At 39.5% G+C, this 226683-nt stretch overlaps 2 protein-coding genes and 1 long non-coding RNA gene across 13 annotated transcripts; 1 reads left to right on the top strand and 2 right to left on the bottom strand.

The window, feature by feature from the left end:
• The first annotated feature begins 2582 nt into the window (after positions 1–2582).
• Positions 2583–123047, top strand: ripor3 (RIPOR family member 3). Of its 10 annotated transcripts, XM_016995458.2 has the most exons (24): positions 2583–2826; positions 20453–20507; positions 36360–36501; positions 63138–63264; positions 72287–72433; positions 76229–76307; positions 77570–77593; positions 79155–79208; positions 82546–82695; positions 83128–83191; positions 84560–84603; positions 85888–86013; positions 87912–88057; positions 100524–100653; positions 101480–102088; positions 104605–104744; positions 106099–106231; positions 110053–110188; positions 111382–111543; positions 113710–113868; positions 117653–117855; positions 118651–118734; positions 120918–121008; positions 121595–123047. In XM_016995458.2, exons 4-24 carry the CDS (start codon positions 63164–63166, stop codon positions 121693–121695), a joined length of 2883 nt encoding a protein of 960 aa, XP_016850947.1. In that variant the 5' UTR covers positions 2583–2826; positions 20453–20507; positions 36360–36501; positions 63138–63163; the 3' UTR covers positions 121696–123047. The 10 variants fall into 10 exon arrangements, 9 of the variants coding, with proteins under 9 accessions (XP_016850947.1, XP_008113820.1, XP_062835807.1 ...); XM_008115613.3 differs by lacking the exon at positions 20453–20507; XM_062979737.1 differs by lacking the exons at positions 2583–2826; positions 20453–20507 and adding an exon at positions 4232–4320.
• LOC134298680 (uncharacterized) lies at positions 111599–117001 on the bottom strand. The gene is made up of 2 exons (XR_010005794.1): positions 115155–117001; positions 111599–114041 (listed from the first exon to the last, which is right to left on the bottom strand). It is a non-coding gene; the product is annotated as an uncharacterized LOC134298680 (long non-coding RNA).
• Positions 123048–123904: 857 nt separating the features above from the next.
• On the bottom strand, positions 123905–216268 carry ptpn1 (protein tyrosine phosphatase non-receptor type 1). 2 transcript variants are annotated; one of them, XM_062979740.1, is made up of 9 exons: positions 215982–216268; positions 161464–161554; positions 158850–158950; positions 146602–146700; positions 141140–141277; positions 137977–138186; positions 133625–133786; positions 132876–133099; positions 123905–128521 (listed from the first exon to the last, which is right to left on the bottom strand). In XM_062979740.1, exons 1-9 carry the CDS (start codon positions 216180–216182, stop codon positions 128332–128334), a joined length of 1416 nt encoding a protein of 471 aa, XP_062835810.1. In that variant the 5' UTR covers positions 216183–216268; the 3' UTR covers positions 123905–128331. The 2 variants fall into 2 exon arrangements, with proteins under 2 accessions (XP_062835810.1, XP_062835809.1); XM_062979739.1 differs by having other exon boundaries at positions 132876–133102; positions 215982–216265.
• Between the last annotated feature and the right edge of the window lie 10415 nt (positions 216269–226683).

The following is a 226683-nucleotide window of genomic DNA, read 5'->3' as shown; positions in this document are numbered from 1 at the left end:
AAAATTAAATATAAATTATCAGTGGACTTGCTTGCTAAAGCATAAGGCAGTAGGAAAAGTCAGAAATGACTGGACAGGTAGATTGATTGCATCAAAAAGGCCATGGCCCTGAATGTCCATGACCCGAGCAGAGTAGCTGATGATCCAGAGGCACTTATAGATCTCCTGTTCATAGGATTTCCATAAATTAAGACTGACTTGATGGCAAATAACAATGAATTTCGAATCCTCAGCTAGAGAGCTCTAGTACTGTCCTGAACTACAAATCCTAGGTTTCTATAGGATGTAGACTGGGCAATTAAATAGGAACCATGGTGCTATAACTGTGTTGTGTAGGCTTTGGGTAGGGCACAGCCTGTTACCATTAGCTGGAGAATATTATCATGCTATTTGTGTTAATGTGAGATTTAGGGAACAAACCTGTATATAGTTGGCTCTCCATAATCACAGATTTTACATCCACAGATTCCACTATCCACTACTCATTTTTTAAAAATGAAAAATCAGACTTTAGTTTTGTCATTTTATATAAGGGACACCATTTTACTATACCGTGCAAATAATGGGACTTGAATATCCATGGATGTAGCTATTCATGTGTATCTAGAAAGCAAACTCAAGCAGATACCAAGAGTCCACTGTATTTCTCAGACCTTTTCAAATCTGGAAAATCTACTTTTTAGCCCCCTGTTTCATCATGAATAATCTGTTCCATAGGTAAGGATCAAGATCAGTCCTGTCATTAGGTATAGTGACTGTTGGTTACTTAATTAGTGGAGTTTGACTACCAGGCTGGCGGAAACTTCTGGGAGTTGAGGTACACAACAGTCGCAGAAACAGAGGTTGAGAACTCCAGCTCTAACCACTACACAGTGCTGGCTCTGCACACCTGCCCCTCCAGAAGCTTCCTCCTTTTGCGATACTGCTGGCTGTGCACACTTCATACCAGCCTTTGCCAATGTGGCACATGCCAGATGTGTTGCACTAAAAAGCCCATGGATTAAAGTATGCATTGGGGGATGGGTGTCCTGAAATCAAACCCTCGCGAATACCAAGGGCCCACAACACAGTGACATATGATGTTGAACTCCTAAAGGTAAAGGTTTTCCCCTGACATTAAGTCTAGTCGTATTTGACTCTGGGGGTTGGTGCTCATCTCCATCTCTAAGCCGAAGAGCCGGCATTGTCCATAAACGCCTCCAAGGTTATGTGGCCAGCATGACTGCATGGAGCACCGTTAGCTTCCCACCGGAGTAGTATCTATTGATCTACTCACATTTGCATGTTTTCAAACTGCTAGGTTGGCAGAAGCTGGGGCTAACAGCGGGAGCTCACCCGGCTCCCCGGATTCAAACCGCCGACCTTTCGGTCAGCAAGTTCAGTAGCTGCTCCACTGTTGAACTCCTAGCACTCCCTTTACTGGGGAGCTGAATTCCTAATGCTCCTTATATTGGGGAGCTGAACTGGTAATACACCCTATACTGGGGAGCTGAATTCTTAATGCTCTTTATACTGGGGAATTGAACTGGTAACACTCCCTATACTGGGGAACTCTATGCGTAATGAACTTTGTACTGAGTAGCTGAACTGGTAACACTCCCTATACTGGGAAGTTGAATGCCTAATATTCCTTATATTGGGGAGCTTAGGAGCCCCTGATGGCGTAGCGGATTAAAGCCTTGTGACTTGAAGATTTGGTTGCTGATCTGTAAGCTGCCAGATTCGAATCCCACCTGGGGAGAGCATGGATGAGCTCCCTCTATCAGCTCCAGCTCCATGCCGGGACATGAGAAAAGCCTCCCACAAGGATGATAAAAACATCAAAACATCCCGGCGTCCCCTGGGCAATGACCTGCAGACGGCCAATTCTCTCACACCAAAAGCGACTTGCAGTTTCTCAAGTCACTCCTGACACACACACACACACAAACAAAAACTGGGGAGCTGAACTGGTAACACTCCCTATATTGGGAAACTGAATGCCTAATGCTCCTTATACTGGGGAGCAGAACTGGTAACACTCCCTGTACTGGGAAGCTGAATGCCTAAAACTCTTTATACTGGGGAGCTGAACTGGTAACATTCCCTATACTGGGAAGCTGAATGCCTAAAACTCCTTATACTGGGGAGCTGAACTCTTAACACTCTTCTGGAGAGCTTAATGCTTAACGTTCCTTTTTATGGGAAACTATAAGGCGCATTAGACATTCACATTTACAGAGAAGCTGAATGCCTAATGCTCCTTATATTGGGGAACTGAACCCCTAAAGCTCACTATAGGGGAGAGTTGAACCTCGGCAGTTCCCTATACTCCTGAGTTTCATACTGGGGAGCTAAACTCCCAATGCTCCCTCCCTATCCTGGGGAGCTGAGCCTTTCCCTGCAAGGGGGAGCTGAGGTGCTAACGCTCCCTGTTCTGGGGAGTTCAGCTCCTCGGGCTGGCTGTACTGGGGCGCTCTCTGGGCTTCTCGCTGTCCCTGGCCCGCAGGAGTCTCGCCTTCCTCGCCGTGGAAGAGGGGTGGGGAGAGGGAGAGGGAGGCAGGGGGACGCGGGCGCAGCGGAGAGGAGAGGAGAGGCGGAGAGAGGACCAGCCTGGCTGCCTCTTCGCCCGCCTTCTCTGGGAGCCCTTCCTGGAAGAGGCGCGCCGCCCGGGTGTCAGTGCCGATAAGGCGGCCCTTATCTGGACGTCGCAGGAGTGGCATCGCGGGCAGGAGGAGCGGCAGCGGCGGCAGGTCCGTCCCCATCTCCGTCCGAGACAGTCAGACCTCCAGGGCGCTCGCCCCGCTTCAATCCGCCAGGTGTGGCTTCGGAGGAGATGTAGGAAAGGTAGGTGGGTAAGAGATGCACCTGGGCGCCCAGAGTGGAAGGAGGTGAGGTGAGCCTTTATTGCGGGCATGGGCAAACTTGGGCATTCCCTTCAGGTATTTTGGACTTCAACTCCCAGTCTCCCACCATTTCTAACAGCCTCAGGCCCTTTCTCTCTCTCTCTCTCTCTCTCTCTCTCTCTCTCTCTCTCTCTCTCTCTCTCTCTCTCCCCCCCCCCCCCCCCACTCAACCGCTTAAGTTCAGTTATAGTCAGGATGTAGTTCTATGTTGAGTACACAAGGTATCATTCTTAATTGTCCATAGTCTGTAGGTTTAATTGTACTCGAAGTCCATAAGCTATACTTCTCTACTGAAGTCCAAACAGCAACATGCATCCACCTCCACCGAGGTGTAAATCAGAATGCAAAATGGAGTCCTGAGTCTGAACATGCTCAGTACAATCATATGGAAAAGGAAGGGACCTGAGGCTGTTCGGAATGGTGGGAGTGGAAGTCCAAAACACCTGGAGGCAGGCCCGTAGCCAGGATTTTGATGGGGGTGGGGGGTGGGATTTTAGTTGGGGGGGGCGAGTCTGAATGAGAGAGGATCTACCCTAGCAAACCTTTTGTATCCTTATCCCAATACCCCCATGCAACATGGGATATATTGAGCATGGTGATCAGATCATGATATGAATAAACATAACAGTTTAAATAATAAATGTAAGACCTTCTGGGGGACAACCCTGAGAATTTCGGGGGGGGGGAGGCTGAAGCCCCTCAAACCCCCCCTCCCTGGCTACATGCCTGCGGAAGGCCCAAGTTTGCCCATGCCTGCTTTATAGAGTCCTAATCCCTGCTGGAGAGGGTGTTCCACCTGAGAGCTGGGTGGGACACCTGTATGGAGAAAGGTAGGCAGCGGTGGGCATGTGCTTCATAAACGAGAGGTGTCGGGAACCTCCATGGCATTTCTTCCTAATCTCAGAGCTGGAAGTTACCCTGGGAGGTGCGTCTACACTGCAGGATGAATGAAGTTTGGCACCACTTTAACTGCCACGGTTTAATGCTATGGGCTCCTGGGAGCTGTAGCTTGGTGAGGCACCAGGAAAGGCTAAAGGACCTTGTCAAATTACAACTCCCATGGCATTGAGCCCTGCCTGGCAGATCAAGTGGTGCCCATTAAGCCCATTCATTCCAAAGTGCTAAGAGCACCCAGAGTCAGGGCCAGGGAGCTCAGTTCTGATCTCCAGCCACAGCATCACCAGCAGAGAGCAAAAATCGGACTTTCCACGACGTTGTGGTTAAAGAGCTCAATGTCACTCCGAAGTTTGCGCTTGGTCAGAAGGGAAACAGTCTCCCTCCCTACTGCCCCCCCCCCCCCCCGCCCCTCTTCTGTAAGGGCTGCAGATCTCCGCAAGCTTCGCTCAAGAGCAACCTCTGCTCGACACCAAAGCAATCGGCTCCTTTGGAGGCACAGCGTGCCTCGCATCCCCCTCCCCCTCCACTCCCTCCCCAGGTGAGCTGCTTCCAGGTGTGCCAAGGAACGTCCCGTTTCCGGGAAACCATAACTGAGGTTATTGTACGGTAATTATTATTATTGTGCTTAAAATATGCAGAGCGGGCGTATTTGCATTTTGATTCTATTTAAAAGGCGAGGAAGAAGAGCCGGTGTGTAAAAAGCGAGCTGCCCAATGGCGTGCAGAGTTTGGAAGAGTTGTGTTGTCGGAGGCTTCCATGGCCGGAATTACTGGGTTGTTGTGAGTTTTCCGGGCTGTCTGGCCATGTTCCAGAAGCATTCTCTCCTGACTTTTCGCCCACATCTTTCGCAGGCATCCTCAGAGGTTGTGAGGTCTGTTGGAAACTAGGCAAGTGGGGTTTATATATATCTGTGGAATGATGTCCAGGGTGGGAGAAAGAACTCTTGTCTGCCTGAGGCAAGTGTGAATGTTGCCATTCATCAACTTGATTAGCACTGAAAAGCCTTGCAGCTTCAAACCCTGGCTGAGTCCTGCCTGGGGGAATCCTTTGTTGGGAGATGTTAGCTGGCTCTGATTGTTTCTTGTCTGGAATTCACCTGTTTTCAGAGTGTTGTTCTTTATTTATTGTCCTGATTTTAGAGTTTTTAAATACTGGTAGCCAGATTTTGTTCAGGGTAATTCCAGACATGAAACAATCAGGGTCAGCTAACAGCTCCCAACAAAGGATTCCCCCAGGCAGGAATCAGCCAGACCTTGAAACTGCAAGGCTTTTTAATGCTAATCAAGGTGATTAATTGCAACATTCATACTTGCCTGCAACAGTTTCCCACCCTGGACCTTCCACAGATATATAAACCTCCCTTGTCTAGTTTCCAACAGACGTCACAACCTCTGAGGATGCCTGCCATAGATGTAGGCAAAACATCAGGAGATAATGCTTCTGGAACATGGCCATACAGCCTGGAAAACTCATGGCAACTTTGGCAGAGTTGCTTTTGGAAATAAAACTCCCAAGGTGTTGTCGAAGGCTTTCATGGCCGGAATCACTGAGTTGTTGTGAATTTTCCGGACTGCATGGCCATGTTCCAGAAGTATTCTCTCCTGACATTTCGCCCACATCTATATAAACCCCCTTTGTTTAGTTTTCCAATATACCTCACAACCTTTCAGGATGCCTGCCACAGATGTCAGGGCTAAACATCAGGAGATAATACTTCTGGAATATGGCCATAAAGCGGAAAATTCACAGCAACCCAAAACTCTCAAGATCTTTCAGCATGGGTCGGGAAATCTAATAACTTTACAAAGGCCTGGATAGGTATTTATGCCTCATAAAGAGTGCAATATACCAAAAGGCTCCAAGATGTACTGCATGGGAATGTAATGTAGACGCTATAGCACAGCTTTCTTCTACTTGGTCACTGTAGAAGTTAGTTGGGGTGATGGACAGGTCCCACACTGGCAAAGGCTGATACAAAGTGTGTGCAGCCAACAGGTCCTAATAAACTGGGTGACAGAGGAAGCTTCTAGAATGACAGATGTGTGGAGTCAGTGTAGGGTAGTGTATAGACAGAAATGGGGTTCTAAACCTTTGATTCTTCAATGACTGTGTACCTCATCTCCCAGAAGCCTCCAGCATGATAGTATAAAGCTGCCAATTGACTTAACTATGGATAAGTGTCGGGAGTCAAGGTGGTGGGTCGCACCATGTTGGTGCTCATGTCCATTTCTAAGCCGAAGAACCGGCATTGTGCGTAAACACCTTCAAGGTCATGTGACCAGCATGACTGCATGGAACACCGTTACCTTCGCGCCAGAGTGGTACCTATTGATCTACTCACATTTGCATGCTTTTAAACTGCTAGGTTGGCAGAAGCTGGGGCTAACAGCAGGAGCTCACCCCATTCCCCGGATTTGAACTGCTAACCTTTTGGTCAGCAAGTTCAGCAGCTCAGTGGTTTAACCTGCTGTGCCACTGGGGGATCCAATATTTATAAATTATTTCTATTAATAGGCAGAGGGAAGCAGTATACTCAAGTGGAAAATGTGAAAATCCAGCCTCTGCTTAAAAGCCTCCAAAGAAGGAGCCTCCACCACGGCCCGGGGGAGAGACTCCTTCTTTGGAGGCTTTTAAGCAGAGGCTGGATGGCCATCTGTCGGGGGTGCTTTGAATGCGATTTCCTGCTTCTTAGCAGGGGGTTGGACTGGATGGCCCATGAGGTCTCTTCCAACTCTACTATTCTATGATTCTATGATTCTAAAGCAACAGTGGCAATTTCCAGTTGTACTTTTTGAAATCCTTGGCCATATTCTTCTTTTGGAAGATGTGTGCTGCATGCTTTATCATGCACCCAGTAAAATAGCCTGTTGCCTTCTGGTTTTTAGTTGGAAAATACTGTCATGCTGCGAGTGCTGATATGAGATTCAGATGCCAAAGCTGTGTATCTCCTCACTCAGCATAGTAACACATTGAACTGAGGAGCTGAACTTCCCACTGTCGGATGCTGTTAGAATTGCAGAGATCTCAGAGAGGAGGGTGAAAGATTATGTCACTGATTCTGTAATTCAAATTGTCCCTGTGCTTGGGTCCTTTGTGCTCTGGCTCAACTACAACACCAGGAATTCTAAGTCTTTTGTATTTATTGTTAGGCATTTAGGACTTTTTCTATTCTAGTGTAAATCATTCAACTGTTCGCAAGAAGATCTTGATTTATTTTTGCCCATATCTGACGTAATTTTTTTCAGCCATAAACCTTTGCCTTGTAGAGGTTCAGATATATCTGTGTTAGTTACATTCTGTTTTGTTATCTTCCAAGGGCTACATAATGGTTTATGTTTTATTTGCTTTTAAATGCTCTTTGAGGTTTTGGGTCATAGCCCAGTTACATTTTGTTGTAGTTTTTTCCAACATAAAATCACATTAAATAGTACTTTTGATAAGCCTGCTCTCTGTAAAAATCGAATTGATCATATGACAAGACAAGCACTAAGTGAAGCAGAGAATCTGCAAGAACTGTGCAGCGAGCCAGGTTTTAGCTCATTGTCTAGAGAAATTTCTTGATGTTAAGAAATGTCTTCTCATGTAACAGAGTGCTTTGGGAAGGAGAAGGGTTTCCTGTGCTTACATATATTTACACAAATGCTGGATGACCAACAATTAGGGATGCTCTCATTCCAAAACTCTGCATTGTAGATCTTTTTAAGTTGGATTAGATCAGGGCTTCTTAAACTTTTTCCACTTATGACCCCCTTCCACCAGAGATTTGTCTGCAACTCTGAGTGCATAGATATATAAAATAGGTATAAAAATTAAACATTTACTGATAATAAATCATCATTTGCAAGACTTGCCAAACAGGCTGATTTTCCTTTTTTATGAAGTACAGCTGAAGTATTTTCTGCAGAGTCCACTGTAAACATGGCACATTGTTGCTGACAAACTTGTATAAATATCTAGGTGGTGTTCAGAAAACTTTTACTGTTGTTCAATTTGGGGGCTAAATTGTTGTTGACAGTGGCTTTGTTGGTTGACTCTATCTATCTGATATATGGCCTTCCTTCTAGATGCCAAGATTAATAATAATAATAATAATAATAATAATAATAATAATAAACAACTTTATTTGTACCACCATCTCCCCGAAAGGAACTCGGGACGGCTCACAAAGTACTCAATAGAGCAATATTGTATAATACAACAAGTACAAAGGCATAAATTACTTCAATAACAATAACATTGACCCAATTATTTGGAATAACAATACATTTAAAAGAACTATAAAAAACAGCAAGGTACAATAGCGGTTGAATGTTATATCAATCTCCATAAAGTGTATGTGTTCAAATTGCTAATCCTCGAATGTAGTAAATTGGGCCCTAATCACTAAACATGGTCAAAAGCTTGTTTAAAAAGTCATGTTTTTAGGTGTCTGCAGAAAACTTGGAGAGTGGGGCTACCCTGATCTCTTTAGGGAGTGAATTCCAGAGCTGGGGAGACACCACCGAGTAGGCCCTCTCTCTTGTCCCCACCAACCGTGCTTGAGATAGAGGTGAGATTAAGAGGAGGGCCTCTCTGGCGGATCTTAGGGCCCATGCTGATTCATAGAAGGAGATGCGGTCTTGAAGATAGATTGGACCTGAACCATATAGGGCTTTGTAGGTAACAACCTGCACTTTGAATTGGACCTGGAAACTTATCAGTAACCAGTGGAGCTGTTTTAATAGTAGTGTGGTATGCTCTTTATAATCAGCCCCAGTTAGCAATCTGGCTGCCAATCTTTGCACTAATTGCCGTTTCCAAGCCATCTTCAAAGGCAGCTCCATGTAGAGTGCATTGCAGTAGTCTACTCTAGATGTGACTAAGGCGTGGACCACCATGGCCAAGTCAGGCTTTTTCGAGGTTCTGTTCAACATCTTTATTAACGACTTAGACGAAGGGTCAGAAGGCGCGATCATCAAGTTTGCAGACAACACAAAACTGGGAGGGATAGCTAACACTCCAGAAGACAGGAGCAGAATTCAAAACGATCTTGACAGACTAGAGAGATGGGCCGAAACTAACAAAATGAAGTTCAACAGGGACAAATGCAAGATACTTCACTTCAGCAGAAAAAATGGAATGCAAAGATACAGAATGGGGGACGCCTGGCTTGACAGCAGTGTGTGCGAAAAAGACCTTGGAGTTGTCGTGGACAACAAGTTAAACATGAGCCAACAATGTGATGCGGCAGCTAAAAAAGCCAATGGGATTCTGGCCTGCATCAATAGGGGAATAGCGTCTAGATCCAGGGAAGTCATGCTTCCCCTCTATTCTGCCTTGGTCAGACCACACCTGGAATACTGTGTCCAATTTTGGGCACCGCAGTTGAAGGGAGATGTTGACAAGCTGGAAAAAGTCCAGAGGAGGGCGACTAAAATGATTAAGGGTCTGGAGAACAAGCCCTATGAGGAGCGGCTTAAAGAGCTGGGTATGTTTAGCCTGCAGAAGAGAAGGCTGAGAGGAGACATGATAGCCATGTACAAATACGTGAAGGGAAGTCATAGGGAGGAGGGAGCAAGCTTGTTTTCTGCGGCCCTGCAGACTAGGACACGGAACAATGGCTTCAAACTACAGGAAAGGAGATTCCACCTGAACTTCCTCACTGTGAGGGCTGTTCGGCAGTGGAACTCTCTCCCCCGGACTGTGGTGGAGGCTCCTTCTTTGGAGGCTTTTAAACAGAGGCTGGATGGCCATCTGTCGGGGGTGCTTTGAATGCAATTTCCTGCTTCTTAGCGGGGGGCTGGACTGGATGGCCCATGAGGTCTCTTCCAACTCTACTATTCTATGATTCTATGAGGTATGGTTGCAGCTGGTGCACAGGTTTTAATTATGCAATGGCCCTTTCAGCCTGAGCTTTAAGCATCAGCGCTGAATCCAGGAGGTCCCCTAGACTGTGGACCTGTGTCCTCAGGGGGAGTGTCACCCCATCAAGCTTAAGTGGCTAAACTGAAACTGTTGTAGTTTGGACATGTCATGAGAAGATATGGCTTGATAGAAAAAGCTTGATTTGCTTTAGGACCTATTTGTTGCTGCTTCTTTTTTAGGACTTCATTGTCTTCGTATCAGATAACAGTTATTCCTATAAAAGTTTTATTTAAAAAAAACAATTAAGCCAGACTTTGGTTACAAACTCAGTTAAAGCAATATAAACACAATTAAAACAGAGTGCAAACCCATTAAAAGCTCTGTTTGCCACATAAACCCTCGTTGTCAAGGAAGCTAAGCCCCTTCTCCTTGTTCTTCTTGAGCAGCAACTCCATTCTTTCTAGTCCAGTGAGAATATTAGGACTTCAAAGATTGCTTCAGGCTAGAAAAGAAACACATTGGTGCTAAATATTGGGAACTGCTTATTGACTGGAATAAGTAGCCCCAGGCAGTTGTAAAATTCTCTCTCCAGGATCTGGGACATATCTTTAGTAAAGACAGAGATCAACTGTTTCACGAACCATTCCCTAACCAAATAAATTTTAATCAAGACATGGCCAAATGTGGTCCACAGTTTTGTTCACAAGGAAGTCTGAGATGTTTACAAAATGTAGAGACATAATTATATTCTTCATGTTTGGTTCCCATTTTGTGTTCGCCTTTGTTTATAATGGTATTGATTTTTAATGCCTCATACCACTCAAAATTACACAGATAAAACCTTTTTTTAAGAAGGGGGAAATTATCTTTGCAAAATCATGTTGCCCAAGCTTTCTCAGGCAGATATCTTTTCTTCATACATCGAACCTTGTTAAATCCTGGCTTATTGGAACACATTAGTTTCATTAAACCAGCGAGAGCATGATGTTGTGGTTTTGAGTACTAAAGACGCATCTACAAAGTCATCAAAAAATCTGGGCCCAGACTGAAATGTTTCTGCTTTGGACTGGACCTGGATTTTGCCAAAGTGTTTTCACATTTCTGCCCCCAAGCTGCAGCAGCAGTGGGAGTGAAGTACTGACTGTGTGCATCCGTTGTTCCTGTGGTGGTGGCCATGGGGCTCTGGAGAGCTCCTGGCCATTCCTAGGTGCCTTTGGTGATGTCAGCAAGAGCAACCACATGATTCAGAAAGAGGAGGGTGCAATTCTTCTCTTTTCTCCAAATTGTGCAGACCTCTTTGCTGACATTGACAAAGATGCCCAGGAGCTCTTTTGAACTCTGTGACAAAGAATAGCGACAAAGAATACAAATGACAAGTACCATCCCCTTTTCCCCATGCCATGCAGTGTAGGAAAAATGGGATGGGGGCACTGTTCAATTAGAACTGGACCAGCTGTTCCGAGTAACCCAGAATTGCCCAGAATTCAAGGAAGCTCCAGAGGATTCCTTGATGTCTGCTAATGTGGGTTAAAATCAGGTTGAATGATTTTACCCCACATTAGGAGCTGGAAGTCCCTATATGTCATTTGAATAATCAGAAGTGATTTCTAGCCCAGTTGAGGGTTTGAGGCCCATGTAGAACTGCCCTATGATCCTGGAGACCAAGGTTTAAATGCCCCTTAATTATGAAAACCCATTGGATGACCTTCAGCAAACCACATTATCTCATCCTCAGAGCGGCGCCAAGGTAACCATCTTAAAGGAACACAATAACTACAACAAGGCACAAGAGCTCTCGGGCTGAATATTCCACACCCTCCAACTTTTCATGAATGAATATAGAACACATATCTTTAGTTTAATGAGCTTATTTTGTAGTAGGAGGAGGAAAAAAGAGATACAGTTGAGCATGATAGGTTGGAGGTTTGAAAAAAAGACGTCAGAATAAGATGCTGCCTTACACCAAGTTGGTCCAGCTTGGACCAACTTTGTTGATACTGACTTGTGGAGATACTCCTGTGCCGTCCGCCGGACAATAAAAAACTATAAAATTGAAACGTGCTGTCCTTTATCCGGGCGAACTGCAAATCCCTATAAGCTGTCCTATAGATATTGAACGACTGAGTCTGGATAACTTCAAAAAGGATGTTTATTCATACAAGGTTGTAAACCTGGCACAGATCTTAAAGTTGCAGAAAATGAAACAAATTTCTATAGGTTTTAGTTGCAGAATTATCCCTGGTTCCAGAAGGCAAAGGTGATTATAAAACCACTATACCCTAATCACGCTGCCTATATTAGAAGGAGAAACTCTTTCCTTCCCTATCTTTACAGCAAAGATTAGTTCTAGAAGCGACAGAATAACCCTGCTCCTATAACTAGATTTCCTATTCCAGATCAATATAATTCAATACTTATCTAATTTGGATAGGCTTAGATTGGCCTGGTTTTGAGGATGATTTGTCCCAGTTAGCCTTGCACAGCTCCAGCACGTTGGAAAACTATAGCCAGAATGAAGCTCCAAAATGGAGACTAGACCCTGGTAAAAAGGGCGGTCCTAAGATGTTGCACTCTTTGACCAATCACTGCAAAGAAAACTGCAGCCAGCTTTTGCAGATTCCAAGCCACTTTTCCTGGGCTTTGCAGCCAGAGGCTGAAACAAGATGCAAAGGAGGGAAAACAAACAAACGACCAATAGGTAAGGCAAACCATCGTCCTGGGGGACGGAACACTCCCCGCTAAATTCCCAGGATGTGGGAATTTACCAATCAAAAACATACAAACACCTTTGTATACACAACAATAAAACAGTATAAAACTTACACACTTTGGACAGGCAACACGAAATTGCTGGTTGGTCTGTCCAGGACAGACATTTTGTCCTTACTATGAGTCTTTACCTGAACTTTTCTAACCTTACCGTCAGGGCAAGGAAAGGTCTTTAGTATAATGCCCATAGGCCAGGCATAGCGGGGCAAGTCTTTGTCCTTTAGCAACACAAGGTTTCCCACCTTGAAATTGTCCTCTGGGGTTTGCCAGAGTCTTCTGGTTGGAAGCTGGCTTAAGTATTCGGCCTTCCACCTCTTCCAGAAGTGGTTGGCTAAGGTCTGCACATGCAAAATTGGTGCCACAGTCCGATCGAATTGACTTAATTGGCCCACTGAGGGCTATGAACCTTTTCAATGCGTTTATGAATGATGAAGTGTCCATTCCCTCTGCAACCTCTATATGGACAGCTCGTACTGACAAACAAGTAAACAAAACCGCACATCTTTTGTTATTTACAACACCACCCCTGGTTTTCCTAGTGACAACCTCCCAAGGACCAAACACATCGATTCCCACATGGGAAAAGGGTGGGTCTGTCAAAGTCCTATCCTGAGGTAGTTCTGCCATCAACTGACTTTGACAGTTTCGCCTAAGGCGCCTGCATTTAACACATTTGAAAATACAACTGTTGACCAAACTTTTAGCATTTACCACCCACAGACCTTCATTTCTAGGGGCTGCCTCAGTTAGAGTTCTACCCTGATGATGGATTTTCTCATGGTAGTGACGAACCAACAACAAAGCAATATGGCTATTGGGGGGTACAATGATGGGGTTCTTTGTACACACTTTGAGTTTAGCCTTAGCTAACCTCCCTCCCACTCTTAAAATGCCCTCCTTGTCTAGAAATGGGTTTAACTCACGCAAGAAACTCCGGCTGGGGGTGTCAAGCGCTTGTTCTAACCTGGCTATTTCTAGACTAAACTCATGCCTCTGAACTGACCTGAATATGACGCTCTTAGCCTTTATCATATCCTGGACCTGTAAAGGCTCACTATCTTTGCAAGCCAAACGATGTATAAGCCTAGCTACTGCTCTAAGAAGACTGTGCCACTCCGAAAAACGTTCAAAACGGTGTGGTTCCAGGCAAGATCTTTGGCCCATCTTGATTTCTGTGGTTGATTTGCAGGCTTTCACCTCTGCACTTCGTGAGACTTGAGCATTCATAATGTCCGAAAACCTTTGCTCATCTTTCGAGAGCGCTGTGGCTTCGTCTCTCTCAGAGACTTTGAAGATGGAGGAATACTCTGGAGTTATTGCTTGGCAGTAGACCGAGATATGACTTAGGCAACTGCGCACAAGTGTAGGACGTCCACCTTTAAGCACCTGTGCTTGATTGGAGTCCAACGACGATGGTGGGTGCATCTTGTTTATGCACACTGGGCCTATGACTGTCCAGCCTAATGGCAATTGTTGTGCGATAGGTGCACCTGGAGGTCCTTTAACTTGGTCGTTCACACAGAACAAGCTCGGGCAGTCCGAGCCAAGCAAAAGGGCAATGTCCACATCTGGCCGAAAGGCTGGTATAGCATTCTTTAACCGTCGCAAATGTGGATGAGCCTCCACAACTTCTCTGGTGACAATCTGCCTTTTGTTCCGGGGAATAGAGGAACACTCAATCAGGTCTGGCAACTTGAACTGTCTCTTCTGGTCGCAAGAGGAGACAACGAAGCCAGATGCTATGCGACCCTGCAACTTCTTTTTTCCTGCACACGTAGTCATAGTGTAGTCGACCATCTTGGTTTTAAGGTCAAACATGCGGAAGAACTCTGGAGTAGCCAGGGAGGCGTCGCTCTGTGAATCCAGGGCCACATAGAGTCTCTTTCTAAGCCAAGGGCTCTTGGCTGGATATACATCCGCTAGGCAGATAGGATGACAAACTCTGTACTGGTGCGAGTCAGAACACAGCTCTGTACAGGCGACTGCTGAAACTTCCACCTGCATCTCTGGTGCGGCTGGCTTGTCGGTGTCTTCGACTGCTGACTTTTCTTTTGGTGAAGCGTTCTCTTTGGGGTGGGAGATGATATTGGAGTTGTGCATTGCGGTGCAATGCTTGAGGCTGTTGCATTTCTCACACTTGATGTTTTCTTTGCAGTTGGATGCAAAGTGTGGAGTTGCTCCACAGCATCTAAAGCAGATTCCCTGCTTTTGAACTAGCTGTTGCCTTTCTTTGTATGTCTTTCTACTAAACTCCCTGCAGTTGGCCAAGCTGTGAGGCTTTTGGTGAATAGGGCAAAGCAATTCTTTTACCTCCGACCTGGGTTCGTCAGTCTTGTGTTGAGTTTCGACTGCCTTTACGCTGACAGGTCTATTGGCCTCTCTAGGTGGTTTCTTGTCCACTTCAGGTGCCTTCTCTGGCTGGGTCCCTTGGTATAAGGTGGGGAGGCCCGTCTGTGGATCATTCCTTTCTCTGGCTGCCCTGGTGATGAACTGGACCAAATGAGAAAATGGAGGGTATGCCTGGGAGTGGGCCTCCTTGTAGTTGAAGACCTCCTGTCCCCAGCGTTCTTGCAAAGTGAAGGGCAGCTTGGTCAAGATCTGCCTCTGGGACAGGTGCTGATCGAGGCACTTCAAACCGGGCAGTTCTGGATTCTCCTTGGCCGACTCTAATTCCGTAAGGAGATCGCTGAGGTCCCACAAGAGTTTGAAGTCTTTGAGTTTCAAAGCTGGGAACCTTTGGAGCTTGTCCATAAGAGATGCTTCAATCTCTGTGCTGGCCCCATACCTCTGCTGCAACCTGGCCCAGGCCTTTTCCAGGGCTTTGTCGGGATCGGCTACGTGGGCTGCGTAGATCTTCTTAACTTGTGAGGATGAGGCTGGGCCCAACCATGCAGCCAGAAGAGTCAGTTCTTCCTCCGGCAATAACTTTAAGTCTCTGATTGCTCTCTGGAAGGTGGCCTTCCAGAGAAGAAATTCCTCAGGCTTGTCCGAAAACTTTTCGACACCCTTGTCCTTAAGATCTCTTCTGGGGCTTCTGATGATGGAGACAAGCTGGGACTCTGGCGTCGAAGGGAACAATTGAGGAGTTTGCTGTTGTGGAGTGGACTCCCACCGTGTACCTTGCGTCAACCTTTGGCCTCTTGGAGGGATGACATCGACCACTGACGAATCGATGGTTCCCTGTGCAGCTGTCTGTAGGGGCCAACTAGCGCTCGGCCTTGGGGCCCTGATTGACTGACCTAGGGTTTTAGCAGGAGGCACAGGTAGCTCGAGCAAGGGTGAGCTCCCCGCTATGACGCTCTGCTCTGCAGGAAACTCAAAAGTGACTTTGGGGCCCTGCTCTGGGTAAGGAGAGAAGTCTTCCTGTTCCTCATCCGAAAACTGGCTGTTCATGCTGCCAAGGTGCGCAAACACTTTGGCAGAAGGATCCTGTATTGGTAACTGGCTTACATTTTCTTCTGTGAGTGGCTCAATTAGGGCTTTGGCCAAAGTCTCAGCCCTTACCCTTTTGGCTGCGGCATCCATCTTTATTCTAAGCATCTCTATACGAGCCTGTTCTATTTGCATTTCGCTTTGTCTATGGGCCTGTTCTATTTGCATTTCGCTTCGTCTATGGGCCTGTTCTATTTGCAGTCGTTGCTCTTCTTCTTTAAAGGGAAGGGTGAGATCAGCTGCCTTAGCATCAGCCTCCGCCCCCGCCACTTTACTCTGCAGCTCCAGACGTGCAGCCTCCTTAATGTGCAAGGCAGCTAGGGAAGAGATGGCACTCCCAGCAGCAGAAGACTTGCTAGAGTGGCTGTGTTTAGACGATGCACGCTCCCTTAGTTTAGATACCTGACTAGAGCGGTTGGACTTAAGACTAAGTGCCACAGCAGGTGATTTTAAAAGATTGGTCTCATGGCTGCATAAGGAAGCTAGGATTGCCCTCACCCTATTTTCTTTCTCATTAGTGTCAGCTAAAACACTCACTATTTCTAACTCTGAATCCTTGGCGTTAATGCGCTCGAGGACCTGGACTATCTTAGACACCAAACCCCTCCAAAGACCGAAGGTCTCTTCAAGGTCTGTCTGTAATATGGATGGCACCCTTGTAATACCCAAGCTCTCTATTCTACCCATTAATGTTACAATTCGCTCCCATGCCGAACCTAACCTCACATGGAGGAGCTCCTTTTCATCTATTAGATGGGCTAGCATCTTGGCTGAAGGGTGCTTTATCCTTTGGGGCCTTTCATTCCTACTTTCAGCCTCAGAAGGAGGTATACCATCTGTATCATCTTGAAATTGCATAGACATTATGTATTCTTAATAGCAAGTAAATTTACAACAAAGGCAAATGCAATATACCTGCAAGTAAATTTACAATAAAAGCAAATTCAATATATAATACAATTCACAGCACTTAACCATAGCAATATATATCACTAAGTAACTATACTTTACAAAGATAGTGACCTTTGGCGCCAGACTTTGGTGGGCAAGCTGCAAAATGTCAACTGACAGCAACTTGCCACTTGATACCTCCCTTGCCCGAGTGACGTAAACTGCCAAAATGGCGACTTCGCCAAATTTTCAAGCACCTCGTGCTCTGCGGCTCGAGGCCTGCCGCCGAAGGAGCACCGAGGCTGGCTTTGGAAAGGAGGAGAGAAGAGACGCCTCCTCCCCGCTGTGAAGGGAGGTCACCACCGCAGGTCGATGAAGCAGGTCACCACCGCAGGACGATGAGGCAGGTCACCACCGCAGGACGATGAGGCAGGTCACCACCGCAGGACGATGAGGCAGGTCACCGCCGCAGGTCAATGAGGCAGGTCACCACCGCAGGACGATGAGGCAGGTCACCACCGCAGGACGATGAGGCAGGTCACCACCGCAGGACGATGAGGCAGGTCACCACCGCCGGACCATGAGGCAGGTCACCACCGCAGGACGATGAGGCAGGTCACCACCGCCGGACCATGAGGCAGGTCGAAGCCGGCCGAGTGCTCCGGCCGAACTCGCAGCAGCGTTGCCAGGCCTGTCCAGGTTCTAGCCTGGTTCTGGTGGGCTTCACGCCTCAGAGCCAGCCAAAGAACTGTCGCTGGTGCTCCGCGGCTCGAGGTCTACCGCCGAGGGAGCCCTGGACGTTGCTGGGAACTGCACAGCTTGTGCAAACCCAGAAAGCCACTGGGCCACGTGCGCACACGCGAGCCAAATAGCAAGGAAATAGAGCCCCACTATTTGACTCCTTCAGGTCTGAGAGCGGGCTCCACTGCCTCAGACGCTGGTAGAGTCTTTAGGTATGCAGACTGAGCTCAGGCGGAAAAGCCGCAGCCTATACTAAAACTTCCTAAACTATAAAAAACTATAAAGCCGTGCAAGCTAGCTGAAGCGGAAAAACCGCTGATCGACCTCAAAACTGTGCCGTCCGCCGGACAATAAAAAACTATAAAATTGAAACGTGCTGTCCTTTATCCGGGCGAACTGCAAATCCCTATAAGCTGTCCTATAGATATTGAACGACTGAGTCTGGATAACTTCAAAAAGGATGTTTATTCATACAAGGTTGTAAACCTGGCACAGATCTTAAAGTTGCAGAAAATGAAACAAATTTCTATAGGTTTTAGTTGCAGAATTATCCCTGGTTCCAGAAGGCAAAGGTGATTATAAAACCACTATACCCTAATCACGCTGCCTATATTAGAAGGAGAAACTCTTTCCTTCCCTATCTTTACAGCAAAGATTAGTTCTAGAAGCGACAGAATAACCCTGCTCCTATAACTAGATTTCCTATTCCAGATCAATATAATTCAATACTTATCTAATTTGGATAGGCTTAGATTGGCCTGGTTTTGAGGATGATTTGTCCCAGTTAGCCTTGCACAGCTCCAGCACGTTGGAAAACTATAGCCAGAATGAAGCTCCAAAATGGAGACTAGACCCTGGTAAAAAGGGCGGTCCTAAGATGTTGCACTCTTTGACCAATCACTGCAAAGAAAACTGCAGCCAGCTTTTGCAGATTCCAAGCCACTTTTCCTGGGCTTTGCAGCCAGAGGCTGAAACAAGATGCAAAGGAGGGAAAACAAACAAACGACCAATAGGTAAGGCAAACCATCGTCCTGGGGGACGGAACAACTCCAGAGTTCCAAGCAGGGATGAATTGAGCGCTGCACATTCTGAATGCAAAATTTGTGTTGTTCCACTAAATTAGTTCTGTGGCCCCTGGATTGTTTAAGGGGCAGGGTTTTTAAGCTCTGTGAAAATCTGGTTCCAAGCAGAGAAAGTGCAGCATTGTTAGGTAATGAGCCTGGAAGACAGTGACTGAAAAGCAGGTTCCTTTTCTTTTCTGTGAAAGATTTAATGGATGTCAATTCTGGAAGCAGACTGTGAGATCTGGGTTTTAGATGTGGAAGTTCCTGGTACTCAAAATCCCCTGTCACTGGATTCATCATTTACCTTTATGTGGTACTGTATCAATTCTTCAAGGACTGGTGCTAGTACCTAAAGAATGAAAAATTTACTCTTGCAGTCAAGTAGTATAATCCAGTACTGCAGATGGAGAATGAGAGTGCTTAAGACATGTGCATTTTCCTGGGTAGACTATGCATGTAAAAGCATATAGTTCCAGTGGAGATGTGGACTGTATCTGCTTAATGTATTGCAAATATGACTTCAGCCCAAAGCCAAGAGGAAGTGATCTGGCAGAATGTAATTAATTCAGCCGCAGTTTGGTTTCTACCAAATTTTGGAATGAAAAATAACTGATGGGGACAGCCAAATATTCCACAGAGAATCCCTTGCAATAAGTAGTACTCTGTAACCTGACATGCATAGGACACATTGATCTTGTTTTTAATCTCTGTGTGTCTGGAAATGCTGGATGCACTCCATTAGGTATTTATTTTGCCATACTCCTTTGTGATCAATGAGGTGACATGCAAAAGACCTATTTGGAGTTTTTAGCAGCACAAGAAAAGAGTCTGGAAATGTAATGTTTTTGTGGAATACATGTTTCCAAATCCTCAGGCCAGTATGACTAGTTGCTATACTGATGGGTGGATTCTAGCCTTGTAGTCTAAAAAGCAACTTGTTCAAGTTCTTTACAAGTTCAGTGAAATCATATCTGAGCTGTTATTTTTCCAGCTTATTGTCTGTTGCCAATAATTTTTCCACAAGCTAGGGTTCTGTTCCATAAAACTTCAGAAATCATTACCTACAGTCATGATTTCTATGATTATAATGAATAAGAAAAGAAAGAAAAGTTGTTATAGATCCATAAACCATTAATCTTGAGTATAATGATGGCTATCATTTCTATGAGAATCTCAGGACAGCATGAAGGAGACCATTTTTTTCCCTTTCTTCTTATAGTTAAAAGGGGAAAGAAAGAGCTGGTTTTTAAAAATAATGTGATATAAGGATTTATCTCCATCATTTTGAAGCCTTTACATCTCAAGGGAGATAGTATGTCAGTGCACCTTTTTATTTTGGAATAATGAGACACAAGTCATAGCATGCTCCCAGGGATAGGAAAACTGTGCTCCCATTTATCTTTCTAGCAGCATTACTTGGACAATTGCCCTTCCATATAAGCTAACCACAGTCTTTTTGGTGGAGATTTTCTTGAATCCCACAAATACTCTGATAGAGTTAGGGAAGTAGGAACCTAAGCTTAGACTACAGGTCCATTGAACCCAATATACGGTAGTTAATTATAGTTAGTAGCGGCACTTCAAGAATTCTTTTCTATCCCAGTGCATGGAAATGGTAGGGACTGAACCTCTCATCCAGAGCTTTCCAACCTGTGTGTTGTGACATGTTAGTGTGTCCGCTGCCGTGCATTGGTGTGTCATGCAAATGTAATGAGAAACCTTTGAGTCTATTTTACTATTACAATCTATGTATGTGCATGCCATATGTATCTTATATAAGGATTTGGTTTAACGTAGAGTTTGCTAGTAAAACTGAATTACTGTGTTGTGAAATGATGCATGTCTAAAAAGTGTGTCATTAACATGAAATGTTTTGAAAGCTTTGCTCTAACCTTTTCTATGTAAGACACATGCTCTGTTTTTTCATAGCATTGGATGTCTGGTTTGGTGCCAGTTGCAAGTAGCAGTACCATGACAGCAAAAGGTAGGGGTATTGTACTCATTTGTAAAAATCATAGAATCATATAATTGGAAGTGATTCAAACCCCCAAACATGCAGAAATACACAACCAAAGCATTACTGAAAGATTGCTATCCAATGTATTTTTCTTAATCTCCAAAGACACAGAGTCCTCAATTTTCCAAGACAATCCTTTCCATTCTTACATTATCAGAATGATTATTATATATTTGTTTGTTCCCCTCTTTTATCTCTATGATCGAGGTGCAACAGCTCTTTCAATCAATGACTTCTTCCCTATGGTTAGGGAGAGCCTCTTTTGTGATAATTTCGAACTAGTGAAAGAAACCATGGAAAACAAAATGCTGCCTTCACAAAACAGTGGCACATGACACATTTGTTTAGGATACAGATCTAGTCTAATGTGTGAAGGAAGGGGCATTTGAGTGTCAGGAAGGAAGCTCAGGAGTCAAAGGAACCAATAATTTATAGTTCTTGCCTTGAGAAGTCTAGTCATTTTGAGGAAAAAAAATTAAATTGATCTTCCTAGCAGAAATGCCAACAGTTTTGGACCCAAAAGGGTAATAGCACTGATATTCACTCCTAGGAAAAAAGTTTGTGATTTGTCCAGACCAGGAAAATCTCATTTTTCTAGTGTATGGTCAGGAATGTTTTATCTTAGCTTCTTTAAAGCTGTGCAGAATGATGGTAAAGTCTGGTTAGGTCTCTGTTGAAGGGCACTGGGGAAAATGATGATAAAGGGTGGCATTTCAAGTTGTACAGATTGTGTGGTTTAACATCTGTGAAAAAGATAGTATCCCCATAATGCTTGTTCAATTAGGACGGTGATATGAGGAGCTTTGCAGTTGATACTGGTACTATCATTAAGGAAGGTAGCCTCCTTAGGCAGTTGACTTCGGTTATCATCAATAGACAACAACAATTTAGGACCTCATCCCATGCTGGAAAGCGGGGGAGTGGAAGGAGTCATCTTCTTACCATAGCATGTTCTTTTGTCTGTTTCTACTGTAATCTTCTGTATTCTGAGCTATCACACGGGTGAGTGAAGTCCCCACACATTTCATATTATTCTTTTTTAAAAAAGAAATTTGAAATCTAGGTTAAAAAAAAAAGGGGGGGGGGAATATTACCACAGTGGTGGTGATCGATCAAAATTGCAAAATTCATAAATAATATTTTTTTCAAAAAATTACTGTAAAAGTTTAATGCAAGATTACTGTTGAGAAAAGGACCATTGAGGCTCATTTTGAGACTACCCACAGGAACATCCACTCTTTAATGTAATTAAAATGATCTAACACAGGCAAATCTAACAGTTCCCATCCCACATGTAAATAAGCACATTTACCAGTTTCTGTGAAGATGATTGCTACTTGACTCCTAAAACCTCAGTTTCTACACACATCAAACACATTTTAAAGATGGAGTCCCACAGGGGTAAAGGCTGGAAGCAGCTTTGCATTGTATGATGGGCTCTGTGGGACTCTGTCTTTAAACTGTTTTTAAAGTTTATAGAAATTGGGGGTTGGAAGTCCTTAGGTATTTCATTATTTATTGGCATATTTTACTGTTGGGGCATGGCAGGGAATTTCTGTCTCAAGTGTTTAAAATATAATTGTTTCTTAGATACTATTGAGAATGGGGAAAAGTGCCCTTTACTAGTCAAAGACAAGAAGGTGTCTTTGGTCTATCCCAGGCATGGGAAAATTTCAGCTCTCCGAGTGTTTTGGCCTTCAGCTCCCAAAATTTCTAACAGCTGGTAGGCTTTTAGGAATTGTGGGAGTTGAAGTCCAAAAATACCTGGAGGGGCGAAGTTTGCCCATGCCTGGTCTATCCTGAATGAATGAAAAATGAGGGAGTGTATTGTCAATCAGCTGCTCTTCCTGTTAGTGCTTTCTTTATTTAGTAATAAGCAAACCTACCTTGTTCTGTGTTTGCAGTATAAATATTTATGCAGCTTTTAAAGAAAGACAGGTGTGATTATTTGTTGCTCTCCCACATCCCCCTTGTAGTCTGTTTCATTGTGTTATCATGTGATCAGGATAATACCCAGGATTCTCTTAAAGATTTTGCAATACCTATAATTATTTTAGCATCATGGTGACAATCAAATTACAGTATTGTCATCATTTTGGGAATTGTAGTTTGTTGAGGCAACTAGCACTCAGAAGGCTAAATCCTTGTAAAACGGCAACTCCAACAATTCCATAGCACTGACTCGTGGACGTTCAAGTAGTGCCAGTCTGTATTAATTCTACAGTGTAGATGCACCAAAGGCAGAGATTTACTGTTGTGTGGTTTCAAGTCATTTCCAATCTTTGGTGATCTTATCATGGGGTTTTCTAGGGCTGAGAGTGTGGGTTTCCATTGTCAAGAGGGGAATAAAACTCTGATGTTTAATGTCATAATCAATGTTCAAAACATAACACTATGCTGTCTCACAAAGGTAGAGATAGATAATCTATACATATAATAAAAGTTAAAATCTGTATGTGTGTATGTGGCATGGGTGTCCGCTCGCACAGACAGCTTCCGGCCTCCACAAACAGGCTATAGTTCCCAGTGCTGAGGAGCCACTAAGTCACTTTCTCCCAGGACATTGCAGGTTACAGTGAGCACATCCCAGTGTTCCTTTCATTCTCCATTTGCATGACCCCACCCACTGTGTCTCTCTTAACTCTTTCCTACCCTTTCCTATGACACACAGCAAACAGAGGAATTGATCAGCAACCAAACATACTGGAGAGAGAGGTTTGGGGAGAATTCACCATGATTTATAGGAGTTGTAGGGACTGGGGTGTATAGTTCACCAGCAATCTAAGAGCACTGAACCCCACCAACTATGGACCTGGAACCAACTTGGCACTTAGACCCAACATGGCCAAATTTGCATACTGGTGAGGTTTGGGGGTGATTGATTTTGACATCCACGAGTTATAGTTCACCCGTATTCAGAGAACACCGAACCCATCTGATGATGGATCTGGAGAAAACTTGGCACACAAATTCAACATGGCCAACTGGCAATACAGGTGGACTTTGGAGGTGATTGACCTTTAACTCTAGGAGTTATAGATTACCTGTATCCCATGAGCCCTTGGAACCGCACCACTGACGAATCTGGACCAAACTTGGCACACAGACCCAACACAGCCAACTGTGCACACTGGTGGGGTTTGAGGGTGATTGATGGTGGCATCTGGGAGTTGTAGTTCACCCTTATCCAGAGAACACTGAACCCAGCAGATGACGGACCAAACTTGGCAAACAGACACAACATGGCCAACTGTGAATAATGGAGGAGTTTTGAGAGGGTTGACCTAAGATTTTTGGTATTGTAGTTCACCCACATCCTTATGCATTTTCTAATGGGAGCATTCATAAAAAACAACAGGAAAAACTGAGTTTTTTTCTTCTAAGAAATAGCGTAACATATTACCAAACTGATATGATCTAACACCCAAAAACAAAACAAAAAACACCCTTTTCAAATAACCCGGGCACTGATGGGTACCAGAGCTAGTTTCTAAAATAAAATTCAAAACTGCTTGTTTACATTTACATTTTTCTTCCTTACATTTTTATATCGAAGTGAAAAACTCTAAAGAAATATTCTATGTGGATGTGAGCACAATGTTTTTGCTGGTGTGGTGTTGGTATCGGGTGAAGAGGAGATTCAATTCTTTACAAATTATCTTCTTGAAAAAAACTACTTGCCCTTTTACAAATTTTCTTTTTGCTGCAAGAAAGAATATACTTTTAGAAGAGTATTTGTGGGTTAAAACGTATTCTGCACAAAATTTGTGCATTGTTCTTTTCAACAGGAAATAACATTTACTGCACAGAAGATAATATTTCTGCACAGAAGTATTATTTTATCTATGGATAATGTTGTTTCCCGTACAGAAAAAAAGTTTTCTAAGCAAATGAATCATGTGCAAAAATCATGTGCAAAAAGGGGCTGTTTTGTATGCCAAGTTACCATGTGGAATAAGTCGAGCAGGTCCTGAACTGCAAAGATCTTAATCAGTTCAGGATTTCTTGATACTTGTAAACATACTTTCTGAACATTTCTGTGTATTAGTTCCATTCCTATACATGACTGTAACTGTATTTCCATTGTGTACTTCACATTTATCTTGCTAACAACAACATGTTCTGCTATCTCCTAAGATGGTTAGCGTCTTGGCCCAGAATTGCATGACCAGATGTGTTATTGCAGAAACAATCTAAATAGAAAAACACCTTTTCCAGTTCACACCCCCACAGTAATGGTAAATAGAAATGTTGAATTCATATTTCCGTGTTTTCTCCCTGTGTGCATGTGTGTATGGGAGAGAGACAGAGAGAGTAGGAGGAGGGCTGTACTTTCCTACATCTGTTAACATTTTAAGGTTCACAAACAGGACTGGAAATTAAAATATATTGTATTAGGAACATGATTTATGTGCCTCAGAGGCAGTTTTATTAAATCCTGAGGAGGTTTTTGAAACATTTTTTTCCCTTAAAGTATTGTGCATTTCTTAAGAGCTGATTTATTCCAACTCAGCATAAGCTTACTAGCAATGGCAGATAGCAGCTTCTCTAGAAGCAAGGAAATTTATTTGAGTACTCTGGATTGTGACAGTTTTTGATGCTGAAGAATATTGACTTATTCATAGAAGAAGAATGTAAACACATATTGGGGAGAGGATGCATTTTTAATAAGCCAGTGTTTCCCAATCTTGGGAAATCACATTTTGGGGAGTAGCTAAGTAGTGCTTTTAGAGAGCGTGGGTGTTGTCACAAAGAATAACTAATAAGGGCTTCAAACTAAAACATTTTACCAGGGAGTAAATTCCAATGAACACAATAGGACTTAGTTCAGAATAAACATACTTAGGACTGAATTCCAAATCAAGATGTATTTTATTTATTTATTTGGTACATTTATGTCCCATCTGTCTTCCATCATGAGACACAAGATGATATATGTGGAGTTCTGGAGTGGTTTCCCATCCAAACACTAACCAGGCTCAGAGCTGCATAGCCTCAATAAGGGCTAAACTCTTAGGTGACTATGAGCCCAGAGCCTTCCTGTGAAACTTTTGATTGATTGATTGATTGATTGACTGATTGATTGATTGCTCTCGAACTGACATATCTAATCATTTTCCAGTCAGGGTAACTAACAGTTCTACATCTCTGAACTCTGCAGCTGAGTCGTTCAATCTCTCCCAATGCAGAGAAATATAGCAGCAAGTCAGAGCCTGGAGAATGAAAATTTTAAAACTATTCTTTTAATTCTTTTTAAAAACTGCAAATATGTTGATTCATCACCATTACTACTACAAGCTTTTAAGGACTTCTGTTGCATTTCTCCACTAATTTCTAGTTTACAATAGAAATCAGTCTGAAAAATGTAAGAAAATTGCTGAAATTTGTAAAATAAAACAATCTCAAAACGTTTCATCTCTTTCAAAAGCAATGAGAAAAAGTAATTAATAAATGTTACTCATCACACAAAGGAAGTATTGTTACCATTTATTCCCATTATCACCAGTCATTACACTGTGTTGTTGAAGGCTTTCATGGCCGGAATCAATGGGTTGCTGTGACTTTTCCGGGCTGTATGGCCATGTTCCAGAAGCATTCTCTCCTGATATTTCATCTACATCTATGGCATGCATCCTCAGAAGTTGTGAGGTCTGTTGGAAACTAGGCAAGTGGGGTTTATTTATCTGTGGAATGATGTCCAGGGTGGGCGAAAGAACTCTTGTCTGCTTGAGGCTAGTGTGAATGTTGCAACTGACCATCCTGATTAACATTGAATGGCCTTGCAGCTTCAAAGCCTGGCTGCTTCTCTGGTTGAAGTCAGCCGTAGCAGAGCCCTTGATGAACCAACATGGACACAGCATATTATTTGAGAACACAGAAATGCTGGACCACTCTAACAACCACCATGTCATACTACACAGAGAAGCCATTGAAATCCACAAGCAATTGGACAATTTCAACAGAAAAGAAGAAACCATGAAAATGAACAAAATCTGGCTACCAGTATTTTTTTTAAAAAAAATCTAAAATCAGGACAGAAAATAAAGAACAACAGGCAAATTCCAGACAAGAAACCATCAGGGCCAGCTAATCCCCTCCCAACAAAGGATACCCACAGGCAGGAAGCAGCCAAACCTTGCAGCTGAAAGGCTATTCAATGCTAATCATCAAGGCGGTCAGTTGAAACATTCACACATGCCTCCAACAGACAAGTGTGCTTTCTGCCACCCTGGACATTCCACAGATATATAAAGCCCACTTGCCTAGTTTCCAACAGACCTCACAACCTTTGAGGATGCCTGCCAGAGATGTGGGTGAAATGTCAGGAGAGAATGCTTCTGGAATGTGGCCATACAGTCCGGAAAACTCACAGCACCCCAGTCATTACACTGTTTTGCAAAAACCTCATTGTTAATCTTAAATATTATTGCTTGCACCATTTTATTTTGAAGAATTGGTTGGAGGTACCAATTTGCCTGGAAGGAGGCGGTGCAAAGTATTATACATAGCTACAATCTTGTAGGAAAAGATGTTCCACTTCCATGATAATTTTTCCTACCCTTTTCTACATCTTTTTCAGAACTGTGATCTCCCCTTAGAGATGGAGATAAACAGAACTACACCCATTGTTCCAGATGTGGATGAAGTGTGGATTTATATTATATGGCTGTATTCTGTTCTGTTATTTTCTTCCTCCCACTCATCTCTATATCACTTTTCCAAATTATGCTCAAAGTAGCTTATAAAAAGAGTAAACAAATCAGTTTTTTGGCAGAAGGAATTCATTTAGAATCATAAATATTTAAAACGTATTGCATATTAATTTCAAATTAAGAAACTATGAAAGACATTGCAATCAACATTTCTTTACATATATGAAGATTTCTTTTCTTAGCTCTTTATTGTGTTCAATTCTTTTGTTAGGATCTTAGCTCTGTCTTGAAATGACTCCTTATGGAGGAGGTTAGTCTTGACTGGAAGACATCAGCAGTAGAAGTATATGGCTTAATCTTTACAATAAATCTCAGTGGAGAGGTTAGTAGTTATTTTCAGATTGTAGGAGTTGTTAAACAGTTCCTCCCTCTGAGCTGGTGCTTAAGATGTCCAGGAAATTTCCCTCCACAAAGCCCATGTGTTTATGTTGCATTTAGATAGAAAGTATTTGTTTTCTTGGTGGGGTTGAACAGAACAATTTATAATTCCCAGTTTTTAAATTCCTGTTATAAATTAGAAGAAGAACTGAGTGATGCAAGGTTTATTCAGGAATCTGGAAAAATTCACAGACAGAGGGTGTGTATCAACACTGTAGAATTAATGCAGTTTGAAACCACTTTAACTGTAATGGCTCGTGGAATTTGTTGTTTGTGAAGCACCAAACACTCTTTGGCAAAGAAAATAAAAGACCTTGTAAAACAACATCACCCATGATTCCATTTGAGATCCTTCAGCACAATTCTAAAAACAATTCAGTTCACATTGGTATGAATGTAACCTCTTGATCTCTTAAATCTGAACAACAAAATGTATCATTGTTCTGCACTTGATACAATTAAGCATTGAATCTGGGTTCCCCAGTGTGGATTCAGAGTCCTCTATTCATCCATAAGTAATGCCTTGTGCAATGTGTACCTGGAGAGCTAAAGATTCGGAAATAGGAAAGCATTTGGATATTGACAAAGTTACTAAAGGCAGACTTTGCATTTTTGAAGACAAGAAGAAATGATCCCCATCCTTTCATGGTGGCTCTTCTCGCTCACCCTTGCCTCATTCTAATCCCTTCCAGTGCCTCCCTACCCTTTCTCACGACACACACAGTATAATGAAAGAAATGGCAGAGCAATATGAGAACTAGGAGGATCCCCAAAAGTAGCTGAAATATTACTGCAAACGCAGACTGCAGCCAGGAAATTAGAAGACGTCTACTTCTTGGTAGGAGAGCAATGACCAACCTCGATAAAATAGTGAAAAGCAGAGACATCACACTGGCAACGAAGGTCTGTGTAGTTAAAGGAATGGCATTCTACGTAGCAACCTATGGATGCAAGAGCTGGACCATAAGGAAGGCTGAGTGAAGGAAGATGGACACTTTTGAACTGTGGTGTTGGAGGAAAATTCTAAGAATGCTTTGGACCACAAGAAGATCAAACCAGTCCATACTCCAGGAAATAATGCTCGGCTGATCACTGGAGGGAAGGATATTAGAGGCAAAGATGAAGTTCTTTGGCCACATGATGAGAAGACAGGAAAACTTGGAGAAGAGGATGATGCTGGGGAAAATGGAAGAAAAAAGGAAGAGGGGCCAACCAAAGACAAGATGGATGGACAGTATCCTTGAAGTGACTGGCTTGACCTTGAAGGAGCTGGAGGTGGCGGCGGCCAACAGAGAGCTCTGGAGTGGGCTGGCCCATGAGGTCACGAAGAGTCGGAAGCGACTGAACTGAATAAACAGCAATAACACAAGCTGAAATATGTGAGATCCTGGAAAATATGGGGGAGCTGATCACTTTAATATACAGAGCCAATTATGAGAAAAGGTACTAAAGATGATGATTGGTGTACTTGCCTATAATGTCATGTGAACTGATTTAAATGTCAATCAGAAGAAAGCCATGTTTAATATAGAAAAGGGAAATTATATTAAGCGAGTGAGGTATCATGCACCTTGGATGTCATGACCATTTGGCAAATGAGGGGAAGAGGGGCAATGCTGAGAGAGGCACACCTCGGGGTCATAATGCAGGTTTATCTTTACTTTTCAACATTCCCTCTTTGGAAGATCTGGAACAATGCAAAGGTTATGTCAAAAATTATGGGGCATATTTTCCAAAAGTACTCATGCAAAGTACTGTAAAACAGGTGATATAAACAATAATACTTTTAAAAAGGAGAGTATTGTCTTCCAAAATAAGTCTATATCTCCTTGTGTATTCAACTTGTCTCATTAGTTTTCTTGTTGATGGGGGCATTTGTAGCACTCGGTTGGCCAAGAATCCATGGGAACCCTGGCTTTGTTATGAACATGTAGGGTGCAAGAATGACTAAACACATCCCCATACATCATTGTGGGCTTGGTCAGGTGGCCCATTATGCTGAACTCCTGATAGTTGATCTGTCTGATGCTCCTGAAGGGTAGTTTACAAGAAACCTCAATTTTCGAAGCTGGAAAGATCTAACTGTTGTAGTTACGAAAAAGAGAGAAAATGTAAGAATATGAGTTTGTAAACCTGTATTGAATCCCATTTATATTTTTCCCCTCAAGCATATTATCTGTTTTTATTCTATGCCACAGGATGGTACTTTGTGGCACCAGCCCTGAAATTACGCCATTTCATAACAGCTGACTGTGGCCTTCTTCTCACTGAATCACCCAGCTGTTCTTGAACAATGAAGGAATGTTTTCATTCTGAAATTGCCGTGTGCAAACTGCATGTCCCCATCATTTTATGGCTAAAAATGTCTTGGGCTTGGTGTCAGCTGCAAAGTTAAACATTTTTGGAAAGTTTAAACAGCTCACAATGCTATTTTTGGATTATTCAAGTGCATTAAGATGGATGCTTTCAATTCACAGCACACTCTCCCCCTAACATATTTCTCTTCGTACTCACATAACCTCTCTGATTTATTGTTTATATCATGACACACTTCACAATCTCACGCATGATCCTTCCAGCTTGGACAGATGTGACCGGGTGATACAGGGATAGCTGAGAGGTCTTCAAATGCTAATAGATTTGTGCTTATAACTTTTCTGTTTGTAGGATAGAGTTTTCATTTTATCCCTATAGGTAAAACACAAGTAGCCTTCATCTAGTTAAATAATGACACCTGTACTGATAATAGAATCATTTGCCATTGCAAATGCTCCTCTTGAGATGTCACCTTGGATACAAAACAGAGCCAAATCACTATGAGAATATTTCTGTGCCAGGGAGCAAATATTTCTGCTGGCAGGCATTGTTTATGGGACTCGCCCAAGATCACTTTTATCAAAATGATAAAAAGTCTAGAAGCTGTGACCTATGCAAAGCAGCTTAGGGAGCTGGGTATGTTTATAGAAAGTTAAGAAGTGACATGATAGCCATGTTTAAATATTTGAAAGGATTTCGTAGTAAAGATGAAGCAGGTTGGTTTTTTTGCTGCTCCAGAAAGCAAGACATGGAGCCATGGATTCAAATTATAAGAAAAGAGACTCCACTTAAACATTAGGAAGACTTTCCTCATGGTAAGCGCTATTCAACAGTGGAATATGCTGCCAGTCTCTTTCTTTGGAGTCTCTTTCTTTGGAGGTTTTTAAACAGAGGTGGATAGTCATCTCTCAGAAGTGCTTTGTGGATGGAGTTGGACTGAATGGCCCTTGGGGTCTCTTCCAATTCAATGATTTTTATGACTTGCTGCTAGAAGCAAAGCAGCAAATGGTGCCTCATCCCAGTTCATGGGAGTCAGTCTACATGATAGCCAAAGCTAGACAACCTATTTTGCCACATGAGCACTGGCAACTGGTGGCTTCTATGTCAGTAGACCAATGACTGCTCTGTTGACCTCATCATACAAGCTAATTTGCCAGCCATACACCAGTTCCTCTCCCTTTTTGCCACAGAGCCAATTTCTTTGCTATAAACACTTGTGTTGGAACACCAAAGCTTCCAGTGATGGAAAAGAAAAACATGAGGTGCATCTATGCTGCAGAATGGATCCACTTTAATTGCCTTGGTTCAATGCTATGGAATCCTGGGGCTTGTAGTTTGACAAGGTTTTGATCCCTCTCTGTCCAAGAATGCTGGTGCCTCACCAAACTACAAATCTCAGGATGGTATCACATTGAACCGTGGCCATTTGAGATGATGCCCCTCAAAAAGGAGCTCCAAGGGCACCTCCTGGAGCAGCTTCTTCTTTTGCTTTGGCTCAGCACTAAGATTACTGTATGATGTGAATTTGATGTGCACCCCAATTTTGGCAAGGTTATATAGTAAAAAAAAAAGGTAAGCGTTAGATTTGAGTAAATACGATAGCAATTTGTCATTGTTTTCTGACATTTCAGATTCACTGCCTGCAGTAACTGCCTTTTCCCGTCTATTAAGTTATGGCTAGTTACATACCTCCTTTCTTCCATATGTGTGTGTCACGGAGATGGATGTGTCTCTTCTCCTCCTCATTTTTTCCTCAAAACAGTGAGGTTTGCTGGTCCATAAGTGAGTGACTGGCTCAAAGGGATCTCAACCTCATCACATGGATGTTTATTTCTCTATTTCTGCACGCTGCCGGCACGCTGCCGGCGCGGAGTTCACAAGAACCCATCAGATGACATAGGGCTACTTCCAATGGGGCTCTGTGCTAGCAGTGTGCTGGCAGCACATAGCGATGGAGCCCAGATGAGTCAGGTGACTACCCAACTCCTCACATAAGAAGCTGGGGACAACTCAGAAGAAGGCAGGGACAACACAGAAATGCCATGGGGTGTTCCGTGGCTTCTTGACCTCCATGTGATGAAGTCCTCTGTGGATTTCATACCTAAAAGTATGGCAAGCTTTAGCTATATGGTGGTGGCTGTTACCATGTGCTAATTCTTTAGAACACGTAATGCTTGCAAATCTGAGAAGAGAGGTCCGCAGCCCTAAAATATCTATCGTTACATGCAAATAGCGCCTTCTTTTTGCTTAGTGGAATAATCCTATAGCTTTAGTTAGTCTAGACTCCTAATTCAGTCATCTTCCTTTGAGGAGGTATCCCTCAAGGGAGCCTTTTGGAGTATGAATGGTAAAATCTAAGCAATGTTAAAATGCCTGCAGTTTTCTGGCAGTATTTTGTGGTTGCACGTGCTTAATTATGTTATGTTATGGACAGTGATATTAGAAGCTGAAAAGAAAGCATTACATCATATAGTGCTGTTTCTGTACAAAAGCCCCAAGATTGTACAACCTTTAATACTTATTTTGTATCTGGTCCAGGTTTGGTCTGGGATTGTTAACTTTTTTGCATTATGCTGAGTGTGTTATTGCTGGTAATGAGAAGAATATTCTTTTTTTGTACAAGCTGTACAGTTATTTTACAAACATATGGATATGCAACAAGCAATAAAGACAACAGCTATTTTACATTAGAATAAACCTTTGAAATTCAATTATTTAATTTGGAGAGTTCTGCTATTTTTTCTTGATGTTGGAAACAGATGCAGATTTACAGATGTGCATAATTGCTTACCGATGGATACAGGAAAACAACATTTTGGCAAATATAGGTCATGGTCTTCTAAGAGCACAGGCATGCAATTTCAATTTTTAAATATATTTGTTCAGAAAGTGACCTGATTTCCCATGCTTGCTTGTATAAAGTCAGAAAGAGGCAACAATATGAGCTTTGAAAAGTTACTGTTGGGAACTACACTTTCCTGAATTCTTCCAGTCAGCATGTGCCACTCAAGTAACTTTTCCAAGCTCTGGATACAACATAACAGTCCTGTATACAGACAGTCTTTCATTCAGGACCTGGCAACCCTAGCAAGAAAAATTTCAGGAACAAGGACTGGGAAACCTGGTCATTTTCACCTGAGATTCTGGAGTAATATAGAAGAAATATCACCGATCTAGGCAGACCAATGTTTTGATTTGGTATAAGTGAAGTGTTTATATTTATATGGCACTGACAAGGCCTTCTCTTTCAGTACAAATTGCAGCCACCCACCAGGAACTTTCCATAAGACTACAAGGAATTTAAGGATCAAATTTCCCTATAAATTCACTAGGATCCAGATAATTATGGGCCCTTCCCCGAGGATGCTATTTGTATTTATTTTTCTTCAGGTTGAATACACAAGTTCATGTAACATCTCTTTAATTTGTCCTTGATCACCGGATACTCTTTTGTCAAACAACATATTGTTGTGTGCCTTTACGTCATTCCTAATTTATTGTGGCCCTAAGGTTACCCCATCACAATATTTTCTTGTTAACATTTGTTCAGAGGGGGGTGGTTATTGCCTTTCTTTGAAGGTGTGAGAATGAGACTTGCCCAGAATTACTCAGAGGGTTTCCATAGCTGAACAGGGATTCCAACCCTGGCTTCCCAGAGTCTTTAGTAATCAAACCATGACACCATGCTGGCTCTTCATCAAACTATTAACTGCAGCTATCTATATCAGACCTTTACTTATATAACTTTTAAAGGCAGAACTGGACCAAAATAATTTTTTACCTGAAGTGAGGGACAATCTGCCATTCTGTTTCCTTTTCACCATACAAAAGTCAATTGGACTGGGAGTTGAATCTAAATAAACATTTTTGACATACAGCACAATTTATGGCAGCACATTAGTCATACACAGCTCTATTCTCAAATATCCTGCTGTCAGTGCCTTACTAAACATTATATGCTATCTGAGGCAGTTGCTTCACTCTGTGAACAAGGGATAAGGGGAAAGTGGGCTAGCCACACATCCACTACCTGCTGACGCTTTCCTCAAGGAGCCCTGAGAAGAGAAGAGGCAAAATGCGAGGAAAGAGCAAGGATTTCTCGTACACAAACTCTTATAAAAAGTGCATGTCCCAAATGCTTTCCTGGCTGTCAGAACACTTTCTACCCTTTTAGACTGGATAATGGCCTTTTTGGTCTCTTTCGCTTCATTGACTTCATTAAGAAAGCCAGAGTCTTGCTGTTGATGATCAGGACTCTTGAACGCCTCTAATTTATAGGGTCACCATGAGTCGAAGATGATTTGAAGACAATTTACAACAAAGTCAACACTTAGATAAATGTGATTATTTCAGTGCTCTCACTCTAGTTGGGACTAGTCATTGGACTAAGGCCATAGTTACAAAGCAGCTATTCTAAGACTTGGCATCTTCAAGGCTTAGGTGATTGCTCAAACCAAAGTGAGCTGCATAAGAAATGGACAGGTAATTCTGCTTTTTATGATTCAGAGTGGAGTTACCTGGATTATTTTGACACATGCAACACACCTCTTCTTAGCCTGTGTACTGGTTTGGCTCACACCCCTAACAATAACAGATCTTTTAAAAAAAGCTAAAGCAAATAAAAATACCAATCAGATTACTGTTTTGTGAATATATGTGATTATAGCACGAGCCTTTTAACTTGAGAGAACTCCCAGACTGAGTAGGTTTAAACTACAGGTCCCTCCTTTGTACATTTTAAGTGTTGGTTCTCTTTTTAAAATTCTGTAGGCAGACAGACGGAAGCTAAATTGTGTTCTCTTTCAAGACACCATAATTTGAGATGTTTAGCTGCAAACAGGTTCTTTGGTTTTTTAAACACTGGGGGAGGGGAAAGCCAAAGACAAGTACCAGGAAAATAAACTGGGAAAAGATGAGCGTATGAATCAAGGCTCTGAAGAGTAAATTATTTGTGAAATAAAAGCCTTGAGAAACCCAACATGTTTTGATTTAAAATCTTGGGGAAGGAGAACAACAGAGCCTCCAACCCCCACCCCAACCCCCACCCTAAGAAAATTGCCTTGGGGTCTTTCTGCAAGAAACAACTTGGTATTTTCCATAAGAAGAAAACTTCTAGTGCCACTTTTGAAACTTGCCTTTCTTCTTATGTCTGATCTATGCAATCAGTGATTCTGTGACAATCCTACTTACAAATAGGTCTGTATGTGTGTTTTTGTATATATCTATGTGTATAATTCCCAGAATCCCCAGTCATTATAAGCAGTGATTTTGAGAATTGAAATGCAAACAGCAGCAACTTTTCAAATCTCTCATCTAAAAGTTGGCTTCTTGCTCAACATACAGCTATACACTATTAGCAAATAGAGGGCTTGGTGCTCTTAGAGTTAGCAACCTGTGCATACATATACTCACTAGTTGCTAGTCTTCATGTCAATCTAATTGTTTAGACCAGTGGTCTTCAACCTGTGGGTCCCCAGGTGTTTTGGCCTACAACTCCCAGGAATCCCAGCCAGTTTACTAGCTGTTAGGATTTCTGGGAGTTGAAGGCCAAAATATCTGGAGACCCACAGGTTGAGAATCACTGGTTTAGACTCTCACTTGGGGTACATTTAACACCACTTTAGCTGCCATGGCTCCTGGAAGTTATAGTTTTACAAAGTATGTAGCCTTCTCTGCTAAAGAATTGTGGTATGTCACCAACCAACACCCCCCCCCCCTGAAAATATAGTTCCAGGATTATAGCATTGAGCCATGGCAGTTAAAGTGGTGTCAATTGCATCAGTTTTGCAGTGTGGCTGCAGCTGATATAGGCTGAGAGTAAAGGGAGAAAGGAGGAGGAGGAGAGAAAAATCCAGATTTTTTTTGAAAAAAAAACAACTGAAAACATGAGATAACAAAGAATTAATTGTGACTGTCCCTGCCAAACTTGGATATTATAGTTGGAAGGTATGTATAACCAGCAGTGTGAATTGTGTCCAGAAATACTGTTAATGGCTTATGGGCAGATTAAGTGGGTTTTCCCTCATGTCAGTTGGTAACCTTCTCCTTAATAAAGCAGATTATAAAGGCAGCATTTTAAGCATGCCAGCTAAATAATAGTTGTGCAACTATATCTATACAATTATATCAGTTTCATCCCATTTCAGGTGACATGGCTCCATCATAAGAAAACAAAGTTGTAGTTTCACACAGTACTTAGGGTTAACGTATAGACATTAAGGAACCTATGTATTGCCTGTTATTCGAATGTCTTTTTTTATTTTTTAGAAAGGATGTTTCCCAGAACTTGGTGCATCAGCAATCGGACAAATAAGCCCATGTTTATTTTTCAGTGACAAATCACTAAACAAAGAATCCTTGCAAGGTAGAGCTCTGTTCAGGCGTTGCTCACCACCCTTTTTTTCCCCAACAGACACCAGAGATCTGGCTCATTCAAGGGCCTCCTCATGAACTGGAATCTCTGCTCTTCAGAAACTTCGCTGTCCAAATGACAAAAGTGAACATGTAGAAGACGGGATTAAATGGTTGCTTGGTCCTGTGTTGAAGAAAGTGGGGTGAGTAATGACTTAACAGAACTATGGTGCTGAGGAAAAGTATGTAGTAGGACAAACAGAGGGGGTTTTTTTTATATAAAAAAGCCTCCAAAGAAGGAGTGTCCACCACTTAAGATTGCATCGTAACAATTAAAGTGGTGTGAAACTGATACCACTGTGTAGTGTGGATACATGTTATGTTCTATTACAGCAGGGAAGTTTATATACACTGTTTCTGTAGAATAGATAGATGTGTCTGGATTTCAGTTTAGCTTTAATAAGCTGAGAAAATCCATCTGTTCTTGAACAAGGAGGTTATAAAGGTTCTTGGTAGTTTGCTTTCTCAAGATATTGCTAGCTTTATTTGCCCATATTTGAGGAGGGCTTTTACAGTATTAAATATTGCAAATCCCAATTCCTTTCTTTGGAGATATTTTGTTTGTGTGTCTTCAAATCATCTGTTGACTGAAGGCAACCCATGCATTTCATAAGATTTTCTTGGACAAGGAATACCCAGAAATGGGGTTGCTAGTTTTTTCCTTTGAAATATAAGCTACAGCACCTAGTATTTTGTTGGTCTCCACCCAAGTACAAACCATGGCTGACCCCACTTAGTTTACAGGATCAGACAGGATCTGGTGAGATTACATCCCTGGGAATGGCAGATGTGTATCTTGATTGCTCAGAAGATTAAGTGCACTGTCTATTGTGCTGCTCTTTGTGAGCTTATCTTAGGGTTTTCTTTGTAGCAGTTGGTCATGTTGTAACATAGTAACTTACCTGTTATCTAGAGAATGGTAGCATCATGCATCCATACTATCATAATGTATGTTAATGATAGCAACTGAATGAAAGTATTGAGTCAAATGGAACTAGATCACAATGAAGTATGAGGCTTGACAAGACTTTGTCTGTGAAATACTATTATACACACAAACACACACATACACACATGTATAAATTGATTGCCCCAAATGCCCCATAATTTCCCTTTTCCCTTTTATGTGTTTGCTCAGAATGATTGACATGGCATTGCATTGTATCCTTGTGCCTTTTTATTTGTAAGAATGACATACCCGTCAACATTTTGAACACATATGTTCAAGCAATCGCAAAGTGTGGTGAAACTGCCAAACTGAGCCTACTGGAAAGGGCAGGATTCTGTCCAGTCTCCTTTCTTCCTCTTCTGAATTAATTGCTTTGGCACTTTGAACTCATTTTGCTGCAGCTGAACTAAGCTAAGGACAAAGGAGGAAGGGAGTAGCAGCAAAGTGATTTTATGCCACCTGCCAGAGGAAATTTGATCACAGAATTGTACTAGAAGGGCTCATTCAAGTAAAACAATTAGCAATGTCTTTATTTACCGTTTTTCAATTTCACAATGGTCCTGTATCCCAACCCCAGCAAATGTGGAGGGCTGATTGTTGCTTTCTCTTGTTGGTGAAAGCATATGTCCATGCCCTATTTCCACTGGCATTCCACAATTGGGTGGGTGTCTCACATGCTTATGGCATTTCTTCTTTTTCCACATTATTGTCAGGTGAAGGGGGAGAAGAAAAATTACCCAGACCAGTCAGTATCGAGCTTCAGGTCAAGAAGTAAGACTGGTTGTCATTTTCTATATGATTTCTTTTCCTTCCTTGTGGTTCTTCCTTTAAATGTGCCAAAATGTTGGACTCTCCCATTCTTATGCTGGAAGCAAGCAGATGGTATTTTTCATTGTGATCTAAAGCTATAGTAAAACTAATAGACAAGAACAGGTCAGTAAAGATTTTTTTGTAAAAAACCCAAAACATTGGAAGTAGGAAAAATCCAGACATATCTTTCCTATAGAAGGCCATAACTAATGCATTTTTCCATTGCTCATGCCAAATCATGATTACAAATGCCTTGTTCCTCCTTCTCCTCCTCTGAAATGATGGCAAAATTCCCAGTGTATTTGCTGGACTCTGGATTGGTTCAGAAGGAGGAATGGAGCCATTGCTACCACTATGTCAGTGACAGCAGTATCTTCTCCAGAAAGCAGAGTTTGGAAAAGTTGCTTTTTTGGATTACAGTTTCCAAAACCCCAAGGAGCCATAATGGCCTGGGCTTGCTGTCCAAAAAAGTAACTTTTCCAAGCTCAGTTTGAAGGCACAAAGGGCCAAAATAGTACATGTCAAAAATGCATTTACCAAACTGTATTATTCATTCTGGGTTATACTTCTTTAGGAGAGGGACATAGTTTGACAATTTTTACAGGTCGAGGTCATGTTGACCCAGGGGAAAACCCATCACATGAAAACAATCAAACAGGTCTGTTTCCTGTGAGTCAAATTTCTTTGATTGTAGGGAACAAGATGCCATCCTAGATGGAGGTTTAAACACCAATGTGGCATATAGCATGTGGCATATAGGCATCATTAGCATGTGGCATATAGGGGCTGTTGCCAAGACATTCTGTTGATGCCTGCAATGAGGCATCCACGCTTCCTTTTTCAAACTCAGGATTCTGAGTTAGCCTTTTTGGAATACAGTAGAGTTCTGGTTATCCGAGATAAAGGGGTGGGCCCAATCTCGGATAACCAAACTGCCCGGATAACGGACGCCCGGTTTAGAGAAGCCCCGGTGCGTGCTTTCTGCCTAGCAACATGCACCGGGGCATCCCCAAACAGCCACCGGGCGCTGGGCGAAGGGAAGAGGCACCTGTATTTGCTTAGTTTCACTTCCCTTCATTTTGTTGCATGGATTTTATTGGCTCGTACATTTTATTGTCAATTGTCCTGGCAGACATTTGGCTGAACAGTGGCACACAAACATAGTAAAACAAGATGCAAATGAATAAACAAATTCACATGCCCCTTGACAGGGGAGGTTGCCTGTGAATAAATGAAGCTGCTCACAGCTTGCAAGCGGGATATCGCCCAGCTCTTTTCTTTCCAAAACTTTTTCCTTCCCTCCCTCAATCTTTTCCTGAAATTATGCCCTTGCTTTTTAAAGGGCTTATTAGAATTCAGCCAAGCGCAGTCCTGATGGCTGCCAAGACTGAGCAGACTGCATGTCCAGCTAGATCCTGCTACATTCCAAAATCTGCGATTCAGGCATTTGAATTTGTCATCAGTCTGAAATTGAAACCAGAGGAGGCTACAGTGGACTCTCGGAGCTCGTAAATCAGCTTGCAAATGGAGTGGTTTGTTCTGGACCTTTTGAGTGAGTGGAAAGAAAATTTCCCACAGCAGGGGTCTTCTGGCCCACCTCACAATTGCTTTCTGAATAGTGGCACAATATAAGGCTGTTTGCGATGGGAGCACCGCCCTAGGAAAGTATGATGCTACCTGTCCTTGCAAAAATAACTTTTGTGGATTACAACTCTTAGAATCCCCAGTCATGCTAGCTGGGATTTCAGGAGATATAGTCTAGAATAAAAGTAAAGTTCTTGGGTTCTAGAGCTAGCTTGCTATCACGTGTGGGCAGGAAGGTTTCTGAATTTTCCACGCCTGCTTTGGGGACTCATTTTAATTCCTTTCAAAGACTTGACCATAGTGGCATGGGGAGAGCAAGTTGGTTTGTTGTCAAAGCCTATCTCTACTGGGGTATGTTTCATCACCTGCCATTTTGGGGTGTCAGCTCTGTGCGAGAAACAAAATTTAAAATGAACACTCATAAAAAATATATTGTTCATTGATTATTTATAATTTTATTTGTGCACAAGCTTTCTCCATTTCCTGCATATGTCAGCCGCAAACATACACCAAAGATTCCATTCACTTTTTTTTTTTGGAATGGAAGTCATATTACAGTGATCAAGCCAAGTATGTATATGAGCTGGTGTCTAAAGGAAATTTGGAATATTATATTAACAATGCAATATATACTTGTATATAAGTACACCTCATATATAAGCCAAGGTAACGACTAGGGGCCAAAGTTATGAATTTTGAAATGACCTATGTATAAGTTAAGGCCTGTTACACGGATGGAGAAAACATTACCCCTGGCTGCCCTAACTCCAGCATTTTTCCATTTAGACATTCAAAAAGGCCTGGTGTAATCTCGGTATTTATTACTTTGGTTGTTTTACTTTGTCTTTGCTGTCATTTTTTTCTGTGGGATGGACTACTCTCCTTCTAGTATGCTCAGCGCAGGGAGAAGGTGATTTACTCATGAGTAAGACTACTTAGAAGACCACTCTTACCATCTTTGCCATCTCCTGTCTCACCCATTTTTTGCTTCTGTGGGTGTCATGACTGTTCCCTTTTTGTCCTGTGAGGCCTACAACCCCTTTGCTAGCTCTGGCAATGATGGCTGCCTCCTGGGTGACAGTATGGCCATTGCAGGTCTGAGGACTGATGGTGACAGTGACTTTGAAGAAGACATGCAGTATCACTCGCATCACAGAAGACAGAAGAGAGTGTCCTCTGCCACCAGGGTTGGAGGAGCTCGAAGTGAGGCCATGCTGGCTGAGGAGCGAGTGCCAGTGGCAATCACAGCAGTAATATGTAAGGCAAGAGGCAACATGGACGAAAGGGAGTAGAATGATTTTCCACTTGCTTACTCATGAGTAAATCATTCCCAGCCCTCTCTGAACAGCCCCAGAGAGAAGAAGCTTGTTCCAACCCAGGAATCTAAAACAATCACCACTGGCACTACTGCAATTTTTTCAAGCATGCACTACAAAAGGCCAGAAGCAGTGCTACAGCAGACAGAGGCACAGCATTGAACAATGTACTGTAGAAACCAACATAGTATTTTGGGGTTATTTTTGGTGAGATATTTCCATCTCATACACAAATACATATTTCTCTATAGCCAAGGATGCATATTAAAAGACTTCCAACTGGCACATAAAGAATTGCAGAATGTAGTGCATACAACTCTAACTTAATATAACTTACTAACTGTATTGTAGCCTTATTGTTACATGCTGAGTGATGCTATAATTGAATTTTGTGGGTGACACATAGACTTTCAGTCTGGGTTGGTTTTGGTTTTATTGTTTCCTGAGTGTATGCTTTCTATTTTGTTAAACAGTTTTTGATGTTTATTTTCTATTGTTTTCATTGTTTGCATTGCTTTCTTTCTTTCTTTTCCCTCTGAAGTCATGGCACCACCCTTCTTAGACTAAAAACCTGGAAAAGTTATATTGTCTGGTAGATTGGCTGGATGCTAACTTTGTGTAAGAGAAGCTACTTGCTTGGCAAGGAAGGAGTGGTGTGTGTGTCCCAACATGTTGTTTCTGGGACTTAGAATCGTAGAATCATAGAATTGGAAGAGACCTCGTGGGTCATCTAGTCCAACCCCCTGCCAGGAAGCAGGAAAATCACATTCAAACTTGTAGTTTAGTAACTAAGTTTTGCATTTTATGGAGAGTAGGAGAAACAGGAGAAGGGGGAAGGGTAATGTTTGTGTGAAATCTTGTTGGCATAAACTGCTGAAATCTTCTGTCATGCCAATTTGTGTAGGTTTTAAAATTATTTAATAAGGATATATGTAGCATTTTCTTTCACAATGGTTTTTCTCATTGTTAATGATCAGTCACTGGCAGGTGAGTGTGTTGCTCCCAAGCATCAGCCACCTACAATGAAGCAATTGAGAAAGAGAAGCAGCTATTGTCCCTCTAAACCTCCAGTATACTTACTCGAGGTTTGGCAGGGCAATGGTTGTGTGACTATAACCAGAAGCCCTTCCTGTAGACTCTGATTATCCACATTGGTATACCAAAGCACAGTCATGTTATTGTTGCACATTCAAATCCCAAAGATGCTACAGAAGGTCCACAGAATCATGATGGCAGAGATGTCCACTGTGCCAGCCCCCATACCTTTCATACTTAGCATTAAGTGGCCAGTGGATATTCCTTACTGAGATGTTATTTGCACGCTGGTTGTGTCTTTTTCCTAAGACATTTTTGCCTGCATCTGTCATATTTTACTTTTTTTTGACAGTGTGCAATATCTGCTGACAGTGACATACACTTATGCTACTATTAACTGGATACAACTATTGCACATTGCCAAAAAAAGGGAGGGAGATCATTTCACTTAAACTACACAGACTAGTGTATGAATCCACATTGACCCTATGTGTTGCCTTTGTGTATTGTATAATGCAGGGGTCCCCAAACTAAGGCCCGGGGGCCGGATGCAGCCCTCCAAGGTCATTGACCTGGCCCCTGTCCTAAACTTTAGACTTAGGGTTGACCTAAGTCTACCCGGTCTTTGGAGGTCTTTTTGTTTACCTATGGTCTTATGAGATCGTCTAGATGGTCTTTGAAGGGCTCTTTGCTTAGTTACGGCCTTATGAGACCGTCTAGATGGCCTTTGAGGGTCCCTTTCCTTACCTATGGTTTTATGAGATTGTCTAGATGGCTTTTGGGGGACCCATTCCTTACCTATTGTCTTATGAGACCATCTACATGGTCTTTGGAGGTCTCTTTGCTTACATATGGTCTTATGAGATCGTCTAGATCAGGGGTCCCCAAACTAAGGCCCATGGGCCAGATGCGGCCCTCCAAGGTGATTTACCTGGCCTCTGTCATAAACTTTAGACTTAAGGTTGACCTGAGTCTGAAATAACTTGAAGGTACACAACAACAACAATCTTATTTTTAGACTATTTCATTATAGTCCGGCCCACTAACAGTCTGAGGGACTGTGAATAGGCCCTCCACTTAAAAAGTTTGAGGACCCCTGGTATAATGGATGTCTGCCATGTCCAGTCACCATTGAGCCATACATACAGGTTGTCCAAATTGATGTTCAGTTGAGGGACTGTGCAACATTAGCTTATAGCCAGATATTTCTTCTTTGCTTAAGTGATGTAGGATCTTGGCTAGAGTGTGCTTATGTGTCTCATATAGCATAGTGCATATACAGTTAAAATTCTATATTATTCCAGATAAGATCTAGCTTCATTTCTGTTTGCAATAGGTGAACATTCAAGGTGTTAAATAGAGAAGTTTAACATTTTTGCTAGGATGAAACCTGTGACTCTCCAAATGAACTGCCATTCCTAGCAGCCTTACCTAGTCCCCATGGGGAGAAAAGCGAGGTAGAAATACAATGAATAGATAGATAGATAAATAGTTAGCCAACACTGAGGAATGCTGGGAGCTGAATTCCAATATTTGAAGGGCTGCATGTTCTGCATACTACACTTAAATGTCATAAGGATTTGTTATTTCTGTTAGACTATTTCCAAATACCAAAAAACATATACTACTGTAGTACAATATCCTATCTCCAACATTTGATAGATGAAAACCAGGACACATGTGACATGATCATATCCCATGGAATTCTGGAGCTTCTTGTTGAGGGAAGAGTATCTAATGCCATACAAGACTACAAATCCTAGGACTCCATATGATACAGCTGTGAAATCACAATGCTATAACTGTGTAGTGTAAAAGTGTCTTTAGATTAATAAAAATTTGCAGAAAGGTAAACTGGAAAGGTCCTCAAGCCCTAGGGCTGAATCCTGCCCATATTAGCCCCCAATTTAATTGTCCAGTCTTCCCCAAATGGTCATGACACTTTCCCTATGATGTTACCATTTTGATGCTTTTTCAGCTTTTCTCCATCAATTCTAAAAACTTGACCTGCCTCTTTTAAAGCATAGTTATTGTCAGAAAAGCTTAAATGAAAATATGCTGGTAATTTTGGCCACATCCTTTTGCCTTGGGTCCCACCCACCACTGGGAGGTGGCTCCTAAGAATTTGTCCAAAGTTGAAGGTGTTCCTTGGTCAGAAAAAAAGGCCTCCACCCTTGTGAGAGGGCATTGCTGGTTTTCGCAATGTTGTGGTTTCCCCCCTTACTTTAGAGAAGATTACTGCTGAATTCCACCATGCTCGAACTCCATTGCATCATTTTTTAAAACGTTCGTGTTTCTAACAAAGTCCTACTTCAGTGCTTTAAAACCTACAGTTTGTATATTGGTGGGAAGATGAGAGTGGGTCTCTCAGGACCCCTGTGATGCCACAGGTAATAGCCAAACATGAAATCACATCCCACAAAGCAGCCCAAACTACAATGAATGTGTTAGTTGGGGTAAAATAAACTGTTGTTTCCCCAGGGACTGAACCATGGCTGTCTCAGTGGAGGGAAATGTATGGTTTCTTCACAACTAAAGCAATCTGGGGGAAACATCCAGACCTCATACAACCAATGAATAACAGCTGCACTTTTTATTACACAGTGATATAACTCTAGTAAATATGCAAAGATGAGTCTGTTCTCTCTCTCTCTCTCTCTCTCTCTCTCTCTCTCTCTCTCTCTCTCTATATATATATATATATATATATATATATATATATATATATAATAGTGTACAGTGGGGGTCTGCTTGCCAACATAGAGATGTGGATTTCTTGGGATCTTATATTTCTTTTCTCAAAACAAGGGTCTCTAACCATAAACTTTAAGAGTAGGTAAGGACTACAGAAACGATCACAAGTGGCATATAGAATCACATTAGAGCAGTGGTTCTCAACCTGGAGTCCCCAGATGTTTTAGGCCTACAACTTTCAGAAATCCCAGCCAGTTTGCCAGCTGTTAGGATTTCTGGGAATTGAAGGCCAAAAACATCTGGGGACCCCAGGTTGAGAACCACTGCATTAGAAGATCTAGAAAATACCTAGTCAGAACATCTCTCTGACATTTCTCAGTCATCTAGTGTGACTTTATGGTCAACATGCCATAGAAGTGTGCTGGAGGACCTAGAAAATGCCTAGAGATCTGTGGATATGGGAGGAAGGGGTCATTCTGTAGTGGTCAATATATGTGTTTTGCTATCATTAGGTACAGGGCAATGACTGCTTTGCACACAGCACTTGTAGCAGTCCAGCTCCTCTCCCTTCCAATTATTTCTCTTGACCTCTTAGCTGCTCCTTCCTTAGGACAGAATATTGTGTGACATCTGACCTGCTCTGCTCCCTTCGGCCAGGCTGTCCTCAGATGTGCTGGAGGACATTGCCCTGTCAACTAGAGTTGATCTAAGCTGTCAGTTTGGCTGACTTCTGTACATAGTTTGAAGTGGCCTGTTTCTTCTTTGCTTCTGCATAAGTATGATAGCAATTTACAGTACTTGGCGAGTAAGTGTTGCAGCTTGTCATCAGCTGACTCTCATAATGAAGCTGATCAACTGGCTGTTTGGCACTCCAGTATTGTGCAACTGTGCTGTTAACTTATTGTAACAGAAGGCCAGAAACAGATTGCGTAATGAAAAAGCAGTGGTTTCCAAACTGTTTAGGACTGTGTGGATTCAATATGGTGTGTATCTCGGCTCATTCTTCACCAGTAATCCTGGATTCTCTTTGTCCTCAGAGCCAAGCCACATATTGCACGCAAATGTGTAAGTCACCCCAGATGGCCCTTTACCCACCAGAGAAAGCGGATTTGAGATGGAGGCTATCAAAAGTAGAGACATGGGAGAGAGATTTGTTAAGTCCCTGCCACTTTGCTGACCCAGATATCCTCCCCCATGAAGTGACTTACCCATAATATTTGGAATTCAAATGTTGCATAAGCAGCTACCTTCCGTTCTCCTTGACCATTGTTTGGAATTAGAAAATTAGAGCACCATAATTCTACTTTAACTTTCATGGCAGTTTCGTTTGGGCTTTGTTGTTTGGTGGGATAGAACCACCATGGCCATCTTGATGCTTGGGAACCAGAGGAGGGGATCATGTGAAGGACAGGAGCTTGGTCATTGGTTTCCCTGGCCAAGGAAGGGGTGGTAACATCACTCTCACCAGTAACAATGGGAAAGATGGAAGATGGATTGGGAAAAAGGGGGGGGGGGAGAGAAGAAAACCACCGCTGCACTCTGAGCTCCAAGGTCACAAGTAAAACAACGGAAGTCATAAATATATAGCATAGCATTTTATCAGGCCTTTCTGAATGCTTGGACAGGAAAATGACAGTAGGTGGTTGCCACTTCCCCTTATCCACAGAATTGTCTCAACCTATCCATGGGTTATATCAAAATCCAAACTTTTGGCTCCAAAACCTGCTCTTGAATTGTACATGAGTGACTTATCCATAAGTATCTGTTGCAAAAACAGACATATATTAGAAAATCCAACCTTGTATCACATATCTCTTGACCATGCAATCCATGAAATGCATAGTAATTGAACAGATCACTAGAAAGGAAAGGTTTCTGTCTCCTAGTTACTTTATGTTTCTTGTATGCACTAACAAACTCACAGCTGTTCACAATTTTCAAGGCTGAGGCTTTAAAGGAAAAATCATCCACTAGTGTTGGCAGCTTCTGATATTTAAGGAAAAGATTGTGGCTTTGATTTTCCAGAGTTCTCCCCAGTACTGACCTTGGCATGTAGCACTCTGGAAAAATTCTCATTGCAGCATACATCAACGCTTGATTTGAATAAATAAATAAATAACCTCAATATAACACACCAAAACTATTACAAATATTTGTGTTCAAACATTGAGTAGTAGCCCCTTATTCACTGGAGTAATTGGGGAGTAATTGGCTGGGAAGAGGAAATTCAAGGAGCCAAAGTAACCCAATGGCTACTGATTACTACTGCTTACCTGTGGTAAGTGTGTTGCAGAAGAATGTGGCAGATACATTCTTCTGCAACACTTCTAAAAGTATGTCCATTGGAATAATGGGTGAGTTGGGATCCCCAATTGGATATTCTAGAGAATGTGTTCCATCCCTGCATTGCTTTAATGACTGGCTATGACTGCTATGTTTGTATGCTGCAGGTAATCTATGTTTTAATAGATCCCAATCTACTGGACAACCTGCTATGTCGGTCTGCATCTGAGGCACAATATTCCTGATTTGAAAATGTGTTAGTGTTTAAGGTTGATTTAAACACATTCTTTCTTGTGTTTGTTTCTTATTTCCATTGTATGGAAATGTGTCAAATCAGAGCCCATAAGCTGAACCCGGACCACTACATCATTTTATGTGGCCCACAAGGCTTTAATACCAGGGCAACATACTTACATTCATACAATCCTACAGTTACAAACAAGTTCAACCATTTGAAAGCAACCTATTTGATGAAGTCCCTAGAGTATGTGTTCCTCTCATTAAGAGCTTTGACTACCTTGACCACACTCTGGTTTTCATCTGTGAAGGGCTGGATTCCATGGTAGTATGATGGTTGCTCACATGGGATTTAAAAAAGGACCCATGCCTCCAATCAAGAAAATCACACATAATTTTGGGGACCCAGGATTATTATTTTTTTAAAAATTGGCATCTCAAATTCTGAAAAGTAATTAAAAAGTAATCTAATTCAGGAATTTAATAAGAGCACCCCTAGCATAATGGCAATGCCAGGAGCTGGGTGATCTTATTCTAGAAGGATGCTGATTATTGAATATCATAGTTCTGGAATGTTTTTGCAGTGAAGTATCTTGTTAGAATGACATTGCTACTGAGGTCGATGGTCTTTCAAAAGAATGCCTATGAGCAGAGGTTAAATACAGAGTTTATTTTCCCACTAGATTTAACACTGCAGTGAAAGTTAAGAATGGAAACTTAATGAGTCTTGGTATTAAGCACTTTGATAATAACAGTGATTCAGCTCTGCAGGATCCCCCCCCCCTTTTTTTTTTTGGTGCAACAGCAATGTGTTTGTCATTTTCATACAATTTTATGAGTTTAACTCTTATTGCACTGCTGGGAAATAGTGAGTGGCAAAATCTGGCATTAAGTTCTGCTGCGCAAAGCTGCATTAAAATGAACATAAAGTTATGGATGATTACAATATTTAATGAGCTATTATTTAAACACATTTATGTTGTTCTTTTTAAAATGGTGTATGCCATAACTGCCAACATCAGAGTTTGAGGTAGCCAAAATTATTAATGAGGAAGAACACACAAGGGACTGGAGCAATTTGCTTTTGCCTAAACACTGGGAAGGGCAAGAGTCTATTCCTAGTCATCTCTTTCACTAAGTGCAGAGTTAATTGAGCGTGTACTAGTTTTTCACTTAGATCTTGGTAGCTACTGAAGTAAACCAGGATGAAAAGGTAAAGTGGGAGAGACAGAGAGAAACTGGGATATTAAAAACAGCTGACAAAAGTGTGATGACAGGAGATTAATCTGGGTGAGAGCCAGAGAATGATAGCTGTTCCACTTATGACAGACGAGTAGGGATTTCTGATTTCCTATACCACAACAGCAACTACTATAACAACAACCATGACTTTCCTCCTAACCTACTGGGTTAAAGAAAGCTTGGTGTAACCAAGAATAGATTTTAAGCTCTATTAAATTCTGGTTCTCAAAATAATATGTCTGAACTCAAGAATTCTTTAATGTGAAGTGTATTTCTTTTGCACAAGACTTTGCTTTATTGCTTGAGGGCCTCCAAGGAAAAAGAACAAACTAGCAAGAACATTTAAATTCCACAAGACAGAAATTTGCCCCTAGGTCATTATCTGCTTTTGCTGTTGGTCTCAATCCAGAGATGAGTTAAAAACATTAATAAGCTCCAGTTAAGGAGAGCATGGATTGCTAGCTCCAACCACCAGGATGAAGGCTGTCCCGTTTTGGATAAAGCAGTTCCTGTTTTGCCAGGTCAGTCCTGGACATCTGGCAATCGCTCCTTGCAGCACTGGGGAATGTGTTAATATTATTGCTGCACAGAGGTAGTTTACTGAACTTAAGTAAATATTATCTGAGGCCATAACTAGAAGGGGGAAAATCACCTAAAAGGTTTTCCTGGGATGAAAAAAAAAGTCAAATGCGTCATCTTTTCCTTATAAAGTTTTTGAACTAACTGAGCCCAGAAACAACTAATTATAGGACTTGCATTGGAGGGAAAGTAGGCATAAACATAAACTGTTATGTGAGAGGAAATTGTATGTTGTTACTGGACTTGTGTTTGTGTTGTTATTTTCATCAAAACCATTAGTGATGTGCTGAGATTTACAAAGTCTGTTAGGACAGATCCATAACTTGGAAAAAACTGGACCTCGCTCTCCCAATTGTGAATTTTGTAGTTAAAATAATAATAATAATAATTTTCCAAGGTCTCTGTCTTTAGGAGTCTATTGCATAAAACTGAACATCTAACCTCTCCTGGAACATAGGAACCATCCGTTTCAACTCAATGTTATTAATTACAGTATGGGGACATTTGTTGCTGAGCCTCAAGCAATAAAATGTCTTACATCCACTTGAGGGAGGGATTTAAAAGGAAGGATGGGGTCTTAGTTCTTCAGTCTGAGATACTGTTCTAGGCATAAATGGCACCAAGAAAGACAGCAGAGACATTTGAGGGAGCAGGAGAACTTTGGACAGAAGAGGGTGATGGAAAAGAGTACAGGTTGCAGGCAGCAATATTTTGGGGGAAAAGAACAATAATAATTCCCCAGTACATTACTTACTTATTTTGTCTGCCTCTTTCTGTGACTCAAAGTGTGGAACAACACAACACATATCAAACTATATGTACATGGTTTTATGAATATAAAATATGTAAAAATTAATATAAAGCCACAACATATTTCAATTATCAATAAATACTTTAAACCCATAATTTAAGAACAATTTTATAAGATTCTCTCTCTCTCTCTTTTTGCGGGGTGGAAGTCAGAAAATCAGCTTGCTTTTTTAGCAAACTTTGCAAATGCTGATTCTGCTAGCTGGATCTCCTGTTTCAGAAATATTTACCTTCAAATTTTGATTCTAAAAATCTAAGGCACAATCAACTAAAATTTTAAAAAACCTATCAGTCACCTGCCATTAAAAGTTCAAGAAGAATTTGTCCTCAACCTGTGCAGGGAGGGAAAGATTAATACCAGCTATTTGTTTTGTGAAAAGAAATGGATATGGATTACATAGGTGTATGTGAACAGACCATAATGGGAACAAGATGTAGATTTGGGTCCATTTCAGGCACTTGACCAACTACAACCTGGGACCTTTGGAGATATGGAGACCCAAACCATGCCATTGTAGTCCCCCAATTGAGGAGGGAAAAAAAGAAAGCCATCAGAGTATATCCTGCTCCTTAAGTCTGCAAGCCAAGTGCGCCAGCATGCCATGAAAAATGTTGAGGATACTCTACATCCTGAAATGTCAAATATTCAGTCAAGATACAATTATGTAAACATAAACAAGCATATCCATCTCATTAGCATGCAAATGAACTTTAATCTTTAATAAATTGCAAAGTTATAAGTATACTGAAGAACTGATTTAAAATAAAATTATTTATGATTTATTACTAGTTAATGTTGGATATGTGTACCTAATTTAGCATACTGATTACACTGAACACAGAATATGGCCTCAAACCACTCTTCAGGTTCTCCTCATGTTATGTTATTGTACAGTTGTGTGTTTTCTCCTTTTAACTTAAGTTTTCATAATGTTTATTTTTATGCTGTGTCCATTGTTTTTGTGTGGACATTTACTCACAATGCCACAGGCCTGGGATGCTGTAAGGAGAAACGATGACAAGGGATGTGGAAAGACAAAACGAGGTCATTGACCACATCAAAATAAGGATTTTGTCCCCCAACATTAAATTTGCCTTCATTCTCCAAATTTCAAATATTTCTGAAAGTGAAACATTTATACCCAAATTTGCAGCATTGTTTTCCTTAATAACTTTGCTTGCTTGTTTTATATGGATGCTTAAACTATATTTCTGAAGGCTTAGCTGAATGTTTATGTTACTGCAAAGGACTGCTAAAAATTAGGGAAATGAAGAAAAATTTTATGGAGAAACAACCGAATTCTTATTTGGGAATCAAAATTGTCATTTAGGTTACACTCTTGAAATGGGTCGTAATTTGTTATGACCCCAACACTTTCCCACTGCAGTGCCCTTGAAGGATACAATGCTGAAGATATTGCATATGAAATATCATGTTGACTACCCAGAATATCTGCCATAAACAACAGGTACTACAGCTGTTGGAGAGAGATAAGGCCTTCCATTCAACTGACTCCTCTGTATACTCGTTCTATAGTGAATGAAAATTGAATCGAATAACATTAATTGAATTCTGTTCTTCCTTTGTTCTGAAATTACTATACATCCCCAGTAGAAGAACCTGCCCAGACCAGGTGAACACTGCAAATGGATTTAGTAATATATTATTATTATTATTGGGTCTTCTTCTGAACTTCTCTCTGGAAGGGAGAAATGCATCTGAGTGAAGGCCAATTTTTTATTTAATTACAAACAGTTGTAACATGTTTCTGGCCTGTTTTGAAGAAGAGCATTCTGACCCCCCACATAGACCTAAATGAGAGCATTATGGAGATGTTCTCATGTTTCTAATATGTCACTAAACTACACACATGCACATATTCATACACCAAAAGAATTTTCTGAGTTGTCTAAGTGCAGCTCCCAATTTCAGACTTTCTACTCTAGCACACATTATGCTACAACTGGGAGCTAAGAAACCAGGGCAAAGGAAGGCGTGACAGTGAAACCAATAGCATGTGTGGTCTTTTTATTTTGTTTTGTTAAAAAGAAGGTCTTTGAGCTCATTGTGCAGGAGCCAAAACTCATTACACCCATGGATGGGAGTGTAGCTTGTAATCAACTTCAGTATGAATAAATCTGGTTCAGGCGATAGACAATTTCTGGCCCTAGGTGTCATTGGATTACTATTTCTTGTATGCCTAATGACCATTGGCATTGCAGTCCAGCAACCATTTTGAGGGTCATGTATTGCCCAACTCTGATTTAGTGTATGGTTTCTGTCCCACCATCCATTCTACATGGTCCATGGAACATTAGCATATCTTCAGACCACCCTGATTTGGCAGGGACCATCCCACTTTTTCAGGGACTTCTAAAATGTCCTACTTTTATTCTTATCCTCTCACATGCCTTATTTGTCCCCAGCAATAGATTTGGAGGGGAAGGGGAGAAGAAAACTTGAGACGTAATCTTGCCTTTCCCAGTCAATGCAGGCATAAGCAAACTGCTGCAACCTCTCCTACTTATTCTTCCTCATTAATATTTTTGTCATCTTAGCCACATTCTGATATTGCTTGGCCAAATGAATGCTGGGTTTTCATATGTGAAATGCTGCATGGTATACATTGGGGGTAGGATGTTGAAATAAGCCAATCTAAAAAACTGAGCTGATTGCTTGTATCTATGTGTATTTTTTAAACCACATACTTTTTAAGAGCATAAAAGGTACTCTGAGACACACATTCCCAAGAAATACTTATTTTGTTTAGAGCAGTAGTCCTCAAAGTGTGCTGTGTGGAGCCCTTGGGGCTCAGCGAAGTATATGAGGGGCTCTGTGTTGGGCTCTGCGTTTCCCCCTCCAAGCTTTCCCTCCTTCCTGCCCCTTCCCTTACCCCCACCTCCCTCAAAAAGCCTTTTCCCCTCACCTCCCTCACCTGAAAAGCCATTTTCCTCACCTTCCTTGCCCCAAAAGTTGTTTTCCTTGCTTTCTTCATGACCAAAAACCTCCCCCCCCCCCGCCACTGCCTTCCTCACCACCCAGATCCTTTCCCCCTCACCCTGCTTGCTTTCAAAACCCATTTCCTTTCCACCATGCAGGGGCTGCTTTGATTGTGCTTTCCCTGCATGACAGAAGGGGGTCGGACTGGATGGCCCCTGGGGGTCTTTCACTGAAATACGGTTATGCCCATGCTCTATCTATCTATCTATCTATCTGTCAAGGGCTCATGGGGCTCCACGAGAAACTTTTTTTCAAAAAGGGCTCAGTGGCTGAAAAAGTTTGAGAATTCCTGATTTAGAGGATTCTGGGAACTGTACCCTAAAAGTGTAACTTTGTCAAGCTCAACAAAACACATACTTACAGCCACCCTTCCACATTATTAATTCAAAACTAATTTTTGTGGATTTGATTAATATGGGCTCGGGCTGTGGCGCAGGCTGGAGAGCAGCTGCAATGAATCACTGCAATGAATCACTCTGACCAGGAGGTCATAAGTTCGAGGCCCGCTCGGAGCCTATGTTTGTCTTGTCTTTGTTCTATGTTAAAAGGCATTGAATGTTTGCCTATATGTGTAATGTGATCTGCCCTGAGTCCCCTTCGGGGTGAGAATATAAATGCTGTAAATAAAAATGTAATTAAATGTTCAGCTTTAAGTTGACTGTAGGGCCATGCTGGAAGGCCTAGAGATTCCTAAAGAGGTGTCCTCCCTACTCAAAGGGTGTGTGTACCCTGTTTCCCCTAAAATAAGACATCCCCAGAAAATAAGACCTAGTAGAGGTTTTGCTGAATTGCTAAATATAAGGCCTCCCCCGAAAGTAAGACCTAGCAAAGTTTTTGTTTGGAAGCATGACTGGCGCCCGCCAATCAAAACACCAGAGCATGCAGGATTGGTAAATGGAAATGGAAATAATGGTAGTAACAAGAAATTCTTGACAGGAGTCACATTTTGTCTGTTTTGGTTATGTTGGTTTGTGATGACAACTACTGTACAGTATATAATAAATGTTCATTTTTTTGTTCAACAATAAATGTGAATTCTTCTTCATGGAAAAATAAGACATCCCCTGAAAATAAGACCTAGTGCATCTTTGGGAAAAAAAATAATATAAGACACTGTCTTATTTTCGGGGAAACATGGTAGTTTCCCCACTTCTTCAGGAGTCCTGTGCTCCTAATCCCCATGAAGGCGGAGGTCCTACTATATGTCATCTTTCCAAACTAAGAGATCTACCTTATTCATCTCCTTGTTTTGGCTCATTTAGCTTGACTTGTTTTTAGTTAGTGTCAAAGCACAGACTCAGCATGGCTATATTGTGTGAATACCCTTTGGTTCTTTGGGTATATCAGAAGTGGCCTGAATGCATTCTTTTGAGTATCAGCAAGAGTGCAATGCCCTCCTTTCCTTCGATCTGAACTTTAACAGCAGCAGAGCTCACAGATCATGACAATTCTCAAGAGCTGCTGCTGACAAGATTTCTAGGCCAGAGAAATAAAAGAAAGACCTCAAGAATTTATCAGTTCTCTACACATCTGGAGCCATGAGGCCAATAACCGCAAGGCTAAAGGTTTAATTGTTTCTTCTTTCAATTGCTTGCTGCACAAGAAAACTGTTTTTAATTAAGTGGTTTGTTTATGTCATCTCTAAACAGCACCATGATGGAATGATTTTTCCCTATGTTGCAAGCAACTGGCATGTTGGCTTCATGGGGATGGGTCACATCAGGGGGCTGCCATTTTGTAGATTTGTTGCTTATGCTGAAATATGGAGACCAGTCCATTTCCCCCATTATGCAAGTGTAGCTATTGAGTGTTTTTGGAATGGACAAGCATACCCTGCAACTACCTTTACAATTTGAATTCAGTTTGCAGCAGTGGAAGCAAATTGAGGACAAGGAGAAAGTGGAGGAGGAGAGTAAAATCGGGACATTTAAAAAACAGCTGAAAACGTGGCAGAGGATTGTTTTGGACCTTCCAAACTGGAAAAATTGGAGGCATGGGCAAACAGATTGGACATTAAATGCAAATATTGGTAATAATATTTACCATTACCTTTCTTTCAGGCCCCTTCTATACTGCTAGATAATTCATCTTATCATAACAGAAAATCCACATTATCTGATTTGAACTGAGTTATCTTAGTTGACATTGCCATATAATCCAGTTCAAAACCGGTCCGAAGTAAGATTCCAAAGAAAGAAGGAAAAGCCAATGAGAACAAATCTATTGCTGGCGCAACACCTTGTAAAGTCAGATGGATTAGCACGGTGCCAGACAGCCAGTACTTTCTCTGTAGCAGCATCTACACATTGGAACTTCCTACTCAATGAAGTCTGGCTGGCCGCATGTTGTTCAAGCTTCAGGCAACAACCAACACTCTTCCTTATATGATAATTTCCTTCCACTAAGGTCTTGATATTTTAAGGAGGAATAAGGTGTTTCAGAAACCATGAAAATGTGTGATTGTGCAGTATGGCAAAATAGGGGGAAATGGGTCAACACAAGTAGGGTGCAAGATTGTATGGAAGACTAGTTATAGGAATTTGCATCAACAAAGTGACATCATAGTGCAAATGCAACAAGATGCGAAAGCGGTTTCAATAATGGTATGTTTCCATTTCCTTGAACAATGTGATTGTCATAAGAGAACAGGCTGGTGTGATAAAGTTCTGTTTCTAAACACTTCACCTAAATTTTAAGTTACTGCAATGGTAGAAATTTGGGGATTGTATGAAAAGGGCAGAATTCCTCTTTGGAGGGACAATGTCCTCATTTTCATTCCCTGTAGGCATTGGACTCTGCAGTTCAAGAATATGGATCTGTGTTTATGTGTATGAGAGCGAGACACACAAAGAGGGTTCTTCCAGGGCTTTAAAAACTACTTTTTTTGCATGATTTCCCATCTGTGATGTCCAATGGTTATGCCTCTTGGCTGAGTTGGAAAGTTGTAATCCAAAAAAAGAGATTATTTCCAGACTTTGCCAGGCTCTTGATACAAATAAGACTTCCTTAGAGAAATTCTGTTTTGGATGTGAGTGGGAGTTTAGTCTAAATGAATGATAGTGAGCTGGCTAACACCAGATTTGTTTTAAAATTACAAGTTTGTGGATCTGGTGTTAACATTACAGCTGCTTGCTTGTGCTGTCTCTGTGTGGGGATCCTTCGTTGCCTCCTCTTTACTGCTTAGACTGAATTTATAAGTCTGTGGAGCTTTGTGAGATGGAGGCTCCATGGTCTAAATTCAATGCACATGTGACTCTGGAAACACAGATTTTCCCCCAAGGAACAAAAAGGACTGAGTGATGATGGGAAACAGAAAAGGGAGCCAAAGGAAATCAAGTGAGTTAGGTGAAGCTAGCGTGACCTGTTTTAGATGCATTAATGAAGGGCAATGTTGTGCTTTTGAAGCAAAAAGCTACCGGTGGCTGCAGTCTTGATCCCAGAGTGGTAAAGCTATAAGGGGCAACTTCTGGAAAAATAAACAAAATTCGTATGTAATTTTAGTGGCAGCCTGTGCAACCCACTTTGCATGGATCCGGTTACAGCATTATGCAAAGCACTGCCAGGCCCATAGGCTGCGGGATGAATAGTCTGACTTCATCTCTTTCTTCCCTTGACAGCTGAACTATTGATTCGAAAGATGTAAAAGAGGCAGGCATTTCTGTTTTGATAGGGATACTTGCTTCCAGTATCTGAATATTTGTCCAGAAATAAGACATGCTCCAAGACGGGTGTGTGTGTGTGTTCCGGCAGTAACAGCAGGTGGTTGGTTAATGCTGTGTTAGTACACAAAATGAACAGCGTTTAGTTGGAAACATAACCTCCAACATTTCACAGATGAAAACCAGGACATGTGTATCCAAGTCGTATTGGAGTGTGATGATATTTGTCTAAAATTTCTTGGTCTATACATTCTTGTCCTGATCTTCTTTAGGTATCAGTGCTGTGTTGGTTCATTTCCAACTCACAGGAATCTTACCATACTGCAAATTCATATTTATTGTTTGTTACAATAATAACTATTCTTCAAAAAAATTATAATAAATTTGTCAGGCCTAGGTGTCTACATTTTATTAATCGCCTCACACATTTCCCTTACTGTTATAGATTCATCCAGTTTGTCTTTGATAATATGTGATAAATTCTGTTTAGCTTGATTTTCACTGACTTTCTCCAATGAAATGTCTTGGCATTTATACAAGGAAACATAATGTCAATGAAACACCTTCTAGATATTTACATTATCTGTTATTACATGGCTTTCTTCTTGCAGTTTTAATATTGTGTTTGTTTCCTTCTCCTTTTTCAATTTGTGAGACTGCTGCTTCTCAAACAAGACTGCATCAGGAGGTCCGTCTGGCTTCCTGCCCAGGCTTCCTACAACCTTTATATGGTATTTCCTCATTTCCTATTGTCTGCCCAGCTGTGGGACATCGGGATGGCTTCTATTGGAGAAGCTAATCCTGCTAAATCACTTTCCCTTGCTTTATGTTGGCTCACTGTGTATCATTCTGGCTTACTATTCAAACCTGCATATTTATTATTTCCCTTGATTTTTTTTATATATACAGACAAGTAATTTTTTAAAGCTTCAGATTTTTAAAATGCAGAGCCTCAAATGCAACTTTTATTATTGGCAAATCTTAATGGATAAAAAGGAACCCTGGAGGCGAAGTGCACTAAAGCGCTGAGCTGCTGAACTTGCAGACTGAAAGGTCCCAGGTTCAAATCCCGGGAGCGGCTTGAGCACCCGCTGTTAGCTCCAGCTCCTGCCAACCTAGCAGTTCGAAAACATGCAAATGTGAGTAGATCAATAAGTACTGCTCTGGCGGGAAGGTAACAGCGCTCCATGCAGTCATGTCAGCCACATGACCTTGGAGGTGTCTACGGACAATGCTGGCTCTTCGGCTTAGAAATGGAGATGAGCACCAGCCCCCAGAGTCAGACATGACTGGACTTAACGTCAGGGGAGACCTTTACCTTTACCTACCTTAATGGATTTCCTATTACATCCTTGCATGGCATAAGAGGGGTGTTTGTATGTTAATTTTCTCATACGGTTGCCAGCATTGAAGAGGAACAGTGGCAGCTCTTCTTTTCAACATAGGCCCTCTTGATATGGCAGAGGCATGGGGAGAATAAACATTCCCACTTTTTGATCATGGGTTGCCAGCCACTATAAGCAATGCTGCTAATCTTATTCCTGTTAGTAGAGTTTTCTCATTCTGATAAGTCCTGTTGCATGTACATGTACTAGGTAAATAGCTGATAGTGCAACCGAAAGTTTTCGCCAGTTTTCCTTAGCCTGGGGGCATCTAGATGCTTTGAATTTGGTCTCCTGTGATCCTTCATTCTTCAACATTCTGATGGGAGATGGAGTCTAATTACCCACTAGGTTATGAGGATTATTGCCCTTTGCACAATTCAAGCAATCCATATAGTGAGTCACAAGGAGAACTGCCACAAGGAAGAGGAGCCATTTCTATGTGATGGTTGCAACAGGCTAGATGCATCTCTCAATTCCTTCTTTTCATGGTTTTATTTATCGTGTCAGAAGTGAACTGAGGGTACAAGTTATAATGTATTTGAAAACCAAAACAAAATTAAAAACTTGGCATTATACTAATGCCCTTTGACCAGAAGCTGGCCACTTGGAGTGCCTCTCGTGTTGCTATAAGAAGGTCCTCTGTTGTGCATGTGGCAGGGCTCAACTGCATTGTCATAGGTGGTCTGTGGTTTGCTCTTCTCCACAATTGCATGTTGTGGACTCCACTTTGTAGTCCCATTTCTTAAGGTTGGCTCTGCATCTCATGGTGCCAGAGCACAGTCTGTTCAGCACCTTCCAAGTTGCCCAGTCTTCTGTGTGCCCGGGAGGGAGTCTCTCATTTGGTATCAGCCATGGGTGAGGTGTTCCTACGAGTATCTCTGTAGATCTTAGAAAACCATTTCTTGATTTAAGGCATTGGCGTGCTGGCTAATATCGGAACAGAGGATGGGCTGAAGATCTCACTGCCTCTTTTCATGGTAAAACCTCCCAGTTTATTTCACTATGTTTCATAGAATTTGTTCTTTGGAATTTTTATTGACTTTGTATATCTCTTATGCCTCCTTCACAACAAGTGGTCAAATCCATGACAAGAATGTTGCTATCTTATAAGCATGTTCCACTACAGTACTATGAATTTCACCAGAGGTCCTCAAACTTTTGAAGCAGAGGGCCGGTCCACAATCCTTCAGACTGTGGAGGGGCCGAATTATCATTTGGAAAAAATACAAATTCCTATGCATACTGCACATGTCTTATTTGTAATGAAACAACAACAACGAAAGAACAATACAATATTTAAAAATGAAAACAATTGTAACCAACATAAACCTATCAGGATTTCAATGGAAAGTGTGGGTCTGCTACTGGCCAATGAGATAGTCAAGTTAATTAGGATTGTTGTTGTTGTGTGACTTCAAGTCATTTCAGACTTTGGCCGAGCCTAAGTCTAAAATTAGTTATTTATTTACTGCATTTATTTACTACATTTATATCCCACCCTTCTCACCCCGAAGGGGACTCAAAGCAGCTATATATACATACAATCTATCTATATATATAAAAGAGTGATGGAATACTGGCAACCGACAAAACAACAAAACTAAACACCCCACAACCTTGAAAATTGACAGCACAACCCCTCATCCACGCCTCTAGGTTGATACAACAAAAAGAAAAGAAAAATAAAGTCCTAATTAGAGGGAGAGGAATAATTGTTTTTATCCATTGCTGCCAGTTAGAAGGCTAAGCTCTGCCCACTTGGTCTCCTAGCAACCCACTCAGCCCAGGGTTACAGGCAAAGTTAGGCCTCACTTAGGCCTCTTCCACACTGCCTATAAAATACAGACACCACCAGACAACGCCACAGCAACACGTGGCCGGGCACAGCTAGTATATTATATTATTAGCATAGCACAATATTAGCATTATATAATTCTATATTGAACTATACCACTATACTATATATGCTATGTAATATATAACATATAATTAATATTATTATATGGTATTATTATTAGTATTATATTGTATAACATAATATTATTATCAATATTATATGTATATACAATGTATTATATTATTAAAACTAATACAAAAAGATATTATAAAACTAAGGGCGGGGGCCAGGTAAATGACCTTGGAGGGCCGCATCTGGCCCCCGGGCCTTAGTTTGGGGACCCCTGAATTTCACTAATCTTGGAATGCATCTACACTATAGAATTAGTGCAGTTTGACACCACTTTAACTGTTGTGGCTCAATATTATTTAATCCTGGGATTTGTGCACATTTCAGCACTCTTTGGCAGAGAAGCTAAAGACTACAGCATCCATGATTCCATAGCACTGAGCCATAGCAATTATAGTGCTATCAACTTGTATTAATTTTACAGTGTAGATCAGGGATGAGCAAACTTTGGCCTCCCAGGACTTCAACTCCCAAAACTCCCAGCCAGTTTACCAGCTTTTAGGAATTGTGGGAGTTGAAGTCCAAAACACCTGGCCTGGAGTAGCTGAACCATAAGTTAGCTTTTTCTTCCAGATCTTTTAAGTCATTCCAGTTGGAGTTTGATTACAAAAATCTCACCACTTCATTGGAGCAGAAATGGGGAACATGTAAGGTTCCACATTTTGTTGGATTGTACATCAAGACGGTGTAGTCCAAACTGAGGGATAATGAAGGCTCTAGTTCAACAACATCTGGAAGTCAACACATGAAACACAGAAACCCATTCAGCCATGAAGTTCCCCAGATGGCTGTATAGCCAGTCAACATCTTTCAGCCTAAGCCATCTCACAGACCTGTTGGGAAGATAAAATGATGGTGAGAGAGGAAGGCGGGCAGGATGAAAATGCAGTCAATTTGACTGACTCTTGACCCTTGGGACAGAATGAGGATAGTCCAATTACAGCTTTCAAAACAGATTCGCCGATACAATTCCTGATAGAATGGAGGAGGCATGAAAGGGCTGCTTGTCCTGGGGAAAGCTGGTGTTGCAGAAAATGTATTTAGCAGGCAGTTCTTTTCCTGTAGAAGGAACTATGGAAAGCCTGGAGGAAGTGCAGTTGGTGAATGAGTCAAAGCCTGACCTAACCTCTGTGCAATACTCCCACAGGTCCATGGATAGCATGATATCATGTCTGCATAGAGCCAGTGAGAAAAAGGGATCACTTGTGTATGTGTGTGTGTGTTTCTGTCTGTCTACCTCTCTATCTAAGGGGTAATGGTCTTGCTACCTTGCACTCTTTCCACTCATCTCTGCATACATGCCAACATAGGGGGAAAGAGTGCAAAGAGCTAAACAGCACTCAGAAAATTACACTGTATATAAAATAGCAATTGTATTTTGAGGAAATAATGACATTGCTGGGATATGCTATTTGAACATGTGGCTAGATGAGCAATTACTTGGTGGATTTGTACTGAAATAAATTCCACATAGATTCCACTGAACCTAAAAAAAAAAACCACACCTTTTTTCAGAATAGTTGTACTATGTATAGGAAGATGTGCTGCTCAGTGCAGTCATTGCAAAACTATACATGTATATCTATACAATCTTTTAAAAAGTAGTTTATTCTCAAATTGTCAAAGGCTTTCATGGCTGGAATCACTGGGTTGCTGCCATACAGCCTGAAAAACTCTCAGCAACCTGTTTTATTCTTGTTATTTATTCTTGTATTGTGCTGGTTTTTTTAAAGCGAAGTAATTTGTAGTTGTAGGATCCTGTCTGATCTTGGAAGCTAAGCAGGTCATTCACGATTTCAGTGGGAGTCAGCCAACAAATACCAGGTGCCATAGGCGATATTTCAGAAGAAGGAATTGGCAAAGGAACTCTTTGCCTAAGAAAACCCACCAGAATTCATGGCATCTTAATAATTGAACAAGCAACTTGAAGGCACACAATTTGTAGTTATTCCTTTTGTTTTTCAAAGTAACAAATTGCACTACTTATTGCATTGTTTAAAACTTCTGCTTTATTTTTTTTTTTGTTACATTAATCCCAAACACAAAATCTGGTAAACTCAACACCTATGAAGCTATACCAATCTGATACACTCCTCCAAGAGATTCACGAGCACTTGAATCAATGGACCAATGCCAAATGACATGTGTGGCATTACATGTCAGCCTTGAGGCCAAAGACATTATTTTAAGGTCTCCAGTTTTGGGAGGAAGGAGAATAGATGACATCTGGGGTATGTAATCTAGGTCAAGACTAATAAAAAGCCTTTCCTAGATAGGTCTCCTGGATATTTCAACCTTTCCCTTGAGATCCTTGGAAAAGGCTGTGGTCTTAGACCAAGCATGGCCAAACTTGGCCTTCCAGGTGTTTTGGACTTCCACAATTCCCAACAGCTGATAGGCTGTACAAGTCCAAAACACCTGGAGAGCCAAGTTTGGCCATGCTTGGTCTAACACCTGCTGCCTTCACAGTCATGTCTGGTAGAGAAGTAATTTATAGTCTTTTTGGTGCTTGCTCACTAATTCTGAATGGCCCCCTTCTTGCTCAATTGGCAAGGAGATGCCTTTTTAATTTTTATAAAAGACTTTGAGAAGCTTTATTTAAAAAATAAAAAATGAAGTGCTTTTAATAAGGAACTCCATGTGTGTATCTACTTTAATTTGCTTTTGACTTGCGGCAAACCCATGAATTTGTTTTAAGGTTTGTTTTTATTGCTAATTATATATTTTAAATGTTCCTAATTCTCTGTTTAATTGCACCTTTTTGTATATTATACCTATGGTGTATTTGCCTTATTTTGTCAGTTTTCATGAGTCATTGTTTTGGAAGGAAATGAGGGATATAAATAAAGTTTTGAAATGTATAAGAATAAGACACTTTCACACTACACAAACATGACACTACAGTTCCACTTCAATTGTCATGGCTATTTTTCTATGGAATTTGGGGTTTGTAGTTTCATGAGGCAATAGAGATCCCTGGCTGAAAATTCTAAATACTCCTCCCTAAACTGTAAATCACAGGATTCCACTGTATGGAAACTTGACAATTAAAGTTGAATCATGGTGCTATAATGCTGTAGTCTGAAATCGCCCTGGATGTAAATGGAGGCTGCTATTATTCTCGTTAGAGCGAATATAACAATTTAGCCATAGCCTAAATGATCATGTGTAAAAGCATGCCTCATTGGCTAAAGCAACTAATGTCATCCCCTTTTCCTTTGCTTTCTAGAGCTGCAGACTTGTTAAACAGGAATCATGTCCATGAAACTGACATTTGTCTCCCCATCTGATGGGGGAAGAATCAACAGGAGCTGTTCCTTTGCTGGATTCAGCAACGCCCACAACCGAAAGCTAACGTGAGTTGTAGAGTGATGGATCACAAGTTCCTTTTCCATTTCTGTTCCTCTGGGTGTCTTAGGAGCCAAATGAAAAGTCCATGTCTGAATAAATTAATAATTTAATTTTAATCATCTGGTTAATCTGATAAAAGTGGCAACCCCTCCCAGATGTGTATTAGGGACCTTGGTTGAGGGAGTAAATACTTTCTGCTGTTGGCATCTCTTAAACTATTCTTCTTCACTTTTAATTAGGCAAAAACATAAGTTATGCAAATTTATTTCCTAGTCCTATTTCATACAGCTTTGCAAGAATTTATGGATGGCCAGGAGTTCGAAGCAGTGACAGTGGCAACATGGACACAGGACGTTTTCCCACCAGCGTTATAGAGCAGAGGCTAATAATCTGATCTGGTTCTGCAGAATTCTGGGAAATGTAGTTTAGGAAAGCCGAGGACCTCTCTAGCAGAGAATTACAAAGGCTCCACCCTAAACTACATTCCCAGAGTTCTACAGGAACAACTCTGATGATTGGCAGATGATAGCCTCCTGTTTTATATTGCTGGTGGGAAAATGAGAACAACCCTTTCCTCTATCCTTGTGCTCAAGGAAAAGGTGATGGCAGTTATGTTTCATGTAGACAGACTAGTCTAAATTGGACTTGATCCAGAAGTCCACACTAGCCTGAAGCACCAGAATACTCTGAAGTTTCAAGCAGATTCCAAAGCATACCTTGAATTTTTCTAATATGGGTCTAAACTATTATTTACCTGGTTTAATCTGTGATATTTCCTGGAAGTGGCAAAATGTTGCAAAGGCAGTCAAGGTGAGTCTGGGTTTTCATGCCTATGTATAGATGAACCCTGAATTAGTGTCTGGACTTTTAACTAAATTCCAAACCAATGTGTAAGCTGGATAGAATAAAATATCCAAAGTAGTGAAGATTGTGGAAATTGGAGAAAGAGAAAAGCCACTGTTTGGTGAGAAGTCTCTTCTCCTCTTAGCACTGTACAGAATTGAGACAAATTACTTTTGGGTCTACAACTTCCCAAATCCTCAAATGAACTGTCCTAGGCTGTGGCACTGCTGTGATGTAATCAGGGAGCTGAAACATGGCAGAGGGTGCAGTTGGTGCTTCTGTGTCTTTTAGTTGGATCCTAGTTTATACTGGTAAAACGCAATGAAACATGAGCTGACACATAAAATGCAAAGACTAGCATCTTAGCCTTTCAAAATGGCAAGCCAAAGAACAGTATCGAAAGGCAGGCATTAAAATGAATTACCGGTGTCTCAATAAAATCCATAGAACTTTAACCACTTGTAGTCAGAGCCTACTCATGTTGGCTTAGGGCAGCAGGTCTCACGGAGTTCAGCAAAATTTGCTGCCAGCATTAGTATATCCTCCAGTAACTCACAGATGAAAACTAGGACATGGGTAGCCAGACTACATCAGAGAATGATCAAGATGGTAAACACAAAGCAAAAGAGGCTACAGCAGTTCGCTTTTGCCTTTAGGAAAGGGCAAGATCCCCTCCCCGTTCCATGGAAGTTAATGTGATGCTAACTGCATTGATTCTACAGTGTACCTTCATCCTTAAAAGGTGAAATTCAAAGACTTTATAAAACTATAATTCCCATGATTCCATAGCATTGAACCATAGCTATTTAAGTAGTGTCAAACGTCATTCATTCTACAGAGTACAAGCACACATTGCCTGCTTCCTCAGAAGTGGCATCTGAGGAAGTCTTAATCTAAAACAAATTATGCTCCCAGCTTTGTTCTCTTCTACACTGCCATATAAAATCCAAATTATCTGCTTTGAACTGGATTATATGGCAATGTAGACTAAGGTAATCCAGTTCAAACCAGATAATGTGGATTTTCTGCTTTGATAACCTGGATCATTTGGCAGTGTAGAAGGGGCCTCAGTTAATCTCTAAGGTGCTGAAAATCAGTTTAAATGTTTTCATTTCACACTGAAAAAGGAAACAAAGACAAAGCCAACCAAACTGTCTGGGAGAGGGGATGTTTGACATTTGAGTGTGAACAACTGAATCCTAATCCTCTCGATTTGGACAATAGCAAACATTCAACAGGTAGGGGCCTCTGGAACTGATTTAAATGATGGCACAGATTCAAGGAGAAAAGGGGATGGGTTATTGCCCAGTGATGGAGTTTCTATCTCTATGAAGGACCCTCCACTCCAAAATAGAAGATTTCTTGGCATCTTGTTCAGTTCATGTAAAAGGAAAAGCTTTCCAACCCTCAGATAAGGAATTTCTCTGATAGTAAGAAAGATTACTAGTCCTATACAGGATAAGATTTTCAACCCTCAAATAAGAGATATCCCTTGTGGATGGACAAGATACATAGACATACTTAGACAATGAAACTCTGACAGGGAGAAGGTAGTCCCTTGGACTTCTTTTACACATACCTTTAAATCATATCCTCTAATATGTGTTGATTTCCACATCCATTAAAATCGGAACAATATCCAACCAGCCAAAAAAGACATTTAAGTGATAAGCTGCTGATATAGCTCTAAAAGCGGGCGAGAGAGAGAAAAAAGTAGCGAATTGAATGAACAGATTGGGGCCTGAATGAAGTACATAGTGGGGGTTCTTACAGGGAAGGACAAGATCAGGGAAAGAAGTCAAACAGCTGTTTTTAGGCCCAATGCACCTCTGCAGGGTAAGAAATGCTAGGAAAGAAGGGAGTTTACATTTCCCTGAAGGTTATTCAGTTACTTTCAGCTGTAAATCCCTTAAACACACACATACACAATAAGGTCTTTGTATAATTTGGGAGGTGAGTGTGCAGAATTTGTGCCAGAATTAGGCTTCAGAACTTCCAGAAAACAGATGCTGTTATTATTTATGGTCCTTGCATTGATTTTAGATAAAGTTTATTATACGGATGTCAAACTGCAAGATGTTTAAGCCACATTCCAAAATAGCATTAAATGCTTCAGCTAACTGAAACTAATAATGTGAAGCTGCATTTGGGGGGGGGGGGGAGGATACAGTTTTTTTTAGAGGACTTCTCATTTCTTGGATTGCTATTTTATACTGTCCTTAAACTTCACCCGCCTCCCAATCCATCTTAAGTTGAACACTAGAGGATAATAAATATGTTTCCATCTTGTTCATGCATTTTTCCATCCATGTCCATAGCCAAACTCAATTCAAAGATATATCTATACAATATGTATGTATGGTATAGATACATATAAGCATCTGTTGTTGGTGCTTTGGACATATTACAAGATGATGTGACTCACTTGACAAATTTAAAAGTCCTTGATAAAGTGGAAATCAGTAGGAAAAGAGGAAGATCACATTACTTTTTGCATGTATTCAAGCAAGGAAGTTTTAGTTTGTAGGCCCTATTGATTACCAGAGGTCTCTCAGTCATAGGGTTGTCATATATTGAGGTTGATATCTATCCATACATAGGCTTTCATGCATGGTTTCTCTCCTGGATCAAAGCAATTGGGTTGGTTGCTTTCAAAGTTAGTTTGAAGGCAGATTCAGTGTGTTAGATCCAACCATAAACATACCCAGCTGCTTAAATCCTCTTAATCTGAGTATTTAAAATGCAATTATTAGTCATAGTGGGAGCAGACACATTTAGTCAATGGAACTTATTGACTTACCAAATCCCCATCAGATCAATGGCTCTCCTCTCCCTGACTTTAGCATCTTACTGAAAGTGTGATTAAGGCTGCTTCTCCGTGGTACACACCAGATTCTGGAAATGTAGTTTTTGAACTAGGACTCCCAGAATCTCACAACTATTACCCATACCAGCTGATAGATTTGAGGACTTGTAGTCTAAAAACCCCTCACTTATCTGAGACTTGTATTGAATTCAGCCTTGCAACAAAGACCTCTCCTCAGCAGATCAAGTATTTCCCTAGCTCCTAAAACAGATTCTGAAGAGTTCCAAAAAGGACTTCTTAAAACTGGGCAACATAATGACAGATGGGATGTACTGTAAGTAATGGCAAAATGATATTCATTGGGGCAAAAATTCCTACTACAAAAATCCCAATCATAAAAGTCTAAATTTGAAATCTTAAAGACACAGAGGCTATCTCACTAAAAAGATTAACAGTTTTCAGGTGGCAGTGAAAAAGACAACCTCTGTGTTGGGAGTGACTGGAGAAAGGATTTGAAAATCAAACTGTCAGTAATACAACACCATTATTTATTTATTTATTTATTTACAGTATTTATATTTTGCCCTTCTCACCCTGAAGGGGACTCAGGGCGGATTACAATGAACACATATAGGGCAACATTCAATGCCAGCAGACAAACAACATACATTAGACAGACTCAGAGGCATTTTAACATTTTTCCAGCTTCACGATTCCGGCCACAGGGGGAGCTGTTGCTTCACCATCCAGTAATGGCTGTACTTCCGCATTCCTTTCCTCGTGTTTTGCTGGCAGTTTTATGGTGTTGTAAATTAGCCTCCCGCATAAAGTGTCCCTAAATTTCCCTAATTGACAGGTGCAACTGTCTTTCGGGGCTGCATAGGTCAACAGCAAGCCGGGGCTATTAATGGTCGGAGGCTTAACCCAACCCGGACTTCGAACTCATGACTTCTCGGTCAGTAGTGATTTATAGCAGCTGGTTACTAGCCAGCTGCGCCACAGCCCGGCCCACCATTTAATGGATTGAGCTACAAATCTATTTGCTGTACTGCATATGGTTCTGCTTGCCTCAGTGAAAACAAGTATTCAAGATACATGAAAAACCAGCAAAGCAATTAATGGATTTTTGCACCTCACTAGAGCACCTGCAGTTTTTGACCGTTAACTCAACAGGTGTGCTCTAAAGAAAACATTTTTGCTATGTTGAACATGAAAGTTGACACCTGAAAAACTACCAGATCTATTGGACTTGAGTCCATTAAAATGAACTAGAGATCGTTATCAGAGATTATCAGTTGCAGGTGTGAGCGTATGTGTATGTGTGAGAGAGATTGAGACAGGGAAATACTGCCTGTAAGAAGTGAGGTCAAACAAATCTTTATGCCTTTACTTTTAGTCAGAAGTAAGTCCTACTGAATTGATGAGGGTTTACTCCCAGGACAGTGGAGGTCTAAACTTCACATGACTGCTCAGAAGAAAATTCCATTAAATTTGATGGAAACTGCATCTGATTTTGGGAGAGGATTACAGCACAAGATCTTGAAAAATTACTATTTTGGACTAATGCATTCAAAGTATCTTGGAATTCTGGGAGCAGAACCTCCAAAAGTCACTTTTTGTTGACTCTGAATGTTTCACTGAATGTGGTGGGATTCTTAATTAAATGCACACATTTGCCACCTTCATGATTCAGAGCCACTTCACTTATCTGGAGACAGCAAATTGTGCATGTGCTTTGGCTGCCCATATAACCAAGGCTGCAATCCTAAAGTTATGTCCTTGAAAATGAGACATGCTGTATTCCAAATCATTCATGCAGAAAATATGTTTGGTTTGTACTACAAGGTGCCATTTTCACAGTAACTGACAGTGAGCTAAATCTATTCACTGGCTCTAACTGGAATAGACTCACTGAAACAATGGGAACTTAGTAAATCAAATTCATATGTAAACTTCATTCATTCAATGGGTCTTCTCTAATTGGCACTAATAATTGGATTTAAGCCAGTGTCTTTCAGGTGTGTCTATTGCAGCATTTGCTTTATAAGTAACAGGTGGGGAAGAAAGGAAGAGGATTACAACAAAGGAGACTCAGTTGCCTTTAAGGAGGGGAGAATTTATTTAAAGAGAAAATATATAGTTAAAGAAGAGTGTTTCTAAAATCCTGGTACAGATGATTGAGGGTTGAACAAGAAGAATCTGTCTAGGAATCTCTCAGAGAGAAACCTTTTGATAGAAATTTTATTTAAAGACTTCCCTGAATTCCGTTTGCTTGTCTTAGGCCAGGTGAGCAATGCTGGGGGTGTAATTGTTTTATTCATATTTACACAGGGAGTATTGTGATGGAAATAATACACAGTGGGGGTTTTGTTGTTGTTTCAACATGGAATTTTAGAATGGTTTTAAAATTAATGCAGCTTGTTCTGTCTTAGATTTGAAAGAGAAAAATAAGTTGGTTTAGTAGGGAGTGGAAAGAGATACCTTTTATCATGTAGATATGTTATGACTAACCATTTCCATAAAGAGAGTTCGATAGTGACAAATGTGAAAAATGGGGTAAAATATCAAGACTTTTAAGTTAAATGATTGATTTTAAGAAACAATATTATTCTAAACAAATACTGATCAATGATATTAATTGGAAGTAGGTCCTGTTGACCTCTCAAGAAAGTATGCAACACTATGTTTTGCATACATTATCTCTGTAGTCCTTAGACTAACTGTACAAATTAGGCACCTATTTGTACACCTAATGGCATTTAATATTTGCAAGTTGAGTAATTTGGAATCAGAAACATATTAGCATACACCTCAGTTTCTTTTCTGTTACACTGGGTTTGTGAAGCTGTAGTCCTGATGCTTAGAAGAGGGATATGTTTTGTTTTGAGAAAATTTCAATGTAAAAAATGCTTTTGTTTACATATATGTTTGGAACTAATCCCTTAATGATATGTGACCTTTATCTTTTCAGAGAGAGAGAGAGAGAGTTATCATAGTATTAGTACCACTAGTATATGGAAAACTGAAGTTCAGCTTCTCTACTAACCATGAATGTGGTGGATCACCTTGAGTAACCCTTTCTCTTTCAGTCTGTGTTCTGAATTTGAAAAAAAAAATACAATGGGAATGCTACAGACTTGTCTCGCAGAGTTACGGAGGGAAGTAGTGAGTATACATGAATAGTAGTTGTACAGAATGCACCAGGTTAACGAGATTCTTGGCATTATGATTAAGAGATTTGGCTTAGGGGTAGGTGCTCTAATTGCCAAATTCAACATAGGGCAGTTTCATAAATTGTTTTATGAACAACAAAGGTACAATCCTAAATGCTTTCAGGAACATGCATGTATTGAGCCTTGCACCTGAGGAAACATGTCTAGCATCATATTCTATGAGTGCTATAGAAATTATTTGAGTAATGATGATATTTGTCAAAGTAGACAAATGTATATTTGAATGTAATCTGCAATTAGATTGTTTTGCATCATTGAATTTTATACCCATTAAGTGTGACTTACTTACAATAAGTATATTTGCTAGCAGTAAGCTGCAAGGACTAAGGCACCAAGTCCCATCTGATTTTGGTAGGTAAGCAGGGTTAGCTCTGGGGAATGCTTAGGTGAAAGACCACTAGCAATAACAGATTCTATTTATAAGCTATATTTCAAAGAAAGGAACTGACATAACCACCTGTGAATATTCCTTGTCTAAGAAAATACTATGAAATTCATGGTATTGCCAAAAGTTAACATGTGACGAAGGCACAGACACATGCGCACACAATTCAGTAGGGTTCTGCGTACCTTCCTTCAAAAGAATAAAGCAACAGTTGTCTCAATTATCTTACAAGCAAAGTTATTCAAAACTAATTCAAATAACTAGCTGTTATTTGTTTTCCTTTTTGTCCCTTGTTGTATATGGAAACCTGCAAATCTCTCCTTCTCTTTTTCAGGCTTTGGATAGGTAGTGTAATTTGCAGGATGATTAGAAAGACATAGTAGGTTTTTTATTTGCGTTTTCTACACTTTAATGGGGCTTACTATATAGCTAACAATACATGGAGGCTCATGTTTCCCATCCCTAGCCTAGCTGATATGAAACTAAAGATGCTACTGGTCTGCCTTGACATGGAGCCTTTCTGTTTTTGTTTTGCTTTATTTATGCCCCGTCTTTCTCCCTGTGGTAGTTCAAGGCAGCTAACAACCACACAATTGAAAACAAGGCAAATACATGTTTGTATGTGTGTGATTCAATGCAAGAGCAAGGGCAGGATAAGAGTTGGTGTTGGTTTGGCTCTCAGAAAAGCCCACTGCTTATGCTCAACAGTCTTCTCACTGCCCACTACTGGAGCCTAACAGTGATGGCTAACATTCATTATTTAAAGTATCTCAGAATACCTTTTAGGTAGTGATGCTCTGATATGCTTATTCTGTTAGCAACATGCCCTTCCCAGGTAAGCCAGCAACTGTATCAGCACTTTTGGGAATAACTCTCCAATGTGGACATTTTTGCTCAGTTCCACTAATTTAATTTTAGATTTCTCAGTAAGGGGGATCAAGATTGCAATGAGTGTGATATTATCTATCATAAGGCAAGCTCTGTCTCCATGGAGCAGAGCTCATTAATAACATGTTACATTATTTTTGGGGATAACAAGGACATAACATTTATTTTACAGCATAATACTTCAGCCAGTAATATTGGGCTGAATTCTACAGGTAATCCCAACTAGGGCAGGCCAATTGATTTATCTGGGCGATAACTCACTCTTGTTAGATGGTTTACCATAATTGGGACTACCCAACCAAGCCATTGTCAGGGTTTTTTTTTTTATAAAGAGTCCTATTTATTCCTTATTCCCAAATGTAATAGTAGGACATTTAGAGAGAACTTTGTTCCTTTTTTATGTAGTAAATACTTTTTTGGAAGTCAGTTAATCATTCATACATGATAACAAGATTCATACTTCAAATTAAAACACGTAACATGCTAAGTTTTTTTCCTGGAGGTTTGTTGAAGGACTTCGCCTGTCTATCAGAAAGCATATGCAAATAAGCATCCCATGACCTCTTTTGGAAGAAAACAGAACTTAGGTAATTATTTATGGAACTTCTTAACCCGCTGGGAATGTGGCATGAGTGTAAACATTGCATGTGCCAAACTAGCAAGTAATTGCATCTCTACAGTGCGATCCAGTAAACATTTACTTGTTAGTAAGCTTCAGTGGACTTGGACCTGTTTTCCAAATAAACATAAAGAGGAACAGATTTTGGAACTGGACTCATTTCTAAGTTCTTACATCTATGTGCTGTGAATCCAATACCATTGATGTCAGGTTAGCTTTATTGTGGTCTCTTTTAAAATTATCCTTTCCGCAGAAAGTCTATCAGCAAAGGTTCTACGCGGTCCAAAACGTCCCTAAAGTCTGCCAAGATGTATCCTTCCCTCCAGAAAGGGACAGTCATCTGGGATCCCAAGCCTCAACAAGTGAAGAGAATATTTGAAGCTTTGAAGAAAGGACTCAAGTAAGAATTTCCCCCTGCTCCCCATTATCCACACAACACACAACAATATTTTGAGATTTCCCTGGTCTTTTGTGGTTCGAGCATTATTGAGCTCTTTCAGTGTGAACAATGATTCCAACTCAGATAAGGGCCTTGCATATTAACTTTTAAGCAAAAGGGAAAATAAATATAGGCTCAGCTGCATACAGCATATGTTATGTATCATGCAAGTTGACTTGTAGATGACTTTTAAAGGGGATTAGAGGATTTCTTGGAGGATAAGTTTTATCAGAGGTTGCTAGCCAAGATGGATAAATATTCTAATATTAGAAGCAGTATTGGTTGGTAATTGTTAACCAATTTCTGGGAAATACAAAGATAGATTATACAACTGTTCTCCTATCCTGCTAGTGGACTTACACAATTTTGTTTACTGTGGGAGCAGAATGCAAGACCAGAAGTCCATCCACATTTGAGAATTAAGCAGTTTGATACCCTCGAACTGCCATGGCTCAATGCTGTGGAATTCTGGGAGTTGTAGTTTTGCAAGTTTTTAAAGACTTCTTTGCCAAAGATTTCTAGAGTCTCACCAAATTAGAAATCCCAGGATTCTATAACCTTGAACCATGGTGATTCAAGTGGTGTCTAGCTGCATTAATTCTACAGTCTAGATGCATGCCAGTATTATGAATCACTATCTATGAAATGAACTCCTTTAGTTCCAGTTAGGGGAGTATGCTGTGGCCCAAACAAATTTACATTTTCCCATTCTTGAGTTCCAGATGTATGTCAAGATCTCTTACAATTCTAAATCAATCATTCTAGAAAGTTTTGGCTCTTGAATGGTGTTCTGGGCTAATTAATTATCTGGATGCAGGTAGCTACTTGTTTTGAGTTATCTTTATTTGACTTGGGGATTCAAAGCAAGCTCCTCAGGTTGCTGCAGTTTAAAGGTTTGAGTACAGAAATATTCAAACTGCCCTTAGAGACCATTATATTACTGGCAAATAATCAGTAATATAATCAGACTGGATTTCAGAGGAACAATATGTCTTGGGTGGGTGGGTGGGACTCTCTTTACAATGGTAATGGTGGGAATCTCTCCCTCCCTTCAAGTAAGTTGGAAAAGACACAGGCTGCTCAACATAAACACACACTGACCTGCTTAGGTTCTGCATCTTGTAAAGCAGCACCGGCTGCATCCTTTGTAAATACAAGAAGAGAAAATTGAGTTATTCGTGTCTGGTCTGAATTAGCTTACAAAGTTAAAGGAATGTGAGCCTAGGAGTTTTGTTCTTTGGGAACTAGCATGGAGTTTGCATCTGCAGCTATTACTTGTGATCTTTGTTGGGTTGGGTGCACCAGACCAAGTAAGTGTTAAGAGGCCGAACCCATAATGATGAGGGTTCTGTTGCAAAGTAGAAATTCCCATTCCACCCTCATTCATGTGTTCCTTTTCAGAATCTTAAATTCTTGGGCTGAGAAACTATTTTGTTCAGCAGTAACACATTGAAGGGAAAGTTCATCTTTTCTCCTTCCTCCAGCTTCTGTCGACACTTTAAAATATGGAAGAAAAAGTAACAATATTGGTTTGAAAACACATATAACTGTTACCAGCAGATGAATGTGGCCTATGTGCAGATGCATGTTGTTGTTCTTGGCTACTACAAGCAAGTGGTGGCCAAGAAGAGCCCCTAGTTATGACTACACAAAGAACTAGCAACCTGCATAGACCGATGACATCATCTTCTCACACTAGTTGGATAGTGACATCACTGAGTAAACAATCCCTTCCCTTTTTTTGATTACACAACTGGTCTGCATTTATGCCTTGCCCAAGTCTCTGCTTGCCATTGTAACAGAGAATATCTTAATTAACAATGTAATTAAATGTATATTCTGTCTTTCTCACAATATGGGACTCAAAGCATTGAATAGCAATATACACCACTATGTGTTTTTTGCGGGGTGGGTAGGCAGATTAAGATCTTTTTGCTTCAGTAGTCTAAATGTGTGGAAATGGAATCATCCATTAGGACAATGGTTCTCAACCTGGGGTCCCCAGATGTTTTTGGCCCATAACTTCCAGAAATCCCAGCCAGTTTGCCAGCTGTTAGGATTTCTGGGAGTTGAAAGCCAAAAACATCTGGGGACCCCAGGTTGAGAACCACTGCATTAGGATCTTATTTTCAGTTTTATTTGGGGAAGGGTGGCTGGAGGAATAAGATGACCAGTTAATAATAATATAATAATAATAATAACTTTATTTTTATACCCCGCCTCATCTCCCCGAAGGGACTCGGGGCGGCTTACATGGGGCCTGGCCCGATAAAACAAACAAATAACAGTAACAAAGCAATAAAACAATTATCCCAGTAAAAAAATCAACATCAATAAAAACAATAATTAAAATCAACAAGCAGGATACAGTATTAAAAACAGGAGTTAAGCATTTGCTAAAGAAAAAAATAGATCTGCATAACATTAGCATAACAGAATTTATGCATATAGATAAAGATGGAGAGCATTACAAGCCCTATGAGGAATAACTTGGGGAGATGAATATGTTTAACTTGTCAAAATAAGCTTAAAAAGTGGCATGATAGTCATCTTTCAATGTTTGAAGGAAGATTATGTAAAAGATAATGCTATCTTGTTGTCTACAACTCCAAAGACTAGGACACAAAGCAATAGGTTGAAATTATAAGGAAGAGATTCCATCATTCAGAAAGGTCAGAAGTGGTATCATGGTGGAGAGAGTAGAGGGGGGGGGGGGGTTGGTGCTTATTTTAGGTTCTCTGTAGATGGAATAAATTGCTGTCTTTTGCAATTCTGCTCAAGAGAAGGGGACAGTTCCTTTTCTGATAAGAATTAAGGTGCATTACTTACAGTAATAAGTGTGTTTAGGACTGTTGTGTTGCTTTTTGTGGTTCCTGAAAGGAAGCTAGAATAATCTATTTTAGATCCAGCCAAATTCTATAATTTTGTTCACACTGTACAGTAGAGTCTCACTTATTCAAGCTAAATGGGCTGGCAGAAGCTTGGATAAGCGAATATCTTGGATAATAAGGAGGGATTAAGAAAAAGCCTATTAAATATCAAATTAGGTTATGATTTTACAAATTAAGCACCAAACCATCATGTTATACAACAAATTTGACAGAAAAAGTAGTTCAATATGCAGTAATGTTATGTTGTAATTACTGTATTTAGGAATTTAGCAGCAAAATATCATGATATAAACATTGACTACAAAAATGGCTTGGATAATCCAGAGGCTTGGATAAGCGAGGCTTGGATAAGTGAGACTCTACTGTACTTATTAAATAAATCACTTGTGATAAGACCACAAGCAGGATAAGAGTGCATCCACATCAGAGGAAAAAGTTACCTTTTTAGACTCAAATGCCCAGAATTCTCAGCATACCAGGTAATTGGTTGTACCAAGAAAATTTGCTAGATAAATTATGCTAACAGTGGTTATTACTCATGATTCAGAGGGAGTAGGCACCTGTGTATTCATCACTGGGAAACAAGGTGAAGGGTGATGTTCAGAGCTTAAAAAGTCCCTGAAAAGCACTGAACACCACCCTTCTGGGTTTTTCCAGCAGTTAATATATTTATTCCCTCCGGATCATTACTAATAACCACTGATAACACCCTTATCTAGTCATCTTGTTTCATTTACCTCTAAGCACACTTCCTAGGTAGGATTACATTTTGAATTAGCAAGACAACTAATTTAGGTATGTTTATGACACTAGAGATTTTTTCTTGAAATGCACGGTAAAACATATATTAATCATGTTCTTTTAGTGATTATCTGGAAATGAAACAGGCAGAACTGGATTATCTGTTGGAATGCCACAAGGACACAAGAAGGAACTCTAGGCTGGTAAGTAGTTTCCCTTTTTTGTCAGACCAAAGGTGCTTCCCGATAAGCCATTACTTTATGGCCCAAATCTTGTTCCCAGGGTTTCATGGAAACTCCAGACTATGCTATCCTCTGTTTGTGTGTTTTGGTACCATTTCTTCAATAGTGTTTTTGTTAGTGGGATACAATCTGCAAAGAACAACATGATGGAAAAGTGCTTTTTATCTATTAGCAGCAAAAGCCATTCTCCAGACTCACTTTCCAATGGGTAGACACTGTGACTGAGGGATGCAATTCAGAGTTAACCTTCTCAAAGTTCCAGTCTGTTCAGTAGAGATTGTCTTGATGTGAAATTGGTGGGATTTCCATGTTCAGTATGAACTAAGCACACCTCCTGTCACTATTTTAAGTTTGAATTATAGTAAGGGATGGATCTTTACTCACTACGGTTTACAAACCAGTGTCATAAACAAGGAGGTTAATGCTGATACAATTTCAAAGCGTCAGAGTACAAAGGGGGAAGTGGGAAGAAGAGAAAGAAACCAGGACAATCCAAAACAGCTTTAAAGGTGGGACAGTAGAGGATTAATGGGGATTGTTCCTACCAAAGTGGAAAAGTTGGAGGTTATGTTGTAATCAGACTTTAAATGTTACAGCCCTTTGGATACCTTCATAATCCTTGTTCTTTTCTTTCCCTGCAGACAAACCTTTGAATACAAGCAGGCCATAAATATAGGGTTCTCTGTAAAGTCCTTTTAAACCACAATGGTGAACACAATGAATTTTGTATTGGATGTTTGATAGGGCTGGGGCTGATAGAGTAGTGGAGGGTTTTTTTAATGCAAACTCCTCGTATTGACTAGTGATAAAAGCACAGGTGCTCTGCTATAGCTGGGATGCTGAGGCCATAGGGCATTCCTTCCTGGATTTTGTCCTTTCCCAACTTCAAAGCATGGGAAAATTACTTTTTGGACTACAGTTCTTAGAATCACCCACCAATAGGGGTATGCTGGCTGGGAAATTCTGAGAGTTGTATTCCCAAATTTCCAAGTTTTGTCCCATCCCACTTCCTGGTACTAAACTTGATAGTTGTAGTGAAAGCAACTGGTCATGTACAAGCTACATTATGTTAAGTATTGACATATAACCAAATAGTAGTACTTTGTATTACTAGTCTGTCAACATAAAAGCCACAAATTAGAACAGTTACAGTCTTTCATAAAAATAACTTTGTTGATGAACGCCTCTAATGGATGTATTCATTTTGCATATTTCTTTTTCAGGCTTTCTACTATGATTTGGATAAGGTAAGGAATTTTCTTAGCAGTGACCACAAGTAACACACAAATAACTGATATGTTTAGAGACACAGAGGTCAGTCTTTTTACTTCTATTGATTATACTATAGGCTGGAAAAATAATTTATTGACTACAACTCCCAGGAATTCCCTGTCAGCAAGGCCTTGACTGAGGATTCTTGTCTAGTGGCTTGAGTGTTGATTTAGGACTTCAGGAGTTTGATTCCCTGCTTGATTACATGAACCCACTGGATGACTTTAGGCACACCACACACTCTCAACCCTGGGAGGAGACACAGGCAAACTGTTTCTGAAGAAACCATGCCAATAAAAACCCCTTGATAGAGGTCACCTAAATCAGAAATGTTTTGAAGGCACAACAAAAGGACAAGAACATGTAGCATAAGATAAGTGGTTGGTGCTAGGTCTAGTTGTATTCAATGACAGCTAGAAGTTATGGCCTGCTGGGGTGAAACTAATTACAGTAGAGTCTCACTAATCCAAGCCTCGCTTGTCCAAGCCTCTGGATAATCCAAGCCATTTTTGTAGTCAATGTTTCCAATATATCGTGATATTTTGGTGCTAAATTCGTAAATACAGTAATTACAACATAACATTACTGCGTATTGAACTACTTTTTCTGTCAAATTTGTTGTATAACATGAAGTTTTGGTGCTTAATTTGTAAAATCATAACCTAATTTGATGTTTAATAGGCTTTTCCTTGATCAGTCCTTATAATCCAAGATATTCGCTTATCCAAGCTTCTGCCGGCCCGTTTAGCTTGGATTAGTGAGACTCTACTGTATATGGTTTATGAAGGGACCACAAGGTCCATCTAGTCAAAGTACCTGCCATGCAGGAACGCATAACAAAAACACTTCTGAGAGACCAAGCAGTCATGAGACACTGATTCAAGGGTTCACCAAAAATGGATCTTGTTCTCTCCTCTCCCCTCCCCGCACCCCCGATACTATGGACAGGGGAAAGAGACCCATGTGCATTACAATCCTGATTGCACATGGACACACAAAAGTCCTCCTTTGGATACCCTTTCCTTTAGTTCAGAAACAATTCCATTTCATAGAGAATCAAGTCATCTTATGATTATGTGTTCAATGTTTTGTGTATGTCTTCATATGAGAGCTATATACCATAAAATAATGGTGAATGGTGACCACTATTGTAAAAGGGGGCATTGAGTCACTTCCCCATGCACTATTCTGTAGTCCATAGATTAAATCTGTCTTGTTCTCCCAAGAGTTTGGTGATAAAAAAGATACTGATTTGCTGATTTTTGCTGTCTCATATAACGGCTTCTATGAGTAGTTTTAGGGTCATTATTGTTGAGAAATGGGGTAGATTTTAGAAGCAACAGCTAGTTGTCACTTCAAATTTGCTATTACCAGTACTGATAATGTGGATTAATTGAACTAATCATAGAAATGCCAAGTCACATGATCACAGGCATCTTAAAACAGTTATGCTTAGACAACTATGTATACAGTTATGCAATACAGGATCTGGAACTGTATCAATAATTTCTTGATTTTTTTTCTCCTTCTTAAAAGCAAATTCGTTATGTGGAAAGGTATATCAGGAAACTGGAATTTCATATAAGCAAGGTAAGGATTTATGTTGCCTACTTGCAAGGTTTATGCTGTGGTATAAATAAATCCCAACACAAAATACCTTTCACCCTTCAGGTCTGAAGGGAAATTGCATTACGTACTTTCTGAAACTTACAATCACTTTCTTTGCAAAAGGAGGAGACTTTTTTCAATGGCTCCATTCAGAGCGATTGAATGCAGCCCAAGTTCAGCCTGTAGAACCAGTTTTTATGCGAAGCCAGCATATTTGGAAGGGGGAAAACGCCCTTGCGGTAAGAGAGAAGGAAGGAAGAAGCCACAGTTAACTAGAACTGTGATAACTAGAAGGTAGCTGATCACTTGCCCATCTTTCTCAGGCCTGGATATTCCAGAAATTACCTTTTTATATATTTTTGCAAGGACCAATCTAATTCAAAAATTATAGAATTTGGAGGGGTCTCAAGGGCCATCTAGACCAACCTCCTGCCAGTGCAGGAATCTACAACTAAAGCTCTGCTGAAAGATGGCCATTCAAGCTTTATTTAAGAATTTCCAAATAAGGAGAGTTTATCACCATCCATTGCTGAACAAATATTATTTCCAGGTAGTTCTTAATGTTTATATGGATAGTTTTCCTCTTGTAATTTGAACTCTTGTGTGTGTGTCCTGGTCTTTGTAACACAAAAGCATGCTTGTTTTCTACTGCACCAATGGAGGGGATTTTCTTCCTATTACATCCAACCCTGAACACATTGATAATGTGCATCATCTCACCTTGCATAATTCAGTTACACATAACTTCTCTCTGGATTTGAGTTATTTCTGTTTTGTGTAAAAATTGGTGTAATTGTTTTGATGCTGAAGAATAATTGGAGCAACCAAAAACCTCTATGTCACCATCCAAGGAGCAGTTCATATCAAGTGAACTTCCTCAAGCTAGTGTTCTCCAGATATATTAGACTACAAAGCCTATCATGGCCAGACTCTGTAGTGTTTTACCATGTAGTTTTGGAATGGACTTTGCAACTACAGGTAGGGGAAACTTAGTATAAAATAGTGAATGGACATAGTGGTTTATGTCAGTCCTGTCCTATCTATGTCAACTCCATCTCCTCCCTTTCTGTGTTGAGCAGGAAGGAGGATTTTCAGCACATCTGGGAGCACACTCAGAGTTCTCTATCATAGGTGGAATACAGTTAACTGAATTCAGTTAGAAACTCTGTTCTGACTGTCCCACTTAACATGGGATGGTCTGGGCTAGAGCTGATGGAAACAGAGATGTTGAGCGCCAAGGAAAAAGGGTGTGACTGAAAATACCAGTATATTTTAATGTAAAGCTTTTGCTCTGAGCAGCTAAAGTATAGGAAAGACTTTTGGAACTGACATTTTTAGAAAGCAGAAAAATGTATAAAAGCTAGGAAAGAACCAGATCATGGAAGAGGATTTGACTATCTATAGAAGCCCTGTTTCAGCCTCATAGCCTGAGGCTCTCCCTTATACTTTAAGCTTCCGCGTAGGACTGTTGCCTCTCTGAACATCTAGAGTGAACATTACAAATTGTGGCACTTCACTGGCTTCTACCATTCTAACTGTTTCCAAGTTTCATGATGTCATGTCATGCTTGACTGTCATTGCCCAAACAACATTGGATCTGATGAACAGGATTTTGATTAATATCACCAAGTTTTGTCTATTCTGAAACTTCCTTGGAGCTAGAGTCCAATGAATGAAACAGGGCTTTTTGACTTCAGAAAGTCAAATGTACATTTTTTATTGCAGCACATTTTGGAGGGAAGGTAGCTTTTGTTGGCACAGCTATGGAGTAAGCTTTCACTAAAGTTTTATGGATTACATTAGTGGCAAACGGTTTCAAGGCTGTTTGTTACAATGATCCAGTTGTTACTTGTTGGCATAATCATTAATGTTATTCGTATGTGTGTATGTGTATTGAATTTTACGGCATGTGTAGCTTTCTAAGGCATACAGATTAAATCTCCTCATTGCTGCCATATCACTGAAATTTAGTTTTTGCTTAGGAGTGCCTTTCTGGATTTTGATATGCAACCCTTGTGCTGGGTTGCTTTAGGCAAATTATGCTTTCTTGAGCTAATCAACAAACCCCAAGGATTGGTGTGGGATCATTGACTGTTTTACATAATCTCCTGTCTTGTTCCAATACACACATGTACATATGCACATAAATACATGCATAGAGTGGGCCAACTGATTGCCCAACAGCCCTCAGTGGTGGAGCACATACATACCAGTAGCAATCTTGCTGGTGTATTTGATTTTATTTTAGTATCCCTTTCTTCCAACATAGGACACAAGGCAGCATCCAAGAAACAAAAACAGTTCTTACTGTTATTATACAATTAAAATTATTATATTAAAGCCGCAAAACTAAAAAAACCGCTTCGACTATATCTAAACCATGATTGTGTTGTAACCGGCCTTGAGCCACAGGGAGAGACGGGTAAGAAATATATTTATTATCATTATTATGATGATGTTAGAAATGATAAAAGCACACCACATCAAAAGGCCCTTGTGCCAAATTAGTTAAGATCTAAAGCCCCACCTAAATACCAAACTCTGCCATCAGAAAGAGAGCACTGATGGGGCCAACTGAACATTGCCTGCGAGGGAACCCCAGAGCTTGGGAATATTAAATGCACCTGTGTTGGTGGTAACACCAAAAGAAATGACTTCCTAAAGGACCTTAACATTTGGGAAACTTATACATGGAGATGTGATCTTTCAGAGAAAGCCTGGGGAATCTTCCTGCATGAAATGTGTGTGGCTCAGTGGAGACAACTTCTATTATCTCCAGTCCATGATAATAAGGTAGCTTTCTTTGCTTATACGGTGTGGGTAATACACCGTCAATGCATCTTTGATGGAAGGTTTGCATGCCTGAGGCTCGGTCTCACAATTTGATAGAGCCTCGTTTTGCAGATACATGTAAAGACATGCATTTCCACAACTGATATGTGCACTGTTGATAAAACATTAGTGTTTCCCACACCAATCATACTGTCACTGATGAAAGGTCTCACTTGAATCTGAGAGTGCTATTCAAGATCATTTGTCACATTCTCCTCTTTGCAGTTTCATTTAAAAGTTTTTTCAAGTGTAAGTGAGATCCAGTCAAAGTTCAATACTTCCCATTACATGCTTTCACAAGCTTTATTCTTATGAATGAAAGCCAAAAATACTTTGGATTGTGCCTGTTAATACAAGCAAAACAATGAAACAAAGTCCATTAATCTAAATACACATTGAATTAAATTTTACAGAGCCGAACATTATTGAAATCTATGAGATTTTTAGTTGGAACCTGTCTGGTCTTTGTATCTCTGTTTTTTTAAAGGTAGAAGAATTATATGAAGCTTATAGCATCCAATGTAGGCTACGAGATGGTGCTTCAAATATGAAACATGCCTTTTCCTTATCTCCTTCCACCAAAGCATCAAGGGAGAGCCTGGTAGAACTTTACAAGAATCTCCAAGATTGCACAGAGGTATCATTGCTTTTGCTTCTGATTGTTCAATTTTTTTTTTAAAAAATCTGCACCTTTTAAAATTAATGTCAGCATTAACTATTGTCAGATGTCGTCCCTGGGGAGTCCACATTGAGAAATAGTCCAGAATCCAGCATCCACCGTTCCAACTGCTTCTGTCAGAAAAATGTAGAAGGAAGTGATTGTCCTTCTCAATAAACACAGCTTCCAACTGCTCAATTGCATTGAAAAAATGTTCTGCAGCTAGTTTTTGGATCTGACTATGAAACTAAGGAGGGGAGAAGAAAGTTTACCAGGAAAGCAGGGTATAAGTCTTTGCTTTAGAGTATAAATCTACCAATTTTTACTCTTTCTGAGAAAATCAAACATATGCCAACATTTATGTTTATTATTTGGTGTCTTTGGTGCTACTTCTCCATATCTGTTTTTCAGGATATGTGTTTGATAGAAGGGACACTTGAAGTGCATTTGGGAGAATTTCATTTAAAGATGAAAGGTAAGCTGAACTTCTTTGGAAAGACAGAGTGCAAACCATGTTCCTAGTAATTACTCTGCATGAGAAAAAAAATGGATTCAAGGACAGGATTCTATGGGGATGTATGAGTGGGAGGAGAGATGAGTATTGCTCCTGAACAATAATTCATCCCCCCCTGTTAATTTTTTCTCCAATCTCCAGATTTTTAGCACATTTTAAAGCACAGTTTGTGTTGGGTTTTAGTAATGTGTCTGCTGTGGATATTGCAATAAAGCAGGCATTTGGAATGGATTACTCTTGTAGTCTCTTCCAACGTTATGGATATATGATTTTAAACTTCTGCTGGGAAAGAGGGAAAGAACAAAATTATGTTCTAACTCAATGTGCTATAGCTTTGTGTGACTGCCCACAACAGGCAAGATAAACAGCAGCTGCCCCTTTACACATACTATTGCTGTGCATCAGCATAACAGAAAGAAAGGGGGAGAGCATATAGAGTATTCATAGCTTATTAAAAAAACATAACTCTTTAAGTCTGAACATTAAAATGGAGCTCAGAAGGAAAAGTGGAGGCTTGTAAAAGAAAAAGTTATCCCTGGATGCATTTCTGGATGCATCTACGCTGTGGAATTAATGCAGTTTGATACTACTATCACTACCCCATCTAAATGTGATGGAATCCTGGGAGTTGTAGTTGCATCCTTCAGCAGGGAAACCCCAAAACCCTGTAAACTACATTTCCCATGCTTCCATAGCATTGAGTCAGGGCACTGAAAGTGGTATCAAATTGCATTAATTCCATCTTGGAAGAATGTGTCAAGCAATCTATATAAGGGTAAACACATTTTGCTTGTTTATACAAAGGTTGTCTGCCCTAGTTGTTTCACTTCTCATGTGAATGCTGTAAGTTTTGAATAAAAAGTTTGCTGAAACATGAAACTACTCCTTTTTGGGTGTTGTAGGAATCTATCTCTTCTTCCCGTATTATTTCTGTCTCTGGTACCAAAATTTCTGTTAAAGAAGTGATGTCTAGGAATGCATCTACTCTGTTAAAAGATGTTAATATGGATATAGTTTGACCTTCAGTTATTCACACTAGGCTCAGTTTTCTTGTATGCTGTGCCAGATCTTGGGAAGTTATATTCCATAAGAATGTAATTGACTTATTTTTGTGCTCTGGATCATCTATTTACCAGACTAAGTTTATTTAAACATAAACCTTGCTGGTGTCACTCATGCCAAATGATTTGTTTGCCCATAAATTTTCTTTGTGGCATTAACTTGAAGGGAATGGTAACCAAAGGTATTCTAAGATCTTGAACAATTTATATTAATGGTTTCTTTTTTCATCTATGGATGTTACAAATTCCTTATTTATATTGTTTCTAGGATTGGTGGGTTATGCACGTCTCTGCCCAGGGGACCAGTATGAGGTATCGTATTTAGTATTCCTTTCTCAATAATTTTTAAAATAGATCTTAGTTATTTATTTATCATGTCAGGGTACAGTTATAATCAATTTTAAAACACACAAACTTAAAAACTTGGCATTATACTAAAAGTCCTTTCACCAGAAGCTGGCCACTCAGAGTGCCTCTGGTGTCTCTGTGAGAAGGTCCTCCATTGTGCATGTGGCAGGACTCAGACTGCATTGTAGCAAGTGGTCTGTGGTTTGTTCTTCTCCACACTTGCATGTTGTGGACTCCACTTTCTAGCCACATTTCTGAAGATTGGCACTTCACCTTGTGGTGCCAGAGCACAGTCTGTTCAGCGCCTTCCAAGTCGTCCAGTTTTCTGTGTGCCCAGTGGAGAGTTTCTCGTCTAGTATCAGCTATAGATCGAGGTTCCGGGTTTTAGCTTGCCACTTTTGGACTTGCGCTTGCTGATGTGTTCCTGCAAGTATTTCTGTAGATTTTAGGAAGCTATTTCTTGATTTAAGGTGTTGACGTGCTGGCTTATATCCAAACAGAGGATGGGCCAGAGATGTCACTGCCTTGGTCCTTTCATTATTGGCTGCTACTTCCCAATGGATGTCAGGTTGTGCAATACCAGCTAAACAATATAATTTCTCCAGTGGTGTGTGGAGCGTAGAGATCCTGTGATAATGTGGTATGTCTCATTAAGAACCACATCCGCTGTTTTAACGTGGCGAGATGTGTTCCACACTGTGCATGTGTAACAAAGCAGAGTAACAAAGCATAAGGGCAGATGTCTTCACTTTGTTTGTGATCCCTAGGTTATGCTAGTCAGCTTTCGTATGATATTATTTCTAACACCCACTAGCACATGAGAGAAGACTCCCCGCAAGATTGTAACACATCTGGGCATCCCCTGGGCAATGTCTTTTTAGATGGCTGATTCTCTCACACCAGAAGCAACTTGCAGTATGCAACCAAAAATATATATATCTTAGTGATAGGGCACTGAGTAGTCTTCCTGCCCAAAACACCATAAAATGTCATTGTGTTTGTTTGACGTGGTGTAGTGGTTTGGGAGTTGGGCTCTGGAAAATGGTTTGAATCTCCATACAGCCATGAAAACCACTGGGCAACCTGAACAAATCACACTCTCTCAGCCTCAGAGGAAAACCAAGGGCAACTCCCCTGTGGACAAATTCTGATAAGAAAGTTTTAAGAGCACTGTAAGTTGAAAATGTCTTGAAAGCACACAACAACATGTATATATTCTTTTCTGTGTTTGCCTCACTGCTTTCTTAGGTATTTGTACGACTTGGCCGACAGAAATGGAAATTAAGAGGCAAGATTTTGACAGATGACAGTCAGACGTGGGATGAGGAAGAAAAAGTTTTTATTCCTAATCTCCATGAGAAGTTTGAAATCAAGGTAGTAACAACATATATCGATTCTGTACTTCTTCGTATAGGTCTTAAAACAAAACTCAGTCTTGTGACTGTTATATTCATACCGGATACATAGAATCAGATGAGTATTGATTTATTGGACCTGCTGTTGCTCCTTCTTTTTATTTCAAATTACTTTTCCCTGTTATCTTTCTGTGAAATAGTTTCATTACCCAAGCATATTATATGGAGTACTTCCAATTGTGGTACTTAATGATTGGAAGGACAGTGGGTCAAAGTAGACAATATGCTTAGTCCCCATTCAGATATTGTTCTTCCTTAAGTAGTAAAAGACATCTGTTTCTCCTATCACTTGCTTTTCCTTACATCTTTTTCATTGCAAAGATGTAAGTTGTTTTGCCATTGGCTATGATTGCTGTGGCGTGAATCTCTAATGAAAGTTGTTTTCTTGGTAAGAAGAATGCATGAATATCAGTGCTACTTCTAACATCTATGTCTTGAGGGTCTTATTAGCAATTGACTCAGTTAGCATATACGTTTGGCAAATAATATCTTCCTTTTTTGGTAGGAACAGTCCAAGTTAATCCTCTGTCATCCTACATTTTCACTTTTTTAAAAAGTCTCAGTTTTTCTGTCCCATTCATGCTCTTCACTCTTTGTTCCCAACTCATTTACATTGTTGGAAGCTTATTTTAAAATGCAAAAGTAGTTTGTGCTCAATTTAGCAGTGGGAGAGAAAGAGCAGGTGAAAGCTAGTTTAGAGCTGGACAACAGCTCTAAACACCATCTACATTTAACCTTGCCTTTTCCAGATTCAGGCAAAAGCAAGCTGCGGCCTGTTTCTTGTTTATTAAAACCTGTGCCATCTTGACAATACGTTGATAATGTTTGTCCAGCTCTGAACTGGCTTTCATATGAAACAATTACAAAACTTTGATACAGTAATTATATCAATTCCTATAGTTTAATTACATGGAATCTTGGGATTTATAATTTGGTGAGATATCGAGAATTAGCTCCAGAGACATCTAGTGCCTTGCTAAACTACAAATCCCAAGATTACATAGGAAGCAACCATGACAATTTAAGTGGTCTGAATGTGCTGTCACTGTTTGGTGGGAGAGATCTTAGTAATGGCATCATCTACATAAGGCCAATTTCATGACACTGTTTTGTTCTGTTTCGTAATAACTAACTAATACAGACAAACTTTATTATTCTGGTTTCATAAAATGGGTAAAACCAAACAAAAGGAAGCCAAGCCAAATTATTCCAAAACAAGAACCTGCACCTCTTCCAGATTAAATGAAGTAGTTGTCACTGACAAAGGAGAGTTTTCCAAGATGATCGTTATTTGGGGGGAAAATGATTAAACTCTGTAAGCAAACTATTGCAACACTCTCTACTTGCTGGCAGTATGTGTTTGCGTACTAGCGGGTTAGCTGGGCTACACATGAAGGAATTCCTGATCCCCTTCCAGCAGATCTTTGAGAAATATGTTTAAAATGTTCCTTTCTTCATTCCCCTCACCCCATGCTGAGAGGTTAATTGAGATGCACTGTACAAATATTGTGAGAAAACATGCAAACCTTGCATTATGCCAGTGAAGATGAATCATCTCTTCCAGATTCAAGGAACAGACAATAGAATTGGCTTTTGCCTTGTTGAGTCATTGGACTCCCACATTAGATTCTCTGCTTTCAGTCATCTAGGGGATGAATTCAGATGTGAATTTTCATCAAATATCATAGCATCAGGTGAAGTGTTTATGTGGGTAGTGGCTGTTATAAATGGAGATCTCACACAACCTCAAACATTTGTATTCATTAATGTATTTATTTTCTCTGCCAATAACTGAAGTGACAGTGAATCAATAGCTGCCCTTGAAGGTTTGACTGATCCTCGTTTGAACTTTTCCAGGTCACAGAATTGCGGGGACTGAGTACCCTTCTGGTTGGTGTGGTGACCTGTGACAGTATAGACTTCTTCACAACCAGGCCTCAGATCATCGTTGTAGATATAACTGAGCTAGGTACCATCAAACTACAGTTGGAAGTTCTCTGGAAGTAAGTATACTGACTTTCAGGACAATTCATTCAGAGTATATCGTGCATTGGAAAGAAGATTTGGATACATGGCAGGGGTGTGTGAGAAAGGGGCTTCATAAGTTAGGCTTCATTAGGAAACTCTTTTGAGGAGAATCCTGAAACAATGTTTACATTTTAACCCTTGAGACATTGAATAGACTCAAGAACTACTATTTCTTCCCTGCCAGCCTAGACTCATCCTTTTCCTTCCAACTGACATGGTTCATGAGGATTTCCTGATGATAATAGTTTTTTGATAGTATAATATGTGGTATCAGAGTGTAATGGAGGCTTTTTCTCTGGAGGTTTTTAAACAGAAGCTTTGTGTATTCCAGCATGGCAGAATAAAGTTGAGTTGGATGGACCTTTGGGTCTACTTTAAATCTGTGATTTTATATGAATAAGTGGAAGACAACAAAGCAAGGATGATACTGTAGGCAAAATTTGGATAGCTGCTGTGTTCTAGAGCAGTGTTTTTCAAACTGTGCTCCTCCACGTGTTTTGGACTTCAGCTCCCAGAAATCTCAGCCAGTTTACCAGCTGTTAGGAATTGTGGGAGCTGAAATCCAAAACATCTGGAGGAACACAGTTTGAGAAACAGTGTCCTAGAGGATGCAGACATCCTCTCTAGAACCTGAAAGGTGCAGAGAATGATGTTGATATTGTCTACCAGCTATTGAAGCATAGCCAGTGATAATCCTTGGTTGCCTCCTACCTGATCATTACACAACCATATCAGTGATAGTGAAAAAGTGAATCTGGGGAAAGATTTTCTTCCCACTGTGAGAACATCTTCAAAAACTACACAGTGGGAAAAATATCTGAAATTATTCAGTAGCATTAAATAATTAAGCAAGTGCATATGTAGTGTAATGAGGGTGTTCAGCTGATGTACCAAAGGCAACTTTACCTGATTCATACAGCTATTTTTCTGCAAATGTTCTCAAAGGGTGTGTGTATATGGACACATACATCTGCCTTAGGATTCTGAACTAGTTTGATATTTAGAGGTTTGGTGGAGAACACTGTCACGTGGACAAAATTAAAATTGAAAATGCAGCTGGTATCTTTGGCTTTTTGTGCATAGAATGGGAACTATCCTTTCTTTTCTTAATAAAATAGTATAGAGGGATGACTGTATGTGTATGTGTTAAAGAGAAACAGGTACCATCTCTACTACAGAATTACTCTGATTCTCATTTAACTGCCATATTTCAGTCTTACAGAATTCTGGGATAGTTTAAATGCTCCTCCTTAAATAGTCAATGTAGTATAGTGTTATGACTGTGGATCAAAGTTCGATTCCCCATACAGCTGAATGGGGAATTGAACTGTGATCTGCAAGTGCATTGGGTGGACCTTGGGTGGACAGCACACTTTCAGCTCTATAGAACCCAATGGTAGGGTCTCTGTAGGTCAAAAAAGACTTGAAAGCACACAACAACAGTTTAGAATTATCAGCCAGGGATCCCCAGTGCCTCATCAAACTAGAAACCCCAAGTTTCAATATGATGTAACAATGACAGTAAAGGGGAATAATTGCACTACATTTGAGTAGTTTGAATGCTCCAAGTCAATGGGGAAATGATGGAAAGAACACAAATAACCATCTCTGTTGTGCCAGTGAATGTCTGTGGTGCTTGTGTCTAATTATACTGTCAGTGCTCAATACCATAGTTTTCACTTCTTATCCACAGACTAGGCCTCTTCTAGATAATGGCAGCAGCCCTAATACCTCCTCTGGAAGATTGGATGAATGGCAAGAGAGTCTAGTCTCCCGTGATGTTGCTCTCCCCTCCGCCAGTCTTTTTGAAATTCTGATCCTTGTGGTTGCTTATAGTTCTACCCGTGGGTTTTTCTGGTCTCCATTTCATTTTTAGAAGTTCTGGGTGGAATCTATGTTTGGTTCTCCACTCATCTGAAGAAGAAACAAAGCTGAAAACTATTATTTAAGTCTATACAATAAACAGAATTAAAAGGCAAGGGAGAAGAGCCCCCCAAACAAGCTGTCCCATAGTGAAAATTAACACAGTTGCCCCAAATCTGTTGTGCACAGTGATTTTATCATGTTTCTACCCAACCGTTCCAGTACAATCACTTGTCTTCCACTTTAAAAGTACACCAAAAAGGGATTGTGACTGGCAGCCTTGTTTTTAATATTTGTAGATATTTTTATTGTATGTTTGTAAATGGTTTGCTATTAAAGACAGGTTTCAAATCCTAAAATTGTATTTTGTTCCCTGCTATGTAAGGCACAGGAGATGCCTTGCACAGGAGGTGGTGTTTTCTTCCACTGAGGCAAAAAATCCTTCTTGAAAAGAGAGATGGTCTTCATGCTTCCTTTATTAAAATATCATATCACTGACATAACAGAAGTGCATCAGGGGTATTCCAAAGTATATTCCGATCCCAAATGAGTGATCTAATGCACATTGGGTTATACTTCTCATATTTTCTATCCTCAATGTGATGCCACCTCTGGTTTTATGCACTGCGGTTTGCTGAAAAGTCAATTTTGAAACTGATACATCACACTGTTTGGGAACAAAAATATCCAAGTGACAAAGACTGTTAGATTTGGTGGTACATATTTTTCTCCTGCATTTGTTTGTTTGGGCAAATTACTCTGCATGGCAAGACAGTAAAATTTGGGAAGACTTTTTAATGACTAGAGGTGACAATACTAGGGAATGCTTAGTTTGTAGGTTTAGTTCTTTGTAGATTCTGCAAGCAAAATATGACTCCAGGGGACTAAAACATCCTGTCCTGATCCATGAGGGTTCAAAATTCTTGGGAAGAACAATGCTTGAACATTGTTTTGATCATTTGGCTTGTGTGTGGAGGCTCCTTCTTTGGAGGCTTTTAAGCAGAGGCTGGATGGCCATCTGTCGGGGGTGCTTTGAATGTGATTTCCTGCTTCTTGGATGGCCCATGAGGCCTCTTCCAACTCTACTATTCTATGATTCTATGATTCTATGTGTGGTTAAAATGCATTTTAACCCTATCAATTCTACATGGAGAAGTTTCAGCAAACTCTACTACATATTTCCCACCCTCTTACCTTTCTGGATGATTACAGGGAAATTTGACTTCCATATTGGACAAATATACAGATCTGTGGAAAACCTGGACAGGTTCTTAGACCAGTGCTTGGATTTCTATAGAAATAACAGGAGGCAAGATGCTTAGTGAAACCCACAAACTTCACCTCTTAGGTTCCTCTGGTTTGAGCCAAATGTGGCTTCTGGTTTCAGAAGTTTTAAAAAATGATTTCTAGTGAAGTCACCATGTTAGTCTGTTGCGACATAAGAGTATTAGTGTCATCCTGAAGGTGAGCACATTGATTCTGACATAAATTTTCATGGATGTGTGCATTTGATAAAGAAGAGAGTGGCTCACAAAAGCTTCTCAAAATAGTAGCTGAGGTGAGCGGGCCGCTTTATAAAGTAAGAGAGTTGGACCCACTTTTATTCCCTATTATTCAAGCAGTGTGTGAGATGTGTTCAGTGTATATGTTGCATGACAGCTACTGGCTAAGACAGTTGGGTTGCGACTCCACTATAAACCTGTATTGCAGACACACCTCTGTCTACTGGCTAGAGACTCATAGTGACAGAATGATAAGCATAGCCAAGAGCAGAGAAAGCTTCTAATTGATTCCAATTCTTCTTCTTGGTGCCAAAATATTTTCCACAGAGCTTTTTGCAACCAGCCCTGGTTTGCCCGATCCTTGCCAATATTTCCCTGCTGTTAGCTCTTTAAATCCCGAAATGCAAGTGCCAGCTGCTCATTCAAGGCTGAAGTATTTTCTACAGCTAAATGTGATTATTTCCACTCTAAATTAAAACAGTGACCTCTTGCGGTGATTCAGGCAATGCCAAGTAGTGAATTTTTAGAATGGAGTTATGAAGCTACAGATTGGTGTATGGTTAGAAGTTGTGCAGGGAAGAACAAGAAAAACACTGAGTAGAACTTTACCATCTCTCTGTCATAATGTCCCAGATGTCACCATAGGGAAATTGTCCACCTCCCAGGCTGCTGCAGTGCTGTGTGCAAGAAACATACTGCTAGAAGGTGAAGAAGAGAATAAAAGTATTGTATTTGGAGGACCTAGGAGAGAGTCAACCCCAAAGCTCATTCTTTCTAGGAATAATAGTGAAGAAAATGTTTTCTCAGTTCAAGGCTCTCTCTCTCTATATATATATGTGTGTGTGTGTGTGTGTGTGTATGTATATGTGTGTGTGTGTGTGTGTGTATGTATGTGTATGTATATGTGTGTGTGTATGTATGTATGTATGTGTGTGTGTGTGTATATATATATATATATATATATATATATATATATATATACACACACACACACATACATACATACATACACACACATATATATAGGTAGTCCAGTCTCTACCCTGGACTCTCTCTTCTGTTTGTTTAATGGCTCCTGCCCCATTTTACAATGTTGGTAGAAGGCCTGTCATTTTTCCTTCTCAGAGTCGAAGAGAAAATTAATTTTCCTATTATCACTGAAGTATTCTTAAATATGGAGACTCTTAGAAACACTGGGTGAAACTCGAAGTTCCCTCTCTGTGTTTAGATTAGGCTGTAGCCAGCCTTTATATTTCTTGGGAGGCAAAAAGACTATTTCTGCCTTTAATATCCCTTAATTTGGTATACTTCTGATTGTTCATTTCTAGGGAGGCACAACTAAGTCAGTTTGCCAGATGATTCTGTGGCATCTGCTAGTCTAGCTTGGCGTACATATGTGACCTGGGCACCCTTCAGGTTCTGTTGACCCACAGTGACCATAATTCCCAATTAGTATGTCCTATGTCCTTGTTTGATGATATGGGAGTTGTACTCCAACCCACATGGAGAGCATCAAGTTGAAGAAAATTGCTATAGACCAATTGGCTATCCTGCTGCAACTTAAGAATTCTTTGCTAGTGAACTCTCATAGACTTCCCAGAATGACAGCAAACACGATACAGAATTAATCTAACTGCAAATGCTAAGAATAAATTTGCTATTGCTGAGGTAGTATAGATAGATGCATTGATTGCAAGCCCCAATGGTGCATGAAGGGTCCTCTAAACAGAAGCAAGTGAGAGCTGGAACAATAGGTTAGAGAGACAATGCTTACTTATCTCCTCTTTTATGGCAACATTTCTATATAGTATTTCAAGGTCCTTGTGTCCTAACAAAGAATTCAACACAGTTTGTAGAAGACTGTGGCAGGGAAGGCAAAATGCAATTGCTCCCAATAAAAAAATTGGCTCCTTCAAATGAATTTTTCCTTTGGTCCCCAAATTTTTAGCATTGCAGTCACTTAGAAATTCAGTGTTAGAAATGCAAAAACAACAAAAGAAACCCAAAAAAACTGTTTAGCTATCCAAAGAAACTGGGCAAAATTACCTAAAGGAAAACATAGCAAATACATGGGCCATGTTTCAATGTCTCACTCTCTGCAGTGCTAGACATTTATGGACTGAAAGAACAATTTAAGAGGTGGTAGATCTCTTATTTGAAGTGGGAAAAGCCACCATTTCCAATCCAAATATTGTACTACTGCAGTCTCCTCTAGCCAGCATAGTCAGTGATCAGCACTGGTTAGTGTACTCTGAAGATGTAGTCCAAAATATTTTTTCTAAGCTCTACCCTCATATTTAAGGTGAATTTTTTTTCAACCATTTTACTATTATTTGATGAACATACCCTCATTTCCCATCTCCTTGAACTGTAAGAGGACTTAGCAATATGTTACTTGATGATCCAGGAGTATATAAACGTACCAGCCTATATATAGAACACATGTATATGTGAAAATATATTTAAATGCTATCCTGGAGGTACATGAGAACTTCAGAGAGATTCCCACAGTGTAATTTAGAAGAGAAAAATAGCATTTTAAACTTTTTTTTTTACCTCTGAGAAGGAACAGTTTACAAGTAGAACAGTTTTCCTGAGAAATCTTTTAAGTGATGACATGTTTTATTTTTTATTTTTGAGCTACCTCTTTATTAGGGGATTTAAGCATCTACTTTTGTAACGTTTGAGAGTGTTTTTTTTTTATTAACCATAATGCTATATCCTCAAGTGGATTTTCTTGTTCAGTTCCCATCTCCACCCCAACCCTCTTTTCATATTTTCCCTGGGAAACTGTTTGCCTGCTCTTATCAATATAAGTGTTTTTTTGTGCGATAAGGCAAGATTATGTTCTGTTTTCAATAGATACCGTTGCAATTAAAAACCACTTGTTTACAAATTGGTTACTGCTGTGCTATCTGCAGTGGAGAGAACCAGGGATTTAAAAAATGCCTTTTAAAATTAAGAACAGAGAAATGTGAAAGGAGCCCTTCCTCCTTCTTTTTCCCCCCTCACCCAGTTTTCCAACATGATTCCCTTCCAATATATTGGGCTACAACTCCCATAAGTACCCAGCTATGTGTATAGCATGTGGATGCTGTAATCCAGCACATTTGGAAGACAGATGGATGAATGGGCACATGAAGTTGTATTATAGAAAGGCTTTTGTAAACTATGAATTTATTTCAGAAAAGTTTTATCCACAATCAGTTCAATTGTATTGTTTTATATTGTATTCCACCTTTTTCCTAAGTTGCTTTGGGAAGTATTATTTTGAGTAGAAGTCTATGTTTAAAGTCTATGTTTAAAATGACAAATTCTCAATATGATTAACTCACCAATCTTTCTGATTTCTAACTTATTAAAGATGGAGATGTGAAATGTAACAGCTGCAAGCTTGTTTTTTGTTTCAGCAAATAGCAATTCAATGCCATCATTTTCACAATTTGTTCCTCAGAATTGATGGCAATGATGCCATTAATACAAGGGAACAGACCGTGTAAATGATGGTATTAAACCACAAACATGGCAAGTATGTGACAGAGAGCCACAACCATCAGCTACTCTTATGCAATAAGCTGGGGTGGATTTCAAACATAATAAGATGGCAGAAATGATCCTAAATGAGTGTCCTTTATTTCATGATAGGTTCATCTATTTTTTAATAAAGTGTAGTGACACAATAATGCCATGACATTATCACTGTATGACAGAACAGCATCACTACAAAGCCCTCCACTTCATTCATTTTGTCTTATTTATTACTTTTTTCTTTTATTTACCATATATTTATGTCTCGCCTTTCTCACCCTGGAGGGGACTTCCATTTAAGGTTATACCATTTAGCCTTTAAAAAAACCCGTAGTTATGATAATGGGGGGGTGGGATGGGATAATGTTTCAAAAGGTGCTTAATGCACATGGAGTTTAATAACTCTGCTTCTAAGAAACGAGGGATTACACATTATTGTCCTCCACTTCCAGGAAGCAGAATTACTGACTTCCATGTGCATATATCCCTTTTTTGCAACATTATTAGAGTTTATCTCTCTCCAATTCAAAGCGCAGGATATTACCTATAGAGCCCTATACTCTTCGAGTCCAACCTATCTTCGAGACTGCATCTCCTTCTATGAACCAGCACAGGCTTTAAGATCTACTGGGGAGGTCTCCCCTCGGACCCACCTCCATTTCAAGTGCAGTTGGTGGGGACGAGAGAGACGGCCTTCTCGGTTGTGGCCCCCTGATTTTGAAATGCTCTCCTGAGGGAGATCAGGCTAGCCTCCATCTTCCAAGTCTACTGCATACAATTGAAGACATGGCTTTTCCAACAACCATATTTAGTTTTTTAATGAATACATACATAATAATATAACTTTATTTTTGTGCCCCGCCACCATCTCCCCGAAGGGACTCGGGGCAGCTTACATATGGCACAAGGTGCCTATAACAATGCATAAAATAAACACATGGTACAATACAAAATAAAACCACTAGTATATAAAACAACAATTTGAACTACATATGAGGACCTTCAGATTCTCTATCAAGCATTTTACTGGTCTGAGATCGAGTACTGCTATTTTTACCTGTAGCAATTACTGCATTTTACTGTTTTTAATCAGGGGGTATTGTGAAATTGTGATGTTATGTTGGCTGTTTATTGTTATGTTTTGTTTCTGCACTTTTTGTATTTTGCATGTTGAACCTTGAGTGCTCTGTGAGCCGCCCTGAGTCCCTCTGGGAGATGGTGGTGGGGTACAAATTAAATTTGTAATAATAATAATAATAATAATAATAATAATAATAATTATTATTATTATTATTATTATTATTATTATTATTATTTATTGGATGAGTTGCTGGAAGTGCTATATCACTGTAAATGTATAACACCAAACAAAAATTGGAAGAGGCTTAAGAAGAGTCTAAATATAACAGAAAAGTTTTCTTCTCTGTTGAAGCACCAGAATTGTAGTTCAGCAACATCTGAAGGGCTACATATTTTGCACGTACATATTTCAAGTAAGGTCTGCCAACTAGGGTTCTAGTACTTGCAATCAGTTTATTATAAATGCTTCTGTGAGACACCTTGGGTCCTGTGCTGGGAGAAAAGTGTTAAGTAAAATTAATATATACATACAATGGAACCCTACAAGCTTTCATTGAATCAGTGGGATTTTACCCAAGCATATACAGATAGGTGATCAGAATCATAGCTTTTGCAAATTCAATTGTGAATGTATGTATTCATTATATTAAATTGTACCTTTGTATTGGCTGGGCTTTGGTTCCAGGACCCCCTGTGGATCACAAAATAAATGGATCTTCAAGTCCTATTTTATACAGTGGTGTAGTAAAATGGTGCCCCTTATATAAAATAGCAAAATCAAGGTTTGCTTTTTGGAATTAAAAAAAAAGATTTTCAAGGTAGAATCTGTAGAAACAGAATCAGCAGATAGGGAGGGCAGGTGGTATTACTCCAATAAAGTAGAAATTTGGGAAAAACCAATGTCATTTTGTGGACTCCTAAGTAAACTACTGTGGATGGCAGATCCCTCACCTTCTCCCTCCTCCCTCTCTAGCCATTGTGTGTTAATTTGCTACAAAGCAATGAGAAAAAGCAGATGGGCTGCTAATCTTCCTCTGTGCTGTTGGCTTGCTTTGAGGCACACCAGCTGTTTGACACTGTCTAACAGAGCCAATTAACCTCAGAAAACATTGCTGGTGATTATCATGGCAATACTTTCAGGATGAGAAAGGCGGCTGAAGTTTGTCAGTGTCTTCAGGCTCTGCCAGAAGTCCCAAAACATGCATACATGCAAACAGTTCCAAATAAAATTAATCAGACATAAGAGTGAACTACTTCTGGTGGCAAACTAGAAAAAATCTCCTACAAATGGCCATTGTTTGAATAGTTTGACTGTTGTATCCACGGAACTAATATTTGCGGATTCACTTATCCATGTATTGGAGCCATGGTGGCGCAATGGCTTAAACCCTTGTGCTGGCTGAACTTCTGACCTGAAGGTTGGCGATTCAAATCCAGAAGACTGGGTTAGCTCCTGTCCGTCAGCCCCAACTTCTCATGTGGGGACATGAGAGAAGCCTCCCACAGGATGGCAACATATCTGGGCATCCCCTGGGCAACATCTTTGTAGACAGTTCATTCTCTCACACCAGAAGCGACTTACAGTATGTTCTCAATTTGCTTCTGAAATGATAAAAAAAAACTTATCCATGTAGGGCAGTGGTTCCCAACCTGTGGGCCGCAGCCGACTGGTGGGCCGCAAGACCAAACATAAGGTCCACGAGACAGGGCCTGTTCCTGGGTTTTTTTGGGGTGCTGATTCAGAAAATTGCATTGGGAAGACCACATCAGTTCTTGATTATTAAATATGGTTTTCTGTGGGTGAGCAGATGGTAACTACTGGATGCCATATGTTCTGTATCAGAAACTAGAGCTGATGTAGTCTATCCAATGCAATTTTCTGAATCAGCACCTTAAATAACCAAACCGAATCTGAAGTTGACCAAAATCTGATTTGTAACACTTTTGGTACTAATGATGGAGAGTGGTACCTGGTCAAAGTGGGCCCTGGTCAAAAAAAGGTTGGGAACCACAGATGTAGGGCCTTCCATACAAGTTAAACTCTCTTCTCAGTACCTCTGTTCTTTGTCCTAATGAAAATAATAGGGTTCACTATTATCCATACTTTCCTGTATCTACACAAAGTCCAGGAATGTATCCCCTGCAGATATTGGTGTTGTACTGTATATGTATTACATTGGCCAACACACATTTTGGTGCCTCAAATGTTAACCCTGTTTATGGGTATATTTGATATAGCAGTAGTTCTCAACCTGGAGTCCCCAGATGTTTTTGGCCTACAACTCCCAGAAATCCCAGCCAGTTAACCAACTTTTAGGATTTCTGGGAGTTGAAGGCCAAAAACTTCTGGGGAACCCAAGTTGAGATCCACTGATATGCTGATTCTAAAAATAGCACCAGTTTCCCCCTATCGGTGTTAGTTTTTGAGATACAAAACATATGCCATCTACCAATCATCTGCTTGCCCATAGAAAATCATGATAACCATATCTGCAAAACTATAGTTAAAGTGGTTTATTCAATGCAATTTTCTGAATCAGCCATCCCAAATATCCCCAGGAACAGGCCTTAAAACCAAGACACCAAGATTTTTTTGTTTGTTTGTGTTATTTTCCCCAACTCTCATGTTGACATTTGGGAGCTTTGCATTTGTTTTCTTCACTGGATCTTACTGTATTTAGGATCTGCATATGGAATCTCAGCTCAGAAAGCAAAAGTCTACAATATCTCTTTACTCCTATACTCGCAATTTAAACACAACTTGACTTTCCAGAGTTTGGGAAAAAATCCCTTTTTGCATGCTGCTCTATGGTATTAGTAATATTTTAGGATGCCTTTCAGTACTGGTTCTTAGAATAGTTTACACAAAATGGAACAAAACTAACATTTAAAAACATTTAAAAGGGAGAAAGTACAACAACTAAAAACTAGCATAGAGGAAGACTCTTATTTTGTATTGCATTTCAATGAAAATCACTCTCAAGTGTGTATAAGTGTGGGGGTGGCACAAAATCTTAATTATTTGCATGTTCTTTAATTTTTGGATGCAGTATACCAATGTTTGTCCGACCCTTCAGTTTTTGGAATACTTTTTCCTTCTCCCACTACTGATTTTTTCTTGATAACACACAGCTGAAGAGAATGCTGTCTGTGATCTAGGTCTGGGCTTCTCGACCTCTGGGTTTCCAGATGTTTTAAACTTCCGCTGTCAGAAGCCCCAGCCAGCATGGTTGATAGTGAGGAATCTTCAGAGATTTTAAGTCCCAATATTTCTAGAAGGCGGGAGTTGGAGGCCTACTATTCTTAACCCATGTGTTCAATTAGAAAATGTCATATCATTGAAGCAAGCACCATTAATCAGGGCTGGGATATTGTGTCAGATGATATAGAACTATGGTACCCATCAGTCCTGCTCCTTGTAACATCTGCTTCCTTCCCCCTGTGAGGTTTGGTCCAGAAAGGTCAGGACCTGGACTATTTATTTATTTATTGGAAGGCTGTTATCAGCTTTGGCAGGTCCTCTATGGCCTTTGCCTCAGCATGTTGTAACTGTAGGAGTCTTTCAGTGCTCCTTCAAAATGGGTAGTTTTAAGTTCACTGTGTCAATACTTTGTTAGAAGAGTATTCAGTTTTGGAAGCGGTGGTGGGAATTGTAAGTTTAACTGCCATCGATTGTATTGGTTGGGGTCACTGTGCAAAACTGGTTCCTTAAGTATCTAATATTAAGTGCAACTGTTTTGATATTGACACCTGAAATTCATAAATCCAGCTGTTGTTCCACTTTATCTACTATGGCAACATCCTGTGAAACCCTGGGGTTTGAAGTATAGGAGATGTATTTCAAAATCTCAGCTCTTTTGGGGCCCTCTGAACTATAATCCCCAGAACTGTACAGAATGTTGCCATAGCAGCTAAAGTGGAGTAATAGCACATAAAATTGTTAAAATGTGCTAGAGCATCTCAAGTCTATATGACACCAGTGATTGCATGGGTGCCATCCTGTGGGTGCTCAGTACATTCATGAGCCATATGCTACATGCACAGTTGCAATCAGTATCTCCAGTGGATGGAACAACATCATCCTTTTAGTGACAAACATGTTGGGGATATCCCCTGCTCCTAGCAATGTAATAAATTGTTGTCTTAAGGTCCTGCATAAGGAAAAAGGCAAGGTGTGTGTGTGTGTGTGTGAGAGAGAGAGAGAGAGAGAGAGAGAGAGAGAGACAGAGAGAGACAGAGACAGAGAGAAAGGGAGGGAGGGAGGGAGAAAGAAGTATTCATTCATGCAACAGAGATAATATTTTGTTGAAGACTTTCATGGCTGGAATCACAAGGTTGTTGTGTGTTTTCCGGGCTGTATGGCCATGTTCCAGAAGCATTCTCTCATCCTCAGAGGTTGTGAGGTATAGAACTAAGTTTCTTACTCTTTGAGTTGAAATTCTATGTGAATTATGTTTCCTATCCACAGCCCCTTTGACAACGAGAGTGTAATTTTATCTCCGGGATCCACTGCTAAGTTCTCTGTTGGGAGCAGAAAAAACTCCATATATAGTTGGACGCCACCAAACACCCCCAGTTTCCGAGAGAAGTATTACCTTGTAAGTATGAGGGACTGAGGAGTGCTGATTTGCCCTAAACCCTGCACTTTTCTGTCTTAGGTTATAAGTTGGATGTTGTTGAAATCTCAGTTTGAATGACACTTCATATCAGACTTTTCTTGCTGACTTGCGCCCTCTATTGTGAGAAATGAAGACTAGAAATTAAATATACTTAATTAGATAAATAATATTACAAGGAGTGGTGGAAAGGGAAGGGATGATTTCACTAATTTTGAGTTCATGCTTGAAATCCTTTTGGGATAAAAAAAAAATCCCTGTCAACAAAAGGAGAGCAACATTCCCAGAAAGCAAGTTCCAGTGCATAGGGGCAGCTACTGGGAAACTCCTGTCATATATCCTTTCTAATTTATTTATTTATTTACAGTATTTATATTCCGCCCTTCTCCCCCCGAAGGGGACTCAGGGTGGATCACATTACACATATAAGGCAAACATTCAATGCCTTTAACATAGAACAAAGACAAGACAAACATAGGCTCCGAGCTGGCCTCGAACTCATAACCTCTTGGTCAGAGTAATTTGTTGCAGCTGGCTGCAGCTGGCTGGCTGCTCACCAGCCTGCGCCACAGCCCAGACCCATGCTTGTGAAGGTGATAAAACTAAAAGTGACTTAGAAATCTCAAAATGGTATAGGATGTCATAATTAGAGATACTAAGAAAAGGCAAGGGAGAAGGAGGTAAGGTATATCTAAGAACCACAGGCATAAAAATATACATCAAAATACAGTTTTGGGATCATGCTATAACATGTATTTTCTGATGGAATACTCTATTTTGTTTCCTAACTATTTTGTATTTGCCTCAGTCTGTTTTGCAGCCGGGGAGAAAACAAATGGATATCAGAGACGAAGCCCAAGATTCCTGCATTCTGAGATACTTGGCTGACTGTGATTTTAACAGGCACCAAAGGTCTGCTAGCCATAGCTTCACAGAAACGACCGAAGGCAGCTCATTTAGTTCTGAGGATCAAAAAGGAACAGAGAGCAGAAATGTGACTCCACCTTCAAATCAAAGGACGTTGCCATTGACTATGCTGCAGGATGGTTGTGCCGAAAGGGGGCAATGGAAACTTTCTCTGGGTCATCCCCTCAGTCACAGAACTCTAGACATCCTTCAAGAGACACCACATGCTGACACTACTGCCACTGTCTCATCATGTCTGTTGGACCAGGAGAAAGATGATAGCAAATCTATCACCAGGGACTGGGGTCTGTCTTCAGCTCAACAAAGAAAGGTCCTTTCTCTCAGCCAAAGGTGCTTGAAGGATGCTGCTGCTGCTGAACCTGGTAGAAATACCAGATCTATTGAGAAGATCCTGCAAGAAGTGTTACACTTGCTGGAATCACAGCACCCGTGTCCCATCCAGCTGAAAGAACTGGAATATCAGATTTTGTGTATCCGGGAGAAATTAAAGGTACAGTGTTTTTATCATCTTAAGCTTTTGCCACTTAGTGTTTCTAGACTCTGAAGTCAAAAATCCCACATTGTGCAAATCCACATTCACATAGTTATACATGGTGTTATACAAAACTTATGCTGATGTTTAACATTGCACAATTGGTCATATATCTGGCAGTATGTCTACTTATTGTCCCATTCTGCAATGGGCAATCCAATCCTGGTGGATAAAATGATATATTAAAGTCACTGACAAATAGTTAGGCACCATGTAAGAAAGCACAAATACCGTGTTTCCCCGAAAATAAGACAGTGTCTTATATTAATTTTTGCTCCCAAAGATGCTCTAGGTCTTATTTTCAGGGGATGTCTTATTTTTCCATGAAGAAGAATTCATATTTATTGTTGAACAAAAAATGAACATTTATTATATACTGTACAGTAGTTGTCATCATAAACCAGCATAACCAGACAAACTGTGAATCCTATCAAGAATTTCTTGTTACTGCCAATATTTCCATGTACAACACTTTCTGGTACGTACATTTACCGATCCTGCGTGCTCTGGTGTTCTGTTCAGCGGGCATGCTTCCAAACAAAAACTTTGCTAGGTCTTACTTTTGGGGGAGGCCTTTTATTTAGCAATTCAGCAAAACCTCTACTAGGTCTTATTTTCTGGGGATGTCTTATTTTAGGGGAAACAGGGTAGATGTCTAGAATTCTGTTGGTTAGTCCCAACTACAATAAAATAATTGACTCAATGTTGAGTCAAAATGCATGCATATCCAGTTGATTCTGTGAGTCTTTAGAAGGTTGTACTAACAATAGGATTTAGGCGCATGTGAAATTGTTCACATTGTTGCTTCTGGAACATGGCCACACAGCCCGAAAGACATACAACAACCCAATTGTTCAACTATTTTGCAATTATTAATTGAATAAATATGTTACACAATAGCCAAAAAGTACAACCACACGAACAAGGGAAATTATATATGTATCTGATGGCTAAAGGATTCCATCCAAATGGCTTCAGAAATGTTCTTACAAACATGTGGCTTATGTCTAGATATGATGTTGGAAAAGTCCATGAAGAAATGCATCTCAAAATCTAACTTGTTATGATGTGAGGTTTTGTAGGCAACACCATCAGTTGCATGAAATGGACACAGACAAATGGTTTAAAGTGGAGAAATATAGCTATGCAAAATCAGATTGAAATGAATGAAGCCTTATAAAACAATCAATTGCAGAAATCAAGATTTAGTTGCAAGGGAACATCATGTTCAGATAGTTTTCTATGTCACAATATAAATTCATGCATGGATTTGTAGGACAGTGTCTCCTGTGTACACTTCATATGACTGCTGTTTTCCAGAACAGTTTGTATCACAATAAAATTGTTAAGACTGAATCACTGAGGTGGAAATAGCACTAAGAGTATTTAGTCCAGCTTCCTGCCAACACAGGATAGCCACTGCTACAGCAGCCATGACTATCCAGCTCCCACTTCAAAACTTTTATAAAAGAGAATCTGTCACATTCTAAGAAACTTTTTTCCACTTTGAAACAGAGCAGAGTTGAGGAACATTTCCTAATTTAGCTGGGATTTTCTCTCTCATAATTTCAACCTAGTGGTTTGAGTCCTGCCCACTGAACACATGGACAAAGTTAGATGCCACAGAACTCCTTAGTGTTTGTTGTAACAGATGAACTGGCCTATTCTTCTAAAACGAACTCTCCAGTTTGTTTATATAAGACAGTTTAATTCATTCTTTTTAAAGCACTCAAGGCAATTAACAGTTTATTTTTAAAAGTCAGAAAACATCAATAGAATGGGACGATGTCATAGAATAGTCCTTGTAGACAGGTTGGCCTGTTGCATTCCATAGTTTGGCCAAGCTCGGTCATTATCTTGATAGTTGTTGTCATTTGTTGTCAACTTATGGCAACACTATGAATGAGAGAACTCTATGAGCCCAGTCATTAATAGCCCTTCTCAGGACTTTCAAGCACAATGCTGTGGCTTCATTGATTGAATCTATCCAACTTTAATAAAGTGGGGCAGTTGATGAATATGGGCCCTTGGAGGTTTCCCATTAATTTCTCTTTTCCTGAGTACAGATTATACATCAGAATAATCAAGTGTTATGGCACCCCTATTTCTTTGAAGATTTTTCATAGTTTTTCATGATCTATTCTATATAATCAAAGGCTTTGCTAGTGTCTACAAAGCACAGGCCGGTTTTCTTTTGAAATTCTTTGGTATGCTCCATTATCCAGCATATATTTGCAATATCATCCTTAGTATCTCTTCCTTTCCTGAACCCAGTTTGTACATCTGGCATTTCTGCTCTATTTATGGTAAAAGTCTCAGTTGTAGGATTTTGGGCATCATTTGCTCATAAGGGAAATCAATGCATTTGTCTTGCTGTTACAGCTATTTCTGGTTTCCCTTTTCTTGGGGACTGGAATATAAGTGGACCATTGTTTTATTATCCATATTTGTTAAATTATTTGTGTTGCCAACAGCCAAAAAGGTACCATCCAAAACACTCCTCTGTTGAGAGCTTGATGGTGGAGACAGTGCTGGAAAGCTTTGACTTCCTCAATACTGACTGCAATGCGGATGAGCTGTCATCCTTCGGGAGTGTTAGGACTTGCAGTATCAGGTAAATGCTTCTGTATCAGTATGTATTATTTCCTGCCAACGTCAATAATACATTTCTCATCATATTACTATCACCTTTCAGAGGCCGGGCTGTGGCGCAGGCTGATTAGCAGTTAGCTGCAACAAATCACTCTGACCAAGAGGTCATGAGTTCGAGACCCGCCCGTGCCTGCGTCTGTCTCCGTCTCTGTTCTATGTTATGGCATCGAATGTTTGCCTTATATGTGCAATGTGATCCGCCCTGAGTCCCCTTCAGGGTGAGAAGGGCGGAATATAAATACTGCAAATAAATAAATAAATAAGTGTAGGATGCACACAGTCCTTACTACAGAAAACTGAAGGAATATGAAAAATAATCTAAACAAGAATGAGAAGTCCTGCTAGTGGGAAATACTCTAACTAAATGTGAATGAAGATTGCTTTGAAAATTCATGGAATTTCCTAAAGATAAAACTATCTGTTACTATAATACATTGTAGGTGGCTTTTGCTTTTTCCTTCTCAGTCGTAAATGCACACAGCCTGCCTAGATTGGGTTCCCATTATGGAAAACAGGGAAGGAGGCTTTAATCCCTGCTATTAGTCTCACCCAGATCATGCCCCTATGCTTACTAAACAAAGACACAGTTTACTCCCATTTAGCATTTACGCTATGTTTTGGCAATGTGATTTTGAGGATTACAGTTCCCAGGATGCCACAGTCAATAGAATTATCCTGGGAGCTGTATTTTTCTCTCCCACCCACCCCAAGAAAATTCCACATCTAAGCCTTGCCTTCTTTGTATGCAAATTTCACATCAGGTATGGATCTAGGCCACACTCGTTTTTGATGAAGAAGGGGGAAAAACAGTACTGAAAACCAGAGGTGGCTGCATGGGCCATAGTAAATATGTAGTATCAAAGTGCTATAATTTTGTAATGTGGTAAAAACCAACAGATACTGTAACATTTCTAAATGACCTAGATTAGTCAAATTCAGAAACCTTTCTGTCAGAGGCCATTAGTCAAAGAAGAGACCTTTCATGCTCAGAAGCAGTATGCTGCTGAAAGAGAGTTAGTAGGACAGTGAAGGGCTATACTGCGTTCTTGCTTGTAATATTCTTAAAAGCAACTGGTTGGCCACTTTCAGACGCTAGACCAAGATGGATATTTGCTCAGATCTAGCAGGGTTGCTGATGTGTTGTTTATGTTGACTGTATTGGCGCTAGTGACATTAATCTCATTCTCTACCATAGTACAAGAGGAGCAGTGACCATTTTTTTTAACATAAGCCTCAATTGTATGAGGCTTACCTACCCAAACCTTTCCGTTTCTTTTTTTGATTATTTCTTTTCCTGTTCTTACCATTTGCACTAGCACCTACAACGATTCCACGCTGGCATCCCTGTACTATGATACCAAAGTAGAAAAGAAAGAGCTAACCACAGGAACAGATGATCTAGACACACTCTTGGAAGTTCATCTGCAGTTCTGCAAAGTTCTTTTACAGGTGGGGAACTGTGTTCAAAATACTTCATTTATTTTTTAGCAGATTAAAGTCGTATTAGCATGTTTAGTGGAACAATATCAGAGACATGGGATGCTTGGTTTGGGAGATTCTGGTGATTCAGTAAAAGGTTTCTGTAAATATTTGGTTCTCTTTCCTGGGTGAGTATATAAGAGAAGTCACGCTGGAACAAACGTTTATCTAGTTCAGCATCATGTTTACCACAGTGGCCAACAGGTTGAATCTGGAAAACCTGCTAGAATTCTGTACTACAACCATCTCTGCTTGCCTGGGAAATCTGAATTTCCTATGTGCTGCTTCTCTGTGTATAGACATGCCTCTGCTTTCTAGGAAAGTCTGTGGAGCCCCCGGTGGAGTAGTGGGTTAAAGCCTTGTGACTTGAAGGTTGGGCTGCTGATCTGCAAGCTGCCAAGTTCGAATCCCACCCGGGGAGAGCGCGGATGAGCTCCCTCTATCAGCTCAGGCTCCATGCGGGGACATGAGGGAAGCCTCCCACAAGGATGGTAAAACATTAAAACATCCGGGCGTCCCCTGGGCAACGTCCTTGCAGATGGCCAATTCTCTCACTCCAGAAGCTACGTGCAGTTTCTCAAGTTGCTCCTGACATGAAAAAAAGGGAAGGTCTGTAACTCTATGGTATAAAATGGGCTGTGGAGACTGAAGATCCCAGATTTCCAGTTAAGATTGGAAAACAACCTTCTTGGAAACACCAAGAAATCAGTGTTGGTGATGTTAGAGTTCATTATAAGGCAACTTTCAATTATTCTGTTTTCCATGCACAAAGTTAATTAGTAATCAATTAAATAATAATAGCAAAATGGACTTTTCTGTCTTTTATTGGATAGTAACTAAGTTGGATACTTTCAAAGAAAATGGGCCACTTTTCTCCCCAGTTCCTATATGGTGGCTCTGTGAGCCTGATTCTTTTGAATGTTAAAGACTAATAACTGGGGCGGCATACAGGGAACGTACCACCCCCTTGCTAAGCCAGCTCCACTGGCTACCAAGCCCAATTCAAAGTGCTGGTTTTGACCTATAAAGCCCTAAACGGTTCTGGCCCAATCTACTTGTCCGAACACATCTCCTCCTATAAGCCAGGAAGATCCCTGAGGTCATCTGGTGAGGCCCTACTCTCGGTCCCTCCTGCCTCACAAGCGCGGCTGGTGGGAACGAGGGACAGGGCCTTCTCGGTGGTGGCTCCCCGGCTGTGGAACACCCTCCCCAGAAACATACGGCAAGCCCCAACCCTTTTGAGTTTTAGAAAAGCCTTAAAAACATGGCTATGTGCCCAGGCTTTTAACGAATAAATGATAAAGACGACCCAGACTGTTATATGGATAAAGTAGGAGAATATTGGACGAACAGATTTTAAGCATATGTTTTATGTTTTATATTTTATACAGTATTTAACTGGTTGTAATACATTTTTAAATGTTGTTGTTTTAATGATGTGTCGGCATCGAATTGTTGCCAATTGTACGCCGCCCTGAATCCCTTCGGGTGAGAAGGGCGGGATAGAAATATTGGAAATAAATAAATAAATAAATAAATAAATAAATAAATAAATAAAGCTGCCTTATATTGAGCCACATCACTGTTCCTTTTCTATCCCAACCAGTTTGCTGTAATGGGTAGCAGTTCTCCAAAGCTCTCAAGTACCTGCTACTTGATCCTGTTTCGTGTACATTCAGGGATGGGAATAGTTTGAACCTGACCTTGCAGCATGTTCTCTTCCCTAAGAAGTAGTACCACACTGATTCTCATTAGAAGTTGAATCCTTTTGTTATTCCTGATTGGAGCAGATCCTTTGAATCACTGGGGTCTACCTATTTGTTGACTCTGCAGCAATTGATTGAATTGATCTATTGTAGTTGGGACTAACCAACAGAATGCCAGCTAATGAATTTTCAGGTATTAAAATATTTTCTTTCATGCTAGAGAAGTTAGGGCTACAATCATAGTAGTGAAAAGGCTATTTGTGCTTTTGTAGTAAATGTCCATCAGGTCATTCAAGTTAGGCAGCTTTGTTTGCAAGTATTTAGCATAAATTCTCAAAGCCAGGGAGTCCCTGAAAGGCAGATTGAGATAATAATAGCTGTAGTCCAGATATATGGAAAGCACCAAGTTGGGAAATGGATTTATTCCACCCCACTTTCAGTAATCTCAAGCTACATTTCCTAGCAAATCGTCCTCCTAGCTTGATTGGTTACAGGAAATACTGCCTCTGAGAACATGGCATTGTTCTATTATCCATGGTAATTCTGTTAGTATAGTGGTAACAGTGAACCCTGAAAAGACCACTGTCTGCCTGGTGGGCGCCCAGAATGCTGAATCGGCAGTTTGGTTATCCACAAAAGCACCACAATCCCCATAGACAGAGACCAATTTCTGAAAGCGTCACAGTGCTTAGACTCCCAAGAAGTCTGTTCATGCTTACTCATCAAGTAACCTTCTGGCTGAGCAACCTCTCTGTTCAGCATATTTTAAGCATTCTGGCATAAAAGTAAAGGTATATTTGTAGGTCAGTTAAGAAACAGAAATATTCTCCACTATCTTCTAATATTTCACAGATGAAATTCTGGGACATTTGTGACCAAGCAACATCAAATGTGGTCAAGATAGCAAAGGATATTGTATTTCATTGAGTCTAAGGTGGCATTGAATGTACAACTTACATGGATTTTGATTTTAGCAAAATGTTTCTTAGAATATTTTTTTAGAATTTCCCCTGCATGCACAATACCTTTTGTTTTGTTTCAGTGCAGCTTTGCAATGTATTAAGTATTTGTAATGTACACAGTATTAAGTCTATGGGCTTGTTAGGGAGACAGTAAAAGCAGGAATCGGCAGATAGCTAAAATATTGGCAAACAGTTGTCTGACTGGGGACAAAATGGCACAGCCATTTGGGGCCAGGGCCCTTCCTCCCCCTCCTCCTCTCATTCAGAGGTAAGACAGTTTTGTAAGAAAACAAAACAGCAATTGCAAGGCACACCTGAAAATGTAAGGCACATCCCATTTTTGAAGCCCCTTAAACAGGAAAAAGTGCACCTTACAATTTATGAAATGCAATATTAATAAGGAAGAACACACATTCTAGCAGATGCCACAGCAGTTTGTTTTTGCCTGTGTCTACAAAAAAGGACACAATTATATCCCCTCCTCTCCCTGTTGCTAAAATAATTGAATACAAACTACTTTTGCACTTTGAACTTAGTTGGAGCAGATGAAATAAATTCAGGACATCGGAGGAAAGTGGGGGACTGTTACTTGAAGTAACTGTGAGTCCCAGTATGCTCCAGTCTGTTAGCATGGCTAGATGTCATAAATTGTAGGATCTGTAAACCAAAAAGGAACTTTCCCAAGCATTGGATCTGCTTCGAAGCTGGAGCTAATCTCAAATGTCTGTTGAGTGGGTGCGTATAGTTTGCACATAGATTGTCAGAATCCATGGGAATTGCTGCTGTGTACAAGCTGCTTTTGGTTCACGTGGGTTGTAATGTTTGAAGCAATACAAGTGCTGTAAGGGTCCTCTGTGTGCCTTTCTTCATGGCAGCTGCTTATCGGCATTGTAATATAGAAATTGGAACGGGAATGAAGTGCTTTTATTCACATCCAGGGTCATCTATGTGCAATTAACCCACAGCTGTTAGGTTTGTATTTGACAATATGCCTCCCATCAAGAGATGGAAAGCAGGTGTTTTCCCTGGTGGTTTCAGAGAGCTTTTGGATGGTGCTCAACTAAATTTTGTTGGTTCACTGCTTCAAATGAGACATGTATCTCCACCCCGTCTTTGTTTCTAGAAACTTGACATGCCAAACCTAGCTCCAGTTGTGCAGGAGAGCCTTTTGGAAGAGGTATCACAACAGAAACACATTCTGGAAATAATCTCTGCGCTGGCTGCTCCTGTACCACGGAATCTAACATCTGTTGAAGAAAGTAAGTCAGGTGATATTCCAAATTGGAGAGGTGAAACAGATCATAGAGACCTTCTACTGGGAAATATCCACATTATAGAGTTGTACTGCTTTGATACTGCTTGCACTACCATTTTGTGAAAGTATGGGATTTATACTTTGGTGAAGTACTTAGAAAATTCTATAAAGAACTACAACTTATATTAATTTTTTTCAGTGAATTTTAATCACTCCTAAAACTGCAAGTCCCAGCATTTCATAGGATAGTTTGAACACATGATAGTTACAGGGGGTACAGGTCAAATACTCCTTATCCAGAATTCTGAAATTCAAAATATGCCAAAATTGTCATCATAGGTGATTGAGATAATGACACTTTTATTTTCTGATGGTTCAGTGTACAAAAACTTTGTTTTATGCACAAAATTATTTACAATATTATGTATAAAATGACCTTCAGGCTGTGTTTATAAGATGTATATGAAGCATAAATGAATTTAATGTTTAGATTTGGGTCCCATTTCCAAAATACCCTGCAAGTACTCCAAAATTTAAAAAATGAAACTAAACACTTGTGGTCCCAAACATTTTGGAACAGGGATACTCAGCCTGTATCACAGTCCTTTAGTTCTTCAGTGTGATTACATTCCTGCTCTATTCTCTAGAATCCTTCTCAATTAGTTCAGTCAAAGCTTCAGAGAGTGAAAAGAAAAGAGTCTAGATCTATGTCTGCCTTCCTGTGAGGCTGCCTCAAATTATAGATGTAACAAAGTAGATGTGATATTTTTGTAACCTGCCTTGGGTACTGGGGAAAACTGTATATAAAGGAATTATGTTAGAGGAGGAGGGAGGATCATACAACCTACAAACTGAAATCTGACACCTGTGAGAAAAGAAAACAATTTGTTCCAGTAGCAGGACTATTTAAGATGATCGCCATAGTTAAATCCATTATTGCAGGTTTCACTCTGTGCTATCACATGTTATTTGACTTCTGTCATATCTAAAACCAGCAAGAAGGTGGAGATTGATCCAAGAAAATGAGCTTTTCTGGGAAGAGCAAAATTTTAATGACGCTAATGTACACGCTCATCTTGTTTAGAGGTGTGTGCATTTCAGTATACAGTATATCCATTTGTATTGACTCATTTCTGGCGTACTGTCTGATGTCACTTTCCAACTCCTTTGCTGACACTATTAATTTTCCTTTTTCAGTTATTCAAAAAGCTAAAAAGCAGAAGCGCTGCCTGAAGATCTGGAGTGAATGTACTGAACAGGGAAGCATTTTGTTCTGCCCAGTAGAAAGATTTCGAAACCCCTTGAAATATATATTGATGTTCAAAACAAAAGAGAAATATCAAAGACATCTAGAAAAAGGTACTTGTCAGGACCCAGGCTGCAGAGCACCAATAACCATGCGCAGAGACCAGAATCTATCTAATATCTTTATTAAGGAAATATATAAAGTTAATAAAAACAAGTGTAGAATATAGTTCAGAAGTAGACCTTTCAGGAAAGGTCAAATATAGTCCAGGAAAACAATGTCCAATATGAGATATTAAAGTCCAAAGTTGTAATCCAATAACCGAAACACACACTTTGCCAAGCAAAGTGAGGGGAAATGACAAGGTCCTTTAGTCCATGGAGCTTGATGCAAGGCTGGGGAGCAAACTAGATTCTTGGCAAACAAGGCTTGATTCAAGGCAACAAGAAGCGAGGAGCAAGAACAGGGTCCGTGGCGAAATCCGTGGCGAGGTCCGGGGAACAAGGCAGGGCTGGAATGAGAGCAAGGTCCTGGAAACTGGAGTAGCGTAGTCCACACACAATCTACTCCCGAAGCTGATGAATTGACTCCGCAAGGATTCCTTTGCGGCCAAACACCTATATAGGATCTTGTTTTCCCGCCAAGGAACACTTTCTCTGGGGAACAAGAAACGAAACCTATACTGTGTCCAGATGCATGACTCCTTAAAGTTTCCCAAGGGAAGCAGACTTAATCAGCTAATTGTCTGGCAGCTATCCTGGCGCTCCGGCAAGTCGCCTCTGGAGCGCTTCTATCTTGATTATAATAAACCCGGCGAGAAAATGGGGGAGATTTCTGCTCAAGGCTTGTTTGGCTGTCTTCTTGTGGGCAAACATCTTGCAGGTGCAAGGGCTCCAAATCTGGCAGAAACGGTGGGAAACCCAAGTTTTCCTCTTCATCTGCCACAATAGTACTTGGAACGGGACTACATGGCCCATGAGTCATCACAGTACTTATCTGTCCTGAGCAGATGGCACAAGATCACAATGGACTTGAGTGCATTGGACTCAATGTTAAACTTGTTAAAGAAATTACTTGTTCTGCAAACCTGGGGAGCTGTTGTAATCAATTCATTTCCATAACAGTTATAAGTTATAACTACGGGGTTGTCTGTACAGCAGGAAAAATGTTCCTTTACTCTGTGGTTTTCCATAAAATTCAATTTTTTAGATGTGTGGCTGGTCCTCCAGGGAGCATCACTTTGTTGTGTTGGATCTCACTACAATGTGTCTGGTGTGTATGACATTAACAGTCACTGTTGCATCACTGCAGACCTAGAAATACAGAGTGAAAGTGCATTTTTTCATCTGTGTAGATGAGCTCTAAATTACTTTACAACTGAAATTTAATGGGAAGTAACTTATGGTTATGGAATGTATCCTCCCTCCGTGGTGGGTTCAAGCACTGACTCGTGCTGCAAGTTATGTGGCAGCTGTGTATTATGTTGTATGAAGACAATGCAATGAGAACTGTGTGTTTTGTACCAAAATCCAGTGGCTTGTAGCATTCAGATGTTTTAAAAAAGTAACTTCAATCACTGATTCAGTTATTTTTATTAAAATGGTTTTTTTAAAAGTTGCAACTGTAGCAGTAGCTAAATACTTGTGAGCTTCTCTTAGCTCTTACTGTAACTACAGTAGAGTCTCACTTATCCAACGTAAACGGGCCGGCAGAACGTTATAAGGATACCAACTGTACACATCTTAAATTAGGTTCAGTTTCTAATTGCTACATGTGGATATGATTTTGAGAATACAGTAGAGTCTCACTTATCCAAACGGACCGGCAGAAGCTTGGATAAGCGAATATCTTGGATAATAAGGAGAGATTAAGGAAAAGCCTATTAAACATCAAATTAGGTTATGATTTTACAAATTAAGCACCAAAACATCATGTTATACAACAAATTTGACAGAAAAAGTAGTTCAATACACAGTAATGCTATGTAGTAATTACTGTATTTACGAATTTAGCACCAAAATATCACGATATATTGAAAACATCGACTACAAAAATGCGTTGGATAGTCTAGAATGTTGGATAAGCGAGTGTTGGATAAGTGAGACTCTACTGTAATTATATTTTGAAAATAAATTTCCAGATTTGGCTAGAAGTAAAGAAAAGGAATACATCTTGGTAATACTGTACTTATTTAAGAACTCAACTAACTTCCAAAACACCCAAGCCACAAATACTTATGAGGAGTGTCTTATTCCTAATTTATTTGCATTCTCTTTCAGTTCTGCAGATGTTCCTGGAACAGATAGTTGGAGGCAGCCTGTTCTTTCCTTCAGCAGACCTCCCAGCTGAATCGGTGACATTGTTTCAGTTTTGCAGCTACCTGGAGAAACACCATGTGAACAGTTTAGAAAAATATTTAACTAGGTTTGCTAAAGAAGGTAAATCAGTGACCAATTACCAATTATGATCTCATCTGGAGTATTTGCAATTTTAGAGCCAACATGGTGTAGTAGTTTGAGTGTTGGACAAGGACTCCATGTGACCAGGGTTCAATTCCAACACAGCCATGGAAATCCACTGGGTTACCTTGGTCAACTCATACTCTGTTTGCCTAAGAGCAAGATAATTGTAAATTTTATGAGATTACCACAAGTGATTTGAAGGCACACAACAATGACTGCAATAATGACAACTAAATTGTGAGTCAGCATTACTTGGGAAGCTGAACATCTGATCTGTCTTAATCAAGTTGACAGAAGATTAATCTCATTGCTTTGTCTGGGAAATTTGGAGTGCTAGTGTGTTTTTCAAATCTCTGGATGTTAAACAACTGTCAGATTTCAGGATTACATGCTACCTCCCAGGTGTTTTCTGGCCTACAAGTTGCAGCAACTAGTAGCCAGCATAGTCAGTGGTGATCAGTGCTGGAAGTCTAACAACATCTGGAAATACATTATATTCCCCCCATATATTATGCAAATTGATGGCAACTGCTGGAAGCAGTAACAAGACTATTGTGTTTAAGTCTTTTTTCCCCTCCAGGGGCACCTGAAAATTAATTTTGGGTAAACAGGATAATTAGAAATGAAGATTGAGGACTCCTCATATTCCAAGTCTAGTTGCATGTTATGTCAACACTGGCATTGCAAAAGTGCTCTCCACAGTTAATGAGGACAGCAGACTAGTTAGGGGGCCCTTGTCAGGTTGCATGGTACATACACAGGGCTGTCTTCTAACAACCTTTCTGACACAATCAGGATGCTGAGCCTGGTCCAGCAGGGATTATTTTGTGTTGTGTGTTTTCAACACATTTCTGACTTCTTGTGACCTTATGACGAACATGAGCAAACTTTGACCTTCCAGGTGTTTTGGACTTCAACTCTCTGAAATCCCAGCTTACCATTAGGAATTGTGGGAGTTGCAGTCCAAAACATCTGGAGGACTGAAGTTTGTCCATCCATGCCTTAAGATAAACCTATCATTGGGCTTTCTTTGCCTTTGTTTTCTTGGTGGCTGAGAGACTGGACTTGCCTATGGTCACCCACGATGTTTCCATGGCTGAACATGTATTCACATCAAATGACTCACTGTCATTGGGTTCTGTCCAGTGGAGAAATGTTGTGTTCTAGTGTTCAAGCTATGAAATCATGCTGGCTCTCAAGAGTTTATTGTACATTCATAGAATCAGAATTGTATAGGATAACAAAGAATCTAGTTCACCCACCTGCAACAACAACAAATGTCACCTGCTTCTTCCTATGGATCAAAGTGGGGAACAGCAACACATTAAAATGCAACACAAACATTAATTAAAAGCACAGAATACAAGTTCAAAACATATAATCTCAATTAAAAGAAAATATTCATATTAAAAACAATCAATCTGTACTTTAAAATTCATTACTCAAAAAAAAAAAATCTCAGCAGGTCTGCTGGAAGAAACTGGTTTTTAATTTTATTTTACATTCAAACAGCATATCCAGATGTTGAATCACTTCTGGCAGGTCATTCAGCAGTCTGAAGGCAGCGGGGAAAAAAAAAATCCTCAAGATGACAGTTGCTAGCCTACCTAGTACTGGCTGACTGAAGTAAATATTTCCCAGAGGACCTGTGAATACATACTGTAGGTAGTTTGGACCCAAAACATGCAATGCAGGAATACACAATTGAAGCACTGCCAAAAAGGTGTCCATCCAACGTCTGTTTCAAGACCTCCAAAGATGGAGAATACACAATCCACCAGGGTAGTCTATTCCACTTTTGAACACTCTTACCATCATGAAGGTTTTCTGACTACTTAGGAAAAATCTCTTTCCTTATAATTTGAATTCACTTATTCATGTTCTCCTTTCTGGAGTAGCAGGAAACAAATCTGCTCCATTTTCTATGTGAAACACTTCAACGTATTGAAATATAGCTATCATATCACCTTTCAATCATGTCCTTTCACCTTGACATTTTATAGACATGGCTATCATACTATTTTTTTTCTATCAATGCCCAATTTTTCCAGTTTAACCATTTTAGGTAATGTTGCTTTAAAAGTACATTCCTGGGCCTGTAATCCCAGAAAGATGGTGCCAGGTATGTAGGACAATACGGACTAATGGTCTTCTTCAGTACAAGGCCGCTTCAGATGTAAATTTTTTCAATATTTTAAACATGTTGGAGGAAGTAATAGGCTGCATGAAAAAAACTAATAAATTTAAACTGAATCCATACAAGAGAGTGACACCTACTATTAAAAATCTAATCTCGGATTGGAGATGTGCCCAGTTTTGGATAGGACTCCACTCCTCCTGAAAGACTGTGTGCAGCTTCGGAGTGCTCTGGATCTGTCTCAACAAATGTTATGTCAGATAGATACGAAAGTTAGGAGTGCTTATTAACAGTTTCAGCTAATATGCCAGCTGTGCCCCTTTTGTAGAATGGGAAGACCCTAAGATGGTAATTGCACTGGTTACATTAAGGGTGGACTTCTGGAATGTGCTGTACATTGGATTACCTCTGTACCAAGTTCAGAAGTTCCAATTATTTCAAGAAATGGCAGCTAGATTGATTACTGGTACACCCAAGTGTGAGCATATTTCATCTATTTTAACCAACGAAGTGTTGGTTATTACCTGTAAAGCCCACTTGGCTAGGTCTTGTTTACCTACAGGATAACCTCCACCCCATACATACAGGTCTTTCTAGGGATGTTTACATCAGTCAGCCAGAACTTGACTGGCAGCTGTCACCCAGATAACCTGTTCCTCGTCTGCTCCTAGGCTGTGGAATGACCTCTGGAAGTTATTCCACAGCAAAGCAAGCTGTCAGAATTTTTTAAAAATAACTAAAGACCTATCTCTTCTGGCAGGCTTACCCAGTCAATTTTAACTTTCGATTGATATTTTATAGCTATGATTGATTTTTTTTGTGTGTTTTAAACTTGCCTTTGTGTTTTTGATCTACATTTATATTTTTCTCTATTGCATTTTAACTGTGTTGTAACTTTCCTCAAACTTTGGGAAGCAGCAGGTAAAAATAAAACTATTATTATTATTATTATTATTATTATTATTATTATTATTATTATTATTATTAATAATAATAATAATGTTGCTGTAATAGCAATGATACTCATAGGACAAAATTTGGAAGTTCCATATGTACCTGTGTACAAGTCGACCTCATGTATATGTTGAGAACAGGTTTTGTTGCAAAAATTATAGGTTTTGATATGACACATAGATGGGTTGAGGGTTATTCCGGGCAGAGAAAGTGCCAGTGCCACTTCTGGAGGCCAGCTGTCTCTGTCATTTTCCTACACAGATATTTAAAATGACTTTTCTCCATTGGTTCCTTTTAAAAAAAAAGTTAAGGTACAGTATTCTTTAAAAAGAAAACCTTATCTGAGTGGTGAAAGATGAGAGCTTAGTTTATCCCAGAAAAAAATTAAAAAGAAGACATAGACCCCGGTAGTCATTTAATATTATTGTGAGAGAAATTGCCCCTCCTGTAATGGAGAAAGCAGATGAATTGATGCTTCTTTTATGACTAAGATCTTGCTTTTTGTCACTTAGAGAAGGGAATAGTTCCTTTTTTGCTAAGAGTTCCATTGATCTGTGTTTTGGATGTCAATTTTTGATTAAATGTTTTGGACTTATACAGGGGTATTTGTAGTAGTTTTAGGAGCACAGAGGTCTCTCCAATAATGTGGCTAAATTGCTCCCTCTGCAGTCATATTAACAGAAGACCTGCAGCGTCCTGGGAGAGTGAAGAAAATAAAGAAGTTGAAAGGGAAACAACTAAATCAGCTCCAGCCCTTGCCCAAGACCTTACAACTCCTGGCAGCCCTGCAGCTTGATGAAAACCACCGAGTGGGCAAAGCAGCCTCGTTGTGTCTTTCTCGTGCAGTGGCCAACAGGAATTTCAGGGAAAAGGTATTCTATTTATTTAATTGGTATCTTGCTTTTCTCCTAGCATGGGTCTCAACATATTTCCAGTATGAATTAAAGCACGATGCAGTAGGGATTTTAATCATGTTCTCCAGAGTCATGGTCCATCACTGAAACCACTACAGCACACTGGCTCCACCCAGTTAAAAGACCTAGATAAAGAAGATCTTTAACGGATGGAGAAAAGATTGCAGACATGCTAGCTTTCCCTGCTGTATGTAATCTCCTTTTTATTATTCACTGCATTCAAAGGATGCACACTCTTACATCTGGTAAGCAGCTGTAATGCTGTGGTAGGGAGCCATAGGGTTGCCATTAAGTTGGACACGCAACAGAGAGATCTAAACGTGTCACCCTACTTCAAATTTAACATTCTAACCAGTATAGCAAATACACTGATTTCTAATCGTTGGTGGAAATCTGGCAGCATACAGATCTCACCAGTTTTCCTATAAAATGGTACTGTACTAAAATGGTACATTGTACTAAAGAACCACGGGCTGAGTGATAGTTTGCTTTGTGGAAGTTAAGTGCAAATACACGCCTGTCAAAATGGTCCACTCATTGACTTCAGTGTAATTGCCATTGGCCTCTGCAAGCTACAAGCTCCTGGAAACTCTTTAATACTTGTTCTGTGCAAGAGTTGCAGAGCAACTATTAGGGTAGGACCCTTCAAAGATTGCTGGATTACTGAAGTCCAATACCCAAGCTTAAGCATTTTTGGAGTTTGAGTGTGTTAGTATTAATAGTGCTATTTAATTTTTCTGTTCTATTTTCCAGGCTCTTCTTTTTTACACAGACCTCTTAAACACCAAAGATGCAAAATTACAGCAAGCTGCATGCCTGGCCCTCAAAAACCTCAGAGTGAGTGTGATGTTGGTGAATAATATGCTATCAATTTGTTTCACAGGCAGCCAGCAGAGGGAGTGGGAGACATGTGCAAGCCACATCACCAATGAGACAAAATATGGGTTGTGCTCCTGCAGAAACACAGTGGCATGCGTACAGCTTCAGTAGAGAAGGTAGAGGCTGTCCCTGTTCTCCTGCTTCTTAGTCTGAATTTGCAACAGTAATAGGGACATTTGACTAATACTTCCTTCAGAAACATCTCCCAAAATCCATATAATATAAATTATATATACATATAACATATATTATATAACATATAATATATAATCCATATAACAGGCTAACTGTTCTAAATTTGGGAGTCCTCTTGGACTCATTGCTGAGTCTGGAACCCCAGGTTTTGGCGGTGGCCAGGGGGGCTTTCGCACAACTCAAACTTGTGTGCCAACTGCGCCCATTCCTTGGGAAGCCTGACTTGGACACAGTGGTCCATGCTCTTGTTACATCTCGTTTGGACTATTGCAACACACTGTACATGCCTTTGAAGACTGTTCGGATGCTGGAACTAGTCCAACATTCTGCAGCCAGGTTACTAACTGGAGCACCATTCAGGGAGCATACAACTTCTCCGTTGAAGCAGCTCCACTGGCTGCCTGTTAGCTTCTGGGCACAATTCAAAGTGCTGGCTTTGGTCTACAAAACCTTAAATGTATCTGGTCCAACTTACCTCCAGAACCCTACGGGCCGTTTCACAGATTAAGATCTTCAAGTGAGACCCTGCTCTCGGTCCCGCCGTTGTCACAGGTGCGGTTGGCGGGGATGAGAGACAGGGCTTTTTTGGTGGTGGCTCTGCAGCTGTGGAACTCCTTGCCAGGGGAGATTAGGGAAACCCCCTCACTCATGTCTTTTAGGAAGCAGCTGAAGATCTGGCTGTGGGACCAAACTTTTGGCCCATTCTAAGATATGAGTTGATATGACCTGATGGATTATCAATATTACGTCAAACACAGACTGGCTCTGACTTTGGCTCGAAACTGCCCCTGTTGTAATGGTCACATGGTTTCAATTGTTTTAATTTTATTTGGATACCGGCTTTTAATTGTGTTTATGTTTGGTTTTACCACATGTTGTATTATATGTGGCATTTAATTCTGCCATTGTGTAAGACCGCTCTGGGTCCCCTTGGGGGAGAAGTGCGGTATATAAAATAAATAGATAGGGGTTATGGCAGCATATACCACCAAAAAAGTGCTGACCTGGAATCAGACTAGATGCTACATCATATGTATCCGATTATTGTAATTTACACATTTGGGAAATCAGATTGAGGACTGTGCCGCAAGTGGATGGTCAACTTTCCACACTTTTGATTAATTTTCCATTAGTCCTAACACAGAGCTTGGAAAAGATGATGCTTACTTCTCCTAGAATCCTAGTGGCCAAACTAGTTATAACCTTTTCAAGCTGTGGTCCTGGAATTACCGGTAATACCAAAACCATTTTTATAAGGGAAAGGTATACCTATGTGGCATTGACTTGATCTATTAGATGCCCAATTGTAGTAAAATACAGAAAAGAGAATTGGAAAATATATATTTTCTTAAGCATACATACAGTGTTATTTCCTTGGAATCCTTCATGCATCAGTAAGAGTTGCTCTGAACAGGAGCAGAAACAACCATGTAAACGGACATGTCTTTAATGAAGTTTGAGGAGTTCTTACTAGTGGATTTTTTTACTTTTAACATATTTTGAAGTCACTGAGGTATTTACTTTTAAAGCCCTGATGTGTATTAGGGCAAAGTATAGCCTATGAGTACTCAGAGCATTCCTATTTCACTATTTTGCAGTGTTAGTTGTGTGGTCACTGAACGTAATGTAGGTGTGTTTCAGGGTAGTTAGGGAAAAATTGAAAACGGGAAGGCATTAGACTTTTGTCTGCTGTTTGCAACAAAGCAGTAGTAGTGTCAAATATAACAATTCTGAAGTACTTAGAAAAGTCACTTTTGGACTGAAATTTATAGAATCCATGGCCAAAAAAGTAACATTTAAAATTTTGAGTTTTATATATATTTAAGATCAGTTTATTAAAATGTGTGAGCCTGAGATCTTTCAAATAGCTTGAAATAGTCTTTAAGAGTGGGGAAAGTTTGAAAGGCTTAAAAAACTTTTGCTCCATTGTTTCTTTTACAAAACAGGGCATTGAAAGTATAGACCAAATTGCCAAACTGTGTCTGTCAGAAACAGAGGATGTGAGGAATGCTGCCAGAGAAACAACTCTTTCATTTGGTGAGTGGATTAGCAATTTTGTACTTTTGAGTGACAGCAAATGACAAGTTAAGAAACATGCCTCATTGGAACTAGCAGAGTTGATTCTGCTAGTTTTGTGCTGAGACACAAAACCACTTTCTCCAAAGAACTGGCCTTCCTCCTGTTTTGGATTGTGCTTCAGGTCCAGGCATTCAAAAGTAACACCCAGCCCTAGGCTTTTTTCAAAATTGAGGTACTCATTACAATTGATGGCATGGTATACTTGAGTAAATACAGTATTTTCCACAGACAGAGGAAGACCTTCCTGTTCTGGCAGGGAAGTGTGGTCCTCCAGATGTTTTTGACCTACATGTTCAATCAACTCTGGTCAGAATAGCTCATGGTGAGAGAAGATGGAAAACATACTAGCCCAAACATCTCTAGGGCCACATTTATTCACTTTTGTTCTATAGTGCAGGGGAGAAATCTGTAGCCTTCCAGACTTTGGATTTAATCTCACCAGGTTTTCTTAGCATTAACTATGTTGGTTAGGAGCTTACAGGAAGGAGAGTTTATTCAGCAAACACTAGCTATTTAACAAACTGATCTCTCTTTTTCTGTGCAGGAGAAAAAGGAAGACTGGCCTTTGAAAAAATGGACAAAATCTGTTGTGAACTGAGGGATACCATGTACCTGGAAACTGAAATTGAGATTACAGTATTTTGAACAGTATTGTCAAGTGCAGCCAGCAGTTTGAATTTACTTTTATTAGCACATGAAGGCTCTACAGAATGCAGAAGAAAGTGTTATGTACTGAAAACAAATCTTTCAGAAGCATTAGTCCAGACAGAAAATAGTGCTTTAGTATTCTAACACAGCTGGCATGCATAAAACTCTCTTGGCAACTCTGTCCTTACAACCTGAAACTACTATAAGTATCTCTAATAATCAGTTTTGGGAATAACAACAACTAACAATGTAGCTGGATTAAGATGATCTCACACGAGGAAGTTCTCTCTACTTGATTCTCTGCACAGAATAGACTGCCACAGACTTTTAAAAACTTTGAGGAAACTGGCAGAATATCATGCAATTCAAATGGGAAAAAGCACCTAATGAATAAAGTCTGGAACATCATTTCATTTAAGGAAGAGATCGTTATCTACAACTATAGACTCATACAAATACGCAGCCCTTCTCTTATACACAGAGGGAATAGAATACTTTTTGTATTTATTCATCTTGTGGATCAAGAATCTCTAAAATCATGATCAAGTCGTGAATAAGAAAGCTGGTTACCTTGCAACTAAAATGGATATCTTGGGTTTTAAAGATCTATTGATGCCCACAATTTAAATCTGCACAAATCTAACTTTTCATTCAGCAGTGTATAAAGAATTTTAACTTAAATGCAGTTTTCATTATGTAATTTACAAGGAAAAACCCACCTACAATGGACTCTTTCTAGGTGGTTATCCTCTGCATTGAAGTCTAACATTTCATCTGTATGTCTCAGTCACTTAACTATTCAGTTTTCTTTCTGTACACAAAAAGCACTCAGAACAACTTTCCTCCCACAAAATACCCAATAAACCAAAGATTTGCAAGTGCACTTACTCTTGGGATAATAAAAGACCCTCAAAACCATTTGCTAGTTTTGCCCCCCTCTTTCATCTGTCCAAAATTAGAAGGAGGCACACCATTATCTGATGTCACTTTATTGGAAAGAAAATCGATTTCCTCTCCTCTAAGTGCCTAATTCTGGTTTTAAGCTTCTTTAGAATCTAAGAAAAAAATCTTTGATCTGTGGCTGCAATCTTCAACATACCTACATACAACTATTAGACCTATGTTTGAGTAAACAGTTGGAAATTCTGAATGAACAGGGTGGTTTTCCTCCTGCTGATAATGGAAATATTCCCAGTGTGTGTTTGTGCAAGCTCCCATCACTGTATCAGACCCTAACTTCTAATGTACATATTATATATAGTACATTGTGCTTTGTACTTTTCAGTATTTATTGTTGGGATTAGTTTACATTTTTTAAAAAATGTTTTATTAAAACATTTGAAATGACATTTCATTGTTTTCTCAATCATTTACACAAAATCCAAAAGCAGCAGGTCTAACTTTTTAGATGACTGATGCTTCGGGGAAAATCACTCAGATCTGAAAACATACTGCATATACGTGTGTATGAGTTGAACATTTTTTTTGCCAAAAACTGACCCCAAAAACAGAAGTTGACTTATATGCGGCTCAGAATGGAACTTCTTCTCAATGGCTCTGGAACTACCTTCCCAGAAAGGTTCAATGACACACTCTTTACTGTAAAAATTTTCTTATCCCGGCAGACCTTTGAGAATGGAGAAACAGGACTTGTATATAGTAATATGTTTTCTTAATTTCTTTTAACTGTTTTCAACTCTTGCATGCTGAAGATTTTTATTTACATTTGTTTAAGCCACCTTGATTCCCAAACTGAGAAAAAGGCAAGGCAATAGTGTCGTTCAAAGCAACAGAAGCATCCTGGTTTGCCCCCTAAAAATTAATGCTAAAGTTTCTCAAGTGTGAATATAACAAGGAACTCTATAATGGTTTAAAAGCAGACTCCCAAGTCTTGTTGGCACTAGGGATGGTGATGTACCAGCATACAAACCTGAAGCCTGGCCATATTATCACTTATCTACGGTTCAGCATGCTACGTAAGTGGAAACAAATATTTAAAATTTAACAGCATGAGTTAGGCTTTTGACTGCAGGGGTGTTTCAATATTAAAATCATGTACCCAAACTCCATTCCTACAACCTGGACAAGTTACAAGAACTATGACCTTTTGCTCCCTGCCACAATCCCAAGACATGTGGCTTCATATAGGGCAACCCCTCAACAGCTGATACATTTTTTTGAGGAAGTGGAGAAATATCAGACATGCTTTCTTTACAAAAGAATTTTATTGTTGCAGCTAAAATGAGAACTGAAAATCTGTATGGGAAATTGAAAAACTGTACAGTTTTACTGAAACTGTGAGGTCATTGCAGCGCCTTACACAAAACACAATATACCTGAAAATGTATTATACCAAAACATTTAGCTTGTGTCTTTTTTTCTTAGTTTTTTTTTAAAAAATTTCTTCTTATTTTTTTTTACAAAAAGAGTTTTCTATGGCAATCTGTAAAAAAGAAAGACCTGATGAGTAAATATTTGCTTAAGGCATATAGCAGAGCAGCTCACTAACTTTCTAACAAGTTTAAACATGGATATTTTTTTCTTCATCCCTCCCCCCCACCTCAAGAATAGGTTAACCAGTACATCCACTTTTTAAAACGCTACTGTATATACACACCCAAGACTACTACATACATATACAGGACATAAAAATGCTTATAGTTCAGCATCATAAGCCTTATGCACACCTCACTGGGCTTTACTAGGGCATTCTACTGTATCTTTTCACTACAGTATAAGTCATTCTTGAGTTCAAATGGGTAAAAGGCAAACAGTGACACTGGGCGGGCTATTGGAGCACAGCAGCCAGAACTGATCTCTTCCCCGACCCCGTACCCTGCAGTTATAGCAAGAAAGAACTTCAATTCTTCTTTAAGAAAGGGACGCAAGTATAGTACAATCACTGGCGGATTCGACAGAGACATTCTGAACTCATCTACAGGCATACCTCATTTAACAAAGCCTCTGACAAAGAAGCTCATTTTTTACAAAGTCTTTTTATGCTTCACCAGCTCCATCTCCCTCCTTGCCCTCTGTCTAACTGGAAGTTGTTTTAATGCAAGTATCAGCACTGGGGAGGATGAAGGAGGATAGAAGAAACACAGACTTCCAGTGTTAAGATGCAGCACTGTGTCTGCAGAACACAACACATTAAGGTTTAAGGGGGAAGAAATGGGATTTAGTTCTAGTTGATCCTACCAGAGCGGTGGGTACCTGCCTACAACAGGCAAGGAAAGCAGCATCCCTGGGTAAAAAAACAGAGAGAAGATCAGAAAGCACACAAGCCTGTCTCACCAGCCACTCTCAGCATGTTAAAGAATCACAGAGCTGTAACTTTGGCCACTTCAGTGGAAATTGTAAGGAAAGTGGAAGCTGGTGAAAGACAAAAGATATCCCTAGATGCATTTTGGAAGAAACCTTCATTTCGTTTCCATTGGGTCTGAAATGCTTTTGCTTACTTCTGTAAGGCCTACCTTGTACTGGTATTTTCATTCCATGCATTATTGTTAGTTCTGGATTTCTTATACTGTTTTTTTGTGGCAAAGGAATCTCTTCCCTATTCTTTCCATGTTATTTCTACCTCTGGTATCAATTTCTTTTTCTGTTTTTGTTAAAGAAGTAATGCCCAAGAAGATATCTACTTCATTAACTGAGGTATACCTGTATTTTCTTCTAGGAAGAAGAAGGATACAATTCATTTATTACTCAGTTATTAATTTTTTTGGAGAACTTTCCTTATTACTATTCTTATTTTTAAATACCTTGTTCCCTACAAAACAAGGAAGTACAGACTTTAAATCTCACTTTGGTTCTGGTGGCCTTTTGCAAAAAGCTGATTCCTTGGAAGTCGCAGGAGGCAGCTCAATGGACCCAGGCACTCTTTTCTTCAATTTATTTGCTGCTGAAAGCTACTGTGTGCGCACAGGAGCGAGGTGTGAATATGGCTTTGTACACACTCTGGAATGTTTGTACTATAACTTACTTGGCTGAAATGAGTGGTATACAACTGGATGACAAAGTGTATGTAGAAAACTGAATAAAAAGTCATGCCAAATATTAGGCAAGATACACGTTACCTGTTTCTGTTATAAAAAAGAGAAAGAGAGAGTGCGTATGTGTGCACCAACACACAAACACACAAACACACACACAGAGCTACCAATCTATTGGCTGAATGAAGTCACTCCAGCAACATCCTTGGAACCACAGCCATTTAAATAATCGGATCATGCAAATATAATTTTGGCCACATCAGAAAGCAGAAATATAAAAATCCTTTTAAACTTTTCAAGCGCATGGATTTTCATCAGGACTCTTTTTTTTAGGAGACTTTACACATGCATTTGAATAAAAATGGGAATACAAATGCGGCTCTGAACAATATCCTACTGAATTACAATAGTGTGATGGGGACAAAGCAACCACTTACTGTATAGTAAAATACACAGATGAGCCATTATATATTATACCATTTTCTATACTTATACCAATATTTTTCATGTTTTTCAATATTACTATTAAATATTGACCACTTAACTAACACTTCTCCTTTCAAATTCTGATCTGAGCAACAATCTCACAGGTAACTTTTTTCTTTTTGTAAGATTTCCCAAGCACTACCTGAGGATTTATTATTGTACTTTTAGAAAGCCCTTAATGCAAATGTAGCCTTTTATTATTATTATTATTATCATTATTTTCAGTTCAATCTGTCCTCTCTTCCTCTTTCCTAAAGACCTTTAATCAACACCACATTGGTTCAAGAAAAAAAGAGAGAAAGCAATAAATTTGTGAGGGTAGTAGAGAACAAAAATAAAGAAAGTGAAAAGTCTATTACTCTCATAACTTCTTTAAAAAAGAGATAGTACTTAAGTGCTAACAAAAGGGAATTCAAGAATTTGCAAAGCAGTCATCAGCTGCACTGTGGTCATACTTTTACTCCGAAAAAGTTGCAACTTTAGTGAATACATCTGTCCTGTTCTTTGCACCATGCTCATAACATGAGGAGTTTGACAAATTCAGTTTACTATCTTAGTCATGTCAACACTTAACTAAAACTAATACAAAATACCAGATTGGCAATTTCTGTCCTCTTCTTAGCAGATATGTTCAGTTATACTTGGCTATTCCAAGGCCATATATTTATTATACAATCCTATATATATCTAATGCAGAAGTAAACCTCATTGAGTCCAATGGAGCTTAATTTTAAGTCTGGGATTGAAGCCTTACACCTAGAAACTGAACAGCACTATTTTAAGACAACTTTAAAATCTTTATTCTTTTTTAAAAAAAGCCAACTCTGTCCTGCCTAGGGATAACCAACACAGTGGTTTGTCTCTTGCAAAAAATTAGCAGATCTGAAGTGCCAGGCCTATTGGAATTCTTTTTCAAAGAATGGTGCCTGCTCATCAGCTATTTGAGATTGATAAAGAACTATTCCTAAGGCCCTGTGTAACTATCCTCACTGTACTCATTATTATTTCCAAACTTCTTCTGTTTTGAAAACAAGCCCCATTCTTCACTGACATGGCAAGTCTGGAGTGAAACTGATTTAACATTTCAAATGATGAACCTTAAAAACAGGTCTTTTTCTAAAGCAAGCAGCTAAAGCAATTTGTAAACGCTGGTGAACAAATGTTGATTGCATTTCCATTCTTCTTATTCCAAAGAACAGCAAACTATTTTTGAAAGGACACGGTATATGGCAATAGGCATGCAAACACAAACAGAGTGCAACAGAAGACTTGAAATAGGTGGCGGGTAGGTAAGCTGGGAAGAAATACAGTTCATTTCAACTAAATAAAGGGAAAAAAATGGTTGACCTGTTGGGATGCCCTGAGCGATAGCAGGTACCCATTGTAACAAACATGTAATGAAAGCAAGAATACATCTGAAAAAGATAAAAATATATCCCATATTACTTGCACTACCAAAAATACTCATCCAACTTTTTTTTTTGGGGGGGGGGGGGGAGATGCAACTATATAATCTTCATTCATTCATTGCTTCTCCTAAGCAATTGCCAATTTAAGTAACAGAGGTTATACAGAAGTGGTTCTTTAGAGACTGAGCTCTCAGTCTGTAAAAGGCATGCAGTAAAGAGTCTCCCTTTTCAAAAGGAGCTGTACATTCTTTTTTATTGGGGGAGCGTGGGGTGTATAGTGGTGTTTGAAGGAACCCAATCATATATTCTCTTCCACACTGTTGGAGAATACAAGCAATTTTCACTTGTGCCTAATTATGTTTTTTCCTGAAAAACAACCAAAATAACATAAACTGGCTTTAAAAGACTAAAAAACAACAATGTGTTGTAAACTTATTATTCCATTAAAAATAAGGAAAAATAATGAAAAAAACACTAGACTTATTTGGCATATTCTCTGCTTACTCCTGAATATCTTAAGGCCCTGAGATTAGAATATTATGTTCTTGGGACCATAGGGCTGCAAAATTAAACCCTAGTGCATCAACTTTCTCTTTAAGCCCTAACCATAGTTCCAGCTTCTCAATTTTTAGGATACACTTCCACCGGTACAAGGCTCAGTTGCCCCTCCGCCTTTAGCTTTCTTTTTATCGAAACAAACACCGATGATGGTATTTGGTGTTTCGGTGCCATCCTTGGCATGTCCATCAATGAAAACATACCCTGTAACAGAGGTATGCCCCTGCTGTCAGGACGGTAAACATGCAGATGTTGACCAGAAATGGTTTCCAAGTTGGCATCATATTTTCATCGTCCTCTTCTTCTGGCTTCACGACCTCTTCACTGTGCGGTGAATTGTCAACAGTTCTCTTCCTAAGCTCAGTGTCTTGATTAGTGCTGAAGAACAAGAAAAATAAATGTATTCAGAATAGAAGAATTTTTTGACACTTGAGTCACATTAGCACAAGTGTAACACAGATGACAGGCTAGAAAGGGGCAGAGTCAGAAGCTCATAAGACTATACTGTGAGAGGATACAGTGGGCAGGATGTTCATACCTTGTAAACAACAAATAACCATGTTTACCGAATCCTAATGTACTTTTTATTATTGTGTCTGTAGTCGGTTGGTGCTAAATTTCACTCCTCTGCTTGTGACCACTCTAGTTAACTGACACATAATAGTTATTCCAGAGGAACTCTATCCATTACAGCTGGTACCTGTGGGTGCCAGTCTGTCCACTGACATTTCCCTTGGCACCCATCATGGTCTCCTGCTCATCTATTTTTTTTAATCTCTACAGTTTTACAAGCATGGGTAGCTGCAGCTGTTCACCACTTTCTTTACTTCATATGCCTCCAGGCTCCATGTGTGGCTGGAGGCATATGAAATGAAGATGGCACTCAGCTAAAGGCTAGGAGCTTCACTACTGTTTTTTAAAAGTAGACAGAGAGGGAAAGAAGAGGCCTGTCCTCTAAAAATTTGGGAACAACAACAACAACACTATATAACATGATTTTTGTTCCTGGATTATAAAAGTCATTTCCTAATTGGTTCTATAAAATTTCCTAACTGGTTTCCTAATTGGAAAAGGTTTATTAAACTGTAAAAAAGTTTTTTGAAATGTTTAAAATGGCACATTTTTATTAAGGAAAATAACTACTTTCAAAGTAAGTAACAGGAAATAACACTTTCAAACCAGGAACATTTTTTTTCAAATTTTGTTATATAGGGTAATAATGATAATCATTTATTTACATGGTTAAAACAGCAAGATAAAATAGAACACTATTAAAATACATATAACAAATATACACAAGTAAAATGCAAATTAAAATTACTGATAAAATGCAGGTTGAAATTCACAAGTTAAAACTGTCTGGATAGGTGTGCCGGAAGAGCTAGATTTCAAATTTCGACAGCTGACTGAGCTGTCTGAGCTCTTCTGGCAGGTCATTCCACAGTCTTGGGGCTCTGAAGTCAGTGTTAGAAGCAATTCATGGTGTAGATTAAGAGTTGGTACTAGGTCCAGCTATGGCTTCAAAGTAAAAAATGTACACTCTTATAACGGCACAGGGTAAATATAAGCTAAGCATATCATAGAATTGCCTGGGGAATCTAGAAAATTCCTAAAGCGGATGTATTTTGTCATAAGTAAAACTGTAGGTAATGGCCCCTAGGTAGCCTGATGATTCACATGGTGATGATAAAATGTTTTATGCTACAGTACATTTTATTACTAATTGACATACATTTGTCATTTATGAAGACATCAGAGTTTAATGGGGAGAACTGTGGAGAAACATGGGGAGGTGAGAGCTTATATAGGGATACATAGTTGTCTGGGAACTGGGAAGGGTATAGGGAGTAGACTGCGTGGTAGAAAAGGTGGAATATCAGTATGTTTAGGATGAACAGGATGCATGACAACATATCTGCAAATCAATGTACAGTCTAAAAGAGAGAGAGGAAAGAAGAGTTTAGAAAAGAGTGGGGAATTTTAAAATCTATCAATCTACTTACTAAAGCACCTGGCTTATGAACCAAGGAGGATACCTCTGTGCCCTTTATACATTAAAATAGATAGTTGTATAGCTCACCCTGTATTTTATTGAACTGCAACTCCCAAAATTCCTTCAAATTGGTTATGTTTTCTAGGACTGATGGGACTTGCAGCCCACTAACATAAGGGGCTAGAATGCTGCCCATTCCTGAACTAGCATTCCTTGGGGTTTTAGCACTGCATATATTTTCACAGACAGATTAAAAAAAAGTTTAAAAAAATAGTCTCCTGCTGACTACAAGCTTCATATACAATCATGAAGCAGCAGTGACCTCTAGTGCGCAGAGATGAACTTTCTTTCCCACACATGCTTTGCATAACTTGATCTGCTTCTGCAGCTTTTAGTTTCAATTACTTGGAATGAAAGGTAACCAGCCCTTCCAAAAAAGAGATAAAATCTTATGTTGATATTAGCTTCCTCTCAAGGAGTGGGGAATCATTTCATCATCTCTGAACTTCCATGAAAGACATGACCCACTTCTCGTTGAGTTGCAACAGGCTTTAAGCAAACAAGGGTGGAAATGTGAAATATGCTTAGTTCTGTAATTTTTTTCAGAAACGTATTTCTTCTCCAAGAAGGACCCTAGGACAACATCAGATTCATAGTTCCACCCCAGCAGGTTTCGGTTCCACAAAGAATTTTTAAGTTCCACATTCTTAAACTGACTTCTTTCATTTTCATCAAGTGTAAAGATTAAGTAAAACATCAAGGTTACAATCTTGCTATACTTCTGTACTGGACTTTTTACATGGTTACAGCCACAGGGGAAGATAGACAAAGCTACTCTTGGGAAAAGAAGCCAGCTTGTTTGGAGCAGCCTATTCTAATGCCTGGATTTTGGATGGATCCTTGGAGCCAGTGTGTTCTGGGAAACTTACAATAGAAAACTCCCCTTTTTTAAGGGAAAAGGAAAATTTGAAGAACATCTGACGGAATATGTGTGTCCACAAACACAAGGGACATAGCATACCCCTAGAATATTAAAAGAATTTCTCTGCATTTTCTTTTTTTGGGGGTGTGTATGCACCCAATCCAATTTCTCCCATGTTATTATGCCTCAAATTTACTGTTAAAGAAATAACGCCCATGAACACATCTGTTTCATTAACGGAGGTGTATCTGCATTTATATAATATTGTTTTCTGATTTTAAAAAATAGACCCACCTTAAGACTATTCCAAGGTTGAGACGCATGAAGCCACTTAGCAACAACTACTGCAGATCACACATGGACTTTGGGACCCTTAAATGCAGCCCTTGGGATGCTGGAAAAGATCCCTCCTACCCCAAGCACCAAATATTTTTCAAGCACTTTTGCACCCCCTCCCAACCCTTTAAGGTCCCCCAAACGTCTTCAAAACACCAGAAAGAGAGAAAATTGGCTGAAAAACTGGGCAGAAGTGACATTATGTTACTTTGGGCATGCTGAAACTCACTTGTGTGGCTTGCCGGACACGTGCTGGGAGGTAAAATTGCCCCCATCCGCCACTGCTTTAGATTTTAAGAGGATATCCTTCATCTTTCATGAGTTTTTAAGAGCAGCATACCAAAAACCATCTCGTTCTAGGGATACACCCAATACCAGGTATTGAATATAAAGGCTGTTCCTTGTCCTGATGAAACATCTTTATCTGCCCTCCCTTGTAACTAATGCAGCAACTTCATTTGCCACTACTAACAAGATCCCAGCTTTAAAGTAAGCATATTTAAACCGCAAGAAACAACGCCACCTTGCAACATCTGTGCAAGCTGAATAAGACCTCCAGATTTGGGGAAACCAGTATATGTGGTTTCCCATTCACTTATTCACCCAGGACCTCCTGAACAAACTATATGTTCTTCTCACTTTCTCCATTGTTGGTCCCACTTAAAACATTAGGGTTCAATATTATCCATAGTTTCATGTATCTGGGAATGGAGCTATTGCAGATATGGAGGTCATAGTGTATAAAGTTATAATATTTAGGGAAAGATAAATTAGGAAATGCTGTCATATAACATAGATTGCTCAATTTCCTTTTCTTTTACTAAGATGGATTGCCTATAGCTTAAGGTAAACAATAATAATTAATTTGTCTTAAATGAACTCTTTTTTTTAAAGATAGCTGTCCTTCTATATTGGATTTTTTTTCCATAGTGGAGAAGTCAAGAAAGATGCACACAATGGGGCCTTCCCTATTTATTTATTTTTTTACTTTTTCTCTCAGTCTTTATGCTTCTATTCTGATTTTACATTGGTAAGCAAAGTTATAGGGTAGCATGAGGCCCCAAGACTCACTTTGTGATCCTTGATTCCTCCAACCTTCTCCTTCTCCATGGAATGCCTTTTTGGAAAAAAATGAACTCCCTCTCTTGACATGTCCAGGAAAAGATTCACTTTTAAAATGGGTTGCAGCTCTCTCTTCCCACTGCAGTTTGATGTCAAAACAGACTTGCTTTTTAAAACCAGAACTGGTAACTTAATTTTTTTGCAGACCATGTAGTCCTAAGAATTTTTAGTCCAGGTTTATAACATATGAAACAGCATAATATCCTTATTTTTTATCCCATGTTTCAGTAAAAATATTAGAGAAGAAAACAACTGAACCGATTTTGTAAAAGAATGCTACACAACCAAGTCAAGCTGTTGGCTTCATGGTGGCAGAGTATTTGCTACCCATATCCCAAAATAATGCATACCAACGTTACCTCTCCAGGTTGAGTTGCTCAGGGGGGCACATCCAGCCATCAGGGACCTTCTCCTCCAGCGTGCTGACTGCACATGTGATTTTGTCCTCGACCACTGGGAAAAACTCTATGTGGTCATGTAACCTTCCATTATTCATTTCTAAGGTTCGTTTGGGTGGCCTTGGTGGCGGAGGAGTATGTTCTGGCGGTGGGTCCAAGTCTTCATTGGAGAGCTCTTTCCATTGCTCCTTCAAAAGAACAGAAACTCATTAAATTTCACCAAAATAACAAACAGACTTTTCCTTCTCACACACCCACTTGTTTGCTTTTTTGAATCAGGAATTTCCTGGACTATTCATAGGTTGACATTTAAGAGGAAGAATTACAAGAGTGTATTGTCTGTACTGTAAATTGTTTTGATAACTATACCAAGGTGTGCATGGAGCAACAGTGTGCCACTTGGTAGACATATCTTGCCTACTAATTCCTCCTTGCCACAAGACACAGGACAATGTGGGTAGAATAGAAATACCTTGCTGGTTCAGGATACAACAGCAACATAATCTGGGATAGCAAACCCAATGGCATCCTGGAACTTGGATTGTGCTGTTGTTAGCAGAAGTGTAAATGGTGGGCCACCTATTTCTAGTGCAATTTATCACAATTGATTCTCTTACACTTTTTGATTTTCCACAAAAATATAAGCCGATAGTGGTTTCTAAAATGTAACACAATATATGATGTATTTGGTATGGTGTCAATACACTCACCTGTACAGATGAGTCTCCCATAATAAATTTTGCTCCCTCTATAACAGCCAAGTAAGAGAAACGAAGTTGGTCTGCAGTCTGGATAAGCCCCATTCGGTATTTTCTCATTTCTAAAAGAACCTGCTTGATGTCGACAGAAGAAGGATCTTGCCTTTTGTCCATCTGAATAGAGAAAGAGGAAAGCCTATGCTTTCATTTTTATTTATTTTGAAAATTGTGCATTGCACCAGCCCCAAAAAGAATGCAGGGGATCTGACAGAGTGACATCTCATAATTTGTTTAAATGCAGTGGCCAGAACTAGAGATGTGCACAGTATTTGTTTTGTTTGTATTTCCATTTCGTACCGTTCATTTAGATGGCACGAAACGGAAAGGCTCCCCTGAAACAAAAATGCAATCAAAATGAAAGGAAGGCGGGAGCCGGTATCTACTCCAAGCCTGCTTTTTGGATCAATTGGCTGCAGGCCCTGTGAGGCCTGGGTGTGTAGACCCAAAGCCTGCATCCATAGGCCCAAAGCTTCTGGGCCTATGGGTGCAGGCTTTGGGCCTAGGCACCCGGGCCTGGCAGGGCCACAGCCGAGTGCCCAAATGCCTAGGCCCAAAGCCTGCACCCATAGGCCCAGGTGATTTGGGCCGAAAGAAAACAGATCTTTTGGCCCAGAAGACAAAACAAAACAAGTGTCTGAACTCTCAATTTCGGGAGGTCAGACAAAAACAGAACAGGGCCCTGCCGAAAGCCGGAACACGAAACGGGATAAGGTAAGTCCTGAATGAACACCACTAGCTAGACCCATTTAGACACTTTCAAATGTGTAATCATTGTAGTTAGAGAGATTACACTGTGACTTCTGCCCCAAACACAGCCCCTAATCCCACTTATCAGGAAGCAACTCAATAGTGATCTGTTTCCCCATACCACCCTCTTCTACGAGCAATCTCTTCTTCAATAGGCACCTGCAAAGTGGGGCACCTGACACAATTCTCCCTCATATTAGGGATCACTCAAATAAGGGAGATGGAAATTGCAGTCAAGTGACAGGAGAACAGATCCCCTTCCATTGCAGAAACTGCTGCCCAGGAAGCAATATTCCAGGGAAGGGAACACAAATCACCAAATAAATAAATAAATAATAATAATCACTCAAAAACCAGTAATTATGAGAACTCAACATTGACTGAAAAGTAGAAATAAAGCCTCCCCACACACATAAATAAGCAATCATAAACAACACTTAACGAACTTTCAATTATCCACATGAGAAATAACACAATACAATTTACTATTTACAGAACATCTAGGAAATACTTTTACCATTGCATCTGTCATCTAAAATGAACAAGATTTTGGTTGCTTGATTTCCAACCAAAACATATCATGTTTATTTGCAATGTTAAATATTCTTGGGTGTTCACTAGAGCAGTGGTTCTTAACCTGTGGGGCCCAGATGTTTTGACCTTCAACACCCAGAAATCCTAACAGCTGGTAAACTGGGTGGGATTTTTGGGAGTTTTAGGTCAAAACACCTGGTTGAGAACTATTTCACTAGAGCTACTTGTTACTTGTTTTATCAGGTCCAATCAGACATTATAGCAAGTGTAACATGGGGGGATAAGAAGGAAGAGAAAATGAGGAAAATTAAAGATAAATGGTTGATATATACAAAATGGATAAATAGTGGTGAAGTCAATGTAAATATTGTACAGAGATGGGGAAAGCTAATCTCATGGATGAAATTAAAGTTCTAATGGAACTTGCGGTATGGGTATGGGGCGGGGGAGATGGGGGCAGAGGAAAAAAGTGAACAGAACTAAGATACGTTATATAAATGAGTAGATAATATAGAATGGAAGAAGAGTGAAAAATAGGAAGGTGGAGAAATGGGGTTATAGATAAATAACATGTATGGATTAAATGTACAAAATCTACTCATATAACAAAAATATAATATTAATAAAAACATATTGCCTGAGAAGATAAACAGGAATCTGTAGTCTCTTTGTGACAGAGAAAAAGTAATTTAACCATAAGCTTTTTTCATTAACTAATACTTTTTTCATAGACTCCTACATGATTTCTTTACATCTTTTTATGTTGAAACAGACTGAAATTGTTATGGTTTTGAATATAACCCATCACCTGGTTTCATAGCACAATGAAGTCTACTATTTGGCAGAGTGAGAAGACTGCCTCAGGCAGTAGATGCATGGAAGGGCAGTAAGTTGTGTGACATACAGCAGCATGTTTGCATTAATCTAAGTGGTTTGCCTTAGGTGTGGTGGAAACCATTGTCTCACTGCCAACATGAAATTAAGATTCAACTGCCAGTGCAGTGAGCTTCAGAAAATGGAAGAAGACAGGTGCCATCTTGTCCTCTTTAGCAAGCAAAATATCTTCAATCAGCCTTGTTTCTCAACAGTGTGAACAAAATTTAGAGAACTGTACTGTAAACTTTAAACAATCAAACAAACAAAATCCTGTGCAAAGGCAAATTACATTTTGAGAAAAATGCACAATATGATTCTGCAATGGTTATACATTTGCATATCACATTATTTCCTACTTTGCACAATCCACTCTCTTTCTGAAAGATCTTTTGTTCTTTGCAGAACATCTCTGCACCTTAAATTTTTCTGAGGTTCAAATACATAAAAAATAACACATGCACAAACAACCCTTGAGCTTTTCAAGATAGAGATCCAAATTCCAAGTTTTTAGAACATGCGGAATAAAATGCATAGTTAGTGACCAGTTTAAGATACATACTGTGGTCAATCAATATCATTGTCCTAAAATGAATCTATAATTGCAATCCTAAACATATTTAGATAGAGTAACTCCTACTGTTTTCAGGGAAACATGCACAGAATTGTACTGTTCTTGGGCCTAGGACACAAATTTTCTTGAAAGCAGAAGGATTTATTTCTAAGAAAATGTACTTAGAACTTGGATGTAAGAGACAGAAGAACAGAATGTGAGTCTCCCTGAAATTCTATCTGGACAGGAAGCAAATTTGGAAAGATCAATAAATTCTAGACAGTGGCTCAAAGATAACTGCAATAAATCTGAAAATAATTATTTAGAATTAAAGGGATAAAGCTAGCCATAGTCATAGTTCCACTAACAATAAAAAACAAAACATTTATTGCAAGAAGAGAGAGCAAGGGTGGGGAAGAGTGGGTGGCAGCTTTGGACTAACAGAAGACAGACTTCACTGAAAACAGGGTTTGCTCCAAGCTTTGAAGTGGAAGTTTGTCTGCAGATCTCAAAAGACTTGTCATCAGCATTTAAGTTCAATAGTTTTTTTGTGCTTCTCTTTTTGATGCTTCCCACCCATCAACCACTTTTGAATGTTAAGGTTCAGAAGAAATATGTGGTCATGTCTATAGGCGTCCATGTGGTATGCTCACACCACACATCAGTTTCACGCATCACTGTAATACTTTTGTTCCTTGCTCAAATGAAGGCTGAAAATGGGCTGTGCTAAAGGAGAATCCAGACAACATGGCAATAGCATGAGATAATCATTTCAGGGGGCACATGCTGGCACGCAAGGGGCTACATCAGAGGGCTGAGCTTTGTGCGCAACCCAATCTGTCTCAAGCCCCTTAAATTAGACTGCTGCATCAAATGTAGCAGTGGATGTCATCCCACTACAAATAGGTCTGTGCCGGTTGCACATAAGTCTATACACGGAACAGCAAAGGGCATCCAGGCTACTTGACCAATCGCATCTCCTTTTACAAGTCAGCCTGGGCACTGCGGTCAGCAGAGGAGGCCATGCTCTCGGTCCCACCCCCCTCTCAAGTACGGCTGGTGGGAACAAGAGAGAGGGCCTTCTCCGTGGACGTCCCCCACCTCTGGAACTCCCTCCCTAAAGAAATAAGGCTGGCTCCCTCCCTGCTCTCCTTCAAAAAACATGGATGGCTGAGATGTTGACACCATTGCTTTTGATAGCTAAATGTGAACATACTTCGTTTCATGCACAAAATTATTTAAAAAAAAATTGTGCACAAAATTACTTTCAGGTCATGTGTACATGGAGGCATAAAGGAAATTTATGTTTAGACTTGGTCCCATCTCTGAGATATCTCAGTTTATACAAATACAGATATTCCAAAATATGAAAAAAAAAACCAAACCAAAATCCCAAACCCTTTTGCTCCCAAGCATTTCAGATACTCAATCTGTACAAGCAAATGTGTATCTATAGCCTTGGTCATATTCTTGTAGCTGCAACAATCCTTCTTTATCAATCAGATGGATAAAATTCCTTTCATTTTGGATTGGTCTCTGATAGTGATCCCAAACAGCTAAATTCCACACGAAATGAACATCTGCAAATTGTTCTTACCAGAAGGAGACAAGTATCAACCAGACAGAATGTTCCCGATCTTCCAATTCCTGCACTGCAATGCACTACAATGGGTCCATGTTCAGGGCTTAATGACCCTGACTCTCTCACTTTGAACAGGAAGTTGAGGAATGAAGCCGGAGACTCAGGGACTCCAAAATCAGGCCACGTTGTATAATGAAAGTGCAGAATCTCTCGTGTTTCCCGGGTCTATGCAAATTTAAAAAAGAGAGAATTTTTCTCTTCATTTGTGGTTTCATAATGCATTAACCATGTTGAGATCAATGGTTAATGCAATATTATTTCTCTGATTAGGACATGGACATTTAATGTATTTTGTAAGTATTAAAATTATATGGTTACACAATATTACTTGCATCCTCACACCTCTAAATGCACCAAGAACTTTCGAAGACTGGCTCCAGAACTGCTTTGGAACATGTATTTACTGAACTTGAACAAGTTTGGAAACAAAACCTGTTTGGATATTCATTTGTTATTATAAAAACAACCAGAAGTAAAATAATTTGCTGGACATAAGGAGGAAGAAAGATGATAAACTATTAACCAGAGAAAGCAGGAAATGCTCCTTTAAAACAAATGTATGCATGTATGTTTGGTTTTAAAGTTACATATAATTCGAGTAGAAATGTATGGTGGTAAGAGAAATTGTGTAATTACTTAAGCAGTTGTTGTTCAAGTATGTATGTATAAGTATTATTGTTTTATTTGAGTTGTTCCTGTTACAAATTTGAATAAGAAATAAAACAGATTATTTCTTCACTGCGGGGCATTCTACCAATTTCTCTGCACATGTTCCAAAGTGAGGAGTTTCACACAGCCTTTTAAGCAATATTCTGGGAACCGTGATTTGCAATGTTCTAGGGAGTATAATGAACATGAACATGAGCAATTGTTATCCCTGTGATAAAATTACTCAGAAAAACCAGCAGTGGGTAAGGAAGGACATCTTGCTGATTTCCCCACTTCAAACATGACAATATAAATTAGAGACTCTTCTCATAGTGGGAAAAGTGACAACAAATTAGATTTTCAAAAACCTGCTTGTATTATTAATGACAAATGGAATGATCAATAGGGATGGTCAACGGCTGCCATACAGCTGACAAGATTCATATGGAAAAACCGGGAGCTCAGCAAAACTAAGAAGTTTCTAATCCTCAAAGCTGCAAAGACGCCTATGAGAGATGGAAGGATGTACTAAAATATGTTGCCAATGGCTAAGAACTACAATAACCAACTAAACAGACTTGGATACTTATCAGATTAAGGTCATTAGAGCAACCACAGGGAATAAGAAGGAACATTTGTTCCTTAGGCAATGCTGCGATATCCAGAGCAATTCTCAATGCATCTCAGCTAGATTTAGCCCCATACTACAGATGGAGAAGGAAACCCTAAGGGTGATAATTATCAAGACTTCAAGGTACTGTATTGAAGAAAGGAAAATACTATGGGGCTGGAGACCACTTTTGGGGTTGACCAAGTGTTAGAAGGCTGATATTTAGTTTTTTTTTTTTGTTAACCTTAAACAATTTGATTGGAGGGGTTTCCTTGCAGGAGACATTATTGGGAAAATATTTACTTTAAATTTTTATAAATGTCTTTACATTTTTAAGGAATGGGTCCTGCATCTGGGGGAAAAGGAAAATATCAATCAATCAAATAAGGTGTTAATAATTTAAAGTGCTCCTAGATGCTTCAGTGGCAAGCCACAATGTCATTTTCCTTTTAAAAAAAACCAAAAAAACAAAACCAAAAAACAAACAACCCCCCCCCCCAAAAAACAAAAAAAACCCAGAATTTCTGGGCAAGTGTGGGGCTTGAGAAACCAAATGTTGCCTAATGTGTATATTATGCACTCTCCTGCACTACTTTTCTAAATCTTTTTGAGATCTGAATATAACAGCGTCCTGTGACTACAGAACTGAAGAGTGCATACTCCAACTTCTTCCACTAGCTACCGTCTAAAGGCCCCTGGGAGATGGTCCCTAGTTTGCCTTATGGGAAAGGGAAGACTATACTTAGGTCCATCCAGCAGCCTGAGAAGGAGCAGCTGTCAAAATGTTGCTTTCCTCACTGAGCTGTAAAAGAACTTTCTGTTCCAAATACCAATTGCCCTAGAATTGCAAAGTTCAAGAAACAAATTCAGGCATGATTCACCAGCCAGAGGACTAGGATGGTACTTTGGTGAAAATCTGGGGGTGGCAAAATGAGTTTATTATCTATTACCTGTTATTTATAAGCCACCTTGAGAAATGATGCACAAACCTTCAGCACAAGTAAGAACAACACAAAACCTTGTGTTGGGGTCAAATAATTTCAACCCCAGTTGGGGTTGAAATGTAAAGTGTTGATTCAGCATGCAAGAATTAGGTAACTTATTGGCCACTATATTAAAAACATCCCTTTCTGAAAATGTTCTGTTTTGTGCTAACAGATTTGTCATATGTGTAGATGGAAAGATTACACTTAAAAGAAATAGCAGTCCCTAAGTTTTCCTTCTCCTATAGTTTTGACTCATCCATTAAGTCATGTTAATTTTGTGTACCTCCAGTCTGTTTCTGCTGAATTACAAGAATGTAATTAATTTCCTTCTTGAACTTTCATTTTCTTCATAGAATGTAAACAGATATTTTCAGATATAAATGCTGGCCAAATAAGATATATATGCTGGCCCAAAGCATAATGCAACAGATTATGGTGCAACTTCAGGTTCTTGGTGTGAGGGTCGTAAAATCAGCATTTTATTTTTACAACAGAAGCTTGGATTTAGACTGAACAAGAACAAAACAGAGGATTATATTTGGATTTACCTGCATATTAATATATCTCTCATCAGTATTAGACACACTATGACTACAGATAGGCTGTACTTGTAGTCTGCTCACGAGTGTGGCAACTAGTTAAATGTCAGACTTAAAGAGAAGATAAGACAGATAAGACAAGATAGAAATGTAAATAAATACATGGTCTCCAAATCCAGGCAATCAGAATTATCATCTTAGCACTGAGAAACTAAGCAGGGATAGAGTATTCTATTATTTTAATAATGAAGACCAATGTTGCAAAAGACAGTGTACTGAACTGAAATGAACAGAGGAATGATACCACTTGGTGACATGCACTTTCACATACTTACCGTGATGTTTTCCAATTCTAATTGTCGTACTGTATAATAGGATTTTATATCTTCTGATACCAAGGTTAACGTGAAGTTTGTATCCTCAAAGAGCATTTCTTTCTCCTCTTTTTGTGGCCAGTACTGTGCACATTTTATCTAAAAGGGAGAGGAAAAAAGTAATAATTGTGTACAAGCTGTTTGACACAAAGAAGAACCATAGCCTTTTGAAAGCTATTTTATTTAAGCAATTGTTTATTGCCCCTCAATCCACCAGGGACCTTGAGCAATGTAGAACATATTTACATAGGATCATTAGCATTCATGTCACTTCAAGAGCTTCAGAGGCAAAAAGATCAAACAGAAAAAGGAAGACCTCTTTTTCTGCCCTTTCTGTGTATTGTGTTCCCATGTAATTTACTAAACAACTAAAAAAAAAGACAGAAATTAAAATGGGACCACCAATTCCCACAGGCCTACAGTCTATAAGAAGAAACATGATAAACAAGGAAACAGGGTAGAGGAAGGAAACGGTGATGTGAGTGCTTGAGCAGAAAGGCTGTATTTGAAATTTATTTATTTCCAGTATTTATATCCCTCCCTTCTCACCCGAAGGGACTCATGGCGGTGATGTCACTGTACATTTATTTCTAATTTAATCTTGTAGAAGAATTCACTAAATGGATAAGAAATGAGAAAGGAATGTTCCCATTGAGTATCATCCATGAGTGTTATGAAGAGGATGGAGGGAGGGTGGCAGAAGTCAGTGTTGTTTACAAAGGACAACAATGGAAGCCACAGTGACTGGCATCCTGTTAGTGAAGGATACAAATACAAGTCCACTTTACTGCACTATATGTCTCTGTTTGCTCATTCTATGTTCCCATCAACCAGACCGACTGATGACATCATCAGCTGAGACTTCTAGAGGATCCCAGCAGATCTTGGCAGAAATGTCCTTGGTCTCTCTCAGGCTATACCAATACATCCAGACACTTTTCTGATTCTCCCTCTATGCTCCATTTCCCTGTAGCAATGGGGTGACCATACATGGTGGGCTGTGACATTGCTAAAACAAGTACTAGAGTGCCATAGATGGATTCTGCATGCAGAACTTTCATGGTACCCTCAACTATGTAGGATCTCAGATAGCAGAGATGAAAACACCACAATGAGAGAACATTTTGTATGTAGAAAATCTTGGGTTCATTATGCAACATCTCCACTTGAAATGATCTCAGGTGTCAGGATTAGGAATAACTTCTGCTGGGCATCCTGGAGGCCTGTTGCCAGCTCTGCACATAGTGTAGCTCTGTGTGCACAAGGCCACCCATCCCTGGTCATTTCCACCATAATTTGCAAAATGAGGAGAAATTCCAGTGATTATCTGTTTAAGTCACTGTAACCCACACAAATTAAATTTCTGGAATCTCAAATGCTATTAACTGGAAGTAGGTACTGGCTTTCTGGAATCATTCTCGGATTGTACAGCATGACAGATAAAGCAACATCATTTAGGCAAAAATGACAAGCCAATGTGATTACTGTACTTAATGATTTCTGGGACACTATTTTGACAACTGCTAGAATTTTACGGGCAAAAATCTGTTAGCCTTTAATTTGGTATCAAGAGACAGAGGTTCAGTTGAATTGTGCAGCTCACCTCATCTCCTCTTCAAAACATCTTAGGCTTATGAGATCATATTGACAGCATATGGGATAGCTTAAAAGCTTCAATGGTTTATTCTAACAGAAAATGAAGACTGAGCATTTCAGTTACCTAAACTCTGGCCTAATCATGGTAATTTTCTCAGCAATAATTTTCCAGGAAATCCAAGATCATTAGAATGGTGCATGCTACGAACTTGAATATATCCAATTCTTAGAAATGAGTAATAGGAGGTAATACAGAATTATTAAATCTGCCGTTCTGATGGTCCAAGAACACACGCTTGCTGAGAATGCTGTCAAAACAGTTTCTCTGGCTAGGAAATCAGAGAGGAGTGATACTTGAAGAGACAGTCAACACTTACTGTTCATGGATTTTTAGTGTTCAATTTTCAATATAATAGGTTTATTCTTTCATTCTGCTTTTTCCATTATTTGAAAGGCACAAAAGGATTATTAGACACTTTTAACTGCTGATCAAAAGGCATCAATCATGAGAGGGTGACACCGGGGACATTTTATACAACAGTGATTCACAAAAAAAGTCTCAGGAAGCAAATAGCAACCTACACTTTATAGAGAGAAAATGAAGTAATCCCATGTAGGTTACTTCAATATCTCTTTTCCTCCAAGTCCTGAACATTAACACTCAGTTGGGTGCAGTACTAAATTATAGCCCACTGTGCATTTAGTTTTAATTTTAACTTGCAAAAGAATTCATCAATTGACTAAGAAATGATACGTTTGCCATGTTCCCATTGTGTATCACCCACAAGTGTGTTATGTTGCAGTAAAAGCCTGCCCCCGGGTCATTTTAATAATTCTGTGCTTTGTACAAACTTACTGGCATTGGAGAAAGAACAAGTGGGGGTGGATAGCCCAGAGAGAAATGGCAGAGCATGTGGTTATGGCACTTCTCTCTTTCGGTATCCGTTTCACTATTCATATTACTGTAGGACTGAATGCCTCTGCTTAGCAAGAGAATGGTTACTGCAGGAGATATATCCAGGTGGACACAACTTTGTTCTGTATCTCTAAGGAACACAATACACCCTTCAATTGGATGAAGATCAGTGACAGGAAGGGATGCCATTTCCATCTTTTTTTGGAAATGGAAAGAGGAGCACACATGTCTGACAAGGCATCAAAGATAAAGCCATGTTAACAGAGGAGAGCTCACATCACTTCACATAACTGTTGGGCAAAAGTCAAAACTAAACTGAATAATATATACCAACTAAGTAAATGCTGGCTCAACTGTCAATTTCGCCCTTCCACGTTTTTCATATTTAAAAATCTGTCATTTGAACACATACATTTTATATGTCCATTTTGCTCTTTTAAAAATATAGTTGCTGCCAATGTCAAATGCTCTAGGGATTTTTGATGGTATCATGAGATTCATAGAATCATAGAGTTGGAAGAGTTGGAAGAGACCTCTGCCAAGAAGCAGGGAAACTGCATTCAAAACACCCCCGATAGATGGTCATCCAGCCTCTGCTTAAAAGCCTCAAAAGAAGGAGCCTCCTCCTTCTAGACAACTGACTTTGCAAACAATTTTTTTCTTCCAGAGTTTGACTGCATTTATTGAGATGGCTCCACTTTAAACTGTATAGAGCAATAGGGCCACTGCTTTCCCCATAAAATACCTGGGAAAGAAATATCCAACTATTTCAAAAAGAGATTTAGTACTGAGTCTATGAAGCAGACTCCAGTCCCATCCTACACAGATGTTCGGATTAAGCAGGAGGAGAGAAAACACCCCTCACACACACACACACACACACACACACACACACACACACACACAACTGAGAGAGAAAATCCTCTGCTAAACTAATTTATTAAAGTATTTTTAATCAGCACTATGGTGTCTGAAATAAGAATAAATAGCCAGTAGGGGAGTACAACAATCAGGATTATGAGAACAAATTTATTCCATATTGCCTCCTAACCCACAAGGTCTCCAGAGGTGATGAACAAATAAAAAAACGATTAAAACAATATGATAAACACCTTTAAAAGCACATTAACATACTCTTTTAAAGCTCCTGAAAGTCATCTAAAACAATAATTGTATCCAGTTTTAAAGCAGTTACAACAGCACAAGGAAGTATAATCAGTTCTGCAAGGCACAGAAGATATGCCTAAATCTTAATGGAGTATCTTCCGTATTGACTTATCTTCCACATCAGTCATTCGATCCAAGTACACTGCAGATCATTTTGAGGTACACTGTAGGGTGCAAGCTCATTTAAGTTCTCGAGACAAGCCTTTTGAGTTTCTATGTTACTCTGTACACAATGTAGAACACAAGACCCACACTCCTGAGGCAGGGTAATACAATGGGAAGTATGATAGACCAAAAACAGAAAGACAATCTCCCTAGGAATAGAGGAATCCATGTCATACTATGTAAGATGATTCATCCTTGTTGGATCTATAGTGGAAAAGCATTGTTGATCCTCCAGATATTTTGAAATTTAGCTTGTGGAATCCTTGACCATTCTGGGAACTTAGGTTCAAAACATTTAGATAGCAAAAGTTGAGAAACACTGACCTACTATACGTACAGGTGGCAGCTTCCTACAGCTTCAGACAAGATATTTTGCCAATCCTACTGGGAAATACCAGGTAATGAAACTGGGAAATTTTTGAAATTGGTCACCATAAATCATCAGGTGACAAGGAAGCAAATACATACACAAACATAATAGAGCATGATTTTTTTAAAAAAAAAATCAGTTAGGAGTTTGCTACTTACACTACTAAACCTGTAGGATCTCAAAAGAAGAGCCAATGTGTTTTAAATGGTCGGAAAAGGAAAAGGAAACCTCTCATAACTCAGGGTCTATTTATCTGATGTATATTTACATGCAGATAGTGACAAAATTTAGTTTTCTTTTCAGCAGTGTTTGCCAAAAGCTTTATCACAAAAGTTATTACTAGAACAGCTTCCAAGTGCTAGGCAATGACATTTCTTCTGTATAAAGCTTTAACAATCTTTGATTTTTAATATGCAATTGCAAAGGGGCCAATAAAATCATGCCTTCAATCCTTTCACACATTTCTGACACATGTTTACTACCAATTTTCTCAATATGCTGTTGTTTCAGAACCATCTTTTAAAAAATATCCATAGGAGCCAATCAGGGGTCACACATAATTAATGTTATGATATAAACATTATTTCCTGAAATCAAATTTTATTAGCTGCATGACAAGTATGGGCAGAGCTACTATATTCTCTTTTGCCCAAGTGACCAAACAAAGATCACCCAAAAAATATTGTGTTCAAGAAACTTGTGATTCTAGTTCACTTTGGTAAATGTTTCTATGTGTTATACTGCCTCTTGATGGCAGAAACTAGGATTTAAGAAGAAGTGCAATAAAATCTAAAGGGAGGGGGAAGGATGCTTATTGTTGATTATACTAAAATGTGAAGACAACTTCAGAGCTAAGTAAATAATTCTTTTGTGTGGGGCTGCAATGCAGTCATACTGTACTCATAGAATAAACTTTAATTCTGAGCTTGGAACACTGCACAGAATTTCCATTTGCTTAATCAAGACCTTTTGGGTTTTTTCAAAAGTCTAAACAGTTAGGCAGCAAAGTCTAAGGATCTGGGAATTACGTTTGCTCTTTCCAAGTCCCAGAGGGCAGCAATGTTCTCTCAAAAATTCAGAAGCTTTGCTCATCTCACATGTAGTCTTTTGTCTAAGAATAACTGTTTCTGGTGCATGCACCATGTGCCCATGTTTCTATAACAAACTTTTCTTTTTCTTTTTTTTTAAAAAAAGGTTTTAGTTACTTACTGATCCCTTTTCCATCACTCTGTTAAGCATGACAACACCACGGCTTTTCTGTTCCCAAATCATCTCCCAGAAGTGACCACAAGTATTTGGCAGAGGACCCTGCAATGATACAAAATCTTCTGGAGTAAGAAATATGCATATGGCACAAGTGCAAAGTACTATAATCATATTTTAAACTCAACAGAGTATGTAGCAGCTAGTTTGGGAATTATAAATATATCAAGCTATTCTGTTAGTGCAAAATTGTCAAATATTAATAGTTAAGAATCCATAGCTTGTAAAGATTGTTAGTACAAATATAAGAGGAAATCAATGTCTTTACTTGCCAGAAAGGAAATAGAAAAGAATCGTTCTAAGAATGCCTGCCCAGAAAAAGGACAAACATGCCAATCTGCAGGATACATTTAAGAAATCTGTCCAGTCAACAAACGTATGATTCATAGAGATGGGGGACAATAAAAAGTTAGTGCTAGGAAGTTTAGCCTTTTTAAACATGTCATGAAAAATCTTGGCATAGCATTGACAAAGGAGGTCAGGAAGAGTTTACTATTCCAGCTAGATGTTTACCCTAAAGACTTTCAAAGTAACATCTCCTCAGGGTTAAAGTTTCTTCCTTTCCCATCACTTCCAGTATCTTGAGGTATTAAAGCTTTTAAGTTACACAACCCCCTCCCCTCTAAAGATGGCATCAGCTTCCAAATACAAGGACCTGAGTGGCTGAGGGGAAAAATGGATTGTTCAGTGACTCAAAGTCTGTGGCGATGATGATGATATGATGATGATCATTATTATGTTTATTTATATCCTGCTCTTTTTCCATTTGGAGACTCAAAGCGGCTCACAACTAAAGCATTGCAATACAACTTAAAATATACAAATATAAAAGTATTAAAGCAGTACTGAACATAATTAAAACCATATAAAATCACAGCAGTCCCTGACAATCCTAAAAACCTTCTTCTTTAAAAGCCTGCCTGAAAAAAATGGGAGCTGCTTCAACAAAGGGGTTGTTTGCTCCCTATAGCCAGCCCCACAACCTGTCTACAGCTCTTTGAACCAGCTGAAGTTTCTCAGCACTCTTCAGAGGCAGCCCCAGGTAGAGTATGTTACAGTAATTCAGATGGGAAGTAACTAAGGAATGGACCACCGTGGCCAGATCTGGCTTCTCAAGGAACAGGAGCAGTTGGTGCACAAGTTTTAATTGTGCAAAGATCACCGCAGATATCTGGGCCTCCAGGTTCAGTGCCGGGTCCAGGAGAACCTCCAAATTGCAGGCCTGTGTCTTCAGGGTGAGCGTAATCCCATCCAGCAAAGGCTGGATCCCTATCCCCTGGTCTGCCTTCCAACTGACCAGGAGTATCTCTGTCTTGTCTGGATTAAGTTTCAAATTGTTTACCCTCATCCAGTCCATTACTGATGGCAGGCACTGATTTGGGGTCAGGATACCTTCCTTGGCATTAGGTGGAAAGGAATAGTAGAGCTGGATGTCATTCGCATACAGGTGGCACTGTACTCCAGAAGTCTAGATTACCTTTCCCAGTGGGTTCATGTATATGTTAAACAGCATGGGGGACAAAATGGAACTCTGAGGAACCCCACAGGTCACTAGCCGGGGGTTCAAACCAGAGTCCACTAGGACCACCTTTTGGGTATGGCCCTCCAGGAAGGACCGGAGACAATGCCTACCAGTCCCATCCCAGAGAGATGACCCAAAAGGATACCATCATTAATGGCATTGAAAGCTCTCTGTATAGATCATCCACCAAGGCAACCAAAGCTGTCTCTATTCCACAGCCAGGCCTGAAACCAGATTTAAGTGGATCTAGATAATCCGTTTCATCCAGAAAACCCTGGAGTTTGGAGGCCACCACACACTCCAAGACCTTGCTCAGAAAGGTGAAGTTGGGACACTGGCTTTTTAAATATAGATCTCACAACTGCCTCCTTTAGCCGTCCTGAGTCCTCTTGGGTGAGAAGGGTGGGGTATAAATGCTGGAAATAAAATAATTTAGGCAAACTGAAATTTTGCCTTGTTCTAGGGAGGCACTTACCACCACCTTCACCACTCTGCCAGTTCCCCTCAGGCTTGTTTGATCAGCCAGAAAGGGCAAGGATCTAATACATGTGGTAGCTCTCACCTCTCTAAAGATCCTGTCCACATCCTCAGGATACACAAATTTCACCACCATTGATCCTTTATATCAACAAAATGCCATAAAATAGATGAGTTAAATAATTCAGAATAGATAATGCCAGCAATTGGAGCCAGAGGGTTTTGGAACTGTCTGGTCAAGTTCAGGAGTTTAAGCACAAAATGTCTCAGTGTCTTGCCAGACCGAAAAAAATCTGCCAGGAGATATAATGGTCCACTTTATAAGAAGACAGGCAAAAGATGAAGCACATCAGCAATAGAACTTGAACAGCAGAAAGATTGATGAGAAGGAGTTGGAGATCTTCAAGGATATTCCAGTTCATTTGCTGTGGAAAAAGAAGAGCTGTGCCTTTGTACCCAACAAGTTGAAATGTGCTAGCATACCATTTCATTGGGAGAAATTGGAAGGAACCTCTCTGAGATACAGAAAAGGAGGTTCAATCTGAATACAATACAGAAGGCCCGAGATTTTATAAAGAACAATGGAAAAGGTTTAGAAGGTCCCTCTTGAAGAAAAAAAATTATCCAGTCGCTGCTGGAAGCTCCTCAAGCAGAAAGAGACCCTCAAGTTGCTTAAAGTATTGAAGATGAAGAGGAAAAAGCTCTACCGTCAAAGGCGAAAAGAAGGGACATGGATATTGATGATAGCACAGAATTATAACAGAATATATCTTTTTTACATGGAATGTTCAGGGTATATAAACATGCCTCAGAAAAGAAATAAGATATTTCATTATTTGGAAAAATTGAAATGTGATTTGATTTGTTTGTAAGAAACTCCCATAAAGAAAAAAGATGAAAAATTCCTGACAAATCCTAAATCAGGTAAAGAATTTGTAGCATCACTCAACAAGAAGAAAAAGGAGTAGTTTCATATGTAAACACTGCAATTCCTTCAGATATATATTTTTTTTTTTAAATAATTTTTATTGAGTTTCTACAACACATCACACTAAAATCAATACAAAGTAAAAAAAAAAAACATAAAAAGAAAAAAAAAAGAAAAAAAAAGAAAAAACCCTCCACACACTCCCATATACATACTTGTAGTACTTCCCATCCTCTCTCTTGGGGAGTCTAATTCTATTCAATTTTTGTAATTATTTTTCTATTCTGATTGTATTGATATTTTTCTATTTGTTACTTCTATGACAAGGTCTATTCCTTACTGTACGTCCATATATTTTTTATATTGATCCCAATCTGTCCTTTTAATTGAATGTCCCTTATACATTTTCAATAAAAAGGTTAATTCATCCATGTCTCTTATGTCCTCCATTTTTTCAAGCCATTCTTCCTTTCCCGGAATTCGTTGTGATTTCCAGTGTTTTGCAAAGATAATCCTTGCAGCTGTGTTTATATATGTAAATAGTTTGTCATCGTTTATATTGAATTGTGTTTCTGAATCTGTCAGGTTTAGTAGATAATATTCTGGTTTCATTGGAAACTTTTTCCCTAATATTTTCTGGGACTCTGTATGTATCATTTTCCAAAATTTGCCCGCTTCTTGACATGTCCACCAAACGTGGTAATACGATCCAATATGGTCTCTACACTTCCAGCAGGAGTTTTGAGTTCCTTTGTACATTTTCCCTAATTTTTGGGGTGTAATATACCACCTGTGGAAAGATTTCAGCCAATTCTCTTTTAAATCCCACGCATAGGTATATTTTATTTTCTTCTTCCATAACGTTTCCCACTCCGCCATCATAATCGTATGTCCAATATTTTGTGCCCATTTTACCATACATCCTTTGACTTCTTCTGCGGCGTTTGTCCATTCAAGTAGTTTATCATAAATTTTAGTTATCTCTTTCTTGTCTGATTGAAGGATCTTATCCCAAAATTTCTCGTTGGAACAAAAGCCCACTTTATTATCCCTCACAAATTTTTCCTTAATTTGAGCGTATTGTAACCACGTTAAGTTTTTGTATCTTCTTTTTAAATCTTCTATAGGTCTAATTCGAAATTCATTATTTTCCTTAATTAGAATATCTTTGTAAGTAGGCCATTGTGACCAGCCTAATAGTTTCCTATTATTCTCTTCCAGTGGAGAGATCCATAGTGGTGTTTTGTCGTACATATGTAATTTGTATTTGTCCCAAACTTTGCTCAGAGATGAGCGTATAAAATGATTTCCAAAGTTTTTTTCTATGCGCTTTTTATCGTACCATATGTACGCATGCCATCCCCTTCTCAAATCAAAACACTCTAGATCTAATATATTTTCCTTTTTGAGATTACACCAATCTTTAATCCACGTCAAAGCACAGGCATCCGCATACAGCTGTAGGTTCGGCAAGCCAAATCCGCCTCGGTCTTTTTTCTCCGTCATTGTTGCATACCTGATTCTGGGTTTTTTGCCCTTCCATATAAACTTAGAAAGATCCTTATTCCATTCCGCAATCGTTTTCGTCGATCTTATTATGGGTAGATTTTGAAATAAGTAGAGCATCTTCGGTAAAATGTTCATTTTAATTGATGCGATTCTTCCTAATAGTGAGATGTTTAAATTCTGCCACTTTTGTAAGTCTTGCTTTATTTCCCCCCACATTGATTTATAGTTGTTTTCTAGTAGCTGCGCATTCTTAGCTGTAAGCCAGATTCCTAGATACTTAATCTTTTTAACTATCGAGATTCCTGTCATGCTTCCCAACAATTCTTGATTGGTTTTAGTCATATTCTTTGTTAGTATCTTGGTTTTTTTCCTATTTAAGCGGAAACCAGCTATCTCTCCATATTCTTCTATCTTTGTTATCCACCTGGATATTTGTGCTCTCGGTTCCTCGATAACACAGATGATATCGTCTGCGAATGCTCTGTATTTAAATTCATTTTTCTTTATTTTTGTACCCTTCAATTCTTGATCATTTTTAATGTTTTTTAACAAAATTTCTAAGGCAAAAATAAATATTAAAGGGGATAGTGGGCACCCCTGTCTTACCCCTTTTTCGATCTTCATATTCTTTGAGTGTTGACCGTTAATCAGAATTTTGGCTCTTTGTTTGTCATAGATCGTGTCTACTGCATTGTAAAATTGATATCCAATATCGATTTCCTTAAATAATAGCTTGAAGAAAGACCAATTCAAATTGTCAAAAGCTTTCTCCGCGTCGATGGAGAGCAATGCTACTTCCTTTTGATGGTTCCAATCATAATATTCTATTATGTCCAATATACATCTCACATTCTCTTTCATTTTCCTTCCCGGAAGAAAGCCTGTTTGTTCTGAGTTAATCCAATTGTTTAGAAATTCTTTGAATCTGTTGGCCAATATACACGTAAATATTTTATAATCTGTGTTCAATAAAGATATGGGGCGGTAATTTCTTACATCTGAAGAATCTTGGTTTTCTTTTGGTATTACAATTATATCTGCATCTCTCCACGAATCAGGAATTTCTTTGTTTTGCAATGCCTCATTCATTACCCTTTTCAGGTGAGTAACGACTATGTCCTGCATAATTTTATAAAAGTTTGCTGAAAAACCATCCGGCCCCGGCGATTTGTTAGGCTTTAAAGAGCTTATTGCTTTCTTTATCTCATTTTCTGTTATTTCTTTATTGAGAATTTCTCTTTGATGATCACTAATCTTCTCCAATTTTTGATTTCCCAAATATTGTGATATTTTTGTCTTATCAGTTCCGTCATCCTTGTACAATTGTGAATAAAATTTGTTAAATTCATGTAAAATATCTTCATCTTTGGTAATACATTCCTTATCAGACTTAATTTGTGTGACTTGTTGGAGTTGTTTTTTCTTACGAATCTTCCGCGCCAGCCATTTCCCTGGTTTATTAGCATTCTCAAAGTTGAATTGCTTGATGAATCTTAGTTGATTGGCGGTCTGGTCCAATTCCATTCGACTTTTCTCTCTTTTTAAATTCTTGAGTTCTTTATTTACCTTACTATTATTCGGTGAGATTTTCAGAATCTTCTCATTACTTTCAATCTGTAAATTTATTTCCTTCATTTTCTTCCATTTTTCTTTATTTATTCTTGCTTTCTGCTGTATCAAATGACCCCTAATCACCGCTTTGTAAGCATCCCAGACCGTTGCATCTTTAATGTCGCTGCTGACATTCAAGTCAAAATATTCCTTGGATATCTTTTTATATCTCTCTATGTCTTCTTCTTTTTTCATCAAGTTTTCGTTAAATTTCCATTTGGGTATTACTTTTTTATAGTTTATGATCATTTCCATGGGGCAATGATCAGATTTGTCGTGAGGGGTAATAGCAATCTTATCAATTTTTGTAAATATTGTTCTGGTTGTCCAAATCATATCGATTCTTGACCATCCTGCGTGTCTGTGCGAATAGAATGTGTAGTCTTTATTTAATGGGTTTTTTGCTCTCCAAGCGTCAATTAAATCAAAATCTTCCTTCAGCCGAATAAAGTTTTTTGGTAGAGAGCTTACCATATCTTTATTACATCTCTTTTTGGTTGATTTGTCCATTTTTGTGTCCAGTACCCCGTTAAAGTCTCCTAAGATTATGACCTGGTCCAAATGTGTGTTTTCAATCTGTTCCTTCAAATATTTTGCAAATTGTGTTTTGGGACCGTTTGGGGCATAAATGTTGCATATTAATATTTTTTTAGATCCAATTGTAATTTCCACCGCCACTACTCTTCCTTCTGAGTCTTTAAATTTCAGTTCTGCTGGGATGCTATTATTTATGTATGTGACCACCCCTCTTTTTTTCTTTATGTCTAGTGAATAAAATTCTTTGCCGTAAACCTTGTTAGCTAAAAGTGCTCCATGTCTTTGTGAGATATGTGTTTCTTGAAATGAAATAATGTCAAATTTCCCTTTTTTAATTTGACGTGTGAGTGCCCTCCTTTTATTTGGAGAGTTAAGACCATTAACATTATTTGAGAAGCATTTTATTTGACGTGTAAACTCATTCATAATGCTCGTTTTCAAGTCCTAAAGTTCTAATTCCCAAGTCTTCTTCGACTGCCGTCTCATCCACCTCTTCTGAAATCGTGTCCGATTTCCCCACTGCTACACTTGGTTCCGTTGCTTTCTTCACTGTTATCAATTCTGTACCTAGGGGTGAGAGAAATCTTTTCCTTTTCGTTTGTGGTAGGGGTGTCTCTTGAGGCTCCATACCTTTGTCCTCCATCAGATTTTTGTAGAATTCCTTTGCCTTGTCCAGTGATGTGAGCCAATATTTCTCGTTGTTAAACGAAACCATGACGCCTTCCACCTTTTCCCATCGGAATCTGATTTTACGTTTTTTTAGTTCCTCTGTAAGGAAGAAATAATTCCTCCTTTTATTCAATATTGGTAAAGGGATTTCTTTTAAAATCGTGATTTTATCATTCTTATAGTAACTTGATTGTAGACTGTTGGCCATCAGTATTTCATCCCTAACTCTCTTTTTTACAAAGTGTACTATGACATCTCTCGCCACTTTATTACGTTTGGAATAGTTGGTTTGAATTCTGTAGATTCTGTCCAGATCAGTTTCCATTTCCTGTTCTGGACGTTGTAATATTTTTGCAGTAATTTGTATTATTATTTGTCTTATATTCTCATTAGATTCCTCTTGTATGTTCCTGAATCTAAGTTGAAATTCCATCTCTTTCAAGTCCATTAATTCTTGCATTTTTTCTAATTTTAAACTTTTATTTTGGCAGTCCTCCACCTGCTTTTGGGTTTTATTTTGCGTCTTTTCCATGGTCCCTCTTGCTTTTTTCAGTTCACGAATTTCTTCGTGCATCTCTTTCATTTCATCTTTTATCTGGACGATGTCTTCCTTTATTTCTCTTTTCATTTCCCTCATCTCTTGGTGCATTTCTTTCTGGAATTTTCTTTGATCTTCCATGTTCGCGTCCTGTTTATCCGAAATTTTCTGAATCTCTTTGAGAATATCTTTTAAGGTTAGATCTTCTGTTTGGGAGCCTCTCCTTGCCATACCCTTAGTATCTTTAAGGTCCTTCAGATCTTGTTTAAATTTTGGCCCTGCCATTTTCTGTCAAAGCAGTAGCTGCAATGCTTTCCTATTCCGTATATGTCGCTGTTTTTGTAGCTTTGTAGGTTATGACTATGTAGGTCGCTGAGTGGACTTTCACAATGCATCAATTTAGTATTTATATTACTGTTTCTTTATATACGCAGTTTCCACCTATGTCTCTCTATATCCCTCTTACTGCTATCCTTGGATTATGTTCTTCAATACAATCTTATTTAGCCCCAAAGATTCCAATGGTCCAATCACTTTCCATTAGCCTGTTCCCTTAGTCCTCCTTTGCTGCCCTCCTTCCGGAGTTTTACCTTCCGGATTCTGAGCTGTCCTTCTTTGAGTCCGGGTTTAGATCCTTACGCTCGGTGTGATTGCTTTACCCTTCCTAATTCCACCTCTTCCGGTCTTCCTGCCGCACTCCCTCTCCTCCTTTGCCCTTCTTCCGCCCTCGTCGTCTTCTTTGCCGCCTCCTCTTCCGTCTTTTCCGACACGTCTTTCCGCTTTCGTCCGCTTCCTGTTTCCGTTTCTTCCCACAGTCCTCCTCGGCTCCTTGCTTGTTTACAAGAAGGACCCTTCGTAGTCAAAACAATATGGCGTCAAGGTCAGTCACGGCCTGGTTCCTTCTTATTTCGCCTCTCTCCTCGCTTGCCTGCGGTCCGCGAATCCCGCGGCTTTAATCCCTGCTCTTCGGCTCGCCTCTCCTCCGAGAGGTTAGCGGCAGAGCACAAATAGCCGTTCGGGTACCTGCGTTCCTCCCTTCGATTTACCAGGGAGAGGGGAGCTTCTTTGCTCTACCCAACCGCGCTGCTCACTCCTATCCGATAGTCAATTTAATTGTCTCTGTAAGCACTTCCTTGTCTTCAGGTGTTCCTTATCTCCGGATTGTTTGTTTATATCTTGTCCTTCTCCTGCAAGCTAGCTTTGCCTTGTGTACTCCGACGCATAAGCGCCCTGAGTCTCCGCGTTGATTTTCTTATATTCCGTGTAAGTTTTTACCGTCTTCCAATCAGTTTAATGTCCCCAAAAGGTTAGACTTTTTTGTTAAGCTCTCAGTTTCTTCCGCTACTTTCTTCTTAGTTTAAAATGAGCCCGGTCAGCAGTCAATGCGTGGCTTACGCCCGCTTCCTGACTCGCGGTTCGCGGACCTTCTCGGCTAACTAGAACCTTCAGACCATACCTCTTCCAAGGTATCCCCGCCGGTCCAGTAGCCCTACGAAGGCTTGCGTCCCCCCCCGGTTCGATCCCCGGGGAGAGGGGAGCTGAAAGCTCTGACCCAACCGCTTTGTCAGTGGCTTGCTGGAGGAGCTTCAGCAAGTCCGTCCTGCCGCCATCGTGGCTCACCGGAAGTCCCCCCTTCAGATATATATTTTAATGATTAGGGAAAAGGCTGAATGGATGATTTTGAATTTGGGGATGCTCGTAAATTAGTAGTTCTAACTTTTGCAGATTTGATTATTCAAGGATTAGATTAATAATGTTCTCCCTAGAAATCTCTAATACTTCCAGTATTACTCTGTGGTCAACTTCTTCCAATATAGCTGCAGGACCTAGAGCATTGTAGAGATAACACCTCTATTTATCTGGCAAAGGAATAGACTCAGGGTATGATTTAGTATACTGCAATGCATCTAACAACATGGAGATCTGGGTCTGCTGGACCTCAAGCTATGCTTTGCAGTTTGTGCTCTGGTTTGTATTAAACATTGGGTTAAAAACAACAACCAAGAATGTTGCTAGATCTAGTTGAAATGGATAAACTGACAGTCCTGATTAAGGACACTGCAACAGAAAATGTTAAGTAAGATTGGCAACTGGTTGCTGAATACTTAAGGGATCACTGGAGTAGATCATCAGTGATAGCATTTGAAGGACAGCAGATATTATTATAAGTAGAAAGAATCTTACATTATTTAGTTTGAGTGAAAAATAGTTATTTAACAAAGCTTGTTTTAGACTACAGGAAGTATGTCGAGAGGGAAAATATTACCATCACCTGGGAGACTGGAAACCTGTGGTCCACCCTGTTTTTCTCTCTCAATCCCCCCCCCCCCCCTCAAGATGTGTTTGAAGTTTGTAGTTCATAGAATGAAAGAGTTAGAAATGATCATAAGGGTCATTCAGTCCAGACCCGATTATCTGACATATGGATGTTTTAGTCAACATAAAAACTGTTATTTTGTTTGTATGTGTGCAATATCCCCCCCCCCCCCCCGGTAAACATCTTAGTCCCTTAAATGAGTGCCCTTTGTTTAATCTCTGTTTTGCGTATTTTACTATGTATTACATAGAAATATGTTTTAATATGTATCTTTATAGAAATACATTTTAATATGTGAATTTGTGGTATTTTTACAATGTTTATGTGTTTTAATTATTCTGTAACCCACCTCGAACCATGAGGAGAGGCAGTAAGAAATACAATTATTATAATAATATTATTATTAAATCCTCATTAGTGGGGCACAGATACTTGACCTCCAAACTTATAAATTATCTGGGGAGATGTTTTAAAAAACCTAGAATTGCTTCACTATTGATTATGCCAAATAACGTTTCCATCTTTGGGACCATCTGCATCACACTGACATCATTTCACATGTATTCTTGGCTGCTACCTTTCTCGCTGTTTTATTCTCAATGCATTTTGTGCCCAAATGCTGATCACAATACTCTTTTAGCAGACACTTTGTCTATCTCTCTCCTCTATATAGCACCCAGCACTAAAAATAAGCATTTTACTTCTAAACCAGGATTTATAATGTAGAGCTGCACTTCATAAGATGGTCTCAGAATAAAACTCCAAATGAATTTTGTTTTGAATTGTCACTTTGAACAAACTTCTGCATCCTGTAGAAATTGATCCATGCAATCATTTCTGATATGATGAAGAATATGTCCTTAAATTTTCAAGCTACAGAACTCCCGAATCATAATATAGGATACATGAAGACGGAAGCTGGAGATCTGATACTGAGCTGCTCCATTTTTAGTCCAGGCAGGTATGAACACTGTCTATTTAATGGGCAAGGCTAAGAACTTTCCTTGCTGATGTTTTTAGTTAACTTTGACCAACTTTAATGTTAGTAGTAATTTAAGCTAAAGAACAACTCTCTCATACTATGTGCAAACTGATTTTGGTCCAGTATGTATTAAAATTTGTTTAGATTCTTCACACAGGATTTAATCTTCAAAACTTCAAAATACATCTTAGCAGCACAGGCCCAAGTACATGAAAAGCAAAGGGTTGGAGCAGAAGCATGTGAACATGTGAGTAATTTGAAAGCACTTGAGGGAAGAAAATTCAACCAAAGGAAATAGCTTCAGAGAGAAAAAGTTACACGATTGATTACATCAACTATTAATAGGAAGGGTGGAGTACATGGCTTCCTGTATTGTGTTTTTAGGAAGTAGATGGTTTGATCCAACAATAGCAAGATACGAGCTGGGAGGAGTCAAGAAGCTAAAGCATCTCCTGGAAACTGTCCATCCCCTCCCAAAAATTCATTCCTTAGATTGATCTAAGGATTAGAATACCACCTTTAATGAAAAGGAGCAATCATCTAGGTGGGAAGAGGAAGATCAAACTGTGTCTGACAAGGTGATTTAGACCATAAAAACATGAAAATACTCTGAAATGAGGGACAAAGAAAAGAAACTTTCAAATGAAAGCATTCTTGAGTGCAGCTGTATGAAAAGGGAGGATTTCATAATGCTGAAAATGAACTATAATTTATAACTCTAGGTATACAGATGACAAACAGCTCCCTTTGCATAATATTGCTTTTTCAACCCTGTTATATATAACCAAGCCACACACTATCAGAGTTTATTAGTTGGTTTGTTTCAGTGGGGTTCCTAAGTCTTTGAAATCCATATTTCATATCAGAAAGCTCCGCAGCATTCAACATAATGTGTCACTGACAAGTCCTTGTTTCGAAACTGGACCCCACACTATTCAGCCAACTTCTCCAAATTCCCACATCCTCTGTCTCTTACTGTGCAACTCTACTGTAGTGAAATATTATGTAACTGGGGAAATTACACACAAACTGTGGGCTCATGAGTTTCAAAAAGTAAAGGGAACAAATAGATTTTATCTTTCATCCACTCTCCAAAGCACTTACCTGCGTGAGTATATAGCTTCTGTTCGCCTCTTCCATTTTTATCAAACTAGCATTGATGTAATCATTATCACCTTGCTGCAGCTTAATTCGACTATGGTCAACTGTAAAACAAGACAAAAAACACAAAGAGAGACAAAAAGTCTGAAACATTCGGCATTATTCATTTTATAGTAAGCGGCTTATACAAGCAGATGTTTGAACATCTTTTATTTCCAGACAATGAAATACTAAATGATACCTATTACTGTATATTGGGCTCTATAGAGGGATTTTTTTGTAAAAGGGAAGAAGGAAGAATAGGGAAGAAGGAAGAATGGCTGAGGTTTAACAAGGTGTGATACTGACAACTGATGTTATACTTACAATTTATAGTCTAGACAATCCTTTAGAATACTTATTTTTATAAACCTCTTTTTTAAAATGAAGTCTTTACTTACATTATCAGAAAAAAGCTGAATCTCAATAAATGAGAAACTTAATCACTCTGCTTGTACTATTATATATATATGTTTCTTCTAACCCAGCAAGCTATTATCAATAACCAAACCACTTTGACAGTAACTGCACTTCATTTTTAAAGAACTGAAGTTTACTCTATTTAGCCTACCCAGATATAGAAGAATCCCCTCATTTTACAGGAAAACCAAACTGACTGGAAGCCATATCATCATCATAATCTAAAACGAACAAAATCAATGGTGGTTACCACAAAAAGAACCCCGAGAACTGATCAGTAAGCAAAATTATGTGCAACATTATAGCTTCTATTGAGTTTTCCTGGAAGACTCAACAGATTTTTAGTCTATTAAGTGATTGTAGAGGTTTTCTAGGATATGGAAAAACTGCATCTTCAACTTTAATGTAGACAGAAGATCTGTGACTACAGTGTACATATCAATTTTTAAAAGAAGTGGTCATCAGATATCAATAGCCCTTGAAGTTGAGCAGCTACAAGATAACATCATGATTTGATTGAAAAGGAGATTCAGTTAGATTTGGGCCAGGGAAACAGGACTTCAGATCTTCAGTCACTTCAGGACTTCAGTCACTATCTCTTGGTCAGATATATTTAATAGGGGCAATGTCATGATGAAAATGAGTTAGCCCCACATATGCTGCTCCATTGGGCAGGACTGAAAATAAAATGTTTGCCAGGAGACGTGTCCATGGTAGCTAAACAAGATGGCTTTAAGATATATGGAGTTTATTAATGACAACAACTTATCTCCAAACTGAATGTAAGAGCAGAACAACAAGAGAGAGCTCTTCTTATGGATTTTGTGAAGGAATATGGTTGGCCCCTATGGGAATAAGGCCATCAGGCAAAATGAGACAGTTGCCACAGGGAGCAGGTTGGGACATACCACAAAAGGATGACAAACACTGGTTATTCGGTTATATTTTTCCAGGAAGGAAAGGTGCAAGAAATAAGTATGTGGTAATTTCTGCCTTATGTGGGTGCCATCATTTTGGTACCAAATAATTCAAATGGTTTATGCTAAGTGCATCTTGGCTTTGGGGAGAAAGAAGAAGCAAAAAAGCTCTGCCTCAACTACCAAAAAAGTGTGAACTGGCCTTGCAGACAGGGCTTTGAGGCTGATCCACCAAGAATGTCAGCATCCTACATTCAAATTAGCCATTACAAAATCTGGAAACTTAACAACTGGGATCTACTACAATTAGTATATGAAAATCTAGTAAAATATATAAAATCAACAATTCAGGGAATGCTATTTAAATCAACATTTTAAAAGTGATGCATTTATTAGAAGAAGTATACGTTTACTTGGATATACTTAACATTGTAACATTGTATAAACAGACAATAAAATACAGAGCAGTTTCATGCTTAGAAGTAAAGACCATATTTACTCGAGTCTAATGCTCACCCTTTTTTGGCTAAAATACATGGCCAAAATTGAAGTCAGCATTAGATTCAATGGGATGTTACAACTGTGCACATAAACTGACATTTATACTGCCTGCCTACCTGGTATGCTATGCCTGCACTTGAAGTGTGCATTACATTCGAGTAAATACAGGTAAGTCTAACTCTTCTACACCATTTAAATATATCCTTCAACCTCCAAATAAGAACAACTTAATACGCATTTAAGCACTGTCACCAACTCAGACTTAATATCCTAGTTTCCAAGCAAGCACAAACTATGGTTTTCCAGTTTTTCCAAAATGAAGAAAATGCGGAAAAACATAATTTGACAAGAGAAGACAGGAACTGCTGCACATAAGGAAAATGGGGGATTTAGCATGCAAATCAAAAGATCCAGACAGCCATAGTTTAGCATTATATTTGAACCACCTAGGTCTCCCCTCCCCCAAAAAAAAGACTACTTTCTGAAAAATTGTAGTATTGCATATGAGAGGTAACTATTTCTAACACAAGACAGTGTGGTATATAAGTTTGAGCACTGGTTTGAATACCTGTTCAGCCATGGAAAGCCACTAAGTGACGTTACTCAAGTCACATTCTCACAACCTTGGACGAAGGCCAAGGCAAACCTCCTGTGAACAAATCTTGCCACAAAATTCCAGTAAACTGGTAACCAATAGTAGGTATCTGACTTAATTTTTTTTAGAGCGATAGAATACTTACAGGGACTGACATCTCTGTACCTGTTGCGATTTTTGTTTTTAGGAAATTTGGCCACTTTGCATGGAAAGTCACTGGCTTCATGTCTTATATCCTGGAAGGAAACAAAAGAAAGACATTTGTACATATACAGAGGACTTAAGAGTGGTGCATGTATAAAGTTCTTCCCTTTGACTTAGTTAATTCATAGAAATCACTGAAAGCTTATCACTATAATTTGATTCTCGTTGGGGAGTTTGCACAATGGTTAAGAAAAAGTGGTTTTTATTTTATATGTTCTAACTACTATCTTTGGAAAACTGAGTTATATTGCAGGTTACCACAGCCACCTAAGTTGTTCTGGACAGTACAACAGTTAGAGTACCTCTTTTTATGTGACATACAGAACTAAGTACAATTTCACAGTCAAAACAAAATGTACCAGCATGGGTCACTTTAACTGGAAAGGGCTTAGCAATATAAGCAGTGCAGCTAAACAGGGATATCTAGAGGAACACATTTGTTCTTCGGTATCCTACACACTGCCATATCATTAATACGTATAAATAGCTAAAGGCTACAAATGTCTGGTTAAGATAAGAACCCATGTTTTCTTGAGTCATCAGCAAGCTGTGCTAGGGCTACTTAATTCAAAAGGATTCTTTGTACTCAATATATCATATCAGCAGCATAGTTTCAAATAAATGAGGCTACCCAACTTCTGTATCAACCACATTCATCTTTTGCTTTTGTTCAACACTCACACAAAAAACATGAAGGATTTTTCTGCAACTTCTGCATACAACAAACATAAAATGGGAGCTTAATAAAGGAAGTCCTCTGTATTAGAAAAATATGAAAGACATTGCAGACTGCAAAACAAAGAGAAGTTATAGGATCCTGTTTAAAAATTAGCTGGTGTAAGGAAACTCAAGAAATCCCAGGATAGGGATCACGCCTATGCACAATGAACTGTGAAGCTTAGTTTTAAAAGGCCATCCAAGAAAATTAAACAAAAAGCCGGGCCAAATGCATCATTTTCCACTAGGCATTAAGCCATTTTTGATTTATTTTGTTAACTAAGTAAATGTAAGACAACTGACATGAAGACGATGCAAATTCACTTCCTTCTCTACAGTACTTTTAGACACAATAGACATTTAAGTGCCAGGTTATAGTCAAGCGGTTTTTCACCTCCGCCAACATGGAACACACACATTGTGCCAGACAACTTTGAACATGTAAATGCCACAAAACCTTCTGAACTGCTAAGACTTCCAGATATTTTTTAATAAACATTCTCAGCAACTGGTAAAGTCAGTTCTCCAATATCAGAAATCGTGCTTAAGTTGATAGATCTACTAATAAGAAAAACACTTCCTAGGAACTGGAAGATGCAAAAACACTGCTTGGAAAATTAAGCTCTCTTTCCTAGGAAAATGCTCAGGCGAGTGGTTGGTAGCCAATGACCGGCATAACCTTTGCTGGGAGGAATTGGAGAATGCAATCATGCTGGTTCTCTGTAATACTAAATGGATTTTAGTACCATCAATCACATTATCCTTTTTGGAGAGACTGTCCAAGTTGATGTTTGGTGGATACCTGATTCTCAGTGGTTCTGCTTATACCTGGAGGACCATGGAAGTACATTGGTGTTAGAAAATAACCTTCATCTCCATCAGACCCACACTTGTAGTCTGAAGTGGTACAGATTCCAGATAGCACTTTACAATTTATTTCCATTATAAATGTTCCATCTTTCTATGGGGCATGGAGGGATGGACAGATGGGTGGACACACAGTTCCTGCCAATTTTCATGGCTCTACATATACCTTTGGTAACAGCAAAAAGCTGTCATTTTCCTTAATCCCATTTCTAAACAACATGCTCTTTGCACACCTTGTATTAAAGCATTTTTTTCTTGGCAACACATTGGCAGGAAAATATATGATTTAGCTTTAGAATGAAGCACACAATAGCTGATGAATGTTTCCAGGACTCTTCTTGGAGAACCACTGGTGTATCATCCCAATGTGCCTTGTTTTAAACCAAATGTTAGTTTTTCCTCCACAACACATCCCCCAAATTCAAGCAGAAAGTGCAGTCCCAATGGGTTCAGCAAAAATCAATTTGGGGCCATATGTGGATGTGGATTCTGTTCTTAGAGGTAGCACTTTTAACATAATGTTAAGTAATGAAAAAGATAAAAGGAGAACTTTGACATGAATTTCAAATACACCACATTTTCAACGTGAGTCATAGGACACCAATAACCGCATGTGCCTGAATCATTTAGGAAAGAGAGATATGGAACCACTATAGCTTCTGAACTGGGGGGAAAGGCAGCTGATCATTGTTCCTCACCCTTGGTATCTTTCTAGTAAATCTAAATTAAACAGCTTCCTGTTTCTTTTGTGAGTAAGAAGACTGCTTAAAGTTACACAAAATGATATATAGGTTGAGGTTGAAGAAAACATGAAGAGCTTCATGGTTAAGATCTCTCTTTTGCTACTGTTTTCCAGGAGTCTTGCAAGTCTTGCACATTTGCTACATCCACTAGTCACATAAGATACTGTGAAATCTTGGGCCTAATTGTGACAAACATGGTACAAATTGAAGTGATGGCTTAGACATGGGTTGTCAGGTCTGGAAAGTGACTTTGCCCAGAGGCTGTAATTATGTTATGCAAGCACCAGGAAACTCAAGCCTGTGGACCTATCCTTGTTTGTCAGGTTCTCCAACCCAGCTCATTGAGTCCCCTGGTTAGATCCATCTGCTGAGATGGGAGATTGGAAATGAAAGTGATTGCATGGAGAAGGTAAAAGAAGAGTGAAGCAGGGTAAACTGTTCTTAAAGTGTCAGCTAAGTGTGGTTTGCCTCACTACTGAATTAGCACCAAAAACACTCCAGCCCATGCTTATGAGGACCAATGACCTCAATTGGTCCACAGAAAGGTCCATAGCCTCCTACCCTGAAAAGTTATCTCACTATGATGTCTTTTGCTGTTCAAGTTTCACCTCATTTATGACGAAGCCACTGAAACAGGTTGTGTAGAAGAGAAGCAAATCATTTTGTACTTGGACTATAATCCTTAAATTCCCTACTGGTCATGCCAGTGTCCACCCCATGCCAACAATACCCCCAATTCCAAGCTCTGCTTATATGTGTTCAATAATTGATAAGGGGAATCAAAATTCCAACAAAATGCTATGTCTACTTATTACTGGTATTTTCCTGTCAGAAGAGCCGGCAGTATTCCTGGAGCCTGAAGTGACCCCAGATCCCTCTCCCTTTTTGCATTACAACAACTTAAGAGTGTTTACTATCAAGTCCATCTGCAACTATTTATAAAGCACAAGATAAAATAATTCATGTTTTTATAATTGAAAACAGCATTTAATTTAATATTCATTGTACAGAGCTGCTTTTGAATGTTGCAACAAGTGTGTAACATAGCCACCCACTTTCTTCTGGGACTAGAAAAGAAGTACACCATAAAGTTCAGATTTTTACTGGGAATAATAAGCAATATAGCTCTCTGAGTCATGGAGGAAATGTCTAAAACAAGGGCTTTTATTTCTTTCAAGGTGCCCAAGGAACTGGAGTACGAGAATGCCAAGAAAAGCAGCTGTAGGACCCAAAACAAGGAGTGAGTATGGGGAAGGTCATTGCAGCTCTTTCCTCCGAAACCTAAGGGGTTGCACATCATTGTAAGCAAGGATCACAATGCTAAAGAAGTCACATGGCACATTACTTATGGACTCCAAATCATATGGGTCTTTCTGTTTCACATCTACTTTGTTAACTGAAGTATATCTATATTTGATATAGTGAAGAAGCATTCAACTCCATTTCTACACAAGCATACATGATAATGGGCAACACACTGTTGATCACATAAAATTTTTATATGCTATATCTGATAGGTATTACAAGTAGAGGAGACCCTCTGAATCATTGGGATTTACAAAAGTGCACTTACAATTAGTCTTCACTAGAAAGACTAGTGTATACTTGTAAGAGTCTAACAACTAAATTTAGGCCTTACTGGTTTTTAAAGAGAAGTTTAAGATTCTTACAATGAAGAATGGCTCGCAATAGTTTTGATTCTTGTAGTTATTTTTGTCTACACTGGCAGGGCTATAGACTTTTAAAAATGCAGTGGGAAAGTAAACAAGCATTGGTAATATTACCACTATAAGAGTACCCTTGTAAAAGTGCCTTTCCTAGAAAGTCCCTTGCTGATTCAATGCTCCAGAAGTAATTTGAGACGTCCTGTGTTGAAGCAATGTAAGCAATGTCTCATGGACTACAGTCAGCAAGTCAGAATGCTGACATATGCAGACACATGCACTCTAGGCAGAACTATTAAATCATTTCAGCTTGTACCGAAGCTTCAATGCCCAGTAGTACTCCACACACTACGTTGCCGGTAGACAAGTGTGTGTGTTCACACTGAAGTCTGCCATCTGTGTCCAAATTAGGACTACAAGGGCACACAGATGGGCTGCTGGCACCTGCCCCTTGAATGTGAAATGTCCCTTTGCTGGAAATGTGCCAAAGTCATCTGAGTGTTGTCTGTAAACCTTGCATATATTATTTTGGCTAGCTTTAGAAGCCTGAAGATAACATGACATGAGAACTGATCTTTAATAAAATGTTGCATTGAAAGCAATATGTATGTTTCATATAAGGTCAACTACCCTACAGTCTTGGAAAGTGGACAGCTTACAAACAATAAAGAATTAATGAGTAAGTAGATTTCAAATATTTTAAGCCTAGCAAACCAACTTTGACAGATGCAAAACACCATACACATTTAGCAAGCACGCCTGAGTGCACCGTTCCAAACATCTGAATATGTACAATCTAAAACACTATCACTCTTTTGCAACACTTAACATTTCTAAACAGATACTGACAACAAAGCTGTGTTTTCATGGCCTGCTACATTTATCTTTCCCTCTCTTTTTTTGCTTCCCATGGCAGACTGTTGTAAAACCTCCAGGAAGTCACAATAGCTTCCCTACCAGGCAATCATGACACAAGAAATAAAAGACTCAAAAGCTAGTCAGGAGAGCACAGAAACATGAAATAATTGGCTAGAACAAAAGCTGCCATGTTGCCTAATTCAGGCTGCCAGCTGGAGGAGAAATCTACTCCAACAAAGAGGTTTATTGGCCTCAAAACAGAGGCCACTGCTCAGAGTTGGACATATGCTTTGTAGGCATAAAAGGTCCCTGGTTCTCAATGAAGGCACTCCCAACTACAAGCAATGTTGCTTTGGGAAAAAAACTCTATAGACATTTGTTTCAAGCTATATAGATTAATCATTTGATTCAATTTAAGATAGCTTTATAAGGATACCAACTGTACACATCTTAAATTAGTTTCAGTTTCTAATTGCTACATGTGGATATGATTTTGAGAATACAGTAGAGCAGGGGTCCCCAAACTTTTTAAACAGGGGGCCAGTTCACGATCCTTCGGACTGTTGGCGGGCCGGACTATAGTTGGCCACTGAGCAATAATAATAATAATAATAATAATAATAATAATAATAATAATAATAATAATAATAATAATAATAATAAAGAGGGTTGGAAGAGACCCTTTGGGCCATTGAGTCCAATCCCCTTCTGCCATAGGGCACTGAAAGCACAAGCAAAGCATCCCTGACAGATGGCCACCCAGACTCAATGTTAATAATAATAATAATAATAATAATAATAACAATAACAATAATAATAATAAAAATGTGCCGTGCCAAAAGATCTCAGCCGGCATTTGGAAACAATAGACATTGACAAAATTACGATCTGCCAACTGCAGAAGGCCACCCTACTGGGATCTGCATGCATCATCCAAAAATACATCACACAGTCCTAGACACTTGGAAGTGTTCGACTTGTGATTTTGTGAAACGAAATCCAGCAGATCTATCTTGTTTGCTGTGTCATACTTATAATAAAAAAGCAGGTTGAAAGAGACCCTTAATCCAACCCGCTTCTGCCTCTGTGCACCAAAAGCACAAGCAAAGCATCCCTGACAGATGGCCACCCAGCCTCAATGTTAATAATAATAATAATAATAATAATAATAATAATAATAATAATAATAATAATAATAATAGAGAAGAAGAGACCCCTTGGATCATTTAGCCCAACCCCCTTCTGACCTTGTGCCATGGGGGCCGGATAAATGGCTTCGCATCCGGCCCCCGGGCCTTAGTTTGGGGACCCCTGCAATATATTATATTATAAAACTGAGGGCGGGGGCCAGGTAAATGACCTCGGAGGGACGCATCCGGCCCCCGGGCCTTAGTTTGGGGACCCCTGCAGTAGAGTCTCACTTATCCAAACGGGCCGGCAGAAGCTTGGATAAGCGAATATCTTGGATAATAAGAAGGAATTAAGGAAAAGCCTATTAAACATCAAATTAGGTTATGATTTTACAAATTAAGCACCCAAACATTATGTTATACATCAAATTTGACAGAAAAAGTAGTTCAATACGCAGTAATGTTATGTTGTAATTACTGTATTTACGAATTTAGCACCAAAATATCATGATATATTGAAAACATTGACTACAAAAATGGCTTGGATAATCCAGAAGCTTGGATAAGCAAGGCTTGGATAAGTGAGACTCTACTGTATAACCTGGATGACAAAGACAACAAAATATTGTTCATCCTTGTTTAATGTTGCAATGAAATTCACTCAACAATTGAGGTTTCCTTTCTCCAACACCAAGCTACTTTGCAAAAAGGGGTTTCTAATAGGACACATAGTTTAACCTGCTTTTGATGTTCCTAAAAGGGGGCAAGATTTCATCTGTAAAGCGTTCAGTATAGCTGTAACACCATATTACAGGTATTAGCCTCCCTTCCTCGCCAACACTTTGATAATACACACATTAACTGTTTATATCTTTTCACTGTACAAATTTCTATTTGCCAGAAGTTGAGCACCTCTCTTGCACTTAAAAAGGATCTCTTAAAGTTAGCAATTATGGAAGACCAACTGGAGAAGAAACATTGAAAGCTTATTTCTTGAATGCTGTTACAGTTCCATGAAAGTAGTTATGTTAGTCTCTTGAGGCAAACATGCTGCTATGTGTATGTGCATGCAGCAGTCCCAGTTTTGGAAACTGATTGATGGCAGCTACAATCGCTTATCGTCCTCTTCCTATTGAAGCATGGGGCTGTTGTGTCGAATGTACATGCAATGACCCTAGGTTCAGGAGGAGTGTTGACAGTGCACCAGACACCTATTTTTCATGCTCCCTCTTCCCCTCCGGAGAGTGCCCCCAGCTGCCCACTGAGCCCTCTGTGCCTGATCCCCACCTTCACTGTACTCACATTTTTCTACTTTTACGAGGTCCTGCACCCCTAGCTCCCAATAATGTGTGTGTGTGTGTGGGGGGGGGGGGGGGTACCTTCAAATCAGGAACTCAATAGTACATGTTATTTGGGTGACAGGAGTATAGAAGAAATGTGAAGTCAGACTAAAATTCTGTCCGGGGCCAGGCTGTGGCACAGCTGGTTAGTAGCCAGCTGCAATAAATCACTACTGACTGAGAGGTCATGAGTTCGAACCAGCCTGGGTCAGATTGAGTGCCTGACCAATTAAAAAATAGCCTAGCTCGTTGTTGACCTAAGCAACCCAAAAGATAATTGCATCTATCAAGTAGGAAATTTAGGTACCGCTTATGCGGGGAGGCTAATTTAACTAATTTATGACACCATAAAAATTGTCCAGCAGCATGCAGAAGAATGAGGAAGTATTCCATCAAGGACTCTGTTACACAGTGGATGATGAAGCAGCTCCCCCTCTGGCTGGAATTGAGCAGACCCTCAGGAAGCTGGAAAATGTTAAATTGCCTCTGTGTCTTTGTCTCTGTCATATGTTTAATGGCATTGAATGTTTGCCATGTATATTTACATTGTGATCCACCCTGAGTCCCCTTCAGGGTGGATTTACAGTATTTTATACTGTAAATAAATAAATATAATTATTTTTGCAACTTAAATCTGTATCGATTTTTAAAAATTTTCAACATTTAGAAGGAATGCATTTTACACCCCATGTCAGCTCTACAACTGTATGTTTCTACCTCTCAATTATTTATTTATTTAAAACATTTATATTCCGCCCTTCTCACCCCAAAGGGGACTCAGGACAGAGCACAACAGCAAACATTTAATGCCAGAGCATAAAATAAACCATAAATATACATAAAAACTAGAATCAGTTATCTTTACATTAAAACGATTATTTAAAACCATTGCAAGACAGCCATACTGTATTCGGTCGACAGGGTGAAATTTCCTATTGCTGCCGTTATTGCACTACCCCAAAGGCTTGGTCCCACAGCCAGGTCTTTACCATTTTTCTGAAGGACAGGAGGGAGTGGGCTGATCTAATCTTGCTAGGGAGGGAGTTCCATAGCCGGGGGGCAATCACTGAGAAGGCCCTGTCTGTCTCTCGTCCCAGCCAATTGCGCCTGTGATGGTGGCGGGACCGAAAGATCTTAATCTCAATGAACTAACAGCTTCAAAATAACAAAACATATAAAAGGAGGGGAAGTATATTGTCACTCACAGGTCCATGGAGGGATTTGTTTCTAGCCTTAATAAAAATTGTAAATAATACAAACCCCATAGTCCCACTGCAAAGCACTGGAATGGAAGATTTAAAATCCCAAGGCAGGATAGGCAACACCAAGTCAGTGGGTTACACTGCAATGGATGCTCTAGCCTTCCTATTTTCCCTAAGAAGGAGGCTTCCACTTCTACACAGCAGGATGAAGTATGGCCTCAGCAGCTATGGGGGGGGGGGGGGCATATTTCTCTCTGGACCTATGGACATTGACGACCTCAGTCCCAAGAGGAAAATAAAATAAACTTCAAGACCAGCTACCCCCAGATTGTTCCTCTAATTTGGAAAACCCTGAAGGATTCAAGACACTACTGAACTTTCCAGACAATTTGACTGACCTATAAAGTGTGGGGCATGACAAACAGAGACTAATGTGCGACTGCAGGAGCTTTGGCAGCTGAACTGCAACTGTCGACTAACAAAGGATTCTGTGAAAGTTGTGCTTCAAGTGTAAGTTGAGAACAGCACAATTGTCTCTTTTCCACAGACTATATTCTTCTCATCACTCAGAATAAGCTTTTTACGTTGCGCAAAGAATGCTGCCTGTTTCACAATAAGAACAGCTGTCATACATGGAGTTAATATAGAACAGTTAAAAAATAGTTGAGATCTAGCTATTTTTTATCTAGGGAAATACAAGTTAATGCTTAGTATGAATTTTCAGTTTTATAACTCATTCCTGTAATTATGATAAAAAATGCAGACATAGATGACTAAACTGATATATTAATAAAACAAAAATAAGTTGGTAGTCAGTTCAGATTCTAAATCATTACTTTTTTCTCCACTTGTGTCTTTCATGAAACTCTCCAAATAGGTGTCCAGAGAAAACCTAAGTAACACCACATTTACTTTTCTCCCTTGTAATTAATCAATTCCTAATTTAAGTCTAAAAGATATATAGTCATTGGCCCAAGAAACACAGCATCAAGGGAGCTCCAACAGCCCACTTCAATGTAGGATTATCCTGATACTTTGAATGACATACAAAAGATCAATGAAATAAACCAAAGCTATCAAATATGGAGAAAGATATCACAGAAATTTCAAAGCTGCCACAGGTTTAGCAAATATAGTGTAGTGCTGAAGCTCACCTTGACAACTCCCTGAACCATACCTCCCAAACAAGAGTTTGAAAAGGCAGGCAGATTGATAAACATCACAAACCAGTTCTAACAGTGTTCATGTCCCCTAAGGACATATTTTTGGTAAAGTTAATGGATCTTATCTGCCCTCTTAATACAAAGCAACCCCAACATTTGTTGCTGTGTGTCTTCAATATGTGTCTGACTTTTGGTAAGCAAAAAAGGCAAGCCTATCACAATGATTTTCCTGGAAATATTAATTCATATTTGCTGCCTTTGTCTTATTCTGAAGTTGAGAGAGTATGAATTCCCCAAGGTTACCTGATGGATTTTCATGGTGGAACAGGGATTTGAACCCTGGTCTCCAGAGTCGTGGTTCAATGCTCAAACCACTACATCACTGTGGCTATCAAAGTACTTTGTATTATAACAGAGACAGTTCCAAAATTGAATTTTCACTGGGAAAAGTAATTTCCTCTCAGGTACCATGAAGAAACTAGGAAATGTTGATGTGGGCTGACATCATTGAACATGCCACTTGATTAAAGTTATTGGCACTCAACTTTATAAGCTCTGGCTCCACACTGTCATTGGATTTGGCAAAGTAGAACCACCTAGGCATGACCTGCTTCAAGACCACTGTATCTGTCTAGTGAAAGCCCAAAAAGAGTAATGCTGTAGATATAGGCACTTGGTAAGGGTTGGAGTGTTCACTCCCCCCCCCCCCCCCCAAACAGGACCTTTCAGGGCCTGCCCCATAGTTTAAAGAAGTTGTCAGTTCAGAGAAAAAAAATCCAGTGTGTATTTCGATTATGTTTTTGACACCCCCTCTCCCAGGGAATGTAATGAAATTGCACCCTCATGCTCTAGGAGACATGGGGCATTTCAAGAGATATAATACATAATAATAAGGAGACTTAGAAGTGGATCACATCCAGCCATTGGTCATATTTTAAAAATCCCTGGCATAAATAGATACTAAATTGGTATTTTGAATGTTCTGACCCCGACTGACACAGGAACAGAACTGTTAAAGCAAATGGAGCCACACACATATTTTTCTCATTTTCTGCTATGCTAATGAATCCTACCCTGTTATGGTTCTCTCAACTGGGTAAAGAATAAGACCCTCCTCGTGCTTTACAATACCCATCTATTCCAACCAGGGTGTATGCTCCAGTGCGCTTTCTGCTAAAGAGAAAACAAAGGCCAACTGCTTACATGTGCGTTTTTTCTGTCCCTTCATTTGATTGGGAAGGAAGAGACTGGGTCAGGGCAGAGAATCAAGTACCTCCCTCCATTAGATGGTTGGGAAGGGTTGGGCGTAACAAAATTTCTCAATGATTTGCAAGAATCTTCTGCTTTGGCAAACATGAAAAGGGAAAACTGTGTTACTCAGCATGGCTTACTGCACACTATCGACTGTGGGCTCAAGTCACCATGTGTGCTCCAATGGGTTTCTTGCATGCTCTGATTGCTCTAAAGGGGGATCTTGTGATGCCTCATACTACAGATATATGGTAGAGGATGCAGAAAAATTCTTTCTTCTGGGAATTCTGCCTTATCCTTGCAGCAAAGCCCTTGAAGCCAGCCTAGCGAGCCATTCAAAATTGGGCAGCTTTCTGTCTCTCTTGTAGGATAACACACCGATAATCCATTCATTACTCCCAGTCAGGCAGTAAGCTCATTAATTAAGGCAACCTGAAAGAATGAAATGGCAAAAAAGCAGAACAAAATACCCTCTTCACAGAACTGAGACAAAGGCCCCTTGTTCCTACTATTCTTGCAGGAAGTAGAAAGAAGTGGGCAGATCTAACGCCTTGCGAGGTTATCACAGGTGCAAAAAGGATACAGAATAAGGGAAATAGGACTGGAAGGAACTCTTTCACTTCTACAATTTTGAAGATCATTCAACCTGTGACTTGAATAATCATTTCTGATATGAAAAGAAGCATAAATCTGAAATGTTTCTTATGGAAAAAAAAATCCAGAATCCTTGATCATGCTAGCTTCGCAGAAAAGCTGTATAGAGACACGTTTCATCTGAAAACCATCTATAGTCACCAGTTCATAGTCAACAATTTTTAATTATTATTTTCTGTTGTAAAGGGTTATATCTGCATTTGCATGAGCAGCATGTCTCCTCTGCAAAAAGCAGACTGGGAGTGTTGGGACCATCATTCAATGCCTAAATGTGGAGAAAATGCGCCTAGGTTTTCGTTTTGATCTTAAGGAGCAAAAAGGAGCACTGCAGTCATGTTTCTTGGCCTGGCTCATTTTCATAAAGTTAATCTGCAGTTAATAATAACTACAGTTCCACTTTCACACCTAAAAAGTCAGTAAGTTAAAAGATGAAAGGAAAAGCTTCTGATTTTATGCAGCTGGGTTGAAGGAAGGACATGAGCTATTGCTAGCTGACCCACAGATAGGCAAGATAAATTACTATATTCCATTGCATAATAGTCGCTCTCCCATTTTTTTGGGATGCCAAATATAGTAATTTTTGTTTTTATTGCATAATGGTCGCATAGCCATTTGGGGTAGATTCTCCCTTTCTTCTTTCTCTAAAGGCAAGGAAGTTGAAAAACCATTAAATTGAGGTCTGTAAAGCTTCACTCTTCTCTCCCTCCATGGTTTTAAGGCAGTTTAAAAAACCCAAAATTGAGGTCTCCAAAGAACTCAATTCCAGGTTATGTAAACTGTCTTGCCTTTGGAAAAAGAAGGGAGGAGGAATCAGCCTCAAATGGCTCTACAGTTTTAAAGAACAAACAAACAGAAACAGATATGTTTGTTTCTGGCTGCATGATCACTCCTCTTTTGGAGGTAAGGCATTTTTAAACAAACAAATAAACAATCAGAAACCAGAGAATCAAAGGCAAGTTTTTTCCTCATGTAATAGTCGCACCCCCTTTCATTTAAAAAAAGGAACGGAGTGTGACTATTATGCAATAAAATATGGTAGTTGGGACCAAAATGACTAACAGAGGCATGCAGGCCTTAGGCAAAAAGAAACCAGCTGTTAACGTGCTTACTGTTTTATAAATTAGCATATCTCAAACAACATCCTCAAAAGGAAGTCCATTGCAACCTGACCATGGTAAATTTAAAAAATTGTACTGTTGCCTAAATTAGTTACCTCCCCTTTTGTTGTGCTTTTATAACAAGAAGGAATTACATGTCTTTCAGGCATTTTTGACTATAAATCTTGAGTCCACAGGCTTTAGTTTATGTTAACTTCAAATTAGTATACTTACTGCCAAGCCACCTATTTAAAGAACAACAGCAGTACAGTGCTATAAATTTACCAAGGCCAGGTGGCACTACTTAAGTCATCAGCTCATGCATGGCACAACTATACAATCTGGGTGGCCTAGTAAAATTGTTTTTTTAAAAAAAACAAAAACAAAACAAAACATAAAAAGGGAAGAAACTGAACACTATTACTTCATAATGACACACTACTGGTCTTATGTGGCCTTCACATGCCAGTGTCTTGTTAGAACAATATACTTTCATTATTAGATGTGCTCATGCAATATAAACTGTAGCCCACATATTCCCCAAGCACAGACTCCTTCCCACTGAATGATTACAAACAGGAATCATCCATCAAGAACTATAAATTGATTTAACACAGAGACTTCTGCACAAGTATACAGTGTGTCCGAAAATTATTTTTACAATTTCAACTGTATATAGAACTGAAATTGTAAAGATGGGTTTCAGATACCCTGTACTACATTCATGCTTCAGAAAAACGTGAAGCTCACAGTTATACAAACACAGAATAGAGGAAACCCTCAGCTTCATACTGTACATTACTGGCTGAAATAAATCATCATTAAGGTAAAGGTAAAGGTTTTCCCCTGATACTGTCTGGTCGTGTCCAACTTTGGGGGCTGCTGCTCATCTCAATTTCTAAGGTGAAGAGCCGTCATTGTCCATAGACACCTCCAAGGTCATGTAGCCAGCATGACTGCGTGGAGCAATGTTACCTTCTCGCTGGAGCGATACCTATTGACCTACTCACATTTGCATGTTTTCGAACTGCTAGGTTGGCAGAAGCTGGGATGAACAGCAGCAGCACAGCCCACTCCCTGGATTCAAACCAGAGACATTTCAGTTAGCAAGATCGGCAACTCAGCGGTTTAAAACGCTGCGCCACCGGTGCCTACCTAAATCATAATTACCAACAGCAAAATCATAAGATTTCTTTTTCATAACCACCTGTTATGTTTAAAGCTCTCATATTTATTTCAGTGTACCTTCAAGTTATTTCCAACTAATGCTGAGGTGAGGTTATCATGGACTATAGGTATATGGTTATAAGTAATATTCAAATACAATGAATACTGTAAGTATCTTCAGATACCGTATCATTAGAATTCTGTAATAAAATAGATCTCCATTATCTCCATATTACAATTTTTTTTTCATGTCAGGAGCAACTGGAGTTGCTTCTGGAGTGAGAGAATTGGCTGTCTGCAAGGAGGTTGCCCAGGGGACGCCCGGATGTTTTGATGTTTTACCATCCTTGTGGGCGGCTTCTCTCATGTCCCCGCATGGAGCTAGAGCTGATAGAGGGAGTTCATCCATGCTCTCCCTGGGTGGGATTCGAACCTGGCAGCTTTCAGGTCAGCAACCCAACCTTCAAGTCACGAGGCTTTTATCCCCTAGGCCACCAGAGGCTCCTTCATTACTAATGATAACTAGCAAATGCTCTGTGTAGTAACAAGAAGTATATCCCAACATATTATGTGTACATGGAGAGACACATTAAAACTTTAATCTCATGACCTATCTCAGCTATCCTGAATAAGATCAGGGATGCTTTGGCATCACTCAAGGAGTGGGAAGTTAAAATCCACTATCCATTAGTTTGGAGCAGGATTTTGTTTCTGGAGCTGGCTTTGTAGACACCGCAATCACAGCTGCTCCTGCATTGCCATTGCCATTAGTAGCACAGAAACAGCAAGCTTAACTAGTTGTTATGGGGGAATAAAGTGGGAAATAAAGTGAGGGAGTAGGCCATGCATTGCTCTTATAGAGCTTATTTCTGAGAAGACAAAGATCTGTGCCATCAACATCACAGCCTCCAGACTGACAGTGTCGATCTATTGCAGTAACCACAATTAAAGATAGAAGAGGCATCTAAGAAGCTCAATTTATTGAGTAGAATTTATTACAGCAGAAAAAAGAGGACTAGCGTCTATCTGATCAGATGCATGCAATGAAGTACAGTTATTCCATCAAAAATATAGAAGTGTATGCTGTAATAAATCTTTTAGGCCATCATGTAATGCTTTACACAGTACTGTCAGGCAATTACAACTTCCACGTCACTGGAGAATTTAATTCATTTCGGGTCTAATCGGAACTTTTAGCAGTGCTATCCAAGATGCACAAGCTAATAACTAAGCAAGCGGAACAATGGAGATCTCCTTTAGAAAGATCAGCACCTTAAGGAGGTCCTTTGGAATATGGACTAAAACTCAAGAGTAGATTTACAACCTCAGTGACACAGAGGCCACAAGCTACCATTGTTAAAAAAATCGCCTCCAGTCTAAAGTGCTGAAATTTAGAGGGGTCAATTTTTGCAATCTCACACTGTGCATGTAGTTAATATAAGTCACTGTGTTTTAGAGATAAAAGCGTTGTAACCTGCCTTGAGCCACAAAATGCATAAGAAATACAATTATTATAATTATTTGGTTGATGAGAAATGATTTGGGAATTTTCGTAACTGTATAAGTGTGTAATGATTACACTGAGTTCCCATCTTCACTTGGAGAAATGTTTCATTAAGGTATAATTAGAAAGTTCTCCATTTCCCATCATGTTCTATATTATAACAACAACCCACTGAGATTAAGTACAAGCTTCTGCTCATACACAAATGCTTTGCAATTTTACTTCAAGCCCAGGTTAATCCTTTCCATTGACTCTGAACTTATTTATATATTTTACAATGTTGCTTCTTAACACTGGAAAGCTGATCTAGTTTTTCCCTTTATTTTATAAGGTTGCTTTGGAGCCTCTTAATATTTTGTAATATATCTAAGGATGTAGGGATGCCAAACAAACAAACGACAAAAAACCCTACTAAAAACCCCTAAGAGGTGTAATGGTGCCTGTAATAGTGCCATAGTGATGTTTTTAATGTTTGGTTTTAGTGTATATGTTTATTTTGTTTATATGTATGATTATGCGGCATCAAATTGTTGCCTATTTGTGAGCCTCTCTGAATCCCCTTCAGGGTAAGAAGGGCGGGATATAAATAAATAAACAAATTAATAACCAAAAGGTTTTACTGGCATAAATCTTGATGGCTGCAGCCCCGAGTCCCCGTTGGGGAGATGGTGGCGGGGTATAAATAAAGTTTTTATTTTATTATCTTATTGAATGCATGGGCTGACACTTAAGTTAAAAAAAAGCATAGCAAATAAAACTAGTTAGTATTTGAGCCATCTCAAGATCTTGGTTATTTAGGTTTATCAAATTATACAGGTGGCTCCATTAACAAAAGAATAATCTGCTTCTCAGTAGAAGTGAACTGTACATCATTAGAATTAACAAAGATACATGGTTGGTTCACAGCAGGAAAGCAAGATACATCAATTGGGATCATCATTACAGGCCATTAGACAACTTTGCACAAGGTCTTGTTTAAAAACAAACACAAACAAGTGTAATGTCTGGCAAATACAAAGGCTGGTGAGAGAGAAAGACACACAGAGAGTGACAGAAAGACAGAGAATAATTTAATGTAAATTAATTTAAAATATATTTTGAGTATTCCCTCATCATTGGTAAAGGGGACATCGGCATAGTCAGAAGCCACAAGTGATGGATGGGCTGCATTCTGCAAAAATACTAAATCTGTGGCAACATGATTTTTTATATATGGAGAAAGACATGAATACCATAAAATAGGGGTGGAACTGAACCTCTCTGGGAGACTGATATTTACTGCTTTAACCCTCCCTACAAGTGGCCTAGGGGATAAAAGCCTTGTGACTTGAAGGTTGGGTTGTTTACCTGAAAGCTGCCAGGTTCGAATCCCACCCAGGGAGAGCATGGATGAGCTCCCTCTTTCAGCTCCAGCTCCATGCGGGGACATGAGAGAAGCCTCCCACAAGGATGGTAAAACATCAAAACATCCGGGCATCCCCTGGGCAACGTCCTTGCAGACAGCCAATTCTCTCACTCCAGAAGCAACTCCGGTTGCTCCTGACACAGAAAAAAAAAACCCTACAAGTGTAGGACTGAGGTTGCATGTGCAGAATTTGGTAGTTACATTTACATATCATTTACTAGAAACTGCTCACTGGTTGTATATCTTCACCATTTCAGTCTTGGGAATGCTCTGAGTCCAGGGCTACATTGTTTCAAATTCGAATTGATTTAGTTAGGCATTGGCTCTCCAAATTTCTGCCTGTCCCTACCATGAAAATGCTCTTGACATCCTGTGTTGTTCACCTCCACCACGTGCACCAGCCTTAGGAGTGCCATCTAATGAAGCATTGTGGGAGAAAAGAAGGAATTTCGATTTGAACACCTTCCTTGCCAGAGCTATAAAAATGTCCCCCGTCAACTCAAAAAATGTTAACAATTGAAGACTGATGATCCAGCCACGAGAGACTGCCAAAGCCACATTGGAGACTGGAAGAGGATATCAAGCCAAACAGGATTGTTAGGAATATCGTTTCACTCCCCCAATCTGATTTGGATGTTGCAGATATATTTGGTATATACATTCAAAACATTCCCAACTGAAAGTATATTCCTTCTTTATTTTGAAACTAGTCACATGCCAAGATGAGAATTTCCAAAGATGAATGTTTCCACCAGTGCTTTAACAAACAGCTTCAGTGCTCTTTTAACAAGCGGCAGATGTACACACAGATCCTCAAATGTCAAGCAACAAAGAGAAGGCAACATTCAAAAATGTCCTGGGGCATCCAGATCTGTGAAGTCCAGAACGCTTATTTGGTCTCCCAACTCCCACGTTTGCTCTTTTTAGGTATGCAACCTTGAAATCAGATAAAGCAAGAATATGGGTGAGATTGAAATACTCTATTTTTCAAGGCTCAGCAAAAAGCTAATGCTTCTAAAAAACTGAAATAGTTGCCAGACTTTCAGCAAGCAAAACTTGCTTGTGGGATGTGTGTGCTTCCACCTCTCCTAGAAAAAACTGTTTGGCTTTTCATCAACAAGTAGCAATAGAATTTTAACCACATAACAGCCAAAGTCCATGGTAGTTTCAATCAAGTAAAAGCTCTACTAAGAACTATAGCAGCTATTTAAAAAGCACTTTCAGTATTTTGCCAATGGCAGATCTCTAGCATCTGGACAGTTTGTATTCATTTAGGGGCTTTGATTGGAATTGGCATCATATACAGGCAGCAGATTTACAGTCAGTCAGATACTGAAGAAAACATACAATCAAGAGAGCTGAGTCCAATGGTTATTACTCATCCAAATACAATACCAGATGTCTGATGGAGGCTTCAATAATGGGAGAAGAGTAAGGCCTTCTCAGTAGTTTTACCCAAAACATGTAATTCTTTGCTCTATAAGGGTCAGCATGTACTCAAACCTGCTGGGTTCTGCTAAATGGTCACAAGGTTTAAAAACAACAAAAATCATTGTTGTTTTATTCCAGTTTGCTGCTCTTGTATCAAGCAGACAGTTGTCTCTTCCATGCCTTCATTCTTTGTGAATCTGCCTCTTTATAACCATATTGTTATATTACAAATTCAGTATTTTAATGGTGCATAAGCACTAATAGAGTAGAACATAGATACTTCAATCTAAGAGGAATCATGGAAAGAGAGCAAACACTGAAATCAACACTGGCAAGATAATGACAATATTCAGTACAATATACAGTCAAGCACTTCATATTTGTTGATTTCACTTTTGCAGATTTGATTAAGATGGTCTCCCTAGGATGAGTCCCCTATCGGGAGATAAAGTGGGATATAGATAAATAATAATAATAATAATAATAATAATAATAATAATAATAATAATAATAGGAATCCCTAGGTCCTCCAGGGCAGCTTTATGGTCAACATGCAGCAGAAAAAGTTGACCTGTAGATACCTAGAGAGGACACTACTCTAAGCATTTATAAGTTCTCCAGAATGATTCTATTGGACATTGACTGTAGAGGTGCACCAGAGGATCTAGAGACTCCTAGTTGTTTTCGCAGGTTTAAAAAAAGGTGTTTTTTAATTCACTCTTTCCCCAGTTTCATGGGGACCCTGTGCCCCTAACACCAGCAAAAGTGGAGGGATGACTGTACAAACAGTCACCTTTAGAATGCAGAACAATTTTTTTAGTTTTCCTCACTGAACACTTCCAGAATTTCCGCTATGTACCACAGTGCCTCATAATTCCCCTCCCCACATTCTCCACTCTTCAAGAAATGTTTTGCTTAGATTTTTGCTTTTGATATGTAAACATTGTATTTCCATATAAACTGTGGAGAAAATGTGCCCTGTGCAGGTCATTATTCAAGTTAGTATTCACCAGGAAGTACCTCCTTATTCAAAATGCTTGGGATCAGAAGTGTTTTGCATTTTGGAATACAGTAGAGTCTCACTTATCCAACATAAACGGGCCGGCAGAACGTTGGATAAGTGAATATGTTGGATAATAAGGAGGGATTAAGGAAAAGCCTATTAAACATCAAATTAGGTAATCATTATACAAATTAAGCACCAAAACATCATGTTAGATAACAAATTTGATAGAAAAAGTAGTTCAATACGCAGTAATGCTATATAGTAATTACTGTATTTATGAATTTAGTACCAAAATATCACGATATTTTGAAATCACTGACTACAAAAATGCGTTGGATAATCCAGAATGTTGGATAAGTGAGACTCTACTGTACCTATATTTGCATATACTCCATAATTAGATAGCTTGGAGATGAGACCCAAGTATAAACACGTAACTCATTTATGGGTTGCTGTGAGTTGTCCGGCCTGCTGTGAGTTTTCTGGGCTGTATGGCCATGTTCCAGAAGAATTCTCTCCCAATGTTTCGCCCACATATCTGGCAGGCATCATCAGAAGTTGTGAGTTCTGTTGGAAACTAGGCAAGTGGGGTTTATATATCTGGACCTTCCACGAAATGTTAGGAGAGAATGCTTCTGGAACATGGCCATACAAGCCGGAAAACTCACAGCAACCAAGTGATTCCGGCCATGAAGGCCTTCAATAACTCATTTATGTTTGATACACACCTTATACACATAGCCTGAAGGCAATGTCATACTATATTAGTAATAATTTTGTGCATGACATTTCTTTTGTGTGTACACTGAACCATCCAAAAGCAAAGGTGCTACTTTCTCAGAAACCCACATGGACAATTTCAAATTTTGAAATATTTCAGATTTTGGAATTCTAGAAAAGAGATGTTCTACCTGTACAAGTCCTGGAACATTTAAAGGTGTCCATACCAATTATAAAAGTGTATACAGGCAGTCCCCAAGTTACAAACATCCAACTTATAAATGACTCACAGTTAAGAACAGGAGTGAGACAATAGGAAGTGAGAAAAATCCACCCCCAAGGAGGGAGATTCACACCTGAAAGAGTTATCATGGGGAAAAGGTGTATCAATTGAAGCTTTATCACCAATTCTTCTTTCAACAACAAGCCAAATGTTTCAAAATCCAATTACCACAGGGACAAAATCTGAAGTGAGATCTTCTGAATAGAGGCACAGACAGCAAAATAAACCTCGCAGGGGTGTTAACCCTTCCCTATGCTATCTAAAGCTGTATAAAAGCTTTAGACCACCCACTACAATGCAGTCTGAGCCCTGCCACATGCATAATGGAGGACCAGGCGCGACTGGTGGGGATGAGAGACAGGGCTTCTTAGTAGTGGCCCCTCGGCTTTGGAACTCCCTCCCCAGGGACATTAGATCAGCCCCCTCCCTTCTGATCTTCCGCAAGAAAGTAAAAACATGGCTTTGTGACCAAGCCTTTAGAGAACCTGTGCAATAAAGAAACAGATATGGATTGATATGTCATGACTATAGGAATGACCTGGTTTATGCTTATGGATCATGTGATTAATTATGATTGTGATTTTAAATGTTTTAATTGTTTTACTTTAATTTTATGATTTGCTAAATGTCTTTTAACGCTGTATTGTTGTCAAGGCATTGAATAGCTGCCTTTTTATGTAAAGCTGCTTTGAGTCCCCTCCGGGGTAGAAAAAGGTTTGTTTGTTTTTTTTCATGTCAGGAGCAACCGGAGTTGCTTCTGGAGTGAGAGAATTGGCCGTCTGCAAGGACGTTGCCCCGGGGACGCCCGGATGTTTTACCATCCTTGTGGGAGGCTTCTCTCATGTCCCCGCATGGAGCTGGAGCTGACAGAGGGAGCTCATCCATGCTCTCCCCAAATGGGATTCGAACCTGGCAGCCTTCAGGTCAGAAACCCAACCTTCAAGTCACAAGGCTTTTATTCCCATGGCCACCGGAGGCTCCAGCCAGAGTGCTTATGCCTCAGCAAACTATAACTCACATGATTTCATACCATTGAGCCAGAGCAATTCCAAGTGGTGTCAAACTGCATTACATCTAGTGTGGACGCCTCCTATGCTTGGTATGGGGAAAACATAAATCAAAAAGGCCTTGTAAAACTATGAAGTCTATGATTCCATAGTATTGAACCATGGCAGTTAAAGAACTGCTAGAAATAGCATTTAAAATAAAAAGGTAAAAGGTAAAGGTTTTCCCTTGACGTTAAGTCCAGTCGTGACCGACTCTGGGGGTTGGTGCTCATCTCCATTTCTGAGCCAAAGAGCCGGCATTGTCCGTAGACACCTCCAAGGTCATGTGGCCAGCATGACTGCTTGGAGCGCCATTACCTTCCCGCCAGAGCGGTACCTATTGATCTACTCACATTTACATGTTTTCGAACTGCTAGATTGGCAGGAACTGGGGCAAACAGCAGGCGCTCATTCCGCTTCAGGGATTTGAACCTGGGACCTTTCGGTCTGCAAGTTCAGTAGCTCAGCGCTTTAACACATTACGTCACCACCAGGGGCCCCGGGGTAGAGAAAGGTGGGATAGAAATACCGTAAGTAAATAAATAAACAGGGAAGGGTGAATATCCCTGTGCGGTTTATTTTGCACTCTCTCTTTCTGTCTCTCTCTATATATGACTGGAATTTTCCTTGGTTTCAACCCAATAATTTACATTTAGTATTATAACTATATATGGCTGCTCCTAGAGGCCAAGCCAGATTTCCTTTCTTCCAGGCACAGATCAGTCTTTCTCCTCCCTGCTCCTAACCTATGCCCTGAAACTTGAACAGAAGAAGTGCATTACAATGGACGCTGTGCAAAGAATCTGGTTAGTAGCATATAGTACAAGCCACAGCTGGAAGTCATGAGAACAAGATGCAAGGTCAAAACCTGAGGAATGCAGTGAGTGGGCTAGAGCCAGTGGAAACACAGGAAGCATATAAACAATTTGTGAATGATTTAGGAACAGGGATTTGAAAGCATGAGCCAAGTGTCCTCAAAGAGGTGTGAGCAACTGGTAGGAGAAGAACAAGATGAAAACACAGTAAAGGGCCTCAGCCCTTACCTTGTTTGATGATCTGCCAGACTAGTGCCTGGGAAAGAGCATATTGTAAACCATTCCTCATATGAATATTTCAAAGTGAATAACTGGGAAGAAGAAAGACATGTTGTGACAGCCATTCCTAGGTACCAGTTCACAGTGAAATGAGGGGAGGGCAAGACAAAACCAAACAGAAAATTGGGAATTTTTTTCTTTGAAGTGAAGCAGAGAAAATGTTCACAAGTCAACTGGAGCAAAACTTTAGGACACCAATACTAATTCAATGCTTTAACAGCTAAGCTGGTGAGTGCTGGAGAACTCTCCAAAATTTAAGTTGAAGTAATATACTAATAAGATATGTGGATGTCACAACTAAAAAATCATGCAACATGGGTGTACATGGGTAAACCAACGGAATAACACTCAGAACAACTGCAAGTGTACCAGAACTAATACTCCCACAGTATTCCCAGAAATCCTGACCATATATGACACAACACTGGTATCAGTAAACACATGGTTATAATAGTCATACCATAGTGATATTATCCAGCCTAATGCATTTCGCTGATTGTGAACTCTCAGAAACAGGCAACCTTAACTCTCCTCATTACAGGCTTATCATGGCATAGCGTCAGAAACCACAGAAACAGTACATCAAGAATACTCAGCCAAATAATTTCAGTTCAACTGATAAAATCATGAGGAGGTATTATTAATCAGGTCTTGATCAGGTCCACCATACCAAAAAACATGATCACAGTGGGACAAAGACACTACTGTAAAATAAGATTGGTTGGTGTTCAAGAGAAGCAGTAGAAAACACTGACATGGTTTTTGTTCAATGGAAGATGGAATTGTTCATAACCAAAGTGGGGCACATGGCCAAGCAGCAGTAGGATATTATTTTCTGACCTCTTGAGGCTGGTGAAATGCTTTCTTGGTTGCAAGCATAGGACAAGGTGTGGCTGCAAGTATAGTGCTTATACAGGAAAAGTTTATATACAGGCTAAAAATGTGGCATGAGATAGGCGATCTCATGTTCTTATGGAGTGGAATATCACTACTCTGTCAGGATAAATAGTAAGGGCTATCTTTTCCCTTTTCCCCAAGGGAGGGGGAGGGAAGCCACATAGATATGGAAACATAAAGCTCAAAGGAAAGAGCATTAAGAATTGTGCAATACCCAAATGGGAAAAGCAATGTACAGTAGAGCCTCACTTATCCAACATAAACGGGTCAGCAGAACGTTGGATAAGCGAATATATTGGATAATAAGGAGGGATTAAGGAAAAGCCTATTAAACATCAAATTAGGTTATGATTTTACAAATTAAGCACCAAAACATCATGTTCTACAACAAATTTGACAGAAAAGGTAGTTCAATACGCAGTAATGCTATGTAGTAATTATTGTATTTACAAATTTAGCACCAAAATATCAGGATGTATTGAAAACATTGACTACAAAAATGTGTTGAATAATCCAGAATGTTGGATAAGTGAGACTCTACTGTACTTGTTTTCAATCCCACGTAGGGAAGATACATCTTCTTTGAGACAAAGCTCACATTCTCATGTATATATCTAGAAATACATCTAGAAACTAGGAATGATTTATCCATGAGTTGATGTAACTCCACTCAGAAAAGGAGATGATTTCTTTTTTATAAGAGTTAATACTGTACCTTAACACACACACACACACACACACACACACACATATATATATATATTCTCCTGGAAAGACCTCATGTAGAGTCAGAGCTCAGTAGAAAGACATAGACATAAATGAGGATTAATTAAATCCTGAGAGGTTTTTCCTAGGAAAGATGGACAGAAAGATAGACATAGTTCATGCACTCTTGGCTCATGTTGGCTCATGTTGCTTGTGCAAGTTTCATTTTTTGTTTGTTGATGACAAGTCACTGCAGTCCACTAGAGTGAAAACTGCTCCCCAACTCCAAATAGTTGCACACCCTACTTGTCAGTCTGACTGGTGAGACGGCTATCAAGAGAAAATGTGGAATAGGAATAAGAAATGGTAAGCCACTGAGTTCCAGAGGCACTTTTTCCCAATCTGTGTTGGTGCTTCAGTATCAAAACTTGTTTCCTTATAATGCAGTCATCCAAGGAGTTGCATAATCCATATAAGAACAGGCATGTGGTATTAATAGTCATAACCATACTGCACAGAATCAGTTGTGACATGACTTCTGAAAGCAGTTCAGGTAGGTGGGGCTGCCAAGTCCTTAATCATGTATATGCTTTTGAAAACAACAGCAGATCATCAGGGGACAAATGTTTCTATCACAGCATCTCTATGTTGGACAATACTGCTTGTATTAGGCATCCTGGAAAAGTAGAAGAACACAGCTTTAAAAATGATGTTCCCAGAGAAGAATAGCTAGCTTCTATCTGTTCAATGATGCCAGCTTGTTGTATGTATGAATGATTTAAGGGCAGAAATGAGCACCAATTAAATATGAATCAGTAAAAAATGTTTATTGGGGGTAGATAAGTGAGAAAGAGAGTTGCTACTGTTTCTTCCATTGTCTTGGTTTAGATCAGTGGTTCTCAACCTGAGGGTCCCCAGGTATTTTGGCCTACAACTACCAGAAATCCCAGTCAGTTTACCAGCTCTTAGGATTTCTGGGAGTTGAAGGCTAAAACATCTGGGGAGCCACAGGTACAGAACCACTGGCTTAGAGAGTCACCTACCATCAACTGCACCCTAAGATCTATGTCTGAGCAATGGACCTGTTACGAGAGGTAATGTCACTTGTGACATGTGCATGCACATGGAAATGTAATAGCTCCTCATGCATTACTTCCTTACTCTAACTCAGGGCTTCTTAAACTGTGGTTCCCAATCCCAAATGGGGTCCCCTTTGCTCAATGTTGGGGTCCTAAAATAGTTTTTTGAACATTGCCTAGTGGCTGTTTTAGACATTTACATGAATCTGTTGTGCAATATTTAGAGTGGACTCTGTAGAAGATGCTTCAGCTGCACTTCATAAAAAGGGAAGCCAGCTTGTTTAGTCAGCCTTGCGAATGCTGTTTTGTTACTAGTAAATGTTTGATTTCTATACCTATTTTATAAATCTACATACCTGGGATCACATAAAATGTTCTCAGGTCAAAAGTTTAAAAAGCCCTGCTCTAACTCACAGTAAACCCCAACTGCATGTGGCAGATTAAAATTATTCCACAGTTGCTTCTCTCTTTATATACTTCTTTCCAGGAAAGACAAGAAAATGAGGACATGCAAATATATTAGTCAGGATAAGGTAGAAAACAAAATGAGTATTTTTGAGAACCTCAGACAGACAGCTATGTATAAGATTAATAGGATTTTGAGAGATAATAGAATAGCTGGAGAAATCAAAGGAAACGCTTACATGCTTGATCATACTGAGGTATAAATATTAAATAGTATTTCTGTACCCTCGTACTACATAAGGATAAGTTCATGGGTGAGAATGGGGAGGTGGCGGGATTGGGGAAAAATACTGGTATTTTGATTGTGGAATATCAAGATTGTATGTCTCTCTCTGTGTGTATATATATATTCCAAAATAAAAAATGTCTGAAGCAAGGTTTTCTCCCTCATGATGACAACTCCCATGATTACATATTTGTTGCAATGGTTCAGTTAAGGTTACCAAGAGGTGATTGTCCCAAAAAGTACCTGTAAAACAGGGATTATAATCATGCAGTTCTGTTTTGGGACTGCAAACCACAACAATCCTAGTCAGTGGCACAGATGCTGGAAGATACATCTGAACAACATCTGGAACGCTGCATGATTTCCACCCCTGAGAAAACAAATGTTCTTTTGACCTATCCCCCAATAGTCCCTTTGACAGTCATTTAAAAACATAACACAAATACGCCTTTTACATGAAGTATTCTATCACCATCTTTATGCTTCAAATTCTATAAAGACATGAATAGAGTTGTCTCATTTTGCTGATAAATACATAATCTGTATTCCCTAGAAGGGAGTTATACTTACTATGTGAAGCTCTGTGACGGGCTATAGAGTTAGTTGGAATCCTATTCTCCATGTTATGTGACAATGGCACAATTTTACTTTCTCTATTAACTTACGATGGGAGTATTTTAACTCACAGTTTCAAGAACAACTTTGCACTCTTTCCTGAGGCATGACTCCCAAGCAAGCACAAGATTCATATTAAATGGCCTCTTTTCTCAAAACATTATCTGGCTTTCTCCTTTCATTGGTGAAGCTTTGTCGGTGCAAGTATTTCATTAGTGGTAGTTATTGCCAATATAACTGTAAAAAAAGGTGATAACAGACACATAGAGCAGAATGGGGGAACCTTTTGCTTGCCAGATATTCCTGCCTACTAGGTCTGATTGACTCCACCAAGTATGCCCAATAGAGAGGACTGTGAGAGTTACAAGGTCAAACATCCGGGATACAAAACATTCTGTACCCTATTATTTTTCCTTTTCAATTACTTGAATGCAATTTTCCTGCTTCTTGGCAGGGGGTTGGATTAAATGACCCATGAGGTCTCTTCCAACTCCATGATTCTATGATTCATATTGGGGATATCAAATTATCATACGAGTACCATGGTAAGTGTTCTGCATATTCTCTCAACTTGTTTACTGATTGTTTTTTCAGACAACATTGTCATTTAAAGCACCCTGCTTCATTCTACAAAAATGTTTTTCCGAAGAAGTGCATGCTAAAACCTGTCCATTGCTGACTGTATCTAGCAGACATTGTGTATGTGTTCATAGCAAGAGATTATGCTTTGTCTATCAATATATGTAACTTTTGCTTAAAGCACAGAAATTAAGAATAACAGTAACAAATATATACTATATAGAGGCACTGGAAGTTGGCAGCTATATCTAACAAAAGATTACTCATAACGTAATTGACTTATAGATATCTGAAAATGATTAAAACAAATCTCAACACTGTACAGTTTCTGACACTGAACTTTGAGCGGCTTCTGTAAGCATTTTCCCAATTATTGTGCCCAGGGAGAGATTGGTAGAGACCTTGGGCTCAACTTCCCACACTGATATGAGCCCAAATTCCCCAAACTGAAACATTCAAGATACTATGCTAGGAAAGAAAACTATGCAAGAAAGCCGTTGTTCTCTCTAGTTCAGGTATGAAACAAAAATAATGGATACATGAATAATTGTAAGACCTAAACCAACAGAAAGTATCATCAATCCATTCTACTTCCCACGTGTTGGCACCAGTGCAAAACTGGACTGCTATAACCTATAAGGCAGTTGCTGCAAACACAGGTACCATCTGTTTCAAAGGGATTTGCTGAGCTTCCAATAAAGAAAAATAACACAATATGATCTCTAGCAGAATGAGTCCTTAGTTATTATCAAGCTTCACCGCAAGAAATGTGTAATTCACTATGCACCATTTTAAGTATCAGACTACTGTGGTATAAATTCTTTTGGTTAATGGTTATTGTCAGAATGATTATATGCTTGTTTGCTTCTACTGAGCAGAGCAGTTTTAAAAAGCCTTTTCTCCCAAGATTTCTTTGGTCTTCAGAAGCACTTTGGGAAAGAACAACAAAGCTGTAGGCTTGTATACTTACTTTCTTCTGACCATTACATTTAAACAGGATTATTTGCCATTGTGGCTCAAATCCAGAGCAACAAATAAAAGGATGTCTGGGAAGCAGGACTGGAAATAATGCATTTCCTTTTATGTTCTCTTTTTGGCAAGAGGAAGAACCTAGAAATGATCAGTTCTTCCAGTAAAGATTAATCTTCATAGATCCTGTATGAGGATCTAAACACAAAGCAGCACTAATCCCATTTCTGCTTGTGGAGCATCAATATTCTTTTGCATTAAAAAAAGACAGTGATGAAAGCAGTGTGAACACACATTCTTTGCCTTGAAAGCTAATGCATCACAAAGCTGTAAATAGTTGTTTCAAACCATTTGCATCTCACTTTAAAACATGCTGTTAATCCTCCAGTGCTCCATTCTTTGCCAGGTCATCACTTCAAGCCCCTCTTACTATTTTATGGACATAACATACTCTAGAACTCTGACAATTTCAAATAAAAAATAAAGTGAAGGAAATCCCTATTCTTTAATAGAACACATCACCATTGTTTTCACTGTTGCTGTATATAATTTATCACCTCTCAACAACCTTCTTCATTAGCTAGACTAAGTTCTTAAATGGTTGGCAGGCTTCTTTCCACCAGGATCACACTTGAGGCCATAGCAGCTTGTCAGAACTTGCAGGACCTTGTGGGCATTGTCTTCAACAGCTCAAAGTCTCCTCTGTGGTATGATGAGGAGGCAGAGTATTGACAGCAATTAATCAGCCCAACATGGGAGAGACTGGTTTATTTTATTATGTATATCTCAACTTCCCAAAACTGTCCAGGTGCAGATGTTTACTTCTGCTCCAGAGGCTAAGTCATGGAACAATGATTTCAAACAACAGGAAGAGATATCCCACTTAAACATCATTTGAATACACTTTTCAGTGTCCACCAAGCAGAAGTAAAGCAACTTCTGTGCATATCATCCAATGAATTAAATTCATGTGAAGGTGATTTTTAGATTGCACGATACTAATATGGCTCAGTTTTGCACTCCCGAGCTCCCAATTTTTGTTTGATTTTTGTATTGTGGGAGAATACCAAAGACAATGAAGGCTAGAAACAAGTCTGTGTGTATGCTGGCAGCATTTCTATACACACCTGAACACGTTGCCCTACCCAGATCACCACATTCAGGAGGAATTTCTCACCACAGAATCAGAATGACTGCTAGTTTAAGCAACACCTTTTACTGTATTTGGTTCTTATTGTTGAGATTTGACAACCATCCCTGAATCATCTGATTATATTCTAATAAGCATGTTTCTTGCTTCAGATCTGTCTTGAAATGTTTTAGTCTCATCTGTTCTTGATCTAGCGACAGTACAGTCTGGAAAGTCACACTGTGTACTTTTCTCGTGGGAGTTAAATTCTTTAAGCTCTAGGTCTCATTTGCAAAAATGTCTGTGCAAAAAAAGTCAGTGTGATGTAGTCAATTGAGAACTGGACTACGACTCTGGAGACCAGGGTTCAAACCCTTGCTTGACCATGAAAACCCACTGGGTCATACACTCTGATTCTGAAAGGGAGGCAAAGGCCCACCTGAACCCTGTCTGAATAAATCTTGCCAAAAATCCCAAATTTGGAAATAAATTAAAGGTGCACACCAACAAAATCATATTAGGATGCCTGGGGGAAATGTAATGTGTTTTTCTATAGGTCAAATATGCTAATGTTGATTTTGTTTCCCAATCATACTTATCTATATCTTTTACATGAAGCTATATTTGAAATATTAGATTAATTGGATGCAAGTATAGCTCAAACTACATATTTATCATCCAAGAACATAATAAATGATTCCAAGAAAAATCAATCAATTATGCTTTATGGAGGAAAAAGCTATGATATGAAATACCACTTTTCATCTCCAACAGCTCAAGATATGCAACTATAAAGAAACAAGTGGGCGTAAGAAAAAGTCTTACTAAATAATGAAGACTAAGCATATTTTACAGTGAGTCAAAAAGGAAGCGAGAGATTTAGAAAAAGATGCACGGTAGTGCTAGCATCTGTCAAGGGGAAAGAGTTATACTGAGAAGAATAGAAAAAGTATGTAGAACAGAAGAACAGAGGGCAGAGCTACCAAATATTACCGCCCAGAGCTTGCCAAAAAATCCAAAATTCAACTATTCCAACTAGCTTCAGGCTTCAGGGCATCACACTTCTTAATACAGCATTGCAATTAGTTCCTTGCAGCAGAATTTAATCACAGTGTTTGGAAATGAACAGAGGCAGCACTGCTGTACTTTTGTGATTGAGTAGTAAGATATATTAGGTTACAATCCTATCCATGGTCAGTCCAACTGAATACAGTGGTACTTAGATTCAAAGAGAAATGCACAGAGGATAACACTGTTATTCTGGAAAGCAGACATCTAATAATAGTAGCAGTACAAACACTGAACAGAATGGCAGAAAATTTAAACACTAAATGTAGAGATAAGAGACAATTTAAATCATTTAGTGACACAGAGTATTGCAAAAAGGACACTACACAACTATCACTGTTGGCTCAATATTCATTAATAAGCAAAACATTTAGAAACAAAATTTGAAGCAATTCTGGTATCATGTCTGCATTTCCACTTGCTTATATCATCTGCCCTTGGTTCCTACTCAACATCCACCAGCACAAATCTTTCTTTGTCCACCTGAATTACGTGATTCAGCTGTTCCTTATAAAAAATGAACCCCCTTACCCAGTTCTTCCATATTTTACATGTGTCACAGGTTAAAACGTAGCTCATAATCCTCCGGACAGGAACCATTACACTAATTTATCTTTGTAAACTGCTCTGGGGAAATTTTTAGTAGTTAAAGGTCTGTGTATAAATGCTTTAAATAATTAAGGAAATTAGAACATCCAGCAACAAGACAGAATGTGGTCTCATTAGATTTATGTTTTTGCTACAGCTGGGCTTAAAGAGAGAACAATATGCAGAGGCACTTTCAACAAGAATCCTTTTTGTACAAAGAGAAATGGACTGAGCTGTTGTTTTGAAAATGTCTTCTTATGGTATATTTTGATTGCATTTACAAGTCACCTTGGAAAGATCTGCAACTTTAAAAGCAACATGAGTGTGTGGGAGGGTGGGTGGTTTGCAATACTTACAGGATGTATGTAAGATATTTCAAAAATACTGAAAACCAAAACCTAGAGGGTTTTTAGAAAAATATAATTCTGCATAATACAAATGGTTATAAATATTGCTGGTTGGAAGTACAGTCAGCCGTCTACATTTCCAGTTTTCACTTTTATGGATTCATTAATATGGCTTCTCTAGGAATCTTTAGGTCCTATCGCACAACACCATGGTCAATCTCTGGCAGCAGTGGACTGCAAAGTCACATTAGAAGACCTAGAGTTACCTAGAGAGGTATTCTCCCACCCACCTGGGATTCTGCACCTTTAATCCCAGTAAATGTGGAGGCATTTCCCTTCTCTCACATGGAAGTAAAGAGAAGAGATAGGGGGGAAGTGAGGAAATTCTCTGTTCTAGTTTTTTTTCCTATGCAAATGCTTCTATTTCAGTGGTTCTCAACTTGTGGGTCCCTAGACATTTTGCCTTCAACTCCCAGAAATCCTAACAGCTGGTAAACTGGCTGGGATTTCTGGGAGTTGTAGGCCAAAACACTTGGGGACCCACAGGTTGAGAATCACTGTTCTATTTATTGATGTCCTGCTGAAAATATGTGTTTCATCTTAAAAACAAGGAGAACATGCCTCTTGGCTCAAAAACAGTATTTTCCATATTTAATTAACAGACTTGGAAAAATATTTTCGACATATATTTAACAGACTAAAAGTTATATGACCAATGAACTAACAAGTATTGAACTGGGTTACAGTTCAACTAGTTGTGGGGAGGGGGGAGAAAATCAGGATTTGAGAATATCTGAACTCAGGATACATTGGTTACAATCATTGCTAAAAAGAAATTCTTCAAGCAATGCTTCCATCTAACACTAAAAGTTGAATTTCCCATTCCAGCTTTCTGGCATTATTCACGAGAGATCAATGTGATTTACTTAAAGTTGTTCAGTCTTTGAGCAAATATGTAGAATATTTCAAAGTAAAAAAAGATGAATTTGCTAGGATAGGATATCCGATGGTTTTAATTATAATGCACTGGTTTATCTTAGTTTCCTGTGCCATCCGCAATCCTAATGATATAAGAAAATATAACATTATCAACACACTAGTCTATATCTGTGAAAAATATGTCATTCTGAGATGCATGAAGACAAAGCTCAAAGTAGAATATTAAGATCCAGTGACTTCGACAAGATTGAAGTGAGTACAAAAGACCAATGCTGATAATTATCTACAGGAAACAATTGGAATTGTTTCTATGTTCCTAAAGATGGAAAGCAAGAACAGCTTCTACAAAGATCTTCTCAGCCTGCCCAAGTAATGTTGAAGAATAGTTTAATTTCTAGCAGAAGACTATATTAGATTTATTTCTTGCCAAAATTCTCAGTTTCAGATCTGTTGTATTAAAAGTTGAGAACAAAATGGTCCCACAATTGCACAATTCCTATAAAAATGAAAAAATATATACAGATAAATAAATAGTTTATACACACATCTCATACACTCATTTCTGAAGGTCCACATTTAGTCCTTCTGAGAATTCTCACCTCACTTTTTCTCTGTATTTGCATACTTTCTGTGGTCACTTCCTGCTTTGTATGCAGTTATCACTGAAGTCAGGGCTTTTTACTTTGTTTTTCTGTAATTGCAATATAGTAGAATGCAGGTCTGCATCTTCAACAGCAATGTAGTTCCTCACATCAGAACAAAGGAAGTGAAAGCTTGTTCAAAGATCCCTTTTTTCTTACATCTATTCTCAGAAAAAGACCATGGTGCTTCTGATGATGTTGTCTGTGTCTTTTTTTTATAGATAAGTGGTTCTCAACCTGTGGGTCCCCAGATGTTTTGGCCTTCAACTCCCAGAAGTCCTAACAGCTGGTAAACTGGCTGGGATTTCTGAGAGCTGTAGGCCAAAACACATGGGGACCCACAGGCTGAGAACCACTACTATAAACTTGGGGAGGATATATACAGGTTGAGCATTCCTTACCTAGAATTCCAAAGTATTCCAAAATCCAAAATGGTCCAACTGGATGGCTAAGATTGTGACATCTTTGCTTTCTGATGGTTCAATGGACACAAACTTTGTTTAATGCACAAGCACATTACAAATATTGTCTAACATGTTTGTGCAGACAAGTATATATGAAACTTAATTAATTTCATGTTTAGGCTTCCATGATAACTTATTATGAGCATATATGGAAATACAGGTACATATTCCAAAAACCAAGAAAACCTGAAATGCAAAGCATTTCTGGTTCCAAGCATTTTGGATAAGGTATACAAAATTTGTATTAAAATATTTGCTCTGCACCTCATGAAGCAGTAAAAAAAACAACAACCCTCTGTTATGTACTTTATTACAATGGATTTGATATGCCATCTTTCCTGGCTTTTAATGTTTTGAATGTTGATTATTTAATTGTTATTATTTAAATTACGTGTTTTAAATTGTGTAAAGTATTTTATTGTCTGTTGTTTATATTTTTACTTCTGTTTTATACTGACATTGAATGTTTGCCTTTATTATGTTGGAAGCCACCCTGAGTCCCCTCGGGGACATAGGGCGGGCTATAAATAAAGCATTGTTATTGTTGTTGTTGATCAATTCTATGTTAGAAAGATGTTGATCAAGAAAATATATTTTCAGTAATTGAACAGGTTATGTGAAACATAAAAATATGATAAATATTAGTCAGTCTGTGCTATTATGCGCGTGGCATCTCAAAAATTACAGCAAACATGTACAAAAGAAAAGACACAAGCACAACATTGAAGATACACGAAATCTTGAAAGTAAGTAAGATGAATCAGTCGGAGCATCAAGTTGCCTGTCTTTCTCATGTGGTTGCAAAGCCTGCATCAAATGGAACGGCTGACTTAGCTGACACAGGAACAAGTTTCAAAAACAGAAGACGCACAACACCCATGTTGCAGAAGCCAAGTGATGAACAGCTGTTCCACACAGCATTCGTCTCCTAGTTCAGAGATCAACAGATCGCACTTCCAAGTAACTTGAACTTTTTCTAAAGACTCTTCTTCAAGACAGAATGATGTGGTTGAGGAAAAGACAGAGACGGATGAAAAGGGCAGCAAGAAAAACAACTCAAAAATCTTCAAAATGGTGGGTTAGAAATCTTGGCCACATGGTGTGTGGTTAAAGACGGGAGCAGCCCTGAGAGGCCAAGATAATGCCTGTTGGAAAATGCTGACTGAGACAGAATGAAAAATAGAGCTTGCATATACAAACATGACTGGTACATGCAATATGTAAAGGTTACAACAAAGTGGTATGTACCTGAATACATACATTTATATTCAGATTGGAAATGATCAGAAGCCAAGCTAAGTTTTTATTCATCTAGCCATTTAATGAGGAAATCTGAGTGGCAGCAAAAATTAAACTTTTCCCCATTCAAACAAGAGAAGCAAAATAATATGGGCAAACATGAACCTCTTTCCCCTTGCTTTCAATATTGTTTATAAATATGACCAATTGAAACACTAATTCCTTATGTACATATTTTGTATATTTGTATAAATATGGGAAGTGCAGATATGTATGACTGTCATCTACCATAAGTATTATTCAAGAATTAGAGCAGAGATTTCCAAACATTTTTAGATGTGTTGTCGAATGTGCATCACTTCGTGATATAGTCATTTAGTTTTACTAGCAAACTGGAGGTTAAACCACCCCTTGTAAGAAATAGGGACACATACATCAATTTTAATAACAAAATGTATGGGGCCACATCATATCTCATGAAAACCTTTTATTTATATTTTTTTAATATATATGATGCATTGCTTATTTCACATCCAATTTCACCTGATGCTTTTGGAAGAAAAGTGTGCCTAAGGAATGGAGACATGACTTCATTCAACATGAACCCTAATAAATATGTTGTGCTAATGTGACTAATACAATAAAGTACAAAAGAAATGTTATGTCCGAGCAATTTAATTAAATTACAAGAGCTATATGGGCTAAATTAAAGAGATGAGTGATATATTAAGTCATGTGGAGTGCTTGATATGGAAACAAGCTGACAAATCAATGGGAAACATTTGATTCATTCCTGCACCAATTGACAAGCATTTGTTAGTCAAGTTGGTGGAAAGAAGAAAAGCCATGCCTATGCACTTATTGGCTATAAATTGCTTATCTGGCTTTCGGTACAAGCCATGATCCCCACCTCATTGTGCATTTCAACTATTTTCTGCCAAGCAAACCAAGTGAAAGCAAAGGGCTCTAACTCTGCATGAACAGCAACAGACATAATTAATTTATTTACTCATTTAAAGTTTGCAATGGCTAACAAGGGCATCACATTTGGTGCAAAACATGGTTCAAGCATTACTGGACAAGTAAATAAAATGCACCATTCACCTTGTACCTCATAAATATGATCTTTTGGCTTAATCTTTATGTTTCTGGCTGTCTGATTTGTATTTACAACCAGATTTGTGTGTATAAACCAAACATTTATTTACATGTATCTAGGGTTTTCAACAGCCCTAGAACTGATTATTATTACAATGCATTTATTTCTCCATTCAGCTATACTTCCCTTAAACATCCAGGATTGTAGGCACCTGAGAGAACACGGTATACAAAGAAGCACAGTGATATTGTAGTCTCTTAAACCACATTTTCATTGAATTATCATGCTGCCTTCCCTGGAAAGCACGGCTTAAGCCAACAACTCAGAATGATACTTTTATACCATGAATAATTTATGATAGGACCTGGGGTCCTTTAACACTATACTGTACAATTACAGCGCCATAATTCCACTGTAATTGTCGTGGCAACATACTATGCAATTTTGGAGTATGTTGTTTGGTGAGGCAATGTCCTTTCCTGCATTCCAAGTCCTGAGATTCTATAAGATAAGAGAATGAAGCTTGAAATGGAATCACAGTGCTATATACCATATGACTTCTGAACAAGCAGGACCAATAGCCATTTCCAAGGTGTCTGAGAGGAGGTTTTCCTAGTTCTACTTGGAGAAAGAGGGATTGAATCTGGGAACCTCGGCATGCAAACATGTGCATTACTACTTAGCTACTAGAGTAGGGCCCAAATCCTGTTTCATCTGTTTCTTTTGTGGTTTTGCACCTTTTCGTCCATTTGGATTGCACGGAACGGTACAACCCCACGGGAACAAAAGAAACAGTGAAACAAAAGGCAGAGGGGAACGGTAGCCATTTGGTCGGCTGATTTTCGGCACTTGGCTGTAGGCCCTGGTTTACAGAGCCTTCAGCCAAGCATTGGGCACTCGATGCTCGTAGGCCCTGGCTGCCGGGACTACGAGCACTGAGAGGTCAATGTCTCGTAGGCTTGGTTCACAGGGCCTACAGTCGAGCGCTGAACGCTTCATTGCAGGCCCTGTAAACCAGGCCTATGAACCATTGACTGCTTGAAGCCTTGTAGGTCCCGTTTGCAGGTTCTACAATTGAGCGCCGAGCGCTCAATGCTTGTAGGCCCGGCAGCCAGGTCCTGTGAGCCGGGCCTACGAGCACTGAGCTCTCGATGCTCGTGGGTCCTGGCTGCCAGGCTTATCGTCGAGCACTCGACTGCAGGCCTCAAGAGCTTGCAGAGCCTGGCACTTTGCCACCTAAGGTCTGATTTTTTTTGGTTTATTTGGACCTTGGATGGGAAAGCCCATTTGTATAAGCGCCCATTTCTGGAAGCGGCAGACAGAAACAGAAATGGGGCCATACAAATAGAACAAACAGAAATGGTAACTAATTCCATACAAATGCACAAGCCTATTAGATACCCAACTTGCACCACAACAGCAGTTCAAAATAGGCTGTTCTTGCCTTATCAGGGAAACTGTCCATCAGCATTTTTAACTTAAATGTTGAAAGGCAAACAAAGATTCATTCATAACTGGTTTCATCTTTTAATCTTGTGATTTCTCCCAAACAGCCAATATTCATGCTAACGACTCCACAGTTGATTCCTGGATGGATGACGTTAGTGATATAATTAATGTATCCCCCCCCCATAAGTCTAGCAGAAAAAACCAAAAACTTTTATCTCTTTCATGAAAACTATTGACTATTACTGTACCTCCATGCTATTCATGTTATAATTGCCATAAACCAATTGATGACTATTCTTCCTCATTTTAGAGATACAAAAAAGATGATAAAGCCACTAATTCCATGAACCTCATCAAGTCTCCTCCAAAATGAAGCTGAAAGCCATATGATTCATTTCGTGCCCAGTGGCCAGAATGGTTCTAATTCCTCTCCCCGTATTCTCTTATATTTACATGGATTGATTTGTAGATCTTTTCCTGATACAAATTATATTTGATTTACATCCAATTAACCAGACAAGAGTCTTCCTGAAATCAATGAGACTTACATAAATGATAAGTCATAAATCTGATTCATTTCATGTGGTCCCTTCCAGTTTGGCCCTATGCACAAAATCAATTCAAGGGCTCCATTAACTTTCTTTTCTTTCTAAATATGTCTGCGCAGTTCCATACATGTCTGCGCGTAGAAATCTATTTTGTACATTACAATGCACCTGTTGCACATATCCTACTGCTAAATCCTTGTGTATTTTAATCGCAGTCACAAATGTTGGACAACTGTTGTAGGGCCAAAAGCTGATGTGACAAAATATAGTTCTGTCAAGCAAAGGGCTTAAGACAGTCATGGGGATGGTCTTATGTATGCTAATAGCTTTTAAGAAAGTAGGATTCTACCACTGGGCAGACCAGGGGGCACAAAAACTACCATATAACATTGTGGATATGAAACACATTTAATTAATTAATTAACTAACTAATACCCCAGCTTTTTCCCTGAATGGAATCCAAGGCTGCATATAAATTAATTGAAAAGTTAAAACACATTTAAGTAAGTAATCATATTAAACACAATATAAAATAATGTATGTATAGCATGATACCAATAATAAAAAGGCAGAACACAGATCATGTTAGCAAAATTTCCACATAATCACTTGGTCCCCAAATGCTTCTTTAAATTACTAAAAGATCTAGTTTTCCAAAAATCATGTGAAAAAATTAGTTTGAGGATGTGGGTGATCTGAGGTTACTATGATGGGTCTACAGATCCTAAACCCACTATGGGACATTATTACAATGATCAAGGTTCTATGGACAATATTAAATCTGTCTTAAGAGTCAAAGATCTTTCTTAGAAGCACCTGGATTTTATCAATCATTAATCACATATGTTCAGAATCTATTTTGCAGTTTTCAGGTCTAAAATATTCTTTACAAAGAAAAATCCATGAGATTTTCAGAATGCTGAATTTTATATTCCACTCGGGATCCTATGTTTTTGAGGGATCATAGAACAGGAAAGCATGTCATTCAATCCCTGGCTATGAAGGAATATAGAAGTAAAATAGTCCCAAAGGAATGGGATCCAACCTCTGTTCAAAAATGTCCAGAGAAGATGAGTCTACCACCCTTCAAAGCAATCTATTCCACCTCCAAAGAGCAACTACAGTAGGGAAGTTTAACATGTAAAAAGGAAAGCTTTTTATGAGGACATTTTATTCTTTCTAAACTTGTGTTTATTTTGTGTTCTTTTGTATCATTTACATTTAATATGATTTTGGGGGGAAAATTGGAAGCCACCTTGTGTCCACAATGGGAGAAAAGCAGAATACAAATACAGTAAATAAATTAAATTCTAATATGAATTCACAAGTGAATTCTATTTCCTAAAAAGGTAAAGGTTTCCCCTGACGTTAAGTCCAGTCGTGACCGACTCTTGAGGGTTGGTGCTCATCTCCATTTCTAAGCCAAAGAGCCGGCACTGTCCATAGACATCTCCAGGTCATGTGGCCGGCATGACTGCATGGAGCGCTGTTACCTTCCCGCCGGAGCGGTACCTATTGATCTACTCACATTTGCATGTTTTCAAACTGCTAGGTTGGCAGGAGCTGGGGCTAACAGCGGATGCTCATTCCGCTCCTGGGATTTGAACCTGGGACCTTTCGGTCCGCAAGTTCAGCAGCTCAGCGCTTTAACACACTTTGCCACCAGGGACCCTACAAGGTCTTTAAATATGGCTATCAAATCACCTCTCAGTTTTTTCTTCTCCAAACTAAATGTATGCAGCTCCTTAAGACATTCATCATAGGGCTTGGTTTCCAGATCTTTAACCTAGAACTGCATTGACTTTTTTTGGCTATCCTATCACCCTGCTGACTTGCATTTAACCTGAGGTCTACTAAAACCCATCGTTCCTTTTTATATGTGCTGCTGTCAAGCCAGGAGTTATTCATCCTATGTTTGAGCATTTGCATAATAGCTTACGATTTTTCCTCTTGAAGTTTGTTCTGTCAGTTTTGGCCCAACTCTCCAATCTGTCAGTCATTTTCAATCTTTATCATGCCCTCTAGGTTATTAGTTAGTTACCCCTCCTAATCTGGAGTCATCAGGAAATAGAAAAGCATGCCCTGTATTTCATCATCCCAGTCATTCATAATGATGTTGAGTAACACCAGCAGTTGTACATTCAAGTCAATTCTACCTTGTAGGGAACCTATCATGGTGTTTCTTGGCAAGGTTTGTTCAGGGGGGTGGGGTGGCTTTTGTCTTTCTTTGGGATGGGTTTCCAAGGCTTGAGCGGAGATTCAAACCCTGGCCCCTACAGTTGCAATCCAATGCTCAAACCAATAAATGATCCTGCCTCTCAGTAACACTAGACACAGAACACAAAGAGTGTAAATATATCTATTCCTAAACAGAGTCACTACTTTTTTGTTTTGTTTTTGGAAAGTAGACAATAAATCACATTACTACCCAATTACAGCTGCCTTGGAACACACACAAAATTAAGCTCACCACAATGTATTTCTTTTCAGTGTCCCATGTCATAACAAAACCATCACACTGGTTTGTGCTGGCAACCTTAACATCCTATACAAACCGTCCAATACCACAGCAAATATAAAAGGATTATCAGCAGCAGCAGCATTTAGTCACATCAATTACATTGGGATCTTGGTATCCACTGGGGTTTAGTTCCAAAAAGTTCAATTACAGTAGTCTCACTTATCCAACATAAACGGGGCGACAGAATGTTGGATAAGCGAATATGTTGGATAATAAGGAGGCATTAAGGAAAAGCCTATTAAACATCAAATTAGGTTATTTTACAAATTAAGCACCAAAACATCATGTTATACAACAAATTTGACAGAAAAAGTAGTTCAATATGCAGTAATGCTATGTAGTAATTACTGTATTTATGATTTTAGCACCAAAATATCATGATGTATTGAAAACATTGACTACAAAAATGTGTTGGATAATCCAGAACGTTGGATAAGCGAGACTCTACTGTATATACAACAGTGTAGTAAAATGGAGTCCCTTATATCAGGTGGCAAGATCAAGATTTATGTGGGTACAATACTTAAATAATGGTATTCCATTTGCAGTATAAAATCAAGCCATGTGCAGCTACTACTGTCATATGAACAAGAAATATATATCTGTGGAAGAAACCTTCCCCAGATATATAAACCTCCCTTGCTTAGTTTTTTCCAACATACCTTACAACCTCGGAGGATGTCTGCCATAGATGTGGGTGAAATGTCATGAGATAATGCTTCTGGAACATGGCCATACAGCCCGGAAAATGCACAAAACCCAGTGAAAGCCTTTGACAACACAAGAAATCTTTTCACATAGTTGGCAATATTGATACATCATAGTTCTATTTCTAGCAGAAACAACACTGGTTATATGTATTCTATTATAAAAAAATTAGCAACTTTGAACCTTTTATTTGTGGATGAAAGGTTAACAGAACTAATGTCGTTAAGTTGTGGAGAATAGGATAGTTCTGTTATTTTGTTATAGCAGAAGCAGTAAAGAATCTAATCCCATTGGAATACAGTTTAACATAAACTTTCATGAATTGTAGCCCACTTCATCAGATGCAAAACATCTGCATCTGATGAAGTGGGCTATTAACACATGAACACTTATGTTATAATACACACATCCAAATTTGTGATGAGAGTATAGATTAGAGGGAAATTTGATACAGACAAATACTGTTCTATTTTTAATCCCAGGCACTGAGCAAACTGTTGCTGAAAACACAAACATCCTAGCAACCAGGTAAGTCAATTAAGACATATAATGTGTTCGCAGTGTCTTATCCCAGTTCTAACTTGCTGAGATAGGCTGGCACCTAATGAACTGGAGCTCAACAATTCTTTGCTGTAATCTTGCTTTGAAATTTCTTTGCTGCACAATAGCTATTTCAAGGTCAATGGCAAAGTGTGTTGGGAGATTGCAGGGTTTTACCAATTGTTTCTAAATATTATCATTTCTGATGTCAGGTATGAATTGCAGATCCTTTACATAGAAAATAAGGAAATGAATTGCAGGCAAAAGACAGAAGAAAGCTAAAAGAGGACCTTATCCTTATCAAGGCTACAGAATACCAACTGAACACAAAGGAGAATGGCAATCCCATGTGTGAATTGAATTCTGTAAATGAATACAATTCTATAATTAAAAGTGAATATTTTTTTTTTGGATTATAAGAACCAGAAGATCCATTCTTCCTTCACCCACCTTAGTCCAGACACTTGCATAGCAAGCATTGTGATGTTGATTATCATATTGCACATTTCATAATTGGGATTCACAAACAAACTGAATTTCGATATCCATCAACCCAGTACTAAAATTAACTTGCAACCTTTAGTTTATTCGGTTGTAATTACAATAAGCGCTTGATAAAAGTATCAGAAACAAAAAACAATCAAAACAATATTGAACTTTCTAGCAAGGAAAAGGCAATGTAGCTAGCTGATAAATTTTAAAGCAGATGCCTTTTTACACTACATTTACAAAACTATTCCATTTTAACTGCCATGGAAACATCCTATGAAATGCTGGGATTTGTAGTTTGGGGAGGGGTATGTAGAATGACAAATTTCAGATCTCAGCATTCGAGAGGATATTACCATGGCAATTACAACAGAATATAATGAGACTATAGAACTACAGCGACATTTGCACACAAGCAAATGCACATATGCACAAGCAGAAAACAGTCCACGAAGGATGTCATATTCAAGTATTCCCTCCTGGTCAGAAAAAGGAATAAATCAAGATGCACATACAAACCAGGATGTTATAGCAGATTACTATCTCATTATTATACATCAACCAAGTACTATGGCCCTTTGTTTTGATCTAGAATAGGTAAGGTAAAGGTTTTCCTCTGACATTAAGTCTAGTCATGCCCGACACTGAAGAGCCGGCGTTGTCCGTAGACACCTCCAAAGTCATGTGGCCAGCGCAGTTACCTTCCCGCCAGAGCTGTACCTATTCAGATTTGCATGTTTTTGCACTGCTAGGTTGGCAGAAGCTGGGGCTAACAGCAGGAGCTCACCCCGCTCCCCAAATTCATACCACCAACCTTTTGGTCAGCAAGTTCAGCAGCTCAGTGGTTTAATCCGCTGCGCCACTGGGGGCTCCTTGATCCCGAATAACTCTCCTTATATTTGTTTAAGTGTAGTGACACCACAACAGAGGCTCTAACAGCTTGAAGTGAATATTACAATTGCTTGTAATAGTGAAAAAGAGAAATGTATTTGTCCCGCTTAAACATAGTAAAAAAGAGAGGAAAGAAGATTAGTATTTTACAAGCTTGATAAACAAAGCCATATTTAGAATGAAACAAAGCAGACAAGAGACTCGTTCTAAACTGTCTATTCTGTTGTTGAAATCATCTTGGTTCGAGAACCCTGATTTTTTTTTTCTCTTCTCCCTTTCAACCGAGTTTCTGTCATCCCAAAAAGAATTGGCTAAATTACAAGGCTTATTACACTTCTCTGCATTTTGTAATATTTAGGAACATATTTGCATGTGGCCTTTCAGTCTGGAGAGGATGAGTCACTGCAGCTTTGAGCAAAAATGATGGATTCATTTTAAAAATAAGAACCCATTAAAATTAACACACTGGAAAAGTTACAGGCAGATTAGAGGGTTGCTTTCAAAATTAATAGGTCCCAAACCTCGCTCTCCTTTACTAGATTCTCACTAGGATGTTGAGATGCACGTTTCCAAAGAACACATTCCATAAAAAGCTGGCTCACAATTGAAACATATATCCATTGCAGTACATAGTGCTCAAGGCCAATAGAAAACTGTGGCCACGAGAAGCAAAATTACAGTAGTACCATTTGTAGGTCTTTAATCTTCTATAGAATTCAAGCTTATTTTTAAAAGGGCCAATTTTTACCATTATAGATCTCTCTCTGCTCCTATAACACGCAAGAATTGTCTGCCAAAACTATTTACATAGGATAATATATAATACACTACCCATTAGTGTATTTTATCCTGCAGTTTAATAGAGTTTGGCATATTTTAAAACTAGCAGTAATGATAAGCTTTTTAAAAATGTGCTTTAAGCATTAATTATCCCAAATAGGAATATTGGTAGATACCAGAACTTTTTCACAGGAATTTTTAAAAACAAACAAAATGTATATGTTTTCTTCAAAACTGCTTTTGCAATAACGAGACTTAGAAACTTAACAGTTGCTCAACTGCTCGGGATTTTAAGAACCCACAGATTGTGACCAAGGAAGATCACAAGTTGTACACAGCCCACATGTTCCCTGCCTTTGCACATTATATCATTGTATTTCCTGTTCTCGGGAACATCAATAACAAGTAATTACTACTGTGGCTGGGAATTCTCTTCATACACCTTTCAGTCTCCTACCAAAATACTTGGGCAAAACTTTCTATCTGTAGCTGCCAGCTATTGCTCAATAGCCCTCTACCTTGAGAGTGAATTCCCTTTATTCCTATGGATACACCAGATATATTTGTGTACTGAATGTGTCATCTCTCAGGCACTAAGGCATTTGTATTCTCAAAGATATTACCATTACTTTGTCTGCAAGACCATCACAGACTAGATCTCCCCTTTCATCTAATGTCCACCCTTCCTGATAAACTCTTCCTTGATGTGCAATGCAATTCCATCCAAACTGAAAGGTACTTAAATCACATTTCAAACATGTCTGTACTAAGTAAGTCTCGGGAGGCATTTATTCTTTTCCTACTGTGGTTCCTACTTAAATCTCCCTCCCCGTTCTTGTATTAGCACTGGAAAGGTATTAAGCGGGAATTCTTCCCACTGTCACTTCCGATGCAAACAGCAGTGTTAAGATGATATATTGTCAAGGCCATGAGGTTAGGTGGGATTCCCTTCCTCTACCCTTTGCAATCCCAAGGCTACCCAGACAGCCTTGTACTTCATTACATCTTTTTTTAAACTATGCATGTTAATGATATACATGTAATTAATGCCACAGCCACTTTGATCTGCAAGCTTTGTCTACATTAGACTGGATTGAGCTACTTGAGATTGCATGCAGTACGGTACCACGTTTGAACATTTCCTTATGTTAGAAATCATTCCATGCAAATCAAAAACCTGCACATTGGAGTGAAATGTTCTCTCTTAATTCTTGTTTTTATTCATTTGTTCTTTCTTCTTACATGAAGCTTTTAAACAGGTAGCATTCAAGTAAAGCACACTTCACTTTCAGAAGCCTGAAGGTCCAATTGAGAGAATATGTCCTTGTTCACTACTATTACATTCCCTGATATAAGGGTTTTTTGTCTGTTTATTTATATGAAGCACTTATCTATTGCCTCTATGAGATCAGAAATATCAAAATAAAAACATTTTAAAACAATTAATTTAGTTTGTTTTAAAATATTTTTATATTGGTATTTAATATTTTTAATTTTCTTACAAACTTCTTAAAATGTTAAAAAGCCATAGAAAGTTTAAACAGTGCAATCAGCCTCTGATTTTAATGACCAATGGAGTACTTTGGGCTATACTCCTTGGTAGTTTTTAAACAGAGGTTGTATGGGTCATCTGTCAGGGATGTTATGTGAAGTTGGACTAGATGACCCTTGGGAGTACCCTCCTATTTCACAACTCTATGACTATATTCCACTGTACATGAAGACTTGAAATGATACGTTGCAAAACACTTAAATAGAAACCTCAAATGCAAAAAGCTAGATATTAGGGTGAATTGCCCTCCTATCACAGCTAGTTTTCTGCACACAGAATTGCACCAGCCCACCCCATTCCACAATAAGGTATCCTTCCATTACCATTATCATTATCACCATTGTCAGTCAGAAGCAACACATTCTAGACACAGCTTTCCTATGTTAACTGTCCCATCCGGGTATTCAGCCCAGTTGATGGCAGGGAAATGGTTTGCTCTTTTAAATATTTTCTGAGACATTGGTACAGACTGGAAAACAGATTGGATTCTTTGCCTTTGTCCTGGGCATCCTTCCCAAACTCTTATGCCCTGAAGAATTTGTGGCAAACCATCTGGCACCCAAATGCCAGTACTTCCACTGAGAACTCTGTGTCATATTCATTCCTGTCACACTGTGTAATACAAACACAGAATATTTTATTATTTTAAGGGGAAACGAGTCTTCTCTTCCCCTTTTTTGTTTTTAATTTGGTCCACAAAACGCTGCATTTACAACAATTTATTATTGCTATTAGTCAAGTGTAGTTCACCCCAACCGGGACAGGGAAAGGACAGAAACTAATGTATCATTCACAATCACATAATTCCAAAGACCAGGAAATGAAAATAAAGATTGTATATAAATATACTAAAGTGAAATTATATTGCAGGGATTGTTGGTACAGTAGAGTCTCACTTATCCAACATAAACGGGCCGGCAGAATGTTGGATAAGCGAATATGTTGGATAATAAGGAGGCATTAAGGAAAAGCCTATTAAACATCAAATTAGGTTATGATTTTACAAATTAAGCACCAAAACATCATGTTAGACAACAAATTTGGCAGAAAAAGTAGTTCAATACGCAGTAATGCTATGTAGTAATTACTGTATTTATGAATGTAGCACCAAAATATCACGATATATTGAAAACATTGACTACAAAAATGCGTTGGATAATCCAGAACGTTGGATAAGTGAGACTCTACTGTATTACCTCTACAGGAATATACACCTATAGATAAGATGTCACAATACTTATCCCTCATGTATCTTCAGGGCTACCTCCTTCCATATGTTCCCTCCTTTATAACACACTCTTTGACATCCAAAAATCTAGTTTTATAGTATGGTAGGCCTTTTTTAGGATAGACAATTTTGTATCAGACAATTTTAATTAAGTAAAATTTTCATGCTCTATGAAGATATCAAAAGGTTGTCCCACCGCCCCACCCCGCCAACTCAACAAAGAGAAAAAACTTTTGTTTGGGAATAACAATTGAAGAACACTCCTGAGTTCACATGGGGGAGGGAGCGGCATATAAATAAAGTGTTGTAAATAAGAGCTTCTTGCCACCCATCCTTCCCTAAGACCCTATACCTGTTGCAATCCCTAGTCTCGGTCTTTGACCTTTCCTGGGAATATCAAATACTTTCACAAAACTCTTTTTGAGGGACTCTGAAAGTTCAGCTTCCCTAGGAATGTCCCTATGCTCATTCCACAATGCACCCAACCATTTATTTTTTAAAGACCCGAAACTATACATTTAAAAACCCAAAAATAAAGGAAGTGGGCCCAGAGAAGCCTTCCACAGATGATTACAACTTGCCTTTAGTGCTGGCTCATAAACAGTCACTCAGCTAGCAGCTTGCGGCAAATGAGAATCACCACCAAGCAGCAAATTGTTTGCAAACCAGAAGACAAGTTATTTTTTTTCCTTTCTAGCATCTTCTGTCTGTGAACCACAGATGACCAACAGTCACCGAGGCTTATGTGGAAAAGTGGACTAGTAAAACTGTGTGGGAATGGAATTTTTGTGGACTTTACTTCCAAGCAGTCACGATGACTGACAGCTGTTTTGTGTGGTAGGTTTTTGTTATGTATCTATGTGTATGTGTACAACACACACACACACATATATTCTAAATAACTACCAATAAGACCATAAGCCAACTCCAAAACTAAATTTAAAATACTATGGGTAAGCAAGGCTGTAATTCCCCAACAGGCTTTGCCACAAAAATTGCTTTGGTTTCCATCTCAGAAACCAGTGATGATAATGTAATTGTCTGCAAGGGGAGAACGAAAACTCATCAGAAAAAAACTGTAATGCTTCTTCACACAGAGATTGAAATCCAATCTGCTGACAGGGCTGCTTCAGCCACTGGAATTGGGAGCAGGGGGCAATCTCCTTTTCTCACTGCGGCCCACTGTGTATTCCCAAAACATACTCCAGAAGGTGAATTTTCAGGAAGCACTGAGGGCTGTTAAAGGGAGAATAAAGTTCAGTTTTGCATGACACTGGATCTGAGTGATTGTTTGGATTTAAAAACATTCTTCATAGCAATATGTAATGCTGTAGTTGTAAATTATAATTTGCACCATGTTTGTTATGGTGTTCCTTAAGGCGGATTGCAGCTGCCCTCCACTGACATTTGGAAGGCCGTGTGGAGCCCATTCAAGATGCACTGTTATATTGGAAGGTAATGCAGTGATTGACTAACCATATATGCAAATGTATAAATTGAACACATGTTTAAGTGGAGTGTGGCTTTGAGGTCAAAACTGCTGACAAAATTTGGTATGACACGTGAGAGGAAAAAGCACCAGTGAGACCTCAAGGGTCAACAGCCCCTGGCTACCATTGCTGCTATTTCTCCATCCAGGCATTCAAAAAGGCCAGAGACAGGGAGTTAGTGCTCATTTCAGGTTCTCCTGGGATGAACTAAACTTCTGCCTCTTGCCACTCTATGCAGAGAAGGAAATGGTTCCTTTCTTTAAAAAAAAAAAAAAGAGTTAGGTATAGTGCTCACATTGGCCCATGCATAACTTGACCCAAGTTCTTTGGGGTTGATTTTTTTCCCACTAAAATTTCTATAGCATATACAGGTAGTTTGGGGACAGGAACATGAAAAGCAGTAATGCCACCAATGTCTTAAGCCTCATACAAATCATGCTTGAAAATAAACTATTTACATTAACTTTCAACTTAGATTATCCACAAAAACAACTAAGGAAACAAATCCTACCCAAAGGATTAGCAAGTTAGTCTCTTGTTCAAATATTACTTCCAGGGCTGGTTCTGTGCTTTATAGCAAAACCAAAAGTGGAGATAAACAAGGGCGAACTGATAAACAGCACATGATTTGATTACCGTCCACAGTAATCCTTCTGGTTCCTTGTCTTCTAACATGAGCTAGGAAGAACCACAGCTTTGTGTGTTTCATAGATAGCCAACAAGTATAGCAGCTTACCAAACACAAGACAAGCTTATCTTAGATAGGCAGATACTAAAGATATGGGCACAATAATAACTACAGGAAGGAAGACGGCTGCATCAAATGATGCAAAAGTGATGAAACTACAGTGACTGATAGAAGGTTTGAAAGGATAGCTGTTTTTGAGGAACATTGACTGAGAAGGGGTTCTGGCTTGATGGAAGAAACAGGGGTATCCCACGCATTGTAGCTCCGGAACTATATATCAATAGAAGTACAACCTGCCTCTATCTCAATGGAAGCAAATGGAGAATTTTAAATATTCAGGCTACTTTGAAGCTTGCTGGTTTTCCAAGAACTGGGTCATTCTGTCCAATGGGTGAAGCAGACAATGGGGTTAGAGGAAAGATTACACTATAAATGCAAAGCAGCTCAGCTCTGTGGCACATCTAACACTCGACAGCCCTGCTCTGCCTCTCATAGAGGAGAGTTAAAGTATACTTCACTGTTGTGTGCCTCAGAGAGAGCAAAATATTCAGACATGATTTCCCCAAGGCCAAAAAGGCACCTGTGTTTATTACTAACCTCAGATGAACTGGAGGCTACAAGCATGGAACTAATAGACACAATTTTAAAAGATTGGTGGATTCCACAGTACTTCTCCAATATGCCTACTACGCTTCTAGTAGCAAAGTGCTCACAAATGCTGCAGAACACTAGCACATTAAGTAGCGAAATTATGCAAAGCACATGGTGCAAGACTAGAGCAGCCTCCTTGACCTAATTTCTTTACTTTTGCTGACATAATTTACCATCCCCATGCTAGCAGTATTCAGCACAGCTATGTCGAGAGGACAAAATTAAATTGAAGCAAGAGTAATAGCTGCATTGGTCTAATACTCTCGCAAAGTCACTTTCTGAGCATTGTGCACTTCAAGGACAGATTAGTGGGGGGGGGGGGGGGGGAATTTGCAAAACCTATTAGTCTGACTTTCAACAATGGAGAACATGAACGTCACAAGAACAGTCTCCCCCTCCACCACAAATACACACAATTCCTAATCTCCGTTTTAATTGGGAAGCCTGATCAATGAGCTTAACAGTACCTTGACTGTGCACAGAACTTCAGTTTTAAACCTAAATCCATTTGCTCATCTCACGTGTAGTAGAGCCATTAACATTGAACTGATTTCATATGCCTTCTCTAGTTTTGGGGGTGGCTGTCTAGTTTTTAATTATTTTTAGTAATATATTTTAATAATGATTTAATAACACAAGGGATTTAATTATTACTTTATACTCATATTTTAATTTGTATTGTGTCATATTTATTGTAAGCATACCCGAGTCACTATATCGGGAGAAAGATGGAATAAAAATAAATAGTTGGAAACTAACCACTGGATGTAGACCTTTACATTGAGAGTGTAAACTTTACTATTTTCCCATTCAAGGCTTGTAAAAGTTTTTTTTTTCAATCCATCATAGCATAACCAGAGGGAAAGACATTGATTTCACAACTTTTCCATTTTCCAAATTCCCCATGGCAAGGGATAAATTCATTCACCTCCCCTACAGAGAGAATAGCAGCTAAGACCAATCTCTCATATTGATTTAGCCTGGCAGCGTATGAACTAAAACACCATCAATATCCATTAAAACAGATCTCACAAATCTCTACACCCATTAGATGATTGAGGAGAGCACTACCCCACCTTTCACATTGTCTATTCACCCAAAAACCCTGAGGCAGCAAAATACTGGTACAAACCGCAAATATTCTTAAAATAACATCAGCTAACCTCAGTTTGCATGTGTGAACTGGACGAGTCCTGCATGCTCTCTGTTACTACATGTAATTTATCTGATAAGAACACTATGAACAAACCTTGCTGCAAATTCAAGGAAAACGGCACCCCTGCCTTCAGAACAAGATTACCTGGAACAGATTAGGCTGGCGTTTTCAAAATGTAAGGTCACAATTTCAAAGGCTATACCAAACAGAAAATCTAGTTTTCAAGATCATACAGAAGCAGATCATAAAACATTATTTTTGAAAATATTACGCTGAATTAAAGGTGACTCTACACTGTAGAACTAATGCAATCTGGCACCACTTGGACTGCCATGGTTCAGTGTTATTGAATTCTGGGAAGCTGTAGTTTAGTGAAGCACCAGCGTTCTTTGGCTTTTGACATTGTAAAACTAAAAGTTCGATGATTCCACAGCCTTGAGCCATGATAGGTCAAGTGGTGCCAAACTACATTAATTCTACAGTGTAGATGTTCCCCAAGTCATTCAGAGAAGTTGCAGTTTCCAAACAAATGATATAAAAACACATACACACACACACACATTTGTGAAATTGAACTGCCCTGTAATAATGCTCAGAAATACCAACTGGCAACCAAAAACAGCATTGTGCAAAACCTCTCCAGTTGAGGCTGAAAGATCAGGAACCAGACACAGAAAAATGTTAATTTACCCCTAAAGCGCTGGAGTAGACGGGTGCAAATAGGGAACACGCTATTCTTCAGAAGGGAGGGAAAGGGATTACAGTCCTAGGATTATTGTTTCCCAAGGCAAAGTAAGATGACTGCATTGATCATTAATATTGCCGCTCCAGGGCACTGTGGCAGAAAGCTACTAATTAGGGATGAGCTCCAAGAGAAGAAGCTAGCCAGGCAGATTGCACACAGAAGGGGAGATCTGCAAGACAGTCGCCCGCAGGAGCCTTGTCGATGGGGAAGGGAGGATGTCTCTGCTAGGGCGACAAATGGGGCGTCTACACTGTCAAATGAATGCAGTTTGACACCATTTGAACTGCCATGAGTCAATGCTATGGGATCCTAGAGTTTGATGGGGCGCCAACACTCTTTGCCAGACAAGGCTAAAGACCATGTCAAACTACAACTCCCATGAAGCCTTGGCAGTGTCAAACTGCACTCACTCTACAATGCTTATGTACCCCAAGATGGAAAAGAGTGCCCTTGTTTTTTTATTATTATTGATATAGGGTTATATTTAATGAAGTTTGACCTCAGTTTGAACTGCCATGGCTCAATGCTATGGATTCATAGGAGCCGTAGTTGCACAAGGCTTTTGTCCTTTTCAGCCAGAGTGCTTACGCCTCAGCAAACTATAACTCACATGATTTCATACCATTGAGCCAGAGCAATTCCAAGTGGTGTCAAACTGCATTACATCTAGTGTGGACGCCTCCTATGATTGGTATGGGGAAAACATAAATCTAAAAGACCTTGTAAAACTATGAAGTCTATGATTCCATAGTATTGAACCATGGCAGTTAAAGAACTGCTAGAAATAACATGAAAAAAAATATAATTTTCAGAGGTATCGGGTTGCTGTGAGTTTTTCGGGCTGTATGGTCATGTTCCAGAAGCATTATCTCCTGACGTTTCGCCCACATCTATGCAATTAATCACCTTGATTAGCATTTAATGGCCTTGTAGATCCAAGGCCTGGCTGATTCCTGCCTGAGGGGGAATCCTTTGTTGGAGGGTGTTAGCTGGCCCTGATTGTTTAATGTCTGGAATTCCCCTGTGTTGTTCTTTATCTACTGTCCAGATTTTTGAGTTTAGGTCACTTTCCTCCAGCAGACAAGAGTTCTTTCTCCCACCCTGGACCTTGCGCACAGGGCTGTAGTCAAGGGGCACGGGGGAGGGGTCCAACCCCCCCCCCACACAAATTTCATTTTTTTTAAATGTTTTTTTTAAAAAAACCTGGTTCATGAATTTTAACTGGTTAAAACTATGAACAAATCCCCATGAGTGTCCACTGAAGTTCATCTGTCTTGAGTGTCCACTGAAGTTTATCGATAGAGCCTGGTTTCTAAATTATTTTGCGTTATGGAACTATTCTTCATGATTTGCTAAAAAAAGTTTCAGCCACTCCCCATTTGTTTTCTGGCTATGGCCCTGCTTCCATAGATATATAAACCTCCTTTTCCTAGTTCCCAACAGACCTCACAACCTCTGAGGATGCCTGCCACAGATGTGGTTGAAGTGTTGGGAGAGAATGCTTCTGGAACGTGGCCACACAGCCCAGAAAACTCACAGCAACCCAATTTTCCTTCAATCTGGATCCATTACTCTATTTTTTAGTCTCACAGCAACCCAGTGATTCCGGCCATGAAAGCCTTCGACAACACATTTTCAGAGATATCGCCAAGAATGCAGTGTATGTTATGTGTTGTCTGGGCTGTATGGCCATGTTCCAGAAGCATTCTCTCCTGACGTTTCACCCACATCTATGGCAGGCATCCTCAGAGGTTGCCTGCCGTAGACAACAGACAAGAAGTCTTTCTCCCACCCTGGACCTTCAACAGATATATAAACCTTCCTTGCTTAGTTTTTCCAATAAACCTCACAACTTCAGAGGATGCTTGCCATAGATGTGGCCGAAATGTCAAGAGATAATGCTTCTGGAACATGGCCATACAGCCTGGAAAACACACAACAGCCCTGTGATTCTGGTCATGAAAGCCTTCGACAACACAGTGCAGTGTATGCAATTTTGGCAGTGAAATAACATGAAAAAATATATTGATTTTCAGAGATGTCACCAAGAATGTAGTACATGCCTGCCTTCTTCCAAGGGAGGATTAAAAAGAAGAGTCTCATCACACTTTCTCACAATGCTATCCAGTATCTATGTGAAGACAAGTATCCCATAAGCCAGGCATGGGCAAACTTTGGCCCTCCGGGTGTTTTGGACTTCAACTCCCACAATTCCTAACAGCCTACCGGCTGTTAGGAATTGTGGGAGTTGAAGTCCAAAACACCCGGAGGGCCAAAGTTTGCCCATGCCAGTCATAAATCAAGGGCAGCAGGGTGGGTGAGTAGGGGGGCTTAAATGCCCTGCATCATCTGGATTAAAGAATGGTAGAAACAGAAACAGCTAGAGACAACTGGAGCTTGAAATGTTTATATATACAGTAGAGTCTCACTTATCCAACATAAACGGGCCAGCAGAAGCTTGGATAAGCGAATATCTTGGATAATAAGGAAGGATTAAGGAAAAGCCTATTAAACATCAAATTAGGTTATGATTTTACAAATTAATCACCAAAACATCATGTTTTACAACAAATTTGACAGAAAAAGCAGTTCAATACGCAGTAATGTTATGTTTTAATTGCTGTATTTACGAATTTAGCACCAAAAAATCACGATATATTGAAAACATTGACTACAAAAATGGCTTGGATAATCCAGAAACTCGGATAAGCGAGGCTTGGATAAGTGAGACTTTACTGTATGTATATATATATATATATATATATAAGGTAAAGGTTTCCCCTGACCTTAAGTCCAGTCGTGTCTGACTCTGGGGGTTGGTGCTCATCTCCATTTCTAAGCCGAAGAGCTGGCGTTGTCCGTAGACACCTCCAAGGTCATGTGGCCGGCATGACTGCATGGAACGCCGTTACCTTCCCGCCGGAGCGGTACCTATTGATCTACTCACATTTGCATGTTTTCGAACTGCTAGGTTGGCAGAAGCTAGAGCCAACAGTGGGTGCTCACTCCGCTCCCCTGATGTATTTATTTATTTATTTATTTATTAGACTTGTATACCGCTACTCCCAGTTTGGCTCGGAGCGGTTTACAGAAATAGATTAAAACAATACACTTTGAACCTGGGACCTTTCGGTCTGCAAGTTCAGCAGCTCAGCGCTTTAACACACTGAGCCACCGGAGGCTCCTGGGTGGGTGAGTAGGGGGGCTTAAATGTATTTCATGCACTGGATTAGGATCTCATCGCACTAGGGAATGAATCAACTTTAAATCCAGTTCTTGCTTTCTGCAGAATTCTGGGATCTGTAGTTTGGTGAGGCCCAGGACCTGTCTGGGTTAGGTGTGGATTTAAAGTGGATCTGGTGTGATGAGGTCCTTGGATAGAGGAGTGGGAGGCTTGCTTGCACCAGGTCAGATGGGTGAACAGGGGTGTTTGCATACACTGCACGCACAAGGGGGGCATGGATGGGGTTGAGCGGGGCTACATGGGGAAAGTGGACCCTGGGGATGGGAAACAGGGAGGAGACAAAAAAGAGCCAGGGCAAGGCGAGAAGGAAGGGAAGGGAAGGGCCGAGCTTTGTCCAGCAGGAGAAAGGCAGACAATGGGGGTCAGAAGACGGGGCCAGCCGCTTTACCTGGTAGATGGCGGCCCAGCTGTCTGCCTCGTCCATCCGGTGGAACTCCTTCTCGATCTCCATGCTGTTGGGGGGCCAGGCCTGGCCGGCCCCCTTCTTCTCTGCTCCTGCCTCTTCTCTTTCAGCCCCTGCTGCTGCTGCTGCTGCTTCTTCCTCCTGCTCTTCTTCTTCCACCCGCGGCTCTGGCTCTCTGCTCTGCATGGAGAGCGCCTCCTCTTCCTCCTTCTCTTCTTCCCTTCCTTCTCTGGCTTTTCCCAGCCCACGGGAAACGACGCACGCGGCTCCGAGGAGGAGGAGGAGGAGGAGGAAGGGGAGGAGAGAAGCCCGGCCTCCCGGGGAGAGAGAGAGAGAAAGCAGGAGGAGGAGCGTTTAGAGAAGGCTGAGCTTAATCGGGAGGAAGGGAACTAACGGGAGGGACAACTGGCGCCACGGAGCCGTTCATTGCGCCCCTGGGCATGTGCAGAGTGCCGGCTCCAATACTGTAGAATAGGGGTCCCCTAACTAAGGCCCGGGGGCCACATACGGCCCATCGAAGCCATTTATCCGGCCCCTACGATGGCGACTCTCTCCTCCTCCACATGCCTTTCCCACCTCCCCCCTCGCCCGGTGCGTGCCTTCAAAAGCTTTGCTTGTTTATAATGGTATTTTAATAATTATTTAATTAATTATTAAGGGGTGCTTTGCTACCCTGTTTCCCCTAAAATAAGACATCCCCAGAAAATAAGACCTAGTAGAGGTTTTGCTGAATTGCTAAATATAAGGCCTCCCCCAAAAGTAAAACCTACCCTGTTTCCCTGAAAATAAGACATCCCCAGAAAATAAGACCTAGCAGAAGTTTTGCTGAATTGCTAAATATAAGGCCTCCCCCGAAAGTAAGACCTAGCAAAATTTTTGCTTGGAAGGATGCTCGGCACCCGCCAAACAAAACACCAGAGCATGCAGGATTGGTAAATGTACATACGAGTTGTACATGGAAATAATGGTAATAACAAGAAATTCTTGACAGGAGTCACAGTTTGTCTGGTTTGGTTATGTTGGTTTGTGATGAAAACTACTGTACAGTATATAATAAATGTTCATTTTTTCGTTCAACAATAAATGTGAATTCTTCTTCATGGAAAAATAAGACATCCCCTGAAAATAAGACCTAGTGCATCTTTGGGAGCAAAAAATAATATAAGACACTGCCTTATTTTCGGGGAAACACGGTAGCAAAGTTTTTGTTTGGAAGCATGCCCGCTGAACAGAACACCAGAGCATGCAGGATCGGTAAATGTACGTACCATAGAGTGTTGTACATGGAAATAATAGTAGTAACAAGAAATTCTTGATAGGATTCACAGTTTGTCTGGTTATGTGATGACAACTACTGTACAGTATATAGTAAATGTTCATTTTATTTGTTTAACAATAATTGTGAATTCTTCTTCATGGAAAAATAAGACATCCCCTGAAAATAAGACCTAGAGCATCTTTGGGAGCAAAAATTAGTATAAGACACTGTCTTATTTTCGGGGAAACACGGTAGTGCTTTTGGTGCACAAAGGCAGAAGGGGGTTGGACTAAAAAGCCCAAGGAATCTCTTACAACCCTCTTTATTATTATTATTATTATTATTATTATTATTATTATTACAGTACAGTCTCATTTATCCAACACTCGCTTATTCAACATTTTGGATTATCCAACGCATTAGAAGCCTTATATATCACCTGTCACATCAGCACTTTTAATCTTGTACCCATTACTCTGGCCCGGCCCAGTTTTATTGTGTTTTAGCGTATTGTTTGTTGCTTGTTGTTTATACTGTTTTAATTGTTTTAATTTGCCTTTTGTTTTGTATTGTTATATTGTGTGTTGAGGCCTTGGCCTTTGTAAGCCGCATCGAGTCCTTCAGGAGATGCTAGCGGCGTACAAATAAAGTTTAATAATAATAATAATAATAATAATAATAATAATAATTTTTGTGGTCAATGTTTTCAATACATCATGATATTTTGGTGCTAAATTCATAAATACAGTAATTACTACATAGCATTACTGCGTATTGAACTACTTTTTTGTCAAATTTGTTGTATAACATGATGTTTTGGTGCTTAATTTGTAAAATCATAACCTAATTTGATGTTTAATAGGCTTTTTCTTAATCTCTCCTTATTATCCAACATATTCGCTTATCCAACGTTCTGCCGGCCTGTTTAGCTTGGATAAGCAAGACTCTACTGTATTATTATTGAAGGAAGGACACAGTATAACACAGCAAACGAGATATATATGCTGGATTTCGTATCACAAAATCACAAGTCGAACACTTCCCAAGCATTTAGGACTGTGATTTATTATTATTATTATTATTATTATTATTATTATTATTATTATTATTATTATTCACATTGAGGCTGGGTGGCCATCTGTCAGGGGTGCTTTGCTTGTGCTTTTGGTGCACAAAGGCAGAAGGGGGTTGGACTAAATGGCCCAAGGGGTCTCTTCCAACCTTCTTTATTATTTTTATTATGATTATGATTATTATTAACATTGAGACTGTATTTGTTCCTGTTTTGTTTTTTTACTACAAAATAAGATATGTGCAGTGTGCATGGGAATTTGTTCTGAGGGACCGTGAACTGTCCCCCTGTTTAAAAAGTTTGGGGACCCCTGCTGTAGAACAAGCATAGGCAACCTTCAGCCCTCCAGATGTTTTGGGCCCCTTCTTTTTCCTCCTCAGCCGCTTAAGTTCTGTTATAGATAGGATGTAGTTCTCTCTGCATTGAGTACACAGAGTATCATTCTTAATAGCCCATAGTCTGTAGATTTAATTGTACTCACGGAATCCCTTAATTCATACTTCTCTACTGAAGTCCAAACAGCAACATGCATCCACCTCCACTGAGGTGTAAATCAGAATACAAAAAATTGAGTCCTGGGTCTGAACGTGCTCAGTACAAGCACATGGAAAAGGAAGGGGCCTGAGGCTGTTAGGAATGGTGGGAGTTGAAGTCCAAAACACCTGGAGGGCTGAAGCTTGCCCATGCCTGCTGTAGAATCAATCCACTTTGACGCACACTTGTAACTCTCCTGTGGTATGTTATTATGTGTGCTTAATTTAAATTTAATTTATTTCATGTTTTTATGCTTTAAGCACTATGTAGTGCCATTTGTAAGCCGCCTTGAGTGCCCCCAGGGGTAGAGAATGGCAGGATATAAATATGGTAAATAAATAATAAATAAATATACAGGTGATGCAGTTTGTGTGCATAAAACATACTGACAATTTGTGGCTGAAGGTTGCCCATGCCTGCTGTAGAATCAATCCACTTTAACACAGACTTGTAATTGTCCTATGGGACCATGGGAGTTGTAGTTTTAACTAACTACTTGTAACTGTCCTATGGGACTATGGGAGTTGTAGTTTTAACTAACTCCTTGTAACTGTCCTATGGGACCATAGGAGTTGTAGTGTTAACTATTTGTAACTGTCCTATGGGACTATGGGAGTTGTAGTTTTAACTACTGCAAAGTAGTGCCAAACTACAGCTCCCAGAATGGTTCACTGCTATGGGAAATCCTGGAGTTTGGAATTTACTTTGGCAGAAAAAGCTTTTGAATCACTGACGTAATGCAGTTTCATTTCATTTTATTTCATATACTGTCATTGCAGATTCATATAATGCCATTAAACTCACATACAAAAATCCCTCACATACAGGTGATGCAACTTTTGTGCATAAAACATACTATCAATTTGTTGCCCTAGAGTAGCAATGTTTATTTCCTTAGACCTGAAAATAGAGAATGTGCTGTATACAAAAAAAAAAAACAACAACAACTAGAAAGCATACAGATAAGAAACAATAGCGTTAAAGGACTGTACTTCCCCAGTGCAGTTTTCTGTCCACCGCTATTTGTAGCCCAGCGCTCTTTGTTGTTGGGATTTGACATCTAAGCAATTTTGACCCTAAGAATGGGAAGCCTCCATGAACTCAGTCATCAACTGGCCGGCTTAGGTCTTGCAAACTCAGGGCTTTGGCTTTCATGATGGGACCTGTCTACCTGGAATGGTCTTCCTCTTTTCCTGCTGCCTTCCACTTTACCAAGCACTATTGTCTTTTCCAATGAGTCACATCATCTCATGATATGTACAAATTATCAGCCCCAATTTAGTCATCTTGGCTTCTAGGGAAAGTTCAAGCCTGTTTTGCTCTACTCGTTACTCCTTTTAGCAGTCCATGATATTTATAGACTACACCTCCAGCACTATGTTTCAAGTGAATTAATTTTCTTCCCATCAGCTTTCTTCACTGTCCAGCTTCCATATTTTGTCATATTTTAAAAAAAGGAAATGCTGTGACATGAATGACACTGACTTTGATATTTAATACTATATCTCTACACTTGATGACCGAGTCACTTGCTTTCATACTTATCTATCCATAGTCATTGTCATCTTCTGCTATATTCTAGGGTGCATCTACACTGGTGGCCACAAACAACAATGCTGATCTCTTCCCCCCCCCCCCACAACACACACAACCACACCACAAAGACACACAATTTTGCCCAAACTACAAATACCGGATTCAGAGGCACTTGGGATAATAAGGAAACCTGCATTCAGTCAAGTTAAGTTTAAGGTCAGCTACATAGACAGTTGGACCTTGCCTGACTAATAAAGCAATTCACTTATTTTGTGTTTTCAGTGCGTTATGTTGCTTGCTCTCTCTTTTTGCTTATTCTATTCACTTTTTTGCTGTCCATCATTGCATGGCTAATCTCTAATTCCAGCAACCTTTTGCCTTCTCCCTATGTTAATCTACAGGCTGATGTCAAAGAGTAGTGCTCTGGTGCTGCTGTCTTGAATCACACCCTCGACTCAATGCGCCATGAAATCGACCAAAGAACCATCAATGCATAGTCGCTGGGTACATTTGCACTGTACAGTTAAATCTGTTTAGCATAATTTTAAATGTTGTGGCTCAATGCTATGGGATTATGGGGGCTGTCATTTCACAAGGTCTTCAGCTTTCTCTTCCAAACTGCAACTCCTAGGTTCCCATTGCATTGAGCTATGGCAGTCGAAGTGATGCTATCGTGTGCTTTTAAGTCATTTCCGGCTAATGGGGCCCCAAAGATGAACCTACCATGCAGCTTTCCTGCCAAGATTTCAAAAAGGGTTTGCATTTACCTTCTTTTGAGGCTTAAAAAGAGTGTGGTTGCCTAAAGTCACAAGGTGGGTTTCCATGGATAAGCCTGGATTTGAATCCTCATCTCTAGTCATCATCCAACTCTAGGACCACTACAGTATGCTGGCTCTTAGGCTTGTTACCGCCAAATTCCTGGAAATCATCAAAGTTAAGGGGCTGAGGAAATTCACAAAACATTTTCCTGTGGTTTTTTTTTAATCATCTGTATCTATAAGCTGCCAATATCTGGTGCAAAACGCACATTTCTCCTGTCTGTTTCACCCTTATCTTACCTTCCAAAGGAGATTATAAGATGATGGTAGCCTGGGTCACAGAATGACCCCGCCCATTATATTATTTTTCTGTTATTTAGGCAGTATCACCGTAATAGTCCAAAATGATTTGCAAATGCAAAAGAAATTGAGTTACCCTTACTTAAATTATAATCACAACATAATGAAGTTATACCTTTATTGTCGGACACAGTGAATTATGGTCAACATTTTACAGGGAGAAGAGAGGTTCCTTTATTGGACTTCTAATTGCTATAGCAGCAATCTTTAAAAAACTATTGTAGTATTTTTTAGTTTTGGTTGTCATGTGGAAAAAGCATTAGAAAACAATTGTAACAAGGAGTGCTTCTTCTCTAGCCATGCTCAAGAAGCTACAAAGTTAAACTTCACACGTATTTGGCAAACGTTGTTAGTTACTAGGGCAGTACAAGCTTGAGAAATTAAGGACGAATCCTTGTCTTTTCAGGCTTCAGTTGGTATGAACATCTGTATTTGGGGAGATGTCCAAGGACAGTTGATAAGAGCTGGGAACTTGGCCTCAAAGAACATAATAAGGTCCAGACACACATTAGGACAGAGGTGTAAAATTACCCATAGACTAAGGAGCTTTGCACGTATAAATAAGATTCCCTGGGCTGTGCTCAGTGAGCTCAAACCACAGTGGTTCTGTGTACTTGTGCCCCCCCCCCCCCCCCCCCCAGGGCCAGACCATGAAAGTTCACTTGTTCCTTCAAAGAAGCAAAGAAGGAAGTTTGTTAATTCCTTTGAAGTCCACAAGCCATTCTCAGGAGTGAGACACATAGTCACATATATGCACAACCAACACTTTTCTCTCCCTTCTTCCTATATCACATGGCCCTCACAAGCACCCCAGGCTGGCTTGGAAATGTTTTGGAGTTGCTATCAGGCAGAAAATTTTAGCAAAAATTGGGAAAGCTGGTCACTCTGGCTGTGAATATACTTTGGCTGCTCTTCTTTCTCCTCCTTCTGAGGCCACAATGACCCCAAGGTAGGTTTCTATGACTGAGTGGGCATTGAATCCTGGTCTCCAGAGTTCTAGTCCAATACTGAAACAAGTGTCCACACTAGCTCCTTAAATCTTTAATATTTTGAATACAAAATTGTGTACATATTATTTTCTTGAAAATTACCAATTTCACAATGGATTTCAAAAACATCTGACAAATGATATCTCCAAGACAGATGACCTCATCAGATGGCCCTGTAAAGCGTGGGGCAACAGGGGAAATCATGGGGCAGGATGGGTAAACCATCTGGCTGTGTTCCCTGCTGTCAAGGTCTGTCCTCTGTCTTCCCACAACATTTTCCCGCTATCCCCCACTTCCTCTCCTCTGCCGGAAGCAGCCCTGCATCATGTGAATGGGCTCCAGGGGACTCCACGCTGACAGTGCAGAGAAGTGGGGAGAAGACTTCTCTGCCTTCATCTGATGAGGTAGAAAAAGCAACGCAGTCATGTCTCAGCCTCCTCCATCACCATCACCTCTCCCAACCCTGGTAATTTGGACTAGGGACCTCTTCACATGGGCTACAGTTTGGGGCAGAAATGAGTTTTTTACAATTTCACCATGGAGACCGCCAGCTCCCAACCCAAACTGGAAAAGTACTCCCAGGGCAGCTCTATGGCAAAAGTGCAACCTCCCCCCCCCCAAAAAAAACCCCCAACAAAACCCTACAGCCACCAATAAATTGCTGGTGGTGCATGATGGGAGGCTGCCCGTCTTTCCATAAGGAAAGATGGGTTGAGCCGGCTTAATGAGGCTTCCTCTTTGGTGATGAGATATGTGGGAAGCTGGGATGGTACAAGGAGTGGGGTGACAGGTCCCCATGCCCCAAGGGTGGGTGTTGTTGAGATTGCCACAGTCTGTTGCAATACTCCGCGATTCCAGCAGTGCATGTGAAGAAGTCCCAGATTTCTACTAAACCAACTTCTATTGGCCTTGGGTGCATTACACTCAGAGATAAGTTGTACCTAATTGATGATGAATTCAATATCACATTCTTCAAGAACAAACCTGATGAATTTTAACTTTAGCCTTAAGATGCAACATATGGATACATATGATTAAAAACAGCTATATCTTTCATTTGTCAGAAAGGAAGCCATCATTGACTGCTGCAAACAGTGACTCTGATGTTTGTTAGATTATGCATCAATAAATCCAAATTTTCCACTGGGGATACTTTTATTAGAGAGGTACAGCCAATCACTGTTCTCCAAACAAGTGTTACTTATGTGACATATCTATGTCCAGATGCCAATTTCTCCAAACATAATGAATGTATTTAGGAAACTGTAATAAAATATCTTCTGTTGATGGAGCCTCCTCTGGAAGTCTTAAACAGAGGATAGATGGCCACCTGTTGGGAGTGCTTTGTTTGTGTATTCCTGCATGACAGGGAGGTTGGATTGGATGGCCTTTATGTCTTCTTCAACTCTGTGATTCTATTTCCTGCACCATGTTGGAAGCAAACATTAGTTGCAAGATGAACCAGTGATATGAATTATTATTATTATTATTATTATTATTATTATTATTATTATTATTATTATTATTATGACACAGCAAACAAGATAGATATGCTGGATTTCATATCACAAAATCACAAGTCGAACACTTCCCAAGTGTCTAGGACTGTGTGATGTATTTTCGGATGATGCGCGCAGATCCCAGTAGGGTGGCTTTTTGCAGTTGGCAGATCGTGATTTTGTCAATGTCTATTGTTTCCAAATGCCGGCTGAGATCTTTTGGCACGGCACTCAATGTGCCCATCACCACCGGGACCACCTGCACTGGTTTCTGCCAGAGTCTTTGAAGTTCAATCTTGAGGTCCTGATAGCGGCTGAGTTTTTCCTGTTGTTTTTCGTCAATGCGACTGTCACCTGGTATGGCGACATCAATGATCCAAACCTTTTTCTTTTCCACAACTGTGATGTCTGGTGTATTGTTATCATCATCATCATCATCATCATCATCATCATCATCATCATTTATTCATTTCTATCCCGCTTTTCTCCCATGGGTGGGATTCAAAATTTGGGATACATCTAAGTCAAATACTTGAGAACTTGGATAGAGCATAATGTTACAGTAGTGTTCTTTTTCTGGACTGTAGTTGCATTCCTGAGACCAATGATTTCCTGCAGATTTTTTTTTAAACAGTATTGTTTATATGTTTTGAAAAAGAGCCTCACACAACAATAAGCACTATAGATGAAAAGAGATTTATAAATCTTTCAGAAGCTCACAGGATGGGGATTGGCAGAATCCTTATCATAATAAATTTTAATCATTGGTGACAGCAGTCTATTAAATTACGAATTGATGGGAAGGTTACCATTTTATATACTAGGAACACAAGTAGAAGGGTGATGTTACTTTCATGTAAGGTTTGTGGTCTTCATTTAGACATTTGTTCAGCCACTGTAGAAACAGAGGGTTAAATCATAAAGTCCTTTGTTTTGATTTAGCATACCTCCTCAGAACAATTGGGCTTTGCTAACTATGCAATGCCCATGTGCTTAGTATGTATATTCCATTTCTGAAAGATTTCGTCTAATTTAAAATCATTAACACATGCTAAATGATTCTATAGCATCCTGTTACTGCACTATGAATTCATTTCTATAATTGTGTTGAAAACTCTCCAACGCTCCTCATTGTTCCGAGATCCTTTCAATTAATCCTCTGTCATCCCACTTTTTCAGCTGCTTGTAAAATGCTTTGGCTTTTGCATCTTCCCTCTTTCCCCCTTTGTTCTCAGTTTACTTCTGTCACTCTAAACAAAATTCAAAGTTGCAAAAGACATTTGCACTCAATTAGCTCTCAATTAGAGAGAGGAAAAAAAGGAATCTTGTTCTTTTTAATAGGCTCAGGCAAAAGCAAACTGCTGCATCCTATCCTAGCTTATGTGTTTTCCCTCATTAATCTGTTTTTCTATCTTGACCACACTCTGATGTTGCTGTGCTACATGTGTCCTGTTTTTCATCTGTGAAATGTTGAGTGTGTGGTATGTTATTAACAAGCAATGGTTCAGGCAGACTGTGTTACTATTTAGAAATAGCAAGACTGTCATTTCCATTCAGCGTGCTCCTTGCTATTACATGATATTAAATATAACTGTTCAATTACTCTTCATTAACATCTTCGTGGGAATATAGCCTTGTATTAAACAAGCCTGATACTCGTTGGCATGTTTTGGAGTGCTCTTTGTGTATTGAAAGCCATAAGCATGTTCCTTATTTTCTTTTTTTCTTGTTAATTTATGCTTTCAGAGCCAACATGAGTCACTCATTCATTCAGTAATGTTATCATTTCCAAGCAACATTTTGTGGCCCATGGATGAGAATATGAAAAGGCCAGTAATATGCAGTGCAATCCATACAAATTAAACATGAAAACACACTGCATTTTTACACTTTAAAAATGTTTAGGATCTTTCTGCTTCTGTAACAGTGCTTTGGCACCGAGCAACGGCCATGCAGGTTGGAGGATTCTAGGAGCTGCAGTGCAAAAAAGTAACTTTCCTGAGCTTTTTGAGATCCTGATGAGAGCTGGCCATTATTCTGTTCTGGATCTGTACCAAAATCACAGAATGATCCAGTCGCAGGTGGCAAAAATCCAGAGAGCACTGGTTCATCCAGAAGTAGGTGTTCTGCATTCTGCAGCTGGCCTTTCAGCTTAGACTTACAGGAACCTTGGCAATTTAATTAACATTTGCCTTGTCACATATTAATACATTCCAGAAACAAATTTAGAATTACTGGAGTGGCCACTTATGCATTCCCAAAGATGAGGACAATGGAGGATGCAGATCTGCATCATACAGGCATATACTAATTTATATCCATCGATAAGAACTTCAAACTATTATAGTTGACACAAAATCTCCCCATGGTGGAAATAAGGACTGGAGCTCCAAACTACATGCTACATTGAATGTGTAGACCATGTAACCATGTACACCACTCATCTTAAACAAGAGGGAGGAGGGCTGCTCAAATCACCACATGTGCAGAAGGGAGGCTCAAACTTCCCCCAACCACTTTTATGAAATCTGTCTCCCGTGCTAGCTCTTTACATAGAGTGGGGGAACACACATTTAGCACAAATGTGAGCTTCTGGAGAAGTGAAGACAGAAGCTTTCTGAACCTGAATGTGACAATCCTGATCTTTATCAGACCTGGATATGCTTAACTGGAGTGAAATT

Source organism: Anolis carolinensis, chromosome 4 (assembly GCF_035594765.1).
Source record: "Anolis carolinensis isolate JA03-04 chromosome 4, rAnoCar3.1.pri, whole genome shotgun sequence".
Taxonomy (NCBI): Eukaryota; Metazoa; Chordata; class Lepidosauria; order Squamata; family Dactyloidae; genus Anolis; species Anolis carolinensis.
This window is presented reverse-complemented; position numbering and strand designations above follow the sequence as displayed.

Coding starts and splice junctions, on each gene's coding strand:
- ripor3 (XM_008115614.3), top strand. CDS start 69,960: ATGTGGTGGATCACCTTGAGTAACCCTTTCTCTTTCAGTCTGTGTTCT. Junction 70,067..72,286: donor TGTCTCGCAGAGTTACGGAG/GGAAGTAGTGAG, acceptor TCCTTTCCGCAG/AAAGTCTATCAGCAAAGGTT. Junction 79,209..82,545: donor TGGAATTTCATATAAGCAAG/GTAAGGATTTAT, acceptor GTTTTTTTAAAG/GTAGAAGAATTATATGAAGC.
- ptpn1 (XM_062979739.1), bottom strand. CDS start 216,182: ATGCAGAGCAGAGAGCCAGAGCCGCGGGTGGAAGAAGAAGAGCAGGAG. Junction 146,701..158,849: donor GAAGCTATATACTCACGCAG/GTAAGTGCTTTG, acceptor GTATCATTGCAG/GGTCCTCTGCCAAATACTTG. Junction 141,278..146,601: donor GAGTGATGGAAAAGGGATCA/GTAAGTAACTAA, acceptor TCTCCCTTTTAG/ATAAAATGTGCACAGTACTG.